Raw genomic sequence first — 236245 nt, 5'->3', positions numbered from 1 at the left:
TAACATTTGTTTTGTGCCGCATTGTTGGTTTAATTAGGTAATCGGCTTCTGTTTTCCCTTTACAGTTTGTATTTCCAACTGCTGCAAATATAGTTTAGTTACTTGTATTTAAGAGCATTTGCCTCTGTCTGAAGCCAGGCAAAACACTTGCTCAAACGCGAAACAGACTGAAAACACTTTCAATACAAGTATTGTTGTTATAATCGTGATGATGCCGATGCCGATGCCGATGATGATGATGAAACACGTTAACAGAGCAAAGTTGGAATGGAGCAGAACCACAACCAACTTGTTGCGAGAAGTTTGGCAAGAGTTTTGGCAGAGCTTTAACGCAAAGAGTTTTTCAATTTTCCATTATTGTGATTAACACGGCAAACATTCTGTGCAAACTCTACAAGAAACAGAGTTTAAGCTTTCGATAAATGTTTATTTATTTTGTTAATCATACGCCGCGTTGCACACACTCTAAATAAAATGCTAACCAACAAATCTGCAATGCCATGAACTGCAGTCATCACCTTAGTGCCCATTGTTGTCAGCCCCTAATATAAATAATGCGTGTCTGGGATTTGCTATCACCATCATTATCATCATCTGTGGAGGGTATTCCTGCTGTTTCACCTGCTGTCCCTGTAATAGCACCTCATTAATGCCAACAGTCGGGCAATCGGGCAAAAGGCAAGGCAGCCAACATGTTGGGCTAGAATAACGCTTAGCAACATGTTGGACTCGCCCGGGTCGTAGACGTAACCGGGTCCATTGCACAGTGGTGTGAGTTAGCTACAAATGTTGTTGACCTCTTCTCGGTTCTTCATCTTGCTTTGTGTGGTTGCTTGAAGCACAGTTTGTTGACATTTTCACTATTGCTAGTATGTTGTTCAATTTCATTTGTTCAGGAAATATATGCAATGACCATAAAAGTAAAGCAAAAGTGTATTAAGAATGTACTCGTATGAATGTGAAATAGTAAATTAAATTAGAGCCTTAAACAGCCAAATATTTCTTTTTTTTGTCTCTGTTTTATAATTCTTCTATTATCTCTGAATAGCTCACATATTTTTTCTTTCTCTTTCTCTCTCTCTCTATCTCTTTCTACCTAACCGTAGCTATTATTCTTAATTTGCCTTTCTCCTTCTATCTCTTTCTTTCACTCTCTTTTGATATTTTTCATTCTCAAAATCTCTCTTTATTTTCTCTGTTTTTCTCTCGCATATTTTCATTCTCTTTCTCTCTCTGTATTTCATTTTCCATCTCTCACTCACTATTTCTCATTGTAATTTTTTTCTTCAGACCTTGTCTTTGTCTTTGTTTCCTTCTCTATTTCTTTCTCTATGTTTTTTCGCTCTCCAATTACCATTTAAATATTTGTTCTATGTTAAATTGAATTATTGTATTAATTAACATTAAAAGAACTCACAGTAAACTCTAAATGCTTGTTTTTGCTAATTTCACTAAGAATTCAATAGAACTTGAGTCAAGCGTACACAATATTTAGTGCCTTTGCCCCACTGTGCAGCATGTTGCTATGGTCTTGAAGCAGTTCTGCTGCAGTTTATTTATTTGCACTTGCGTTTGGTTTTGTTTGCATTGTGTATACTGTTTGCATTGCCTCGATGTTTCAACCAATTTCGTGCGTCAGGCAACACTGTTTTGCCTCCGCCATTGTTGCATGCCCCAATGAGTCGATGCTGCAACAGCAACAGCAGCAACAGCAGTAGCAGCAGCAGCAGCAGCAGCAGTTGCTGCACTTTCGCTCGTCTGCTTTTGTGTGCATAGTGATTGGTGTTTTGCTGCTTGGATGTTATGGTGTTTTTCTGCTCGTTGTTCGTTCGCTCGGCATTTTGCTGCTCGCAACATGTTGAAAGCGAACGGAACGAACCGCAGCCGAGTTTGCTCGTCGCCAGTCGCGAACTGAGGCCGCTTGTCAGTTACGAAGCAAACGTCTAGCGTGAAGGTTCAGCAGAAGCGTTTCAATAACACAAGCTGAGGATAAACCGCCGGCAGAAGCAGCAGCAGCAGCAGCAGCAGCGGCAGCACGTGCCCACAACAACAATTATAACAACAACAACAAGCAATTGCAACAAATATCAACAACAACAACAACAACAGCTAACGCGTCCCGGTGTGTAAAAGTCGTGCCATTTCTTGCCTCCACAATTTGACTAGATATTTTTTTTTAAATTTTTTTTTGTGTCTCTCTGTGTGTCTATGTTGTGTTTTGCCTATTTTTGTATAGTGTATAAAGCGAGTGTGTGTGCGAGTGTGTGTGCGAGTGTGTGTGGCATGTGTGTGGTGTGTGTTTGTCGCATGTTGAGTGCCGAAGGTGCTTTAAAAGCAAATCAAAGTGCACAGCCCTGGAAATGTGAAGTGAACAACTAAAAAAAGGGGAAAATAAATAAAAGCAATATTAAAGACAAAAAAAAGGGCGAGAAAGAGGAAGAGTCAGAGAGAAAACGAGAAAGAGAAGTCTGCGAGACACTTGTAGCAATTAGTGCTTTAAGAGGCAAATGGCCAGAACTTGTTGCAGAGCACAAAACACACAGAGTCCATGCCACCAAATGCTCCACAAAATGTCACAAAGTGCAATAATAATTTGGTGACTTTTTATGCTGTGTTGTTACTATTTTTTTGTTTTTGATATTTTAATTTTTGCTTTTTTTTGTGTCTTTGTTGGCCATATACGAATTGTGACCCATATATGGATGTTATAGTTTATATGTACATATTTCTAAAGCCCAAACCTAAATAGTAACAGAGACAGACATAGAGATATATAGAGTGATAATGCCAGGCGAGACTGAGAATCTGTCTACCAAATGTTGCAAGCGTGGGCTGCGTTTCTCATTTCAGACAATTCCCAATTTATAGCGCTAAATTAATCGCTTTTATTGATTGTTGTTATTTGTTTTGCATAAATTTTAAGCCGTCGCCCCGGAAAATCGGCTTCATATTGTAATTTACGGCCAGCTAGAGAACTAGAGATGGATATAGTGCTGCAGAGAGAGAGAGTGAGAGAGAGGTAAAGGTGGTAGAATGATGAAACTTCAGGCAGGTGTCGAGCTTGAGATAAGCGAGAAGCACAGGCAAAATAAACAGAAAACTCGAATCACAAATCACAATGATTAATCCAAGCAGAAAGTGCCTTAGTACTTGTATTAGCGAAGGTCTCGAAGGTGGAGAAAGCAGCCTCCAACTACTTACTTGTATGGAAGTATGTGTTTGACTGTCGGCCAAGCAATTGCAACTGTCACACTGTCACCGTGGCTCAATGAGTCAAAGCAATCGTGAAATCAAAAAAAGCACACACAAATTATTTTATTATACATAAGTATACTCTACATACTTATATACAATGTAGTATTTAATTCTATCATATCACTTGCTATCAATTAGCGCGTCAGTTTTAAAGAGTCATCGAACATGAACATGGAACACGATACGACACATGTTATTTGGGAACTACTTATATTTTTTTATTTTTTTTTTTTGAGTGTCTATGGGGCAGGAAAGGTATGAGAGGGGGGAAGGAGGCAGGCATTCGAAATCAGAGTAGCTGATAGACAACGTCCACATTTGGGGTCCTCACTTAGTCAGCCAACGTTCGTTTTAGCCAGGCACCCACCAAATGCAAAATGCGGCCGAATGTCTAAGAATTTTTGGCAGCAATCAAAATTATTGGCCGGCCACCAATACACAAGATGAACAACAATGACAACGAACATAAAATTAAATAAAAACAACGGCAACGTCTAGGAAAATTAACACATTTTTGTGAGGCAAGACGAAAACAATTTAAAAATATTCATCAAGCGAACAGCGGATAATGTTAAACGACTTGGCCACAAATATTCTTCAATCACACTGCAAATCAAATGCTCTACAAGTTGAGAAGGCTGGCAAAATATAAATCAATTGATCGATTGTTAAATATAGAAAAGAATTCTCGCATTTTGTTAGCAATGAGATGATGCTATGATTTTATGAATATTACCAGTAAAACAAATAAACAACAAGTTTTGAGGAGCATAAATTCTTCTTCAAAAAAGAATTATGGTTGAAAAACAATTTAAAGGGAATTGATTGTCAAATTTGAAAATATCTCTGTGATAAAATTTATGGAGACATTGAAAAACCGGCCGTCTTTAGTTCTAAATTGAAATAAGACAAATTTCTGTTTTCGATGGGAAATAGATTATTCACATTTCTACAAAATAATCTAAAGCATTTTGTCAATATCCGTTTTTAAATTTTAAATTTTCAACAACATCATGACACACTTGTCAAGATAAAAATTGTATATACTTTTTTTTTTTTTTTTTTAATTCTGGGCATTTGCCAAAGTTCTCTCGCAAGGTGTTACAAGTAAGGCCACAACATTAAGGTACTTTTTCTCAGTGTATTTCAAAAATATTTTCTGTGGGAATATATCAAATTGAAAAGTTTTTGTATTTTGTTTTTGAGGCAATGTTAAGTGCTCGTGTGGCATAATTAACGCATACTAACTACAGTGCACTACATAAGTGTGCGTACTCCCAGCATACGCATCTGTCTATCTGTCTGTCAGTCTGTATGTATCTGTTACTGTGCGTGTGTGTATGTGATGGTGTATGTGCAGCTGAGCTTAGGCTTAGAGAAATTCATTTTGGTGGTCATTTGATGTGAAACTTATTTATTTATAAAACACAGAACGCGCAGTCGAGTGTATGAATTCTGTGCTCTGAAACAGGCGAAGACAAGCGACAAATTCAACGATATAAATAAAAATATAAATAAACCAAAAGCAAAAACAAAAACAAGAGTAAAACGCGAAGGCAAACGCAAACATCGACCGTCCGACCGACTGACTGACTGACTCTTTGCTGGTCAGTCCAAAAGCCAAAAAGGTGCAAAACAAGGATATCACAAAAATTTAAATACCAAAAACAAAACAAACCAAATAACAAATATAACGATATATTATAAAAATAAATACAACAAAATTTAAATAATTAGAAGGACAAAACAAAGAGTGCAAAACGAGCCACAACATTTGCTGTGTTGTGTTCTGTTTTATAAAGTATATTTATTTTTTGTTTTTTTTTTTTTTACTTCTTGCGCGTTAATTCCAACAGTTTGGATGCTTTAGCTCCCTTTAAAGTGGGTGAATACCAAAAATTCCACTGAAATTTACAAGAAAAAAGCAAATATATATAACATAAATCGAGTAAAATACAGAAAAAGAACAGAAAAGACTCGCATACGCATACGCAAAGGCAAAACAAAAACCTAAAGCTAAAAAGCAATTAAAAACGAAACAAATTGTGCCGTAAGTCAAGTTGGGGGCTCTCGCCCAACTTCCCACCAAAACAACAAACAACAAACAACAACAACAAGTACAATAACAAGTACAACAATAATACAACAACAAACCCATCGCATCAGTTACAGGAGCAGCAACAGGAATAGAAGCAGCAGGAGAATAAAAGGTAATTTGACAGCGGAAAAAAAACAAACACACACAAAACTATAAATAATTTAATTAACATGTAATAATTGCTAAAGTGAAAATTTGTTAACTGAAACTCGAACTCGCACTCAAACTCGTATTCGTATTCGTATCTGTATTTGAATTTTAAACTACGTGTAACTGAAAACTCGCAAAACTCCGGCAACGCTCGGACTGTAAAGGAAGAAGCAATCAAATATCAAATATCACGCATCCGCCATGTGTGCCATGGTTATAGACAGAACTTCGTGCTGTTGTTGCAGCAACATGTGCACTGACTGCTGTTACTCTCCATGTTTACTTTACGCATTTGCACTTGGTTGCATTTAATTCAATTTGCGGTTGAATTATTCGCCCAATATTCATTGCATATGGGGAAAGTTGAGTAATTGTTAAATACGCGTTAACTTTAAATTGGCGATGATTCACATTATTCATTATATGCATTCTATAATTTTCTGTTAATATTAATTTATTAATTGATTGTTTCTTAGGCATTTCCATAGTGAATAGCACTCACTTAATACCTTTTGAATTAATTATTGACTTGCATTCAGTCTGGTTTTGGACTTTTGCCCCTCATGAGTACGCGTTTAACTGCACGCACTCATCTACTCAGAGCCACACATATGCAGCCACTTGGTATGTAACCCACAAACACTCACTTGTACTCAAGCGGCAGCAAGTTGAAGCGCCACTTCAGAATCCACGCATAAAACACAAATGCAATTTCCAGAACATCTTTTGCTGCTGCCGCTGTTGATGAGCTGCTGTTGTCGGTGATGAGCCACATACATAATTGCCGGATGATTGCCTGGCAGCTTCAACAGTGCTGCACAAAAGTGTGCAGCTTCCTCTTGAATAAGCGCTTGCATTTACCCATGAATTTATAAGCAGTTGAACTACATTTAATTATTTTTTCAACTACCAACTCAGACAATAAAATACGAATTGTTGGTATTTGTTTAATTGTTTATTTTAATGAATCAATATTTATGTTGAACTGTTATGGAGTATTGAAAAAATCATTAATTGACGTCAGTGTGCTGACTAATACAAAGGTTTTTTACTTTCTTGATTGATTTTTTTTTTTTTTTTTTTTGTGTTAATTCATCTCTTCCATAGTGAATACCCGAAATGCAATTGGAGTTTAGTGCTGTGGTATTTATTTAGAAATGCTTAAACGGCACTTAAGTATTTTGACAGAAGTGCGAGCTACTTTGACTAAAACTAATCACGTTGGGGGTACTATAATGCGACACGTTTCATAATCGTATCGTGTCGCGTCGCGTCGTATCGTTTTGTATGTCGAGCATTGTTCGAGTATTGTTAAAGCTGTAAGACCGTTTAGCAGCGGGTCTTAGGCAGAGGCCTCAGATAAGATAAGTGCACTCTCATTGATATATATGGTATATGTACATACTTACGACTTAAGTCTCAAGTATTGGGCGCGAGTGACTTCTATACAATTGTTTGTTCGATTGTTCTTCGTGTCTACACGAAATTATATTGTACAATATTGTATGTTCGATTTGACGAAGCCTAAACAAGTTGTGTACATTGTTAATGCCTGTTCGACATCACACAATCTATTGTGATTGACGCATAACCGCAATTAATAGGCGACATTGCGGCTGAGAATCCTACTTTTTTCTCTCACTTTCTTTCTCTATCTCTGTTTCTCTCTCTCTCTCTCTCTCTCTCTCTGCCACTCACCCGCTAAAGATTTGAATAGTCTGATAAGTTTTGTTTTTTTTGTATGCGTGTGTGTCGATTGTGATAAGATTGAGATAAAGTGTTAACTTAGCCAAGCTTTTTTCTTGCTTACGTATTGTCTCCAAATATAGCCCAGAGGTGTGTCGACTTTTCGACGCCACTGTGGTTCTGTACACTGGCTGCCAACTGGCTGCTCAGCTAAGACACAGCAGAGCACTCGCTTCAAGTGGACTCCACTTCAATGGCACTTAAAGGATTTGCATTTACACAGTGTCAATTACGGGCAATGCAATTTCAAAGCTCCCTTAGCCCCTTTGCCCCTTCGCCCCTTACTATTCCATTTCGTGCTCAGGCTGCTTTTAAACGTGTCTCGCAGTTTATTGCCAAATTAAGATAAATTTGATCAAATTTGCTAGCATTTTGTCATAGCATGCTCTGAGACAAATTGCAAAAAAAAAAAAAAAAAAAAAAAAAATAGAAAATCGAGTGGGGAAATGGAAAATTTTGCCTGACAGCCGAGATGAATTCTTTTGTTAAGGGTACTCCAGATGGGGCTGATTGTCAGCAGGGAAGGATAGGGCCCTAGGGACAATTTACATACAAATGTAAAAAGTAAATACACTCGTACAATCAACCACACGTACACTCGTATGTATCTACTGAGGTTTTACATGCGCCTGACACTCTTTTTAGCTTGCCAACTTGGCTTTATTGGCTAATTTTGAATGTAAGCATTGGGTTATTCATATGCATTTGTTACGACATTTTCCAACAGCATAAAGTGCCAGAGGACTGCATCTGCGACTGAATGCATTCAGCAAAAAAAAAAAAAACGAATCAGAATTTGTATTCATATGTGTTTCATAAGTGTTTTCAGAGATTCGCAGACTGTTCAAAATATTTCCATCTGTCGAGTGAATGCACTCGCTTTAATAGTAATTTATTCATGACTTGTAAGCGAATACACTTGTTTTATTTAAATGAATAAAACGAATAAATTATTACTTCTGAAGCGCATTCACATAATTATGAATACATTTATATTCAATTGAATTTTTTTGGCTTAAATATACAGTTAATAGACTATTAAATCAATACAATTATCCTTGATTGTGCATATAACTTAGTGCCTAAATGTGAATACACTCATTAACTATGAATACACTTGACAATAACACAAACTTATGATTCACGAATACACCTATTTGCATATCCATACACTCACTATTTGTGAATCTCTTCAGTTATTCAAAGCAATTTGTCAGAGCTCAAAGTGCATTTCAGATTTTGCCACTTGACGCAGTACGCATTGACAAAATTCCTTTCGATTATCAAATATTCAAGACTACGATGGGCATTCAACCATTCATTTCTAATTCAAGTCAACTCGAAGGCATTTCTATTTAGCATTTCCATCAAATTTGTCACTCAAGTTGCCAATACAAATTAATTTCTCACTCTCCCTGCCGCCTGTCTCTCTCTCTCTTCTTCTCTCTCCCTGTCTTCTCTCCACCCTCGTTTCTATCTCGCTCTTTCTTATCCCCTCGTTTGCCTCTCAACTATTTGCCATTTTCAATTAACGTTGTTTTGGCTTTGTGCTGTTTCGTTGTTGCTCTAGAGAACTAATTAGAAATTCAATTTATCATATTTTATAATGCCAATCTGAATCTTTTCTACACTTTCATATGGTTATGCTGTCGCTGTCATTTAGTCGCAAAAGCCAGAGAGTTGTTAGCCCACAGATAAATAAGTATAAAAAATTGTTCATATACCATAACATCGAACAAACTCTTCATGTTGCTGTTGTTTTTGCTGTGACAGCTTCTGCGTTAGGCCACAAAATTGCATTGACCATTTGAACTTCAATTTGACATAAATTGCAGACGTTAATTTACCATTAGCACGCTATAATAACAACAACAACAACAACAGCAATAATAATTTGCAGAAAAACAAATGAGTGCCGACAGGTTGGCAGCTTCGATTTGCTTCTGGTTTTTTATGCAAATTGCGTTGCCCAACTGAACCTAAGAGCATACACATTAATAATCAATATGTGTGCGAGTCCGTGACTGTGTCTGTGAGTGTGTCTGTGCGTAGTAACCTTTATGGCTGCCATTTTGTCTAAGTTGAACGAGTTTATGCAACCTGGACTCGAATTTGGATTGATGGAACCAGTCAGAGTTTTCTTCAGTATTTATATGTAAAATATATACATTACTTGTTACCCCTATTTACTTAGAAAACTTTTCAGCTAATATCAAATTAATATTCATGTGTGTGTGTGGGTGTGTGTATGTGTGTATCCACTTAAGTGTGTGTTTTTCACGCTGAGCAGAATGTGCGAAAACCAACTGAGCCAAAATTTCCTCAGCGTATATCATAACACCAAATAAGTTCAAATAAAAGCCACACATGTGTGTGAATTTGCAGCTCTAAAATTTATATGAGATATGAATTATTGCACATACGCACAATTGCACCACAATCTTAACCGCAAAGCTGAATTTACATTAACGACTCGTCGTCAGGTTGACAACAAACTTGAAATTCACTCGAACAAATATTAAAGCACAATATTAAATAATAAATATATATGCATGTATAAATTATGCAGTTTAAATTGCTAGAAATATTTTATAAATTATAAAAGCTCATTTAAAGCTTCGTGTGATTCAATTTGAAGCAGAATATGAATTCAACAAATCTTTGTTTTATTATAATAAATTAAAGTTCATTATCATGGATGACTAATTAATATTTTGGATAGACATAAGGATTGAAGGTTTTTAATTTCATAATTCTTAAAATTTTCGACAATCATGAAAATTAAGTTGTTACTTAAGTTCATTGGTTGCATGCCATAAAGCATATTGCACAGTGGTTTTGTGATTTGATTTGCACATAATTTGTTAAAGTTTGAAAACATGTAATTGAAATTTATTTATTGAGCCCTTAAAGCTGATATATTGTAAAAAACTCATAATTTAAGCAGATTTGCAACACAAATCGCCGGAAAATGAGCAGAATTAAAAAAAAATCGTAATTAACACTTAAAAATTGACACTAACAAGCATTTTTTATTATAATTAAATTTTGGACAAACTTGGGGCATAGTTAGCCTCATAATCCACAATGAATAGTTGTTTTTTTAAGTCTGGTCTGCCAAAGGGTTTCATAGAATCAATTTAAAAATTTTACTTTTACCCACACTATCTTGTTTTAAAGTTGATAAAAATGTAACAGCTTTTTTGTGAAAGTAAAAAGCTGACCGTAGATATGAACAGTTAAAAGCTCAAGGATGAAAATAGACATTTTAAGTTTCTTGAATTGTTTGTCTATAAGCTTGAACTTTAGGATATCCAGCATGTGTTTAAGTCTATAATTTTAAGTCTATATTTTGACTGTCTGCACCAGTGTGCGTTTTAAGCGTATTTTCTAAGGACATCAAGGAGAATGAAAACTGTGGATGAGCGACTGCTTTATGTTGACAGAGATTAGGTGACAATAAGCTTATATAATATATATATATATATATATTAGATAATATAATATATTATATATATAAATTAGGCAGTGGGGGTATTAAAAAAACAAATTAAGAGCACAACAATGTTGCTGTCGCATCTCATCTTATCCAACAGCTGTCAATTGTGTAAATATTTTGTGCCAAAAGTACAAATAGAAATGCTGTCGATAAATCGAAGCACATGACCAGCCTTGCATTAACAGCTGTGACTTGTATCTTTTATATAAACGTACATATAAATATATATACATATATGTAAAAACAAGTGGGAAAGGCTATAGTCGAGATCCCGACCATAGGATACCCGTTACTTATTTCAATATTTATAAAAGTACTTATAGAAATTACTACTCAATAAAAAATACTGCATACTTTTAGGTGATTGTATTGAAATTTTAACTTTATTAATTACTTTAGTTTGCTATAACTCCGGTTCTACTTGTCCGATCTTGCTGCGGTTAAGTGAGATTATAGATACCATTAATAGATGACGTTATTTAATATAAAAACTGTATTATTATTAAGAACTGTGGGTGTGGTGGTTTTTAGCGATTTGCGGGGTCGGAGTGGGGCGTGGCTTATATTTGAAACAAGCTTGATCTGCGTGGGGCATATATAAATCTGTGTGCCAAATTTGGTTACTCTATCTCTTATAGTCTCTGAGATCCTTTTGTTCATACGGACGGACGGACGGACGAACGGACGGACAGACGGACATGGCTATATCGACTCGGCTGTTGAAGCTGATCAAGAATATAAGTATACTTTATGGGGTCGGAGATGCCTCCTTCTCTCTGTTACATACATTCCAACGAACACAATATACCCTTTTACTTTTTTAAGTAACGGGTATAAAAAACAGAAAATTCAATGCTGAAATGCGCAAGGGGAAAAGAAGGCAAACAATTCTTTATTGTAGAAGCTGTCAATTACATTTCAATTACTGACTGCCATTGTAAGATTGTGGTGTTAACAATCCGTAGGATACATTGGGAAACTGCGACTTTCGTAAAGACTTTTCAGTTTTTTAATGACGCTCAACCTGTATCACCATCTGGATAAGCAAATAGGATCTGAATACAGCTAATCATAGTCAGTTTTGCAGCCAAGAAATACGTTTGGAATTGCGTATTGCGAATTGCCAATCACATGGAAATTGAATTCGTTGTATAATGCCTGCAGCTAAGGCAATTGCAAGTCATGTCCTTAGATACGCAGATGTCGATTCTCAGTTCTCTGGTCGAGTCGATCATCTATTGTTTTCGACTTTATCTCAATGTGTGAGTGTGTGTGTGTGTGTTTGTGACATTGCATATGCAATTTGTGAAGCCACAACATCAAACCGCTAAGTCTCGTATCGCACAGTCCGTGTGGCGTTGTTTGAATGACATTTTCGTAGCCCCACTCACAATCACATTCACTATTATTGGCTGTAGCTGCTGCTCTGTTATTAACTTGCCTGTCAACCACACATGTTTGAATACCCAAAACTAACGAGCATATGAACTGATTCACTCCCCGTCATGTCCATTCGTCTGACCTCTATTCAACTATGCGGGCCAACAATGATAGAAGCCTAACCACATTTTTGCATTAATCCTCGTTTAACAGCATTCGAATTTGAGTTCAACACGACATCGACATCGACAGCGGAATCTACTTCGAATATTTTACAATTCTCTTGCCAGCTCCCCATCAAAATGGATTAGCAAATGAATCACATTGCTACAATAAATTTGCATTTAACGAAAGTGCTAAAATACAATGTACATTGTCATCGCTGAAAGCAGTTCATTAAATATCGATAAGCCCGCAAGGTTATCTTACATTAATTTGCAATATCACATTCCCCAAAATGCATTGCACCCTTAAGCAATAGTTAAAATATTTAAAATCGATAATACAAGTGTCTGCAAAATGATAGAAGTTATTCCCTTTTTCGTGGGTGTGTGTTTGTGTGTGTGTGTGTATTCGGAGGGAGATGTATCAGGGCATCATTGATTTTGGTAACCGCATGCTTGCAGTCTATGAATAGAAAATGGAAGCCAAACAATCGAATTCAATTATTTCAAGTAATCCAAGACGACGCTGACAATGAGGCGTATACGTAATTTAGCGTATTCTTACTTGTCGTCGTAGCAAAATGGCAATTGAAGACGCTGCAAATTGCCTGTAGAGCATTTCATCAGTGTTTGCAGAGTATCGTTTGTCTTTATTGTTATCGCTTATCGCTTAGCTCAATTATTGCATAATGAGGCGTATACTTAATATCGAGTATCTTCATCTTAGGGAAGGCTAACGAAATCTAAAACGCTGCAAACTGTTGAGGTTGCTTAAGCAATTTATAGTTTATTGTATTTGTAACTTGTAATTCACTCAGTGTTGTATAACATCACATCAAATATCAAAATTAATTTTAAACCCTGGATATTTCACTGATTGAAAGGTGTTGAGTATGACTGACAACTGTGGAAAAATGCTTGGACTTATATAAAAGATACTGCAATGTCGCAATTTTATTTTTCAGACATATTTTCGTATTTACACAAATCGGTTGTTATAAATTCGTTTTTAATATAAATAAAATTATAAAGAGTTGATACATTTGGTACAAACAAAATTAATTCAAAATGTATAATATATTATTATTATCTATATTTAAAGAATTTAATTATTTTGACATTTGAAAGCAACCATTTTCTTTGTCTGGGTTGTAAACTTTTTTTTAGAATATGAATATAATGAATATTTTTTAAAGATTTTGTATGCTGAGTGCAAAAAAAGGCTAAAAACGAAAAGGAACGAAGACTAATATGACTGCAAGGTTATATTGCTCATACAAATATTCACATCCTAAAAATCTCTAAAAGCAACCCAAAATTTTGTGTTCCGAAAAAAAATTAATAAAATTTTAAATTTATTGACTTAAATTAAATTATTTCTCATGTTGATATTGAATGCATTATTATATTTAGCATAAAATAAAAACGTTTTTAAATTTAAAAATTTATTTTTGGCAGTCCACTCTAGTGACTTAGAAAATATGTTTGTGAAATTTAATTGTCAGGTATTGATCCCAAATGTTATATATGTATTAAATTAGATTTTAAATTAAATTTCTCATATTGTTTACATTTGTTTTGATGGATTACATAACTGAATCTCATTCTGAATCTCAATTGTTCATTGTAATTTTAATTGGTTAGATATTGCTTGGTTTTGTACTGCCCACTTGTAGGAAGACAGCTTTTCAGTTCCCTCAGTGCACAGTGTGGAAGGGAATATGGTTGTGGAAAACCTCAGCTGACCTGTTGTTGCCACTTGCTACCGCCACGTTTTACAGCTCATTGTGCAGAGGACAAAGGCGGAATGCTTTCATTAAGGCCATCAAAGCAGCCAGCTGGCGTGGCAGCAGCAACAGCAGCAGCAACTGCTCCTCATAGCAATGCAACTAAGTAATCTTGGTGCCTTTAGCCATATCCATGTGGTTGAAGTACAATATCAACATTATCATTTTCGTTACGAGTATGCAACGTCATGATGAAGTTTATGCTCGTGTTATGCTTGTGTTGTATGAATGTTTGTATGTGTGTGTGTTTGTGTTTGTATTTGTGTGTATATTTGCCGCATCCCAATGCTTAGTCCTTTGTAACGTCGTGTCCTGTCGGGCGTAGACTTCAAAGCGTTTTGTTTTTTTGCTCTCCACTTTTGGCCGTGTAGTTCTTGCCACTTCCATTTTGTTTTGTATTCACCTGAAATTTATACCGCCCACAAACTCTGCAACTGGCAGCAAATGTTTTGTGCCAGTTGACGCTCAATTTAAAATTATTTATGTACAAGTATTACGCACAATTATGCGAAACAAAAATCGAAAGACAAATAAAACAGCACAAAAGTGAGCCAAATACAGAACTGATGAAATACTGGCTAGAACTTAAGCCAGAAAATGGCGCAAAAAATGGACACACAAAAATAAAAACCAAACGACCAAACGCAGTCATAAGCACATCAATCAATCGTTATAATGGCCATTATATCATTCAAAATGTATGCCAAAATTGCCCTTTAATTACACTAAACAGCAAGTCTCAGTCAAAGTCAAATTGCCATAAAAATAGAGCTGTAGCAACATTTTCATTTATTATTCTATTAATAAGAATATTATGAATGTTGGCAAAACTTTTCACAGTTCATTCATTCACTTTGTTGTATAGTGTTTTATTAGCAAATATTTGATGTTTTTGCTTTTTTTTTGGTTTGTTTAATTTTTCATTTTTGTACCATTAAAAAATCTTATTAATACGTAAATTTTTATGGCCAGATTCAATTGGAAATCTGTTTTCGCTCAAACAAAATAACTCGCTAATCAAATAATCAAATTAAAGAGCCCGAAAGAACACATAGCAAAAGCAACAACAACACTCAAAGCAAAACAACAAAAGCTTAAAATGTAGGGCCACAAGAATCCGCAAGATTTTGCCAATTTGTTTATGAACTGTTTTGTCTTTTTGTCAGTATTTTTGGTCAAAGCGTAGCAATAAATTTTTCAAGTTGAAGTGTAATTTTTAAAAACATTTTCTGACTACATTAAAATTAAAATTTTGATGTCTCACGATATGGCATTCTTAATATAGGTATTCTTAATTGTAATATAATAAATCCACTTATGTAATAGTATTTAATATTCGTCTAACCAATGATAGCTTTTCTTTCTTTTCTAAATGTAGTCTCGAGTTGTATTCTCTTAAGTTTGCCTCAACCTCTAAATTAATTCGAATTCCGACAACTTCATATTGTTTTAATGAGAAGCCTTTATTGTAATTTACTCTTATTATGCTTGATATTTGTAATGTTTTTGTATACAACTATAGTTGTTGTTTTGGTTGAATGGTCCTCGAAAAGATTATTGCAAAACCGTTGAATTCAATCCCTCTGCTTATTTGAAATTCCTTTTATTCAGCTTTTGTTGTTGTCCAGCTAGCTGGTGGATGCCACCAGGTGGCAGCTACCTGTTGTGCATGAATTTGCAATGAGTTTTTGATTAGCTTTTGACACACATGAGCAAAAAGCCAGCAAGCATCATGCACTAACTAATATAATCTCCTATGGCGGCTTTTAGTGTAGAATGCAAAAGTTTTTGAGGACATTTTTAAGTTTGGTTATGGTCAGTTTTCAATGTGTGTGTGTGTGTGTGTGTGTGTGTGTGTGTGTGTGTGCGCTATTTGTGTGTGCAATGAGTTTATAAAGTTCCGCAAAGTGCAAATAATAATTAATTAAGTCGAACTCTATTTAGTTGAGCTAAGCCACAAAGAGAACAAGTTAAAGTGGTATACATAGCTGAAAGTGATAGACTAGAAAGCACCCTATTAAATGTTAAATTCACGAATTTGTCACAGATAAAAGTAGATTCAACTGTTGAAAAGAGGTTGTATATAAAAAAAAATGAAATGATTTTAATGATGATATCAATAGTCCAAAGTTCTTGGAAAGAGTATTCCATTTCTATATCAATTTCAAACGATAAAGTGCTTCACATCGCATGCATCAAAAGTTGTTGAATTATAGAAAGGGAGATAGTGACAGCTTATCCATTGAAGTACAAGCATTATCGCCCTTGGTTACTTTGTCCGATAGCTGGTTAATGTGAATGTTATTGGCTTTTAAACAAACTGATAAGCTTTTCAAATCAAATATCAAGTTAGTTGTTAACTCCAGTACAACGCTTTGATTATGATTTTGATTTACAATGGTTAAATCGTTATCATTTTCTGCCGTTGAAGCTGCACAGTTTATGAATACATTGAATATATTGATAGTATATTGACTATAAAAAGATGTGGATTCAACTGCGAGTGTAAATGTTACATACATATTCTGCAGTCGAATAGTTCGATAAAGTTTTTAACTATCAATAATTTTATAAAATAATATAAAATTTTAGTGTTGCAAAAAAGTAGTTCAATTGTGAATATATATCGAGTAAATCGATAAGTTGGTCTTTCACTTCTTGAAGTTATTATATTAACTAAACTTCGATATTATCGATAAGTGTTGACTTGTTATGAAATCGATTAATATGTAGTTTATATAAAGGAACACAGAAACACCAACTCGATAGCTATACCCTGTAAAAGTTAACTTTCTAAGTGGTAGTGACAGTGGGCGGATGTCGAATGCAAAATGTTGAGGTGACAACAAAGTCGAGCTAAACTTTTTGGTCTAATTGAATCATGACAAAGTTTAACATTATCGAGTGTAGGCACAGTTAAAGTTCGGTGCCATTTACAAAGTTGCAGGCCCACAAAATTACACGCTGTGCATGCAATTAGAGTCCAGGTGACTGGCAAACCGAGCTAGCAAATTCAACTACATGCAATCCCCAACAGTTAGAGACATACACACACACAGACAAAGACACAGACAAAGACACAGACACACACATACACACACCTTCGGCCCCCTTTGGCTCTTTGTCAACTCTTTAGCTTCGACTGGCAAACTGGACCTCCATGGCATTTGAAATATGCACTGCTTATTGTGCTACCTATGCACCCAAAAGCCAATTATGACTAAGCACCTGTGATGAGTGTCTTTAGTCGATGTTGCCGCTGTTGCAGCTGCTAGTGCCGTTGTCGTTGGCGTTAACGTTGGCGTTGACGTGGCCAAAGCAATATTCCAACATTCAGGCCGATCCTACCCTATTCTTTGCTACCTCATTTGTTCCAGTTAAGCTCTGCCGGAAACTCGCCAAGAATGCATCGAGTTCGTTGCATGTTTGATTATGATTGGTTTGACATCATTGAACCGTGGCTGTCAACCTTTAGGTTGCTTTCGTAATAATAATAAAATATTAACAATATCAAAGGTACACTGACAAAACGAAGTATAGCATTAAAACCGAAGGTATTACAAATTCAAGGAAATAAGTACGATTATTAAGTTGTTTCAGTAATCAAACTATAAGGCCTGTTTTTCAATGTCTTAACAACCCTTTATTATATGCAATGGCTAATTAATTCAACATATAGGGTTTAATGACTTATTTACCATTGATAGAAAAAAATTCACATTTAAAAAACTTTACATTAAAGCGAAAGTCTTTGAATATCAAATTAAACTCTGCTATTTATATTCTGCTTAAGAAATTGTACGATATATAGTACTGACTTGTTTCACAAATGTCAACCTTCAATGTTTTTAAAACCTTTTAATTGTCAAAATATTTCTCGAGAAATTTGCTAAAAACTACATTTAATTTATTTTTCATTTAATAAATCCGCATAAAATAAAATTGAATTGAATTTTACTCTTGTATGAAATATACCAATATTGTTGATTCAAAAAACATGTAAAAAAAAATATATATATAAACTTTCTGACACAACAGGAATATCGAGATTTTGTGAGGTTGCTTTTTAATAGCAATTTTCGACCCAATCTCTACGGATTTGTGGATCACACATTTTCCCTTTAAAAGCATAAAAAAGTCTTTTTATTCGAAAAACTTTAATTTATCAATTGAAATTTGACAATTTTTTTTATTATAATTAGACGCAATATAAAATATTATTCCTGTATTATTTTAGTAATTTATTTATTTTCATACACCTTATAAATATATATATATGGCTTAAACCTCTTACAGATGTTGGTAACTAACTTTTGACCAAATACGAGTGCTCGTTGCATAATCCATTCGACTTAAAAAACTTTGACCACCGTGCAACTTTTCGAGAATATATAGTAACAAACAGAACAGAAACTCTTTAGTTTGTCAAGCTTCAAGCTATTTTTTTTTTTAAGTCCGCTCCAGTCATTGGTCAGCCATTAAAAATGTACAAAAGGTATGCACGCCACATTGAGCTAAAAATGGGCGACGTATTGCGTACAACGTACAACACATCCATCCTCTTCAGGGCCCAATATAAATGTACTTGTTAACAATCCACTACAGTTACTTGCACGTACTTTTTACGTTTCGCATTTGCTGCAGAAAGTGAGCAACGAATTGGAAAACGAATGAACGTAGCTCGTGTCAATTTGATTTAATAATGAGTGGCATTTGCAACGAATGGTTGAAACTTTCAATGCTGACACAAAATTGCAACACAATTGTGAGAAGTTTTCGGTTCGAGGTTGTTTTTCCGTTTTTTTCGAACAAGATATGGTGGGAGGTGTACAAATGTCTTGAATTGGAAGATAGTTTATAGCATTTGTAGATTTGTTGTGTTTTGTTTTTTCTGTGAGGTAAACTCTTTCATACCAAGATTCAGTTTGTCTTATTTAAACTCCCTCATATCTTCATTGAAAATCGGGATGACAAAAACTTAACCCCAATTGATCTTTTATATTTCCTATTATTCTCCACTACTATTTTCTTTTATCAACACATTATATTTATAAAATAAGGAAATCAGGGAGATTTAATACTATGCTTGAAGAAATATAAGCGCTTTAAAAACCAAAAGTTTTTTAAATTTAAACCCAATTTATAATGCAGCAGTTTCAATCAATATTTCTTTTCGACTCATCTCAGAATATTTGATTGAGCTTTTATTTTTTGCTACTTGAGCTCAAAATAGATCCCTATGAATTGACAACTAAAAACTTAGCCTTATCTATCTTAAACGTTTACTACCTATTTTCTTTGATACCAAAGTTGTGTTTTGAAAACTAAGAAAATTTAAGTCATTTGTATGGCACAGTTTCTGTTATTAAATGTCACTAGATGTTATCAATATTCCACTCAAAGGACTTTACTGATTTCAACAAAATATTGATTGGGTATTATGTTAACTCGATCCTTATTCTTTTATATATTTTTTTTCTTTTAGCAATAAATAAATACATCGATTTAGATAATACAGCTATACTAATTATCAACTCAAGTATTTTAAAATCTATGAAATTTCAATTATACAACATTTAACTGTTGTCATTTGTATGGCACAGTTTCTGTTATTAAATGTCACTAGATTTTGATTTCAACAAAATATTGATTGTGTATTATGTTAACTCGATCCATATTCTTTCTTATTTTTATTTTAGCGATATAAGAATATACATTGATTTAGATACTACAGCTATACTAATTATCAACTCAAATATTTTTAAAAATATTTAATTGTTGTCGAATTTCCATGCACAATTCGCTGTGTGTTTTGGAAGCTGGCTCTTTAGTCGCTCACTGGCCACAGAATGAACTGCGTGTGGTTTCTGCTCACTTTGTTTGTTTGCGCAATTTTAATGCCTCGACATTTTATTAGCGTGTTGCTGTGCCTTCGTTCGTCACGTATACGCAGCGTGCGACTGAACCATTTTTTTTGAATCTTTTTTTTTTTTTTAGATTTTTTGTTGTTGTACTCTTGCTTTCCCGATTGGCAATGCTGCTGGCGTCGTCGCCTCGTAAGTCTTTCATCATTTTTATTGGTTTTCTTTTGGTGGCTGCTTTCAACAAGTCCCTCTCCACCGCGCTGTCCCCCAAACCACAGACTCCCCCACATTGTGTTTGTATTCAAAATTTATTAATTCTGCGGGCCCGCAGCTGCTTTAAAGTAAAAATCCCCTGTGCATTTACACACACACATAGTACATGATTAATTACGTGTGTAGTACGTGTGTTAGTAGCAAGAAAAGTTGCAGCAGGGGCGTTGTTAACCGATAAATGATGGCGCCAAAGTTTGTTGGACGCATGGGTTTCTTGGTTTTTGGCATCTTATGGGATTGCAAGGAGTGGAGGTGAAGTTTGGCTGAGACGCATCTGTGGTTGGCATAATGAGTGCTGTCATTAGCTTGTTTTATGTCGCTAATCAAGTTGACCACGCCCACTTTGCTGGCATACGCTTGTCTAGCTAATGTCTAAAAGCTGGGCAAGAAATGCCATTAAAGCTAAATGAAAACATCCGGGAAACTAACTAACTAACTCAGTAAAAACAGGCGAAACCTGATTAAAGAGTAGCATTTCCTTTTAATATCAAGCAATTCAATTGAGCAGAATATTCTGAAAGAAATGGTAGCGACAACATTCAAATAATCCTGTCAAGTTATTGAAGAAATGCAGCCATTGCCATTTCTCACATGCCTTCAATTGCGCGGCTTCATTTTTTCGCTCCTTTTGCATTTCCGGGCATCAAGTTGTCAGAGCCATAAAACGCAGACAGTGTCAGTTGGCCTGGCTTCCATTTGCCCATCCCGCACTTATCAGCCGGCTTGTTTGCTTGTTGCTTGTCGGGCAATGCAAATATTTTGCATAAACTACAAGTGTCAGCCAGGAACTAAAGCAGGAAGTGAAGTGAAAGCAGGATTTACCAACGACAAGTACAAGGACAGCCATCAAACATCGAGACCATCAATGCTGTCATTCTTATGTCAATCGCTGACAGGTCTCAGCACGAGAGACAGAGTAAGATAGAGACTTAGCGAGAGAGACAGATGGAACGATGTTTAATGGGTGGTATAAATATGCGACATAGATAATAGGCACATACATAAGTACATTTAGGTGCGAGTACTCGTACTTTGGCACAACATGTATAACAGATGGTAAAGGTCAGAGACAAACACTGTGCCCTGGGGGGAGCAGAAGGAACGGATTGGGCTAGAAACTGGGCAACTGAAAGTGCCATGTGTTCTGGTCTTTGAGTCGACGACGACGAAGATGACAACGAAGAGGACACTCTAAGAGCCTTAAGCGCATCAATGTTTATGACTTTGGCTTTGGCTTTGGCCAAGCAACAGATTCGAGGAAAAGCAGACTCATAGCAGAATAGAAGAATCACTCTGCTTTAAGCTCTTTTTAGGCGCCAGTGTCGTTTTCATTAAACCAAAGAACTTCGGAACTGCAAAAGCAACTGCAAACATCCAACAGGACGTTCTAAAAGAAAACCAGAAAAAAAATTAAATGAAAAGAAATAAAATGAAATTAAATTAAAAGGCTTTTAGAGCAATAGGCAATACACGTATTTAGAAATTGAGAAATTAAATGTCTTTAATGAATGAACCTAAATTGGTTCATTATTTTTCTATAGTTGAAAAGAAAGGTTAAGTAATACTAATAATAATTAATATTTAAAATAAATAATAATTTTTTTAATTCAAAATTTAAAGTAAGTCAACAAATGTAATATAAATTGTCTTTTTATTAAGAGGATTGCTATTCCAAAAGATTTGTTGAAAATCTATGCATATATTTTTAAATAAAAAAAAATATTTTCATATTAAAATGTATAATATTGTTGTATATAATTTTTGTTACATATTAATGTTGAGTCCTATTTGTGGCTCTTACTATCGTGTATGATAATTTAAGCATATTAATTAAATAACAACTTTTTCATTGAATTACTTATGTAAAAAGCAACATTGATAATAGGTTTTATAAAAGGATTTTTTTGGGTAAGAAGGTACAAGAAAGCTTTTTAACAAATTACTTTAAATTGATATTTGTAATAGTCCTTGGAGATCGAGTCAAAGACAAGAATATGCAGATGCCAATGATTGATATGCTCTGGCAATTGTAAAGCGATTGGGTTAAAGCCTATTGTTATATGTTTGACACTCGGAATCACTTGAAAGCTTTTCTGTGTTTGACCTCGTGACCAAGTTCAAGTCAATGCTTAGCGCTTGTCAGTTTTCCATTTGATAAATTGTTCATCTCTACAAAGTTGCCTTATGTTTGGTTACAACATACCCAAACTGTATCCTGTCTAGCACCTCGACTTCACTCTTAAACAACTGGCCACTAAAATGTCAGTTTAGGCCCGGCAATTGGATTAAAGAAGCTGTTGAGCTGGATGCTGAGGCTGTTTATAGTGGACATGGTCCATGAACTGCCGTCAATCAAATTTCGAACGCTTCGCCGAAGGCTCACAACTTTGCACATTGCACATTGCACATTCAGCAGGCGCAGCAGGTTGATTTTGCATATGAAGTTAGCTGCTGGCACGATGAAAGGGATGAGGGCGGGAAATGGGGTCGCGAACTGGGCCACTTTCAGCTGTCAGTCTGCCTGACAACATTCTAAATTAAAAATGAGGCTACAGCCGGAGCTATGGGCCAAAGGCGATGCCGCTGAAAATTGCGCACCAACCAAAGCCAAATCGAGTTTCAGAATTGATTTTTGGGATACGCCACTTGAACAAACTGTGCACGCGGCTCCCATTATTGTTTTTGATTCGGTTACACCATTTTGCGGCTTGTGCATCAGCTGCAACTACAGTTCAATTGGAATTTAGCTTTTTGTTCATTTAAACGAACTGCAGAATGAACTTATTTGCCTTGTCTTTAGAATTTAAATTGGAATTAATCTTTTTATCAATCACACTATTTATGCTTATTTTTGACTGTCTTTTGCTTAAGATTGCCACTTACAATTTAGATGTCAGATTTATTTAAACTCTATCTTCCTATTCATTGAACAATTCTACTTCAATTATTCAGCTATTTTAGCTAATACTTGACATATTTTTTATACGTCAAGAATTACTGCTAAGGCAGCAAATGTTTTTTCATAGTTATTTATTAAATTTATGAGTTTCTTTTTATAACTTGAGTCGCCTTTGACATCTGATCTGCTCATTTTATTACTTTCCTTTAATTTTTGGAATATTTTCAGTAATGCAACATTTTTATTTCTATAATTGAATTTTACTATGCAACAGTTGAGGTGTATATGATATCAAACCTAGTTTTTCTCTCGCTTAAAAACAGTTTTTAACGGTAAAAGTAAATATTCGTGAATGTCAAACCCAATAAAAAGATTAACGATTCCTAAAAACTTATGAACATATATATTTATCAATCATAGGTTAGTCTAGGTTGAGCATATCATTAAAACACTCAGTATTCCGTATTGTGTCGAATCATGGTGATTTTTTGAGCAGTAGTATCACAAATATATGAATCTTCAATTTTAAGAACAATTTTGTAGCTGTTTCCTTTAGTTTTCCGATTTTAAATATTAAAGACATTTTATTACTTAAATGCTTTTGTAGAAGGAATCTGTTTTCTATCACAATTTTCTCTTTACAATTTCAATTTTATTTTTATACTTTTATACTTACTTTGAAATTCACTTTAAGTTTGTTCATTTTATGGATTTTTTTTATAAAATTCTGTGTATTTTTCATTTCATTTTGATATCTATATCCCTTTTTTTTGCTTTTTCTTTGTCTGACAACATTTTCCGTCGCATAAATCGTGGGTGAACCAGCTCTTTAGTCTTTCATTTGGAATATCTATATCGACTCTTCTCTCGTTCCCCTTGGTCCTGGCCACTTCTAACGGTAGTCGATTTAATTCCGGGATTCCGTTCATGTTGCAGCTGATAAGAGAAAGAGAAAGAGAAAAAGAAAACCACAAGCACAATGTCGTAATGCTGCAAATGTTCAGCAAATGTTGAACAACCACAAAAACATGCCACAATTCTGAGCCAAAAGCAGCAACAGCAACCTGTTGACTAAATCTGTGATATTCAACAACAGCAGTGGCAGCAACAACATCATCAGATTTTTTGGTTTGTTTTTTATTTGGTTTTAGCTTGTTTTCCGTGTTTTTATTGTCGTTTATCTTGTCTGCCCTGACAATTTACTTCGTGTTCAACAATGAAAATCGATAACGACTGTTTGAAATGAGCCCCAAAGAACAGCGGTACACACACAGCCATATCCATATATAAGGGAAATTTGTGCCACAAGCAAATTAAAAAAAAAAAAAAAAAAAAAACGAATGTAAACACAAAGAAAGACGGGAAAAGTAAGCTAAAGATTTGCATTAAAAATAAATGCAACGACTTTAAAGTTCACTACAAGTTCTATAAGTACAAAAAAGTGTATTATTAGCAATTGTACTATTTGAAAATATTACAAAATTAGATTGAAACTTTAAATTAAATGCATTTATTCATAGGCTTTTCTTATATTGTGTGACTTTGCTGATGGAGCTCATTTGTAGAGTAAAAAAAAAACAAACACATAATAAACATGGTGGCATCAAAGAGAGGGAGAAACAAAAGCCGAAACATCTTTGGGCCATATACTGACATATATAGACTATACCACAAATCGTTATGAATAATGTTCAAGCATAAAATTTGAAAGCCACAGAGAGAGAGAGAGGGAGAGAGAGAGAGAGGGAGAGAGAGAGGATGGAGTCAGAATTGGTCAGGATATGGAGCAGGTGCTGCTTGCTTGCTGGTGGCACATCAAGTTTCCTCTTGCATAACAATGAAAATGAAAACCTCACCTAATTATGCCAAACATGACTGGTAACAACGACGAACACACACACATGCACACACAAATTATGGCAAATTATGTAAAGTTAACTAAAGCCCAAGAGGGCACAACAAATCACAGCTGGAAAAATTCAAAAGACAATAAAATTAAATGTGGTATTATAAACACGAGAAAAAAGGCAATATAACTGCAGGCAAGTGTATTATGTATATGTGATACCCTAACATATCATATAAAAAAATTAACAACATTTCTTGGGAATGACATTAAAGTGTCCTGCATTATGATAAAAATTATTATGATGACAGCTGAAAAATTTTAAATTCTGCTGATATTGTTCATGATATGTTCCATCTTTTACTTTCGCTTTAAATCAATTTTACTTTCTCTTAAAGTGATTGAAGCAAACTTTTTAATTTATTATCGTATATATTAAATATATTTTATGGTAACCTCATCAATTTAAAGTGCTTGCATACATATCTTCCACAAATCTGTACAATATTTGATGAATATTGCTTCTGAAAAGTGGTCAGTAAAAACAAAAATTCGAAATGTCGTTTGCAAATGCAATGTGAGAGATTTTATATTTTTCGAACACAAAATCAAAGTCAATTTATATCAAATTTCCACCAAAATTTATAATTATTGGCATATTATATTACCGTAAATTAATTAATTTAAAACGTATTGTGTGCATTTTTATTCAATTATAATTCGAATTTCATTTAATTGAGCAAATTGGATGTCGTTTGTGCTGCTCCGTTGTTTTTTCCTTGGTTGAAAATAAATGTGCAATATTTGTAATAAAAACTCAAATTTTTTTAATGTAACAAATGTGGAGAAATAAACCAAATTTATTAATTGAAAAGCTTACAATTTTTGCTATATTTCTCTCATTAGCAACTAATGTACAAAAATCGTTGAATACATATGGAAAATATGCATATATATATATATATATATATATATTTATACAACAAAGTGATCAAAGCATTTGACAACTTTATGTGACTTTTTAACTTTATTTTAAATGGCGATTCGGCTATTTTTTTTTTTTTTTTTTAATTTAATCTGAGTTTTGGGCATTTTCCACATAACAAACGTGCCGAAAAAGTTTTCGAAAACTTGCAGTCTCACTGGGTACATAGGATACATAATGAGCAGTCGCAGAGGGAGCAGAAAGCAGAGTGAGTTATAGAGAACAGAGGTGTGGGAAGTGGACAGGGACTGCTAATTCTTTGAGTTCTCTTGGGCAATATAACGAGGGCTCTGCTTGAGTTGTGGCCAAGCAGTTTGTTCTAGCAAATTTCTAGGCACCTGCCAGTAATGACAGTTGGCTTTATAGTTGTTGTTGTAACTGTAGATGTTATACACTGAAAAAAAAAAGACCAAGTTCTAAAATCAAGAACATTCATCTTAAATATTTTGTTCTTAAAATAAGATTATTTTAAGACCAAATTACTAAAACTAAGATTATTAATCTAAAAAATCTTAAAATCTTAATATAATAATAAATGGTTAGAGAGGCAGCTTCAGTTGTGAAGCAGTAGGCGGCGGTTCGAATCCCCTCGTAACAAATTAAAATAACATTTATAAAATTACTAAAACAGTATAAAATATAAATAAATTAAAATTTAAAAATAAAAAAATATAAATATAAAAAATAATTTTTAATTTATTTTATTTTTTGATTTTAATTTTAAGAACATTTATTCTTAAAATAAGAACTTGGTCTTATTTAAAATGTTCTTTAAATCAAGATGTGTTCTCTTAATTCAAGAATTTGATGTTCTCGACGCATTTTTTAGACCATAAATCTTAGTTCTGAGACCAAAATCTTGATTTTAGAACATTTTTTTTATCAGTGTAGTTGTAGTTGTTGACCCTTATATTTATTTGCCTACTAATTTGTATACAAAAGTTGCAAAGTAGCCGCCGTGTTGCGCACTAACAAAAGCAACTTAAGCAGCAGCACACAATCGCACACACACGCACACACATACACACACGCACACATACACACACACACTTAAATGTTAAGCAGGCAGCGTGGCATGTCGTGTCGTGTCGTGTCGTATCGTGTTGAGTTCTCTCAAGCAGTCCATGCTCAAACAGCTTCCGTTTCCGCTTCCCTTTTACGAAGGTGACCGAATTGTAGGGTGGGGTGCCAGTCGTCTGGGTTGTGTGCGCAAGGGTTGCCGACTCGCTGAACACTTGAGCACCGCAGCAACACGAACAACAACAATAACAACTAATGCACGGCGTGCTAGTTACAGGCAGATTCGATGCTTAAAGCGAACCAGAAGAGGGGCAAAGTGAGACAGATGGTGAAAGGCGGAAGAGTACACTGATAAAAAAAATGTTCTAAAATCAAGATTTTGGTCTCAGAACAGAGATTTTTGGTCTTAAAAATGCGTCGAGAACATCAAATTCTTGAATTAAGAGAACACATCTTGATTTTAAGAACATTTTAAATAAGACCAAGTTCTAATTTTAAGAATAAATGTTCTTAAAATTCAAATCAAAAAATAAAATAAATGAAAATTATTTTTTATATTTATATTTTTTTTATTTTTGAATTTTGATTTATTTATATTTTATTCTGTTTTAGTAATTTTATAAATGTTATTTTAATTTGTTACGAGGTGGACTCGAACCGCCGCCTACTGCTTCACAACTGAAGCGGCCTCTCTAACCAGAGCGCCACGGGCCACCATTTGTTTGATACGAAATAGTACCTATTTATTCTTTCCTAACAATTTAAGATTTTTATTCTTATATTAAGATTTTTTAGATTAATAATCTTAGTTTTAGTAATTTGGTCTTCAAATAATCTTATTTTAAAAACAAACTATTTAAGATAAATGTTCTTGATTTTAGAAGTTGGTCTTTTTTTCCAGTGTAGGCACTGGGCCTACGATGTGGGGTAAATGTAGCAGAAAGCACTTCATAATTTAATTAGTGCTGCAGCCCGTTAGACAGCTTGACGCGACTGATGTGTGTGTGTGTGTGTGTGTGTTGGTCTGAGGTAGCTGTATATGTGTGCGGGTGTTCAGGTAGCAAGAAAAAATATCATTAATAATTATAATAAACAATTTTACGCACGCTGCGATAGCAACAACAACAAAATATGAATTCTGCGGCTGCTGCTTGATGCTTGAACCGCTGTGTGGCAGTTGTGGGCGGGGCCTGGGCGTTGTTGAAGAAGTAGTTGATTGACCAACTAGCTAAAAAAGGTACTGCTATGAAAGTTGAAAATCAGTATATAATTTATATGCATCGAAAAAGATAGAAAGACAGAGTGAGAGAAAGAGAGAAAAAGAGAGACTGATGATGTTAGCATGCCCGATTTGAAAGCCTTGAGGCGTACAGGGTATAATCAGGCGCACTCGCACAGAAACATCAACAGAGCAACAGCGAGCAGTGAGAGAGAGGGATAAGACAGTGAGAGAGAGACAGAAAGAGATGAGCAACCAGCTGTAGAAACCAAAAGAGAGCGTGGAGAAATGTAGAAGAGAGAGAAACGAAGAGTGCGGTGTGTAGCTTATTACTAATAAGGAGCAGGAATTTAAAAGGCCAGCAAATAAATTAAAAACATATGAAATCTGCATGCTCAAAAATGTGAAATATTTAACGTGTATCATGCTTTGAGGCGTTCACAAAACCAAAACGGAAACACTGAATGAAAAAGTGAGAAACAGATATATACATATACATATACTTATATTTAGATATAGAAAAGATAGCGTAGCATAAAGAAATGAAGCGAATCGAAAGCAAAGCAAATACATAACTGAAAACTCAGGCTCAAAAAATGTTTTCAAGTAAATGAAAATAAACAAAATATTTAGACAAGCGACTGGGGAACAAGCAGCTGACTAAAAAATAAACAGGCAACACTACACAAAGGCAAATAAACAGAGACAGAGAAAGTGATAGGGAGAGTGAGAGCGAGAGAGAAAGTGGAGGAACATCATTATTATCATCATTGGGTTGTTGAAAGTCGAGATTTATAAGCTTCTTCAACTGCTTTCCTTTGAATATAATATGGAAACAATTTTAGTTGAGAATTGCGAGTTGGCAGCACTGCCGAAAGGCAAATAGTTGCATATTGAGTTTGCAGAGCTTCCAACTTGTTGCGATATGCAATGCATATTTTCTAGACTTGTGGTTAAACTTTCAATTTATAAATATACAAAAAAAAAACAAGCACTTTGCATAGGTTTCAGTCGGTGCTACAGTCGAGCATACTCGACTGTCGGAGACCCCGCACATACTTTAGCAAAAGCTAAGAATGGAAAAAATTGATAAATATTTAGTTTACTTGTATAAGACCAACTTTAATGCAAATTCTATTAGAAAAGTTACGATATCTCATAAATCAAAAAAGTTTTTCATACTAAAACTTGATATTCGACCGATCGTTCCTATGACAGCTTTATGATATAGTAGACCGATTTGCACCAACTTCGGACAGGATTTATAACATAAACTTATATGCATATTGTATCAGTTTGGTTAAGATATCTCAAAGAATAAACAAATTTTCATACAAATGCTTGATTTTTGACCTATCGGTCATATGAGAGCTATATAATAAAGTGGTCCGATACAAAAAACGAAACAAACTCTATCTGCATGCAATATAGAGGAACCTAATTTCCAAGTTTGATATCTCTAGCTTTTAAAGTCTTTGAGATAATGTGGATATGAAATATTCTATGTCGATATTTTGGCGTTAAAGGAGGCGTGGCCGAATTCGGAAACAAACTGGATCTGCTTGCAATATAGAGGATACATACCAAGTTTGGTGTCTCTAGCTCTTATAGTCTCTGAGATCTCGTACAGACAGACGTCAGGACAGACGTCAGGACAGACGTCAGGACAGACGGACAGACGGATATGGCTATATCGGCTCGATTATTGATGCTAATCAAGAATATATATACTTTATAGGGTCTTTCACGCCTTTTTTTCAAATAAACTTTTTTTTAGTACGGGGTCTAAATACACGTTTGTAAATTTGCATTAAAAAGAGTCGTCTGGCTTAAAGTCTAGGTACACTAAACGTCAATATTAATCAGCGAAGTTCGGAACAACCAGAGCAGTGCTGCCAACTCGTTTGCAAAGTGAATGCCCACAAAACCGAAAAAGGATTGTTAAACTTACTCAATGTCAATTTACACACACACACACACACATACTCACATTCAAATATTTGTGCCGTTGAAAATGTGCTTGATTTATTTACGTCGTTAAAGTTAAGAATTGTTGAGAAACCACAAATAGACAATAATCGTAGCACGTGTCTGTCACGAAATAAATGTTGAGAAGTGACAAAAACTAAGAGCAAGTATTGTGAATGCAACACGTCGACACTTGAAATACCCTTTACTCTGATTACATGCTCTATTCTTTTAATTATTCTACTTGAGCGTGACAATTCTGAAGTTAAATTAACTAAAAAAAATCATCAAAGCTGCGAATTAAGCATTATAGTGAAAAATAAACGGAATTAAGGTCACCTAGTGCTTCATTAAACTAATATACCCTTAATATACCCTAAACAAAAAAAAAAAAAAAAACAGCTGCCAGATGGAATTTTTGGCAAAACGCTTCTCACGCGACAGAATCACGCTTTTATCTGTCCTTCTGCCTACAGATTGAGTCTGTGCAGGGAATTTGTATATGAGGGGTATGCGGGGTATTTGTGGGTCTTGTGGGCCTTTGAGGGTGTGACATTGTACAGCTGCTGGTCGAAAACTTTTGCCGCGTTCCCCTCAGTTGTTGACACTGTTTTATTGCCTACTTTTAGGCAAGCTGTAATAATTTCATTCGATAATTTTGTTGTATCTACTTATGTAGTTTGCCCGAGTTACAAATTATGCACAGACAGTCAGACAGTCAGAGAAGAAAATACAAGAGAAGGAAGAGAAAACAGCTCATGCGTTTGTTATTCATTGAATTATTATGTTATGTAATTGCCTGCCCCAAAATGTATGCAACGAAAAAAGTTAAATCGTCACAAAGCACTATGGTCCGGATGACGATTTTTTAGGAATAAATTAATAACTCGAAAACGAATGAAGATATTTTGGTCTAGTTTTTTGCATTGGGCTTATGATATCAATACGCAAATGGCCTAGAAAAGTGGGCGTGGTCCCGCCTTTATTTCGGATTCTGCGATATTTAAATTTTTTGTTTTTCAAGCTATCAGGACCAAACTTACAGGTTAGGCGTGTTACTATGTACGTAACGTGTTGGCAAAATTTCATCCAAATCGGACAACTACATCATATAGAAATAATAGAAATTATCAGTCGAAAAGTCATTTTTTTTATAAAAACGCTATTTTTTTCCAAAACATCTGACCAAACTGATCGTATATAAGTGATATTATGCTCCTCACATTCGGGCTAACATATATCAAGATCGGAATATTATCATTTATAATGTCATATTGTTCAAATTATTAAAATCGGTCGTGAACTGACTTTTTGTATGAAACTGGAAATTTCTATTTTTTGTCGATTGTAAAGATTTATCATTTATTCAATACGTAAACACGAGTTTTTGTAATTTTCGCCAATGCGCACAATAAAATAAGCCAAAAAATCATAATTTTGGTCAATTTGTCTCATGTGTTGTCGCCACACTTTAAGCAAATACGCATTTTATAACGTGAGGTTAGCTGAAATAAAGTGAAATTGTGAAAAATGCGCAAAATTGCGCAACTTGAGCTTAATAGTACAAATTTAGAATTGATTTCTCTACAAAATGCATATAGTCGCATTGCTAGCATATGCTAGCAAAATTAGTTACGGCTTTTCAAAGTTAAAATTTCATCGAAAAAAATTTTAATGAGGCAAGTTTTTAAATTACAAGAAACTATACATTGCACTTTGATTTTTAACAATGGAGATAAATAAACACAAAGTACAAGCCATAATGAATATAATCCATGATAAATGTTTTTAAAAAAGCTTCATAGTTAGTGCCGCCAAGTAATTAAATTTTACCTACAAAATTGCAATAAGAGTTTCATGTGCACTTCGTTCAAATCAACTCTGTTTCACAGCTGATTGCTAAACAGTGTTGGAAAATGTGAAAATTTTGGTTATGCAACATTGGAGGTGGAAGTATTTTGAATGCATCGCCATAAAAAAAACGGTAATTTGAACAACTTTAAGAAACGACTTTTTTCCAAAATAATCGTCATCCGGACCATAGTGCAAAGTGCCACAATATTGCACGGCAATCCCTGTGTATGTGTGTGAGTGTGTAACTGTGTGGTTGTGTAAGAGCCCATAAATATTTTGACAGTCGAAAAAAGCAGCAAAGCCAGACAGAGATAGCATGAGTGGCATGAGAGGAACGCAGTGTCAGCAAGTTTTTTGGACGAATGCTCATCTGTCCGGGTTGATGTATGTATGCCCATCACAGACTTTGATAAGCTAGCCGCGTCTCTGTATATGTATGGGTGGTTATGTGTACAAAACAATTTGCTACAAAATCTCTTCAGCACACACACACACAAACACACACACACACACACACACACTCACAGTGACAGCTCACGGAAAGCGCTTCAGCTGTTTGCATTGTATGTCACAGATACACATTCATTGTACACACATAAAACTTACAAAATGTGTGTTTGTGTATGACAAAAGCATGCCCCAACCCACACACCTATACCCACACTCACACACACACACACACACACACACACACATTCTTAGCCATTTCAGCTTCCTGCTGTTGCCTTTAAAGCTCTGAAGCCGCCTAAATGCTAAAAATTCCTCAAGTTTTCGTCCACATCGATTTTGCATTTTCGTGTTACGTTAGCACACGCCGTCCACCCCCTCAAAACCCTCCCGAGAAAATGCTACGTAATTCTTTCAATATTTTTGGGGCGGGGGCTGTCAAGAGTTTGGTATTTTTTTGTGCTTTAGGAAGGGGAGGATTTCCCGGAATGACCCAACTCAGACCATGCCCAATGATTGACTGATGGCATGATTGGCGATTACGTAACATTCTACGTAGCTGTCCCTTTGGGAGAACTCTGCAAATAGTCCAACATTATTCAATTTAATATAAATACTTTATGTCTTTGTTAAGCAGTTTCAAAAGCTGTTCAAAGCTACAATACGAGCTTTAATGAATTATGAAATGTTATTGTTATTTTGACTTGCTAAGCTTGACTTTATAGTTGTTATTTTGGAATGATTCTTATATATTTCTAAGCTTATTGCCTTCCAGCTGAAATAAGTTTATTATTAAATATCAGCTCTACAATAAAAGTAAATTGCATTCTTCTGTGTTCTTAACTTGCTAGAACAACTACTTATCTTCCTCTTATCCTATTGCATAATACAGCTCTAATAAGCTTATGATTTAGTATCAGCCAGTCTCATTGCAACTTAAGATACAGAAATATATATTGCATTCTTTTGTTGCACTCCGCCTTGGACTGCTGCACATGAATCTTGTAAACTTTCAATGGGAAACTTTCGCAAAAACTTTGCAATAATGAGGAGAGTTCTTTTTAGAGTTTTATTAAGCCCACTTATCAGCTATTCCATTTTCAGGCAGAACAACAAAAGTGTTTATTCGCCTAGATTGTCAAAACTTTTAGCCAAAAAATGAGCATTATGTCTGAAATTATTTATTATTTCATGAACTTTAAGCTATTTCATGAGTAATTATACCCAATTTTGTTTTTTAAACGAAATAAAATATAAGAAAAATAAGTTATGGAAAATTCATTTGAAAGAAATACTAAAAATAATACATGAAGAAATTTCCAAGCGAAAACACAAATCTTAATGAGTTATTCAATAAACTGATGAAGGCTGCTTTTGACTTATCGGAGCAGCTGTTGCCACATTCACTCATGCCAACTTGCCCCCATTTGCTGCACAAAGAGATGGAGAGAGAGAGAGAGAGAGAGAAAGTGAGCGACTTCCCCTGTACTAGCTAACGAGCAGCTCGTCAAAAGGTCGAACAATCTTAAAGTGAACTACAACCTCAACCCCATCGTCAAATTGGTTTTGTGGCTTTTGTGGCAACGTCGACGTCATTCTCTGTCGCTCTCTCTCTCTCGCTCTGTCTCTCTTATTCACTATCTCTGTCTCATTTAACCTTGTTGCTGTTATTGTCGTTGTGGTGTTTGAGTTGTTAACTTTAATTTCGATTGGATATTCGTGTTCAACGATGGCTTTAAAGCTAAAAGTCCACACAGCACGCACAATAAATTAAGCAAATTTATGGCTAACTACCTTTCTCTTTTCAGCCGAAATTCGCTACTCCATACCCCTAATTCCCTCTCTCTCTCTCTCTCTCTCTCTCTCTCTCTCTATACCACTTTCTCGAGCCAATGGCTTAGAACGAAATCCATTGGTTTGCTTTCGACCCATTCACACTGTTCAGCAAATTTGAAGTTCAATTTTCGCTGGCATTTTTCCATCGTAAATAACTTGAGACATTTGTGATAGGCATTCAACATCTTTAATTTTAGTAAATACTATATAACATTAATCTAATAAATTTTTAAAGTGAACAATATTTAATAATAATATTGAAATATATATTATATATATAAATATCGCTTATAGTCAGATTTTCATATCAATTGTGGTACGAATTATGATAAATTTCAACCACCTTAGAAATCAAAATGATATAAATTAGCTTATTTTACATTTGATTAAACTGAGTGTGTTCCAAAATTGCAACAATGTTATTACAGCAAATATACTATAGTTTGAAATGTACATATTGTAAAGATGTAGAACTCTTTAACGAAGTTACTGCTTTACCTCAAAGCTTTTTGCAACCTTCATTTTTTGTGAACACAAAAATTATCATTTAATATCTGATATATTTCATGCACTACTTTTTTCTATTGTGAATATTTTTTTATTTTTTTTGTTAGCATTGCACCGAAAGTTTTCATCCCCTTTTATATTTTCCCACTTGGCCAGCAATTTTGTTGTTTAGTTTCGCATTGCGATTATATTAAATACTTGGCCTGATGCTTGTGTCGCACTTCAATTTTGCTTTGGCTTTAGTTTTGACATTGACTTTGGCCAACCTTTTACGAGTATGTCTTCGATTGTCGTGTTACCTTCAAGCAGCTACCAGCGACTGCTCCTCCCCGTGCTCATTCTCGTATTGCTCCTCCCCCGACTAAGTCCTTGGCACCGCCAACATCTTCAACCCGCCTGCACGTAAGGCTTAAATAAGCTTTAGTAATGTGCGTTGCTCTGCTCGAGGAAAGCGTCTAGAATTTCAGTTGTGCTCGTTGGCTCATTTCATTTCGGAGTACGCGCTGGTATTTCATTATTAATGGAACTTTGATTAAATTGCAAGCCAGCCTCGTGGTGGCATATAAAAAATTTACGATGACAAATTTACACAAATTAGTGAAAGAAGCCGCCAGACGCAGTCGGCAATGAATCCGGCCAAAACCAGTTAAGCTTCCTGACTGCACAAAAATAAAATAATTAGAGGTCCTAGTGTTAGCATAATAGATTTAATACTTGTGTTATTCAATTGACTACAATGGGAAGAGTTCCATTGTTTCAGTATTTTTCAGTTTTTCAATTAAACTTAAATATAATTTTTAGTAGGCAATTTAAGAATACTCAAATTAATAAGTCCAACCAAATTGGCAAGCGAAAGAGATTTTCATATTCATGTAAATTTTCCAGAATGCGCAAGAAAGTATGCAATGTTTATTTTAAATAAAAGTGCAAAAATAATATTTTATTTAAAATATAAAATCAGTTTTAGGCTCATGAAATACATGTTTCATAATCATTTATCAATAAGCGATGTATATTTAATTTTCACCAAAACGGATGACATATTTCAGATAAATTGAGATAAGAATTCAAATTAAGATATAAAAAGTTAACACAACTAAAATTATTCAGATCATCAATATTGTAATTGCATAAAGTTGTCTATAAAGCGATCAATAAGAGGACTAAGAGGAAGCCGTCTATAATTAATGGACTTTGGCAAGCACATTAAAGTATCGACCTTATCCATTTCCTAGCGCTTTTGTTATTTTAATCTGTAATGGCCAAGAGGCGTGGTTAACACAGATGCACTGCCGTTGATGTTAGCCAAATGAATTTGAGCCATGGCAGCAGGTGAAGGTTAACATTAAAAATACTAAAGTTAATTTAAACAGACTTTGATGTGAGCAACAAAAACGAATGGCTTTTAGGAAGTGCAGGTTAATCTAAGGTATAGAAATGGGAAAGAACTGGGTGGTAATGGGGTTAGTCACGGTTATGTAAAAGAAAAAGTTATAAAAACAAAATTGCTAGAATTTAATGTGACCTCGATGTTGGTAATTTTAAATGACAACTGGCGTTTGCCATTATAATATTAAATTTACGTGCTTCCTACTAAGCTGCGCAGACAATGAAAATTACACAGACGAGCGTCGATTGTAAATTAATGACTCTGTTGGCTCAATTGGCCAATAGTAAAGTTATAAATGTGCCATAATTCCACTGTTGACCCCAATAAATCATATGTATAATAACAAATGATTACTGTAATATGAATGTGCATTCAATCTGATAAATATATTAGAGCTCGTCTACATAGGCAGGTGTTAATTATATGTAGACTAAGACGCGAAATTGCATTAAACAGGACGGAGTACTTTAACGTTTAATATGAAAGATTAATTCCATCAATTTTCTTATCAAACTCTTGCAATTGAATATTCATTCCTGAATAAATTTGAGCAGAAATCGAAAATTATTATCAGGAATCCATCACAAATTCTTATAACCTAAAAGCTACGCACAACCGTTTGTCGATGTTCCTAAAACCAACTATGCTTGGTTTAAAAAACTCAAATATTTGTTAAGAGGACAGATGAAATGAAAAATATTGTGAATTCATTTAAATTGATTTTGGAATTGAAATAAATATGCATTAAATAAATTTTAAATTCATTAAAATTCTATACAAAATAATCCAATAATTTATTTATTGAGTATACTACACTTGGGTATATGTCCCAGTTTCCACATTTAACATACTTTCTTCATAAAAGCCTCTTATCTAAGCCAGCTTTAATTTGAAATATTTTTCCTGTAATATATGATAATCATAATGTTTGAAGTATGACAGCATCTGTAAGCCACTTATTACTTGCCGTTAACAGCATTTAATTAATATGCGTAATATATTTATTTAATTTTTATTTTTTAATTTAATTTTAAAGGAAATGCATTCAGTCGATGCGAAAAGCCAATTAGGATTTGATAAATCTGTGCATGCACATCAATAAATAAAATTGTTCAACGAATTTATTCGTTTGATATATGCTGGCGGCTGTTTTACCCCTCAGCTCCCCCTCCATCCACCAGTTACCATCTTCATCCCCTTTCCGCCGCTCATCCGACTGCGTTAAATACGTTCAACATTTATATTATTTTCTGCAAGTGTGTGTGTGTGTGTGTGTTTTTTAAAGCAATTTAAAAACTTCAATCCTTATGTCAAGTGCTTGTAAATGAGGTTGAACGCTTCGCAGCGACACCCTTTGGGATTCATGACTTTCAGACTCATTTCACAGAATGTCAACTTGATATATGGCTAATGATGTTGACAGCCAACGAGTGAAAGTTTACAAAACGTACAAAAAAAAAAAAAGAAAAAACCTTTGCTAACAATAGCGTCCTTGTCGCTTTAGTTGACTCGCTGCTGCTGCCTTTGAGCGGTGGGCGTTTTGCGGTGGGCGTGACAATCAACACAAGCTCATACATGCGCTTATTGCACTTTTTACTATTAACGGTCACACGCCGAGTGGCTTATACAAGGTCTATACTCATTTCATATGCATATCAGGCAATGAGATAATGAACCAAGTCAAAATCGATTTCTCGTTAATCTCAACTAATCATCATATTTTACTATTTAATTGCATATGTCAAGCTCTGATTAAGAGTGAGAATTACAAACAAATTTAAGCTATCGATAAAAGCACACTTTTGTAAATATGTTAAATATGTATCGAAATAACGATTCATTTTCGATAAGCATGTATCGAAAATTACAAAATGATACTAGTATTCCAAAATATCCTTCAACTGCAAGTTGCAAGCAACTTTTTGAGAATATGCTTATCGGTTAAAGTATTAATGAAGCTATCGTTGCAATGAACAATTCAAATTCAGATATTACATTTAAATCATGAATATTTTAAACTTATCTACACTTCTATTTTTTATCGATAGTAAAAGCAATCCAATTATGAAATCGGTTGCAACTAATATAAATAAAACGAATTCATTAGCTAATTAAAGAATAATGCATTAAATCAATGCAGTAAAAACGTGGAGCTTGCAAAATTTGTAAATATAGCAAACTAGAAAGTAATTAAAGTAATTAATTAATCAAAAATCGTCTTGTAAACAGGGCTTCAAAATACTATGCTATATTTTTATTTATTTGCTACTGCTTTTACTTTAAATAGTGTATGTCAAGCTAACATATATTTCATGGAGCAATAGCAGTAGAAAAAAAATAACACTATGATATTTGTAGTAATAGCATAGCATAATATTAGTAGCATGTTTCCAGGACGACTCAACATTCAAAATGTCAAAGCAGAAAGCCTTAAATATTTGGTCAAATTAAAAAATAAAAAAATCTAACAGAACTTTGAAAATCAAAATATTGCTGAGAAAAATCGTGCGTTAATTCGGATTACTGCACTTCTGACACCGCGTTTTATTGATTTTATCCAGTATCCCGTATTTTTTTCTCTGTGTATGACTATTCAGCCAGAGTATTTGATTTGTACGCTTTTTAGTTTTACAAGAGCAGAGCAATATGTTTTCTATTGTTCCAACTGCTATAGATTAACAGAGGCAAACTCTGATCTTAAAGTTATTGTCACAATGAGTATGCACTTTGGGTGTGATTATCTTTCTAGTTGAACATTTGTTGAACAGCGATGTAATTGTTGTTGCAAGTTGCGCAATGTTTGCGCTGCGTATGCAAATTGATTTTGCTCTTGGCCCTGTCATTGATTTTAAGAATGGCCAACAAAATAAGCAAATCAAATGTGGCCTCCGCTAACTCACAATCGAATAAAAAATCCAATGCGTAATTGAAGCCAGGCCAATTGATTGTGCAATGTCCCTCAAATCAAATTAAATTGATTTGCATTTGCGTGGGGAAATTATGCAACGATGCAGCAACATCTGTTCGATGGTAACTTTGCCACAAGCCCCACAATAAATGCAATGTTGCAACCCATTCATTTTGACGGCAATTACTTTGAGTGCAAAAGCTTGAACTGCAAAAGTGTCAGTCCGGTAGAAACTCTAACTGAAAGTCATTGAACCCGTTCACAGGATACGTAGCAATTTTTCAGCTATTCAATATCAGTTCACAATTCAATTGTTTCGTAATTGGCAGCTGTGATTATGCGTTTAGCAATGACAGGTTAAACAAGGTAATTACTTAAATTTCTTAATATAGAAATTCTGAGAAATATTATGTTAGTGCAATGTTGCAAAATAAAAAACAAAAACTCGTAACAAATTTCGATCAATCGTATTAAGAAACTAAAATTTACATTTTTTAGAAGCGATTTTTAAAATATTCAATATTTCGAAGCATTCTACCTTTCGCAATTAGACAAAACAGCTTTACAACCAGCTGCTCTTATACTATCGAAAATACTTGAGACTTAAAATTTTCATTTTTCAAAATTTTTAAGGGGGGACCCTATGGTATTAAGATCTTAGCCCATATCTAGAGGCAATTTTTTTTTTTTACGAAATTAATTAACTTTAAATGCAGAATGAATTAAGAGGCCAAACCATAATCAAAATGACATTCCGCTTTAAAATCGGTTTAGTTTTTACAAAGTTATGAAAAATTGAAGTTGGTAAAATTTTTACTTAGCAACTTTACAAGTCAAAATTTTTGTCCGATTTAACATGATTTTTGACAAAAAAATGAAACGTCTCAGAATCAAATTTAAAGTGTTGTTTTATACTAATTACGCTATGAGGAATTGATTAAAAGTGGAAACTTGAGATTTAAAATTTTCATTTTTCAAAATTTCAAAGGGGGGACCCTATGGTATTAAAATCTAGACACATATCTAGAAGCAATTTTTTTTTTTTTTTCGAAATTAATTAATTAACTTTAAATGCAGAATGAATTAAGAGGCCAAACCATAATCAAAATGACATTTCGCTTCAAAATCGGTTTAGTTTTTACAAAGTTATGAAAGTTTGAAGTTAGTCAAATTTTGACTTCCAAAAAATATTTCAAAATTTTTGCAAAATAATCTATAAAATGTCCGATAATTACAAAATATTAAATGACTTTTGCAATAATCCTTGATCGTTTAAGGAAAAAAGACGTTGTAATTGAAAATGTTTAAGAATTTGTTCGAACTATCAGCAGTGATTTAAGCTATTCGATATCCGCTGATTAAACTCAATTCGTTAGGCTACATCATTTTAAAACATATTATTTTCAAGGAAATAACCATTCGCTGTGATTGCTTGTTAAAAGCTTTGCAATCACTGATACTTCATCGATATTGAATTCCTCCTTGGCATCATTCAATCAGACTAATTACTGCATTTTTAAATACATTCCGCATCAGTCATTCAGTCATCATTATCGCCTGCTCCCACTCCCATTAGAAAAAATCCAATCCATCCCTCATTTCTCGGCAGAATCTCTCTTAATTAACCGATTTTGGAGGGAGTCTGGGATTTTGGGTTCCTGTCAACAGCATCGACAGCCAAGGAATCAATTAGCATTGCGCCATGTCTCTCCCTTCTTCTCCACCTCTTCACCTCTCCCTTTCTCCATATGTAATTCATTTCAAGGCCAGAGTTCACACTTCGTAGTTTTCCACTTTCCAAATGTATGCACTTAATTATGCAGCTTGTTAGTGCCACAAAATTAAAAAAAAAAAGTGACTGAAAAAATCTGAAAAACGAAATCTGAAAAACACGGCCACAGCCGGTAGCCAAAAATATTATTATATATGTATATGTATGTTTTCACTGGTTTCTTTTTGGCACAAACTGTGCCCAAGGCCAACAGCTGCCCAACTGGTTTTAAAATGGAAGAGAGCGACAGAGAGAGAAGTGAAAAAGTGGAAAAGGAGCAGAAAAGGCGAGAGAAAGTGCTGGCTCTTGTGGCAACTGTTGTCTGACTGTTGTGTTGCCCTCAAGAGAGAAAAGAAGCGAAAGTGAGAGCTGAAGTCAAGTTTTGTGATGTGTTAAGCATGTGGCATGTGGCATGTGGCAAAGAGGCACTCTAAGATAAGCTAACACTGTTTGCATCAGCTGATAAGTTCAGCTTATTTCAGCTACATTTTTGCACTTTCAGCCAGAGGCTTTAGCTAACGCTTGCTTTCTCCTGTTTTCCAGTTCGCGTTTACTATTTTGACCGAAATTCGCCAATACTAGAGGTACATTGTACATAGAGCAGGTTTTGCTTAAAAGGTTCAGCTACATTTATATCTATAACATACATGTTCACTGACTCACTGATAGTTGCTCAGCTCAAACCATAAGACCTAGGGGGCTGCAATTTTCACACAATAATTTATTTCAATAATTATAATAAGTATATTATAAAATTCATAATTCAAGGCTGCAAACCGGTTCTGAACCAAACCTCGTAGAACCTGTTCGGTTCGGGTTTGTAGGCAGCCCGAACTGGATCATGAACCGAACCCTTGATATTATTTACTTTGCGAACCCGAACCTAAGCCGAACCGCTTTTAAAAATAAAACGTTCTGTTCGAAAAAAAAAAATAGTTACATAAATTATATGGTGTTCTAATATTACGCAATTATTTGAGACTTCGGATTATAATAAGTCATATATAAATCTTCAAATAAATTTAATTTATTACCAAAATATGATTTATTTATTAAAAAAAATTTTTTTAGTTCAAAATGTAGAGAAAAATGTATAGAAATAAAAAAACTTGTTTGTATAAAAGTGAACCAAGATTCGAACCCAAACCTTGGGTTCAGGGAGTATATAAACCAATTCGTGAACCGAACCAATGTCTTGCTCTATGGTTCAAACCGCCGAACCGAAACTTTAACAAAATTCTGGAGGTTTGCAGCCTTGTTATGAATAGCATTTGTTGAGCACTGCAACTAGCGAAAGTTGCTTTTATTTCTTAATATCATTAGGAACTCTTCCAATCATCAATACGTGTTTCCTGCGTTTTTGTCACTATCAAAATGAAAAAAAAAACTTTACCTTTATATTATATTAGAATTCTTACCCCTTAGAGTATGATTCGAGCTTCTATAGATATTGATAAATTTTATATCGATTAATGTCCTAATTTTGATCACTTGGAACTAGTCTGCATTTCAATAAAATAAATATGTCTTATTGGTATCTAACCATCATTGTTGATGCTTTTTTTTCACTGTCTATAATTTTCACACGAAACTTTAAAAATATTTATAGCTTTTTGAATCACTAGAAACTTCTCTCGATACCTTTAAGTCAGGTCACTTAAAACGTCTTTAATATATGAAAAAGTGCAGTATGTTTCGTTACTGATTGAAGCATCCTAAACTTTGAAAAAGTCTTAAATGTCTCATTGTTATTAGCTGTAACTTTTTGTATTTATCAAAAATTTTAACTTAAATACGGTTTTAAAATTAATTTTGCTCTTGAAAAACTATACCCGGCTATAGTCTTTACACTTAAAAGCCATCTAATTTGGTTGTTAGCTGTTTGTATTGCTTTTTCCCTGAGCTAACCGAGAGCAAAGAGCAAAAAAAAGAACGCCGTGAGGTATGCAACAACTATTTGAGTGTGCAAGAAAAAGAGAGAGAAGAGAAGTGGCACAGAGAGTGAGAGAGCGCGAGTTTGAGTACAGTTCGAGTTTCAACAATTTTCAGCAGAGTTCGCAACGCGTTTTAAACAAATTTTGTGTTCCATAGCCAAAAACAAAAAAAAAAGGAAAGGAAAAAAGCAACCGCCAGTGAAAGCATCAATTAAGGCAACCAGATCCCAACGCCATGTCTGGCAACGCCAATGACAACAATGGAGCAACAGCTCCAGGCGGCAGCCGCGCCCCACCGCCCCCACAGTATATAATCACCACACCCAGCGAGGTCGATGCCGACGAGGTGCGTTCCATGGCCGACTTGGAGCTCAGTTCGCCGGGTGATGACAGCGTCTTTGGTTCGATCTCAGAGCACCAACTGCTGCAGCAGCAGCAGCAGCAGCAACAACAGATGCTACAGCAGCAGACAACAAAACTATCACATAGCCAGAAGTACAGTCAAACATCGAGTACGAGCACGAGCAGCACGAGCAGCAAACTTGCCACACGCTCATACTCGGTAACCAGCAGCAGCAGCAGCAGCGGAGCGGTGGCAGCAGTAGCAGCGGCGGCAACCAGCAGCACACAGCAGCTGCAACAGATGCAACAGAAGATCATGTCGAGCAGCACACGGAGTCAGAGTCTGCAGTCGAGTGCGATTGTGAGTGAGCAAAGTGGACACATGTTGAGCACAGCGGCAGCATTGGCGCAACAATTGAAGGCACAATCATCGACATCGATCATCACCAGTGAACAGCGAAGCAGCAGCAGCAGCAGCAGCACCACCCGTTATATGTCATCCAGCACACAGGGTGGCAGCACTTCAACGGCAGCGGTTGGCAGTGGCGGCAAATCGAAGTTTCAAAGTTTCTTGCAACAGCCGGAGGCACATGGCTTCCTTACCGCCCATCAGAAGCATGTGCGTCAATTTGTGCGCTCAACGTCCGCACATTCGGAGGCGGCGGCCAGCATGACACCGGTGAGTGGTGCAAGGCCGGAGAAATGCATACGCAGCGCCTCAACACAAATCGATGATGCTTCGGCTGCCAGCGGAGATGGGGCATTGGGCGAGGGCAGCATGCAGATGTCCATGTCCAAGCTGGGACTGCAGCAGTCCTCCTCCATTCTCATCTCCAAATCGGCCGAAACCATCGAGATGAAGAGCAGCTCCTCCACGGCCGGCATGCGCACCCAGCTGACCCTCAGCGGTGGCTTCCTGGCACCGCCCAATCGTAAAATCACCATCCTAAGTCCCATCCATGCTCCGCCGGGACTCCATGACATGCTCAAACGTGCCGGACGATCGCCATTGTCGCCGCGCATCAGTTTTCCGGGCAGCGAGACGGATCTCTTTGGGTGAGTGTGAATATGAGTTTGAATTACCTACAATTCCCTATACAACTAAGAGAAGTCCCTTAGTTATGCCATCTAGTACTCCCCTCTCATAGATTGATAATACATTCAATACAACCTTCAACTGCTGAATTTCGAGTTCTTTATAAAACAATTTATGTGTACTTACACTGAAAAAAAAGACCAACTTTTAAAATCAAGAACTTTCATCTTAAATATATTGTTCTTAAAATAAAAACATTTTAAGACCATTTTACTAATACTAAGAATATTAATCAAAGTTCTTAATACAAGAATAAAAATCATAAATTGTTAGGATAGCATAAATAAGCACAATTTCATATAAAATAAATTATGGCCCCGTGGCGCCCTGGTTAGAGAAACCGCTTCAGTTGTGAAATCAGTAGGCGGCGGCTCGAATCCCACTCGTAAAAAACTAAAACTAAATTAGGTATAAAAATAAAAAATAAAAAAAAAATAAAAATAATAATAATAATAAATATTAAAATTATTTTTAAACTTTTGAGTTTTAAGAACATTTATACTTAAAATAAAAACATGATCTTATTTCAAATGTTCTTAAACCAAGATCCGATTTCTTAATTTAAGAATTTCATGTTCTCGACGCTTTTTTTATACCAAAATTCTTAGTTTTGAGACCAAAATCTTGATTTTAGAACATTTTTTTTTTATTGTAGTATTCCCTATATTACGATAAACTTTCACCGTGTAACTCTCTTCTTATACCAGATCAGATTCAGATCCAAATTATTTCTAAAAATCTTCACTCTTCCAGTCTTGATTAAAAGTATTAATTAAGCTAAATTAAATCTATCTGTCTTTTTTTCGATCTTGTATAACTAAAACTTAAATCAAAAACAGAAATCAGTCTGCTGCTTTTTCAGACCTTAAAACTAAACACTTTTATTGCTCTAAATTTTAGAATCTAAAACATCAGATCATATAACTGTTTCGAGGAAATCCGAGCCGAGCCCAGTACATAAAATGACTATATCCATTTTGAATATATTTTTAGAATATTTCTCATACTAAATATAAATAAAAAAAATATATTTACCTAGTAAATCAATTGAAAACCCATTAGGTTAGCTTCCACTTATATTCTTGGCTTTTTTCATTTAGATAAAAACAGTTAGTACTTAACTTACCAAAACCATTCGTAATGTAATATTTTGACATTATTCCCAGCTCCTACATATATATATCTAAACAATAGATATCTTGCAAAGATATCCTTAAGCTTAACTGTTAGATTTTATTGGCTCAGTTACTCAATCACTTTCCTCTCCACTTTGAGCAGTTTTTCCACACTGAGTCCGAGAATGCTTTCAGTTTATCCTTTGGGATCTTATATCTATCAAAACGTTTATTTATTAATATTCCATGATATCAAAATGTTCAACTGAGTCCACAGAACTCCTTAAGTACAAATTCTACTTACAAATTCCCAAATGGCGTCAATCTCTTTCAGTCTATTAGAGTCCTTTCAGTTGTTCTTAAAGTTTCCCTTATTTCTACTCATACTATCTAACTTATTTAGTATCTCCCAAGTTATTTAAATAGTCAACTGAAAGCACACAGAATAAACTTCCTTATAGGTTTGCTTTTAATTTATACAGCTAGAAGGAGTTTTCGACTTCAGCTGCTAAAATCCAATGTATGTTTATGAATTTAACAGTTCATCAGCTTAACACCAAATCGCTTAATAAACTAACATTGTTTGTATACGAAAGCTGCAGCAACAACAATTTGAGGGGATAAATCAACAAGAGCAAAAACAATCTTTTGATTAACAACATTGTGAAACTGTCTCTTTGCCTTTTTGCCTGCAGCTAATGAGCTTGTTTATATCCGTTGTCCATGTCCATGTCAATGTCCTTGTTCATGTTACTGTTGTTGTTCACATTGTTGTTGCTGTTCTGTCAGCATCTGCGTTTATAATCGTGTCCGGAATTTGTCTGCAAAATGTGATCATCCTATTGTTGTTAATTGTTGTTTTTTATTTTATTTTTTTTTGGCTGTGGTACAAATCGCGCATACGCACCGTGTGCGCTGCAAATGTCATGTTGCCAGTTGTCATTGGCGCTCTGGCGACCCGTTTGTCCGTCTCTCTTGTCGGCCGTTGTCAAAATGCCAAAATTCTTTGTCATAGTCGTATAATTAAATTTAAATGTTTTCGTTGCGAGGCCTGGCAACGACAGTGCCAGCTTGGAGATAAGGTTAGACAAGGACAGGGAGAGATTAAGAGAAAGCAAGAAGAGAGAGAGAGAGAGAGAGAGAATGGATGATTCAGAGAAAGAGGGGATATGCCATTGGGGCTGCCAAATGTAGCGACATTTATTTGAATGACAGCAGATAGGTTGTTAAATTTTTAATGAACCAGTCACAGCAGCAGCAACAACAACAGCAACAACAACAGCAACAGCAACAACAACAATGACAACTGAAAACCGTTAGCGCACGTTAACAATTATTGAAATTATACTGCAGGATACTGACGACAGTCTATCTGATTAATGCTGGTACTCATCATAATTGAAAAGCCAAAATAAAAACAAGAGCGTAAAACAGAATAAGAAAAGAATAATAAAAGAATGAAGTGCTTGCCTGGCGAGCAAATACCCTTTGGAAATCAGCAAATCGTTGCAAAAACCTGTTCTGTTTCTTATGTTAACCTTATAAAATTTTCAGAATGCCAGGAGAACAATAAACTATATGAGTTTTTCAAATCATTGGTAAATTATGGAAAATTATGTCGATGACCGAAAAACGCCTATATTTTATAGGGTATTGTAACCTTTTTCGTTCCATTGTACCCCATTTTATTATTTACATATATATAAAAGTTAATATTTCTTTGCATATAAGACTTATATTTATTGATCAGTTTTTCATAGGGTATTTAAAATTAAAGGGAAACTCTGCAATCAATTGAATAATATTAATATGAATCTGCACCCAAAATGAATTGCAAATTAAAATAAAAATACAAGTAAAGTAAATAATATACTCATATACTATATAAGTAATTAAGCATCTGTCGTTTTGTGCTCAATTCATTTAAATTTAATTGTTTGCAGCTCCGTGCAGATCAACTCAGTTCAGTACACATATATTATGCATTTCAGTTGTTCTTAAATATCCTGATCCAATTTGGTCCACATCGGTTCACCATATATCGGTTTACCATATATCATATAGCTGTCATAGGAACAATCGGTCAAAAATCAAATTTTAGTACGAAAACCAGTTTTGTTAAATATTATTGTGATGTAGAATACTATGTATGTCATATACATTTAACTTTATTTCTGATAAAGATATTTAAAATTTTCACAAACTTGGACTATTCATCGATTCCTGTTATCAGTATTAATACAACCTGTACTCTTTGAGGAAATTGTTGACTTGAAACAGATCATTTCATAATTAATCAATTATTAAGATTACAAATATATTTAAATGGTATTGAAAATAGTGTATTTCTATTACCATTTTTTACTTCATCAATAAGGGAATTACATTTGAAAACGCATGAAATGCTTCATGATTCCTAGGGTATTTTGAAAATGTTGAAATACAAAAAGTTTTGGCTCTAAACAATTTGGACAAGATAAATGCAATTTGTGTTTCATATTAATTAACTGTCGAAACTTTTGTTGTGCGAGTTCAACAACAGAACTAACTATCAATTGGTGTCAGTTCTCGCGTTGCTAAGTACTTGCCTCGTCCCGCAACCCCCTCTCACTCTGTCTATTTCTATCTCTCTTTGGCCGCCGGGGAGGTGAACAATTAACAAAGTTATCAGTTGCATCAGACCGACAAGTGCACATGTTAATTAATAATAAACTAAACAAAACCTAACTACCCCTTTTCATGGATAAAATTACACACACACACACACACACACACACACACACACAAAGCCATTGTGGCAGATTTACTAAATGGAATGTTGCCCCAACTATGCGGCTGCTTTTAAATTCTTGTTAGCCCACTCCACCCCCCCGGAGGAAACACTCGACGAATATGCCACCCCTCTGGGGGGAAGAAGATAGAAGCAGAAGCTCCACATGACAGTCCTCTGTTAGTATAACTCTCGGAGTGTTCATAAATCTCTTAAAGCTAGGGGCTCAACTTTTGGGCTTTATGTATGCGTGACTTATGTTTACAGTTTATTTATTATTTAAAACATTACAGACAAATGGGCCGGGCAATGCTTTTTCGTCGAGCAAAACAAAGATAAAAATTTTGTTTAAGCCCAGAGAGAGAGAGAGACAGAGAGAGAGAGAGAGAGAGAGAGAGAGACGACAAGCAGTAGATGGAGACAGAGAGAGGCAGCTTCACCTTGGGGAAGCCAAACGCCTTGGGGACAAACTCGACTTCCACTTGAACTTGGACTCCATTTATATGTGTCCAAATATTTTTCAATACTTCTACCCCATCCTTTCTCTCTCTCTCTCTCTCTCTCTCTCTCTCTCTCTCTCTCTCTAACTCGCGGTGTGTCTTTTGCTCGTCGCTCAAAGAGAACACAAGTCTAATGCTAAATTAAACTGAGCAGCTGAAGGCGTTTTGGGAGCCCGATTAGAGGCCAAGCGGAAGCAGCGACCCCCCCCCCCCCTCCCTCCCTCTTCACTCTCACTCTGCCCCTTTGCACTGTGCTCGGTTACAAGCCCAGCAAACTGTGCAAGATCCAATGACAAACAAGCCAAATGAAACCCGCAGCAAACAAAAAACAAACAAGATATGCGGGCTGCAGAATAGAAAGAGATGAGGGAGCGGTTAGGTTGGCCGACTAAAGAAGAAGAAAACCCTTTTAAGACATTTGAAACAAAAAAAAAAAACAAACTTCGAAAAAATTGTTTAGATGCCAACGCAGTGTGCGTGTCTTTGTTTGCATATTAAATTCGCGTTGCATACTTTTCGGGCGATAATGAAGGCATTTTTGCGCGAACTACTTCAGTTTGGAGTTGGGGTTGACGGGAATGGTCTCAAGGTGCCAGCAAATGCTGTGAAAAAGGTCCCCACAAGTGTGCGTGTGTGCGTGTGTGTGTGTGTCTGTGTGTGTCGCCTCAATTAACTGACAAAACGAAGACGAGTCGTTCAATGGGAGATTCCCTTCCTCTTCAGCGGATATCTCTAATAAAACACAGAACTTCGTTTGCTCTACAAAGAGAAAACAGCTGTAGTTACACTTGGACTGCATCTAGTATACAATAAGTTATGCAAACATCTCAAATCCTTAAACAAAAAACAAAACGAAACGTTCAGGAAATGAACGATTTGCGTTGAGAAAAAGCGAAATAAATTTTCATTTGCGTGGGACGCAGATTAAATCTAATTGCAGACTAAATAAAGTTATGACTCAAATGGCAGCTAATACATATGTATTCAGATGTACTTGTTTGCTTGCAGTTATATGACAAAGCCAAACATACTATGTATGCCAATTGGAATAAAGTGTGAAAAGGAGAGAAAAAGGAAAAATATTTAGAGCACATTTAAAGAGTACATAAATATCTTGATATGTTATTGCAAAATATATAAGAGATTTAATAAAGTAGTAGTAAACTAAATATAAAAGAACAAATGAAATATGTCTCTTCATATAGAATTCTCTGCACTGATTTATATAAAATACATACACACAATAAAATACAAAAGCCTTAAGGGTTACAGCTAAATACATTGTTACCTGAACTCTTTAATGGCAATAACAGGAAATTCCGCCCTACTCCTTAAGAAGTGAATATGATGTAGACAACTTGTGTAAGCTGCCATCGATTAATTAAATAAGTACATATATGTTATATGGCTTTAGCAATTTTATTAACACAGAGTCTTAATTTAAAAGACTTCATAATAAAAACAAAAATTTCTTAGATGTTCAACCAAATTCTGAAATTCAACATCTATTTTATTCCAATTGATTTACGTTTTCTTCAAACTGTTAGCATTTGTATTTAAATTTTAGTAAGGATAAAAATATAATTAAGTGTTTTATATTTTCAATAAATCTTTACAGCTTATACAACTTATTGATGTTGAAGTCTATTAAGTAATTGAAAAAAATGGACCAATAAATTGCATATTAAATTATGCAACGTCATTAAAAAGCAAGAAACTGCCGAGTTAATTGGTTTTTGACGCAAAACTGTTAATTATCACATAATGCAACATAAGTGCCCCATGTCTCATTAAAAAGATAACTAAAACAACAAAGTACGTCAAAGAAGGAGAATGGGAAAGGCGAATACTTTATATTAAGCATACGCCGCGTGTCACATTTGCAAAGTCAGTTGGATAGAATGGGAACGACAGACTTGATAAGGATAAGCAGATATGATAATCTCAGAGAACATACAAATGTATACGAAGAGAGAGAGAGAGAGAGAAGAGAGACAGACAGCCAGGTGTGGTTTGTGATAAAAGAAAGAGAATGCAAAAGCAAAAGCAAAAAACAAAAGATAAATGTAGAGAGAGAAAAGTAAATGAGAAAGATAGCTGGAGATGCCAGAGCTTGCTGGCTTGTTATTGTCGGAAAGCCGCTGACGCTTAAGGCTAAGCAGCCACAAAGTATGCAATGCTTTTGCTGCCGCTGCTGTTGCAACCTCAGCACGTGCAACAAACTGGCAAACGGACAGGCAAAAGACCTTCAATAAAGTCACCAAGCACACAAAAGCCAAGGCAAAGCTGAAAAACGTGTGGGCGAAAAAGGGGAAACACAGGAAAAACATTAATCAGCAAAAAAATAAAAAAAAAATTAAAAAAAAAGAAAAGTAAATAACATACAAAAATCGAGCACATTCCTCGACAATTTTTACCTGTTAAGTTTTATAAGAGTGAGCAAGATGGAAAAATGATTGCAAAACAAGGGGGAGACCTTAATAAACTGAGCCACAGCCGTTGTTCGATTTGCGTCAACAGAATGTGCGTGGTAATTGAGTGTGGGTTAAAAATAAGGCAGAGGCTAGCTTACGAAACTTAACGGAGGGGGTTATAAAAGGGAAGGGGGAGCAACGTTCATGCTGAGTAGCTTATTTGTTTGCTTAACTCTTTTGACATAGTGCACATTAGGGTGCCGTTCAATTAAAAATTCTGGTCATTCCACTAACACCACTTTCGAGTTGAAAGCTGCACAGCTTGTTGGTAAAAGCTTTTGCACTGCTTTTCACCTCAAAGCTTTCGCTTAGTACAGACACCAGGCAGAGCTTTCATTTGAGGTGAAAGCCCTGCCATCCAGGTTAAAGCTTCAAACAGTGAAAGCTGTGTAAGCTTTTAAAGCTTTTGCGCGAACTACATAGCTACTGTGCTTTTTGTTGCTGCGGGTCAGGAATTTAGCATAGATATATAGCTTTTCACAAATGTCATTAAATAGTTTTAAATGAGATTTAACGCAAATTAAATAATGAAAATTACATTTAATTTATATTAAAAGATGAAATATGTGAAATATAATGAAAAACAATATACGTGTAATTGAAAAGTATAATGGAATCGGCTAGAAGAGTTAACATATACAACACAACTTAATAATATTAAATAGGATAGAATGAGATAGAATATGATGGGGTAGGATAAGATGAGATATGGTAAATTTAGTTTGATAGGATTGGATAGAGTAGTATAGGATATAAATAGGAAACATAGAAAACTATGGAATGGAATAGGATATAATTAATTAAATTAAAAATAATGCAATATCATTAAATGAGGTAAAATAGAATAGAAAAAAAAGGGTAGTATTTGATACAAAAGAATACAACTGTTGTAAGGTGAACAAATACAATTTATTACATATTTTTAATTTCTAATGAATAAAGAATTTAGCAGAGCTGCCTTTTATGCGCAAAAAGTTAATAATGTTATAATTTGGTACATATTATATACAACAATTAGTGTTTGTTGCTATTACTTTTATCTAAGATCTATATGTTCGCAAAATTTGAAGTATAATTTTCAATAATTAAATGTGTATAGCTTAAGCTAAACTAAAGCTTTACCTTTACTAATATGTGTTTTTCTCTATTATATTTCTTTACAGGTAAGTCAAAGCTGAATTCAAGTTCCTCAACTTTACACTCTTCTCTGTGATATGCTGACATGACCTGTGGTAAGCTGTCAAATGAGCCAAAAGCAAATATTATCAAGTTCAAGCGTTGGATGGTTGGGTTGCTTTTCTTTTTTTTGGTATCGTGTGGTAATTTTGGCATTTTTGGCCGCATTGGCCGCGTTCTAATGGCCCATCATGTTTTGCCTTGATGGGCGTCCATTTTACATAAATAACAATCAATAAGGTTACTTAGTGAGCAAGTTGCAAATGTTACGTATACGCAACTGGTTGTCGATTGAGGGGAAGGATGTGGGGGCCCAAAGGCAACCGGAAAAACAATCAGCAACACGTTGAACCTTGGCATTTTTTCGCTTTTCGCGATATTTTATTTTTTATGATTAACTTTGGGGGCGTTACTGCTGCTGCAGCTGCTTGTTGACTTGTCACGCCCCCTCGTCCCGCCCATGCGCCTCATCCTGGCTCTAGGCATGGCCAACGGCAGCGCTAGACCCGAAGCTGCAGCAGCTTATTTGTTATCAAGTGCAACAGCACAAAGAAAAAAACAGTTAAAAAAAGATGGAATAAAAAATACAAAAAAAGAACGAAAAAAATGTATTTTAAAACGTATGCAATTTGTTGCCTGGCAGTCACGCCCACCCGCTGGCCAAGGCAACTGCAACAGAGTTTACTCTTTTTCTCTGAATGTGTGTGTGTGTGTGTGTGTGTGTGTGTGACGCAGACAAACACACAGCGGGCAGGCAAATCTTAAACGAAAGCAGAGTTCAAAGCGCAGGAAATTGAAAGCATTAAAAAATTTGAAAAACGAGACGAACTTGAATTGTGCAAAACACGACTAGCCAAATACCTTGTAAAAAAAATAGACATATGTTTATTTATTTTTATGTCGAATTTTACTTACAATTTTCTAGCTTAAAATGGTAAACGTAAAAATTGTGAAAGTTTGAAAATTCTTTGGATTTCCAAAAGATAATCTGACTTGTAGTTTACAGGATTTTTGATATTTTAGCACTGATAGACGTCATAAAATGTAACTGCAAAAACCATTGAGAAAAAATCTCTATCATAGACACAGAAATATTAAGAAAAATTTAATAATAATATTAATATATTTTATATTTATAGAATATTAGTTATTATTATCAAAATATTAATAATAATTAGAATTAAAATTAAATATACAAAGTATTTGCTAATAATGTATCAATGAAAGGTATCTCAACCTTAAAATGTATCTTATCTGAAAAGTTGTGTTAGCAAACGTTACGTAAATCTGGCACAAACAACAATCAAAACAGACACTGACTGAATATGATGGTTCTCAATGTTGTTGTAGATGTTGTTATAACCTTGTTGTAACTGTTGTGGGTCTACAACATTTACATCTATGTATCTGTAAAGCGACTGCCTCCTGGGTGCCATTTTCCATTCATTATTTAGCTGCTGTTCTTTATTGTGTTGTTCTTGTTGTTGTTGTTGTTAGTATGTTGTTGTTGTTGGTTGTCGAAGCACAAAGCACAGCATGAAGCAGCAGCAACAGCAACATTTTTTATTTTTTTTTAATAAATGCCGTAGAGAAAAGCTTAGTGAATTTTTATTGCGCTTTCCATAAAAAATACTATCTGTTAACTAAAGCATCTTATCGATAAATCGATTAAAAAAAAGTAATTGAATATTCTCAACAAGATTTAACTTAATTTGATATAGTTTAATTCCCAAAAATGTGGAAAACAAAAAATGCTTTACCCATTGTAAAAGTTGACAGAATGCGATATACAAATTGATAGCCAATAATAATTGGATATAAATTTTCATGGAAAATCGTACTTTTTGAGATAAAATGAGTCAAATCTAATTATATAAAACTATTTGTCCTGACTCATTCACTGACTGATCATTGCAAACCATAACACCTAGGAAGCTAAAATTTTCACAAGGAACTTAAGATAAAAGGAGTCTCCTAAATTTATAAGACAAACTATTATATTTCTGTTAGTTGATTGTGTTTATGACCTAGCATTAATAAGCCAATTGTAGAGCCCCATTTAATGAAAAAAAGCTTAAATTTAGAAGGGATTTTAGATATCTAAGAATAACAGTGTTGAAAAGTATTTATGTTTAAAATTAATTCTTATAATGTGCTGCGATAATTTTTTGTTATTGTTTTCCCTTCGAATAACAATTTTTACAGCATTTGGAGTTATATATAGTAAGGTTGCATTAAGCTGATGCCATTGGGTGTTCGGTTTGGGGTGTTTCGGTTGTCGGTTGTCGGTTGTTGGGTGTCGGATGTTCATACCCACAGATCTTGGCCGTTAGGATTATGCAAATGATGCCAAAGGGCAATGCAAAACTGGAAAGTGACAAGGCTTGTAGCTAGAAGCCATAAACGTAAACATAACCAAATCGCAGCTGCGACCTGGTCGCGGTACAAGCCATGAAGAGCAGGAAATGTAGGTGGAGTAGATGTAGGCGGAGGTGAAGCAGCAGCAGCAGGCGATGCCATAAAAATTAGCCACCAAGGAGCAAATATATCAGCGCATCCAATTGCTTATTGCCCACTTCTGTGTTGACGATAGCAATTTTCATTTTGGCCAAAGTGGAAACCAGCTGATGGATAACTCTCGACCTGGGAGATGGCCTTGAGAAACAAGCGTCAGATAATTGCAATGCGAGCCCGCAGCTCAACTCGCTAGCGAGAAGAAAGTGGAGTACTCCTACTCCTACACTGAATCAGCAACGGTTGCAGGTAGAGGGGGGAGGGTCAAGGGTGTCGTGTAGCATCTTTTGCGCACTTTGTGTATGTTTTCTTATTGGATTGCCAAGCAAAGAAATTTGAAACTTTTGCTGGGGCACAGGGACGACCCAAGAACACTGTCGGCTCTTGATGGACCCTGTGCTAGGCACCTGAGCCAACTCAATAGCCAATAACAAAATGCCAGCCAACTGCAGCCAAGGCCCGAAGTGCCAGCTCGCGGGTCAGTCGTCTTAAGGTTACACAAAACTGATGCCCCGACACTTAACTGTAAATGACAGCAACTGGCTTTGGAAACGCGAATGGAGCAAGGACAGTTAGTTGGAAAGTGGAAATGGGAAATGGAAAACGAGACAAGTCGGGGAAAAAAGCCTAGATGAGATCTTGTAATCAAAATTGCCTTTTGTGCAACCAATCTGCGAAATGTCTCAAGAAATTATCATGCAACACGATGGTGTTCTAATTTTTAATCTCTCATTAATTTCACACAAGTTTGAATAGCATGCTTTTTGGCGCTGCCTAGAAAACCTTTATAATCAGGGGTGTTCCAGAAATACAAACTAACCAATAACCTAAACACCCCTTCATGAAGTTTATAAACATTATTATGGGAATTAATTGAAAACGATTATCGAATTACTGATATCAAAATACATCATCAAAATACATCAGCAAATCGACAGCTCAAAAAATCGGATCAATCGAGTTAATTAAATTGATTTTCATTAAAAATCTACAACTTACGGGTGTTTATTTATCGTAGTTCATTTGAAAAGACAGGCTTAGTCGTTCAATTTCTGATGAACGACCGAACCAAATACTCTACAATCAAACCTTATAATTACCTCCATATATTTTCTACGAACTAAATGCAAGAGAATTACGTTTTAAAATTTTCAAAATAATATTTTAGAAAACTCGATATATTCAATTCTCTTTTGTCGATTTTGTACTTTTTGAGATTTATTGAAAGTTTAAACTTTAAAGAGTACCGATCAGTGCTGCCATATCAATGTTTTCCAGAACAGATCCGTTCTTTATTAAAATGAACTTGCCGTAACTTTAATGTGTAACTTTAACTAGATCTATGGTTCGAACCAGTGAACCGAACCTTTACCAAAACTTTGGTGGCTTGCAGCTTTGCAGCCGTCATAAAAAATAATCAAGGAAAACTTTGTTTCATGATCGGGAGTTAATCAAGATGCATTTTTATGAAAAATATGTTACACAGTGTTAGCTAAGACAACAACCTAGAACAGCAGAAGCGACGTAGGCAGAGAGATCCATAACAAATGCAAATTCAACTCCAAGTAAATTAGTAGAAAGGGGAAGAACGAAGGTGTAATAAGTCGAATGAGAGAGAGAGAGGGAGAGAGCGAAATACAGATGCAGGCGAGCAGCAATGCGTAAATGATGTTTTCAAGTGCAATGCGCAACAACAACAACAGTAACAGTAACAGCAATAACAGCAATAACAGCAGCAGCATAATAAACAACAACAACAACAACAGCAACAGTATAGCATACTATGATAGCAGAGACGCTAACGCTAGCAGCGCAGCAACGGCCTAAGAGCGCGCACTTGTGTGTTGCTGCGCAAAGAGAGCGAGCGAGAAAGAGAGCGAAAGATATGACTATGCCGCATTCCCACACACACTGAATCGCTCGCTCTCACTCTTTCACACACACTGTGCTGTTGTTGACGTTTGTCCAGCAAACGAAAAGCAATTACAACTATAGCAGTAGCAGCAGCCGATAAGAAGCAACAACAACAACAACAGCAACAACAACAGCAGCACTAACAACATTTGCACAGAACAAAGCAACAACAGCAACTACAACTAAATGAAAATAAAGAGTTTGACAAAATTGCAGTTGGCAAATCATTTTTGAGCGATTGCTCTCTGCGCATGCAGCCTCCCAACAACAAAATGAACACTAATAGCAACAACAATAACAATTACGATAGCAGCAACAACAACAACTACAATCAGTGCCAGTCAATCGTAAAAATTGAGCTTAAGCAGCTGCATGTAAAAAAAAACTACAGCTGGCGAAATGATGCACAGCCTACGCACAGTGGGAAATACGTCTAGACTTGCTTATAAAAATTAATGTCATCGAAAGTATTAAAGAACTCGTCCGTGTGTTTTCCATGTCATCATTATTAACTCATACAATTTTTACTATTGAATATAATCGTTATAAGTTTTATTATTATAAACATTATTTTTGATTTTATTAGTCTACTTACGAAATAATGATTAGGTTATACTTTAAAACTTAAACAATAATCATTATTGAAAACTTAAAAATTAGAATAAAAAAATTTCTTAAATTGAGCAAAAGTGCCCTGTGAGCCATATGAAAAATAAAAACATAAACCTTCAAAAAAAATTTAAAAAAAACAGTTAATGAATAGATCGCTAGAAGTGACTAACAGAAACCAGATTTAGACTTTCACTTTTAGACACCACGAAAAGTGATTAAAGCTTTGAAAATTCGAAATACTAAATGCTGCGTTATATTATTCTTTAGCAAAGTCAATTTAGTTTAATTATAGAAAATACCATTTGATTAACACTAAGTGTAAATTGGCGCCAAAATATGATACTCCTCAAGCTTAAATATACAGTAAGTCAAGTTAATGTTTTGACAAAATTAAGAATTCTTACATTATATTGGGGAAAACAAATACATATGTATCTTCTTATTCTTATTCAAATTTTTACTTTATTATTACAGTTGCTTGTAGCTTTTAGGGCCATTAAAACAACAGCATAACAAAATCTATTGGGTATCATATTTTGACAAATAAAAAGCAAATCAGGGGTGATTTTGGGTAGGTTTTTCCTTCTGTATGTTCATTTTTTTGTCAACTAACTTTTGCTGACTAAATGTATGTTGTTGACATTCAACAAATTATAAAATTCGAGATTCGATATTTTGTGTGAATACAAGTATAAGTTGGTCTAGCTTTTTCTTCCACTGTGCCAAGCAGCGAACGTATGCGTCGCCGTCGACGTCGAAGTCAGCGCCAGCGTCTACTACTATTTTTGCGCACTTCATTCAGGTTGAACGGCAGCGGCATAGTAGACGTAGACGCAGACATAGAAAAGCGACAGTAAAGCGCCGCTCAGTCTCCACACAGCTTCCGTTGGCGTGCTTTGGCTTTGGCTTTGGCTTTAGTGTTGGTGTTGGTGTTGCCTTTGGCATTTTGTTTTTGCTTTTGGCGGCGTGCGTGGTCGGTCGCTTGCTCGGTCGCTTGTTCGCACATTCGGTCGACGTCGTCGTCATCGTCATCGTCGTTGGCGTTGTCGTTGCTCTCACACAAAAACGTTGGCGTCGCGCGTCGCTGGCTCGGTTTGGGACCAGTGTTGTGCGGTCGCTGCAGCTGTGAGCATCGCGAGAGCGCGCCGCGTCGCTGTCGTGTCTCGTTCATATGTGTGCGTGCGTCTGTGTGTGTGTGTGACAGACAACAAAACGGTAAAACGCGCTAAAACAAACAAATTCAAAAAAGCTCCACAAAATTTAATGCATTTCATTTTTTTTTTGACAATTTTTTTGTTGTTGTTAAAGTGCTTGGTAGCGCTGCGGGCCGGCGGCTGCCGCAGTAGCAGCATCAACGACGCCAACGAAAGAGGCGCACAAAGCAAACAAAAATTACATAAAACAACAGAAAAAACAGCGGCAAAAAAAATACAAAAGCAAAACGAAGTTAAACAGTTGTTGTAGAGGGGGAGGGGCAACAGACCCAAAAAAAAAAAAGAAGAAAAAAAGCCGAATCTAAATTAAAATCGTAAATCAACGCAAATCACACAGCGCCAGCAGCAGCAGCAGTCGCAGCAGCAGCGCAGTCACAGCTGAAGCAGAAAAAACAGCTGCAGAAGAAGAAGAATAGGAATAATAAGAAAAGGTGGCAGCGTTGGGAGTTGTATTAGAAATAGCAGCAACCAAATAATAATAATAATTATAATAAAAATAACAAGAACAAGTAGAAGAAGAAGAAGAAGAACAACAACAACATTAGACGCTTATCAAATGCCGCGACGTCGACGACGCGCACCGCGTGCATAAGTGTGCGTTGGTGTGTGTTTATGTCACTGTCTGTGTGTCGTCGTCGCCGCTGTCGTCTGTGCATGTGTGCGTGAGTGTGCGGCAAGGTTTTGAACTGGCGGCCAAAGGCGACAACGCCACCGCCGCCGTCGGAGCAGCAGGTGCAGCGCGTCAACGTCAACGTCAGCGTCGCAGTCAAAGTCTAACGGCAGCAGCAACAACAACAGCAACTGCGTTAACAGCGACAACAGCAACAACAACAACAACAACAACTGCAGCAAGAGCAACAACAACAAATAGTGCAACTGCAGCTGCATCCACACAGACACCGACATTTAGAACAAGACATTTGCTCAAAGCGACAGCCAAAGTGAAAAAGAAGAAGAAGTGGAAGCAAATCAGCTTCGTCGATGATACACTGCAGTCGACGTCGCTGCTAGTGCCAATTTCGGCGTCGCAGCAACGCAAACGATCCACCTGCAGCGCACCGCCAGCGCTTGAAGCGAGCAGAGCAACAACAGCAACAATAGCAACAACAAAAGCAACTAGAACAACGGCAACAACTAAAGTACCACTCTGCATCTCATGCACGCACTATCATTCTCACTCGCACTCTCACTCTCAGCCGCACTCTCACTCTCAATCGCAGTCGCGGTCGCACTCTCAATCGCACACAGCGACAGCGGCTCGACGTCTAAGTAAATTTTTAAAGCAAACAGCACAAAAATCAAGCAGCGCTAACGACGCAACAGCGCCGCCGGCAGCGCAGCGACGCAAATCGTCGACTGCATCGATCATTGTCGAAACGGCATTAAACGCTGCCGCTGGACGCTGTGCAGGTGGACGGGCAGAGAAAGAATCTGCAACGGTATTAGCCACAGTGGGAGTCGGAGCAGCAGGAGAGTGTGAGCACATTGCAAGTCGGCATAGCAGCAGCGCCACTGCATGCACCGCAACCGAGGACGGTAGCAACAGCAACAACACAAACGCAACAACAACAACAGCATCCGCATCAGCATCGACATCCGCATCGGCATCGGCAACTGCAACCACATCAACGTGGTGCGGCAGCATCAACTTTCTGGTGTATATGGTTTGCTCATTTTGTTGTTGCTGCTACAATTTTCGTAATTCTCCAACAAGGTTAGTGGGTTGTACCCCTTAAAACCCCCCAAGCCCTCTTACATTATCAAATTCCCCACAATATAGCTCTAAGCTCCTTTGATCCTTAATCTTAAAACGATTCTTACAAACTCTTGTTTTACCCAAGTTCATTATCATTCCTTAAGCCCGTTCCTTTCCAACAATTTACTTTGTTCTTCCCTTTCGTTTCTGAATCCTTGCCTTCCAACACTTCATTTTTATACCCTGAGCGCGTTGAAAATGGGCAAAAAAGGGTATAATGTGTTTGGCAGATTGTATGTAACAGACAGAAGGGGCGTGGCAGACCCCCCAAAGTATATATATTCTTGATCAGGATCAATAGCCGAGTCGATTGAGCCATGTCCGTCTGTCTGTCCGTCTGTCCGTCTGCTTGAACCCGTCGATCTCAGAGACTATAAGAGCTAGAGACTTCAAACTTGGTAATTACGTGTAGGTTCCTGGATACCGTACGCAGATCAAGTTTGTTTTTATTTTTCGATCGGACCTCTATATCATATAGCTGCCATTCGAACGATAGATCGAAAATGAAGTTTTAGTATGAAAAACTTTTTTTTTTTTTTACAAAGTTATTCGATTTGATTTCTTACCACTATTTTCTATTAACGTTCCACTTTGTTTAAAAAATTATTTTTTCATTTTATACCTTAAGCCTGTTCCTTTCCAACATTCCATTTTACTTGCAAAGTTATGCCTTTTAAATCCATAATTCATGTTGTCTTTTTTTCCCAGGTCCTTTCCACTTTTACAAATTTGTTTTACTTTTAGTACCTAAGACAATAATCTTAGCTAGCTATAAGCTTATCTTATACCTATACTTTCAAATAAATTCCATTCAATTCAATTTCATTAAAAAGATTGATTGATTTTGTTCTTAATCAAATGGTTTGTGTCGTTTAAAATCATATTGTAAAATACAAAATCAGATTTTTCAAGTGAATTCAAATAATATCGTAATTCTTATTGTACATATGGAGTAGATAAAACGTAATTTCATAAAGAAAACTACCATCTATTCTTCTTCTTAACCTTTATACAGAAACAGAATCATAGTGGAAATCCCAAGCTTCTGTAAGTATTGGAAAGTAGCAACAAAATATATACGTGTGGTCCCTTGGCTCAGTTGCTAGAGTCGCCGACCTGTCGCATAACTAGAACTACAGTTTGAAAAATAATTGGGTTCGAACCATGTTGAAAAATCTGTAACTTACCTGTTCTGTTTAGTCGTGAAATGACACTGAAAATGCTTTGAGTAGCATGTAGCGTGCTCATTATAAAAATAAAAAATATCTATCATATATGCATTTGATATTTTTATCAATAAGATATGAATTTATACTGCTTTTGATAAAAATAAACGTTTTTGCACTTGTTGTACATTATATTAATTAAAGTGATATTTTATTAAACAATTATTTTAACATCTTTTTTGGACCAGTTTAATTTTCACTTGTGCTCTTCTTATTATTATTATTATATTGTCCAATAGACAAACTCTTTTGATGAAAATTCGAGGAAATAATGATGACATGATGTAATTAATATCAAATTTTAATACAGTTGAATGTATCTTTATCACGTTTACGTAACGTCTTTTCTTTATATAAAGTTCTGTTTTTAATGAACTAATTTAATTTAATTGTAGAGAAATTAGGTGAGATTGCACACCTTTTTTTGTCAGGTAGAAAAGAAAATTCATAAGCTAAATTCAATATGTAAACTCAATTTTTTAAGAGTTTTACGGCATATGTTGAAGCTAGTTTTCATGGTGTTAAGTTTACACTGTAAACCCAGGCTCATAAAAGATTTACGACTACAACTGAACGCAGCTTTGAAACTATTTCTTACTTTGTGTTCAGAACCCCAATAAAACTAGCAGCTTTAACTTAAGCCGATTGAATGTACTCGCCAGACACAATGTAGTCGTAGTATCTACAAATTTATTTGGTTTCTCATAGAAAAATGATTAACGTTGCAGTATGAATAATTGAAGTGAATGCCTAAACATTCACTCGATGAGTATTACGACTTTTTTTTGGTTGTTTCTTCCCTCTTAGTTGTAGTGCTGTAAATCAATTGATTAAGCTGCTATTTGCAATCATTGATTTCGATGTTTCCTTTTCCTCTTGGTTTTTGTTGTACTTTCTTTTTTTATTACTTTTGATTTGTAATCAGCGCAAAACTCTAGCTAACCATTAACCGCAATCGCCCAACTTGTGCCTTCCCCCCTCCTCGCACTGTACGTCTTGAATCAAAATCAGAATCGAAATCAGGCAAAGATTCAGCCTAATGGCCGAGAGGGTCTTGTTGCTATGAAACTCACTTGGGACTAATTATTAGTTCCATTCCCATCTAACGCTCATCAGTCTCCTTCATCTCACTCGCATTGAGAGTGGCAACCATGCGGAGTGGGAGAGAGCGTGAGAACGTGAGCATGAGAGAGCAAGTAGGAAAAGAACTGTCGTCACATATCGTCAAGTGTCGACCTCGACAGAAACCAAAAGGAGCTGTATGTATGTGAATTTGTGTGTGTGTGTGTGGTGATGGGGGGCGGGTACGTTTTCGGACAGGCAGGTCAATCAAACGTTTAGGCTTAGATTAGAATGCTTGTAGCTGCACGAGGTCAAAGTTCAAGGTTGCTGTACACCAACACTCCTACACTTACGCACACACACACAGTTGGTAGATGGCGTGTGAGCTGCTCAATAAATTTTGTAAAATGCAAAAACCGTACAGCTTGTCAATCGCATCAAAGAAGGAAACAACAACAACGAGGAGAACAAGAGCCCGCGACAAACACATGAACGTCACAAATCCCAATAAGATGTCAAAGCAGAGTAACACTTCAAAGCAGCGATGCGCCGCACACTGGGCCCACAGACCGAAAAGCGGGGCAAAAATCATTTTTTTTTAGACAAGCTTACCTAAAAAGTAAAATGTAAATAATCCAAGAGCACAAAAGCAATGTAAAGTTTTACAAAGTTACAAAATTTTTAGCTGAAATGTAGACTTGTTTAATTTTTATAGCAACTAAGCTTAAAAAAAACACTAAAATTAGTCCATTTTTTAACTTGATAAGTTAGCAGGAAAACGCTAAAACCAGCTAAAATATAGTATTACGATTATAATAAAGAAAATTAATCAAAAATGTATAAACAAGATTCTAAAAAAATATTTTGAATAATTTTTTTTTTTCGTAAGCACCCCATAACTTGAGCACCCTGTATAAGAGTTTATTTCAGAGCTTATGAAGTTTTATATTAAATGCGTTTTAATATCTTAGCTGGTTAATTTTGCAACGCAAAATAAGAAATTGCCCCACTGTTCGACGCGCCGTCTGCACCGCTGCTGCCGCTCTTTCCACCGTCTCTCTGTCACTCTCTTGTTCGTCATTGCTCTCAGCGCTATGTTGGCGGTGCTGTCGCTGCTTCGATTCTCTCCGTTGTGTCACTTTTACCGTTTCGCTGCGTGTGCGGGTGTGTGTGTGTGTTGTTGTTGCTGTCTGCAGGGAGGCCGGTCTGGCAGGTGCCGTTACTTACTGTATGCGTTTGTTTGTTTGATAAACGCATGCGGCGGCTGCGATCATTGTTGTTGTTGTTGCTGCTGCTGGTGGTGCTGATAAGAAAAGTCGGCACACTTTGTAGCTGCTGGCGAACTGCAAATAATAAATAAATACACAACAACATTGTTGTTGCCCTTTTTTGTGTTTTGTTTATCACAAGCGATAAAATACAGAAGAAGAAGCACAAGATTATAGCGCTCAATGTATTAATAAAAATTAATAACAATAAAAATTTAAAAGTAAATAAAACATGTGCAACACATTTTGGTGTCAAGTGCAGAAAAAACAAATAAGAGGAATTACAAATTTTGTATACTCTTTGAAGTATTTTTACATGCGAGATGATGTCTGTAGTTGTGCGTATGTGTATGTGTGTGTGTGTGTATCTGTATTTGTGTGTGTCATCAAGTCATTGTACTTGTGTAAGCTGCAAATTTAGCCGTCGACGCCGTGTCTGCCTTTGCATTTGGTCTCTGCTTGTAATTGGATTTCCGCTGTTTACTAAATGGAAATGAGAGAGAAAGCTAGACAGAGAAAGAAAGCAAGTAAGAGTGAGCAGACGAGAGTTTGATAGATAAAATCAGAGAGAGACCAATATGTATGTACATACATATATATGTATGTATGTACATAAGCGGCAGCTGTTTGATGATGAATTTCATGCAAGACGGAACGATGCTTTTGAGACGCTAACGTGAGAGCGAAGCCTTCCCTGTCGCCGCATTACAACTTTCAATTTCAATTGCCAAATGCTCTCGCATTGGCATTGGCACTAACACTAGCACTCATTATGCGAAAGCACGTATTCAAAGGTTTGGCCACCCAAAAGCGCCACCCACCAAGAACACGCGACAAAGCTCTCACGCATGGCGCCGCTCTCTGTTTTTCTCTCCCGCTCTCGCCGACTCTTTCGCTCACTGACTGAACGTCTTGCGACAGCTTCGTGCACTCAATCGCCTCGTTTTCGTTTCGTTTCGTTACGCTGCTTCTGCTGCTGCTGCTGCTTCTGCTGCTGCTGCCCATGTAGTGCTGCTGCTGCTGCGCTGGTCTCTGTCTGTGAACGCGTTGTTCGGTCGTCGTTGCCGTTTCGTTTTCATCATATAACGTATAAGCAACTTCGCTCGTGCGGCAGTTCGTGTGGCTTTTCTTATGAAAAATTTGTATTTTGTTTAAAAAAAATTATTAATAATAAACATATGCTTGTGCAAATGTATGTGTTGCCAACTTAAAGCATTAAAAGCTTAAATAAATTGCAAAACGCGCGCGCTTTTTTTCGTGTTCGAAAAGTCGAATTTTTTTGTAATTGTTTGTGTGTGTGATAAATTGTGTGCCGAAAGGGGGTGGCAGAAGAAGGTGGAGTGCTGCTGCTGCGTGGACAACAACAATCAACAGTAGTAATGACAGCAGCAGCAGCAACAGCAACAACTAACGTCCAATCAAGCGACTAATTCGCATAGTGTACATAATAATATAAATTGCAATGTACGAGTGCAAAAGGCGAAAGGCAAAAACAAGTGGAACAGACAAATAAACAAAACGCAGTAGCAGCAGCGGCCGCAACAACAACAACAACACACACACACACACACGCACACAATCAAAGTCATAGACCAACTGAGAGTGAGAGACAGCGCAAATGAGAGCGCCGCAGCCTCAAAGCAGGAGAGCAAGAAGAGGTAGAGGAGAACGCGTAAGCAACTACTAAAAGTGCAAACTAGCGTAAGACAACACAACAAAAACAAAAAGAAGAACAACTAAGCGACGACGTCGCCGTGGACGCCAACGCCGACGTCGACGCCGCTCAACGAAATTAATTAGAAAAACAACAACAACAAAATACGACCTCATGGCAAAAATTTTAATGTTTTCAATTAATTGCGGCCAAGACGCGATAAAAAAAAAACTGACTAACTAGTCGCGACAACAAAAAAAAAAAACTGTTGATTTTAATCGCGACGCGTAAATGCGAAAAAAAATATATAAAAAGGAACAACAACAAGCAAACGAAACTCAATGAAAATCGTTGCTAGCACCCAAGTACAAAGAATATGTGTGTGTGTTTGTTTGTGTGTGTGAGAATATGTATGTGTGTGTTTGTGTGTGTGTGTGCACAGCCGCCTTATAAAACGGCTCTAAATTGACAATCGGGCTTCCCAAATTGTCGCGTGGCTGTTTGCTTCAAATTTGTATTTGCACTCGAAAAGCAAGAGACAAACAGAGAATAGAATAGAATTGATTGAATGACAAACATGGCATACTCTTTACATTTTAAAATATCTTAATGCATATATAAATCTCTTTGTTTTCATTCAGTTACTGACTGACTCACTGATCATTGACAGCCCAAACCATAAAAACTAGAAGGCTAAAATTTTCACACAACATAGCTGAAACAATCTTATCGTTTAATAAGACGACGTTTTGCGAAAATCGAATTGAAATTATTGTATAAATTAAGTAACTGCATTATTTAATCTTAAATTTATTAAATTTATACACACGTATGTGTGTACATATGTCATTTGCCTTGTCTCTCGGTTTTATTATTTAAATTTGATTTTAAAAATAATGATACTAATTTAATTTATTGGATTGCTTAGCTCTGTTGCATGTTTGATTACATAGTTAATATTCACCTGCTGCTGCTGTGTTACACTTCCATTCTGTGCCTCTCTCTCCCTCTGCTATCCTCTTAGGAAGCCTTTGTGATCTCTCGCCTTAAGAGCTTTTGGTGTTTCTTAAAGTTTTGCATTAACGTGAAGTGAGTCGCTCTTAAAGCATCCTCCCTCCTTCTCGCTCCCGCTGCACTTGTTTCACTACAACGAAAATTCAACTCAACTTGAATTTAAACTTAAATCGATTGGTTGTGGAGAGGGGTAAAATGGGCGATTGCGAAGCTGGAGCAATCTTTTTACTTCTATTTCAACTAATTTAATATCATTTCTTTGCTGCTGCTCTCTCTTATTCTTCTTCTTCCTTTTCTACTACTGCTGCTGCTGTGCATTCAAACGAAAACGAGAACGAAAATCAAATCAAATCAAATTGAATTTTCAGCACTGTAAAACGTTAGCGACAAACCCAGCCACGCCCACTTCGGTTCGCCCACAGCAAAGAGATGCTCCCCACCACTTTAACCACTCTTTATTCCCCGCTCTCCCTCGCTCTTTTTAATCCACAAACATAGTGTAGTGCTAAATGGATCAGTGAATCAGTTGGCAACGCTGTCTGTGTTCATTGAGCATCATCTAATGCGGTGCGCGTTGTTGCCACACTTCTGTATGTCGCCGCTCTGTCCACCGGCTGGCTTAACTCCATCGGCAGCGCTGCTGGCATTGATTTCAAAAAATTTAATTTACCGCCCAGCAGCTGCTCGCCCCTCCCCCTTATCCCTTTCCCAGTCGAGATTCCGGTCAACATTTTGTACTTTATTTATTTTTCGAGCGAAATTCTATTTGCTGCTTGGCTTGGCGGCGCGACGCGTAAATTAAAAGCAGAGGCCAAAATAATAGTAAACAAACAGCAGAGATGAGAGGCGGAAGAGAGTTATCGAACAACACCAGCAAGAAGAGCGCAAAACAGTGCTGCCAACAGAAGCGTCAACGTCAGCGTCAGCATTGACGTCGACTTCGGTGTGCTTTGCATAAACCAAACGCAACAACTTTTTACCTAAACAAATCAAAAAGTTTTTGGGCACACGCCAAGGGACATGAAAGGACAGCACTTTGTTTGTGTGCGTGCGCGTGTGCGTATGAGAGTGAGAGTGACTGATGCTGCAGCTTCAACTTTATCTTGTGTCTTTCTCTTCATCATCTTCCTCGTCCCGATTGTTTGTTGACCGGGGGAAAGGAGTGTTTATGAAGTGCGGCAACACTGCCAGCAACTGCAAGTTTATTTTTGAGCAATAATTAAGACAAGCGTAATATGATTTACAGCCTGTCGACAGAGACAGAATCTACAATGTGGCATGCCCCCTGAAATATACAGGCCTGTTCCGGTTTTCGCTTCCTATTTTGAAGGATATCATAAAATGTATTTTTTGACGTTGCATTTTTGGCTAAGTATTTAAAAATGAACCTTTTTCACTTTATCAGAGTTGAATTCAACAACTCAAAGTCAAAGTTTTAGGATAACCGACATTTCGGTTGTTGTTGTTTTTTAAGTGAAAAAAGAATACATCTTACGCTATTTTTTTTCAATTAATTGAGTTTCCTAGAGCATTTCAGCTTCAACTTGATCAGAAGAACTTTTTTTGACTTCAAGTTGTTAGCGAATATGCATGAAATGTTGTGAGGTTGATGTTTCGCAGTTATTTTGCAATTCAGAAAGAATTTGTACGTGTCTACTGGCGCTTATCGACACTTTGAATAATTTGTTGTATGTACATATAAATTTATTATCATTTTTGTCATAGTTTCCCCAAATGAACACTTACCTATCACCTGTCACGTACTAAAACAACGTTTCACCGCTCAACGACACCGTGAGCGAGTAACTTACTCGATACTGCGGCTCTCTCTCTCTCTCTCTCTCTTTCTCTCTTTTTTTTCTAGGCAGTGGCACAATATTTGGAACGCAACTGTTGTGTATTCTAGTGATCAACACAAACACACACACACACACATAACACACGCACGTATCTGTTTTATTTGTTGTTGTGATTGAGGCGCCGTCATTATCGTTATTTTATTTTTGTTGTCTTTTGTTTCTGCCTTCTGTTCGAGTTTTTTTAGTGGCCGTTTTTTTTTTCGACACCCATATTGATTTACGATGCCACAGGTATTCAGATTTATCAATAGCTATTATATCTCTCCCACTTTCTTTTCCCCTCTCCCTACTCATTAATCACTCGAGAAGCCGTTCGCGCACCACAATTTGCAATTTTCCCGTGAACACATTTTTCATTTGCTCGTCATATTTGAAAGCGTTGCCAGATTACTTTGGGGCATGTGAAGAGTTGCGAATGCTATAATTTATATGATCTGATTGATTTTGGACCGTATACCTTTGTTACAGTCTGACTTATTTTTTCGCGTATTTGTTCGCAATCATATCATCCTACTATGATGAAAATTTAATAACGAACCCTTTAAAAATATCATAGCTATGCCGCTTCGACTTTAGACACAAATTATTTCATGTTTCAGTCTAAAATTACATCAATCTGTTGTTTTTTCTAGTATTAAGTATTAAAATCTTTTTCACAATATTAATATTAATATATAAATATATATTTAAATACAAGTCTTCTCAGTTATGAGCTTAAAATTATACAAGACTATAACTTTTAGTTTTTTTTTTGTGTACTATATTTCAAAAATACACATGTTTTCTATGCCACTTTACAGGGTATCCTTATGTCGAGAATAGCTTGGTATATCCTTTCATACATTTACACAATTTGGTTAATATTCTCATGCATTTTGCGAAGGTTCTTATCGTTTTGCATATTGTAAATTGACATCGCTTAACCATTTAGTTGATGTTTTGATTGATTGATTGATTGACGGATTGATTAATTGATTGAGACACTTAGTCGGCATTGAAAATTGGCTTTGATTGACTTAATGTCCTCGTTGATGTCAGTTTGTTCGGTTTGCTTTACATTTTTTTATGCAGTTTTCTGCAATGATTTATTGGCCAATTGCATTAGAATGCCAACCAATTTAGACGGCCACGCCCATCTCCTCCAATCACACACACACACACATATAGATCTAGAGAGAGAAACACACAAATTTATTGATTTTGTTTTGGCGGTTTTGCAGTTTTAGCTTCCAATTTTAGTTATTTTCTTCTCCCTCTTTACTTTCCTTTATACTTATTTGCCATTTGCACTCACAAACACATACACCTACACCATAACGTCTCTGGTTGCTGCCTGTTTCCGATATTTTCCCTACTCCCTCTTCATGTATAGGTTACGGGACATTGGCGATAAAATTTTTATTTATTGATTTTCATTTATGCTTTCCATGCGGTGTCCCGCCCACTAAACAGCTGCTACACTTTATATGTGTGTGGAGGTGCACCACCAACAACCAACCCCCGCACAGCTTCCAAATGAGCGAATGTTGCCCCACAGCAACCACTGTCGACGCAACCTCTGAGCAATTACATGTATTAACCACTAAAAGCCCATTTTATCGCTCTTTTTTCTGTTGTTTCTCCTATTTTCCTATGGAAAAGTTAAAAATATTAAACTCTAGCGGGTTTAAGTAGGGACTACGAGGGCTTAAATTTCCATAATGTGTGTTGAGAATGATTGATTGATGTATGCTTACCTAGAGCTGTCTATAAAGTAGAGCATACTATTTGAAGAATACTTCATCTTGGACCTTCTTGAAAATGCTTTAAAAAAAATATATTTTATTAACTTAAACTCATTTTAATAAATTGTTATTACTTCTAAATTATTTTTAAAATCATTAACTATAATCCTGCTGTAACATTTCTTACAATGTACGTATGTAAATCTCAATCAAAATTTCGCCTAGATATTTCAGTCATTATTATTTATTTTCTTTCAGAGTATTTTACAACACTTGACGATTTCTAGTTTGAAATTAAAATGACAATCCATTATACGTGAATCTTTTTGAATTCTTATTTTTATAGACACTCGTATATTTAAATTAGCAATTCAAACTAAACAATTTTGTTATCTTTTTATTGCTTGGTATTTTGCTTCTATTATCACATATTTATATTGGATGAAATTCTTTTAAAAAATATTCGCATTCTCAAAGTATGTAATAATTGCAAAATTCCAAAGAGCTTACGACTATTTTTCTATTTTCTTGTTGTTGAGCAGTTGCTAGCATGCGTGTGTGTGTGTGTGTGGCATAGGTATCGCATTATATAATAAGTACATAATTGAAAAATTAAATTACAAAAATAGCTAAAAATCCTCAGAGACTGAGTGAGGGGAGGGAAAGTGAGGGAAACGCAGCCCAAGCACCATGGCAACTGACTGAAGGATACTCAACCTTCAGTTTCTGGTCTCTAGATTGGTATGTGGTGTGGTCAGCATGGTACGGAATGAGATGGGGGAAGAGGAGGGGAGGTAGGTGGCATTTGTTAGGCTTTCAGGTAAAAGTTTTGCTGCTGTTGCTGATGGCAACATGCTCGGCCATCATAAAATGTGTGCTAAATGATTATGAATGGACCGCGTCCCTCAGTCCGCAGCTCACTTGAGATATTTCATTAAATATTGCATTTATTTCCCTCCTCCTCTTTCTCTTTCTCTCTCCCTGTCTCTTCATTCTCTCATTGTCATTCATTATATTTTCGCTTTTTATTTTAATTATTTCTCAAGTTCTTCAGTTTGACGATATCATATGTATTTCTGCTTCCTTCTGTTTTGCTTTCATCTTTTATGTGTCGCTTCAAAACTTGAAGCAATCTTTTGTCTATTTAAACGAATTTGTTTTTTTTTTTTTATATTATGCCACGCACTCGGCCCTGACTGCCTAGGGAGTAGATGGGTGGACGAGTAGTAGGGGAAAGATTGATGTCTTCTGCATATCCTATGAATTTAAAAGTCTTGGCACATTGTCGACAGCTCGGTATGTGGATTTTAATTTCCGTTTTCCGTTACATGCCACTGTCATCGTTATCGTCATCGTCATCGTTGGCTTTTGTCATTGTTGTCAGTTTGCTTTCTGTTGCAGTTTCAACAGATAAATATAAAATAATAATAATTGAATGTTTTACTAGAAATGGTATTATTTTATTAATTAAAAAGTTGTGACAATCTACTTTGAAAAGAACTTTTCGATTTCTACTAGAAAAATGTTCAGATTAAATTTGTCATTTTAAATAAGATTTGATTCTCAAGGAACATGAACTAAATTCTGAACGAATTTCGTTTTTGGAACAATTTCTTCACACATTGCGGGGGTATCTAAGATAAGAATAAAGCCACTTGCGTGAGGCCCAAGGGTTCCAAAAACTGCTTTGATAATTAAATTATTAATATTGAAAAAAAAAGACAAAAAAAATTTCACTTAATGACTATTAACTTGTTGTATTACTTGTTGAACCATAAGCACTGAAATTGGGTATTATTAAATTCTGAATAAATCGAGAACAACAAATGCCATGAATGCACTATTATTAAACAAATACAATCAGATACAATGATGATAGATTGGCACACGAACCGCACTTTATTATTTTGTATTTAAATCTCTTGTTGTTACAAGTGCTGTAAATATTTATCATATCTTATTGTTTGGAGCCTATTTGTTGCTTATTACAAGCTTATACAATGGCTGTCCCATTGAGTGCAAGTAACGCCCGTAGAACGATCGAATCGGTTTGTTGCGATCGCGTGACTTTTGACAATTGCATTTTGCACTGATGCAACATTTGTAGCATGCGACAAAAAAAACACACTAACAGGCATGTTCTACAAAACTCCAACAGACCAAAAGCCAACCAATCAATGTTTTTAAATATCAAAAATAACTTGTTGAGAGATTTTACAGAAAGTAAAATTTATTAAATTAACTTGTTTATTATATAAATCATAACTTTAAATAATATTTTTTTAAATTAGATACAAATTTGTGGCATTTGATTTTTGTGACTTTAAGTGCTTTTCAAAATCTCTAGAGCTTTGTATAATACACGCCATTTTGTCAGCAAGAAGGAATAACTTACACTTGACCATTTTGCCTGAGAGCTGAACAAATTTCCATTACCATTTCTCCATTTCAGCAACAGCAGCTTTGTCTTTGAGCCAAAGTTGTTTGGCAAAACTTTTGCCGAGGATGCCACTTCGAGGCGCTGAGGCGCTTTTGCCCCACTGTTGCTGCCTCACCGCAGTTAGTTGTTGCCGTATCACCGCATCTGTCAGCTGGGTCAGGAAGTATTCGAAATTGCATAAAGTCGCTTTGCTGTTTGTGCTCAAAAAGATTTCAATTAAAGTTCTGCCACACATACCTTTTGCCATCCTAGTTGCCCTTGCCTCTTACCCCATGCGTCTTGCCCCATAACCAGCATTCGTGAACAAAAAAATACTCGACCCGGCAACTAAATCGTAATGACAGCGACAGACAATGATGGAATATTTGAAAGCAGAGACTGCAAAAACAACTCAACAGGCCAAAATGGAAACTGACACATTCGCATACACACACTCGCACACACACACACTCGCACATACACACACACATTCATCAGATGAGCCAGGCAATGCATAGTCAAGGCAGAAACTGATTCAAACTTAAATTCAAATCAAACAAAAAAAAAAAAAACATTGACATCTGACCTGTCTGCTTTAAATGCACGATGACAGAAAATTGCCTATAAAAAATTGTGAAATCTGAGTTAGTTTCCCATACCAGTTATTAATTCGAACCGATTTTTAGGCTAAGGACTTTGTACAAGTGAGATACGGCTTGCTTTACAGTTTCCAATAATTTGGAAAGTGATGTAAAAATACTAATGATATAAATCCAAACATTGAATAAAATTTTATTTCGAAACAGAAAACTGCCCAAAATAAGTACTAAATTGAGTTGACTAAATAATTTAAATGGGCTTAACATTTAAACGGAAGCAGATATAATCAAAATGCAAACCCAAATTTGAAAACTAATATTTTAAAAGATTTTAATTTTATTTAATTTATACATACATACATGTATACATATGTATATGTTAATTAACAAAAACAAAAACGAAGCCAAAATTTTAATGAGTCCTAAAAATTGCATATAAATAACATCTAAAATTAAAACCAAAAATAAAAATCGATGAATCGATTTCAAACTTGCACAATCGATCGATAAATCGATATTGTCGATTTTTTAAATTAAATTCTTCTACATACTTATCACCTATATAGTCTTGGAACATTTCTCTAGCAAGTGGGAAGTGGGATGAAATAAATTACCTTAAAAATATGTTAAAGGATCTATGTCAAAAATGAATCGCGGCTCGGGTAAAATTCAGTTTTCTTGGTGAAAAATTAACACTTTATATTTCAAGGGCAAAATTTCATTGATTTATGAATGTCCGATCGGTAAGACATATTTTTAACAAAGCTGAACATAAAATGTTATGTAATTATTGTGTTTGAAATCAAATTAGTGCAGCTCCCGAGGAAGTGAAGAACTTCATCTTGGATTAGGTAAAATGTTTTTGGGCCAACTAACTAAACTGGCGGCTAACTCTGTCTGACCTTTTGTGGCTCTTGCCTGGTTTAACGATGTGTGAACTTATTGAATACCAACATTTTTTGGGCGTGCCACCGCAACCAAAAATGTCCTACCCATTGTCTCAGCTGTCAAAGCATCTGAGCGAGATGGCATCAATGAAAGTGTGAAAGAGAGAATGAGACAGATCTAAGTAAATAAATACGTGAGCTGCATAATATTAAAGTTGATCTAATGACCGCCTACGTGAGTTGACTGCCCAACGGGCTTCTTATTTATGGCCAAGTCAAGACAGTACGGTGGGTGGGATGAGGAGAGTGAAAATATGGAGGAACGGTGCGGGGGGGGCGTGCCCATTAATGGCTACAAAGCGGATTAGCCAACAGGCGGCGGTGACGGCCTTGTGGTGTACACATCCGTTGCCAAAAAAACAAAAAAAAAAAAATGTACATACAAATTTATATATCTACATATTTAAGCCAAAGAGCATTTTTAATGCAAATTGTTGAAATGCCAGAACGAGGAGAGAACGTAAAAAAAAATTAAATAAAAAAATAAATAACATTCACAGGACCACATCGCTCTTTTGTTATGGGGGTCCGCTTATTGCACAAACACAATCAAATTATTACTGAAGAGCTGAAGAAAAAGGGCGTACGTAAGCAGGGGATGTCAGTGGGCAAAGGGGGAGAAGGAACAAAAAAGACGCTGAAGCATGAACCTGTCGATACGTCGACGCGTTCCTGCTGCAAAAGGGACGTATACAAATGCCATGAAATTAAATTAAAGCACTTAAAATTTTTTCATTGCATATGTATATTCAGGAAAACACACACACACACACACATACACAAACAGTTAGAGAGTGAGTGCGAAAGATTGTCGACCCTCACTTTTGGGACATATACATACTTACATACATAAATATGTATTATTAAAGACATATGGAATTGATTGGATCGAAAACGCATACGTTTTCATAGTAGAAAGGTATTTGTTACATGTTTGTCTACTTGTTGGAATATTTATTTTATTTAAAGAATGCATTTAAGTAAAACTTCATTAAAATACTTAATGCATAGTTGCATATATTTTTTACTGTTTTTATTTAATTTATATTTTGTTACATATGCCTTTGATACTTATTTTATTTAAAGTATTCAATTAAATGTCAGCTAATTATTATCAAATATTTGTCTAATCGATTTATTTTTGAATTATAAAGATTTCCATTTTATTTCATTATAATATTGCATTTTGCTTAATAATGTCATTGGAAAAAAATATACTTAGCTAAAAAAGATACAAAGCAAATGCAAACTATTCTATATATCTTTTAGGTTTTTTCGTTAGCTTAATTTAATTTTCTCAATCAATGTGCGTTAAGGCTTCCAGAATTAAGTAAACTTTAAATTATTTATTAATTTATAATTAAAACAATAGTTTAATTCATTCAATTCAAATAGAAAGCTTAGGTAGAATATTTAAATTTCCTGTGTATTTTATTGATTTTGATCTTTTTAAATTTTTCTAATTTTACAACCGCTTTAAAAAGAATGTTGTAGCCTACTTATAAGCGCAGCTATGCAATAAATGAATGAATTACAGTGGGGGGGAAGTTCGAGCGTTGGAACAGTAGGGATAAGGACAATAGACGGTGTTGCGGGTAGAGAAGTTGAGTTGCTCGCTGTTTTTGGCTTAATGAGTTGCGCAAATGAAATGCAAACAAAAATATGTTAAAATTCAATTTTAACTTGAGGCGGCAGTCAGAATAAAAGCAAATCGCAGCTTACACTCACACACACACACACACACACACACACACACACACACACACACACACACACACGTACACACTCTCACATTCGCTGAGAAAGTTTGCTTGGGTTAAGTGACAGGGTTGGAGGGTATTGTGTGGGAGGTGCGAAGATCGATGGACAAGGGGGTGGGGAGTGGGGAGTGGGGGAACGAGGGCTGACAAACAGCTGTAAATTGTGCGGTCGCCTAATGGCGTTTGGCTTGATGTTGATTAGGCGTCGCTTCAGTTGATAAACTCGCTGGCAACCACAAATGCCAGCACCTCCCCCTCCCTCGTGCCCGCAGCAACAGCCACGCCCACAAGTTGCTTTCATATGGAAATTGTGTTCGCCCAGCAGTTACAACAACACCACCAACAACAACAACAACAACAAGAATACAAGTAAAACGCTAAACTTTTTGGCACAAATATTTTGTATGTAAATTGTTTTGGCATTTATTCATTTATATATGTACACGCATATATACATAAATATATGCGTATGTCGTTCTCTCTTTCTCTCATTCGCCTTACACAATGCCATTGTGTTGGAATTTTCATAATTTAACTTTCGAGATTTAACTGAAACCTGAGAGTGCAGTTCATTTTCTTTTATTTTTACTGCTTTTTTTTTCTGTGGGCAACTTGATTAGTGGAAAACATTTTTTTCTATTTTCTCTCAGTTTTCCCCTTCATCGCATTTTCCTCTTACCGTCGGTTGCCGTTGGGCTACACTTTTGTCACCGCTTCGTTTACCAACAAACACAACAACATCAAGTGTGGAAACTGCAATAATAACAACAACAAGCAGCGACAAGCAGCTTGAAGAGGCTCAAGGATCCTTTGCGCGACAAGTTGTTGTTGTTGTTGCTCCCTCTCTCTTCTAGGGCTTTCACTTTAACTCATGTTACATATTGCTGTTGTTGTTTTTTGTTTTGTGCATGAGACTTTTTCTCGCGACGAGTTAAAAAACAACAATAATAATAATAATTAAAAACAAGAAGATTTTGAAAATGTTAATTCAGAATAAAGCACTTAAAATACGCTTTAAAGTTAAGCAAATATACGTTATTCATCAAGCTTTCACTTAAACAAGTTTAGAATTCTTAGCAAAAATTAAGTTTTTTTATAATCAAAATATCAGCTTAAATTTTATAAGCTCAATTCTGTAAAAAGGGCATTTTATAATAATTTTTACTACTTTTATTTATTTATTTTTTTGAAAACTCGTACACTCGTATTTTAAGGCGTTATCTTAATTTTATTTCCTCATTTCCGAATTGTTCTAATAAGCTTCGTAACATTTTGTATGTACCCCTGTCTGTAAGAATAGCCACAAAAGCAGACAGAGCAAGCGAAACTTGTGCCAAAATGGCACATAAGTGTCAGCAGACAGTCAGACTGCCCGGCAGCCCAGTTGGCTCATTCGGCTGGCCAGTTTGAATAAGGACAACAAACAAGAAGAGCGAGCTACAGCGAAAGATAGAGTGAGACAGTGAGAGAGAGAGAGAGAGAGAGAGAGAAAAGTAAAAACTGATGACGTCGCACACTTAATGTTGCATACTTTTGAGGTCCTTGTGCTAGTAAAGTTTCCGTTCATTCTACTTTTGCACTTGGTTGATAGTACATACTATTTCCTAGCCATATGTTTCTCACTGCCTTCTCCGTCCACTTCTCAAGCCCGCTTTTTCTGAGCATTACCAGAGGCCAAAAATTGTATGCCAACATTTAAAATGTGATATTTTTTGGGTCTACAACAATAATGCTGAGTTTTGTTTAACAAAAGATATGTTTGCAATTTAAACTATGAGAACAAATTTTCGATTAATTTTTATGTAATCTACAAATATGAAATAAATTTGTAAATATACATAACATACATATGTCTCATCTAAGCTCAAGCTTTAGTATACCATATATGTCTTATTTTAATATAGTTCAATTTATTTATTTAATCTTAGCCTCAAAAGTAATCTTCAGTTATCAATTTTGAATTTAAATATATAAAATCAATTTAATTAGTTATCTAATTCTGGAGATCCATAACTTGTTTTTTCCTAGCTTAATTTAATATTATTATATGATATATTTGATTATCTGAACTTTTGCCGTCTGATTCTCTGTCATTTCTTATAGAAACATCTAAAAACATTTAGTACGATATAAGCATTTACTATATTGCTAATATAATTTCTAAACATGCTTATGTAACTAAATTTAATGCATTTTTTTTGCGTTTATTGTTTCTTAATTAAACTTTTTCAATTTGCTTTTTCTTTTGAGATTTATTACGATTGTTCTGCGACAGTTCTAGCTAGTATTCAGGACACACTTGAATAAATTGCATACTCTTCTATCTGAAGACTCTCTGCGAATTGTTTGTATTATTTTAGTGTGTGTGTGTGTGTGTGTGCCTTGCACTTTATTGCGCTTCCGCTTTTGCAATTTTCTTCAATATAACTTCTTCATTTTTGTTGTCACTCTCTTCCACATGTGATCCAAGTGTGTGTGTGTGTCTCACTTGTCTGACTGTCTCTTTATCTATCGCATTTTGCCATGTGTTACCTGTGCGACTTTTGTCGCCTTGTGGCGCCTGAAACGATGCTAGGATTTTTTTTCCATGTGTGCCACTTGGAATCGCATCGCATTGCAATGCAGCTCGTTTTGTCTGCTGTAAATTTCTGCCACTTCATTTGTGCCATGCTATGCGTTCGGTTCAGTTGTATTCCGTTTTCCACACTTCACACTTGATACTCCACCCTCGGCAGCTAAAGCTTTCCACTTTCCACTCTATTTCCCTGACGCCTTTGGCGACTTCTTTGTGCTGCCTTTGTGCTCAGCCAAGTTGCTTGCAGTTTATATGACAGCTTTTTGCATCGTCACAAGCACAAACACACACACACACACACACACACACACACTTATCTTTATTTGTAGTCGCATCAAGTGAAGGAAAATAGAAAGAAAGAAAAGGAAAATACAGAAAACCCTTTCAGGCGCCATTGCCTTTCAGAGAAATACGAGTATATATTAATGTACCTCAATGTGACCGCATTTGTCTCCGTCTCCGTCTACGTCTCCGTCATCTTCTTCGTTTTCTTCTCCGTTTTGCTCATCACTCACTCACTTGTCAGACTCTCTCTTTTTATCTCTCTCTCTGTCTCTCTCTCTGTCATTCTCGGTCTCTCGTGTTTGTATATTTGCATTTGTATTCAAAACGCTTAAAGTGGATTTTTATTTCCTGTTTCTGTTACATTCGCCTTCAGTTGCCTCTTACCCATTCTTCCGTTGCCCCTCTTCCCCGTCTTTTGCCCCTCCCCCCCTGCCGCTTGCCTCACCACTCGCTTATCATTTTGCCTTCAATGTGCTGGTCTTCTTTTGTGAATTTCTTATGCCATTTTATACGCATTTACTTTCATTTTGGGCAACATTCCTGTAAGTACATATGAGAGAAATATTTTTATGTGGTATTTTTATATCGGCAAACAGCAACAACAACAACAACAGCAACACGAAACACAATAATATCAACATACTTATACTCCTCAATGGATTGAAAATTATTGTCGATTTTGACGCTGAAGGTTACAAAACATACTTTTATGAACTGATGCTTGCACATATGTAAATATATATTCACAGGCGGAAATAAAATCACTCTCGTATACAGCTTGTCGACTCATGCCTTTGATGGGAAATGTATTAAATCCGCACTGAAATTATATTTTTAATCGATTGTTGAAAATTCAAAGCATCTTGATCTACTTCTTTTTTAATTATTTAATATTACATTTTTGCCTACAATTTTATAAAAAAAAAATATTTCAAGACCAATTGTGCATAAATTAGTTCAACTGTGAACAATTCATAATTACATTGAAAATAAGCAGTTAAGTTGACTAAGTGAATATTTATAAAAGTTTTTCACTCAGGCTTTTAAGGTTATGTCCAATTTGGGCGTGGTATTTTTCTGAAATTCTGTGAGCATTAGGATTTACCTACAGAACTGAACTTTTCTTAGTATTTTTAAAGTGAGAAATATTTTCTGAAATTTCGGCAATAAGTTTATTATAATGCGATTTACTATTTTTATTATCTTTATTTCTTCGATATTTTTCTTTCACATCCATGGTTAACTTTAGCTCTTGAAAGTGTATGTGTGAATGCCCAAAGGTTAAGGGAATTCAACGATGTGCTTAAAAAACGCGTTGTTTGGGCTACTTTTTGTGGTCTTCATCATCAGAATTTTTAACATTATTATTATGAACATTATCATTATCATCAGTGCTATATACATCGTTATCATTATCAATGTCTTCATCATCATTACCTGCGCACGCAGTTTATCGCCTGTCGCTATTTAAAGCTCATCATTTAAGCAGTGAAACGTTTAATTTTAATTTAATTTATGCACACACAGCTGCCACAGCTGCTGCTGCCCTAGTTGACGTGGTCCTGCACCTGCCCCCAACCCTGGCCCCGACCCGCTCCGACATTTTCACTCCCGCGCATTTGCAACTGACAATTTGCAGTGCATTAAATGATTATAAACTAATTAGTTGTTTTTGTATCATTTTACTTGCGTGTATCTTTACGGTCCACACTGGGCCAAAATTTACAAAAACATTTATAAATCCCAATTTCCATGGGAACTTTTTACATGAAGATTACGTATCCGCAATGTGGTCTTATATGGGCGGTCAGGGTAGGAGTGGTCAAATGAACTCCAAATTTTGTTTACATATTTTGCTTACTATATTTATTAAATTTGCCAAGTTTCAACTCGATATCTAAATTTTTCGACTTTGTGCCAAATATTTCGCGATTTGACCCAGTGTGCAGTCGACAGAATTGCGCGTTTTTTTAAATTATTTTTTTTTTTAAAAGAATAATATATGTATACACTAAATTTATTATCGATCGTCACAAAATGTTGGGGCAATTATCGCATTAGCATTAACATTAATATTATTATTATTATCACTATCATTATCATTATCATAATAAAACTAAATATATTTTTATTATTTTTGGATAGTTTCTTTAAGACTTACTTATACCAGTAGACTAGTAAATAAATCAATATATTTCTATAAAATGATTTTCTGTTCAAAGCTATTTGACAAATTCGAACTTGACTCGCAATTGCCACACAATTTGTGAGCATTTGTCGTATACTTGTCGAAGCGACAGACAAGTATTAACTTTATTTTTAACAATTGATTGCAAGGTATGTCGAACAGATTGCAGTTTGCAGCTCAATTTCTCTATTGTATACAATCTGCAAGTAATCTTGTCGCTTCGCTTCGCTTCGTTCCGCATCGTATCTGAGATATGCTGGATTGGAGCATTATGGAGTTCAACTTTGACAGCTTAAACCTACTTAGCTTCAAATTGAAATGGCTTAGTACAATGGCTGTAAACTTTGTCTATACTGCTTGTCAGTCAATTTAAAGCATTATCGTTGAAGTTCTTGTGCGGTTTCAATTGCTTAACACACATGTATATATGTAGATGGTAATACTCGTATATGTATGTATTGTATATACACATTCAGGCTGGGCACACATGACGTATGAGCAATTTGAGCTCGAGTCTTTTTGCTGAGGCAGTTTTCCCATTTATTTTGTAAGTAACTGCTTGCAGTTTATAGCGCCTCGCAAGTGCTATCAATGTGCTAACGCATACACACACTCGCACACACACACACACACATACACTCGCACACACACGCATGAATACACACAGCAGCCGTTGCTCTCCTGAGTGCCGCATGCATTTTTGTAGGACATTAGCTCACAGACAACAAGAGCGTCAGCAAATAGCGCACATTACAAGACAGCCACAACACACACACACCACATACACACCACACACACACCACACACACACCACACACACAGACAGACAGACAGACAGACAGACAGACAGACAGTTAGCAAGGAGAGTCGATTGTTGCTACAAGCATAATCGTTGCTTATTGACAGCTGCTGCCGTTGCCGTTGTTGTTGCCTGGCGATAAGGATGAAAACGCTGATGGCGCATTGCGTTGCGTCCTTGTTCCCGTTCACAGTTGCTCATCAATTTCGCAAATATTTAAAAATCGTTTCAGCCTCGTTTTAATTTCACTTGAAGTTTCGCCAACTGTTGCCATAAAGTCGATTTCTCAAGCGTCAGTACTTCAGAACAACTGTCAATTAAGTGCTTGTCTCTCTCTCTCTCTCTCTCTCTCTCTCTCTCTCTCTCTCTGCCTCTCTCGTTCTAGGTGTGTGTCTCTCGATGTACAAGTATTTGTCACATCTGCCTCATGTTCTGCTTTGCCTTTACGAAATGTATAAAGCATACTTTTAGGCAGCCATTTTCACTGTCTCATTTAATTGAGTTTGCCTCGGCTGTCGCTGTCGTTGTCGCTAAAAGCGACGTCATTACTACACTTCCTACTCGACACTCGCACACACATTTTTAAGATGCCTTTCGCCCAGTTTCCAGGCCTCCCATTCTTCTCTTTTAGCTCTCGTCCTTTCTTAACGCCTCTTCATATTGTTTTGCCCGGCAAGAGGAGCGCAACATTTAATTGTCAAATGGCTTTGGCAAGGAACAAAACGAACACGCTAAATGGGGTGTGCTGTGGTGGTATTTTGGGGTGGAAGAGGGGAGTGGTGGGGAGGGGAGGGGAGTGCTGCTTTGCTGTATCTCTGACGTGACATTTGTTGCAAGCCAAGCTATTTTTATTGCCCTGCGACTCGATACTTGAGCAACTAACGTTGTCCAAAAATTGTTGTTGTTTGTCCCTTAACATGCTTATTCTTCTTCTTCTGCTTGTGCTGCTTTTGCCTTCCACCTTGTCCGCCTCCTTCTCCTCAACGCGTTGTCACTTTGCTTTGGCTGTTCTGACGTCACTAGCCGCCATTTTAGAACGTCCTTCCAATTTTGCCGCTCAATTTGCAGTCACAAAAGAAATTACAACTCATAAAGAGATGAAAGCGGCAACAACGGCGAAAAGGGAGGAAGTGCTTTTTACGCCAAAATGGTGGCAGTAAAGATGAGCGACAGAGAGAGAGAGAGAGAATGGGAAAAGCGAGAGGACAGTAAATGGCATTTTAAAGAATCGACTGCCAAAAATCAAATGATACATTTCTCTCTTTCTTCTCCTCTTTCTCTTGAACACACTTGTTTGTCACTTACTTGTTTTTCTCGTTTCGTCCTTTTGATTATTTTTATTGCATTTTCTGCTTTGATTTCATTTTGGCAGCTGGACAAATGTGGGCGTGCCAGGTGGTCAATTTATTTTGGCTACCTTGCCAGCCATTGTGACGCCTTTCGATTTGTCTTTCTGTCTGTTTATCCAATCACCGAAACGCTTTCTTCACCATTTCGCCAAGTACTTAAGATTGCGCATAAGAAAAAAAATGTTTAAATTGATGTCTAGCTGGTTTTTTTTTACCCCTTTCTAGGATGTATAGTTGGAATATTTTGGTAGAAATTGCAGCGATAGAAATTTGTCGATAACACTTTGCCAAGTTGCTTTTGTTTTTGCATGTCTTTGAACCACAGCCAAGTGTCAAAGACAAAAATTCAGACACATAAAAAAAAGCGTCACACTGCCACACACACACACACACACACACACACACACACACACATAGTTGTGCAGCAAGGTTGTTTGCCTCAAAGTGTCCACTTTGCATACTTGACATCAATTGACTTTTTCGTAGAAGCAAACACACACACATACATACACACACACAAGCTTGGCTTTAAAAACTGACGCCCATAATATACCAATTACAATCCTCTTGCCATTGCTTTTACGCTTAATGACCCCTTCTCTTAATTATGTTATCATTTGAATTAATTGAAATTTTCGGACAACAATTTTTAAGTGCAAAAGCATTTTGTGTGTATTGTGCAACATATGTTTTTATATATGTATTTATGTATGCAGCATGTGGCAAGCGGTACGCTACAGCCCAAGTGTGGTGAAGAGAGGGGGAAGGGGGGTGGTGGGTGCAGAGGGGGCGTGCCAAGTGGGTTAAGTGTGTTAGCTGCAAATTCATAGCATATACACAGGCGCCAAGGGATGACGACAACGTTGACACACATATGCAAATTGCAACGCCATTAACAACAACAACAACGACAATGAATTCTGTAGCCTTTGCATGTGTGTGTGTGAGTGAGTGTGAGTGTGCATGTGAATCAATACGTTTGACACTAATTTGGGCAGCGTTTGCATTGAGATTCATTGAAAATGACATTGTCGTTGGCTCAGCAACAAGAGACGCAGTAGCAGCATCAACAACAACAATAAAAACAACAGCAACAACAACATCAGCAACAACAACATCATCATCAACATTATTATGGGTGCTGCCATCATTGTTGTTGAAGGCTCAACCGAAAACACGAACACAAAAGCTTCAAATTGCAGCTGAGCCAACAAACTGACACAGTGGAGAAGGGGGCAAAGAAAAGGAGCAGGTGAACGAGAGAGACACTGAGTGGAGAAGGCACAGTGATAGGGGGCAGTGAAAGAGAATGCAAATGTGAATGTGAATGGGAATGTGAATGTGAATGAAAGTAAGGCCCTGGTCAGCTTGTGGTGTGTTGCGGCTTACCCAAAAAAGACAGCTGCTTTTTCCCCATTGCCATATTAATGGACCAACTGAGCGAAAGAGAAATACAAAGAGAGAAAGCATTGTCCCATTGTGGATTATTGGGGATATTGCTTGCTAAAGCGGCCACAAAGCTGTGCACATCATTTGTCAAGCATTTGATGAATCCTTCTTTTGCACTCTAAAATAGAACTTGAATTCAGGCACACAACCAAAAATCGAATACGATATAACTCCAGTTACAGAGTAGGCAAACTAGCTGCAGATTAGTGATGTTAATCCAAATTGGATTTTAAGCCAAGACTGCGAACCGGTTCTGAACCGAACCTCGCTGAACCGGTTCGGTTCGGGTTTTCAAGCAGCCTGAACCGGATCATGAACCAAACCCTTGAAATTATTTAACCTGTGAACCCGAACCTAAACCGAACCACTTTCCTTATTAATAGGTTCGGTTCGAAAATTAAATTATTACATACATTTTATGCTTTTCTAATATTACTTAACTATTTGAGACTTCGAATAAAAATAAGTCATATTAAAATCTTTAAAAAAAATTTACATAATTAGTAAAATTTCGATTTTTTTATTTTCAAAATTTAATTGGTCAAGAAAAAGTTCAATTAATAAATATATATTTTTGCATTAAATAGAACCAAGGTTTGAAGCCAAACCTTGGGTTCAGGGGGCACATAAACCGGTTCGCGAACTGAACCCAAGAGTTGGTCTATGGTTCGAACCGCCGAACCGAACCTTTATTCAAATTTTTGTGGTTTGCAGCCTTGTTTTAAACATTGTCAATGCAATCATCAAATTGTCGGTTCATCGATATTCCAAACACATTTTCAAAAATTAAAAAGAAAGTGGAATGTTGTTCTTAATTCTTGCTGCTTTTCATAGTGTGATTCCATGCGCAGAAAATATTGATGGGGAAATATATTTTTTTAAATAAAAGTAATCATTTCAATTTTTAAGCACACTATTCTGTAAAACAAATAATTAGAATAACCATGATAATAGTAAATAAATAAAAAAATAATAATTAATAACTTTTAGTATATTATCAGTTTTATCACCAAACTAATTTCTTTGTTTTTTAAATCATAAATGCAGTAGAGTTATCTTCTTGATATTTATGGACTGCAGTTAAATTTCAATGAAAGCATTATCGACACTGCTTAACAAACTCATGTAATATTAAAATGAATAATTCGAATAATTAGATAATTAGATGCACTTAAGTACGTTTCACATTTTCTTCTGCGAATTCATGAATAGCATTTCTCAGTAAATGCTCATAAATTAATGAGTACGTTAAGCCTTTTGCCTGATGCGGTGTCGATAATTGAATTTGCTTATCTGTATGCCAACCAGCTCCATTAACATGCGAGCAAGTATGTGTATACACACACACACACACACAGACATACGTGTATGATAGTATTTATTGAATCGTTTGCAAATGGAATTCTCCACCATAATATATATGCATGCATATGTATTTGTATTTGTATGTGTATTTTTATATGTATGTTTGCATTATGCAATGCATTTGCGCTGTTAATGCAGTTTTTGGGGTCACTAGCAGTTACCCTTAACCTCAATCAACCCCCCGCTCTCGCTATACCTCTCTGCCCCCCGCGCTCTCTCTCTCTCACTCTCTCTCTCTCCCGCTTGCTCTCTCAATGCTCTCACTGTCGCTTTTCATGTATAAAACATGGCTTGCATTAAGCGTATTTCGTATTTTGGATTTTGTATTTTGCACATATATATATATGTATATATATATATATATATATATTTTGTGTTACATTATTTATGAGCAGAAGGACGTCAACTATGACATTCCTGATGATGTTTCTTATGATTGCAGCAATCATAATAATCATAATGATGTTGCTGTTGCTGTTGCTGCACTTGAACATATACAGCCTCTTAAAGCTGAAAAGCTGCTTTCTGTTTGCCTGACTGCGCTTGCTTGCTTGCTGCCTCACTTAAGCTGCCAGCTCTGCGACCTGTTTGACGTCATAGCGCTTAGCTTTTCTCTATATTCCTCTCTTCAACTTCTCCTGCAGGCCATTGAGGCTGCTCATTTGATTTGTATAATTGAAATTGCCATGTCGCGCCACATTTGTCATCAACGCATGATTTCCAAAATGCTGAAAAATTGCTTGCTACATTTTGTGCTCTTCTTTTTATCTCTGCATCTTTTTGTGTGCTTGTATTTTTTTTTTTTTTTTGTCGGTCACTTGGCCTGGCCACTCTTGTCTGGCGACGCGGTGTCTGAAGTTCTTTTTCTGATTGTCCTGACCGTTTTTTGTGTGTGTAGTAGAAAAGAAAAAAAAACGTAGCATACTTTTTTGGGATTTGTCGCTGCGCTTTATTAATGAACATGCCACGCAGCGTGTCAACAGCGTGTCGTAGCAAGTCGAGTCGAGTGGAGTATGGAATGAATGGGAAATAGAGCGGCTGGAGATGTGAGGAGCCAGGACACACACCCATACACACACACACACACACAAATACAATGTATAAATATTATGTAAACACGCAAACAATGAAGTGATTTGTTGCTACTTAAATTTAGCCCCCGAGAGTGTGTGCCAACAACAATAACAACAACAACAACAACATTTTTGTGTGCTTTGTGTGTATAAAGGGGCACGTTAGGGGGCAGCGGTGGCAGGCGGTAGGTGGTTAAGAAAAAGCTGCTGTTGCGTTTGCTTGGCTGCCTTCGCTTCGCTTAGCTGATGCTGCAACTTGAAGAAATCTTTTCTTTCACATTTCCTTTTTTTACTCTCCCGCGCACATAGAAAAAAAAAAACTGGAATTAGTTGCTAAAGAAAAGTAAAAGGCAAAATAGAAAATAGAAAAAAAAAAAAAGAAATTGAAAGGAAATATGTAGCCAGCGTCGGTTGTCGAGCGCAGTCGCTGTAAAAGTAGCAAACAGCGCCCAAGGCGTATCAAAAGCAGAAGGGAGAAGTGGCTGGTGGGGATGAATGGGGTTGGATGGGGTTGTCAGCCTGTTTCTAGCTTGTTTACCAACACTTAAACCAGCCCAAGAGCGTGTGGGGACAGCTTGGCAAACTGCCCGACTCACTGACTCACTGACTGACTCACTGGCTGACTGCCTGGCGGGTGCGATAAGCAGGCAGCCAGTGGAGCCTCCCGTGAGAAAGAGATAAAAGATGAGCTCGAGACCCCGAGAAGAAGCTTGGCTAAAAATTGATGCCTCTGTACCTGTGGCTACTGCTGCTGCTGCTGCTGCTGCTGTGGCACTGTTGCCAGTTGGCCGTGGCACAGCCAGTGGCAGCTCTCTCTCACTGCCCCCTTTCTTGCTTATTACGATATACGGCCAAGAGATGTATGTATATGTACATATATAGTATACTCGTAGGTTGGCTTGGAAAGATAAACACTTATTTAAAGATCTGCCTCGTTTTATAGAAATTTATATTTATTTCTCTAAGATTCTTAGCTTATATTAAAGCTGCTCAGTTATATATATATCCATTAGCTTTACCAAAAGTCGAAAATAATGCTGGAAAACTGAAATTAAATCAGAAAACTCTCTCATTAGCTTTTTTTTATGATTATTTCAGAATGCTAAATGACATTCTTGTTGCCTTGTCAAAATGTTGAGGTGTTATCAGTGCGATCGCACTTAAAAACTTGTTATTGTATTAAAAATTTGTTCGTCATTATGAAATGTTTTTAAGCTTTCTCCTCATTGTATCTAGAAATGTTAACGTTAACTATTTCGAACTATAAATATGGAATACTTGGAATTTTTTAAAAATAACATAAATGATTTACATGTAACATATTTATTATTGGTAAGCGCTTAAAGTTTTTAAAGTACATTACGGCTATTTTCTATAAAATATTTTATCTTTGCCACACACATACACAGATTCACACACAGTGAAGCACGGAAAATGCGCCTTTGCTGCACTTAATTCACTTTAATTTGCCCGGTCCAGATACCATAAGCGCACTTGCACCACTCAATTGCCTCTGCAACCATGCCCCACGACATGCCGCCCCTTTCTAGCCAGTAGCCTGTTCGCTGGCTTCGTCGGGCACACTTTGTTGTAATGCAATTTCAACAAATTAAAAAGTAGTGCGTGGTAATTTTGCTGCCGCCAGGTGGCATGTGGCATGTGGAAGGTGGCAGGTAGCAGGTGGCATGTGTTCTATGGCAGATGCAAGGTGTCGGCTGTGACTTTGTGTGCAACAGAGGACAGTTGAGTGACTAACAGACAGACTGACTGACAGACTGACTTGAGGTCTATGCACATGTACCAGCTGCAAATGGTCCTGAAGACGTTGCCAATTTAGCCATAATGAAATATAATATACGATAATGATGCCAACTAATCGCTCAATTGAGCTGCAATTTAATTGAAATATTTCAACACACTCGATTCACGACTACACGACAAATTGTTTTCTGCCTCTGGTCTTAGCCATTCGCCATTCAATTACACCCACAACACTCGGACTATGACTTGGACACGGTCTCCGTTTTCGTCTCTGTCTCCGTCTCCGTCTCTGCCTCGGACTTCTCAGTTGGCCACTTGAGCCTGTTCTTAGCCAGAATCGTGTGTAATTGGTAACCATTGTTGTTGTTCTTGCTCGAACATAATCCTGCAATGCGATTACAATTCGAGCTCATTGTTAAATCATTTTCAATTATAATTGAATTTTAAAAGCAAATCTCAAGGTAATACAACGGCAAGTACATTAAAGCTTCTCTATAATGATTTGCAATCTCTTTAGCGTAGTTTGATAATCGTCAAATATATTTCTCAAGTTATTTTTCAAGATATTTCCAAACAAATAGCAAACTGCTCTGTTCTTTCTTTAGTGTACAAGCTATCTCTCCATGTCTGAGTATGACTATGAGTATGAGAATGTGTAGTTGACCTTAGTCCAGTTCAGTTACACTTCCTTTCAGTTGATAATCCCGTGTGCATTCTGTTGTTCAAGTGTGCGCCATAATTGTGCATTGATTATCATCGAAATTGCGCATAATCGCACTCAAAAGCCCAGTCAATGGTAGACTCAGTCAATCAACTAGTCAATCAACTAGTCAATCATTAAGCGAAACAATTGAAGCGTAGTTAAAATTGACATTTAGTTGTAATATGAATGATAAGCAGGAATCAGGATAAAGGCTTTTAAATGTAAGTGCATTTCATATAATCGAATTGCTTATCAATTGATTGTTGCTGGCTAAAAACAGTATAATGACGCTTTTACTTCCAGCTGAGTTAGTTGACATTATTGTATGTTTTGAAACTAACTCAAAGCGAGTTTTATTCAAAAATTTCTGTTTTGGTTTGCTGAATGAAATAAAAAATGCAAATAAAATGATGAAATATCATAAGTAAAATTCAAGCTCAATACGCGTCTGTCTATCTAAATCTATCAGTATGTGAAAGTGTGTGTATGTATGTATTAGCTTCCGTTCTCTCTCTTTCTCTTACACTCTGTCTATTTCTGTCTCTCCAACGCTAAAATGTTAAGTGCAATAATAAAATCAAACACTAATTAAAATATCAAACGAAATCAAATTAAACAAGAAATTGAACGAACTTTAAGAAAAACACAAAGCAAAAATCGAAATCAATACAAATCGAAAAGAAACGAAGCAAAACGAAACGAATTTCAATTAGAGATGCAAGTGATGAAATAAACATAATATAAAACCCACCACGAGGAGACGAGGAACCACAAAATGATTGCCACGCTGTTCATAATCTTTGCATTTATACGCGCCTTTCCCTGGAGTCGTCGTCGTGCTTATGGCAATGCTGCAGGACGTCCACCCCTGGCGCTGACCCTGATGCCCGCCCCAGGAGCGCCAATCGACGAGGAGGAGCAACAGCAGCAACAGCAGCAGCAGCAGCAGCAGCAGCAACAGTCGAACAACAACAATGGACCACGGCAATCGATAACAATCATGGGCAATGGTCATGGACATGCAGAGTCCTTGCCACGTGCGCGTCGCAAATCATCCAAATTCCATGAGGTGACATTCAGTGGCAGCGTTGGAGGTGGCGAAAGCGATGGCGAGGGCGAGGGTGATGCTGAGAGCAGAGCAGCAGTTGCTGCCACAACGCAGAGGCATTCGCTGAGTGCAACGAGTACAAGCAACTCGGGATCAATTATATTGGCGCCATATCGGACGCTGGGCAGCAACAGCAGTCGATCCCGGGGATCCCGTGACTTTGTCAATAATGAGTATTATCAACTGCACGCATCGTCATCATCGAATGGTGGGCGTGGCACGTTGACACAACGCAGCGATACAATGGCCACCGAGGCCGAGGAGTTTGAGGATGAGGAGCGACCGCCCTTGGATGACGATGAGGATGAGAGCTACGATCGCGAGACGGAGGAGTTCTATAGCAATATTCAAGATGCCACAGGCACATCGAGCAGTCGCAGCAAACGCTCATCGCTCTTCTCCCGCTCCGACAGCTCCGCCACAACGACATCTTCCAGTGGCGGCGGCACCTTCACCGGCGCCAAGCGAAGATCTGCCGCCTCCATAACGTCCTCGTCCCTCTGCTCCGATGTCATGGTCAACAGCGATCGTCGCAGCTCAACGGCAACGGAATACAGTGTTCGCTCCCTTGCGAACTCCGTGCCGGCAAATAGCCAGCGAAGATCCAGCGGTCGCGTCCGACGTTACGTCTCGCGGATGACCATCGCGGGAGCGAGACGTCGTACAACGGGAAGGTAATGCTATCGCCGAGTCCGTTTCCTAACTATTCTTAATCTCTTTCTTTACGCAAACGTTTATCCTACGACTTGAAAAAATATGAAATATTTCAGGTTATTCTTCAAAAATTTTCAATATTTCATGCTCATTTTAAAGGGTATCTTCACACTTCCATTGCCTACTGAAATGTTGGGTTCTGTTTTAGTCTTACGCTTAGCAAGACCTATATTTTCTTTTCCCTTACTTCTTTCTTTTTTTTTTCTAAAAGAGGTCCTATGGTTCTTCACACAAATCATTATAGTTGAAGTTCAACTACTGAAAGTTTATACTTTATTTTTAAAAAAATCTATGTTCTCTTATAGTTCAAATTTTAAACTTATTTCTGAGCTTGCAATCTTTCAATCCTCTTGACCAAAGATTCTAAGTTTCAGCTGACATGATTAATAGGATATTTCCACGACTACTCACATTTGCCACATTTGCTCACATTTGATTGTGACTCATACTTGGCTTTCCACGACCAAATGTGAAACTTTTACGACATTTGATATTCACCCAAAGCAAATCAGCTGTTCGGTTTCTGGGCACAAATCATAAAAAGCTGACAATAACAACATTTGAATATTTATTTTGATATTATAATTGGCGCAAATTTATTGCCTACCGTTTTTGTTGAAGAAAACAGCTGGTGAAGGTTATAATTGCTTTTTTTTACGAGTTTATCGATAAACATCGCGTGTTCGATAAAAAAAAATAGTGAAATTCGCCGGGGCGAATGGCAAAAGATCTTCACATTCATTATGAATGAGCCAAAATGATCATTCGGATTTTGTACTGAAATGAAGTGCACATTCGGAATCGAATGATGAAAATGGCGTCGAATGAGCCAAATGTGCTGTCGTGGAAATAAACTATAAATCATAAAGTCTGCTTTGCCATAGTTTCTTGCGACTTTTGGATGATATTTTTATTTCTTCAGATTAATATCAACCTTTCCAACAAAAAGTGTGTTTTTTTATTCCATACTAGTCTAAATCTCAAATCTTTTTAAAAATAGTCACCTTAAATTTTGTTTAATTATAAATAATCAAAGGTCAAGTCTTGGACTTCACGTTTTGCATACATTAAAGCAAGATTTAATCCAATCTTGCACAATTCAATCAATAAAAAGTCGAAAGTTGGGTGGTTAATACTTTGAAAGTGCAATTGATTCTTTATTGATTTATTGTAAATACTTAAGGTTGTTTTGCGGTCAGGAACCGTTCTCCTGCTGCCACTGTTCGTGCTTGGCCAGTAACTTCATGCCCAGCGGACGTATCTGCTTGAAGGCTTTCTCCAAGTTCGCCTCCTGTACGGCCAGAGATTCCTTTTGTTCACGTCCGCCACGTGTGGCACAACGCATGCGTTGCATGCTGATCTCCTTGCAGGCGAGTCGAATCTCGTCTCCCGTGAAATGCTCGGAGATCTTCACCAGCAGCTCGAGCAGTCGAGGGGTTAAGCTGACGGAGGTGCCAAGCAGGCGATTGATGAGACTGGAACGCTCTGCCGAGCTGGGCAGCTGGACGAGCAGCTTCTTCTCGAAGCGCCGGAGAAAGGCCTCATCAATGTCCCAGGGCAAATTAGTGCTGGCGAGAACAAAGACACCGCTTAATGTATGCTCCATGCCGTCGAGTAACTGCAGCAATTCATTCTTAAAGCGCTTGGAGGACTCATGATCCGTCGAGCGATCCCGCTTCGAAGTCAGACTCTCAATCTCGTCAAAGAATATGACGGAGGGAGCACGCCGTGCTGCCATGTGGAATAGCACGCGAAGTATCTTTTCCGATTCGCCACGCCACTTGGAGACCATAATGCTAGCCGTGATGTTGAAGAAGGTAACCTTATCCCGTGTCTCGGCGTAGAGAGCCTTGGCCAAAAAGGTCTTGCCACTACCGGGTGGTCCGTGCAACAACAGCGAACGCCACGGCTTGAGGCCATGGGCAAAGAGTTGCGGATACTCGATGGGCGTGAGCACCGCCTCCTTGACCAGTTCAATGGCACACTGATTGCCACAGACATCCGTCCAGCGCAGCTTGATGTCCTCGCTCAAAATGCTGGTCTTGACCAGCTCGGCCAGCGACTGCCACTCCAATGAGGCAAACAGTGCATCATCTGCCGCATGGCCATGCTCAATTTCAGGGAGTACACTCTGTCGAGAATCCGCTGTCGACTCGGCCGTTTCCATTTTCTTAATGTGCAACGAAGGCGGCGGGCGAGGCTGTTGCTGTTGCGGCTCAGTGGCAAGACTGGCAGCTGCAGCGGCTGTGGCAGCTCCAATGCCCGCATGCCAACAGGCAACAGCATCGCCAGGTCGCTGTTGAGTTTGCGATTGCGATTGCAACTGGGATTGTGAACTTGCCTCCTGTCCTGCTGCTGTTGAATTCTTGACACTTTTGGTGGAGTTCAGCTCCAGCTTGACTTTGGGCCCAGACTTTTTGAGTATACGCGGATATTTGCCAAACTTGAGATTGAAGAAACTCGCATACTCCAAATAAATGGCATCCAGGTCGACATTGTCGCACAGCTCAAATTCCTCAGAGAGACGACCCTCGCCCTTCAAGGCCTCCGCGGTGTTGTAATAGCCGTTCTCGAGCAGATAGCGATGCATCAGATACAGGAGATTGCGTCGTCTTGTGGTAAAGTTGCGCACATCCTCACACAGAATCGTTGAGGCAGCTGTGGCAGAAACACCGTATTTAGTTTGTGGCTTCATCACGGCACAACTCTGTGTGTATTTATGTAGAGAAAGAAAAGGAAATACGACTATCTATCTATCTATTTATATATATATATATTATATATACTTATTGTTGCGCAAACTTCAACAATCTAATCGAAATTGAAGTCAAGCAACATTGACAACATTCGCATTGTTTGTCTGCTTCAAACAGAGTTGCCATAACGAAGCCAGACAGTCAATTGGGCTCGACTCTTCGAGGTTGTGCGGGGCAACGCGGTGCAACTCGAGTCTCGACGCGTTGTTGCAACGCTGGCAGCGGTGGCAACGTTGGCGACGATGACGTTGCAACTGTTGCCATTAGTTTCATTTCATGCTTCAAGCTGCCGCAAACAATCATCAACATTTATCCACAGGCAACCGCAAATACATACATACATACATATGTACACTTGCGTGTATGTGTGTGTGTGTGTACTCGTGTGTCATGTATGCATGTGCAACCCCAAAAAAGTCTGCAAAATGCGATGAGCTGGAAAGAGCAAGAGAGAGGGAGAAATTCCATATAATTAAGGAATCCATCTAATTAGAAGGTAGAGTTCAGTTTGCTGTTGTGATGCCGCAACTGCGTTAATATAATACTATGATGGAGTATCACAATATGCAGATACTCTATCTCCGACTCTCTGCATCTCAGGCTTGCGAAATTCAATCAGTTTCACAAAAATACATCTTTGAATCAATATTTGCGCAAGTGCTTTTCAACAATTTTAATTCAATACTTTTTTTTAACGATGAATCGAGTTAAATAAATAAATATTGATGAACAAATTATTTCCAGCAAGCAACAAAAACAGAGCAATGATTTAAATGAATCCAAATATTCCAAATATATCATAAAAATCAGGGACTGTACAAGAATAAGTTTTAAAATTAAAATTGCAATCTAATAATTATATTCAAATTTAAAATTAAGAGTTTCGAAAACACACATTGTTTTTATAAATAAATATCAAAAACGAGAGTTTTATTTGATTATTGTTGTAAAAGTTGCTAATAAGAGTTATTCCGTAGCTTTTATTTTAAAAATAAAAAAATAAAAATTAAGTTTAATGTCTTTAGTATAAAACCAAAATTTAAAAATATTCTTATTCCATGATTCAAGACCATTTTATTTGATATTAGCGACAAAACGATCTGTTCTGGCGATTGTGGACAATAAATCAAGTTTGCAAATGAATATAAATGGGGATATATGAATTTTTTTTCCTTTCAATAATTTATAATATTTTGGTTAATATCAATTGGCTTTGGTACTTTTAATATAAATCGATATTTTGTTTGCCAATACATAATATACTATCATACATATAGTACTGCAACAGATTATATAAGCTAAAACGGAATATATAGTAGAGAATATAATTATCAGCTTACCCTCGCAACTTTCCAACCAGAACAGTCAGCTGCACTAATTACCATAATTTTACTATCCAATTGCTTAAAAAGCTTGGCGCACTCCAAAAGTGTGTGGCAAGTCGATTTGGGGCATGCAATGGCATTGCATTGAAATGTGAAATGTGCAATACGTATACGCAACGTTGCAGCGCATTTTCACGTTGAATCATCAGTTGAATTGAGTTTGCCTTTTTTTTCTTGTTTTCTTTTTTTTTTTTTTGGTCAATATGCGTCTTTGCCGTTGCTCGTTGTGTGCCAAGAGGTTGCATGCTCAATTTGTTTGTTGCCGCTAGGCGACAGCTGCTGCGATGGTTAATCAAATGCGCGACGCAATGAAATGAAAATCAACGGGTCTTGATGGGTAGCTGCTTTTTATACATGGCACACACACACACACACCTCCACCTCACTGCCAAATTATGCAACATGCAGATGCAGATGTAGATGGAGGCTGTTGCCCCCGCGTCCCCAATGCCCAGCGTCTTTCTGCCTTTAAAAAAAAAAAAAAAACATCAACATCCAAGGCAGCTTCAAGGCGGCAGCAAAATGTGCGTCAAAGCGGGGGGGGGAGGTGTGATGGGATTGTGGCATGACTGATGCCATGTTTCAGTCTGTGCTCATTTTATATCGCACGCTGCTCGCTCGCACTTTTAATTTGGTTTTCACCCAGCAATGGCAAATGGCAACGCCACCTCCAGCTGCCCCAATCTATCTCACTCTATCTCTCTCTCTCTCTCTCTCTCTCTCTCAGTTTCTCTATCTGTTGTGGGTAGTCAGTCGCAGGCTTTTGTCAATGGCCTTGTGACAGTTTTTGCTGTTGTTGTTTTTACATTTTTTTTTTCCTCCTACTTGTTTGTTTATCTTGCCTCAAAAGCATCTCCCACACTTGTCATAATTTTCATCAACAGTATCGCTATCATCATTATGATATATCATCATCATTATCATCAGCAAGTGTGCAAGTGTCGTTCGAATTGGTTTTTGGGTTCATATTCAGTTTCAGTTTCTGTTTTAAGCTCACATTCAGATTCACATTCTCATTCGCATTCTCGCTTGGGATTCCTGTGGCCAAGGACATCTCATGTATGTGTGCACACACACACAAACACACACATACATGCGCATATTGCATCTGTGAATCGTGTGAGTGCATTCATTGGTATTTGCATTTGCTGAGTGAGTGAGTTAAGCTTTCTGCAACCATTTACCTAAACGACTCTGCTCGTATATGAGTAATAAATATTTTGCTAAAGCATTCATTCAGCATTCATTAAACAATACGAGTATGTAAAATATTCGATAATTCACTTTGACGCTTAACTGAGTATAGTCATAAGGAGCTTTGCTTTTGCAATAAATCTTAAGCATTTCAAGATATTTATACAAAGCCTAAACTTCATCAACTCAATAAATTATTAACAATATAACGATTCAATATGTTGTAAATACACATTTTTTTATTAGAATCTGAGCTTTAAAGTAAGACAAAGTTATCTTTAAAAAGAACACGATTATTCTTATAGAGGGCAGCATTCCAAGTGTTGCCACCTGGTAAGAAGAAGTGGAGTATATTACAAGCAAACCTTTGATTTTCTTCATTTTCATTATAAGTCTTTCTTCATTTATTAAAAGTTTTAATTTTTAGCTTACCTTTTTTAATAATAAGAAAAAAAGAAGAAGATTACAGTAAGAGGTAGCAACTCTGTAAGAGTTGCCAATCACTTTCAACAATTGTGCTCAAGCTAAACACCGTCTGAAAAGCGTCCTAACTAAAAGGAACACAATGCAACAAACTTTAAGCAAAGGAAATGTGTTTAACAAAGTGGAAACTCTTTAAACGGTCAAAATTGGATTTGAGTCAAGTTTTAAAGTAATTTGCAGGCACTTAATGATGATTAAAATTTGCGAAAGCAACAACTGCAATACTATGACTTAATATGTCGAGTGGTGCAGGTGGTGCGGCTTTGAAATTGGTGGCTCAACAGCTTATGAGTGTTGCATACTTGCAGGCGCTGTGAAGTCAGTTGCCAAGTTGCCTCTCCAAATGGGACAGGCGTGTCAGTAGAGACGCTTAATGCCAAAATCTGAAGAGGGTTAGTGAGGGGAATTAGGGAGAGATAGAGGATGATAAAGAGATTGGCATTGTTGTGTTGTGGCAAACAGGAAATGTGGCCCACGGCAGTCGCTTCTTATGCGCCTAATTATATGTGCAAATAAAGGAACGACCCAAGCTGATTGTGATGAGTGTGCGACTGAGTGTGTGTGTGTGTGTGTAGGGCATAGTGATTCAAGTGATGCCGTTGGCAAAATGCAAGAGGAGACAGACGAAAGTCACTAAGCCCCAAACGCCCAACTTAATTAGTTTGTTAAGAAGGAAGTAGCTGGATCAGAAATGATTGTTTAAATGAGTGAATGGCTGCATGAATGAAGTAAATAAAGTGAGTGTGTCTGTGTCTGTTTGCTCGAGTGCCTGATAGACTGACGAATGTTAACTTTGCTGTCGCATGTCTAGTCAAGTGGCATTAATCGAGTCACGCTTGCGAAGGAGTTATGCCGAGTTGCAGCAACACGCACATTCAATGCAGCTGCAACATTTTGTGGCAAGTGTGAGCGTAATAGTATAATGCCATTGAAGAAAAATGAAAAGTGTAAACGATACCGAAACCGAAGCTGAAAAGTCTGAAAAGTCTGAAAACTGAATAAGGAAAATTCTAGCTTCCATCTCTCTCTCACTTTTCTGCCGCTGCCCCCATAACTTTGAAAAGTGCCACAAAGTATGCCATGGCAAATGGCGACATTGTTGCGCACAACAACAACAATTGGATGAGATACAACAACAACAATAAGAACAACTAGAAGAGAAGCGGCAAGAAATAACAAGGCAGCGTCAACTTTGTGCCAAGTTTACTTAATGACCCCGATATAAATTTTACTTAAAACATCATTTTTCTTTACGACTTGCGCTGCCAAAAGCGTGGCCTTCAAGTTGGTGGTGCTGCTGGTGCTGATTGTGTTGGTGGGGCAATGCCAACAGGAGCCATGTATAACAAACAAGGAATGCTAACAGACCGGGGCAGGACGAGGTCGCCAGTCGAGGACACAGCTGCGTCACAGGTTCAAGTCAAGCCAAAAAAAAAAAAAACAAAAAAAACAGAAATGTTATTTTTGGCAAACAAAAGATTTGATACACTTTATTTAATTTTTCAACGATAGCTTCTATGTAATCTATTTGATTAAGTTAGTAGTCTGATTTAAGACGAATTTTTTTTATCACCAAATGCATATTCTGTGCGATTGATTGAGATATTTAAAAAAAAATATATATCAACAATTTGTATACTAAGTTTTAATTTCAACCAATTTAATTATATGATAATGTGAACCGAACTGATCTATTCAACATAACTTTAAAACTAAGAGAATAGTTTGCATACAGCCAAAGCACAGACAAATGAACAGAATATATACATTCCTTATAGGATTTTACCCTCGACAAGAGAATAACAAAAAGTGAGAGGAAGTTGCTAAGGAAACTGCCAGCACCGCCAATAAAAGTGGCGACCAACAACGGTGGCATCTGCTTTTGGTTATGAAAGTATTTTCTTTAATTATGACAACGCGCTTAGATTGATGCCAGTCACTGTCTCTCTTTCTCTCTGTCTGTCTCATTGTATATGCCTGTTCTTGTTGTTGTTGTCAACTGAGTTGTGCAGCTGTTGCCAAGCGAACTAACGGACAGCGCAAATTGTGAAACCAACTGCCAACTGCATTTCGAAAGCTGAAAACTCAATCAAACTTTTAAGCTCGAAATGCTACGGAAAGCTGGCACCATCTACTTGGACGCCACTGTCAACTTGCCTTATAAATTAAACTATATAATTGGTTGACATTTTATTTTGTTAACTCAATTAATTGCACTTTTAATTGATAGAGAATTTAATGCAGTTTGTCTTTGAGATTGCGATTTTCCTAAAAAAAAAAATATCAAGAAAATTAAGGAAGCCTAAATTAATTTTAAAATACTTTGGCAGTCACATTGGAAAATGAAAAGTAGCATGGAAATATAATTGTTGAGAACATTTACCAACCGACAGGCGGCGCTGCTTAAAGCGCCATCTAGCTTAACCATCTTAACAAGTTGATCCTTGGAACCGCTAGAACCTGATCAGCGGCTGAACTTTGGTGCGACTTTAATGCGTCCCCCAAGAGGGGAATTGTGGGAAATGCTTCTTTTCCGAAGTGGAGTCAACTTTCAGCAAGTTCTCAGTAAACACGACTACATTCGCTTCGTGGTTGCTTGATGTGGGTAGAGATTGAAAAATGAGGGAAAGGGGGTCCTTCTGTTCTCTGTTCAACTCACAGAGTTGGCGAAAACTTTTCATAAGCGACAAAGGCGCCGCGCTGCCGACGTCGCTGCTGACGTCGGCAAGGCGAAAATGTCTAACGAATTGAAAAACTTTAAAAGCGCCTTGTTAGGCGCACTTCCGTTTCCTGTAGGTCGCTGTTGATATCTTCAATACACACATCCCCTACCCCCACCCCTAACCGCTCCCAACCCTCTCTCGTGTTCGCGGCAAACCCCAAGTCAGCTTGTACAATTCTCTCCGCTCTCCCGCCCATCAGTTTCTTCTTTTTTGGTACTGAAAAGTTTCTTTGGCGTGTGCTGTGTGTCTGTCAAATCAACTTGGCCGTCAGCCATTTATAACAGGGCTCAAGAGTTTGGCCTAAAAGCGTCTATCCAACTCGTGCCGACTTTTAATTATTTAACCCCACAAAACTAACTAGCGAAATAATCAACTAATTATTGTATATGTACCTTCTAACTCTTCTTCTGCCTCTTTTCGTATTTACAGCTTCGATGTAGAAAATGGCCAGGGCGCCCGATCACCGCTTGAAGGCGGTTCACCCAGCGCTGGTTTGGTTCTACAGAATTTACCGCAACGTCGCGAATCCTTTCTATATCGCTCCGATTCGGACTTTGAGATGTCACCAAAGTCAATGTCCAGAAACTCAAGCATCGCTAGCGAAAGGTAATTGCTGAACTCTTATTACTATTAGTACATAAGTTTATACAAATACTTGTACAATATACATATGTTTATACTTATTGTTTTTATTCTTGTTACACACGTTTCTCGATAAGTATCGCTTATTGGTTACATTACTTTCAATTCTACCCTGTATGTCCAACTGATCATTTTGGTTAACAATTTCATGCCCTATTATTATGATTGTCATTTGTGTTTATCATGCACATGAATCGCAAACTTTTCAAATATCCATGTCAAATTTTTAAGGAACCCACAGAACTGCATATGCATATGAATGAACACATACTATATACATATACATACACACATAGCAGATACTTGGATAACTTGATAGAATTGATAGATTCCTTAGCTTATAGTTGGAATTTTTCTTACATTTGGGTTAATACGAGAATGGAGAATAATTACGAGTAAGCTAGAATATTTTGTTATGTCGAAATGTCTGCTTAGTTTGTAGACAGTGCCTGAAGTACTGCTACTATTTATAGTTCTCTCCTACAATTGCTGCCTTGTACTTGTACTTGTACTTCTAACTACCGCTACACGTTTATCAGTCCCTTCTTCTTCTGCTAAAACGAATACTACGTATGCTTCTATTCCCTTTACTTTTTCTACTACTATTACTTTTTTATAGTACTACTACTTCTATTACTTGCACAGCGACAATAAATATATATCAACAACTTATACACTCAGAAAAAAATTCAAGATTTCCGTACTTAAGCAGCCCATTTTCAAGTACAAACGATCTCAAAAGCTGTCTTAGATCGGAATTTCTAAAGTTGAGAACAAAAATCTTATTTCAAGTTCGGTTTTTGCAAGTACGGAAATCTTCAAATGAGATTTTTTGGGGATACTTTAAGTACGCTTTGGGTTTAATTCAAGCCTGAAAAAATTGAAAACATACTACTTAAAGTACACAATCTTGAACTTAACCCAAAATGTACTTGTTTTTAGTACAAAACATTGTCATAATTAATTAACTTTAATCTTCAAACATTCACTAGTATGTGTACTCAAATTAGGCAAAATACCAAAATTAAATACCTTGCGACCTTTCGGAATAAGTGCTGATTTTACCAGCGATCCAAGCTTAACGTCACATTTGCGTCGCTAGAACCAGTTGAGAATTCTAAGGTGCGACAATGAAAAAGAAATGTCCCAAAACGTACTTGTTTTTAGTACGAAACGATCTTATTTTTAACTTCCTTTCAATCTTGAAAAAAACTATTTTAAGTACAATAAAATCTTAAACTGGCTTAGTACAAATAACTCAGTTGTTTCTGGAGGTATCTTTACGAGAATTACGGATAATATATTTTCCATGCTCTTATATACTACTGATACTACTGATACTGATACTACTACAACTTACACTATTTCTGTAACCTATACTTTAATTGCATAATATACTAGTTATTATATTAATTTGAACAGACTACTTGTATTTCAAGACATACCTCTATTAAGTACTTTTCAACTTTCACTTCTCTTTCAACTTCTAAAGTATATGTTCCACCTTAAATTGTTGTACAATCCTTTCAACTTCTACAGCTTCTAATTGTATTCTGTCTTGGATTGTAACTACCTTTTCGATTTCGCATTATTATCTTTTTCCCAACTCCAACTCGTGAACCAATTATTTCTTCTACTATTTCATACAGCTTTTGTCGTTCTTTTGGTATTTCTACACGTTTTTCAAATATTTTCAGTTACTATTCGTAATCTTTCAGCTGTAACTATCTTTTCAACATGAACTTTTTCCCATATATCACACAGTAACCACATACATAGTTAGCTTCTGTTCGGGGCGCACTTGAAAAACAATTTCTTTGGTCAACTAACATAAATTTTGTTATTGCTTTTGGAGCATTTCAGCAACATTGAACTGAGAGATGTTTCGTAGTAATTTGCTGCAACTGTTGCTATTGTGTGGCTCCCTTTTGTGATTGCTTCTCGAGGAAATGGAAATGCCACACCTTTGCCAGATGGTTGTGCGTATATGTGAATGTGTTTGTGTTTGTGTGTGTGTGTGTGTAGCATCATTTGTGGCATTTCAAAGCACTTTCCACACATTTGAATGGCATTGCAGTGACGCCTTTTGTAGCTGGAACTCTTAGAAACATCATCATTTGCCGATGATGCCCCAAAGAGACCGCCCAGTTGATGGCATTCGCAGAATTCATAGCAAACATTTGCCACATTTAGCTGCCCCCTTTTTGCCATAAATTCCTAGAGTCCTAGCGACCTGGAGTCCAGTGTCCAAAGTCCATACCAAAGTCCGGAGTCCGGAATCTGTAGTATGGTGCGGTCTTGTGCCAGCTGCTCTGTTCTCTGGCCTGCTAGCAATCTGCCAGGACTTTCTGGTCATTGTTATGACAACGCATGACGGTTGGAGATGGTTGAGTGGTGAGGGGTGAGTGGTGAGGGAGGGGAAAAGCAACTTTTTGGAAATATGCAAAACCAGGAATAAGCATTTTGCCTTTCAGTTCTGCTGTGTTATTCAGACTTCAATTAGTTAGTCAAAGCTGTTACCATCTCTTTCTCTCTTTCTCACTCTCTCTTTGTCTCTCTAACTATCTCATCACATATGCGTTGCAATACCAAATTTCACATGCATAACCATCAGCAGCAGCAGCAGCAATAGCAAAAACAACAAGTGGGCGGTTACCGTCGAGCACGCCCGACAGTATAATACCCTGTGCCCAGGTACGACCAATTGTTCCTATAGCAGCTATATGATATATGGAACACAAAATTTGGTCAGAATGTACAAGTGCATATGCATATTCTAACAGTTTGGTTACGATATCTCAAAAAACAAAAAACTTTTTTATACTAAAAGTTAATTTTTGACCGATCGATCCTTGACAGCTATATGATATAGTCGACCGAGTTGAACGAACTTCTGTCAGGAAGGACAAAATCAAGTTAAATGCATATTCTATCAGTTTCGTAAAGATATCTCAAAAACAAAAAACTTTTTCATACTAAGACTTAATTTTCGATTGAGCGTCTCTATTGCAGCTATGTAATATAGTGGACCGATTTAAACCAAATTGGGTCAGGATGTATAATACCAGCCCAGATGCATATTCTATTAGTTTCGTAAAGATATCTCTAAAAACAAAAAACTTTTTCATACTAAAACTTCATTTTCGACGAATCGTTTCTATGGCAGCTATATGATATAGTGGTCCAATCCAAAGATAAAAACAAACTTGATCTGGGTATGGTATTTAGGAACCTACATACCAAGTTTAAAGTGTCTAGCTTTTATGGTTTCTGAAATGGAAACAAACAGACGGACGGACAGACGGCCAGACAGATGGCCAGACGGACAGACAGACGGACATGGCTTAATCGACTCGGCTGTTTATCCTGATCAAGAATATGTATACTTTGGGGGGTCAGCCACGCCCCCTTCTGCCTGTTACATACATCATGCCAAACACATTGTACCCTTTTTTGACCATTTTCAATGGGCGCAGGGTATAAAAATAACAAGAAATGGGGGCAACATAGAATGCGACATCAGCAAACGAATATTATGCAACTGGAAACCGGAAATGCTTCTCGGTCTGCCGTGTTGAGTGCAACATGCGCGACGAAGCCATTTCGCAGTTTTTCAGCCAAATCATAATGCATAAAAACAACAATAACAATAACTAATTACTCAACAAGAAGAAGAACAACAACTGCAACTGCAACAGTAAAATATATATGTATATGGTATACTATAATATATATATATAAAAAAATATATCAAAGCATCAGGTAGCAAATGTAGTCGGAAAATCTCGCACCATATGGAATTGGGCGGGCATTTGGTCACGCCCAGTGCAACCTTGGGCACAGAAGCATTTTACAGCTATTTTTACACGACTTTTGGCTCACGGCTCTCGTCTCCCATCCCCTGTGACGTCCATCTCCTATCCGCTATAGCTCTTTCCGCTCTCCTCTCTCGCACCGCCTCAATGGCCAAAATACAAAAATATCGCGCAAAACGCAGATGAAAAATTGCAAAAATATTTGGACCGCAAAACACTTAAAAACCCCAAATAAAAACAACAATAATAGCAACCAATTACCCAAACAAACTTATCTACATTCAACCAAAACCAAACAAGACAAGAAAAACAAAAACCATCAGAGAATAGGAGAAAAATTTAACGAAATTTTAATACACTAAAAAGAGTGATCAAACTGAATGATATTAAAGAACTGCTTAAAGAAAAATACTGTCTACTCATAACATACAAATGAAAGTGAACTTGGATGACATGCAGCTTGAATGAAGAACCACAGAAATGTCAACATAAGTACAAAAATTTTAATATTATGCACAGAATTTGCAATTACATTTCAATGAAAAATAAACATATAATGAACTTTCATTCAGGGATATACTAAGAACTTTAGGTAAATCGTATAAGAACTAGCATACATATATTATTATATTAATGATTTTTTTAATCTAATGTAAAAAGTAAACGGTATAGACTGACGGCCATTGTATTAAAGGAAAATCCAAAACTTTAAATAGTACTTAAAGTAAAGTAAAGTAAAGTACTTAAAGTAACTTATAAATACTTGTAAGTAAATATTGAAATATTTTTCTGTCATATTTTGAGAGAAGTACTATATAGAGAAACTTCATAGCATAAGTGATAAATGAAAATTTTAAGAGAAAAAAATTTAACACTTTATTTCTGAGTGCTCAATTTATTAAACTCGGTTGTTAAATTCGTTTCTCAAGTACATGAAAACACGAACAAGTTTATCAAACAACTGATACACAATTACTTTATATTAAAGTACATAAGCTAGAAGTTATAAATTCTCTATTCCAAAAACTAAGCGAAGTCCTTTGACTATGTGATCAACGTACTCAACCTCAACCCATTTATTTAGTTTCTGATAAATATTGCATAATATAACTGACCATCCCAAAGGCGAATAAAAGCCAAAAATGTCCTTGTGTCACAAACTGTTGTCGAAAGTTAGATGAGCCTAAGTTTAGTGACCCATGGCACTGGGAATTGAGTGCTATGTGCGAGTACGATGAGTTGAACATAAAAACGATTTAATTATACATAGTTGAAATAAATATTTTTGGTATTTTTGGCATTTTTTGGCTCCCTTTTCGGCCATTTGGCAGCGACAGCAACGTAATTTGCATTCTTTTGCCCTCTCCCTCCCTCTTGCGCTCTCTCGCTTTTTCGCTGACTGTCTCTGCCTTTCATTTGTTGTGGTTGTTGTTGTTGTTGTTGTTGTTTTAGGCTGACTGGGCCAGGCGAAAAGTTTTGGGTCTACTTTAAAGTTTGGCAGGCCTTTAGTTACGCCAACAAAAATACAACCGTCTCCCCACTCTTCCTCTTCCTCGCCGTTCCCGTCTCCGTCACTATCCGTCAGTCTTTTATCCGTATTCCGGGTACGTGTTACGTGGTCCGTTCACTTTTCAGTGAGCGCGCTCGGCGATTGCTTTCAATCAACTTGAATATTTTGTCGGTGAGACATATCGCAGTTCGCTCTTGTCTGCCACTCGGCTACTTTCAAACAATGTTGTTGATGAGCCTGTCAATTGCATACCAGACACACACACACACACACACACACAAAAAGGCATACCTGCAGTCGGGCACAGGCTGGGTCAGTGTGGCTGTCATGACAACGACGATCAAGTTGAGTGAAAATTTCATAAAGATTTCAACACTAATAACAAATAATTAGCTGATTGACTGCGGCTGGCAAATGTCAAGGCCAAAGACAACACAACGTAACAGAAAACAACTGCACAACATTAACAACTGCAACAACATTTCTATTTATTACGTTTGTGACGTCTATGAAACCGGTAAATAAATAGATTTGAGACATGCCACAATCCAATATTTATCATATGGCATTACATTGCCAGCTCAAGATCGAACAATAAGAATGCTTAAATAGCCATTAAAATTATAATTATAATCATTAATAAGTAGCTCCACATAAAGATTATTTATTTATTTTATTTATTTATTTATTTTATTGTATTAAAGAATTAATTCTAAAGTACAATATTATAGCTAGATATAGAGAAGAATAAAAACGATTTAAGGAACAGTTGACTTGAAAGAAGTTTGCTGTAACTAATTTGTAACTTGAAAGCAGACGAAAAACAATTTGAAGACCTAGTATATTTTTACTACGAACTTAGTTAAATTCTCTACTGACACTAAAAATCATAAAAGTAAATAAAATGTTTATTATAATCCAAATACTCGAACTCTAAGTTTTATTTCGAATTTTGCTTCTATTAAATACAAAGAAGTAATTCTATTTTCTGAATTGTTTTCATTCAAGCCGTCAACAATTGTTTAAGCAAATAAAGCAAATTGTTTAAACCTAAAAAAGAAGTAGATATATATTTAAAATAGATTAAAAAATAACTGACTTAGGGCAGTCGTAATGAATAAATAGATTCAAGGAAGTTTAATTACATTGAAGGCAACATCAGAACTAAAAAAATTTGAATCATCATAACTCAAAAAACCTAGAAGAAATTAGAAATGTGTCAAAATGTTTCCAGCAACTTTTCAGACTGAGGTGCCTTAATTAACTTTGATAAAGTTCAAAAACTAAGAAAACCTCGTTTAAAAGGAACTCAGGAAACAATAGATAGAAGGGCAAAAATAAGGACAAAATAACAAGCAACACAATTAAGTAGTTAGAGCAGTTAAAAGAGTTGCTTTAAGCTGATAACCAGGACATGAATGCAGCAATTGACAGGCAGGATGCATTAACTGTTTTGCAAATTGCTGGACGAGTTTGGAAACCCAAAAAAACACGAACAAAAACACTATTCAAAAACTGAGAGTCGGTCAGGCGTTAATTGTGGCAGGTGTGGCTGGCTTTCTAAATGTGAGTGTTGCAGGTGTCAGGTCAATTGTTGGACATGCTGCAAACAGCACAACAACACGCACACACGCACACACACAACTACATACATACACTTCTTTGATACACACAAATAAAAGGATGCACGTATGCAAATGTCATTGAAATTTATCCGGCATGTAAGTTGCAAGTTAGCCCTTGCTACTTGCAACGTGTGTCATCGTATCGGCATCAATTTTAAAGCTAAAGTACATAACTTGCAGCAGGGCGTGGCCAGTGGGCGGCACACAGAGTGTGTGTGTCTGTGTGTGTGTGTGTGTGTGAATGCGTTTGGCATTTGCAAAAAAGTTTAAAATGCAACTCACAGACAGTGGCAGTCATGTGTGTGAGTGTTTGTTTAAATGTCAACACTTCAACTTCGACTTTTATGCAGCTGCTGCATATTGTTGTGGCTCTTGTTGTTGCTGTTGTTGTCGGTTGTTGTCGGTTGTGACGTGCATAGCACAATGACGTCATGAGAGCGCCCCGAGAAACGAGTCGCTTATCTATCAATTGCCCAAGGGTCATTGCCGTCGCCTTGTCTACGTCAGCATAGCCAACTTATCCAAGTGACCTCCGCTAATCCTGAACCTGCACAGTGCACACTATACACAGTACACACACACACACGCAACACACACAACTCGACGACACTTAACTGTCGCACGTGATATCTCAATTAAGTTGGTCGAGTCCCATTTGTTTCGCTTATTCGCCTTTCATTGCATACCCTAGGGGTTCAGACACACACAGACACTCACACACACACACACACACACACACACACACACACACACACACACACACTGACACGCACACTTTCACCGACATATGCATCGCATTTTTGTGTTCATTTTTTCTTTGCATTTTTCGCTAGACAATAAAATAAGCGTCAATTATTTATAAAACAATTGAAAAAAGCTTTGAGATAATTTTTGTGTTGTATTTCTTTATGTTGATATACTTTTATATCTATATACTTATATATTATATTATTATATTTATATTTATATTATATTTATATTATTGTTGTTTGTTGCAACTTGATACTTGTGTTCTGTACTCGTTTTATGAATCTCTACTATCTACTAACTTAACCTATTTCTTATGATCGTTATTTGTACTATTATCGTTGTTTATTATTGTAACCCTTTGCAGGTTTAAAGAACAGGACGCCTCTATACTCATTGACAGATCGTACGTATGCCCGAATTCTTTCTCTCTCTCTCTCTCTCTCTCTCTCTCTCTCTCTTTCTCTCTGTCTCTGTTTTACTTTGTCTTCTACACTCTGCCGCACTTTCTCTTAATCTATCTTTGTCGCTTGCTTATGTAACAACTACTTTTTCCAATGCTTGCTTGACTGATAATCCACAATTGATGTTTGTCTTGCATTTGTATTTAAGTTTATCTTATACATTTATTTTGATTTTACGCATGCTCTGTATGTTATCCTCATCCTTTTAAATATCTTTGGCAAGTATTTAAAATGTAATAATAAAAACTTGACGCTATTTTATCTACATATTCGATTTATATTTTCATCACTCACTTTCTTTTTGGTTTTTTTCCCCGACTCCTTTTTTATTTATTTAGTTAGTTAGATAATTGATTCTATCCAGTCTACAATATTTTAAATATTTCAATTTAATATGTATTATAACTTATAATTTATAAGGTCCGTTTTTGAATAGTCGTCTCAATACAATTTGAGAGATGTCTTTGAACTTGACGTTAAATTTTATTTATTATACGTCAACATATCATTAAGTTGGTTACCTGAGACTTTAACTACACCTCAAAAAAATAGGCCTAAATGTAACTACTTTATACATAAGTTTAAAATAGTTTTCAAAACAATCTGCAAATCTCTATACCTATACTTTATTCTCTCCCCTGTTTTGGGCCATCCAAAGCAACTCTGTTTTGAATTTAAAGCAGCTGTTAAATCGTTAAATTTTCAAATTCAATTTATTTCGACATATCTTTGAAAATAAACATAGTACTATTTTTGGAATGACATACTCAATTTTCCAGTATCTAAAAAGTTAAATCTTTTGGATTATTCTAACTTCTAACATTTTTAAAAAATTTTAATTCAATTGATTTTTTAATTTGAAGTCAATCTTCACAACTAGTCATTGAGAAGGTCCTTAGCTTTAGCTTTGAGTCTGTAGCATCTAGATAAGTACCCATTTTGACATTCCTATGAGTGGACAGAATACGTAAGTCACGTCACGTTTGCTGTGTGTTTTTCCGATTTTTTGAGAAGGGGGTAACACTCACATGATATTCCGCGTGTCACTCAATTCACCGAATTTATCCCTAGTCATCATTGTCGTCGTCGCCGCAATTAATGGCCAAAGACGAGTGGCAGCAGGGGTAACTGGGGGCAGTTGAATGAAAGCTGCCAAAGATGTGAATTCAACAGCATATAAAGAATAATAACAACAACAACAACAACATGAACAACAAGCGCAACTGAAGGCGCATTGGCAACGTTGGCGACAGCGCAGCTAATTTAAATATGAATAACATTTCCTATTTCCTGTACCATCACAGCCACCAAAATAATAACAACAACAAATAACAAAATACCGAAAACCGAAAACTGAAATCAAAAGAAAAACCCAACATGAAATTCGGTCAGTTGAAGCACTGCGACTAGAATGGGTTGGATTTGCTTTGTGCTGACCAGACCAAAGCAATGTCGTTGGCAAAATTCAATCACAAGCTAAAAGCCAGCGACAATCTTATTCCTCTCCTTCTCCTCCTATTGCTGTGCTCATTTAACCGTAGGTTGTCCCTTTTATGCACAGTTTTTGCCCAGTTGCCACATGCAGCGACGCACTCGCTGGCGTATACGTAACGTAGCGTTGAGCGCACACATATTATTCATACGCAGCGTGACACCGAAAAAGTCAAAACAAATGAAATACGTTCTTTTCGCGCATTAAATTTGCCGCCTCAATTGCCGTTGTCGCTGCCAAACGAACAAATTCCGCCCATGCGCCAAATGCAAATCACGCCCAACTCTATGTACATACATATGTATGTGTATATATACATGTATATTCCTCTGAGTATGTGTTAATGTGTGTGTGTCTGTGTGTGTGATTTTTTAGTTGCCTCTTGTGCTTTTTGTAAAAATGCATTTTACACAAATTTGACATGAAAAACGAATATGAACTCATCCCACTCATGCATCGCATTTCAAATCAGAAAATATATTAATTTTCAACTGAGCATTTCAATGTGAAAGAAATTGCTTAAAGTGATTTATTTATAATATTTTATTGGACATTTTTGTCCTTGCAAAAATGTTTGCATCTTAATTTAGATTGAAATAGTTCTAGTTGTTATTTGTCCTTTGTCGCAAGAGTTGAATTATGCAGCACTTATATTCATTACTTAAAGCTATTCATAATGAAAATCGTCATTTAAGTAATTTTAATTAAAAGCTCTATAATTACTTAATTCATTATGCTGGATTCTGTAAAGTTCAACAGAAAGAGACGTGATTTCATATTGGATAATCGACATTTATATTTTGAATACATTTACGAATGTTTATGAACAATTTCATCAGTCACTTGACTTGCGCCCCAGACACACACCGATAAACACATATTCATTCAATAGTTCACACACTCACGTTGCCGTCAGTCACGAGATTTCTTTTTACGCTGACCCGATGGTCCATCACGCGCCAACAGTTGCTTTAAATAGTGTTATACTCTTTAAAAGGGTGCTCTGCTTTTCTCATCAGTTTTGAAAATATCTTGATGAAACTTGGTAGAGGTCAGTCTTTTTACTGCTGGTACTATATTTTAAAGCGTCCATTGGAACGATCGGTCAAACATCATCCTTTATAAGGCAAACTTTGTTGTATCTTGAGATACGTCAACCAAACTCATTGGACAATTTTTATGTAGCTGTCATAGAAACGATCGATTGCTCTTGTTGTTTTTCTTCGTATGCATTGAAACTTGCATACTATATGATAGTTTGATGGTCAGGGCCATTTAATAATTTTGACACTTGAAGGGAGCCATTCATAATTTCTGCGGCATCAACAATGAATTTTACTGAATAAAATAATTTTTAAATGAATTTTTGTATTATATATATAAAGTAAACAGTTCTGTTGAAATTGAAAATCCTTTTATAGCAGTCAACTTTATTGACTTCGGAAATATGTTCGAAAACATGAAATTTCTGCAATTTAAAGAACTGCGAAAATTAATAACTGTTGTTTTCAAAATCAACTCTTTTCAAAATCTCTAGAGAATGTGGTTCTGTGGATCTATGGTTAGAGTTGCCGACCTGCCACAAATAGAAATAGAATTCGAAAAACTGGGCTAGATTTTTACCCTGTCAAGCTAAAGGTGAACAGTCATGAATGAAATAATATAATTAATATACACAGTCAATGTTATCACAAATGTGTTTATAAGTTCAATAAGAATGAAATGCAATGTAATTCTTCCCGTCAAAATAAAACAAACAAAAAATAAGAGAATGTGGTATTTGAATAGTATGATTTGAATTATATATTATGATATGCCTATGCCCTTGCAGGGCTCTGGGCAAGGGTATTTAAACTTCGGAGGACCAAACCTACATTTTCTATCTTGTTATCGTTCGACTCGTTTTGAGTCGAGTGAGTGAGTGAGTGAATGAGTGTGAGTGTGAGTAGACTGACTTTGTTTATCGAATGCAGCGCCACTCGCAGCTTGTCATTCAAGTGGGTTAAGTGACGCAGTGGGCGGGCCGAACGTCCACAACGTTCAAATGATTATCGTAATCGGGCAGCAGAAGAAGCGGGCACATGAAACGCAATCACAATCGCAATCGCAATTCAAGTTGAAATTGAAATTGAAATTATAATCAAAATCTCGTACAGCATCTTTTGATGCTGCTGTCGGCTCACGCTGCGTATGAGTAATGTGTACCCACTCCCCTATGGCTCATCTTCATCTATCTCGCAACCTAACTACTTGCTTAAGTGGCATAGAAGAAGAACAGCAACGACAACAACAATAACAACAAAGGGTCACACAAGTGGGTTAGCTAAATTAAAAATGGCTCGAAATTATTATTAGAATTACGTGTGCGCTCATTTACGTCTAACCTGCGAGAGATACTTATTAAAAATAATCGGCAGCACTTAAAATACAAATATGCATATTTACATCTTATGCTCCCTCTCTTTCTATCGCTCTTTCTGTGTGTTTACTTATGTAATGAGCGAACGAACAAACAACAAAATGTTGGAGATCGCTTGAAAGCAACCAAATGGCAATTTGAGTAGAGAATTTATTAAACATTAGCGTAGGTAAGTGCGCTAAAATAAAACTAAAAAAAAAAACTACAAGGAGACAGAGAGAGTGAGAGAGAAAGAGAGGGAGTGGCAATGAAATTTATTTTGCGTGTGCCAAATTAAAAGGTAGTTGAAGAAACAGAGACAGACTATCAGGTGGAAGCAGTTTATTAATATTGAAGATGATATAAAGATAATGATGATGATGTTATTCATAATAATGATAGTTTTGTTGCTATTGTTGTTGCTGTTGTTGTAATAATAAGTAAGGACGCAAGCTTGCCTTGCCGAACTTCAGATATACATATGTACATATATAAGAAACACATCTATCATTTAACATAGAATGCTTCTTTATAAAACGAAGAGAGTATAACTAAAAAATACTTTTCAATTGAACTGATTGGTTATAAGCATATAAGATGTTTCTTCAAGCTCACGTCATCAAAACTCGAACTTAAGCTATGAATTCGAAAAATTCGTAAGAATGGGAAAAATATTCAAGATTTAAATATGCAATTTTAAAAGAATAATTCTGTAAAAATCGCAATTTTAAACCTTTGACAGCTTTTCAGTAAATGACCGATTATAAATCAAGGAACTAATTATTATTTATTAAACATATCACACTTTAAAGATACTGCTAAAAATAACATTCATTATGAATGAGCCAAAATGATAATTCGGATTTTGTACTGAAATGAAGTGCACATTCAATCCGAATGATGAAAATGACGTCGAATGTGCCAAATGTGCTGTCGTGGAAATAGGCTATAATACTCTAGTATCCTAGTACCCATTTTTGGGTACCGAGCTAAAAGCATATATAGTTTTTTTTATCTGCTTTGCATAGATAATTGGTATGTATGTGAATGCAACACCCTGTATAATTCAATAATTGAGCAAATGTTGTAGATGTTGTGTCAGTTCATCGTTGTCGTCGTTGTTGAAGATGAAAAGCAAGCAAAAATCTTACGCGCGCGCAAAATAAAAAAGCCCAAGCACAAATGATGAAAATGAAATGACACATACATACAGACAGACAGACGGACAGACAGACAAACAGACATATATACATACGCACACACGTTAAGAAATTTAATTTTATTTATTTTTATTTTTTTTTTTTTTAAGTTGAATATAATTTGTTTCTTACGTTACGTTGCTCAGCTGATGGCTGTGTCCGTTTTTCGCCCCTCACCGCTGCTCCCCCATCGTTAACCTGCCGCCCGGTTCGACGATTTACCAGCTGGCAGCTGCTGGCTGCGCTGTTGCTGTTGCCGTTGACGTCGACGTCAACGTCGCTGCTGTCGTCGTCGTTTTCTACTATAATTTTTCTTTTTTCATTGAGTTTTGTATTTTCGCTGGCCACGCCGCGGGACGCGCTCATTCTCGGCCAGCGCGCACTCGTGGAAAATTCAAAAAGCGTTTTGCGTTGTCGTCGTCGTCGTTGTTATCGTTATCGTTGTCGTTGCGATTGTTGTTGTCATTTATGTAAAGTACGGCAAATCAGAGCAATCGAACTAAGAATTGGAAAAATTACCATTGCTTATTGCAATATTAGTCTTAATTCAAATTGTTAACGGAATCCCACTAGCCGGATCGCATTGATCTGGCCAAACGGGATCCAAACTGGCATCTCGCATGCCCAAGTGTTAAATCGTTGATTGTGTATTTGTTGTTATTATTTTATTGTTTTGTTATTTGTGGTGTTTATGTGTTTGTGCCACAATGTTGAACAAGAACTCAGCCTCGTCGCCGTCGCTGCCGCGTGTGCACAGCTTCTTCAATATGATACCATCGATAATGCAGGACGATCTGGCCGTAACCATTCTGGCCGATCGGGATAACATGTTCTCCATTAAATCACAGCGCAGGTAAAGCCATAAGTCCAACCATTTAAGGAAGCACTAACTAGTTATATGCATACAAAATATAGATATGATCGCCCCCACAATAAGTATGCTGCCGATATATACAGATGTGTGTATATATCTACATATATGTATATACAACGTTTATATATATATACGCTTTTTTATAGTATATTTTTCAATTTAATGACAGAACTAAAAACTGTTTCAGCTGCCAGTTTGTTCAATTTCGCATTTCTCTGACTATTTGCATATTTCTATTAATTATGATCCATGTTTGTGTACAATATAGTATTTAAAAAAAGCACACACACACACACACACACAGACACAGATTCAGATACAAATGTATCTAAGCAAACGTTTCGTCAGTTTGCGTGTAACTTTAATGAACATTTGTTTTACTTTAATTAGTCAAAGGAAACAGCTTAAAACAGCTCTTGGAATAGATTTAAATATTTGCTAATATAGTCAAAACTTGGCCATAACTAATTGGCAATGGATTGCCAAGTTAATTGAATGAAAAGCCAATGTCATCAAATATATTATTTGATTTAAATTAATTGAATTCAATTCGAACTTAAAGAGATTTTTATCAAAGGCGTAGTTTCTACTGTAGTGCATTTAACAGGTCAAATTAGTGTTTATTCCCTGGCCAAGTCAACTTCAGGAATACCTTTCAAAAGCACATATGCATCATATGCAAATTATATGACATGTTCGAGCATTTCGATGTCTAGGGGATCCACTTCCTCATATAGTTTCAACTGAATTTTAATCTTTGTCACGATGAGTCACGGACATGTTTTTGACTCTTTTGCGGTGAAATGCGTCGTAGTATTCATAATCGAATAACAAAATAAAACCGTATAAATAAATAACCTAATACGTAGAACAGAAGAACAAAACAGAAAGTCGAGAAGAGTATAGAATAGAAATGAAATTGACAGAAATAAAATGACAAATCAGCAGCAACAAACACAATTCGTCTGGTTGAAAAGTCGCAAAGTCTGGCGACGAGCGGGACGGGATCTGTGTCGGAGATATAGTCAAGGGTGCGGGCAGACAAATGGGAAATAACTTCAACGGAATATGGAGGTGAAATGACAGTGGTGTATTGCTTTTTGCATATGCGCTGCATATGTTTTTATTATTTATTGTGTTATTTATGGTTGCCACTTTTGATGATTTTGGATAGACAAATGGGTGCATGAGCTCTACAATTGTTGTGACACACTCATCCACTCTTCAATCTATGCGAGACGTGCCAAAAATCAGGCAAACATACCACAGCAGGTCGCTTTGTCTGTAAATGAGTTGGCAACATTCGCATCGCTATCTAATAACCGCTTAAATCTCTTAAAGAAATTTTCATTTTCCCAAGCGTTTTTTATTGCCAGCCAATTGGCATTAAATCTTTAAAAAAAATAATGCTATACACAAAAAATGGGAGTCAATGCTCGACTAGAAAATACGCTCTAAATAATAACAAAAATGCTAAAAGTAAGACTTTAAAATCACTAAAATCTAATGATCTCAACTCCCTAAATTCTAGAAATTCTAAGTTCAAATGACTATAGATATACACTTTTTATATATCTCTAAGCAAATGCCACTCCCTCTCGAAAAGTAGCAGTAGCTAATTGTACCCTTTTTAGCAAATTTGAGGGTATAAAATTTAAAAATAAAATGAAATAATGAATCTTAATTTGACGCCGGCAAACGTTGCCTTGTGACGTCACTGCTGGACGTGTTTCATTTTAGTATTCTATTTAATATTATTTGTTACAGTACATATAGAGATAATGCTTTTTTTTTATTTTAATTTTATTTTGGTAATATTAATTTATGCCATTTTTTGTTTGTCAACTCAAACGGCAACGTCTTCGTCTCCTTGGCTCGTTTTTTGCATTTTGTTTTTTTTTTTTTGTTCGTCTCATTTTATATTTATTTTCGGCACAAATAAGTATTTCGAGCCAAGTGGCTCGTGTGCCACCAGCACCAGCACCACTGCCACTGCCGCAACCAGCGAGAAACGTTTTTCCACCATTTTTGTGGCGCTGCTCGTTCCGCATTTCTGTGGAATTTTGAACCGGCATAAAGGGGAAAAAAAAAACAACTGAAACGTCCTTTACCCCATAATTCACCGCCTTTCCTTTCCTTTATTTGACTTTCCTTTGTTTAAATTTTTTTCTTTTCTTTTTTTTTTGGCTGTTTTTCATTGTTTTTTTTTTTTTGGCGAGAGTCTATTCAGGGCGCTGGCGTTGACCTTTTCGGTTGCTTGGCTGATTGCGCTGTCACCTAACCATGTGGCTAAGTGAAAGCCACCTACGAGCTTTCCAGTTGATTTACCCGGCAATTTGGTCAAGTACTCTGCCAATTTGAAACACTTTGAAATTTGAATTTGAAATAAAATAAAATCATATATTATTTGGAAATGGAAAATTTGATTGATTGAAAATTGTAGCATTTAAAATTTCATTGCTGGAATCTCGAAAAACTCTTGTGGATCCGCATCTCTCTTATGTCTTTCCTAGTCATGTATGTAAAAGTGATGAAACTAGTTTTTAACGGATCTTAAGGGTTATTAAAACCAGATTTAGTGCGATAGGCAGGTGGGAGAAGCGTTCAATTCTCCTACTGCGACACTGTGTGAGAGCACGATGCGACAAGTGCAGTGACGAAAACGAAAACAAGAAGCAAAACGAACAGCAAAGCAAAAGCGAGAAGCAAAGGCAAGAACTACGATAGAGCGAGAAGCAGAGCAAGAAGCAAAGCATGCTTTGATTCTTGTCAACAATGTTTAATTATTTACTTGGAAACTTAAGGTTTTTTATGTAATGTGTTAAATAAATCGGTAAATTTACTTTGCCGTTTTGTTTTGCTTCTCACTTTGAACTTCTCTCCCTGCTTCTCACAATCACTGAGAGTTGATGACAACGACAATCAGATTGTTAATTAATTAATTAAGCATGTTGCTTAATATGTGCTCTATTTGTTATCACATTACTTTTTGGAATCACTTTTTTTACATCATTTTGTTCATCTTATTCTCGTTACATACTCTTTGCCTGCATGTGTGTTTATACAGCTCTCTCTCTCTCCCTCTTTCTGTCTCTCTCTCTATTCATCAATATCTTTCTCTTTCTATCTCTCTTTTTGCATGTATTCGCATTGCAATTACAATTACTTACAATTCTCGCTCTCTCTCTTTACAGCCATGGCGAGGATCTCATTGTAACGCCGTTTGCCCAAATTTTAGCCAGTTTACGTTCAGTGCGCAACAATTTATTAAGTCTGACAAATGTACCAGCATCAAACAAGTAAGTCTATTGTAACCTTGACACGCCCTCACAACGCCCAACGAGCTCTCCCACCCTTTCTCCAATCATTCAAAGCACACTTGGTCAATTCGGCCGATCTCTCTATGACACACATGCGAAACTGATGAAACATACGAGTGTACTTGACCTAGTCCCCCCTCCCCTTTGCCTTTTATCCTCCCTCCCCTTTCCTTAAACACTCTTTCTCTCTTTACGCCCTTCTAGTCCTGGAAAGTTGTAAGCCAATTTTCGCGCCCATTCTGTCTCTCTCTCTCTGACCTTACCGACCTGCCACTCTCTCTCTCTCTCTCTCTCTGTTTCTTGCTCTCGTGCTCTCTTTGTCTTGCTGCCTGTCAATATCCCGCTCGCTCTCTGTGTGCTCTCTCAATGGTTTTTTGTCATATCACACTTTAATTAATTAACCGGCAACTACACCAAATAACAACAACACCACTAACAGCAACAACAAATGACAACAACAAGAATAACAACAACAACAACAAAAGCATAATAAGCATTCATCTTCTTTTTTTTTTCGACTAACAATAATTTTGTTCTACATATTGTACGTGTGTATGTATGTATTAGCATATGTTTATGTATGTGTGTATTTGTGTGTTCACATAAACATACACACAGGCACACAGTGTCACACAAAAGTAAAGACCCACTTGAACATAAATGATGACAACGATGTCGAGAAACAACCCACAGTTCGCTTTGGATATACATGTAGCATGTAGGGGGTGTATGTGTGTGTGTGTGTGGGGGGTAGGCTGAATGGGGTAACGGACGGGGCAGGCAAACAGTTTGTTGTTGTGTTGGATCGTGTTGATGTGCCAAAAATACCGCAAACACACAAAAACCGTACCGTACAATTTATTTATAATTTTTTCCATCGAATATGACGGAACTCAAATTTAGAACATTGTCAGTTCTCGAGAACTGCCAAAGTGTTATGGGTGAGAGGAGGGGAAGGGGGAAGCGGTATTGAAGAGGGACAAAGACAGAGAGGGAACTCCAGAATTGATGGCTTATAGCTTGTTGATAATTTATTATTGTTGTTCTTGTTGTTATTGTTGTTCTTGTTGTTGTTGTTGCTTATTGGCACACTAATAAGTATTTGCGTACAAACGTACAACTAACACTAAATGTGTATATGTATGTGTGTTCATAAGAATGGAAAAGCAACCTTATGTTATCGCCCTCAACAGACCTGAACCCAAACCCTAACCCTAACCCCAACCCTATAAAACTCGTATTACATATACTATAAATATATTTATATATCATATATTAATTCACATTAATTACATACGTATGCAATTAAACAATAAGCTAACCAAATAATTTGAATTGTTGTACAGAAACCACAGATTCGATTCTTCAATTAAAATTTTGTTCATATTTTTTTTCTCTTTCTCTCTCTCTCTCTCTCTCTTTCTCTCTTTATCTCACTCTTTATACACATAAAAAAATAAACATATCTATAAACATATATATATATGTGTCTCACTCGCTCGCTCATTTGCTCGTTGGCCAACAACAAAAAATATAATAAATACGACATTCATTTGTTGTTGTTTAATGCAAATTAATTCCCAATTCCTGATTCTCAATGTTGTAAACACGTGTTTATCCATCCTTTCTTTGTTTGTGTGTGTGTGTGTGTGTGTGTGTGTGGTTTGTTAACAATACTATAACCGTATAACTGTTATTCCCGCTCCCCATTTATAACCTCACTTCCCACTGAATGTTAACTTTTCATTCATTACTTTTACATTTTCTAACTGTGTTTTTAACTTTTGCTTTTTTATTTTATTTTCTTTTTTTTAAATTTATTTTCGATTTATTTTATGCCGTTTTATTCACTTTCCTATACTTGCTCGTTTGTTACCTCGTTGGTTACTGTTCAATTATTGTTTCCCTTATCACAATTCGATTCCTCCTGCCTCCCTTCTATGCTACCGCGCTATTACTCCTCCCTGTGTCCCACTTGTGTGCGTGTGTCTGGGTTTTGTGTGTGGAAATCATGTATTAATCAAACAAGATCCAGGCGACCAGCTCAATCATCATCCGGACGGTCCGGAAATGCTAGCGGTGTTCAACTAGCACAGGGAGATGAGGCCTACACCCGCCTGGCCACCGATACCATTGAGGAGTTAGACTGGTGCTTGGATCAGCTGGAGACTATACAAACGCATCGCAGTGTCTCCGACATGGCATCGCTAAAGGTGCGTCAAAGCTTTAATCGTTATTAATGTATCGATAATTACCAATCGAGCATTTACTTACTAATCCCCTCTCTCCCTTTTGCAATTGCAGTTCAAACGCATGCTCAACAAGGAGCTCTCACACTTTAGTGAGTCCAGCAGATCAGGAAATCAAATTTCCGAATATATTTGTTCAACATTTTTGGGTAAGTCACACCGAAGATTTGATGCGCTTGCAGAACACTGAATTACATTTGCGATCAATTGTTTCAATGACAGATATATGATAAAGTGAACCGATAACACTGACAAAAAAGACCAACTTCTAAAATCAAGAACATTCATCTTAAATATTTTGTTCTTAAAACAATATTATTTTAAGCCCAAATTACTAAAACTAGGATTATTAATCTAAAAAATCTTAAAATCTACATATAAGAATAAAACTCTTAAATTGTTAGGAAAGTATAAATAGGTACTATTTCGTATCAAACAAATAATGGCACCGTGGCGCCCTGGTTAGCAGCAGAGTAGGCGGCGGTTCGAATCCCACTCTTAACAAATTAAAATAACATTTATTAAATTACTAAAACAGAAAAAATGCAATTAAATCAAAATTTAAAAATAAAAAAAAAATTATAATTATAAAAAACATCTTTTTTTTATTTAATGATTTTAATTTTAAGAACATTTATTCTTAAAATAAGAACTTGGCCTTATTTAAAATGTTCTTAAATTGAAGATGTGCTCTCTTAATTTAGGAATTTTATGTTCTCGACGCATTGTTTAGACCAAAAATCTTAGTTCTGAGACCAAAATCTTGATTTTAGAACATTTTTTTTATCAGTGTAGAACCAAATTCGGTCAGGAAGTGTAAGACCAAATACAGAACAAACCACAACTTGCATACTGAAACTCGATTTTGGACCAATTGTGCCTATGGCAGCTATATAATATGGTGGTACGATCAAAAAAAAAAAAGAAAAAAAAAATGTGATCTGCCTGCAATATAGAGGAACCTACATACCAAGTTTGGTGTCTCTAGCTCTTATAGTCTTTGAAATCTAGGTGTTTATATAGACGGGCATTGCTTTATCGACTCGGCTGTTGATGCTGATTAAGAATGTATATACTTTATTGGGTCTGCCACACTTTTTTCTGTAAGTTACGCCCATTTTTTTGAATTTGAAACTCAGAGAACCCTATACCTTTTTAACCATAAGAAAAAACATTGATTAAACTGTTATAAAATGATAGAAAACGAGAAGTTTTTATGAAATTAATATCATTTGCCATCAGGCATTTCAGTAATAGATTGAGACATTAAATGGTGGCAACTCTATTAGTCACAGCAATCGCACTTACTTATCCAATAAGACGATAGAAATAGTAAGCTATATCAATCAGCATTAAAATGTCAAATCAATTTGCAAGCTGAGAAATCTGACGTAGCACCACTCGAACCACCCCCACCAACCGCCACCAATAGCCAGCGAGACCGCCAAGCGGGTGGAGTGGATAACTACTTATAAGTCGAATCAATGGACTTGGCAATTCAGATCCCAAATGCAAATGTACTGAAAGTTATTCAAGAACTTGCGCGGCTTCAACTTTTCTTTTCTTTTTTATTCTTTGACTGCAGTTGATGACATTCGCATTGTTGCCTCGTTATTGTTGTTGTTGTTGTTGTTGTTGCTGACGCACAAAAGTATGCAATAAAATCGCATTAACAACAGCAAGTACCTGCTACCTACCCCTGAATTCCTCTCTTCCCTTCAGCAATTAGAACCACAACAAAAACAAAAGTAAATGCAGAAAGTTTTGTGAAATGAGAGAAGCGCAGTGCAAAAATAAACATAGGCAAAAAAAAAGAGAAAGAATGGTAGAGAAAAAAAATGGAAAAGTTAAAGCAAAATAAATTCTAAGCAACGACAAAAAGTGAAGGAAATAAAACTTAAGCCAAAGCCGTCGAATTGAAAGTGCAAAATTAAATTATGCAGAGCAGCATAAAAACAGATGAAGTGGAAATTTCATTGTTTAACGTACGAATCCAATGGCACACACCCAACACTGCCAACTGCCAGCTGCCACCTGCCACCTGCCTCTAGCCAGCTGCCACCTGCCTCTTGCAACAGAGCCACGTTTGACTTTGCCCCCAGGACGTGTGCACAAACAAAGGCGCGTAGAGCGAAAGAGTTACACACAAAAACAAAACAAAATGAAATAAAATAAAGAGCGAAGAGGCAACAGAGAAAGAGAGAGAGAGAGAGAGAGAGAGAGAGGAGGGCGCATAACTAAAAGTGTGGGTGTGGCCAGCTGGCCAGAGTTAAGGGCCAACATATTTGCACATTTGTCCATATTTCTGCTTCGCTGAGCCGGGCCAAAGGCATAGGCAAAGACTAAACTGAACTGAACTGAAACTCAACTCATCTCAGCTCAACTTAAATGGCCAAGTGGCCAAGTGACTGAAATGGTTCACTTGCTTCGCTGGCTTGGCCAGGCCTAAACTGTTTGGCCATGTCATGCCTACCTTGCCACCGCTAGAGTTTTTTTTTTTGCCCCTCTCTGCTTAGTTTTTTTATTATGCTTGCTGCTTTTTCGGGCCTACGCCTTTGGTAGTTGCCTTCATTGTTGTTATTGTAGTTTATCAAGCATAAAATCGCATTTGGGCCAAGCCAAGCCATCACTTTCACCTACACACAGACACAGACACACACACACACACACACTCATGCGGCAAGGCCTAATGTCCATTTGTAACACTTCATTTGAAACAGAAGGACGACCAAAAAGTCACACACAACAACAACAACAACAACAAAATAGCACAGGACAACAAAAATGTGTCAGCCTAGTCGATAAGTCGCTTCAAAATGCAGTCACCTCTCACAAAAAAAAAAAAATAATAAAAAAATAAAAACAAAAGAAAGAACGAATCGAAAGCAGCATTAAACTTTGTGCGGCCACAGTGCGTATACGTGATGCCCATGGCGTTAACTGCGATTGTGAATGCGATTGCGATTGCGAATGCGAATGCGACTGTGGTTGGAACTGGAACTGGGGCTGATGCTTAATTGAAACGACTTTACAGGCGCTATGACACACACATGTAGATAGCTTAGCGAAAGAGAGAAGAAAAGCGATAGAGAAAGCGAGTAAGAGATAGAGAGAGGGACAGAGATTGTGCCTCGCGGCTGTCGCATATGTTAATCAGCAAAAATCGTTGCAAAAAAGCAGCAAAAGCAAAATGATAAGTCGAGGACGCGACTTTGAGATACCCGTTACTTATTTTAAATAAAACTTACTGCATACACTCAGGCGCTCGCGTTGCTCAAAAACTTTAAACAGCCATAGTTATCGATAAATTTCAACGATTTTGATAAAAACTAAATGAAACGCTGTATAACATAAAAAGTAAAACGAAAACTCAATCATGAAAACTGTTTCTCCGATATGCCGGAGCGAAAGAGAGCGTGAATGAATTTGCAATTCTTATAGTCTCTGAAATCCGATAGATCCTACATACGGGCAGACAGACAAAAATGTTACATGCATTGTCGTGTTAAAAAAAACTGCAACGAGTGCAATATACCCTTGTACTCTACGAGTAACGGGTATTCAAAAAAAACAAAACTCTGACACGGATTTCAGATTCAAAACTCAAAACCAAAACCAAATCGTATGCAAAATATGTACATATGCCTATTCGCACATACATAAAACATGTGATTGTGTGCGTATGTGCCGTTAAAAAGGAATGAATAAACAAGAAGAAGATGTAGGAAAAGGAGTAGAGGAACAGACAGCTAAAACAGCTTCGGGGCACGCTGTCGAGCTGCCACGGATAACATGTGTATTCCACGGTATAATATGCTAACCGTTTTTTTTTTTTTTGCCAAGATTTTAAGAGTGCAGAGTGCGATTGATTAAATAGCACATACTCTACAGACGATTTTAGTATATCTGTATAAGTATGCCTTAGAACTCGACGTGAATAGGCTAAATAATATCAATAGACCAAAAAACATGTTCCCATGAGCCATACTCAGTCCAATTATAAATTAATTTTTGGCATTTGTTGCAACTTGTAACTAATTGAAAAACATGTACCCCGCAGGTAATTCTGTAGTATCTTTTGTGTAATATATGCAAATGTATATGTAACTAATTCAAAAGATTCGAAGAGAATGCATAATAATTCCAATATGTGTGCAATTGATATCATAACAGATACCCTATATGATAGTCTATAGTATCTCTTTATACCCTGTGTTTTAATTAACAAAATTGAATTTATTTATATGCTATTCCTTAAGATTTGACAATGAAATCTTCAATAGTGAAACTACCAAAATTTGTAGGAATTCCTTAAGATTTCATGAATTATTGATTGATGTTTTAAATTCTAAAACATGGACAAAACCTTAAAATTTGTGCTTGACACGCATTAAAAGGATAATGAGCATTCGTGATGGGAAATAAACAGGTTTTTTATATGGATATATCGTATGTTGATAAGCTATAAATTATATATACGAGTATCTGTACTACAGCATTAAATGCTCACTTGAAAGATTATGTCAATTGAATTTGACACTTTTCTGTTCTGTTGTCAATGTGGTTGTCATCCATCTAAGTCATTATTTGACTTTAAAGAGGTCACCAAAAAGTCAATAACCGATTTTGGGTAAAAGCGTCGAGTAAATAGAGCGTAGTATCTAGAAGATATAGATACATTTGGCAGCCACCGTTAAGGATACATTTGGCATTTTGAAATATACATGAACTTTTGATATTTGAGTGTGTGTAACAAACACTCACAGACAAAAACTCACACACATACACCCAAAACTCAGCAGACTTTTGCAGTGCACATATTTCGAATATTTATGTGTTGGAGTGTCTCACTCCCCCCCCTTCTCAATGTTGGTGTTGCCTCTATGAAATGTGGCAACTAAAATTCAACGCAATTCGAATAAATATTAATTTATGCACAGGCAATTTGTTTTTTGCACTCGCAACGAATAATACAAAAAATAGCAAATCGGATGGGATGAGGGGGAGCGGTAGGGGGGGGGGGTTGGCAGCCTAAAAGTAGGCAATGGAATTTTGAATTGGGAATGCGCAAAGTGTTTTCAAGTTTTTGCAGCTTTTTAACTGCCTTTTGAATATTTATGCATGTTTAAGCAGCAACAGAAACTTTATATAATAGAAAATAAGACGAACCACATATCGTATACGTAATATCTTGTATGCATGAATTAATCATTGTGTTCTTTTCTTTTGCAGACAAGCAACAAGAGTTCGATTTACCCTCGCTACGCGTTGAAGAGAATACGGAACCTATTCAACAACCGATCAATCCACAATATCCGCGGAGTCGATCGCCACGCGGTCCGCCCATGTCACAAATAAGCGGAGTGAAGCGACCGCTTTCCCACACCAACAGCTTTACAGGGGAGCGTTTACCCACATTTGGCGTGGAAACGCCGAGAGAGAGTGAGCTGGGCCCACTACTCGCCGAATTGGATACGTGGGGCATTGAAATATTCAAAATTGGCGAACTCAGCTGCAATCGTCCGCTTACCTGTGTGGCATACACCATATTTCAGGTAAATAAATCAATTAAATTAAGATCAAGAATCAGTTTAATCGATCCAATAAGTCATTAGAAAATCTATTACTTTTTTAATCGGAAAACTATTTATTTTGAATTAAAGATTTAAGCATTAACATTCATTGTTAGAACCAAGGCTGCAAACCGGTTCTGAACTGATCCTCATTGAACCTCGTTTTTCAGCAGCCTGCACCAGATCATGAACCGAACCCTTGAAATTATTTACTTTGCGAACCCAAACCTAAACCGAACCGCTTTCTAAAACAAAAGGTTGGGTTCGAAAAAAAAAATAACGTAAATTTTATAGTTTTCCAATATTACGCAATTATTTGAGATTTCGGATTAAAATAAGTCATATTAAAATCTTCAAAGAAGTTACAATTATCATAAAAGTTTAATTTAATTAAAAAAAAAATTTTTTGTTTGTTCAAAATGTAGAGAAAAGTGTGTAACAATAAAAAAAATTTTTTGTATGAAATTAAACCAAGGTTCGAATAATATCAATAAATAATATTGAAGAATATAAAATTATTTGCGAAGTAAGTTAAAGTTTATCTTAAATTAAAAAAAGAAATCATAGTTTGCAGCTTATATATTTATGATTTCAGCTTAAAATAGGTTGAAGTTAAATTAGGTGAATTTAAGAGAAATAATCAATACTATAATATTTTAATCAATAATAAGTTGAACACAGTATAAGAAATAAAATAGTGTTGTGAAGTGACAAATTGAATATTTAAAATGCACTTTACAACTTTATGTTATAAAATTTCAAATATTTTGCTAATATTTTGAATTTTGCTCTTTCTCTTTGTGTTACAGAGTAGAGAATTACTGACCAGTCTTATGATACCACCGAAAACTTTTCTTAACTTTATGACTACTCTGGAGGACCACTACGTCAAAGACAATCCGTTTCACAATTCGCTGCATGCCGCTGACGTGACACAGAGCACAAATGTGCTACTTAATACACCGGCATTGGAGGGTGTATTCACACCTCTCGAGGTGGGCGGGGCGCTGTTCGCCGCTTGTATACACGATGTTGATCATCCTGGTTTAACCAATCAGTTTTTGGTTAATTCAAGTGAGTTCAAACCCTACATATGTATTAATACATAGTCATTGGCAGTCACAGTCTAAAAATTTATTAAAAACTCACATCTTGTAACATGTTTAAGCTAATTATTTGAACAATTTAGCATTGAAATAATTCACTAGAATGAACATACCGACTTTGAATAAATTTAATTTTTTTATATTTCATATTCCAATGACTACATATAACTTTTTGGATTTATTTAACAGGTTCCGAACTAGCATTAATGTACAATGACGAATCTGTTTTGGAAAATCATCATTTAGCTGTTGCCTTCAAATTATTGCAAAATCAAGGATGTGATATATTCTGTAATATGCAAAAGTAAGTCAACTTTGGAGGCAAATAAAAGATTACTATTGAATTCATTAATAGGCTATTTCTACGACCACTCACATTTGCCACATTTGCTCACATATGAATGTGGCTCATATTTGGCTTTCCACGACCAAATGTGAAACTGTTAAGACACCCAAAGCAAATCAGCTGTTCGGTTTCCGTGCACAAATTATAAAAAGCTGACAATAACAACATTTTAATATTTATTTTAATTTTATAATTGGCGCAAATTTAATGCCTACCGTTTTTTTTTCAAGAAAACAGCTGGTTAAGGTGATAATTGCTTTTTTTCACGAGCTTATCGATAAACATCGCGTGTTCGATAAAAAAATACTGAAAATCGCCGGGGCGAATGGCAAAAATTCTTAACATTCATTATGAATGAGCCAAAAAGATCATTCGGATTTTGTACTGAAAGTCCACATTCGGGCCGAATGATGAAAATGGCGTCGAATGAGCCAAATGTGCTGTCGTGGAAATTGGCTATAAATTTACATTCAAATGTTAATAGCTATTTAATAATTTTATTTAAATTTAAATTTATAAATAAATATTAAATAGTAAAATAAAATTAAATTAAATTAAATGATTAATGTGTTGCAGGAAACAACGCCAAACATTGAGGAAAATGGTTATTGATATTGTGCTCTCCACTGACATGTCCAAGCACATGAGCCTGCTCGCCGATCTGAAGACTATGGTGGAGACAAAGAAAGTCGCCGGCTCTGGGGTTCTGCTGCTTGACAACTATACGGATCGCATACAGGTAAACTAGACTTCTTTTCTTATCAATACTAAACTAACTCTCACACACGCTCTCTCTCTCTCTGTCACAGGTGCTTGAGAATCTGGTGCACTGCGCTGATTTAAGCAATCCCACCAAGCCATTAACGCTTTATAAGCGCTGGGTGGCACTGCTTATGGAGGAGTTCTTTCTACAGGGCGACAAGGAGCGTGAGAATGGCATGGACATTAGTGCGATGTGTGATCGACATAATGCGACAATTGAAAAGTCCCAGGTGGGCTTCATCGATTACATTGTGCATCCGCTGTGGGAGACCTGGGCTGATCTGGTGCATCCAGATGCACAGGATATACTCGATACGCTTGAAGAGAACAGAGACTACTATCAGAGCATGATACCGCCATCGCCACCACCATCGGCAGCCGATGATATACCGCAGGATGAAAAGATACGATTCCAGGTATCAAAATGGTTTCAGCAACCTTAACTCCTTTCCCCCATCCATATTCACAGTATCTTACTCCTCTTCTCTCAGGTCACACTGGAGGAGTCCGATCAGGAGAATTTGGCTGAGCTAGAGGAGTGCGACGAAAGCGAGAGCCGGGGAGATGGTGGCTCAAGCACCACCACTGGCACCACGGCGGCGGATGGTGGCTCGGCCGGTGGTGGCAAGCCGTCAGGGAGTCAAAATCAAGCGCCACACGGTGGAATGTGACGGAGAGTCGTGGGAATTTATCGCAAATTTACGGAAAAGGCACACAGCTTCTTCCTAATTCGTTAGTGACTACAATTTAGATCAACAACAACAAAACAGAAACAACAACAACAGCAACAGCAACCCAAACAAAACTAAAAACAAAACAACTACCACAACAACAATAACGTCTAAAAAGAAAAAGAGAGAGAAAAAACTAAAAAAAAAAAATTAAAAACAAAAAGAAAACAACAAAAAAAAACATTATATATATATATAAAAAATAAACAATTAAACAAACGTTTAAAGCGTGAAAAACCAAAACAGCAATAGCAAAAGTACCGTTTAACTTTTAGTGAAAGTAAACGGAGAAAAGCAGAGAAGGGAAAAATAAAACCACACTTAGGAAATTAGAAATTTACTTGATAAAACTGAGATGATAAGGAATACACTGAAAACAAAAACAAAAACTAGAGAAACAGCAAGGCACGGCGTTGAAACATAACATTTACATAAGAAAATAAAAACAAAAAGCAAACAATATTAATCTAAAATCCAAAATCCAAGACAAAACAATAATGCACTGCAAAAAGGAAAGCAAAAAGTAAAAATCAAAACGAAACCAATAAGAACAAGGATAGACGATTTTTGTTGCATGTTAAATTTTTCTATAAATTCATTTTAGTTCTTTTTTATTTTTTGAATTATTTTTAGCAACAAAACAAAATTTAGTTTTTAATGATAGCAAACAAAAGCAACATCAAAATTCTGTTAAATTTTTTTTGTTTTTTATTGTATTGACAAAATCTAAGGCCAAGAAGGCAACTACAACAACTATAACTACAACTACAATAATAATTATTATTATTGAGTTTTTTAAGCTAATTTTTAATTGAGTAACGCTTCAAATTTTATACATATGAAAAGAAGCAAAAACAAAATTTTTTGCATGATTAAATTTAAATTTAAATTATTAATTAATTTCGAATTACTTTTAAAACAAAAAGATCTTATTAATGTTGACGATTGCGTTAATTGTTGTTTAAATTTGAAATTTTATTTATTGAAAAACGACAAAGCAAAACAAAAAACAAACCCTAACTGCAATTAAGTCTATATACCTGTAAGCCACACCTTTCAACCCGCAGACAACCCAGTGAATTAAACTAAATTGAAAAAGCAAAACAAATTGAAGATAAATTCATAAGAAAACAAAAAACATAAACATAAACAAATCAAGCATATGTACAGTCTGCAGCTAAATCTATAGTTGTAACTATACTAATTATATAGATAAACACATACATATGTAACCAAACACATGCATACATATATATATTTATAAATATAATATGTTGTTTTTTTTTTTTTTAATTATTTGTAAATAATTTAAATGTTGGACTCGAATTTAAACAAGCAAAGCAGCAATTGCTTGCAGCTAAAAACTAAAAACTATATGAAAACTAAAAAAAAAAGGAAAAAAAAAACAGGAAAAACAAAGCCAAAAAGAAAAAAATTACACAAAACACACGTTTAACTTGCTTAAAACTTAACAAATGAAAAAGAAAGAAGAAAAAACTATTGTTAAATAAGTCAAAAGAAAATGAAAAGTAAATTCGTATTATTTATTTTTGTTGCTTCCAAGTAAAACGCTGTCTTCGCAAAATATTATTTTTAACTATAGAAACTAATTGAGAAAAGTATGCCAAAACGTTGTTTTACATTTGAATTAATTCGATAACTGATTGATTGTATGACTAAGTTGCTTTTTCAGACATTTCAACAACAGCAAACACTAGAAAATTCTTCGATTGATTTCAAAAGCGAAAACCAAAAACTAAACTAAAAAATATAAAAGTCATTGGCTATATACAATTACCCACACAGTTAGGCATACAGATAGATACATAAATACATATATATATATGTATATAGATGTATACAAATATACGTTTATGTATCTATATATATATATTCATATTTAAATATTAACGAGTCACATATTCTCACGCTGGTGCGTGATCGTTGCAAGTGGCAGGCCAAATAAAAAACGCATAATTTATTATGTTATTATTGTTATTAATTTATTAATTCTTTTTTTTTCTAACTATATACACAAACAATGTATGCTATACATATACATAAATATATTTTATTTGTGTTTAAGCGGGCAGGATCCGTGAAATTGTGTTTTATATCCTGTGCCTATTGATCATATATATAAAGGAAAAGAATTTATTTCATTGATGTTTGGTCAGTTCAGATGTCTGTCTGTCTGTTCGATTCCGAGAGACAATTATCAATTTTCCATGCTAAAATTTTCCTACCTGTAGGCTAAGAAAAACTGACGAATAACATAAGGAAACGTGTGTGAATACAATTGGGCACAGGATATCTGCCAGTCGTGCCTTTTCGACTTGAACAATCTTGTTTTTTTTAATATTCTATATAATTATACACACATATATATATATATATGGAAATGAAAGTTAAAATGAAATGAAAATGAACCTTGATGGTCTAAAAATATCATTAAAATAATTATGCACTTAAAAAAAATAATATACATTAAAACTATTTATATTGTATATGGAAAACAAAAAGCGAGTTGAGCAAGTTGTTGTAACTGAAGAAAGAAATAATAAAAACCAAAACAAAAAACAAAGAAGATAATTAAAAAAATTAAAAAAGAAGATTATTTAAATAATACTTTATAGCAATTTAAGCAGCATTGTAAATGTGCGCTTCAGATTTACTTTCACATTAATTAATTAAAGGAAAAACTTAATAAAAAAAACGAGAAGGTATCACAAAATATGCATGCGTATATATATGTATATTTAGGTATATATAAATATATGTATATGTATATGAGTACATACAATAGTTGGAAGCAGGGCGCAGTCCATGGCAAACTGAAAGCTACTTTAACAATTGAGTGAAATGAAATTACAAATAAATGAAACAAAACAAAAAACCAAATGACTTTTTTCTCTACGAATTCTCGAATAAAATGCAGCCTAGTTATACAATAAAAAATAAAAATATATATTATAAATATACAAATATATACACTAAATACAGAAAACATAAGCTTAAGTAATGTAATGTAATTGGTTACTAACTACGCGTCAAAGCACTAAGATTGATGTATAACAACAACAACAACAACAATTACAAGAACATTTCATACAAGCACACAGATACACACACCCATAGACAGACAGACAGACAGACAGTCAGCTAACTATTTTCAACATATGATAGATACAGACACAATTTAAAGCTACAGATACAAAGATACTTACGTATGTATAGCGACAGTAATAAGCCATTTACATATACATTAACTACAATACATGCGTATATACATATATTATATATACATTTGTCTATATATAAATTATTAATATATAAATAATACTATGTGTTACAGTTACTTACCTATATGTATGTATCTAACCAAGTGTTGTACGTGTATTGTGTGTGTCTCACTGTAATTAATGAATTTAAATACGAGTTCTTAGCTCGAACCAAAAAGAACAACCAATTCATAAATATATACAAATGAAAGGAAAAAAAACAGCATCAATTCTCGCATTGGTAAACCAAAAGCAATTTACATATAAATTTTAATAAAATAAAAAAAATTAATTAAAATTAAATAACTAAATATCAAAGAGAAACTCTTTGTGGAAATGATAGAACTACAATTGTAAGCCAAGGCATTTCTTTTCGTTCTTCTCATTTCCTGTCTCCCCCACTCACTCTTTCTTTCATTAACTTTGTCTTTCTAACTCATTTACTCTCTTGCTCTCTCTCTCTCTCTCTCTCTATTTGTCTCCCTCTGCATCTATCTATTTCAATTTCGATGGCTGTGCCCAGTTTTGACTGAGATAACAGCATCGTTTCGTAGTTCATATAGTTAGGAAGGACGTCATACTCGAATAAGCCAATTTCCCTATCGATTGGCGACATTAGGAGGCGTGCCAGTACAGTATATATCAGTGTATATATCTATATTTATGAGGTCTTATACATACATACATACATATGCATATAGAATTATATACAAACTACATTTTTTTTGCTAGTAAACTACGTCCCATTAAATGATATACATATAGAATATATTATAAAGGGCAACATGGGTTGGCCAAATTTTTGAGAGTATTACACGTCGGAGTCAGAGAATTATTAGACTCAGCTATAGAGATTCTGTTTCATTGTTGTGCTGGTAGTTGTAAATGGTAAATACATAACTTACATATACATGTACAAGTACATACATATATAAATATATATATATATAGATAAATGCGAATAGATGTACGCGATTATAATGCGAAAGACACACACACAAACACACATACAAAGAAAGAATGCTGGCTAGAAGGCAACAAATAAAGAATGCAATAAGGATAGAAAGAAATTTAAAAAGTATACTGCAACAAAACGGACACAAGAGAAGTTTTGTACTTAAATGAAATGTAAAACACCAAAAAATTGAAAACAAAACTTAGAAAACAATCCAAGAAAATGATTGAAAATTAAAAGCGAAAAGAAAACCAAATTAAAATGTGCGCAGGCGACGGTTGTTATGGAAAAAACGCTTGAAATAAGTGAATAAAGCCCAGAGAGAACTCTGAGTGACAAAAACGAGCAGAGATATGAGATATGTATATTATATTATATATATATTTAAAAAAAATATGATAAAAAAAAATTGTAACGCTGGCGTTACATGGATGCAGTTAGACATTTTTTTTTTTGGAAATTTATACAATTATATACAAGAAAAACAAGAAAACAACAACAACTGACAGACAGACAGATAGACGAACTCAACACGCACACACAGACACACACATCACAAAGCCATGAAAAGCTACATAGATATCCCACAACACGAAACGATATCGAAATCGAATGCGAATGCTAAATGAAAATATGCGAAAGGTGTGTGAGGCAACCAAAAGAGAAACGAATTGAACCGTTAAAATGCCAAGTAAAAATAACAGCTTAAAGAGTTTAATTGTAAAACTCTTTGTAAAACAAAATAAATACACATAAATGAGAAAAACTTACCACTGAATTTGATCAGGCGTATTAGGGTGTATTTATAAGATGAACAAAATATATTTATAAATAAATGTAATACACATTGCATTATAGAAATTTATAGGTTTTTTTTGTCGGTCTCTGTCTCTCGAAAAATCCCAAAAACCCCATAATTGTACATATATATACAGATATATGTACGACTATATATATGTGTGTGAAATAAGCATTAACATTTATGAAATGAAATCTAAACCCATAAAAATGCATGCAAATCTCTAAGAAAGAAACTAAAGTATAGTATTGAAATGTAATTGAAAGTAAAGCGAAGCAAAAAAAGCTAAGGAAATGGCAACTTATTCAGTTGGTAACTAATTCGCAGAGATACATAAATCCTTAAGGCATATTGTAAGCCCAGAAATTGGCATACCACACAGATATGAAAAGAGAATATATGCAAGCATAAGATAATAAAAAAAAAACACAAAAACCAAAAAGTGAAACAAATGAAATGAGAAATTAATAAATCTAAATGAAAAAACATAAATAAGCATTTTATTTATATGTTTCTTTTTTGTGGGGTGGGACGATGGGGAAAACTAACAAAAAGTTAAAATATTAGTATTATTAATACTTCTTCCCTTTGAATCTATTATAAAGAGATCCGATATTATCTACATACTTACTCAATAGAATTTTTAGTTTAAAGCTCCACATAAAGTTCCGACCAATAAATGTTACGCTGATATTAATGGTAAATTTTCATAATTATGTTTATTTTAAATAGTTGGTTTTGTTTTTGTTGTAATTTTTTTTTCATTATTTATGTGTATATAATTTGTCCACTATAATTTTCATTTAAGTATTATGTTGTTGTATGTCGCTTAATTAATATTTTTTTAAATAAATTCATTAACAATTCGTTTTAACAAATTAGAAGTTAATTTCTGCGATTTCCTTACAAACCCAATGAAAAATATATATATTTAAATAAACAAAAAAAAAATACATATATAAACTAAATATAAGTTAGATACTCTAACATTTTGGGTTTTCAATTCAATTCAGTTTGCCTCTTATTTTGTTAGTCTGTTTTGCAGTTGAAAGTTTTTTAAACTCATTTGACTTTGGTATATTTGAATCTTATCATCGTGCGGAATTCGTTTTCAAGATAATAGCTAAAATTTAGGTCTATACAAAAATCTATTATCGTTTTACTTAAGTTGTCAAATATTATTAAATCTATGTTGAACAATTGAAAATTGAATTGATTGTATTCTATACTCGTATATATTAATAAGAAAATTGGCGAATTGGAGGCGAAAGCGAATTCATCAGGCGTGTTCTTAGATGATTAATTGCACTGCTACTCTGTAATTGTATTTAAAATTTGCATCTTCTCATTATTTTCTATCGATTTTCGAGTAAATTGTTGACAACATACATAAAACAATTTGGTCAAATTGTGTTTGGGTTTGTGTGAGTGTTGAAATCTATAAATATACAGCAAGTTCCGCTTGTTGTTATCATTTCACTTATTTGGAAACTACAAAAAGCTTAAGAACAAACTTTGTGTAACTGGAAACTGTGCTATCTTAAAAACGTACTTATTTTTTGGTGGTTGATGGCCTATTTAGAGGCGCATGTGAGTGTGTTTGTGTGTAGGGAAATTGGGAGAGCCTATATATATAAGTAGGTATATATATAAATTAATGTATATAATGTCTATATATCAAGGTGCAAAATTGAACACGCAACTTTGGATATAGTCGCAATTTTAGACATCGATAACGCTATCGTTCTTCTTCATCTCCATGAGATGCGTCTGCTTGAGCTTCTCCTGCATTTGCGTGAGCATGTCCTGCATGCGTCGAATCTCCTCGTCCTTCTGCAAGAGCAGGCGATCCGTTTCCGAAATGGCCGCATCAAATCCATTCGTTGAGCTTATCGAATCCCGCTTCAACTTGCCACGCTCACGCAGCGCATGTTGCGATATCTGTGAGATGCACTGCGCTCGAAAGTTCTCATAGTGCACATCCTGCAACAAAGTAAATAAATCAATAAATAATAATTGGTATAGCACAACAGTTTGAATTTGGAGCGAGTGGATCACTCACCTGTGTGGTGTCTTTTAGGTCCTGCATGTGCGTGGATATGAGGAATGTGCGCAGCTTTATGAAATCGCTGTGCTCAGCATCCTCGACGTTGACAACACCCCAAGGATACTGACGTCCTCGCACCTTCTTGCCAGCAACCTCGAGTATGGTATTACTGCCAACAACAGCGAATGGTATTGATGCTTTCAATTCACGATCCTGCTGCTTAAAATCATCATCCTCATCGGAATCGCATTCGGGAAACTGATACAGCTGTATATGATTGTCCTCGAGATCCTGCAGAATGCGCTCCTTCAGTTTGCGTACTTCCGTTTTATTCAGACAATCCGCTTTGCCAATGACCAGCACAATGTTCACCTTGCGATGCAGTCGTCGTATCAAATCCAAATCCATCTGCCGCAGACTAACAATAAAACATAACATATTATTATTTGTAATTATTATCTTAATTATCTTATCATCTTAATCTCACCTGTGACCCCAGGGCGGTACAAAGTATAGACAGCAATGGACACGATTGTCCTGGATATTGCGACGATTGAGTCCGCTCTCATCGGTGAAATACTGACGGAATTGCTCATCAATATATTGAGTGCACACACGCCAGCTATCCTCACAATTGATGGCATCCCCAAAACCGGGCGTATCCACAACAGTTAAACGCAATCGTACGCCACGCTCCTCAATGTCCATGGTCTTCTTTTCCACCCTGGTTGTCTTCTCGATGCGTTCCTCCACATTGGGCATCTGGCGATTCTTGTACAGATCCCCCAGGAATAGACTATTGATGAGCGTCGATTTGCCCAGACCCGATTCTCCCACCACCATCAGTGTAAACTCAAATCCTCGCTTCACCGACTTTCGATGCACTTGCTCCGGCAGCGTGGCAAAGCCAATATAATCCCGATCCTTGTCAAATGACGGTGTCTTTGCTGCAACATGTTAACAAAAAAAGAGGCAACAATTAGAGTTGAATAAAATACTGCAAAAAGAGGGACAAATGGGGGGGTCGGGGGAGGGAGGGGAGTGTGGAGTGGGACATGCCACATGCCGTTTGTTGCATTGTTCTTGCTGGAGATTGTTGCAAGTTGAGTGGCAGCTCCATTTGCTCATTAGCGCAAAACAAACAAATTGCTGGCCCGCTTAGCTCGAGTGCCAACAAACAAGCCACTTCAGAGAATAACCCCAAGTATGCCTCCCTCCCCCATCCACTCCCCCCTATCCTTATCACCTGCATTTGTAGGCAGACTCTACTTACACATGACGACTGTGCGTGTGTTTGTGTATGTAACGGCGCTAAGAAGGTTTCTTCTTTCGGTGTGTGTGTATATACCCGACGCCGCCTACTTCAGTATCTAATGGGCCAAGTTGCGAGTTTTCTTGGCCAAGTTAAGTCTTTTTTTTACTTGTTGTCTTTGCTTAGCTTATATATATTTTTTTCGATTTGTTTATAACATTTAGTTCATTGATTTGCTTTATAAAAACAAATTTACAAAAGAAAAAATCCCCGAGTTGAGTTTATTGAACACTTTATTGTTGCCGTTTTTGTTGTTTTTTTTTACTACTGCCGTGTTGTTGTCGAGTGGAACAGCCTCAGCACGCTCCAAGCCACGAAGCTGAACAGAGCCGCGCATTTGGCCAACGAGCAAAACATGCCCAAAATACCAACAACAACAACATAAAATGCAAGGGAAAAAAAATGAACAGTCCATGAAATTTTAATGGGCCACTTTGGCCACCCTCTCTCTTGTGCTCTCTCTCTCTCTCTCTCTCTTTCTCTGTCTCACTTTTACTCTCTGCCTGTAGCATTTATTCTCTCTCTCTCTCTCTGTCTCTCACTCACTGTCTCTTCTTCCCTGTAAGGATAACACACCCGTGAACTTCGCTCTCTGCGCCTGCGCCCAACTTGTGCCGCACGTGGGGGCGCTGCCTACGCAAATCTATGCCACACGGTGTCTGCAACATGTCCAGATAAGGGTTGCAAGTGTCACAGAGTTGCCACGTGGCGGCAATTTAAGAATAACTTAGTTCGATTTTAATAACAACCAATTTGCATATGTCATAATTGTTAAATTTATAGAACAATATTAATTTTTTAAAAATCGATAATTATCGATACCAAAATAGTCGACAAAAGAAAAGATCCGTAAAAGCTTAAGTGATATTATTACCAGCAAAGTTATAAATGAAGTTATAAATGAATAACTTTAAATTTCACATTTAGTTGTTTTTTTTTTAATTTGCCTAGATAAGCCTCAAATAGACTTAAGAGTGTTTCCAGAACTTTAATTATTGAATAAAGCCTGTAGAGCAACTCGACGACTATAGATTACATTTGTAGAAAAAAATCTAGAGTAGAGTTATGCTTTAATACATAAAAACATACTAATTATACTTACCGATCATTAAGGACATTAATCATTTACGAAAATCTGAAGAGAGCATTCAATGTATGTAAATACCATCGATAAATTATGCATCTATCGATTTATATGTGCTTTTTGCAAATATGGCAACTCTGTCGGCTAATATTATTCGCACGCATGCACAACCACCCACCCCTTTGCAGCACACAGCTAAGGGTGAGCGCATGTTGCAACATTGTCCTTATTCCCAGGATTGTCTTGCTATTTAATCGAGTTTAGACACGTTAAGTAGGCAAATCCTTTGGGCAACCCACACTGAGCCACTGATAAATTCTTATGCGTGCGAAAGGCACCCTTGATAGTGTGCGTGTATGTGCTTTGCAACCCTCAAACAGTATTCACTGCACTTATCGATAACAAGTTGAACCAAAACACACAACATGAGCATACAAAGCCGGAAATCAAAGTGCAGTCAATGCAAAAACTACAACAACGATAACAGCATAACAGAAATGGCAGGAAAGTCCCCTTCTACCCGCCCCTCATCTCCCTTTCCTTGTCCTCCTTCAGCTGGCAATTTGCCAAAGGAAATCTTGTGCCAAAGTGTTTACAAAAAGTACATTATCTTGTTTACAAATTCACATTGCAATGGGGCAAATTCATTCATAAGCTGTGCACACAGTGACTCAAAAGTGTTGCAAACAGATTTAGAAAATAATCAATACAAATGATGGATATAATCGTCATTTTGATCATGGTTTGGCCTCTTAATTCATTTTGCATTTTAAGTTAATTAATTTCGAAAAACAAAAAAAACTAGATATGGGCTTAGATTTTAATACCATAGGGTCCCCCCTTTGATATTTCGAAAATTCAAAATTTTAAATCTCAAGTTTTCACTTTTAATCAACTCCTTATATCGTAATTAGTATGAAACAACACTTTAAACTTGATTCTGAGACCTTTGAATTTTTTGTAAAAAATCATGTGAAATTGAACAAAAATTTGGACTTGTAAAGTGACTAGTTCCGCAGTCTGACCAACTTCAAACTGTCATAACTTGATCAAAACTGAACCGATTTTCAAGCGGAATGTCATTTTGATCATGATTTGGCATTTTAATTTAATCTGCATTTAAATTTTTTTAAATTCTTAAAAAAAAAATATTTTCCTCTAGATTCTACTAGATATTGATTTCGATGCTAAGGGTCCCCCCTTTGATATTTCGAAAATTCAAAATTTTAAATCTCAAGTTTTCACTTTTAATCAACTCCTTATATCGTAATTAGTATGAAACAACACTTTAAACTTGATTCTGAGACCTTTCATTTTCTGGTTAAAAATCATGTCAAAATTAAGAAAAATTTTGACTTGTAAAGTTGCTAGGTCAGAGGCTTGAGCAACTTTGAACTGTCATAACTTTGCCGAAGCTCAACCGATTTTTAAGCGGAATGTCATTTTGACTATGGTTTGGCCTCTTAATTCATTCTGCATTCAAATTTAATTCATTTTGAAAATTTAATTATTTTCGACCAAGACTCGATTTCGAAGCTAAGGGTCCCCCCTTTGAAATTTCGAAAATTGAAAATTTTAAATCTCATGTTTTCACTTTTAATCAACTTCTTATATCGTAATTAGTATGAAACAACACTTTAAACTTGATTCTGAGACCTTTGAATTTTTTGTAAAAAATCATGTGAAATTGAACAAAAATTTGGACTTGTAAAGTGACTAGTTCCGCAGTCTGACCAACTTCAAACTGTCATAACTTGATCAAAACTGAACCGATTTTCAAGCGGAATGTCATTTTGATCATGATTTGGCATTTTAATTCATCTGCATTTAAATTTTTTAAATTTTAAAAAAAAATATTTTCCTCTAGATTCTACTAGATATTGATTTCGATGCTAAGGGTCCCCCCTTTGATATTTCGAAAATTCAAAATTTTAAATCTCAAGTTTTCACTTTTAATCAACTCCTTATATCGTAATTAGTATGAAACAACACTTTAAACTTGATTCTGAGACCTTTGAATTTTTTGTAAAAAATCATGTGAAATTGAACAAAAATTTGGACTTGTAAAGTGACTAGTTCCGCAGTCTGACCAACTTCAAACTGTCATAACTTGATCAAAACTGAACCGATTTTCAAGCGGAATGTCATTTTGATCATGATTTGGCATTTTAATTCATTCTGCATTTAAATTTTTTTAAATTCTTAAAAAAAAAATATTTTCCTCTAGATTCTACTAGATATTGATTTCGATGCTAAGGGTCCCCCCTTTGATATTTCGAAAATTCAAAATTTTAAATCTCAAGTTTTCACTTTTAATCAACTCCTTATATCGTAATTAGTATGAAACAACACTTTAAACTTGATTCTGAGACCTTTGAATTTTTTGTAAAAAATCATGTGAAATTGAACAAAATTTGGACTTGTAAAGTGACTAGTTCCGCAGTCTGACCAACTTCAAACTGTCATAACTTGATCAAAACTGAACCGATTTTCAAGCGGAATGTCATTTTGATCATGATTTGGCATTTTAATTCAATCTGCATTTAAATTTTTTTAAATTCTTAAAAAAAAAATATTTTCCTCTACATTCTACTAGATATTGATTTCGATGCTAAGGGTCCCCCCTTTGATATTTCGAAAATTCAAAATTTTAAATCTCAAGTTTTCACTTTTAATCAACTCCTTATATCGTAATTAGTATGAAACAACACTTTAAACTTGATTCTGAGACCTTTGAATTTTTTGTAAAAAATCATGTGAAATTGAACAAAAATTTGGACTTGTAAAGTGACTAGTTCCGCAGTCTGACCAACTTCAAACTGTCATAACTTGATCAAAACTGAACCGATTTTCAAGCGGAATGTCATTTTGATCATGATTTGGCATTTTAATTTAATCTGCATTTAAATTTTTTAAATTAAAAAAAAATATTTTCCTCTAGATTCTACTAGATATTGATTTCGATGCTAAGGGTCCCCCCTTTGATATTTCGAAAATTCAAAATTTTAAATCTCAAGTTTTCACTTTTAATCAACTCCTTATATCGTAATTAGTATGAAACAACACTTTAAACTTGATTCTGAGACCTTTGAATTTTTTGTAAAAAATCATGTGAAATCGGACAAAAATTTTGACTTGTAAAGTTGCTAAGTCAAAGATTTGACTAACTTCAAACTTTCATAACTTTGTGAAAGCTAAACCGATTATAAAGCGGAATGTCATTTTAATCATGGTTTGGCCTCTTAATTCATTCTGCATTTAAATTTAATTAATTTCGGAAAAAAAAAAAATTTTCTCTAGATATGGGTGAAGATTTTAATACCATAGGGTCCCCCCTTTGAAATTTTGAAAAATGAAAATTTTAAAACTCAAGTTTTCACTTTTAATCAATTCCTCATAGCGTAATTAGTATAAAACAACACTTTAAATTTGATTCTGAGACGTTTCATTTTTCTGTAAAAAATCATCGTAAATCGGACAAAAATTTTGACTTGTAAACTTGCTAAGTCAAAGATTTGACTAACTTCAAACTTTCATAACTTTGTGAAAACTAAACCGATTATAAAGCGGGTTGTCATTTTAATCATGTTTTGGCCTCTTAATTCATTCTGCATTTAAATTTAATTAATTTCGGAAAAAAAAAAATTTTTCTCTAGATATGGGTGAAGATTTTAATACCATAGGGTCCCCCCTTTGAAATTTTGAAAAATGAAAATTTTAAATCTCAAGTTTTCACTTTTAATCAACTCCTTATAGCGTAATTAGTATAAAACAACACTTTAAATTTGATTCTGAGACGTTTCATTTTTCTGTAAAAAATCATGATAAATCGGACAAAAATTTTGACTTGTAAAGTTGATAAGTCAAACATTTGACTAACTTCAAACTTTCATAACTTTGTGAAAACTGAACCGATTTTAAAGCGGAATGTCATTTTGATCATGGTTTGGCCTCTTAATTTATTCTGCGTTCAAAATTAATTAAATTCGTTCAAAAAATTTTATTCATTTTATTTTTATATATATATTATTATATATTTTATGTATATGTAAATATAAATAGTTTGGTTTATTTGAATCACAAATTAATTTATTTCTTATATTATATAATAAGTAAGCAGTTTCTATTCTTTTTATTGAGATTAGGTACTCGGAAATCTGTAGAATTTCTTACTCATTGAAATTTAAGATACAGCTTTATATAGATAACACATTCTTATGGTAATAGCTTCGTAAAGATCGAAGATCTTCAACGTTGGCAATGTCCATACATATATCTTTAGGAACACATTCTTGATGCGCATTTCAAGAAGGTCGCTGTCTTTTGAAATTTGCATAATTGTTGCGATATTCGGGCAAAAATAAACAGATAAAAATGCAAAATAAAAGACGAGCGTTGTTTACTAAAGACTCAAGCAAAGAAAGAAAAAAGACCGTAGATGTAGCTTCGCCCGTGGCTGTATCTGTATCTGCATTTGTTTCGGCATCTGTCAGATAAATGTGCGAAAGCTGATTAATATAAACAAATATGCGAATCCAAGTGTCAACTCCACTCATATGTCGAATGAACTGGAACTGGAACTGGTCAAAGCTTAACCAAATGCACATTCACATGCATTCATCATTCACTCAACCGCATTCAAGTGCCATAAAGAATCTCAGGCCTAATTCGAAAATCAACTCACAGTCTCAAGATCTTTATCTTTTGCTTTGTGTAGGCGACTGCAGCATTTTTTTCGTGCTTTTTCCTCGTACTCTTCCCTCCCCCTTTTTGTCTTTGCCACTTCCCACTTTACCCTGCTTTTGACATGTTTATGTGGTTCTTGTTGTTCCTGGTGGCCCTCCAATGCATTCACAGTTCATTGGCTAGACTTTGTCATCGAGAGAACTTCGAGAAGAGTAACAACAATATGTGAGATTCGTAGGGAAATGTAGCAGATAGGGGAAAGGGGGCTGGGATAGAAAGGGAGGGGTATGTAGGAAACATTCTCATCGTTAATGGCAGCGTTACATTTGCTGTTAGACACACATTTGTGAGAGTTCACGGGTGTCAACCACTTGAACACTGTGGCCCCCAAATGGGGTTCTACATAACTTCACAGCATTCAAAGTATGCAAATAGGGAGGGTACGTGTGTGTCGTGTCGTCTGTGCCTAGAGATGAGAGTGTGTCACTTGCGGGCCTGACCAGAGTTGAGAGAGAAGAAAAAAAAATTCAAACAGGACTCTGATAGTGAAAACTACACGTATATGTAAAAGTGAAATATAAATAATGGGAAGAGTTTAATTTCCGAATTCAAACAATTCAAAAATTATGCTGATAATTAAATAAATAAATGTAAATAAATATGTAAATACGTTAAAAAAAAAATCTAGCTCCACGAGCAAAGTGCTTAAAGTGATCATAATACAAGTATTGCCGATATCGTTTATAAAGTTCATCTTTTTTCAATTGCAGTTTTTTTCAAGGATGCGAACCGGTTCAAAACCGAACCTCACAGAATCCAAACCCAGGTTTTTACGAATCCCGAACTGAATCGTAAACCGAACCCTTAAAATTTTTTCCTCTATTATCTTTTTCGTTTTTTTACCTTAGAATTCTAGGAAAACATGAATAAAATTCATACATTTTCGTTTTTGCTTTATTTACATAACTAAATAAATTACGCGTCGTTTAATGTATTACACGTTGGAGGGACGTTTAACAAATGAATAAATCTACCTTGCAAATCCAACTTTAAGTAATGGTTTATTTTTCACTAATCGGTCCCATAGCAGCTATGTATTATAGTAGTCCGATTCCAAAATTTATTTTATAAAATAAAAGTTATGGTTTAGTTTTTATATAAGAGTTAAAATATAAAATTTATTTTTTATTTTGATTATTTTAATTAATTTAAAAAATTCAAAATATTTTTTGAATAAAAAAATTTTAATTAACAGATTATCATGTATTATGTATGTATTATGTATTAGTATGCCTTAAAAAAAAAAGCTTATGCACTCTTCTTGGAGCCTTTTTTGGGCTTGTATTTTTTTAAACTCATAATTATTATTTGTTTTTTCTTTTATTTTTCTCTTTTATGTTTATTAAGATATCGAAGGCATTTCTAGCTGTAAAAGGTTCCCCAACCTCGTAACGATATCATCATTATGACAGCTCATTTGATGGCGCACTTAACACACGCACACACACACACATGCACACACATACACACACTCACAGCTACAAATTGAAGACGACGAATGAATCTCAGCGATTCGTCGCTCTCTCGTCTCATGTAACCATGTCTCGTGTCTCAATTTCATGCAATTAAGTTCAATTCGAGCTGGTTCTGAGCTCAGTGAGTATAAGTTGCAACTTGCAACTTGCAACTGGCAACTGCTGCTCGGGTGGACGCACGAGTGCAAATGCTTCACCTCCGCCTCGCACCGCCAACGCCCCCCCCACCTTCCTCCTCCATCATCTCCTCCTTCGTCTCTATTTCCACCTCATACTTCACAACGACATGAATTGCTTTAGCCAGCCATTGAACACAGTGCAACGGCATCGACATCGGCTTCGGTTTCTTGTTGCAGCTTTTGCTGCCTCAAAGGCATGAAGTAAACAAACAAAAGGCATCAGCAGCAGCAGCGGCAGCGACGTTAGCACCACTGTCAGTGGCAACCACCGCAGATCGCACCACCAAGGGCCACTCGATGCGATCCCAATGTTCCATAAATAGAGTTGCAGCAACGCTTGGCACGTTGAAATTCCAATCGTTCGCTTTTTTTTTCAAACAATTGACGCGCATTTGAAGTAGCATGCCCCATTCTCTACCTTTAACTCCTTGCCTTCCTCCCCGACCACCTTTCTTCCACTCCTTTCATCATCTTCATCGATTGCTGCATCTCCTATCAAGAAATTTCATGTGAAATTTCATTCTGCTTCTTACATTTTTCTACACATTTCGTTTGGATAGAAAAATGCCATTCCATTCAATCCGTTGAAAATATTTTTAGTTCTTAAGTTTACATTTTGCCGTTCGCCTTAGTAAGGCCAAAATGTTTATATTGAGTAGATAAACGTTTAACATAAAAACTTCATAAATTATGCTTCAATCGAAAGATCAGATGGTTTACATTAACCTTTATTTTGACTGCTCTTTAATAAAGCTGATGAATTATTATAATCATTAACTATTGATATAGGAGGACTAAGAAGATTTATTAATATATATCGTATTTTTCTGATAAAAAATTAATTCGAGCAAGTCATTTTAAGCTCTAATAAGATATACAGTTTTGATATTTAGTTCTGGGAGATTTTCGGATGGTTTCGCTCTCTGTGGCATCTCTGATAAGCTAGCATTTACGAATATTGCACGAGAATGTTACAATCGAGCTTAATAAATAACATTGAAATTAAAATATTTGTCTAGCTTTTTTCAAACGTGCATTTTTTATCATTATACAAGAATGAAATTTTCTGCAACTCAAAAAATACATGTTATTTAATGAACTAGTTTTAAATTCAAGCTGAAAGTTAAAAAAAAAATTGGGATTTCTTAAAAAAATTTTGATTTTTTGACTTTCAAAATCTGAAACACTTGTAAAAATAAAATTTTTATCGTCTTTTTTTAAATAATTGTTATGAAACTCACCACAGATTTCTGTGTTCTACATAAATATGACTTATGTACATAAAACCAAATCTATTTTCAGTGCCATTAGCAAATAGTTGACAGCCTTTTGCGTTGATTTCCGCTCCAATTACAGCGAAATATTCCCTTATTCATCTATTCTTTTACCCTGTCCGACCGCCCACTGGTCGGACCCCCCACGCCCCCTATTGTACACGCCCCCTTCATTTAAACAATGCGAAGGAACAACAACAATAACATGTGTAATCATTATTTGCCAGCTGCCGCAACAACAACAACTAGTTGCGAACAACAATGAAGCATTTTTAATGACTTCTCAAACGCTGCATTTACCAGGGGAAAAGGGGTAGACTGGCGAGAGGGGTGGGCAGCAATAGCAATTAGAAATATTAACAGAGAATGGAATGGAGAGAAAAAGAGAGTGGAAAAAAGGAAAACAAAATAATTCGCAAATTGCTTAAAACGTTCATTTAAGTCACAAATTACCCAAAATGAAATAAACGTATAAAAATTTAGTTGATCGACTTGCAGATGCGCTGTTAACAGCAATGAGATAAATTTATGAACCAATTGTAATTTGTGATAAATGTTATAAATTTGAAATAAATATTTTATATAGCAGCATATATAAATTAAAAACTTGTCATATTCTATATTGTTATTCATGTGTGTAGATTTCAAACAGTGTGCAAATAATTAACATAGCGAACGTGAAGAAATTTGTACATAAATATGTATAAATATGTACTAATGAAATACACGTTTTAAGCAATATTTACTGGATACAAATGCCATATTGTGACGTCAGCTGAATGAGTAAGTTAGATAAGTCATAACTATAGAGTATATGTATATGTATGAGAAATGTATAAACAAAGCGTTAGATCATATGCACATTTATTGATACATTGAAAGCCCAACTCTATAAATGTTATTTATCTTATCAGTTGTACTAATTGTAATAGCTGTTGTTCTTGTGTACTTGTATTTAATGCCGTTTTGGCATTGCCCCCAAAAGCGTTTCAAATGGCCTGGTCCGATTCGCTTTGTAATGGCCCAATACAACCCGACAGCCCCTTTAAAGGCGACTCTAGAAGAAGCAGAAGCAGCTGAAGCAAAACAAGAGGAGAGAGAGAGAGAGAGAGAGAGAGAGAGAGAGAGAGAGAGGAGAAGGGCAAAAAGAGAATGACAGCACGACTGAAACGAATGCTAACAACATGTCAACTACTGTTAGCTGCGGTCACGTTGTCTTGGCCCTGACTTTGTGCCCAACTCTTGGTCTTAGTCTTGGTTTTAGTTTTGGTTTTGGTCTTGGTTTTGGTCTTGGCCTGCATGTGTGCACAAAGTGCAGTCTAAAGAGTCAAGCCGAGTGACGGTCGACGATCTGACGGTTTGTCGGTCTGAAAATAGTCACAACGCGGTCTACGCTCCACCCACCAAAAATGGACAGGCAAACAGAAACCGCAGCGCGTTGTTGTTGCTGCCGAACCCGGAGCGAAAGCGGACTGAGACCGCAAAAGTTGTGTTGCCAAAATGAGAACAACTCCAAGAAATGAAAGGAAAGAAAATTAGAGAGAGAGATGGAAAAAAAGAAACAATAAATAGAAGGGAACAAAAGTTCAACAACAAAACTTTATTTACAAACTACCATATATGTACTTTCAGTTGGATGCTACTTACACTGATCAAAAACACAAATGGGAAACGCTCCATTAGCCTGGGCCAAGATGAATTTACAACTAGGTGACTTGTTCAACACTGTTGGCCTCTTTTGAGTAAGCTATTTTGACAGTTGCGAAGCAAACTTCATGTTTGCTATCTCGCTCTAGCGCCTCTATCTCTGAGAGTCGAATGAGCACGACAAATTTTTTAAGGTTACCAACTGTCAACGAGCAACTCACCTTATTGAAAAGAAAAAAAAACACAAATAGAGGGCTATTTATCATGAATTAAGCCGTAATAATTAGTTAAGGGACTCAACTAGATTTTTTTTTATCTTTGAAGCATTCATAAAAACTTTGTGTTTTTGTTGTTGCTTTGTGCAAATTGTCTCTGTTATGGCCCGTTTACCAACACTACTTTTCTTTGACTTGTATATTTTATGGCCTGTTTACCAAGTAAAATCGCGCGATTTAAAATTAAAAATTGTCTATTACACGATTTAAATTTAAAAAAAAAACTAGTTGAGTCCCCAAACTAATTTTGACGGCTAAATTCATGATAAATCTCCCTCTATTTGGGGGTTATTTTTTTTTTTAGTTGGCCCAGGCTAATGGAGCTTTACCCTATTTATTCTAATATGCACTTAGAATTAAAAGCTTATGTCTATAAAGCTAGTAACGCTCAGAGATTCGCTTGTGAATCAGATATGTATCTGGTTTTCAAGAAGCTAATGGAATCGTTTGTTTTAATTGTAATTAATGTACTTAAGCTAAGAATTAATGAGTACACTCATAAATGCGCTAGTGAGTCACAAATGTACCTTGATTGTATTCGTATTCGTATTCAACAGGAAATTAATGTCGAGCTTTTCATACTTACGTTTTGGATATAAGGGTGGTCGAGACTTTGTTGTCGTTGTTGTTTCAATGATGTTGTTGTTGTTGTTGTTGTTGCCATTGAGACTGCTGATGGCATTGGCAATAACGCTGTTCTCAGCTGCTCCCCCTCCTCCTGCCTGCTGCGTCAGAGACGGCGGCTGTGATTGCGGCAGCGGCGGCGGCTGTTGTTGTTGTTGTTTCATGGGTCCGCTGCCGCCCAAGACGCCGACGCCAACGCCGCCGCCGCTGAAAAGTCGACGCTGCGGTAGAAACGCCGTTTTGTCTGCCTTTGATTCGTTTTGTTTTGTGATGTTGTTATTATATTTATTATTATTATTGTTGTTATTGTGCACAATTGATGTTAAGCGTTTGGGGCCATTTACTTGGTGCTTCAATAGTTAAATGTTTATTGTTCGTTCTGAGCGCTTATCAACGACCGAGATAAAACATAAAGGTATTTATTAAATATGTTTGTACATATGAGTATGTTTAACTGTGTGTGTGTGTGACGCTTAAGCGGATTTGCAATAGAAAGTGAAAGAACAGGGAATAGAAAACAGTGCAAAAACTGCATAAGGTTTTACACACTCTCACATACACACACCCGTCCTGCTGACACCGTTTTACACATGCATATGTGTAATTTGCTCAATGAGAGCAAACAGTAAACATAGCAAACAGAAAAGAAAACAACGACTGCAGCAAACTAACGGTGCTTTAGGCAGCTGTTTCTCTCGCTCGTTGCTGCAGCAGCGACTTCACCTTGACCTACACAACTACAAAAACAAATGAGTGCAGTCCAGGCTGCGCATTTACAACCGCAAACACGGAAAAAAAATCTAAAGTAATTCACAAAAATGAGATTAAAATCGTTCACTACTTGGTTTCAACAAATTATTAATCATGTACATATATCCGTTGCACTTTGTTTTCAAATATGTACCTTTCTACTTGAGAAACAAAACAAAACACAACCGACCTGCGGCCAGTGTAACCGACTATTGATTGGATAAAGAAGCAAAATGCCTGCCATGGCACCACTGTTGCCAACTTAGCTGTTTTATAGCTAGTTCTGGCTATATACAAAGATAGTTGGTTAGTTTGCTGGATAAAGTTTAAAACTGCTATTAGCTGAAAATATGGCTATCCTAAGTTTTGCTACTAGTTAATCTTCTAAAAAGCTGGGTATGGAAATAAATAAATAATCCAAATAAATTCCAGCTAGAAACAGCTGTCTTTTCCACTAAGGTTGGCAGCGCTAGTGAGTGCAATTATTTTTTCTCGGACGTTTTTAGCACTGCTTACGCTTAATCTGAATATGAACGGCGCACAATTCAAATGTGATCTGAATTAAGTAATAATTTAGCCATAAATAAAGATTTTTAAAGAAAATTTAAAATTCGAAATTAGATAATATAAAATTGTTGATTTTAATTAAGGTTTAAAGTTCGTCAATCCTCGGGGGAAGAAGAGTATATAATTTGACTAAAAAAAGCTAAGCTAAGTTGGCAACCGTGTAAATGACCTAAAAATGACTTCGGTTTTTCTTGGAACCAAGGCTGCCCACACGTTTTCTATGAACCAAAGCTGCCACACCGTTTGTTTCGCTCTTACGAGTATTTCAATTGAGCCTTGTTTGAGCGCACTCAATACAACGCCGGTTACGGATCGTAAAATTACCTTGGCGCGCAATTTAAATGAAAATTAATTTTTAAATGATTCATCATTAATTTAACAGTAAATAAATAATTTATTGAACACTTTAAGCTAGAAATTAGATAAAATAAAGGTTATTATTTTTGTGAGCGTTGGGAGTTCGTCACCCCATAGGTGGAGATATATAATTAAATTCTTAATAAAAAAAACCCGAAATTCAACAAAATTCTTGCAAAAGTAATGAAAATGAGAAATGTCCAAGAAAAAAAAATTAATTGTGCAATTTGATCTGAAAATAGAAATGGAGCTTGTTCCGACCAAACCAAAGTTGCCATACCGTTCACTTTAGTAAATAGTTCAATCGAACTTCAGTTGAACGAATCGGTGCAGCTCTATTGTGAAATCGTCTCTCGTTGAAAGCAGTTGTGCTCTTTGTAAATTCTAACAAAAATAAATAAATTGTGTCTTTTCGTCACGGTGAGTGTTCCTTATAATTAATTTTATTAATTATTTTTTTTTGCCTGATCGGTTTTGTGTTAAAAATAGTGAAAGTGCCAACGTTATTGCTATCTTCGCCAAATTAGTTTGTGCAATAGTAATTTGTTTTTGGTTTTTGTGATTATGGGGGCTGCGCTGGACGGCCGGCGGAGCACCACTTTTCGTGCCAGCTTAGCTTTTTTTTTTAATGGATACACACAATGCGCGACCGCGACGGCGGCGACGACGACGGCGACATCGACGGCGGTTGATGGTGACTTCGTTGGCACGACGGATGCATGAGCACACTTTACTGTAGCGTACTTGTTGTTGCCTTTTTCAAAATGGCGGCCACTGCAGACAGATTGAAGTATCGAAAAGTTTATAACAATTGCAAATTGTTACTCATATACTTAATTCATAAAAGTTATTGTTAAAATGTTAAAAAGGGCGCGCAAATTGTGACTTCATTTTTGTTCGATTCTTTATGTAGTCATTTTAATTATGACTTATCGTATGCTGATTTCTGACCAACATTTATTGTTATTTTCGTTTTGCTTTATTGTGTGCGTTTGTATACTGGCGCTCAACTCACACATATATACACACACACACATGGGTAATGACACATGCGCATCAAGTTTTTGTGCATGTGTTCTGTCTTTGTAAGTGTGTGTTGTTGTTTTTGACTTTTGTACTAGTTTCTTCTCTATTCGGAGTGAGTAACGGCGTTGCATTTGCTATGCTGTACGAAGATTTTAGCTCTCTTAGCTAAAGTTTTGCTGCACATGTATTCATATGTACGTATGCCAGCACTGTGCAGCTGTTCAATACAATACAATACGCACGCACACACGCACATCTGCGACATTGCTTTGCGCGCGTTAAATGCGAACGACGCAATTTTTTGGTTGGACACCTTTCGCTCCCTGTGCTCGCTCAGTTCGCTCTCCCTCTCTCTATATGTAACTACAGACCTCTCTGTCGCTCTAAGTTTCTATTGTTATTGGCGCAATGTTTGCGCTTTGTGAGCCATATTGCCAGCCCGCTTACACATTCGGCGTATTAATGGTGCGCCAAGAGTTTTTGGGGTTTGTTTTCCTTCACATGTACTGCTTACTAATATTGTTATGAAATGTGCAATGATCTTAAGGAAACATGAAGCAGTATAAATGTGTGTTAGGTTCGTGATTAAATATTATATTTTGAACACATGTGTGTGTGTTTATATACATTTTGATAATACTGCAGTCGCATTCTGTTTAATCTTTCGGCTTAGCTGCAGTTTAACTTAAGATGATCTTCTATCATGTGACATTCCTTATGCACACATAAATATGATATGAAAAAAAATTTAAAATACTTTTGCAACCCATTTCTCCTAAAGATAGACAGCATAGCGTTTAGAGCTTTGTTTGCATTTACTCTGACAACCAATCTTGTGTGCTTTTGTTAATATTTTTATCATCGATAAAGCATACCAATCGGAAAATATTGGTGATGAATCTTGGCATCATGATTGTATATCGCTGCTGTTCAGCAGAACAATTTTAATAGATTTTCTGTTGTCGATTTGTTCTGTTTGCACTCAGATAAAAACTTGTATTTAGGAAATATGTTGTATAAAATCGAATTCTTATGTGGATATCCGAATAATAATATTTATTTAAAGCAGGGACTGTAAATAATAATATTTATTTAAAGCAGTAACTGTAAATAATGATTAATATATATTTTTTTTAAATACATTATTTTCAAAAATAATGATTAGTTTTTATCAAAAAAAATAAAACTAAAAATATTTATTATAAATGATTTATATTTTTTTGCTCAAAATAAAACTCAACAATAGTTTATGGCTTCTGTGCTCAACTTTTCGCCGATATGATTACATATTCTTGATTTATGATTTTCCTTTCTTTTAATGGTAGGTGTCCTGTTTTTGTGTTTTAGCGAGTAGTTTACAATACTAATGTATTGTAAGGGTATGCAATTTTTCGGCTTACTGTAAAAGTTTTGCTCAAATGTTGTTGCTGCTTTTGTTTAATTTAGTTTCACTCTAGTGGCGCTAGCGTTAACCATTTTTGTTGTTCTTCTCATAGAAAGTCTTGTGCATAATTTACAGGCGAATGCGCTGCTTGTATGTCCATGTATGTTATGTATGTGTGTGTGTAGATCTAAAACTAAAAACTACAACTCATTACTTCAACATAATTGATTCCACGCGGATAAAGAAAGAAGCAAAACGCAAAATTCACGACGCTCAAGTGGCGCAGCACAAAAAGAAAGGCAACAAAAGCAGGCAGTTGAATTCAAAAAATAAAATTAAAGCAAGACACACACAAACAGATACATATATAAGAAAAAACAGTATAAATAGGTATTTTCGGCATGACAAAGATTTGATACCCTGTATTTCAATTTGAACTGATTGTTCCTTTGACAGCTACATACAAATGTATCATATTTAAGCCAAATCTAGCCAGAATGTATAAGATAACATTTTGAGGTATTTGTTAAAATATCTTAAAAAAAGATAAACCTGAATGATTTGCATACCAAAGGTTAAATTTGAACTGACTGATTGTTCTATATGATAATGTAATTGATTTTAATTTTTTTATATTTCTTTGAAACTGAGAAAATTCTATATATATCATACATACATACATTTATATAGCAATTAGTGTTACGTTATTTGAAAAAAGAAAATAGGAATAATGAGATTCATTAAGATTAACTATGTTAAAAAAATAGAAAACCAATTTGAAAAGCATATATTTTTTGACGAAACAATTATTAACGCCTACTTAAATGCGCTACACATTTCGTGCTGAAATGGTTATACCCTCTGCGAGAGTATAAAAGGTATATGCACTCACACAATGGTTCAAGTGGGCACTTCAAGCTGTGGGCTGCAGCAGCAGCAGACGAAGTCGCAATTGAAGTGGAAGCTGTGAAGTGTTCCCAGAAAACAGGCCCAATAGCCAGCCCAACCAAATAGCTAAGGAAAAACGCACAGCACGAATATCTGAACAAAAGGAAAATTTCTGCAGCTGCTGAAGCTGAAGTCGAAGCTGAGGTTGAGGTAGAAGATTATTTCAACCCTCGCTTTTTGACGCTATGTTGGTTGCTTTCATTAGAGCCACAGTTGCCACATTCGCTTCAGTTGCACGCCAGCGCTGCGGCGCTATGCGTCGCATTGTCGCACCGCATTTTAACTTGCAACGAACTTGAAACTGTAAAGCGTAAGCGTAAGGATCAAACTTACTAAAAAGAGTTAAAGATAATATGGGTTAAACAATTTGATTAGCCGGTTTATCAATGTCTAGTTGAGGTTTGATAACTATATCAGAGATATTTTGACGCAAAATGTCTAGAAATTAATGTCAATATTGAAAATATTCTTTTAAGAAAGTCTAAGGAGGCATTGAAAGACCGACCCTTTGAATATATGTATATTCAAGTAACAATCACAATATCCGTTATCTCTCTCAGTGAACAACTAAGAAAATAAATAACAATAAAGTGAAATAGAAAATTTAATAAAAGCTAAACTTAAATTTCTTTGCAGAATTTGTCCGAGATTTAAAGTAAGATGGCTCGTACCAAGCAGACCGCTCGTAAATCCACCGGAGGAAAGGCTCCACGTAAACAGCTGGCCACCAAGGCTGCTCGTAAATCGGCACCATCTACCGGTGGCGTAAAGAAGCCCCATCGCTATCGTCCCGGTACCGTTGCTCTGCGTGAGATCCGTCGTTACCAGAAGTCGACCGAGTTGCTCATCCGCAAGTTGCCCTTCCAGCGTTTGGTGCGTGAAATTGCCCAAGATTTCAAGACCGATCTGCGTTTCCAGTCGGCTGCCATTGGTGCTCTTCAGGTGAGTATATTGCCACATCATGTGCGTTGGCAACATGACTAATTTGTGTCTGTCTGTTTGTCTGTTTGCAGGAAGCATCGGAGGCCTATTTGGTTGGTTTGTTTGAGGACACCAACTTGTGCGCCATTCACGCCAAGCGTGTGACCATTATGCCCAAGGATATTCAGTTGGCGCGTCGCATTCGTGGCGAGCGTGCTTAAGAAGCGTGGCAAGATGCTGATCATACCAACAACAACAACATAAACATAAACAAAAACAAAAACAACACAACAAACAAGTACACACAAAAATCACATTCACATTATATCATGCATAGAAATTTGATTTATGAATCGAAACAAATGGAATATAAACATAACAATCAAGAAATGCAACAACAATTTAATAATATTTGTCAAATTAAGATTGATTTCATTATAACTTACACAACATATGCATAAATATATCTATACATACATATATATAAGTGAATATATGTAATTGTATAGCCTAGCCAGTGGCAACAACAATCGTCTGTAACTTAATACTTTTGCTATATAAATATATATATACACCCATATATATGTATATATATATAAAGAAACATAATCTATATAAATATTATAATTAATATCTGTAATTCTTATTATTATTATTGCTATTATAAATGTATATTAGTTATTAAGTTTGTTCGTCGCCCGCCGTTCGCGTTGCGTTGGCTGACGCCATCGTCCTGGATTCTTTGATGGGATGCAGTTGCAGCTCAAAGGTCGCCAACTCCAACTCCAACATAGTGTGTGCAACGTGCTGCAATTGGAAGTGTTGCGACATAATCTCTGACTTCACAGTGGTACAAATGTAACCGAAAGAAGCCACTGTGCGGTTGCAGGTCGCCATTAAAGATCATTACTGGGCGAGTGTGTGCAACGTTTCCATTGGCAGCGCAATGTCATCGGTGTCAACAATTGGCTGCAACCGCATCGCGTCTCCACAAGACGCAACGCCAACAGCGGGCGGCCAGGCCAATAAAACAACATCCCACAAACAATTGGCCAACAAACAGCAAACACATCAGAAAAGAGTACACATAAAAGCTGCATCTATATATAAATATATTATTAAATACATAATTACATTTTTTTTCCACTTAATCTTACATATATTTTGAGTAAAACACACAACTTAACATATAATAATAATAATAATATATACATAAATATAATGAATGATACGGAAACTTTTGGCTGGCCCATCAGCCACAAGGCGAATGGACGTCGTAGATGATTAAATAAGTTTTAGATTTAAATGCATTTTATACGTTTAGGCAAAATCGATGATAGCCACAAACAACAGGATCCATGAACAAGTTAAAAGAAAATAGACAAAAATTATAAATAAAATGTCAAACAAAAACAATTTGTGAACAGAAACAAAACATGCAAAATAATCAACAACTTAAACATAATATTTGTAATAGCATTCTCTTATAATAGATTATAAATGTAACACACATTGTATTAAACACGATCCAATACGATGATCTAATCTATTATATACATAAATATCTATATATATACAGACAACTCAAATAATTTGACATAAATGTTTATGGTACATCCAAGATATTCATACGATATATAAACTGACAAATAACCCCTCCAATAATGCACTGACAACAACAAAGTACAGAGATTTGCAAATTAATGAAGTTGCATAGTTTTGTTGCATTCAACACACAAAAAGGAACAAAAAAAATGAATAATTACTTTGCTGTTTTAGTTACAAGAAACACACGTTCAATAGAACATGCAAACAAAAATCCCACAAAAAAACAAAAACTTAAATAAACGGTTTTTTCTAGCGAAAAAACCAAAAAAAAATTTCTTTTTTATTCGAATTTCTTTTTATATTGTAGAAGTACAGAGTACAGTTGCCACAAAACATCAAACGTTGCTCTCACGTCAACTTTCTGTCTGTGTATGTGTGTGTGTCTGCCTGCAATGGGTGCTTGTATCTGTGTGAAATTTGGGTGAGCTTTTGTATGACGCCAAGTGCATTTATTAAGGGGCCAACTAGCGCCATCTATTGGTCTACACAGAGAAACTCAGTTTTTAGTCTATCTCGTTAAGGTATTTAATTATTCTTGTTTTTTTCTCTTATTTTACAGTCGACCTTGATATGCTGCTTATCTTATGAATGTGTATAAAGTTTATTCGCTAATGAACCAAGTTAATCTGCTTACTACATATATTTCAACCGTGGTAAAGTAAAATATATGTATGAAAATAAATATTTTACAAATGCTGACAGCAGGGAAATTTTGAAGCTTCAACTTGCAGCTAGTTAATATTTAAGTAAATAAGATAAAATTCTATTACATCCGTGTAAATAAGTACATAAGTACATACAAGCATAAGGAACTTGGACTTCGAAATGCTCTAAATGTGATTTGTCACATAAAAATTTAAAGTAGACTTCAAAAAACACAACTGTACCCGTATCGATTAGACCAGAAAATGTTCTGGTAAGTCTTAAATCCATATATAAAAAAAGGCGCAGTAAAGAGAAGCAGAAGAATTTGACAACTATTTCATAGAAAACTTTCCGTCGGCGAACGTTTTCTGGTCTACTCCATTCGAGCCATAAAAATATAGGTCTTAATTACAAAAATAAATAATATTTGTGGACGCGCTTTTACTAGAATATTTTATTTTAGAAAAATTTACAAAGTAATAAAAACTGAACTTGTTGCACTAATAACAATTATATTTGGGTCATATAAATATGTAAGCATAATTAAAGTTATAAGTCATACATATTTTTTTAGTGTTACAAATAGCGTCAATGAATAGTGAAATTAAATTATTGAAATTATGAAATTTAAAATTATTTGGTAAAGAAAATTGAATTTATTAAGTGATTAATTTTGTTACTCATTAATTTAACTTTGAATACATTTAATTAACTTTTGATATGAAATCCTTAGATTGCCTTGTTACTTTTTACCACATTCTGCATTATTTGTGTTAAAATTATTATTATTTATTTCATTTCTTTTTGTTTAGGCTGCCACACGGCCGCCCACAAGAAGTGAAAATGGCTGTTAGGTCGAACAGCTGATTTGCCAGCTGTTTGTTGTTCATCAGCAAGGTTGCCAGATCGATCGATTGATCGCGGCTTGTGGACGGTGGACAGTGTGCATTCATTCATTTACAGAAAGCTATTTCAATGGACTGCACCAAGTTTGGGAAACTGCATCAGCAATTTTTATGCTGTTATCCAGTTAACAAGATGGCCTGGTCGGTAGGTATAAATAAATAAACATATAAGGAAATTCGAGATTCGACAGATACGAGATTTGCCACTTGGTTTCATTAGACGCTGCAATTGCCGCTGGATCTGGATGCGCAACGCGCTTTGATAGCGGCAACCTGTGCGCATCCGTTGAATCAACGGTTTCCAGTACGTCGCAGTTACCAGGAGGCGTTCGTGAAGCGTCTGATGCAGCTGCTCAAGGATCACGAAGAGCTGCACGACGACATCTACGACAGTCTGTGTGGCCAGTTGGCCAAGGCGACACTTGACGAAGATGCCACGAGTTCAACAGGTTCCACAAGTTCCACTTATGCCTACAAACATTATGTGCTGCAGCCGGAGGAGCACATCACTCTAAAGGAGTGCAACAGCTTTGTCAGCGAGGGCACCACGGGACTGTGCACCTGGGAGGCAGCTTTGGCCTTGGCCGACTATCTGCTGGAACATTCCAGTCTGCTGAATGCAAAGAATGTGCTGGAACTTGGCGCCGGTGCGGGATTGCTGGGAATTCTGCTCAAGCAGCGGTCACTGCAACTGCCAGTTGGTCAAGTGCTGCTCACTGATGGCAGCGCTCCTTGTGTGCAGCTGATGCGGGACAACATTGCACTCAATTTCCAGGATGAGCCAGCGAACAGTGAACTGGCCCCCAAATGTGCCCAGTTGCGTTGGGATCAGGTTTCGCAGTTCCCTTGGTCAGAGTATGCCACACCCGACCTGCTGCTCGCTGCCGATGTCATCTACGATGATACACAGTTCGAGTCACTGCTGCATGCACTCGATTACATCTTTAATCTCCGCAAGAATCGATGCCAAATGCTGCTGGCCAGCACCGTCAGAAATGTGGACACACTTCACAAATTCATGCAGCAACTGGGTGAGTTTCTCCATCATCATTTGAACATGTTAATTGATATAATTAATTGCCTGTTGTTTGTTGTGCCTGCAGAGGAGCGTCATTACCAGGTGACGCCGTGTGCCAATGTCTCCGCCTGCTCCAGCCATTTTTGTCGGGATCACACGGCAGCCGTGCAAATTGTTTGCATTAAACGTTAACAAATAACTAACTTTAATATACGTATACATAAAATAATCAATACAACAACAACAATGCTTATTGATGCAGTGCATCATTGGCTAATGGTCGGTATGGTGCCATCATTTAGCCAACGCACATTCAACTGTTCAATCTGATGCTTCATGAAGATAATGCCATACACCTCACACTGTATATCCTGCAACTTGGTGCGATGCGTTCTCGGCACCTTCATGCCCACCACGAGGGCAACCAGAGCTGTGATTATCATAAAAACGAATCCTTGGGCCATCAGTGTGTTCTCATCCACCGAATAGAAATACGAGTTCTCCACATTCGCCACAAAGTAATAATAAACCACACTGACGCTGATCAACTTCATAGTGTAGGAGGCAAAGATGATGCACTCGGTGAAGCGAAGATGTGTGACCTCCAGGAGCACAATCTGTTGGCTGGAGTACGACATGCCAAAGAGCAGTAGGAGAAACCAGAATGTCACCTTGGAACCGGTTGTGCCATAAATGATCATGCCCAGCACCGTGATCAGCAGCAACAACAACTGTGTGCTAACAAATTGCACCTTGGCCGAGTAGAAACATAGGCAAATGATGGCCAACACGCTGCCGGCAAAGATGACCCAAAACATGGCATCAATGTGGGCCAAATCATGCAAGCGCATTGCATCATTCAAGGCAAACCAAAACACCAAATAGATGAACAATGCATATTGCACAGCCTCGGTGAAGAGAAGCAACAAGGTCACATGCCATTGTTGATTCTTGGTCACATAAAAGAACTGCAACTTTTTGATGACCTCCGCTCTTGGCTCAAAGATGCTGCCATTGGCATTGGCAATTCTCAGATCATTATCCAGACTATTGGTCATGTCAACTGTGCCGAGCACATGCAACACTTTCAGGCCAATGAGTACAGCCAACATGACGGCCGATATCGATAAATATGTGGCTGCAAAGTTCACATAGATGCCATCGATCAGTTGCTCCGTTGTCGCCGCTTGTCCCGCATATTCATTCAGATTCTTCACGTACGAGGCTCCGATCAGGCTCACAGCCGATGAGATGCCCCCCAGATAGCAGCTACAACAGCCGGAAATCATCAGGGATCGGCTTACTTTCGAGCTGATCGTGTGCAGGAATCCATATCCGGCCACAAATGTCAGACTGTGTGCCACATACGACATATAGGCACCCACGTGATCTAAGCAACGAAAGAATGACAGAGATAAAAAAAAAGTTACAGATATATATATAAAAGAAAGAGATAAAAAGAGTGAGTGAGAGAGAGACAGAGAGAGAGAGAGAGAGGCAGTGATGTATAGTTTAGGAATTAATTAGCTGGCTCGACTAAAGATCAAGTAATTCTAAAGTCTTATATATAAGCACAAGCTTTAAGCTCTTACGCTGAGCTTGCTATTTGAGTTCTTGTCGATCATTGTTTGCTTATAATTGTGGACATTTAATAGCATCAAATATGCCCAATTCTGGTAACGATCTTACAAATAGTGTGGATACCCTAAGACGGACTGTTTTTATCAAACGCAGAAAATTTAGTATTCACAAACATTCAGCAGGTGCTGAATACGGATTCAACACAAGTATGGAAGCGATTACTGGTTGAATAACATGCATAATGCCCCTATTGTTCTTTCTTTAGTTTTAGATTTGTACATAGAAGCAGTTTATATTGGAATATTGAATTTGACGTACTTCTGTACATTTAGGAGAGGCTCTAAAATGAAAAAGTGAAAGTAATTATTGAATTTTATACGCTGCTATAATATTAAAAGCAGTTCCATGGAGTTAATAAAAAAGCATTGAAACGTAGCTTCAAAAGGGAAACCAAGTACCAACAAAGGGTAGGAAATATAAATCTGGTTCAGATGAGTTGAGTTCCCTTACAAGAAATAGAAACATAACATTTCTTTAAACTGAAGTTGGAATTGTTTGCTACTCGTATTTTAGAATTTGATGTTTTTTTTTGTTAAACTTAGGAACAGTTCCAAAAAGAAAGATTTTGAATGAGCATTCCAAAATATTTCAAAATAAATAATTTAAATAGTGTTGAAAGTTTGAGGTGCAAATATAGTTTGATCGAACTTTTACAAAATATATTAGGAAGCATAATAAAATTAAATTTTCTCAGGTGAAAGTGAAAAACAGATTATAACAAAGAATTTTCGAAACAAAGCGAAAAGAACAAGTAACAAAGACTGCTCAATTGAGAAAAGTGGAAATGCTTTAGCTCTTACCAAATCCATCGGCAAAGTAGAAGCAACTTGCAATCAAATTGAAAACTCCAGTCGCTATGAGAAGCAGTGGCTGCCAGTAGATGATGCATTTCTTCAGATATTTGATCAGGAAAAAGCACAAAGCACTGACGAAAGCCAAACAAGCGCCCAAAATCAAAGGTCCATAATCGATGAGATTTCCGTCATGTTTGCGTTCGGCAATGAAGGCGCAGATCGTGTAGCCAAAGATGAATCCGGCGGGAAGAAAGCACAAGCACACTGCACAAAGATCGGATTAAGCTGATATAGTTGATCCCGTTGGTCAAGGTAAAGAAGAGGACTTACCCACATAGCTGGGAGCGTATTTGAAAAACTTGATCACACATTTACTCCATAAATTTGACATGGCTTATTTCAGTTTCGTTTGTGTCTAATGCATTTTAATTTACGTATTATAATTATTTAATTGTTACTATTTTGTGAGACGATCTCATTGGATTGACAAATGAGGTAGAAATGCGAGCAAAGATTGCGTATACTCAATGTTCAAGTCGACAGACGGAGGAATAGATTAGATAAGACCAGGCAGCACCTGCATGATGACTAATCCCCCATCCACGGGGCGGGTTGGGGCCTCAGTTATATTTGAGTGTCTGTGGATAAACGGATGCCCAGTTGATAAGTCTGATAACTTGCTGATAAGAAGCCACAAATAAACGTGCGCTTCTCCCCAAAAAGGGAATTCAAATTCATTAACATAGATTTGAGCCCTCTGAGAAATCCCAATTAATTATGAAAAGCTTTGTCTATGATAATAAACCTAATCTTATTATTGCGCCAGTTGATAATGTAGACTACTCTCAAGCTCTGGCAACTAAAAGCTCCTCAGGGAGCCTCTAAAGTGAACGCTGCCTAAGTGGAACAAACAATCGCCTGTCAACTCCCATCTCCATCTAAAAACGACACATTTTGCAAAGCAGATAAAAGGGGAGAGCGAAGGTGCTGGTGTTTTGTTTACTTTTGAGCACACTCTCGGCTAGGGTTGTGCCGCTTCCATGTTGCCTGCCGCATAAGATTGCTTGCAGCTTACAAAGCTCTCTGAAATGTATTATGAATTATTTTCTAGAAAATCATATGAAATGTATAGAAGATACATATAAATGGCTTATACTTTATCAAGTTTTATACCAAAGTAGAAAATCGCAAAGCTGTCGATGCATCGAAAAATTATAGTTCAGGTCGCAAATATCGAACTTTTATTACAAATCTTATATTTCTTGTGCCTTTTTATGCCTGATTAAAACTTCATAATTTTTGTAAAAAATGAATGGTCTCAAAATAAAATTTTAAATTATTTTGTTTGACTAACTTTGACTAAATTCAAACTTTCATAACTTTGTGAAAACTAAACCGATTTTGAAGCGGAATGTCATTTTGATCATAGTTTGGCCTTTTAATTCATTCTCCATTTAAAGTTAACTAATTTCGTAAAAAAAAAATTCCCTCAAGATATGGGTTTAGATTTTAATACCATAGGGTCCCCCCTTTGAAATTTTGAAAAATAAAAATTTTAAAACTCAAGTTTTCACTTTTAATCAATTCCTCATAGCGTAATTAGTTTAAAACAACACTTTAAATTTGATTCTGAGACGTTTCATTTTTCTGTAAAAAATCATCGTAAATCGGACAAAAATTTTGACTTGTAATTTTGCAAAGTCAAAGATTTGACTAACTTCAAACTTTCATAACTTTGTGAAAACTAAACCGATTTTGAAGCGGAATGTCATTTTGATCATGGTTTGGCCTCCAAATTCATTCTCCATTTAAAGTTAATTAATTTCGTGGAAAAAAAAATTCCCTCAAGAAATGGGTTTAGATTTTAATACCATAGGGTCCCCCCTTTGAAATTTTGAAAAATGAAAATTTTAAAACTCAAGTTTTCACTTTTAATCAATTCCTCATAGCGTAATTAGTTTAAAACAACACTTTAAATTTGATTCTGAGACGTTTCATTTTTCTGTAAAAAATCATCGTAAATCGGACAAAAATTTTGACTTGTAATTTTGCAAAGTCAAAGATTTGACTAACTTTCAACTTTCATAACTTTGTAAAAACTAAACCGATTTTGAAGCGGAATGTCATTTTGACCATGGTTTGGCCTTTAAATTTAATCTGCATTTAAAGTCAATTAATTTCGTAAAAAAAAAAATTCGCTCTAGATATGGGTTTAGATTTTAAGACAATAGGTTAAAAAAAATATAAACATTTACAGTTCGTATAAATCGTTATAAAATCTATGTACTTTACATGTGAAGTTGTGCTTTTTTTAAACAAAAAATTGTCCATTAAAAGTAAAGTATTTGTTTTCTATAGAAAAATGTGAAAAATAACAATAACATTTTTTTCTTTCATAGTAAAACGTTACAAATTTGCCTTACGACATTATTTGTATTTTGTGACGTCACTCGACTTGTATTTGATGTAAGAAATCCTTGCCTACTTTCGGAGGCAACCAACGGGCAATCCACTATGGTCCGGATGAAGATTTTTTAGGAATTAAGTCATTTTATAAACATGTTCGAAGTACCGATATTTTCATGGCGATGTATTCAAAACACATCAAGCTCAAATGTTGCATAACTAAAATCTTAACATTTCTCAACACTGTTCAGCAATCAGCTGTTGAACAGAGTTGATTTGAACAAAGAGCACATGAAACGCATATGCGCATTTTTAATGTTAATTTGAATTGTCTTACAGCACGTACTTAAAAGCTTTATTAACAAAATTTATCATAAATAATATTCATTGTGGTTTGTATTTTGTGTTTATATATCTGTGTTGCTTAAAATCAAAATGCTATATGTTGCCATCTGTAATTTAAAAACTAGCCTCGAAAAAAAATTTTTTCAATAAAATTTTTTCAATAAAATTTTATCTTTGATAAGATATAACTAATTTTGTCAGCACTTGTCAGCAATGTGACTATATGCATTTTGAAGATTGATCAATTCTAAAATTGTACTATTAAGCTCAAGTTGCGCATTTTTGCGCATTTTTCACAATTTCACTTTATTTCAGCTAACCTCACGCTATAAAATGCGTATTCGTTTAAAGTGTGCCGACAACACATGAGGCAAAATGACCAAAATTATGATTTTTTGGCTTATTTTAATGGGCGCATTGGCTAAAATTACAAAAACTTGTGTTTACTTATTGAATAAATGTTAAATCTTTACAATCGACAAAAAATAAAAATTTCTTGTTTCATACAAAAAGTCAGTTCACGACCGATTTTAACAATTTGAACAATATGACATTATAAATGATAGTATTCCGATCTTGATATATGTTAGCCCGAATGTGAGGAGCATAATATCACTTATATACGATCAGTTTGGTCAGATGTTTTGGAAAAAAATAGCGTTTTTAGAAAAAAAAATTACTTTTCGACTGATAATTCCTATTGTTTCTATATGATATAGGTGTCCGATTTGAATGAAATTTTGGCAACACGTTACGGGCATAGTAACACGCATAACCTGTAAGTTTGGTCCTGATAGCTTAAAAAACAAAAAATTTACGTATCGCAGAATCCTAAATAAAGGCGGGACCACGCCCACTTTTCTAGGCCATTTGCGTATTTATATCATAGGCACAATTCAAAAGACTAGACCAAAAAAACTTTATTCGTTCTCGAGTTATTAATTTATTCCTAAAAAATCTTCATCCGGACCATAGTGCAATCGCACAGCAGTCACGGGAGAGCGTCAAAGCACAGGACGTAAAGAGAAATTGAGAGCGGGAGAGACGAGCTTGCGCCTGTGACCTCTGAGTGCGACCCAGTAACAAAGAGAGTGACAGGGAGAGCGAGAGAGATAGGATATAAGTTACTGTTTGCAATTTGCTTGTGAACTCGCAAGCGTTTACTTCCGGAATTTATTTAACGAGGACAACAACTTGGAGGTGACTGTTGGACAAGCAACTTGAAGCTGGCGGGGCTGCTGCTTGAGAAAATAAACAGACTTAGGGACATAGAGAAAGGAAGCGAGCCATATCCAGATGATGTTGTAGATATTCTCAACGTTCGCCGGCTGGCTTGGAGCAATAACTCCTTACCTGGCGGCCACACACAATCATGAAACGGACCACATTGCAGCACTGCAGCTAACTGGCTAGAACTTTGTGAAAGCGTTTGTACTGTGTGAGTGTGTGTGTGTGTTAGCGTCATGTATATGAGCATCTGGTGCCACAATATAAATCTGAGTAGCCGCAGTCTGGCCATTGCTTTGGTCGTCTGTGTCACGCTCGTCTATTTCTCCTACAGCTTCAATGCCTGCCTCTTTGCCAGCCTGACGCGCACGCTGCAGCAGGTGAGTCTCCAACCTATGTAAATTGTCTCATCCGCAAATTTAATCTTTTTGCCACAGAGCAACTTGCGCAATTTGCTGACGCTGCAGCAACGTAACGAATCAGACAAAGCAACGTCATCCTCAACCGGAACTGGAACTGGAACTGGGACTGCCACTGATGTTGGAGTTGCAAGTACAGTTTCCTTGTTCACGGTGTCCATATTGAACACAACCTCTGTCGGATTGGGCCATGGCATGCCCAGCATTGATGGCGCACCCAAATATCAAATGTTGCGTCAACAAGGATTGCGTCCTTCGCGTCATTTGCCCGACACGCTCATCATTGGCGTAAAGAAAAGTGGCACAAGGGCTCTACTGGAGTTTATACGCCTGCATCCGGATGTGCGTGCTGCCGGCTCCGAGGTGCATTTCTTTGATCGGCATTATCAGCGTGGATTACGCTGGTATCGTCATCATATGCCGTATACCATTGAGGGTCAGATTACCATGGAGAAGACGCCTAGTTATTTTGTAACCAAAGAGGTGCCACAGCGTGTGTATCACATGAATATGGCAACCAAGTGAGTAAACCAAATGAAATACTCTAGTTATATTTCTCGTACTCAAATTTGCTATACGATGAAAACGAGACTGCACAGAATTATTTTAAAATTGAAATTCCAATCTCATTCTTAAACTTGCGTTTTTTACCCACCGTACAACTGGTCTTGGATTTGTTATCCTTAAAAGCTGACTGATAAGCTGATATATGCACAACATTTCATGTTTTTTACACAAATCATAGTTGTCTTTATAACGTTTTTTCCACAGAACTCTTTCTCCCTTCCGGGAAATCCCCTCTTTGGCTATTTCGTTCAAGAAATCCTTGACTCGTAATATTAACTTGATCTGATTGATTTTTTGTGTGGATTATTTAATAATTTTTCTGAATACTCCCATATTTTTACACTTTTAATGTTTAATTTATCTTTTTATTCCTTCATCTTTAATTTAATTTAAATTTATACATATTTGTATAATTATTTTTTAAGCTTTTAAATTACTTTCTGTCAACTGTGCCTAGTTAAATAATATATTAGGGAACGTAATCATTAGAAGCCACATATATTATACAAATTACACAGTAATGATTAATTGATGTTTTTAAAAAGAATCCACAATGATAAAAATTGAACTGTAGTCATAATATTTTAGTAAATAATTAAATTTTTTTTGCTATAAAAACAAATGCAAATAAAATATATTCAACTTTATCCTCACTCTAGACTCCTCATTGTTGTGCGTGATCCGGTGACGAGGGCCATCTCGGATTATACGCAGGCGGCGAGCAAGAAGGCGGACATGAAACGTTTCGAGCAATTGGCCTTTGTCAATGGCACCTACTCTGTGGTGGACACTAACTGGGGTCCAGTCAAAATCGGAATATACGCTCGTTATTTGGAACGTTGGCTGCTTTACTTTCCGCTCTCGCAGTTGCTATTTATCAGTGGCGAGAGATTGATCATGGATCCGGCTTATGAGATTGGACGCGTTCAGGACTTTTTGGGCTTGAAACGTGTCGTCACGGAGAAACACTTCTATTTCAATGCGACAAAGGGATTTCCATGTCTGTTCAAATCGGAGGCCAGATCAACACCCCATTGTCTGGGCAAGACCAAGGGACGGAATCATCCGCATATCGATGTCAATGCCATCGAGCGCCTAAGAGAATTCTATAGGCCATTTAATAATAAGTTTTATCAATTAACTGGCATTAACTTTGCCTGGCCCTAAAAACCCGAGAATAATCGAGGAAAAAATCAGAATGGGGAGTGAGAGAGATGTTGTTGCAAATTGATATACATACATACACGTATATACACATGTGTGCAACAGACTGATATTGTTGTTTGCATTTTTTTATACATACCATTGTACTTATACATACATAGTTGATCTATATATACATGTGTAGCCAGACAGCTGATACATATAATGATACGCTACGTAATATTGTAACGTTTATTGCTCAATTATTTGTAGCTCTAAAAATAATACAATACTCTTACACACAATGACAAACAAAAGGTTCCTTCTCTTAACTCTCACACACACACACACACATGCATACTAAAACTACTACTATTACCTACCTTATATACCACACATATACTATATTCTATACTATATATAAACGCATAGAACAATTAGAGCTTACTACGAATTCCTACTGAGATCGAGAACGATCTCGATCCTAACTCGAACTATTTAAAAAGACGAAATAAACGTACTGATAGCATTCTCAATTAGGCACAACAAATACACACACCTTACAAACACACACACACACACATTAATATACAAATACATACATAGTTCAAGATCTAAAATTGCATGAGCATAGCTAAAAAAAAAAAATCAACTCAATTATTAAATTTAAATAAATTGATTTCTAAAATGAATTTAAACTATTTTGCAATGCTTTAATTATTTAGGTAATTAATACTATTAAGTAACAGTCCAATTGGTATTACAGGCAATTTTTAATATAATTTTTGTTTTATTTGTTATTTTAAATCAACTTTTTTTTCTAGCAAATTTTCCCAAGCTTGTAAATGTAATCATTTTAATATTTTATTGTTTTTTTTTTTTAGTTCTCAACAAAAATTATATGGCTTAATATTTGTGCCAATATAATTACAGCCAAGTTAGATTTCGCTAAAATCCTGCCACGCCGCCCAATTTCCTATAATCCGAATTGACGGTAATTCCACTTTTGTCTTTGGCAATTCCACAAATGACAGAGCCACGATCTCGATAGCGTTCACATTGATGTCCTTTCGACTGCAGACTGTCCACTTCCGCTTGCAACATGCCGTACTCGTATTGCAACACATTGGGCAGCATTTGATGATGAAAGCGATTCGCATCGATGGCACTTTTAATGTCCGCCTGTTGCCACATTATGCGCACCAAAAGCGGCACGAGAGCTGTAATGATTTTTGTGCCACCGGCTGCTCCCACAACCAGACGCACTTGACCAGTGGCACGTTCGGTGACAATGATTGGAGACATCGATGACATGGGTCTGGCTGCGAGACCAATCACATTTTTGCCCTCAACAAACGGCAAATCAAAGTAGTTCTTTAGATGCCTCATGGAGTAGTCGGACATTCCATTGTTAAACAATACGCCTGTGCGTTTTCCCATGCGTCCGCTGCCGAAACTGGAAGACATGTGATAGTAATGAATATATAATGATCCAGTTAATGTGTTCTTAGTTATTTGCACTCACTAAAAGTTTATGGAACTGGTTACTGAAACAGCATCGCCATTGTGTAGTACTGAGATGTGGGATGTGCCGTGTTCATCCCGCGAATATATTTCTCCAGTTGCTCCATAGTGCTTTGTACTGTTGTAGGTTTGTGTACCATCAATCGACTGGGCAATGCGAGCAGCCAACTTTGAGCTTCTTAGGTTTTCGAGTAACTAAAAGGGTTAAATAAAAAGATTAACATTAGATGAGTTATGCAAGATAAAAAATTATACTATTCGCATTTGATCTTTCTAAGGACACTATTTGCCATTTGTTTGATGACCTCAGCCGTCAAGTCAATTTTCACTAATCAGATCAGGCAATTTATCGTATATCTATATTAAAAACACTTCCATATTAATGCAAATAATCTAATTAAATGCAATTTTTGCATCAAATAAGCATAGTTAAATTTTAAGAAATTGATTTCTTATTACCCAGTATAATTATATATTAATATTTTCTCTAGTTTTGGCGATAGTACGGAAGGAGAAATTGACTTTTTGATGCCCTAACTCATCACCGTGTTTAATATTGTAATTAAAATTCCATATCTACTATATCTTTTGATTTCCAAAAAATTTCATAGAAGCAAAGAAAATTCGGTAGCACATGAAACTAACAGAGACAAACAGATTCGACACAGAAAATTGAAAGAGAGGGAAATAAATATAATCAACCTGCTCGTCGGCTGCATCATCCAATTGCCAACGTTTAACAAAGCCAAATTTCATAGCCTCAATAATTCGATGGATTGCCAATGGATCCAATTTATCAGTTGCTGCAAAGTCCTTGCGATATTCACGTAGAACGTTCATTATAAATCCAACAATGTGTCCACTTCCAGGAGGCGGAGTCAAATGTAGATCAAACTCGTCCAAAGGCATAACAATTGATTCCATTAGCTGAGCTTGTGCGTCTTGTAAGTCAGTTTTTGTAATACTGCTGCCGATATCGTGTAGGTCCGAGTAAAGTTTAGTGAGTAATGATCCGTTATAGAAGCTGCGAGGTCCTTCTTTGGCAATGCTTTCATAGGTGGCACATAATTGCTTGGGCGGTTGAATGTGATTGCCGATGCGCCAGAATTCCTCCGTTACGGGATCAACAAACATTTTACGTAATAGCGAATCTCGTTTGATCATAAGCTTATTGATGATGAGCGCATCATGCTGATGTTTGTAGAGGTTATATCCATTGTGGCACAATGCTATCGTTGGTGCAACCAATTTCTGCCATGACAGTTTGCCATAACGCTCGTGGGCCAATGCATAACCCAGAAGCTCTGTGGGAACTGCAATTGACCAGCCGGATTGCCTCAGCTCCTGCTCATTTTCGAATCTGACAAAATCCTCGGCTCTTGAAGATTGTGGCGCCAATTCACGACTGAGTATGCTATATGACTGTCGTTCCTTATGCATATAAATGTTCATTAACATGCCGCCACCTAATCCCATGCTCTGCATTCCAATCAGTCCGCTGCAGAGCAGTGCGGCAAGTGCAGCATCCACCACGCTGCCACCATGTCTCAGGGTATCCCTATATTATAAAGGAATATTTTAATGTTTATATGGTTCATTTATAGTATGTATGTATAAAGGCAGTTGTGTCCATAATATGAAAAAACGTTTTTTTTCTATCAAATGTAAAAAACTATTTTATACGGAAAAGTAAACCAACCACAGAAATCAAAACCAACCGAAAACCTCCCAAATCTCCATAAATTTTTGGGAGATTTTCGGTTAGTTTCGGTTTCTGTGGCACCCCTGATAATGTGATTTTGGACACCTTTGATATAAAGTATTATTTTTGACAGTACAAAATTTCCATATTTTATTTTATGACTGCTTTTATTAATGTTGCTTTTGGTTCTTAGAGGAAGTAAGGAAAAACTTTTTTGGATTTGGGAAATATTTGAAACAAATAAGTCGTTGTACTGTTTGATATTGTTTTATATATTCTGGTAAATATCAGATGACTATATCATATTGAAAACTTAATTTTTGTAAGACAATCATATGGTTGGAAAAAATGTGCAACGTAAAGTTATAAACGGTCCAGATTTCATATTTTGGACCAACGAAAAAATGCTTGGAGCCGGTTTTTATATCTTCAAATATTTCTCATTATTTTATAAAAATATTTACTTTAATCTTTACGAAAAATTCACTTAAAATTATGAAAGTGCACGCCTATCTTCAAAATGACTGTTGTTTTTTGTAATGATTACAGCGGAGCCTTGAGCATAAATTGTTTTCGTTAATTGACATTTGATGGTATAGTTTTTGTAATTTTTTTCTTTGTCAAAATAATAACTTAAAACAGTTAAAGCATCATACACACCTCGCAATTAGACTACACTCATTGTTGTCAGAGCAAATTGCCGCTTCTTTAAATCGATGCAACTTGGAGCTGGATGGCGGCAGCGGTACCTCGGGATTAGGCGGAGTTCTTGCCACATGCCGCTTGCCTGGAATAAAATACTCATTAGGCTTTTATTGCGATTCTTACTTGATATAATGCCGACTTACCGCGAGTCTCCAGCTGACCATAGTAATATATTGCAAATAGCAAAGATATTATTCCAAATAAAGATACAAAACGATTACAAATCCATTGCAATAGTATCATAATCTCATTATTGTCTATACTTTGTTTTTATTTGACATGTTGTATAAATTCGCTTAATTTGGTGCACTTTGTTTTGCTTGCAGCAAATGTAAACAAGGATATATCAGTAATCGATTAATCGATAGGTGAATTTAGAAGTTAGAGTTTACGATAGTTTTGTGTGCGACTTTGCGCTAACGCTATCGGTAACTGTTTGGCGGATTTTTTGAAATCTAATTGTAAGCAAGTGAATTACAAATTACTTATTTACAAATATCTTATGTAGTGTATAATTATTTAATGTATTAAATAATAATATGCACGAGAACAACATATTAAAACACTAATTTAATTTGTTGATTTATTTATATAAACATTTTTCGAATTATTACCTAAATCTGACACTAAGATATAATAATAATTTTTTTTCTCAATTTATAAAGAACTTTTGGCCTTTTTTTTTTTTTTGGAAACATAGATATGAATGCTTGTAATTAAGGACGATTATAACTAAATTCGCCATGGCTTTGAGAATACTTAGTGTAAATGTGATCACATACTAACACTAAAAGCGGATAAAATTAAATAAAAATTCGCCTATAAAGTTTTGGTTTTGTAACATATTTTTGCGGAAATGAATAAATGATTTCTTGGCATCTATAATTATTATTCAACACTTTTAGAAGCAAATTGCTATTGCACATTTCCAAATCAAATATTTTATAGGTAAGGTAAAACAAAGTGAGTGTGGCAAGAACCCGACCCATGACCTATGACCTATGACCTATGCTCCGACTACAGTTGTATGCAAAGTGAAGTCGTGAAGTCGCATTGTTGTTGATTTTCTTGTTTTGCAGATTTCATAAATAAATGTAATGGCACCTTTTGTAATTGGATTTTTGTACTCGCACTGATCTTTGGTCAGGAACAGCAGTTAAGATTCCCATGGCGAGCAATGTAATTGATTTGTGCATCCGCTTGCCGTATTATTATTGCACTCGGCAAACACTCGGACATACTACAGCAATCAGCATGAACATGAATGAAATTTAAAAGCCATAAATCTTACGTTTTTATATCGCACTACGCTACAGCTTGGCAATCAAATGAACAAATGAACCGATCCAGCAGCAACACAGGAAGAGACGGTTCGTTGATCGTTTGGCTCAACATCATCATCATTGTGGATCTCAATGGATGGCAATGAATGAATGTGGATCTGTGGATGTATCTTGGAATAGTATGTTATGCTCTGGAATGGCATCTCGTCTCTGCTAACATGGATAGCTAATTCCAGCACGCGTCTCTCTAACTATGACGAAATGTTCACAACAAATGCCAACATCATCATGGCACCTGTCAGACGTCAGCGGCGACTTAACAGCTTAAATGACTCAACCCCATGCGAAAGCGAGAGACGGGGAAACACAACGAGAGAGGGACAGAGAGAGTGAGTAAAGAGGAGGAGACACTGCTCCAGATTGTCAACAGCGTCAACACCTTGGCAGCATCAACAACTTAGCAAACATAATTTGCCTCAACTTTTTGTATGTGATGTATTTATTTTTAATAACACTAGACAACAATATTCTGTAAATATGGATGTATGAACTACAACGATTTATTAACAGGAAAAAGGTATATATTATCCTGATCTACATCAGTCAAGTCAATCTAGGCATGTTTATTATAAAAACTTTTTTGAAATTTATACTTGCACCAAATTTTAGCTAATAAATTTCATCATAGCTCAGATCTGGAAATCTGTTGCTAAGATATTTAAAACTTATAGTAAATATCTTTTTATGTAAAATTAATAAAACCTTTTTTTTAAAGCAGTTTTAATTTATATATAATTTCAATGTCACAACATATAGATATAATTAATAATAAATATATAATAGTAATATATTTTATTATAATTCACTATATAATTTTTTTAATGGTATTATTAAATATATTAAAAATATAATAGTAACATATTTTTATTATAATTAATAATATTATTTTTTTTAATGATATTATTAAATATATATAGTATAATTATAAAAAAAAAGGTCTGTGCATCTTTCTTAACTTTTGATAGGAAAGACTAGAGTCTTGTCTAGAATCGTATCTCCACTCTAGCGCTAGTAAAAAAGTATATAGTATGTTGTGCTGGATAGTGTTCCCATTCAGCGTTGACAATCTTGCTGCTGATGTCCAGACGGCAGGTGCAAACAAGCGCATTGCTGGAATTACCTTTTAATTGTCTTCGAGGCTGTTGCTTTGATGTTCACTCCATGGGCATAAAAAGCAGATTCAGTTAATCTAGGCAAGCTTAGCGGGCGCTTTCCTGTTGTCTTGGACAGCAATCGGATGAAATCTGGGCACACGACGCGTCGTGTTCTGAGTATGTTTCCAAAAAGTGGAGTGGGATTTGGAGTGGGATCGAAGTGATGCCAAGTGACAACATTCTTATTTCGCATACAAGATTCCGATACCAAAAGTCGGCTGCAGTTGTTGTTTGCGTGTTGAGTTTTATTTTTATGAGACAGTTATAGAGGGAAAGAGAGAAAGAGAGGGAGAGACGAATCAACCATTCCAGAACAATTGCTGCGACGCATTTGTCGGGTGTCGTATTTATAGACCTGGCCCTGAGACCGTTTTCACAGTTGGTTTCATTCACTGCGCCCGCTCCCTGATCTTTAGCATGTGTTTACGCCCCTTTGTTTGTGGCTTCTATTCGTATCTTGGCACAGACTACAACGAGCATGTCTATGTCTTTCCACTTGCACAACATATTTTCATTTAATTGCGTTTAATTTGAAAATTACAAACATTCAATTTGATCTGTTGATTTGTAGAGCTCAACAGTTTGTTAGGAAAATAATCACAAGCGAACTTAACATAAATAATAATATTTAGATTTACTCAAGTTCTCCGATACCTCTAAATATATTGACAGCTTAAACTGAATTATTGACTAAGTAATTAAAATAATTCATCATTCAATATGCTCAAAGATGTCTTTTTCACCGCAATTACGATTAGATAGAAAATGACTTACAAAGCTTCATCTAATGAAAATCGGAAAATTTCCTTAGTTAACTTTCTTTTTTTGTTTTTTAAAGACGTATGCAATCATCTACTTTGCCAGCTTGACTTGCTTGATTTTTCCTCCCGATATACGTCTTGAACTTACACTTTTTTTTTTGTTTAAATACCCTTAAGATTTTTTCTCCTTTATTTTTCTTTTTTTAGATTATTTCAATCATTATAATTTGCACACCTACACTTATCATTTCCAAATTTCAATTCAGTATTCTTTTTAAGGCTGTCCAAATTTTATGTTAATTTACTTAATTTGCTAATCTTCTCGTCAAGTTCGAAATCAGTTCATTCTGAAGCAGATTTTTTGCACCCTTCGTACTATAAACTGGGAACTCAATCTTCGCTTGAAATCATTTTTCAGTAGTATTTTACTTAAAAATAGATTTTCTCGATTATAACAATCTTTACCACATATGCGAGAGCTCTTGTTTTCCACTCTTTGTCTCTCCCCGCACTTTATCATTTTGTTTTTGCAAGAAATGTATGAAATTGGTTTAAAATAGAAGTATTCCTGATGTTGGAATAGAAAATAAAGAGTGGCTTAAACGGGTCTGTAAGGGGTATTGAGAAAATTTTAAAGTTACCTGATGAAATTTTTCCATACAATTTGATTATCAAATTATCCACTTTCTAGTTAGCCTTGGGATTGAGGTGAAATGATTTCAAGGCGTAGTATTAGAGCTCGACGAATATTCAGTGTTACATCTAAACTCGAACGGAACATAACTCCGAAAACAAAAAAATACAAAGTCAAAATTGTATAGATAATAGTAATAGTTTAAAGTATTTTTTTTATATATATATATTTATTTCTTTTGGCCATATAAGTCGGGGCAAATAATGCTTCGACTTGGGTCGGTATTGCGCAATCTTCAGCTGTCGGTGCGCAGTCATGTGGCAAGGAGATATGCTCTGGTATCCGCCATGCCAATTCGAGTGACGTCTCTTGAGCAAAAGCAGACTCCCATATTGGATGTGGCTTACTGTGAGGACAAATTACCCATTGATAAAGCGGTTGGTAGACATTACAGCAAATCGTTAGAGGACGATGCCAAAAAAGTTGCCAAGGATGTGACCAAGGACGTTGCCAAGGCCTCCAAGGGAGGTGGTGGCGATTCCAAGAAGCCGCCGAAATCGATGCCAAAACCTAAACCAAAAGAAGAGCGGTTCAAAACCTTTGAGATTTATCGCTGGAAACCCGGTGATCAGCCCACAATGCAGAAATATAGTCTGGATCTCAATGATTGTGGTCCCATGGTACTCGATGCTCTCGTCAAGATCAAAAATGATATGGATGCGACTTTAACTTTTCGTCGCTCCTGTCGTGAGGGCATTTGTGGCTCCTGTGCGATGAATATCGATGGCATCAACACGTTGGCGTGCATATCGGCTATCGATACGAATGTGGGAAAACCCTGTCGGATTTATCCTCTACCTCATTTATATGTGAAGCGTGATCTTGTCCCAGACTTGTCTCAATTTTATGATCAATACCAATCCATACAACCTTGGCTGCAGCGCAAGAATCTGGATCGAGAAATCGGCAAGGCACAATATCTGCAAGCAATCGAGGATCGCAATCAGTTGGATGGACTGTATGAGTGTATCTTATGCGCCTGTTGTCAGACCTCATGCCCGTCGTACTGGTGGAACAGTGAGAAATATCTGGGACCTGCTGTTCTAATGCAGGCATTTCGTTGGGTCATCGACTCGCGTGATGAGAATACCGAGGAGCGTCTCTGTCATCTGATGGATCCGTGGAAGCTCTATCGATGCCACACCATTCTCAACTGCACAAACACATGCCCAAAGAATCTGAATCCGGCCAAGGCCATAATTCAGCTCAAACAGTTGCTGGCAGGCATGAAGAAGAAGCCAAAACCGAAGATGCAAACTGATCAAATGTTTCCCAGCCAAATGTAGAGTAAATGCAATTTCGGTTTTTAGCACATAACACATATTTTGTTCACGTAGATAAGGTTACTACACATACACATACACATGCATATAAACAAACATGTACACATACTTATACAAATACACACTTATATATACATACATATACACATATATATCCATGGATACCTAAGATAAAGGGATATTAGATATACAGCACTTTTGTTGGACATAACGTTTCCGGGACTTTACATAACCTAAATCATCATTCATGTTTAAAACTAATTTGTAGCAATGTCAGTTCTAAATTTTTATCATAAGAAAGACTGAGCTAACAATACAAAAATACTCATAAACAAATAACAAAAAAATACAAAATACATTAAAGTTGGGACTTTTTAATGGAACAGTTACTATTCTTCAAACCGTTCTACACAACACAATTTTCTTTTTGTTTTCGATGGCTCCAATCGAATATGTTTGACACATGAATAACTTGATTTAATGTTAACCAACTAAGTTATCTACACATACGATTAGTTATTTTATATCGAATTAAATGAACCGATTACATGTAATAAAAAAATCTATAAATAAAAAACAAGGAGTTTCGCCTTCTGATCGTAGTTTCGACCGATTGTTCCTATGACAGGTAAATGAACCACATTTGGTCAGAACGTGTAAGGTCAGTTCAGACGAACATTCTGTCAGATTGGTGAAGTTATCTCGAAAAATCGATGTTTTTCATACTAGAATTGGAATTATGATTCACTTCAAAGCTTTTGTTTTTTTTTTATGATACATGCTTAGGTGTTACGTTAAACCATACCTGTCAAATTTTTCAATTAGAAAAGCGCAGTCATAAATATGATCAGGCAGCATTGATTGAATATATTTTGAAAACTGTTAGATTTTAAATTTTCAAACATAACACATACAAAGGGAAATCCATGGAATATTCAAGGATTACAAGTATATTTGAACAAATAACTTATAAATAATAAAACTGAATCATTTAGCTAAAATGACTCAAATCAGTCAGTTGTACAAGTACATATGTATGTATCTTTTTCCTCTCTCTTATTGCTCACTTTTAATTTTATTTTATCTAATTGATACACATTTATGTACAAACAGACAAACATGTATTAATAAATGTTCTCAATACAGATAAGTGTAAATTGTGCTCGCATTTTTCAATCATTCGAAAATTAAAGCTTTCGATATGAATCATGTGTGGGATGATCTTGAAATTCTATTGCGGAACTTTTGCCTAACCTACAGCAGAAACTAGCATTGTTGTCGTTAGTGCCAAGCTAAAAGCTCTGCTCTCAAATACAACACTGTGCTCAGTACTCTCTCTCTCTCACTTTGCTCTCTCTGCCTTTCGCTTGCCCTATGCAATTTAGCGCTCTCAGCTCAGTATTTGAATTGCTCGTGAGCAAATAAATACACGTAGAAAAACATTCACACATGACTAAATGAAAGGTGTTTAATGTGTATGTGCATGTGTATGTGTGTGGGTGTGTTCAGTGGCGTGGGTGTGTTTAGCCTAGGGTCCCGTAAATCGTCACCACGTGCAGCGACAATGGCGGCAAAAGGCAAACGACAAAAGGCGAACGGCGAACAGCGAACGGCAAACGAAATCAAAGCTAAGCGGCAACGGAAAAAGCTTTTCGGTGTACGTCACCGACGCACCGAAGGTGGCCCGAATGAAGCTTTCGGACGCCTACAAAAAGCAACCCCAAAGCGAAAGCCGCTTTGCAAATCAGTCGCAAAAAGTACGTCGCCAGAACGCAAAAACGATAACTGGCCCGCTGCAAGATAGCAAAATTTGTAACAAAGTAACCAAAAAGGAAATAAATAAAAAGTTCAAAATAAAAACAAATTAAATAGATTTGAAATTGTTAAAGGCAGCCAGAAAATCTAGACGTGGTTTTTTTCGTAGGTGCGTTAATTGACTGAATAATGTCTGTTTTTTTTTTGAGTGTGTGCGAAAAAAAAGCTTGAAAATATTTGTTGTTGTTATCCCAAAACAAGTGCAACATAGTTGCAATTGTTGTTGTTTCTGTTGTTCTGCTTGTTGTTGTTGAATTTCATCTATTATTTATATTTACTCAACACCTGAACACAAAACAAACACATGAAGGTAGCCACAGCAACGCGTTACGGGAGCAACGAACGGAGGCCAGAGCAGAGAAGGGAAAGACGAGAGACGGGAAAGAAGCAGCTGTAGGAGCAGGAGCAGAAGCAGAAGCAGGAGCAGGAGCAATAGGAGCAGGAACAGCAGTTCGCGTAGATCAGGAAGTTGATAAGCGGAAGCACACAATTTACTAAGATGTCATGGAGATATGCGGTAAGTGGCAAGAGCAAAGTTCGCAGTGCGTTGGCAATACTTTTTTTTTTTTTGGACAACTGTCAAAAACATCAGCAACTGATAATAAGCAGATGCAGCTGATGATGATAACGATGATTATGACCTTGAGTGCATTTGTGCGCTGACCCAATTTGAGAGCTGCCTTTGGATGTAAAAGTAAGGGCCACTAACACTTTACCTGCTCACAGCTGTGTCTGTTTGTGTGTGTGTGGGTGTGCGCCATTTTCCAGCTGGCAGCCAGCTTGCACATGAGAAGCCTTGGCACATGCTCATGGAAACTACTCAACCTACAGCCCTACAACACCACAAACCCTAAACCGTACATCCAACCATCCAACACAAGGCCTTAGCTCGTAAATGCAAATGCTCTCTATGGCCAAAGCAAAGTTCAAGTGCCTTTTGCACAATATTAGTGACACACACATACACACACACACACACCCATGTAGGTCGTCACCAACAACAACAATAATAATAATGAATTTTCTTTTGTTATTGGCAGTTAATGCAAACATTTGCATTGCATTGGCGCCCAATTTGAAGCTTCCAAAAGCTTCAAGTTTATTTCTATGCTATTTATAACTCAGCACATCTGCATATTATGAGATAGCTGCATTTAACGGCATATTTCGAATTTTGGCGCCCAACGTGTGTTTGCTGGGTCGTCGTTTTACTGTAATCAGCAGAGTCTAGACTTATGCACAAACAAAGCTTAGCAGTTCCATATAGAATATCATTATTATGTGCAGGTTATGACAGTCAAGATTGGGAGAAGCAGTGAACTTACTATATATGACTATGCGGTAATCTATATAAAAGCATAATGTCTGTTTCTCTATTATTATTCGATTATCTAAATAAAACCTTTGCTTCCACGTAGGTAATGTAATATAGTAATACTTAGATTTTTGTGTTCTACTTTCACATATACCATCGCACATAGTTCTCATTTTGGAGCCCAATAGTTCTCAATTTTACCGTTATGTGGTGGGGGGAGCAGTGGTGCACTACAAGTATTGCAGTTGTCGCCTAGCCCTAAAACGGATAAATGTAATAGGCTTTTGGGTCTAAACCTAAGCAGATTACTCATACGTAGCGTGGGCCAATTAACTTAATTATAAGCGAAATTCTCGTGTAGGGACCAGAGAACTGCAACGGGTATGTTCGAGTATGATTGAGCACCAGAGCGACAAGTTCGATCAAATCAACTCAGAGACTCGGTCGCAACGGGTTCGATCGAGTCACGGGTCTCTTTGTTTACGATCAAGTCGCGGGTATGATTTTTTTTGCTTTCGAACAATTCGGGTCGAGTAGCGTTCGAGTCATACGATCTGATTTGATTGTGATTGCTTGTGAGCGTTCGTTTCGATCCGATCACGTTCGAGTAGCAGCGATCGTCATGGATCGTGATCGTTTGTGAGCGTTCGTTTCGATCCAATCACGTTCGAGTAGCAATGATCGAAATGATTTTTGAGCGTTTGTGAGCGTTCGTTTCGATCGAGTCACGAGTCATGATCGAACTTGCTGACTGATTTGATTTGATTGTGATTGTTCGAGTACGATCGAAAACGACACTGTTGATTTTGTATTTTTTTCCTGCTTCTTCTTCTAAGTAAATGTGCGCATATATGTACATACATTTATATTTATGTAATTATATTATATTTATGTAAATGCATATTTATATGAACGCAATTATGTACACACATTTTTTTAAAACTATTATTTATAATTTATTTATTTATTATTAATTATTTATTTAGATTTAAATATTTTTTTATTTATTTAATGTCAACTTAGAATAGTTTATAAAATTTAAAATAATATGATGAAAAATGTCTGTCAAAAATTTAAATTTTAAATTAAAAGTAAAATGAAAAAATTAAATTAATTAATATTATAAAAGTATAATTTATTTTAAATAATTTAAAGTTTGATAGTTTTTCCAGTCTTTAAAAAAATTAAAATAGTATTATTTTATTATGGGCATGTGTAATTGCATGTATGTATGTATACGCATAAGTATGTACGTATGTATACGCAGCCCGTAATAAATTTTACAATAAACGTCTTAAGCATAAATACTATTGCATTTATATACATATTTACGCGCATAAATACATATCATTGCAAGCGCAAACGCTGCCACGTGCGCGCTCTGCCTCGCACATTTTCTGAACGAGTCAACTCGAGTATGACTCGATGATTGATCCGATCGTTTGAACAAAACGGGTATGAATCAAATCAAATCAACCAGCAAGTTCGATCATGACTCGTGACTCGATCGAAACGAACGCTCACAAACGCTCAAAAATCATTTCGATCATTGCTACTCGAACGTGATTGGATCGAAACGAACGCTCACAAACGATCAGCATGATTGCGGACGATTTGATTCGAACTGACCGTTCGAATCAAACGCTCAGTTCGAACGATCCGCTCCGATCGCTTGAGCAAAGTGAAAAAATCACAAAGAGTACGAGTCAATGTTCGAGTCTGATCGAACATCTCTTACCCGTTGCAGTTCTCTGGTAGGGACCCAACCCACTCGGCTCTGTTCTACTCTCTGACCATGTTTAGTAGCTTCAAGGCTAATCTTTTGCGCCGCAAACATATAGGGCTTGGAGTCGCATCTGTTGAACTTGAGGCAAATAAAAGAGGAGGTAGGAAAATGGAAAAAAATCAACCAAATGCAAAATTAATTAAATTGCTGAGGCACAGGCACAGCATTTGTGTATTTTTTTTGGTTTGTTTTTTTTTTGGGCTGACTTGTGGTGTTGCCACTTTTAGTGGCAAGGTGACACTGGTGACTGGTGAGTGGTGATAGGTGGTGGAGTAAGCGGGTGTGGCGCAACCACTGAAGCGAACCAAGCGCCCCCAGGGGCGTGCATTTAATTGGCCAGCCGCTCGCTTGCTTCCGTGTAATGTGCATTAAAAATTTCTCAAAATACAAAACAGAAAGAAGAAGAAGAAGAGGAACAAAATAAAATATATTGTAATGAAACACAAAGCCCAATAGCTTGGCTAAAATGTCAATGTCAGTGCTGGCTGTCATTTATAGTTGTTGTTCGTTGTTGGCGCTAATTGAACGATCGATAGAGCGTTGTACACCTCCGATATGGACTGGCCCAGCCTGGTCTGGTTTTGGTCTATATACGGCCTATATAAGGCCTATATATAGAACGACGCACACATTTAACAATTATGTGAGCATTGTGTGGGCGTTTGGGGCCTGTGGTCGTGGGTCATAGACAAAAGTCGTCGCCGTCATCGTCATCGTCACTCGTCGATTGGCAGCTGTTGCGCCTCATTGAGCAAAAAGCGAAAGGCAAAAAAAAAAAACAAAATAAAGAAATACCTGAGCGGCCACTTAAAAGTGAATTGTTGTCGCTATTGTTGTTGCAGATCCATTGTTTATAAAAAGCTAAAAACAATTATCACCAAAAATGTTATTTGCTGGACAACGGACGGAGTTAACTCTTAACTCTTGAGTACTTCCAGTTGAGTATGCTCATATCATATTCTGAGTCAGTTGAATCATTTCCTACGTATTTCCCATCGTTTGAGATAAAGCACTTTCAAAAAGGCATAAACTGTCTACAGGGTATAACATAGTTTGATTTTTTTTTTGGCTTGCAAAGTTCATCCAGTGTATTTTACAGCCTATTTGTCACTATACAAGTATTTCCCATTGTTTGAGTTATGTATACAAAAAGCCCTACAACTGACTGTATGGTACGTTTATTAAGGGCGATCAACAGTTGGTATAACCCATTTGCTGTACTTTTCAGTCACTGCGAAAGTATTGCTTAAATTTTAAGCATCTTCAGCCAGACAAAAGCCGTCTACAGGGTATACTTCAGTTCATCTGCAACAGCCTTAGCTAAGTTTTCTCCTAATCAGCCTTAGGGATATATTTATTAGTCTCTCAATTACTTGCTGAATTTCAGTAAGTAAAAATATATTTTTCCAAATAAATGGTATGTTCTAGTCATGCATGAACACATCCAATATAATCCAATTAGCTGGGCTAAAACATAAAATATCTTTCGATTAACTAGAGGCTAAAAGTTGAGTCGTGTAAGTTTGAAGCCAACCTACGATTATTGAGTTGGTCACGAATTTGAAGCTTGTCATTTACGATACTCTCACGTGCTCATCGCTAGCTATTGAAAATATCTCAAACAATTTAAAAGCGCGCCCCTTTTTAGGCGCCCTATCTCAACCTTGAGTGAGCGGCCAGATCATTTGCATTAGCTGCATATATTGTTAACAACAAGCGAGACAATTTGATGAGCAGTACCCTTTCCCGCTTCCCTGTCTCTATATCTCTCTATTTCTATCTCATACCTGCAAAAGTGCACACCTTAAATGGCAAATTAAAAACTACTGCGCATTTAATTTGCACAATTTTCACTTAATAGCATTTTATTTGAGTCATTGCGAAAAATGCGACAAAATAAATTTTCTGACTGCGAACTTCTTGTGGATCCGTCAGCACGTGATGTTGAGGCGCATTAACAATCTTTACAGTCCAAATTCTTTAATAATTTTGCTTTGTATTTATTTATTTATTATTTCTTTTTTTTATCATTTGTTTCGTTTCGTTTAAGTTTTTTGGCAGACTGTTTAATCAATAAATTTGTCTGCACGGCTTGCATGTCAATGCATTTTGTTAGTCTTTTCTACTTTTACAGGGTATGTGCCCTGAAAGCATAAGAACGATGACTCAACTTAAACTACCAAAGATCAAAGATCATCATTACAATCCTATATTTGAATATTTCTAAGAGATTCACCATTTTACAGTGAAGAGCTGACTGTAATTCTAAAATTCCTAAAATCTTACTAAAAAGTTATTCATAATCTTTATTGTTATTGGGCACATATGTACAGCTAACTTAGTAACCCTTTAGTATATTCCGTTTACAGGGTATGTCGTTGTCAAAGTTATGCTTGATAAGTAAACCTTCAGGAAACCTCTTTCCATTTACGTTCCCGTCATATGAGAATTTCTATCAATATAAAATCTGAATCGCCTTTTGACCAGTTTTGAGTTATTGGGCCAATGTAAACATACACCAGACACATACATACATATGTACATTAAGATATTTCCATTGTATATTGTTATTATTAGTTTCAGCATGCCTGGCAATTTTTCACACTTGTTAAGCATTTTTGATAATCACTTTTCAGAATTTTCCTATTTGCGCTTTTGTGTGATTTTCGCTTTTTGACTGTGCAAGGCCAATAAACAACAGATACATTCATATGTGTATTCACATTCATATTCATATGTTCACGTACTATATTTGCTCATTTATGTATTAAGTAAGTGCTTCTGAGTGGCAACGAACTGATTTCATAATTTATTGGCTACACATTTCTGAAATATCTGATTTTCTTTATATATGGAACTAGTTTGGCAGCTTATTGAAGTGAACTGCAATTGCGTATTTGTATTTGTGTTCAGTTGGTTCAACTGGTTCGCTTAAGTCACAAAGATTTAATGAACTACGAAAAGTTCTTTAAGTTTAGCTGCAAATTAAAAACATAAGTTGAGTTCGCAAATCTATGGCTCGAATTAAATATAGAAAAACTAGCAGTACAAACTTAGTTATTACTTACGTTGACTACAAAATGAACAAGTTAAAAAGTTTAGCTTAAAATGTATGAATATATTTAATATACCTCTATATAAATATTTCAATAGCTCCAAAATTATTGATAATTTCTAAACGATGCCCGAAACATTTTCAGCAAATTTAATTTAATTGAAACAAACATAACATAAATAACATGGCTTAAAATTATTGAGAATCAGTAAACATTTCACAGAACAAGTTCATTTCTTAACAAACAAGTAAAATTCACAATTTTATAAATTGTTTTCTTATTGAATTATCGATAAATATTAGTAAATAATAAAATAAGCTGCTGAGTTAGGATAAATTTGTTTTGATAGTCTCTCATAAATATTATTCAAATTTACACTGAAGATTATAATGATCCCTGAATGTTCATAAATTATTTTTAAAGAAGTCGGAGAATAAAATGAGCTGCGTAATCATATTTGGCTATTATTGTAGCTAGAGCATTTTAAATAAATGGTTACATTTAAATACTTCTATTATGCAACCAATCTATTATTAACGAAGCTTCGAAAAATGGTTTGTCATTTTTTGTTTTCGGGCCTTTTTTCAGTTTACAAATTAAAAATCTAAATCTTATCAGTGTAGAAAAGTGTCGTTCCGTCAACTGATCAAGATTTGCTTATACGTGTAAATAATAAAAAAAAATATAATCAAAAACTTGTCTTAATCTGTTTCCGAAATACGCTCAATAATTTATAGTTTATCTTGATAAAACCTAAACAATGCGCAGAACTAGTTCAACTTATATTACATAGTTTGATAGATTCTATTGATGCCACACGCCACTTGTAGTACCTATTGTTTATGGGGGCAAGTGGTCTGTGGCAGGTTGCACAAACGTGACGCGTCTACGGCACATTGTCAGCATTTTTTGTTGACCTCCAAAGGGCCAACAGCAACAGTTCGAGGCACAAGCTGCAGTTAGCTATGGTAGTAAGTGGTCAATGCTTGACCTGACCTGAGCTCAACTCGGCTCAGCTCGATTGACACAGTTTTGTTTTTAGTTAGCAGGTTGCAGGAAGTGTTGAACTGTAAATGGAATTGAATTAAAATGAATTGAAAAGAAAATGGTGTCAGTATTTGAATTGAATACGAATTGGAGACGCATGTTGCATGTTGCATGTTGCATGTTGCAATCAGCACTGACTAATAGATGCAAAAATGCGACCATGTAGGTGTGTGTATCTACTTGTAGTACGACTACAAGTCTACGTATACTCTATCTAATTGGTATAGGTATGGATCAGATTCAGATACACTTGGCACTGTGAGCTATTAAAAGTCGGACGACGACAACGACGACGACACCTTGCATAGAGACACTGGCCGAGGCTAAGTGCCAATAAATGCGTCACGTAACGGCACACAGAAATAGTCGTCTCGCTGATGATTAAGTTCCGCTGATTAACATTTAATCACTGACTAAGTCGAAAAATGTTTTGTTGCTTTCCAGCTTATTGCAATGGCATGCGGGCATTGTTCACTGACTCATCGGCAATGTTCGTGTTCGTAGAGCTCTTTCTCAATTCGCTTCTTCTTCGTTTCTTTTTGTATTTTCCAATTTATTTTTCTTGATCTCGAATTTTTCCAACGTCAAACGGAATGTGCCGAAAATGTGGGTGTGAGTCTGTGTGTGGTTTCTGAGCGATTTTCATTTTGCAGCGCGCTTTTCACAGTATTTAATGCATGTGCTGTGTATTTTTAGATGCACACACACAACAACATATATAAATATATAGACATATATATATAAAAATATATTGGTACATCTTGTTGTCTGTGTAGAGCTGCGGGAACAAGGTCAAGGCGTCGACAGTGGCCAAAAACCACTAACGTCAACAACATCAGCCATGAGCAAATGGCTAACGCCAACGCCTTTTGGTTGCACCTGAAGGCGAAATGCTTTGGTTTTGTCTCCTCCCTTGCCTTCCTGTGCGCTCCTCAATGAGTCGTCAACCCACCTGCAAAATGGCCCCAAAGAGATTTTTAATATTATATTACGTATACGCAGAAATAAAAATAAAAAGCGCTCGCCCGTGTTGTCGTTGAATATATGTACGTATATAAATTAAATACATACAGCGCAGGCAATTACTTGACTTCTACTTGACAAGGGAAAAAACTTGTGCTTTTCTTTTCATTCGAGATTAATTTCAGTTTGAAGACATTCGTTCTATTTTTAATCAGTGATTTGAACTTGATATGATATTCCTGGACTTTAGCTCCGAATGGTATCAATGTAGATTATAAATAATATTAATTAATTTTACTTTACTTGCAATTATTTCGTTTTAAGTTATTTTAAGCTTTTGTTTCGAACTTGAATTCAATCAAACTATCTATCTATCTATGTATCTATCTTGATAAGAGAACAGCAATTTACTCGCTAACTTTGAGAACATGTTCTTTTAAATTAATTTCTTAAATCATGATCTGTAATATCAGTTATATATTCATGCTTTTGCCAAGAAGAAATAAGTATATAATCGTAATATACGACGAATTCTAAGAGGGTTTGCCCCAGAAACCATTTTTCTAAATTCCATGTACAAAATTTGACAAATTTCTCAAAACCTAAAGTTCGATTTTGATAAAAGACGCTACTAAACTAATCGCTTTCCTTTTGCATTTTTGTTCTTACCTCATTTACAGTCGTGATAATAAGTTTTAGTATGGAAAAATTTTTTGTTTGTTAAAATATTAGAACCAAACTAATAGAATATATCCTGACCAAATTTGGTCAAAAACGGTCCACTATATCATATAGCTGCAATAGAGACGCTCAATCGAATATTAAGTCTTAGTATGAAAAAGTTTTTTGTTTTTTGAGATATCTAAATCAAACTGATGTCTTTGTCCATCCTGGACGAAGTTCGTTTAAATTGGTCCACTATATTATATAGCTGTCATAGGACCGATCGGTAGAAAATCAAGTTTTATTATGAAAAAGTTTTTTGTTTTTTAAAACAAACTGAAGGAATATGCATTAATGTTGATTTTATACATTCTGACAAGATTTGGTTCAAATCGGTTCCATATATCATACAGCTAACATAGGAGCAACTGGTCGAAAATAAACTTTTTTAAAAGAGTGTCTGGGCTCAGGGTATCTAACTGTCGAGCGTGCTCGAACAATTATCGGCTATCCGAAAATAGGCCGCGGAACATAATTATCTTTATTGTTTTAATTAGATTTATCTTCATTTCATATTTCATCACATCATCATCTTAAATTTGAATTATAATTTTTCATTGCAATTTATTACATTTTGCAGCTACTCAACGACAGATACAGCAGCAGCATTGGTGATAGATATAGTCCGCACTATTATCAGGTTTGTCAGAGAGATTAACAGCCGTAATTCGTAAACGTTTGTGATGCAATGCATGTGTCATGTGTCCAGTGCTGTAAAATGTCCTGTTACTTGCAAACAGTTAAAAGTGCTAATAATTTAATTGAGCTTATTAACCTAACACGCAGGCTTGAACTAAATTTAGCTAAGCGATTCTAAGATGTATAAATTCTCAACTAAACCAAGAAACAGATCAAGTTTAGTTACAATTTTATATTGTCTCTATAACAGTAATTTTAATTCATATATACAGAGATTCCGTCAAGGCAACCTCCAAAGATGTGCCTATAAATTTAAAATTTACACAAAAAAAAAAAAAAAATTAATAGTAAGACATGTGCAAATTGTATATAGAAATAGATAGATTGTCGTGTCTTGCCTGTATTTTGTGTATATATGCCCGTCAGATCACTCACAATAGATCAAAATCAAACATGAAAAGTGAAAGAACTTTTGCCTCTGATGATTTTTCTTTTGCTCTTCTGCTTTAGTTATTCAGGGTCGAATGCCGCGACAAAAAGCAAAAGTTTTGCTTCTCGTTCTCCTCTCGGCGCCTCGCTGTCGCTGTTTTCATTTGAATATGTTATGACAAAGCAGACAACCGATAAGCAAACTAAACTAAAAAAAAAAAAAAGAAATAAAATAAATAAATAAAAATACCAAAATTATAGAAAAGGAAAAAAGAACAGAAAAAGTTTCACTTTCCCATTGACTTTGGCTGCTGTCCCTGAAATTGACAAAACAGACAAGGACGAGGCTCGAGGCTCGAGGGGCGTCTCCTATCTGTGTATGTTTTGGGGCCGCCTTTGGGCGACCTTCGCCTTTGCATATAAATTTACTGGTCGAGCTTTTGGCAACAAAGCCCAAGCTCAATTGTCGCCTAGGCAAAACTTGATGCCCATAAATAATTTCAACTGCCAAAACATACAACAAATTTACATTTCCGCAACGCGAAACCGAAATTCGAGTTCAGAGATTGGCACAAAAGAAGCCTCCTCATGTGATAACTGAGACAAATTATGCCAAACAGAATCATCTTCCCTTGCTTAAGTTGTTTTATTATTGATTTCTTAGATATCATCTTATAGATGATGAGCTCATAAATGTTTGTATGGTTATTCTGACAACATATTGCTTGTCAGTTTCTTAAGATTCTTAAGATTGTTGTTTTTTAAATAAAATTGTTGCTGCAAATTACATTACTATTTTCAAGAAGGGCCTTTTTTTTCCCAAGTCCAGTTAGATTTGATATTCGATTTTATGAATATTACAGAATATATCTTAAATAGTTATGAAACCCCTTATCTACACATACAAAGAATAGGCTAGAACTCATTAAATTTTAAATGGAGCACTGAAATTTGCATTTGAGTTGCTGTTGATAATTATGTATGTCATTTTGTTCTATTTTTCTTTTAAATCAACACTCAGAAAAAAAAAATCAAGATTTCCGAACTTAAACAGGCCATTTTCAAGTACAAACGATCTTAAAAGCTGTCTAAGTTCGGAATTTCTAAAGTTGAGAAGAAAAATCTTTTTTCAAGTTCGGTTTTCGCAAGTACGGAAATCTTAAAATTAGATTTTTCGGGGATATTTTAAGTACGCTTTGGACTTACTTCAAGTCTAAGAAAATTAAAAACATACTACTTTAAGTACACAAAAATCTTGAACTAAACTCAAAATGTACCTTTTTTTAGTACAAAACATTGTCATAATTAATTAACTTTAATCTTAAAACATACACTAGTATGTGTATTAAAATTATTCAAAATACCAAAATTTAATACCATTTTATAATGGTGTATTTTCTTGGTTAGCGACCTTTCGAAATAGGTGCTGATTTTACCAGCGATCCAACCTTAACGTCATATTTGCGTCGCTAGAACCACTTGAGAATTCTAAGGTGCGACAGTGAAAAAAAATATCCCAAAACGTACTTGTTTTTAGTACGAAACGATCTTATTTTTAACTTCTTTTCAATTTTGAAAAAACCTATTTTAAGTACACAAAAATCTAAAACTAGTTTAGTACAAATAGCTCAGATGTTTCTAAAGGTATCTTTTCGAGACTCACGGATTATATATTTTCCATGGTCTTATATATTCTGACTAAGTTTGGATAAAATCGGACTACTATTTCGGATAGCTGCCATAGGAATGAGAATTCAGAATTCTAAAATTAAGATCGATTCATACTTAATTCAAGATCTTTAGTCCACAGCAATCTTAAAATTTTAAGAACGAAACGGAATAAATTCAAGTACGGTCGTACCCAATTTTAGGATGGCATATTTTTCTGAGTGAACGTAAACTTTTTATTAAAACTAACTAACATTGCGATAGTTGTTTTAAGATATTTTTAATCCCATTATTAACATTTCAGATGCGTTTCAAAGAATTTGTATTTATAAATTTTTATGAACTTTATTATATGTAAATAATTTACTTTGCAGTCACCCAGCCGCTTGGAAACCTCAGAACAGACCACAGGACGCCAACTACAGCGCGTGCTACACTATTCGATGGCTCCATGCCGTAGTCTCCCAGGTCTGAGACGGGCCGAGTGCGCCATACACGATGTTGACTGTGATGAAGTCTATCCGGGCATTTACATAGGCGATGCGTAAGTAGAGTCTCTCCTCTCTCTCCTCCCTCTCTCTCTCTCTGTTGTGCTCATTCATCTAATCATTCTCTCTTTCGTTTGCAGCGCGGCGGCTAAAAACAAAACCTATTTGAGGATGATGGGCATCACACACGTTTTAAATGCCGCGGAGGGTTGTCGTTATGGCCAGGTCGATACTGGGCACAGTTATTATCGGGATATGCCAAGTGTTAGGTAAGTTTAAAGCTTAACAAATCATGCTTAACCATTGGCGCACATTATTTATCGATTATTTTGTTGCACTCATAATTCTACGATTTGGTTGCGATTTCGCTTAAAATTTATCAAAATTTATCAACATTTTTCCAATTTCTTTTTTTATTTCTTACTCCACTATACACCTTCTTTGTATATACACATGCATAACTATATCACACACACACACACACACACACACATTGTCATTGTCTCACTGTGGGTCATTTTATGTTGTTGTGTTTTGTGGGAAAAAAAAACATTGTTTTGTGTGTGCAGACGCCAACATAAGGATTGCTTTTTTAGATATATGGGATTCCCCATGATTGATGCCCCCACAACAGACATTTCCCGTTATTTCTATGTGGCAGCTAAATTCATTGACAGCGCCATCAGCAGTGGCGGTGAGTAGATGCAACTACAGTTTAAATCTTTTTGCAATAACACTCTGTTTTGCGCTCTAGGTAAAATCCTGGTACACTGCCTGGTGGGCATGTCGCGGTCGGCGACCTGCGTTTTGGCCTACCTGATGATTTGCCGTAAAATGTCCGCCGTAGACGCGATACGCACGGTGCGTATGCGTCGTGAAATTCGACCAAACGATGGCTTCCTGCAGCAGCTGGCCGATCTCGATATGGAGCTGAAACGCAAGAATCTTTATCCTTACTAAGGAAATACCAAATTCAAACCCCCCCCCCCCACCCCTTCCCTTCCTCAACCACAAAAAATAAACACAGCCTCCAACACAACCAAAGAGACACACATACAAAACTATCTATGTTAATGAAGAAGTTCAAACTGAGGGAGATTAAGAAAGAAACACAAGTGCTACGTTTATTCATGATCCTGAAATCATGAACTAAAATTGTGAGTTCATGTAAAGCATACGTGTAAACGTTGTCAATACACACACATATACTATATACCCCACATTACACACACACACACAACAAGAAAAAGCGTTGTTCTAAACTATTTATAATGATAAAACTAACGACTTAATGGTAACTTGGTCTTCTGATTAAAATAAAACCAAACAAAAAAAAAAAACAAACTAAAAACTGTTTAAAACTGATCAACTGTATAATGATATATATACACACACATGAATATATATAGTTAAACATAATTGGCCATACTTCCATATAGTAGGAAACAAGTTACACTCGAAACTCTACAGAATACATAGCGACCTAGGCGTTACGAACCACCATTCGCGATCTTCAACAATAAATCACGTAACTTCAAAAATCGAGCTGACATTTTACCATATGATATATGTATGGTAAGTGTATGTGCAGACTTATGCATATATATAAAACCTATACATACATCTTTATATACATGTATTCCTATAAAATGACTTTTTTTGTATGCAAAACTCTTTCGATTTATGGTTCATCTCCTACCTGCATGTAGCCCATATACGAACACATACATATACATATACATATATAACATACTATTTGTATGTGCATATGTATGTGCGTACATCTATAGCTAAGAGCATATGTACTTAGGCGTTTAAGAAGAGCTGAAACAAAAAACAACACAATGAAACAATGTATAGAACACAAGAAATGCTATACCACATATATATATATATATATATAGATCATATATAGAGCATATATCCATATAGATATATAAACTGATATATAAAAAAAAAACTGTGTATTGTATAATAAATCTATACAAGCTGCGTTATATACACCCCTATATATTATACTTATATATATATACAAGCATATGTATATTCAACTATTGTACAATGAAATAGCAAAGCTAAACAACAACAAATGATCAACATAAAGAAGAACAACAAATTTCAGCAAGATGAAGTTCAATGCAACAACAACAAGAAAACCAAAAACTAATTAATATTTTCTAGAACATGTATGAAAAAATCAAGAAAACAAAAACCAAAAAAAAGTCAACAAAAAACTAAACTTGTCTCTAAGAAGTGATTAATAAAAACCAAAAAATTATATAACATTGAAAAAAAACATTTTGTTTAAATATTAATCCAAATGGAAATTATAATACGTAAATTATTTGCTTGTTCTTCTCTACTACTATTAAGATGATTGAAGTATCGATATCTTTAGATAAATTTTTTTCTTTTTTTTAACATTTTACAATCGATTTTTGAACGTACAATTTTATAGAGATCGATTAAACATTAGTTAATTAATGGCAAGTTTATGTCTAGAAGTCCGTTTTCTAAATTTATAAAAACAAGTTTCCAAAATTTTGCATGGAATGAGTTGAGAAATAAAAAAGCCCAACGATCTCTAGAAATTTCCCTTCTTGAGTATTTCAAAATATAGTCCATTTATTCGTTTTAGTATAAGTAAATATATAAATTTTTAGAGCCCAACGATCTCTAAAAATTTCCCTTCTTGAGTATTTCAAAATATAGTCCATTTATTCGTTTTAGTATAAGTAAATATATAAATTTTTAGATGAATTTAAGATGACGGTGAATTTCACTATTGATTTTTCACTAATTTTACGTTCGTAAATATGTGATTTTAAAATAGCCAGATTTTTCTATAGCTAATTGCACGAAAACTAAAAATAACTTTATTATATAGAAACTACAGTTTGAATATTTGCTCGATTTCTTTAATAGATGTTCGTTTTACATAATATCGACTATTTTAAATATGTTTGTACTTATCAAATATCACTTGAAAATTTTGTTGCATTGAAAGAATTTTCAATTATGGTTATTCAAGCGATATTAAAAACCAGTCGAATCTATTCATTATTAATTTTTTAAATTTTATTTTATTGTTTTGTAGTTTGAAATACATTATAAGTATAAGAATATATTTAGTCAGTTATCGTTTAGGGTTGCTTAAGTGCTGAGCGTAATTACAACAAATTTGATAGCCTGAGCATTAAGAACAGCACATTAGGGATCGTTTCGGCTGCACAACATTATTTTTAATAACTTAAAAAATAATATACTATACAAACATTTATGCTCATATGTACCTATTAACTGGATTCCATAGTTTCCGCCACCAACTGAGGGAAACGCTTAAGTTTTGTAGCTTATACGTACAAATTGCCACTGTAAATTCAATTGCCTTTGGTTGTGAGGTTGCACGTGTGTCAGCCAGGGTGTTGATGGTACCAGGAGTCGGTGTCGGGCAGAGGTCGATGTCGGTGTCGGAGTTGGAGTCGGGGTCAGTGTCGAGGTCAGTGGGGCCATTATCTAGACATTAGTTGCGCCTGCTAACTGCCTGGCAACACCTGCAGCGTCGCGGCATCGACTGGTTATCACTACAGAGAAAGAGATAGCTAGATAGCGAGAGAGCAAGAGCGAGAGTGCGTATGTTTGTTGTGTGTAAAAGCCGAGCTTGTATGTAATTAAAAGAAATTGCTACCTGGAGCATGCCGAGAGCTGGTTAAATTATAAATCGAAGGATGATGTAGAAACTGCTTGAAAACTAAATGGACAATGGACGGACGCTCTACCGCATAGTTGACCCTAATTTAAAACTATCAATAACTGTGGCACAAGAACACTCAAGACTCAAGATTTCGATCTCGCGCGCGCAGTCTAAACAATAAAATTAATGTCTCCGGCGGCTTTGGCTGACCAGCAGGCACTTAAGAGAGCTCCCAGCTCCTAACACTGAGCAACTGAACAACTGAAAGACTGAACAGGTAGCAGTCGTAAAAAGTCGTTAAACAACAAAAACAACAACCAAAAACAGGCAGCCAGCCAACAAGAAAAATTCGCACTTTATATACTCTACAAGAGAGGCAGAGGAGAATATTATATTGTTTTTTATAATACAATACATTTTATGAGAAGGTAATAGTTGAAGAAATTAATATATTATATCACACAAAAAAAACCTCTAGACGAGGTAAGAGTCTAGTGACGAAAGCAATTTCTAGCCCCAAAATTTCCAATTTTGTGACGAACAAAATTCTTATATTGTTAGATTTTATTTACAATATATTTTTATGCCTTGTTACATTGAGCATCACTGTGTAATATTTCTTATTCTATATTCTACTTTCAGTGTTCTACATTTTGTATTAAACGTTCTATGCTTAGCATTATACTGTAATTATTATTATTATTATATTTTTTATTTTCTATCTATACATATATAAAACTGTTTGTCCTGTCTGGCTACCTAGCTGATTGCGATATGGCTAAATATCAGGCTCAAGAAGCTACTACCTCTAAATATTAATGAGAAAATCAAACTATTCAAACCGAGATCCGTATGAGAATATGAAATAACACGTTAAGAACAATGCTGCCTACAACTATATTTCTGAAACGGTAATTAAAATGGTAAATTCTATACATTGGGTGCAATGGAAAAAGTTGAGAATTTTGTAGTGCCATTAAAAGATAAAAGACCCGAAGGAAATGTTATAAATTTAGATAAGGTAAGACCCTCTGGTATTCTATATTCTATTTTCTTTTTTTTATTCCTATTTTTTTCCTTTAATCCAATTATAACTATTAAAATTCAATTTATCAATTCAAAATTTTGCAATTTCCGAAAGGCGCATTTTCAACGAACGTAACTCTTTCCAATTTATAGGGTATTTGTACTTCTTTTTATTGAGTCTGGTCAAATGGCAAAGGTATCCAGCAGCGTAAACTAGTTTCAGTTTACATATTTTACTTAATTTTTATTTTGGCTTGCGTTCCGTCGCGTAACTTTCCCAGGTTTCCCAGTTGAGCTCAGTTCAGTTCAGTTCAGTTGAGTGGAGTGAAGTGGAGTTGAGCTGAGTTTTTCGATTTAAGCTGCTAAACATAATTTTTCAAATACACACATTTAAGCCCCGTTGCGAGTGGTCGACGTCTCCGAGTGATCCAGCAACTGTGACACATGTTCCAGCTGGCAAATATACTATTTAGACGAGCAGCCAAGGGAGACACCGAGGTTTGAGGTGGCTGGAGTTTCGGGTAGTGGGTGCAGGGAAATCAGCTAGGACGCATATGAAACAATTATTATTATTAATAAGTTAGTTTTACTTCACGTGCTCCAGACGTCAAGCGGTGGTCGTCTGTCACGGAGCGGGTGAAAAGGGGAGGGGGAGGGGAAAAGCTAAGGGGAAGGAGTGTTGATGCGCGCCAAGATTAAGCATGAAAAATGTTACGAATTTTCCTGTAATTAATCTTCATCTGCACTAAATGGACACGGGCAGACACGAAACAGAAGCCCAGAACGCATGCAAAAGAGTTAAATAATAAGTACACACACACACACATCCGCACACACACACATACCCACACTAACACACCCATCCATCTACCTATATTTGCACACGTATGTGACGCAGGAACTACCCTTGGTAAGTGGCGCCAATTCGAATTGTCCTTTGGCTCAACTCAAATAGTTAAGGGGCAACAGCTGCGTGCGGGAGACCATCAAAGCCCTCTCGGGGGTGTACTCTTAGCCAGGTTAATGGCAATGCAAATACGTATACTCGTATTCGTAACATATAACAAGGATAACTAGCATAGCGCAATGCAAACAGTCGCAGGTTGTTGTCAGCTTTCAGGATATATGGGCGCAGCGCCAAGTGACAAGTTCCAAGTTCCAAGTGCCAAGTGCCAAGTGGAAAGTGCCACGACAATTGTTACAATGTGTTTTTCTCAACAGCCATTTTCTCCATCTTATTGTCCATAATTGATGTAACAAATACTCTAGCATAGATGGAAAGTAGATCGGCGAAGGCTGTCTGTCAGAACGTTTACGAATGACGCACAGAGCGAAATTGAAATATGTACAAATATATGTAGAAAGAATAACATTGGCATTCTGATGAGAAAAAATTAAGGAGATGAAAGTCAAGGAGAGCGAGCAAAGTTGCTTGCAGAAACGTTTACGAATGCCGAAAATCAAAGCCAATGCAACTGCGCAAAGCTGCCGGTAAGAACGTTTACGAATGGTGCACAAAGTGAAATCGAAGTTTTCAGAATTTGTCTCGGTAACTTAAATAAAATTGAGAGTTATGATTAATAAAAAATTAATTCTGAAAATAATTATTTGGCCGAATGGGAAAATCTTAGATATACAGTTTTTGGATTGGATATCCTGAAAACAGTATAAACATTGACCTTAAATTTGTAGTGTAAAAATTAATTTGAGCTAGTATTTGTGCTATTAAAAAATAAGCTACGGAATTCGCTTATTTTTTTTTCACAATATGATTAAATTGAAAAATTACTTTTATTTTCAACTTTTATAAAAAAATGATTATAAAATATATAGTGAAATTTAATTATTTTTTTTTCATAAAACTCAACAAGTATTTTCTTTAAGATTTGTAATATATTTAATATATTTGAATCGTTGCGAAAAAAGCATCTGCTGAATAGATGAATATTAAAAAAAAATTTATGTAGCTTTGATTTTGAGTATTAAGAGTAATTCAGATAATCTGTAGAAGGTAAAACGAACCTACTTATTATATTTAATTTTAAGAACTTTCTTTGGACTTCCGTAATTTACTCAAATATAGCAAATAATTCAATGGCAAGAGAACGTTTCTAAGTCAATGTAAGCTAACCAATAATCTAAGAGATTTGTATTTATGGTTTGGCAGATACTTAAGAAGGTTAACTGGGCTATCTGCATGCGACAACAGCTGTCATTTTGTGTGAATCTATTAATGCGAAAGTATTTATGTACACAATGAACTCAAATTTGCTTAGAAACCATTGACAGTTCTTTTAACTGCACAACAGTGCTGAGTCAGAACACAGCTACAGATACAAAGATACAAAGATACAAGTACATAAATTATGGCATTCATTGGCTACTGAAACTTATACAGAATACGACTCGTACAAATATAAGAGGCGGGCCAATAAACAAATTAATATGCCAGTTTTTGCGACAATTTATGACAGTTATAAATCGTTTATTTATACGATGAATAAATAATAATAATAATAATATGCTACAGATGAAAGATACTTTTGTATCTTGCTGTTGAAAAGACTCGTTGACAGCGAATGTTGCAATGATGCAATGCTTTCACGTTTCACGTTTCACGTATCACGTTGCATGTAATTTGACCAAGTTTTTTGGCAGCATTTACAATGCATTTACACTTGCATTGTTGGCCCGGACTTAGTATGCGAATATTAAATGTGATTTTTGAAGTGCGACAGCAACAATTTTCCGTAGCGCTTCGAGGGGGTGTTGTGTAAGGGAGAGGGGGGCAACAATGTGGGCTGTGGTCGCCGTTGGCAGTTCGACGAAGTGAAAAACAATAAATAATGCAGCCAATTAAAACTTTGGCTGTTTGCTTCGCACGCACGGCAACAACAACAACAGCAACAACAGCAACAACAATAACAAGAGTAACAACAACAACAACAATGCCAGAAGTAGTAACAACAGTAACAACAACAACACCCACATACGGGTAGAAGAGTATGCCGAGCGACTAATTGACAAACAACAGCAAATTGAATGCAATAAAGTACACTCTTACACACACTCACACACACACACACACACACACACACAGTGGTAGTGCATGCTATATAGTACGCTGGGCATGTGCATTAACAATGTGATTGACTGACAACAATCAATTAAAATCGAAAAATCAATGCAGTTTGGCATCTGAATGCGCCGAAGCAACAGAAAACTGAAACTGAACACAGACCTGGAATTGGGATTGTGTATGTTATAGAGGAATGGCATGAGATGCCCTGTTCTCAGTTCAGCTCTGTTCAGCTCTGTTCTGTTCTGGCAGTTCAAATTATTATAAACTTCTTCACTTTAATGGAATTGTTATCAAAACACATTATAAAAAGCAACGAGCGCCAATAAATGCACTTTGTCAATGCCAATTCACACAATAAATCTACAGCAAGATAGCAGCTCGACTGGACGGGATAGAGACTGAGTCTGAGTCTGCAGTTGGATTCGGAGTTGGAGTTGCAGTTGGAGTCGGAGTTGGAGTTGGAGTCGGAGCTGAAGTTGAAGCTGCAGCCAAACGTTTGCCATAGCCTGTATCTGGGTTTTCGGTCTGATTCTGAGCATTCAACAACAACAACAACAACAACAGCTCTCAGCCAACAGATCCAGGAAGCAAGTCAGCCAGTCAGACAGTCGGACAGTCGGACGGCGAGACAGCCAGACAGTCACTGTGAGTTTGACAGCCCAACAGGCAACAGCAACTGGCAGCCAAATAATTTGTATGCCAAAGCGAATTATAAATACACTACAATTGCAATTTCTATCTCAATATCTTAATAAAGTTCTGATTTACACAAGATTTGTATTTCTTTTATTCTGTTTTCTTTTTCTTTTACATTTTTAATTTGCTTTATTTTTTTACCATTTAAGTATTAATTTTAAATTTTTATTTCAAAGATATTTTCGTAATTTTAGTTTAACGTAAGTCAACAAATTAAGTAAATAATAATAAAAATAAATTAAATTTACGTCTCAGATAAAGTGTTCCGTAAACAATTAAATTTTTCAATCGGCTGAGTAATTTTTGAGAATTTCAAAAATGTTTGAAATTGGCAACACACTTTAGAGATGTCGTTATATTAACAATGATTACATTTTTAGCAATTATTAAGCTAAAGATCTTTAAACGAAACTTTTTTGCAATTGTAGAAATTTTATTTCTTAAATTTTTTAAAATTTTGAATTGTTTTTAGCTTTTTTTAGAGGTGAGCTGGCATTTTTCATATTTTCTCAAGAATGCCAAAAACGATTTTCAAAAGCTTTACTTTTTCTGAAAGCTTATGAATACATCTATAATTCATTTTTTTACTGTTTAAAAATTAAACCTGTAGTTTTAGAGCTATTCATTTTTGTAAGATGCTTTTTTTTAGATCTTAAAATTTTTTGACTTATGATAATATAGAATATTTTTGAAAAAGATAAGTATGTGAGCGTCTATAGAGCCTGTGGTTGACAGCATTACAAAACACTTGACATATTCCAAGTATCTGCAGATGGCTTTTTCTGTTCGAGCCATTGAAACAAAGCTGATATGAAGCAGACTTTGCAATGGAAGGCCAACAAAAATGCACAACGAGTTTTGGGTTTCGTTTTCGAAGTTCAATCGTTGTGGCGTTGTCTGGATTGTTGTTATTGTTATTGTTGTAGCTGATGGTGATGTCGTTGCCGTTGCCGTTGCTGGCTTTTGGTAAGCTTCGATTTCCGGCGCACAGTTCACGCAAAAGCATCTTTGAGATACTATTGTATCTGTGACTATGCAGAGCCATTAGCAAACATCCCGCAATGGCATTTGGTGAGCTTTCAAAGCTCTCAACGATCAACGCATACAAATGTCAACAAACAACAACAACTAAAACAACAACAAGAACAACTTGCAGACTTGGCTTAAAGCAATTTCAATTGATTGCAAAATATACTTATTTTTAAATAATAGGAGAAATAACCGTCGATAAACCTTTTCATGGGCCTTTTTTCTCATTATATTTTAAGGCATCTGAGGATTAATATTGGTATATACCATTTACGGCTGCACCACACAGAAGGTGCAAGTGCTGTGGCAACAACTGTGTGGCATTGACCTCGCCTCGCTGGCCACGTGCCTGTTGGCCAACATGAGTTCCAATTGGAAAGGCTGTGCACAGCTTCTGCTTCTGCCCAGCTACCTGCTGCATCTTGGCCAAATTGCAGCCACGCCCCACAGCAAATTGCCACAGTAGAACATGGCACGCACAGCAGTTGGATGAGAGTTGTTGTTGTTGTTGCTGCTGTTGTTGTTGTTGCCATGTCAATTGGCAGCACTTGAGAGCTGAAGAAACCTGGTCCAATATCAGCCTGCTGACACCTTCAATTTACTGCGCCGTCGCGACTCGAATCCTGTGTGCGCCAGTTGCAAGTTGCAAGTTCCAAGTTGCAACCATTAGAGCTCATTATGCTTGCCCCGTCCGACACTTTGTTGATTTTCTGTGCTGACATTTGTGGTTTTTTCCTGCTGACGCGGCTTCTAACCAACTATTTATTCTTTGTTGCCTTTTAATAATGTTTTTCTTACTCTTATTTTTGTGTCGTTTTATTTTGTTTTTTTTTTTTGGTGTCGCCACGCTTCGTCGCCTGTGCGCCAGCGTGCGAAATAGAAGAATTGTCTAAATTAAAGTTGAAAATTAAAAACTTCACACGCACCTCTCGCAGCGTGCATAGAAAAGCTGAACGAATCAAATAGATAGCAGCAACCAGATAGAAGACGAAATACAGAGAGACAAAGAGGTAAAGAGGTAAAAAGAGAGGGTGATTGGTTGCAAGTTGGTGTGAATTTAGTAGGGAAAAACCAAGCGCAGGGAGCGGGAGAGGGAGAGGGAGACAGAGACCCACGCAACTCGATCCAAGTGAAGGCATTTTGATTGACGACAACGCCAAAGTTTTGATATGAGACCCTCGTAAAACACGGCCCAAGACATCAAACTGAAATCTAAATTCTACGACAGACCACAACAGTTAACAGTTGTAATGCTCTCTAAAATACTTAGTTAATTATTTTTATAGCCCGAACTTATTTTGAAATGGAAGTAGCTTAAAAATGTATTAACTCACTTCTTAATTAGCAAAATTGTTGGCTCTTAGGTTTAGTAAAGAGAACTTTTAATGTGTTAGAAATTCGATTTATACTTAAATAAATTTTAGATATTAATTATTATGTACCTAAATCTCTGTTTAGCTAGAGGTAGAAAAACAACAGACTTAAAAATATTAAAATTCTATTTGCGATTCAATTTTTGACTTTGAATAAAATTCAAATAAAACTTGAAATAAATGAATAGTTCAAATATATATTAGATCTTAAAAATAAGTTAAAGTATTTACAAAATTTGAGTTTTTTGTACTTAAAATATAAATGATTTACAAAATTAAGGAAAAACAAAACAAAAGAGAAATTCTTTTATTTACTAAATTGAAGCAAAGCAAACCGAACCAAAGTCCCGCACTATGGTTCTAATTTTATTTTAAATCTAATAATTTCTAATTTTTTGATTTTTTTAAATTAAATTTTAAGAACATATATTCCTATAATAAAAACATTTATTCTTATTTATTTATTTACTTATTTATTTATGCACGACTAAAAGCAGTCGGCAAAGAAAAAATTAGCAAGTATAAAAATTAGGTTAAAGATTACAAATACAAGAAAATTAAATATAAATTATGAACTGTAAAGAAAAAAAAGTTAAAGTTAGATCTGAGGTAAGCAAAAATTATAAATGATCCAACATTTGTTGGATAAAATTAAATATAAATTATGAACTGTAGTGAAAAAAAAATTAATGTTAGATCTGGGGTAAGCAAAAAATTATAAATGATCCAACATTTGTTGCAAGGAACCACCGAACCGAACCTTTTCGAAGTGTTTATGATTAGCAGACTTAATTAAATGTTTTTTGTATATGAGTATAATCTAATCCACCTGGAATCGAGTCCACGGCCTCTGGCAGCAAAGGGTACTGCACTCTTCAGCTTCCGGAGAGGGTGGCTCAACTGTTTTCTTCTGCAGACTGTAGACTGCAGACTGTAGACTGTAGACTGCAGAACCCCTTGAGTGCTGTTTCGTCTTACACTTTACCAATTAAGCAAATCGACGCAAATGCGTGTTCCGCATACGCATCAACATCCGCGTTCAACATACGCAGCTATTTAGAACCATACTACCGGGGGTGTGAGGTAGGGGTAGGGGTAGGGTAAGTGGTGGGAGTTGGGGTTGAGGTTGAGGTTGGGAATGAGAATGAAAATCCGAATGAGGGTGTCATGCGTCAGCGAATAAAATGGAAACGAGGAAACTGAACAATGAGAATGCGTGGCTGATGAATTACTTGAAGCGAGGCCAATGCAGAAGAACTTGGTCAAGTGGCCAAACACCGAATAGCGAAATACACCACACCACACCACAACAGTCAACGTGCCCCCTGCCACAACCTAGCCACTACTAACTCCACTTCCCGCTCTTGCCACCGAGAGTGACGAATTGCTGTGTTGCCCCTGAAAGCTGAAGTGCAGCCAAAAAGAAGTGCAGCCAAGGGTCGAGTGCAAGGCGAGAAGGGAAGAGGGCAGAAGGCGTCCAACAAAGAGGCAAATGGTGATCAATCTTGAGAGCTTGCAATGCTTAGTATATGTGTGTGTGTGAGTATGTGAGAGAGTGGTGTGTGTAAGCCTCTCTCTGTCTCACTCTCTCTCTTCTCTTAGGGAACATATTTCACATGTCTGGCAGCGCTTAATAATTTGACAGCTCGTTTGACAGATGAGCCCGCCTGCAAGAGACCGAGAGCGCGTAAGAGAGAGAGAGAGAGAGAAAGAGAGTGAGTACAAGTAGCGCGACATGCAGCTCTAACTGCCTCCCTCCCGCCCATTTCAATAATAAATTAGCCCAAAAACTGTAAATGCAATTTGGCTGGGAAAAACGCAAAATCGAAGTCGAAGTCAAAGTCGCAATTGCTTGTTGCTTTAATAGCCATTAGCTGGACGGACACACACACACACACACACACACGCGAACACATGAAAAATTGTCGACAAACGCATTCAGAAATTAACAGCAATACAGCAACAACAACAACAATTACAACAACAACCACAACAACAACACGACCATCGCTCGTTAAATGTTTTTGCATGTGAAGTTGCAAGTGGAAACGCGAATCCAGAGAACAGACCAGCTGCAATCTATCAAGAGCCAAAACGCCTGAAGGAAGCAGCCACATGCAACAGCAACAACAGCAACAACACACACAAATACACCCAAATACACACACACATGCACACCCCAAAAAAAAAGCGTGAAACAATTCACGAAAAAAAAAAATAAAGCTGCAAAATGCACAGAAAATTAAAAATGAATAAAAAACGTGGCATGTCAAAAGTGATTGACTAGCAAATACCCTGCACTCAAGTATAAAGAGCTTATTAAACTATATACAAAGTTTAATAATACTATTTAAATATATAATTAAAGTAAAATATTGAAATCTATAATGTGAAATAACTTAAAATAGTAAACTGTTAAAAATGACTAATTGATACCCTGTATTAAGCTCTTAAGAGTATAACAGGCGATGCATAAACTTCTGAATTATATTAAATTATGTATTTAAGTCAAAATATTTTATATCATAAAGTTATTTCTCAAAAATGTTAGATTTGCATTTTATCTTTAAAAAACATTCGATATCAAAATTATACAATTTTGTGATTTGTTAAAATTTAATTTTAAAATGATAATTTCTTTTAAATTAATAACAATAAACTGATGTTATCCGACAGGCCCATAGACTGTAAGTGTACAGGGTATTCAAATTGTGACAAACAAATGGATTTATGTAAATATTAATAAAAAACCAGCCATTACAATTTGTTTTAAACGTGTCACGGTGCACGCACGCGTGTTGCCCCTGTGTGAGTGTGTGTGTGTGTGTGTTTGACAAATTTACCAATTATATAAATGCCAAAAATAAAGGGATTAATGCCCAAAGAATATGGTCAGCTTATTGAGCTAAATAATAAATACTTATATGCGCTCGTAAAAAATGCACAATAAACAAACGAATAAAAGATTAAATTAACAAAATATTCGAAAATATTATGGATATTATTTCATTTTAGCTTTTTGTTACTCACTCTAAGCCACTCGCAACGGATTAAAGCCCAATTTGAACACGTCAAAAACGTGTATAAAACTCTTTTATTTCTGTGACATTCTGCTGAGCACCTGCTCTGGCCTCAGTCAAATAAATCCCACGAACTTAAAAAACAATGACAAAACAATCGGGGAGGAGTTTATTGATGTGTATGGCATGTGGTTTTTTTTGCGTTAAATATTTGTGGATATTTATGGGCTAATAGGCAGGATTGTTAGCTTTTTGAGTTATAAAATTACTTTATGAAATTTTGTAGTATTTAATCTTACAAAAAAACTTTTTAACGAGGTAAAAGTCTAGTGACGAAAGTCTTTACATGCCCCAAAACTTCTGATATACAATTATGTGACGAACGATCTTAAATTCAATACATGAATTATTCATTTAATCTTAAATAGATTATTCTGTTATCAAAGACCTTTCTTGAAAAGTTATGAAAAATCCATTTTTCTATTTTTGCTGCTCCACAAAAAAAAAAATCAATATAAAATTCAAGCTTAAAATTCTTGATTTTAGCGCGTATTCTTTAAGTATGTATTCAGGATATTACTGTTAGGATAATACGTAGATAAAATGGCAAAGATATTCGAAAGTCAACATTAAAAGAGTCAAAGAAACCTTTTTTATTTGATATAACTGATAACAAATCTTACAGAACCACGAAAATAAAGAAATTGTTGAGAAAAATCGTGCTTGATTTAAGTGTTTTGTACTTGGCTTAAGAAAATCCGGGATTACCGTACTTCTGACACCGCATTGGATAAATTTTATCCCGGAATACCGGATTTTTTTTTCTGTGTAAACTCATGTTTTCGACCATTGTCGAAACATAACACGTAAAATTCTGATAAAAATTTTTTTATTATATTTTATTTTTTTTAAATTTATTTCCACGTATGGTAAGTGTTATAAAAGGTAATTAGTGCAAAATATTTGATTGTATTTTTTTAATAATAGTCAAGATGATATGAGAATCCCCGATGAAAACTATCAAATTCCATTGCGATTCCCAACTTTTTATCGAACTGAGAACTCGCTCTGTAATCAGACGTGTTACATATGTGAAGCAGTCAGTGCAACGTGTGTTTGTGGCGCGAGTACAATTACAACAATTACAAGAATTATTGTTGCAAGTGCCGCATTCGCATCTGAAAGGTGTGAAGTGCTGTTTGCAGCGGAAAGGGGGAATGGGTGAAAAGGGTGGGCAGAGGGAGAGGAAAGCATTGAAATCAATTACGATGAAATCATTGTTGTTATCTTTTTGGGTCGCCCAATGCACGTGACAAATGAAGCAGCTGCCGCGTGGCATGGGGCAGATTGATGGAAGGTGGGTAGGGGGGTATGGATTTTGGCGGGGAGGAGAGTGCGGGTTGACTGCACTTTGTCTAAGTGCGTCCGCGGCAAGCAATAAAAGTAATAAAAAATGAAAAAAAAAATGGAAAAAAAACATATAAAATAGAGAGAAAGAAATACGCTGTGGCAAAGTGGCAGCAACAGCAGCAACAGCAACAGCACCAACAACAACAACAGTCTGAGTCTGAGTCTGAGCCGTTGCCGTAGCCAGAACCAACCCATAAATTGGACACATTGTTGATAAAGCGCAACTTTATATGTTTTATATGAAGCTGTTCATGTGTGTGTCCACAACACACACAAGCATACACGCACACACACACATCCGCTGTGTGTGGACGGACGTCAGCTTCAGTGTCATCATCACAGCTCACATCAATGGCTTTCATCATCAACATTGTTATCAGCGTTGACGGCAACAACAACGACAGCAACACCAACAACAACACTTGTCTCTGCCTGCGTCGGCGATTCCTACTCCTACTCAGTCTCCTACATCGACTCCTACTTCAGCTTCGACTCCAACTCCAGCTCGTACTTCTTCCCGCTTAACTGGCTGTGGCGGCTATGAAATTACGCTGGAAAATAGCGAAATAAAAACCAAGAAGAATAAATGCTGATAATGTTGAATGTGGCGCATAAATGCTGCTCAAATGACACACACACACACACGCACACATACCCACTCAGCTAGACACGACATTGAATCGCATCAGTCTGTGTCTCCAACTCTGACTTCTACACAGAAACAAAAAACACTGGATTCTGGGAAAAACAGTGTCACAAATATGATGATCTCGGAATTTTTTAAATCAAATGTGAATAACATAATTCAATAACGAATCATGAACCGAACACTTAAAAATATTTATTTTAATTGTTTTGAATAAAACTATTTGTTCGAATATAAAATATTCACTCCAAAGTATATTTTTTTAATAGTACGCAACTTTTTGAAACTTCGGATAAAAATAATTTATATTAAAATCTCCAATTATTTTTAGACTATTATAAAAATTCAAACTTTTTTTTTTTAATTTAATTTTTTAATTTATAAGTCATAACAAAAAAAAATAAAATTTTTTTTGTTAATTTGAACAAAGGTTCGAACCCAAACCTTGGACTTAGGGGGTATATAAAACGGCTTGCAAACCGAACCTAAGTTTTGCTTTGTGGTTCGGACCGCTGAACCGAACCATTAACAAAATTTAGGTGGTTTGTTCCATTTCTTTGTTTTTAATACAGGAATTCAGAACTTGAATTAAAGAATAATTAAATTGAACAAAGGTTCGAACCCAAACCTTGGACTTAGGGAGTATATAAAACGGCTTGCAAGCCGAACGTAAGTTTTGCTTTGTGGTTCGGAACGCCGAACCGAACCATTAACAAAATTTTGGTGGTTTGTTCCTTTTCCTTAGTTTTTAATACAGGAATGCAGAACTTGAATTAAAGAATAATTCTTTTTTTCGGTGTACTCGTCATCCAACTGCTTCAACAGCTAATGCGATGCTGTCTATGCAGCGACTCTAGCAGAGACAGAGAGAGAGAGGGCGACAGAGAGAGAGAGGGAGAGAGGGGATTGTGAGACGGAGACAGTGAGAAAGACTAACGCAACTCCTGGGTAATTGAGCGTTGACGCAACGCCCTCAGTTAGTCACTCTCTCTAATCTGTTGGCATAACTAAGTACACATATTTTTCTCTTGTTTTTCCCATTTTATTTATTTTTGGCACCAGACCTTTAATATCTTTGCGATAACAAGATATTGACTGTGCTCATCAAGTGCAGCTCAAAGCTGTATTAGCCATTAATGTTATGAGTTCTTTTTGAGAGCCTCCGTTAACATGTGGCATAGTGTTGGACAACGACAAGCTAAAGCTAGTTATTAAATCAATCTGCAACACAAGTTGATCACATTGAGTTAAGGAAATAAGGAATAATATTATAAATCTATTTGGATATCAGAAAATTGTAGTAGAATAAGGGCTAGGGTAAGAAAAAGGAAGTGAAAAAAAATGTAGTAAAATTCAAATATCAATACATAACATGCACTTACGTTAAAATGCGATTTTAAACTAGTGCTGTTAAAACTTGATACTGACTGTTTAACATGTATTATCTTTACACTTATAACATATGTATTACATTATACATATGTATATTTTATATGGCATTACGATACAAAAATATCATATATATGGCTTGTTAGAATATCTCAAAAAGAAACTAAAATTCATTTATTTAATTATTTATGAACGACTAAAAGCAGTCGGCAAGGAAAAAATAAATTACCAAGTATTAAAATTTAGTTAAAGATTAAAAATAGAAAAAAAAAAAATATAAATTAAGAACTGTAAAGAAAAACAATTAAATTATAATTCGATCTGGGGCATGAAGAAATAATGAATGATACAACATTTTTTGCAAGAATTTGCATACTAATCCTTAATTTTTAACCGATCGTTTCTTTTGTCAACTATGTGATATAGTAATAAGATGTAAACCAAACTTGGACTGGAAACAAAATACATATTTTTTACGATTTGTGAGATATCTACCTATCATTAAAGATTCAATTAAAGATTAATTTTCTACCGATCGTTCTTATTGTAGTTTTATGATATAATGATCCGATCCCGCTGGCTTCGACATATTTTGTGCCTGTAGTAAAAAGATGGATCTGATCGCGTTACGACTCTGATAATATTAAAGAATGCTTTTGAAGGAATGAAGAAAAACCACGAGAGAACACTGACACTACAATGTGAAATGTTCTCGTTTAAATTGGTTTTTTTTTCAGAATAAGTGCAGGGTCTCTCACAGTCGGGTTCTCTCGTCAGTAGCCCTTCCTACTAGTTTATTGTTAATCCGGGATTAAGTTGTTGTTTGTGCAATTCTACCGAGCTATATTTAAATGTATGAGTTGTGGGCTGATGTAGGATGTATGAAAGTAGTTGTGGGCGTGTGCCTTAAGGGGCGGCCCGCACAGACATTGCAGCCCTGCCCCAAAAATTGGCAATATTGTCTGTGTATGTGTGAAAGATGTAAAAGGTGTAAAATGCTATTCATGTCGCGTCGTTTTAATGCCAGGCCGTGCCCCAAAGACGCCCTAATAACCGCCTCCAGTTTAGAGTCTAGAGTCTCGCGTCTCGAGTCTCGAGTCTCGACTCTCAAATCTCGAGTCTCGAGTCTCGACTCTGCCTCTGAGTGACTTCGGTGGCAGTTTGTCGTGGCTGCCGCTGTCAATTAAGTCAAATATGATCGAGTGTGCGGCGTCATAAATCTCATACGACTGTCAAATTTAGACAACTGCAACAGCGACTGCAACAACAACAGCAACAGCAACTGCGATATCCAACTATGGGCACAATTGTTGCTGCCACAGAGCTGCCTGCAACTGGCGCACTGGTTGCAATTAAGCGACGCTGTGGCAATTGGCATAATCAAGCAACCAAGTGGCAGTTAAGGAGACCCAAAGGCTGCCCCTAATGGGAATTTCGATGCGAGTATCTAATTAAACAGATTGTCCAGCTAAGGCCTTGCTTCCATCTATCAACTCCCGACTCTCCAGTCTCCAGTCTCTAGTCTCGATTCCTGATTCCCTACTCTTGACAGTTGTCCTGCTAACAATGAATTCAAATCTATTATTTTTTAGCTCGTCGTGACAATTTGCTGACAACTTAAATTGCAATTCATTTATTTACACTTTTAAAGTCAGCATACAAAATCATCGAATCGAAGATTTTTGAGTTGTGAAAAGTGAATAAGGGTAAGCCCTTTAAAATTGTTTGGTTTAAGCAAGGCTGCAAACATCCAAAATTTTGTTAAAGGTTCGGTTCGGCGGTTCAAGCAATACAATACATTGGTTTGGTTCGCGAATCAGTTTATATACCCCCTAAACCCAAGGTTTGGGTTCGAACCTTGGTTCAATTTCATACAAAAAAAATAAATTTGTTATACATTTTCCTCTACATTTGTAACTAATTACATTTTATTTTTAAGAAATCAAATTTTGATGATAATTTAAGTTTATTTGAAGATTTAAATATGACTTTTTTAATCCGAAGTCTCAAATAATTGCGTAATATTATAAAGCCATAAAATTTAAAATGGTTACATTTTTTTTTCGAACAGAACCGTTTATTTAAGAAAGTGGTTAGGCTTAGGTTCGGGTTCGCATAGCAAATTATTTCAAGGGTTCGGTTCATGAGCCGGTTCAGGCTGCTTAAAAAAACGAACCGAACCGGTTCTACGAGGTTCGGTTCAGAACCGGTTTGCAGCCTTGGGTTTAAGATTTGGTTCACCTGATTTATCCTTTATTAAACTGCAAACTGCAAACATGCCGAATTTTGGAAAAAGATGTTTCAAACTATAGAGTTCAAGAGGACCTGTTTTGGTTCGAGGCTTGGTTCAATTGAATTCAAAAAGAATATTTTATTTCCTAAATTATTTTCCAAAATTTCTTAATATTTTCAAAGATGTGATGTGGGTGCTTATTCGTTTCAGAAGCGGTTCAAAGCCTAGTTTTCAATGGCATAATTAAGCTTATGCTCAAGTTTCCATTCTCATCTATTGTCTATATCAGATATTGCCCATCGTTTAGCAATAATAGTTAATCGTTTATCGCCACTCACATATTGTACACTGTATATCGTTTATCGTTTATCGCCTTCCATTTATCGCTTATCGTTAATTGCTTTGTCAAGTCCAAAAATTAATCGAAACAAGCTGCAGTTAATGCCTTTCAAGCAGCTGCCTCGGTTTTTACTGCTTCACCCCTCGATTGCTACCTTCCCTATGGCACGAGGAGGAGGAGGGGGGCATTTTCAGCTGTTGTCATTTAACAAGTGCTCCAAATGACTGTGACTAAACTTAGTGAATGGCACTAAGCGAAAAGCCACTAAAAAAACAACACACAACAAAACAAAACATAAGACAGACACATAATTGAAACAGCAAACTAATGACAAAAGCGGCAACTGACAACTTCTTCATGTTGTTGTTGTTAATATAAATTGTTGTTGCTGTTGTTGCTGTTGTTGGTGTGAATGTGTAAACAGCTCATGAAGCACAAGAGTCAGAGTCAGAAATTGTTAGTTTGAGAACGAAATTTGAATTTATAAATAGTTTTATATGCATGTTTGTACATGTCTGCTTATGGTACGTGAATATGTGAATACACTCACACACACTCATAGACACTCAGTGAGCGTTCAGTTGGGCGTTGGCCCCACATTCACACAGTCACACAGTCACACATTCACAGATCGTTTAGTCTGTCAGTGCAACGGAAATGGCAGCCACAAGTGCAGATGCCACCTGATGTGATGTGTTGATGCCACAGCCGCAACAAGGTCACCGTTGTGGCATCAACAGGTACTTAAATTGCTGCTGCCACGATCGTTTACAATTCTGTTGAGGGGCATTCACTTCACATAATTATTTCTATATTCTTTAACTTTTAAGCCAAACTTCGAAAAGTATCTTATAGATACAACTTGATTTTGCTTGATTTTTAAGATTTTATGTCAATTTTTTCATATCATATTTCTTAAAATTTTTGGGAGAAGCAAAATGCTTATGATTTCATAAATACTCAATATATACTTTTCGTCTTAATGTTTTGTCAAAATTTGCATTAATGATTGACTTTTTATACAGTTGCGTTTTTACACTCATGGGAGGAAAGTCTTTTTAAAACTATTCTATGTAAACCTATAGATTTTTTATTCGATCAGCTTTAAATTCATTCACTAAGAAATACGTCTGTCAAAATTAATCTTACGTGATTAACTGAGTGACCCAAGAAAGAGCTGAAAAAAATCCGTTATATGCAACTTTATGCTTTATTCATTCAACTCTAAATTAATTTACTAAGAAATACGTCAAAAAATATGTAACACCTTCATGTGGTATTACTTAAAAAATAAGTTCGACCAAAGAAAAAAGCTCAATATGAACTTTAAGAAGTTATTAATTTATTTGATGAAGCCGAAGACAATTTCAATTTTTTTTTCAAGTCTATAAAAACTGAGCAGCTGAGGCTTCAAGCTATAACTATAAATATTAACTATTAGAAGTTTTGTTTTATACTTAAAAGAGATGTAGATTTTACAAATCGTTTATATCAATATAATCACTATGAATATGTTTTTGAAATAACACACAGAAACAATTTTTTTTAAATTTAAGCTTAAAATTCTAGACTTTAACATTTATTTTTTTATTCATTTATGTATTATATAAATTAATCATACGGATCAACGAACATTAAAATTAGAAAATTAGTATAAAAAATTTAATTCAACTATAACATTTTTATAAGAACGCAGATGATCAGAATATTTAATTAAAGCAAAATTAAATACCATACTTGGTTCTAGTTTTTCAAACTAGGTTTAAGGAAATCTTAGATCACCGATTGATAAGATTGATTTAATCCCACAATTTCAAAACTAATTTTTATGTAGTATTTGTAGATTGCACATGCTGTGTGATCTGATTTTGGGAGCTGTTCATACACAAAATACTTACAATTTACAAATACTTTAAATTCAAATTCAAATTCAAAGAAACTCAAATTTAAAGTCAGACTTTGATGCCTGGGATTGAATACGCTTTAGTCGCTGGCGTGTTTGAATATTTGTTGGCATTGCAATGCGCTCTTGTTGTTGTTGTTGTTGTTGGTCGTCCGGTTGCTGCTGTGAACAGCGTGATGCCATCAGCAGATTTTGACCACGGCCAAAAGCGTGGAGTTGAAACTGGAGACGGAGTTGAAGTTAAAGTTGAAGTTGAAGTTGGAGCGTTATCTGTGCATTGGCGATGGCCTTCAATCTATGCGGCAAATGAAATGAATTGTACGTAAAGCAAAGGCAAATACACAACTATGACCTGACAACCCCCCCCCCCCACCGCATTCCTCTCCCCTGTTTCCTCTTGGTTCTCCCCTTTCCCTCGCTCCCCCTATGGTTCCTTTTCAATGTGGAAACCTGGCCTTGTCTTGCCAGTTGCTGGCCATGGACCGTCGCTCACCGTTATCGCTCTGGCATATTTGCATAACTATAACTGCCCCGCCCCCTTGCCTCTCCCCCTTCGCATTGCTCTGGCCACATTCCATGTGCCTGCCCTTTAAGGGCAAACGTTTTTTGAAGTTGGCCGCGTAACTACGATTACTTTATTGCAATTGCAACTTGTGTATCTCAAAGATACTTATTTTATTTTTGTCTTCTCTTATAATTTTTCTAAAATTTATTGCCTGCATTTGCTCATTCACTAACTACTTATGTTTAATGCACTTATTCACACCCACAGACATTCACAATTCCAATTTTGAAAGTGCAGGCAGTCGCCCCAAAGCTATCTACAAAATGACGGGGGCCTATGACTATTTACACCAAAAATCTGCATCTGAATTTGAATCGAAATCGAAATGGAAATCAAAAAATGAATGAAAAAGCAAATGAAGCAAAACAACAACAATGAAAAACACTCAAAAGCAGTTGGCAAATGATTCATAGGACTACCGATAAGCGATTCAGCATTCAGAATCATGAACTTCATAGTTGCACAGTGGTCCACAGGCAGTTTTCAAGTGCTGAAAAATTTATGTGCTTGATTTAAACATTATAATTATTCACATTGGATTTAAATATGTTTTCCATAAGAATTTGTTTCTGAATAGTTGTTAAACATAATCTTAATCATGAGCTTCATAGTTGCACAGTGGTCCGCAGGCAGTTTTCAAGTGCTGAAAAATTTATATGTACTTGAATTAAACATTATAATTATTCACATTGGATTTAAATATGTTTTCCATAAGAACTTGTTTCTGAATTGTTGTTAAACTTCGTCTAAAACTTGGTCTAATAAGCATTTTAAGAAATTAAAAAAAAAAAAAAATTGGATACACTGCGCTTTCAGTGCTTGTCTCATTTCGAGATTTTTTTTTTTTTGATAGGAATTGTCTCGTAATTAATTAAATTTTAAGCAAAATGTGGAATACAAATATTACTTTTTAGAACAAAGAAATTATTTAAAAAGTCAAATATTTTTAGCTTTAATATGTAGTATTTAAATTTAACAATAAAATATCGTCAAGAAACAAAAAATGCTGCATACAAACTTTATTAAACTTGTGTATAACATTCGTATATACTCTTTTTACTCACTAAACATTAAATTAACAAATGTATAATATTCTAACCAATTTTAGAACTTCCTAAATGTATTCAAACGAATAAATATAAGGGGAAAACTTAACTGGGGAATAGACTCTAGTAGGACATAAATATTTATAATTTTTTTGTTTATTAAAAATAAAAAAAATATTGTTCTATATTAAAAATTTTGTAAATGCTATGAAATCATTTTTCAAAAATTTTTATAATTACTTAAATTAAATTAAAATACATAAATATTTATAATTTTTTTGATTATTAAAAATAAAAAAAGTATTGTTCTATATTAAAAATTTTGTAAATGCTATGAAATCATTTTTCAAAAATTTGTATAATTACTTAAATTGAATTGACAAATTTTTGTAGAGTTCACTTTGTAGCCAGGTCTCACTGTTCTGCGGCATAGCCTGTGGCAGTCGAATAAAGTGCCCTTGAAAATGGCAAAAACACATGCTCCTCTTTTTTTTTTTTTTTGCTTGTCTTTTGTGCTCAGTCCAAGTGGAGTTGAGTGCGGTGGTGGTGGTGTGGTGGTGTGGTGGTGCGGTGGAGTGAAGAACTGTGGTAAACTGAGTGGAGCACAAAAGCCTGCCTGACCAAGTCACAAAACGGCAATTACGTCGAGACGTGGCAATGTCTCCACGTCTCCAAAAGTTGACCGTTTCCCTCCACTCACCTCCCTTCCCCTGACCCCGCAATGTTCTGTCTCTGTCTCTGCAGCGGCGTCTGAAAACAAATACAATCATAAATAATATGATTATGATACGTTCTTTATTTTTTTGTGGTTGTTGTTTTTGTTTTTTTTTTGTTTTGCAGTCGTTGCCGTGGACAACAGACGATAATGATGAACATGATGATGATGATGATGATGATGATGATGATGAAGCAAACATTTTGCGCATGCGCATGTGAATATGTATGTGGATGAGGAGAGGCTTTAAAAAAAAAGCTGCGTTGCTGGCATTCTAAAGATCCCAGTGAGAAGTCGGATCGAAGTTGGAGTCGTTTGACAAAAGGAATGCGGCGCGTTGTTGCACGCTGCACGTTGCACGCCGCATTTGCCACAGCAGCAGCGACAGCAACAACAGCAATAAGAACAATGTCTATAGCTGTGCCGCTCCTCCCTCGCCTTGGCCATATGCAACCTCAATACTTCAACAACGGCAACGGCAACTGCAACTGCCACAACAACGACAACGACAACAAGCTTATTTCATTATCGTGCCGTGACAATCAGTCAAAACGGCTGCGACTGCGTTTTCGACGCGTTTTCTCAGTTTTCTGTATCTTTTATATATACTTTTTTTTTATTTTATTTTTTTGGGTTCGGTTTTGGTTTTGGTTTCGGTTCGGTTCGCTCGTCGTCACGTTGTTCTTGGGTGTTAGCAATGCTGTACAACATGACCAGGCCAACACAGGCCAACAACTCAGGCCAGTTTCACTTCAGACCCGGCCATGAGTAATATTTGTTTAACAACTACAACTACAACTACAACAAATACAACAACAGCAACGCCCTTTTTTGTCAGGCCGCCCGCACCGAGTTTCAAGCCCATTAGCAAGTTTTGGAGCGCCGGTCGCGTTTCGATTTGCTTACGGCCCAAACTATTAGTTTTGTTTTTTATTTTTATTTATTTATTTTTTTTTTTGGCTATGAGTCGTGCTGGCCAAGCATATTAGCTATTAGCCAACGTGTGCGACAATCAAGCAATAATTTTACATAAATTATTTTACATTCATTTAAATTAATACTTTGGGAGTGAGTTTCTTATAAATTAAAGATTTATGCACATATTAAAGGAAAAAAATGTGCTCATATACTAAAAAAAAAAAAATAGATATGTCATTATATTGAAAAAAATACTTACTATTTAAAATTATCATTTAAGTAGAATAAAATGTAATATAAAGCACATTTTTTGTTAATATTTAATTTAAATATTATTTTTTTGGACTTTTAGAAAAACTAAATTTTCTTTAATTTTGAATTAAGTGTTTTAAAGCACAGCATGGTTATAAACAAAACTCAAAAACCAAAAACATTTTTTTTCTGAACTTTTAGAAATTAAAATATGTTTTTTTATTATCAATTAACAGTGCATATTTCAAATAAAGGTGCTAAATAACTAACTAATCTACACTTTTTCAAATATATTACTTTAATTACTGAATTTAATTTTTGTTAAAATGTCAAGTCTACTTTTATATAGAAATAATTTATTTAATTTATTTAACCTCGCCCACTCGCACTAACATTGCCTTAGAGCGTTTTAACAGCAGGATTTAGGCACATGAAATATCAATAATTTCAAGCTGAAATATTACATTTATGCTGAATTTGCGGCTTTAGGGTATTTACATTTATTTTATTTAAATATATTGCTTTGTTTCCGCTTTAATTTGTTTTTTTTTTTTTCATTTTTTTGAATGACTTTTAGACGCCAGTAACGCCCGCAAGTCTGAAAAAGGGGTGGCGGAATGGACAGTTAGTTCTCCAAAAGCGCAGCTGTTACTACTATCGATGTTGTTGTTGTCTTCTCATTCTTACTGTTGCTGTTGGCATTTTTCAAATTTGCGCATTTGTCTGCGCTTTGCATAATTTTTGCAGCACCCCAAGAAAATGTTTATTTTATTTGTCGTATTTTTTTTCGTTCTTTTTTTTTGGGTCAAATTTTTGCTGGTCGAGTGTTTTGTTGTGCAGTTTCTAAGCAGCGGAAAGGCAGCAGTAACAATAAGAAACCCAATCTAGGCCCCAGTCTATAAAAAAACACAACACATAATAAAAACAAAAAAAGTTCAAAGTTCGTTTGTCAAATAAAATGCAAGAGAACAAAACAAAAGCTGAAGATCTATTCGCGCTATCGAGCTGAAATAGTAAGAGGAACAGCTCAGGGTCGATCGGTCGAAATGCTAGGAACTCAACGCTGATCTTATCTCCCCCGTTGGTAAATACTGTTAAGCAGAGTACAGTGATCACTCGGTAATAAGCCCCAAGGTATATTGTTATTTTAATAGGAAACTTGAAACCTTGAACTGTACTAAGTAGAACAGTTTTAAAACTGATCAAAGTAAAATCCAAAAAGTTGCATAGCACAGCTTTTCATCAAATTTTCTATAATTCATATATAATTAACTTGACATGTGCGGTACGTTTACATTTGGTCTCGATCTAATATTTTATTTACCAAACATGCTATTTCAATCGTAGCAAAAATAAACCTAGCAAATTTATTTACTATTATTAAGTATTAAGAGAAGACTTTTTCCGCATAAATTTATTTAATTTGTACAAACCTTATACATATAAAGATTCTATCTTATTTAACGCCCAAATTTTGTGCGCCTTAGGCTTAGGCATAAAAGGTGGTAGCTCTGTAATATCTTTAAATTTGTGCTCCTTAATATTTCACAATTTACGAGTATATGAATAAAACAATAATTACATTAGAATATACTACAAATTAAAAAAAATCTTTTCTTTCTACAACTCAGTGTAAAAGACCCGGTATCCTTTTATACCCGTACCAAATTTTCCCTTCTTCCTGTCTCTTTTCGCACATTTCGTGATGTTTTCGTCACTAGCGTGGATTGACGTCCACAGTGATTTGTTCCTTTTATGCCCTTTGGGGCATAAATCGACTTGGAAAATTGTGCCCATTACCAATGCTTGTACCGTTATGGTCGCCAGTTGGCAGCTTGGTAGTTGGATGCTGGCAGTTGCCACTTAGCCTGGCTTCGTGTAACAGTAATCCAGTTGCAGCCTTGCAAACATACTGCTGCGCCACGTTCGTCGCTTAAGTCTTTTGTTTGCCACGCAGATTTATGTCATTTAGGCAACAACAACAACAACTACCATAACAGCAGCAGCAACAGCGGCAATAACAACATCAACAACAACAACAATAACAACAACAGCAACAGCAACAGCGATAACAACAGCAGCAGCAACACGAACAGCAGCCACTTAGGTCCCAACATCCAGATTCCACATCTCATACCCGTTTTCCAGTTACAACTTCCAGTTGCGAGTTTTGCAAACTCTTTGATTTTTGTTTGTTTCTTTGTTTGTTTTGTTTGTCCGTTTTCGGTTTAGTTCATTGCATTGCACGCTGCATTATAGCTTTGCTCTTGTTGTTGTTGTTGTTTTTGGTATTTTGTACATTCCTGCGCTGTGAACCGGTTTTTCCAGCAGCTTTGCCATTTTCGCTGCTAGAGCAGAGCAAAAATTGTTGCCCGGTTACTTCACTTTGAAAACCCGAATAAAAATTAAAAGAACTTTGCGCTCGTTGTTGCATTTATTGTTGTTGTTGTTGTTGTTGGTATTGCTCTTGCTGTTGTTGCTATATTTTCGTCTTTTGTTTTGGTAGCATTTTTTGCAGTCTTCGTCTCCCCTTCTCTCTTTCTAGCTCGCTCTCGCTCTCGCTCTGTCTCTCGCTTTCTTGGTCAGCCTGCATCCTGTTGAACCGGTTCAGTCTCGGCCTTTCTTTCAGTCACAACACGGCGCCCACATTCAACTCGAACTCCCTCTGAAGAGTGAGTAGGAGATCAACTTGCTCCCTTAGATCTGTTTACTTTACTTTTTTAATTAAATGTGTTTAAATAAATAATTAGCATTTAGTTAAACAGCATATTTTATTTGTCATTTTGTAAACGATGCCAGGTTCGACATGCCAGGTTCGACATCCACATACGTTCCACAGCGAACTCGAGCGCGGGTCGCGGCGTTGTTGCGCTCCATGAACATAACAGTGCGTTAACAGACACAGCACGTTGGATTGCAACACATTTGATGCTATTTTCAGTGGACTAACAGCGCAAGCAGCGCAATAACATGAACTGTTAACTTAACACGAACAGAAGCAAAAGCAAAGCCGAACGAGGCGGTCGTGCAACGGACGGTGCGGTTGATAGATATTGAGATTCACAAGACGTTTCATCAACGAAACTAAATTCGACAGTTTCGTTGCAATTGTAAATGCCGGTCGTCCAGACGTTCCACGCTCCACGCTGCTCCGTGTAAATGTAAACCGGTTTTTCTGCCACTCGCGACGCCTATTTTTTTTGTCTACATACAAATTTATTTATTTACACATTTTCGGACCGTCCGCTCGAGCGTGTGTGTGACTGTGTGTGTGTGCGAGTGTGTGTGTTGACTCCCACGCCAAGCTTAGATCGGCAGATCGGAATCGGAATTGAAATCGGTATCCAGATCGGAATCGGTTACGGGATCGGTACGCGTAATTGCATAGATCCAAAATTTTTTTTCTGGTGTGTGTTCCATAAATGAAATTTTAAGTGCTAATCCGAAAAGGAAACAAAAGGAAGTGCAACAAATCAAAAGTCGAAAATTCAAAGCAAAAGCAAAAAAAAAATATATAAAAAAAATATAAATGCAAATAAAAATCAAAGAGTCAAATGCAAATACAACATATGCAAAAGCTGTGAATTAGAAAAAAACACAAACAGAAGCTGCAGACAACAAAAAAAAAAAAAAGAAAGAAAATCAAATTTAAAAGAAATGCAAGAATAAATGTAAAAGAAAGGAGAAACGTACAAGAAATAAACAAAAACGAAAACGCACGCACAAAACGAAAAAGGTAAAGAAACATGCAATTTCTAACTGTTGTTGTTGCTGTTGCTGCGGCTGTTGTAGTTGTTGTTGCTGCTGCTGCTGCGGCTCATTCACTTTGCGTGGGCAAGAAGAACAACAACAGTAGCTGAGCCGCAGTTACCTGTGCCTGTTACTCTCTCCCTCTCTTTGCTGCACTGCAATTGCACTCTCTCTCTTGTATGCGCTCTCACGCTGTGAGTCTGCCTGTGTGTGTGAGAGAGAGTTTGTTTGTGTGTGGCGATCGGTTTATGTTAAGCGACGGTATTATCATATTGTCATTACAATATATCATTGCTGTTGTTGTTGTGATTGCTGCTGTTTCGTGGTTTTCGCTGCATCCCCTTAAAAACAACAACAGCAACGTCAGTAAAAGAGAAAACAAAAAAAAAAACAACAACTATTTTGTATGCGCTGTAATTGAGCGTCAGGCCAATAAAACTCTGTCCCTCTCTCTCGCTCTCTCTCTATCTCTCCCTCTCACTGTATCTGTCTGTCCTGCACACACACATTTTAACTGTGTTTTTGGCAGTTTTGCAGTAGAGTCACATTGGAAAATTGGTTTTAGTTTTTAGCCGCGCCAAGTGCATGACATTTTAATGTTTCTCTGTGTCAGCGCGGCGAGGAGAAGGAAGCAGGCAGGTGCGGGAGATGGGGGATGTGGAATGTGGAAGCAGAAGCAGAAGCAGAAGGAGAAGGGGAAAACTACAAACGTTTGACAATGTTAAGTGCCCTGATATGTGTGTGTGTGTATGTGTGTGGGACAATTGGGCATTGAGGGAACTTGGGGATTGGGGATTGGGGTTTACTCATAATGAGCCGCTGCATTTCAAGTGCCACTAAAAAAACTTCAATTTTAGTATCACATAAAGTGGTTCAGTTCGGAGCGAACTCGGGTTCGGTTTTGGTTTTGGTTTCGGTTTAGAGTTGGAGTTTGGTTTCGTTGCGGTTTTTATTTATAGCTGAGCGATTTTTGGTATTTAAATATTTAACATATGAGTTATACAGTTAGTCAAGTAATTGTTTTCATAATAATCACAAATAAAATCCACACATTTTGATTTGCCTTTTTCATAATGAAATGTATAAGGTTTAATTATATTTATTTTTTATATGTTCATTTTTATTTTGTCAAAACAATTGACTTGCGAATATTTTATTATCCAGAAAGAATTAAAAAAATGTATTCCTGTTACCTTGGTGTTAGTACTTTTTTGAATATGGAAATATAATAAAAAGGTAATATTCTATAGAATCAAAGAATCAAATTTTCCCAGCTTCTCGGTTCTCTCCGTGTGCAGTTAGTTACTGCTATCGTATTTGTTTTCTTAGTTTCCCCAGTTCATCCATTTCTCATGACTTGTTCATCGACTTATTTGTTTACTTATTTTCCCGTTTTTTTGTTGTTTTTTTTTCTTTTCTATGAATTGTTAAGCGTTTTATAAATGTTACTGACTTCTTTTCTCATCTTTCTTTACATTGTTTTTCTGTGTTATTTCCATTTCTATTGAAGCTTCCGTCGCTTGAAAACAGTTTTTAGAAATGTATCTGAAGCTTTATTTTTATTTTAGCTTAAAAATCATTTAGAAATTTATTGAGATTTCCAATTACTCTGACTTTGCTCTCATGTCGGAAACTTTTCTGCTCATTAGCTATAAAAGATGCTTATATTTCAGTCTAACAACTCATCCCTTACCAACATTTATTACCAAGCGACGCGTGCGACAAACTTAAAATTTTCTATTTATTTCATTTTGCGAAGAATTAAAAGCTTAACCACTTTAAATAACCCTACACAGCGGGATATAGCCGACTAGGTGAATTCTTTTAGGCTGAGTTACAGTTCTCAAATGCTTCTGAAAAGATACTTCTTTACATCTTGTTATCGTACAAGTGAAACAAGCATTATATATATTTAAAAGTACACCAATCTTTCATTTCAATTTTGTGCTATTTTGTGGCTTATCAGTTGAAAAATGAATAGAAGTTGGCCCAAAGGAAATGGGAAACGAAAGGGAAACACGCAATGGACGAAAAGGGTAAATTGCGGAGAGTTAAGTATTTGTTTTTCTTCTTGGCCAATTGGCAGTTGGCTGTAGTTTATCCTTTTAATTGAGCGGACTTGGCTTATTACAAGCAGGGAAACATTGACGGATATTACGTCTGAAATGATTTTTCAATTTTTCAATCATTTGAGGAAAGATTGTATTCAGAGATTCGGGAAAGGGAAGTGAGTTGCTTGGATTGCTGATAACCGTTGAAATGTTGGTCTAAAAAAGGCTCGACAAATTGTTTGGTGGCAAAGTTGCTCCATGCTTCGCTGCCCACAAAAGAGTTTTGTCATCTTTCCTCTTCAGAATGTGAGTTTAACAATTGTCTCTTTTGGGGTCTCATTTCTTTTTTTTTTTGCCAATTCACTGCCAGACACTTGACCAAAGCATTTTCCCTTGCTATTGTTGTTGTTATTTCCATTGTATTTTCTATTTAGATAGCATAATAAGTTTGTCATCAAGTTGGCAACGCATCTGCGGTCGCTAAAGTTAAATAAATGTCAATGTCGCATTAAATGACAGGCAAAGAAGTTCCCTTTTCCTCTGAGGAAACTTGAAACGCCCCGTTGAACAAATAGACATTCTGTTGAGTTGTTTATAAAAAAAGTCATTTAACAAATACATGACATCACTTTATGCAATCTTCAATGGAGAAATACAAATATTAACAATAGTAAAATGTGTCACACAGTTTCTCAGAAAAGGATATTGGCAATTTATTATAATTTATTAGATGAACTGTTGAGAGCACAAAGTTAACCTTTCAATTGCATAAATTTCAGTTTGACAACAAATATATAAAGTTTAAACATATTTCTATGTCATTCTTTGTGATAAATACAATTTTATTTATCTTTCAAATGTTCAATCTGTTCATAAATATATCGCAATTAAACTTTATTGTGCCTATCAGTTCTAAATTGTCGATTAATTTGAGAATACAATTATCATATTCCTTTTTTTATATTAAATTAATTTAATTTAATAAATTAATTAACTTGATATGTATTTGAAAGATTTTTTAAGTAGGCTTGAATTTATTATAAAATTGCACTTAATAAAAATTCGCTATTATATCTAATAAATATTTTAAGTATTCGCTTGATCAAATAAAAGAAATGCTTGAGTTTACAAATATGAAATACTCTAAGTGCACATGCAAAGAATCTCAGCGAAAGTAAATCAATTTCATTCATCAAGAAGTGACAAAAAAATATCTGAGCTGAATAAATGGAAAGTCATTTGTACAACTATTTAATGCAATTTAAATATTTTGCCAGTTATTTTTCTTTGACATAGCTAATTGAAAAGATTCTAAAGGAGAAAAAAACGAAGCTTCACATAAAACCATGAATGTCTTTTTCAGCTGCTTAACTGTAGATCGAATCTAAAAGTTTAGTTACGCTTTTGTAAGCAAAGCATTAAATTTGCTTTTAAATTAATTTCATAGTCAGATTTTAGATGAATTCTTATGAATTGTTTGAGATTTTATCGCATATTGCAGACCCCGAACAATAGAGCTGCCATTCAAATACAAATCTATCGATTAGCTAAATGGCCATATAAAAGTATGTATAACGCTTATTAACATATTTATGATGATGCTCACGATGATAATAATGATGATGATGATGCTGTAGATGATTTGGAAGCTGGCAAAATGAATCAGCGTATGCTTAAAATGTCACCCATGTGAAATCTCATTGAAAAGAAAAGAACGAACTGAATGTAATAAAAAAATAAAGTGCCGAGCCCGACCCTGGCAACATAAGAAATCACAGCGTTTAATCATTTAAAAGCATCTTTGTAAGCCAAGAGAAAAAGACCAGAAAAAAAGCTAAAAAAAAAAGAAAAAAAAAAAAACAGTAAATATATATGAAACAAAACGCGGCGAATAAACGTTCAAAGCAAAGCGGCCAAAAAGCTGCGTCTTGATCTGGAACAGAAATGTTTTAAACACGGAAAGGGCAGCCAAATTGTACCAGAGGGTGGCCATCAAGAACTGGACAGTGTGGGGAGAGACAGAGAGAGAGAGAGAGGGGACACATGACAACAAAGAAAGTCTGCTCGATTTTTTATTTGGGCAAAAGCGCAGGAAGGTCCCGACCAAGAATTGAGGTCAGAAAGGAAATGCGTCGCAGTAGGCGCGTGTCGTGCGTCTCCTAAAAAAAACTTCTCTTCCCCATATCCAAGATGGAACCGGGCCCCCGGCTTGATAGTACCGCCCTATCGCCCTACCGCCACCCCCCTCTCCAACTCCCTCTCCTCACTGTTCTCTCTGTCAACCGACATTGTCGTCGCAGCTGCGGGCAAAGTTACAATAACTTTTGCCACAGTTTAAGCCGCTGTCGCTGTCGCTGTCGCTGCCACCATGTCGGGCTGCGTATCTTGTATCTGTATAACTGCCCCTTTTCACTCTCCTCCCCCTACCGCACCGCACCGCACCGCACACAAATTTCTTTTTGGCAGTGTCAGTGTCATTGCTACTCGAATGCATTTTAATTCGATTGAGTATCTTTTGGGCCGCTTGTTTTTTCTTTTCTTTTCTTTTCCTTTCTTTTCTCTGCTTGTGGCGTCTTTTTCTTTCGTTTCTCAATTCTCTCCTCTTGCCCCGCATTCTCATTATTTTATTTTTCGCTACAAGTTTGGGAATTTTTGCAAGGCTAGCAAAAGTTTCAACTTTATTTTTGTAGTTTTTTTCATCTTATTTTTTAAATGGATTAAAACACGAACAAAGATATTGAACTTGAAGTTTTTTCTTGCTTTTTTTTTATTCACTATTTTTTTCGCACAAAAGTCATGGGTCAAATGGGCGTCTCATCCCAGCATAAGTTTGGATTGCATACGAAACATTGTGAAACTGAAACTATTCGCCCAAAATAGATCGAAATATTGCCAAATTCTTGTGAGTCAGTTGAGGGAGAGAGACAGAGAGAGAGAGAGAGAGAGAGAGAAAAAGAAAATTGCTCGAAACTTGATTTAATTTTATTTGCTTCTATGCTCAGCTATCGAACACAAAAACTAATGAAACCAAAACTAATTATGTTGGTTTAATTTTTTATCAAATATAATGATTTAAGTTAGTATTAAAAATATCAAATTTATATTAAACTATAATCTGCTAGAATCTGACTTTAGCACTACTTAATAACATCTGAATTTTTTAAAAATAATTTCTAGCTTTATCAGCATATAGTATCTTGGTATAACTATCATTATGAGATAGATTTTCCCACACTCATACTAATAATTCTTATTTCTGGTATCTCTTTTACATATTACCCTGTTATTTAGAGAGTAAAAGGGTGTATTGTAATTGTTGTTGGAGAATATTGTTACGGAACCCATAAAGTATATAAAATAATCTGCATCAAATGCCAAGTCAGGGCCTTAAAGAGTTAGAGATTTTAAATTTTGTGAACAAATATTATTGTTATTGTTCTTATATAGATATTAAGTAAAGAGTATCTTATAGTCGCTGCTTTCTTACATATTTGTAACTCAAGTTAAGCAATAATCAAACTAAAAGTGCATTCATGCTTTTTCTATCTTTCGGCTTCAAATTGCAGGTAACTTGAGCTACTTGTGGGTCGCAACAACGGAGAGCGAGTTTTAAAAAAAGTAAAACTAAAATAGCAACCAAAAAAAAAACAAAAGCAAAAAAAATCAAGCGAAAGAAGGTGAGGAAGAGGGACAGGGAGAGAGAGAGGCAGAGGGCGAAAAAAGGTAAGTGGACAGTGGTCCGATATCTAGAGTCTCTTTAGAATTGCCACCTGTTGTCAACCAGCGACGGGGGCGCCATTTGCCACTTACCAGTTTGCCAGTTTGCCAGTTGCCAGTTGCCAGTTTGTGCCCAGTTGCTACTTGTCAGTTGTTTGGTAGTTGGCAGTTGGCGCTGTGTATCTTCGTTTGGTGTTTTTAGTATCTTTGGCGCCGCTTTGTTTGCTGCGGGGTCTATCTAATGGCCGGGGCTAAGCACACGTCAAAAGTGAGCGCAAAAGTTTGCGCTTCATCTTGTTCTTGTTCTTGTTCTCGTTGTTGTTGTTGTTGTTATCGTTCTTATACTCCGTTCAAGTTGTTGTTGTTGTTGTTGTTGTGTCTTGGCTGCTGTTAAATGGGCCGCTGCTGACATCCGTTCGTTCTCCTTGCCTTTTGTTGTTATGTTTGGCTTCAGATTTTGTATCTTTAAGTTACTTTTGTGTGGTCCGTCCGCTTGTCTTTCTGCATTTTGCGCTCTGAACTTTTGCCACAGCTTCCCGCAGCTGTATTAGTTTCTTTCTTTTATTTTTTTTTTCCATCGTAACTTTGCATCTCAAACATTTGGTTGTCGTCTGTCTTCTAACTCTGCTCAGTTGCTCTTTTTTTCTCGCGCTCTTAATGTAATCGGAGTACGAAAAGCTTGCAACTTGATCGTTAATTATTTATTTTGATTTTATTTAAATAACAGCAAGCGAAACACAAGAAAAGACAACAAATTACTTGAATTTCATTCCAGAAATAAGCTGCGAGCATCCATCTCATTCCAATTCATCTTATGCTATCTCTCTTCAACTCATTGTGCTTCAATTTTTTTTTTTTCATTCTCATTGTTTATCGTTGACTTTGGCTTGGGAATCTTTTTCTTTTTTCACATTTGCATATCAGTCAAGAGGAGTTGTTGTTGTTGTTGTTGTTGCTAATGTTGTTCACTTGATGGTCAGCACAAAGCTGACCTTTTTCGTTTGGTGAGTTGAGGGGTCAGGACAGCAGTTGCCTGAGTGCATCAAGAAGCACTCAGGGAATGCCAAAGTCAACTTACAATCCCAGAGAATCAACTCAACTCGGTTGCCATACGAACACATGATCTATTCCTCTTTGATGGCAATGCAAATAATCTCATGGAATTATTCTTCAACTTGACTTTCTTCCTCCCCTTTCTCTCTAACTCTAACTCTATCTCTGTCTCTCTCGCTTTGTTGTTGCTTTTCCCAGTCTTTAGCTGGACTTAACTTAAGTAGCTAAAGAATTAGTTCAATTACTGTTCGATTGCTACATCTGTACATTGTACATACGTGTATGTCAATAGGGCCAACATGCAATTAGCATGTGCATGTTATGGAAAATGTTTTTCCAACCGAGAGACCCTTACAAATTATATGGAAATTTCAGTTATTTTAAATTTTTTTCCCTTTTTCCATAACAATGCCTGGTACATGATTTACATACTATTTACATACAGATAAAATGATGTGAATCTCATTTACCAATAACTGAATATTTGAAACGGTCCAATGGGGCTGACAACTTGTTGAAAATTCTAGGATAAATAACTGTATTACAGTTGAAATGATTTATGCCAGAGAATCGCTAACTCTGTCGATATTTTTGCTCACCTTTCCATATCTCTATCTCTGTCTCTCTCTCTCTCTCTCTCTGTTTGTTGATCTCTGTTTTGTTTTGTTAAATGTTATGCAAATATATTTCAGATGTACCTTTATTTTGTTAAAATAGTCCAAACAACAGCAACAACAAACAATTGGTTGCCCCTTCTTATCGGTTTTCTCACTTTTCCGCTTCTTTTTCCCCCGTTTTCTCCTTCCCTCGTTGCCCTTCAACGCACTTTACTCATCGAACCATTCAAATTTAAATCAATTTGATTCTGATTAGCCACACACGCAGTTTCTCGAACTGTTTGTCGCCCATGCTTGAGGTTGAGGTTTAGGTTGTTCTTTTCTTCTCCTCATCCTCATCCTCCCCCTCCTTCTCGTCTCTCGCCTCTCGCCTTTGGGTTTTGTCTGTCATTTTCTACTTATGTACATACATATGTGTGTTTTGTACCTACTACACCTAGTAAATAAATTAGTTTTTATTATTGAGAACTGGTTTCTTCTGCTGCCTTTTACACACCATCGAGACTCCCGACTCGGACTTCAGCGAAGGCAGCAAAAGGCAGGTTAAAAATTCTTCACAGTTCGCTGACAGAACCTGTTTAGAGTCCGGTTCTCTAGGGTTTTTATATATACTATATATATATATTTTTTTCTTTATTTTTGTTTTGTTTTTTTTTTTGCCTGACTAGCTGCCTGACTGAGCTGCCTGTTCGCTTTCTTAACACTTTCATGATTTGAATTTCAAAGTGGTTGTAGGCACGAAGTCATGACTCCCCGACTCGCGAGTCAAGTTGTAAAATCAATTAAATGGAGGCCTCATAAATCGATGACCATCGATAGCCGCTTCCTTTTTACTCACGACTGCTATACAAATTATGAAATATTAAAAAAAAAAAACAAAAAAAAACACTGAGCATAAAAAAAAGACAGAGAAAAGGTAAAAGAATGTGTAAAGCATAAAAGAACTATGCGCTCTGGTTGCTCTCATTGTTGTGGTTTTTTGCTGTTGTTGTTGTTGTTAAAGTTTATGCGCCGTGTCTAATGACAGTTTTGTAGTCATTAAATGTAATATATAGCCCCCATCACACACACACACACATATACTCTCTTTAATATGTATATTGTACATGTGTAAATACTCTAAAATATGCAATGTTTATTAGACTCGCCGCGCATCTGTGCCAATTTCTTCTTGAAAGAACAAATTTGCAATTAAATGTCGACCATAAATTAAATGGCGTCTGGGTCAACAATAAATATGGCAAAAAGAAGAAGAACATCAGTAAAAACGAGCACCAAATAATAGTTATTTTTGTTGTTGTTGTTGCAGAAGTTGAGATACTCTTCTAAGAAATGTGCAGAAATAAAAGTTTCCTGTTTTTCATAGAGTTCATGAAATTGATTTCCTAACAACTCATCTGTTAATTAAATATTATTTTCTCAGAATATTTGCTTCAAAATGACAGCTATGTTATTTATTACTGCAATCTGTGCAATAACAATAGCTGTACTAAATTTCATTAGGATAACTTCACTAAAAGCTAAGTTCGAACAGTTGATGGATAGTTAGAATTCAAAAAAACTAGCAATATATATTTATTATTATCTGAACGTATTAAGCTATTTTTAAATCATAATGAATATGCCTTTTCTAAGGTGATACTCATTATCCGATAATTTGATAATACACAAATTTGTTAGGGTATTAAAAACAGCAGGAAGATACAAAAAAGCCGAGTCGATAATAAGCATGTCGCCCATGGCCAAATAGCGCACTATATAATCATCATCTACATATAAAGTTTTAAACAAATCTATACACATACACATGTATGAATATATGCGTGAATACATATGTATGCATGTGTGAATGTGTTTGTGAATAAGTTTATGTGGATATGGATGTAGATGTTGAGCCTATGCTCTCTATAAATGATGATGCTGCTCATTTCTTGTGCATTGACGCGTAGTTTGAGTTGTTGTTGTTTGTTCCCTGTTGATGTTGTTGTCGTTGGTTGTTGTATGTGGGCCGCTTTTGTTGTTGAAATGCCGCTGATAAATGAGTTTTGGCTTTTTTGTTGAAACGACGTGGGAAAATGTGCGTTGATTTACATACACACAAACATTCATATAGTCGATTTATAAACACACTCAAAATACACACTCGAAACACTCAAACGAGTGGGCATCTTGAGACTGTCTAGACTCTAGACTCTAGACCAAAGCTAAAGCCAAACTGATGCCAAATCAAGCTCGGCTAAAAGGTATTGAACAATTTAATTCATTGGCAATTGGTTTGATATAATGCTTTTGATTTAAACCGAATTTGCCAAATAATTGCGAATGAATAGCATGAGTACCCAAATGGATGGCCCAATTACTTAGCTGTCTGTTTGCCCGTCTGTCTGTCTGTCTGTCTGTCTGTCCGTCCGTCTGTCTGTCACGTGTGTGAGAAGTGAGTGCACTCCAGTTAGACATTTTAAATGGGGTACATTGATTGCACCTAGTGTATAATATAGTGTATTAGTTGATTGCACTTGAACATTTTTTGAGCGTACTCGTGAATAATGTGAGAACACTTGTGAGTGTATTTACAGCTTATTCACGAATTTGCATTTAATTTTAACAATTTCTAATAATTAATGCGAATAACACGAGTACTTTCATAAACAATATGAGTGTATTCACAACAAAATTAAAAAGTACAAATTGGTAATTTGACACTCGCATAATGTAAATAATTTTACGAATAAATAAATAGATTCATGAATACACTCATGAGTATATACAAAATGATTTATTAGTTAATTGATTCTTTTATGTTTGCGAATTACATGAAGCGAATAGATTTAAGAATACACTCATGAATATATTTACAATATATACAAAATAATTAATTAATTTATGAACACAGTAAGTCATTCAAATACCAGTAATCGCTTTTGAGTCACACAGTGAACACCACCCACTCGAACTGCAGTTTGGCCATATTGGCGATTCCCGGAATGTTGGCCACAAAATGAAAGCAATTTTAACCAAAAAACCACTTAAAAAAGTGGCAGACGCATGACTTGACTTGGCTTGGATTGGATTGGAAAACCCAATAGCCAATGCTCGTTTGCCCATTGCCCATTAAGCAATACCCATTACCCATTATCCCTTACAGCATACCCATTACCCATTACCCATTAACCATTAGCATTGCCATTACCTTATTACCTACGTGGATTTAGCGCTGCACGCTTCAGTTCAAGTGTCTGCCACGCCCCTCATCAAATTTTGCACTGTGTTTGGCTTTCGTTTTATGTTATGGTTTCTTTTTATTCCCGTACTCCTTTTCGATATGGAGGAGGAGGAGGAGGAGGGAGGGAGCAACACCTTGGGCAACACCTTTGCCAGCCGTCGAAGCACTTAACATTCCAATCCGCCGCAAAATGTGCCGTCAAACGTGCGACGCACGCGCACTAAATCGCAAAAAGGGTTTTCACTCACCAACAACAACCACTCAATATACAACACTCAACACTCGACATTCAACACTCCACATTCAACACTCACGAATATGAATAGCCGCGACCCGATTTCGAAGCTATGTAACATACACTCAAGTAGCTGGCATCGAGGATCGCTTTGAAATTCCATACTCGACGAGCTTTACTAATTAGCTGTAAATAATGTGTGAGAAAATGTGAATACCCATAAGTGAATACGAGTGCAACACCTGAGTAATTGAACAAGGATCGTAATTGGAAAAAGCTTTTAAATGCCATGCTGTAAACTGTAAACTGTAAATGATGTATGAGTGTATGTTTGAGTGAATGTGAATACCCATATGTGAATATTCCCAAAGGCATTGTATGTTAGTATGAGGATCGTCAAGTTATCAAGTAATTAACAGTTTATGATGTGTGTGTGTGTGTGTGTGTTTTGTGAGTGTTGTTGTAACTGCTGGCGACTTGTTGGCGACTCTCGCGTTTTAAATCGCCAGGCGCAAAAGCTTATTTGTGTGTCAGGCCAATCGTTTCCTCAACCTCTCCTCCCCCCCTTTCCCACGCAAATCACCTCTCCCACTCCCACACTTTCTTCACATTTTGCAGTTCCTGTCAGGCCATAAATTGCGCACTTTCACTTTTGTTGTTGTCCCGTATGCGAAGTTTATCATTAGTCGCGCGCGTTTTGGCCGCGTTTTTTCTCTATTTTGGCTGATACGCTTGTCTCTTCCTGCGCCCAACGCCAACAAAATTGCCATTTGCTGTTGTTGTTGTTGTTGCCGTTGCTGAAACCGGAAATTTTTGTCATTAGCTGGAAATTTTATTTTCGCTTCGTTTCGCTGGGATATATTTTGGTTTTTTCTCCTCTCTTTTTCGCCCACTTTTCGACTGTGTTTTCCAAGCTTTTCCTGACCTTTTCTTCCCCGTTTTTCTTTTCGTTTTGTATTGGCAACTCGACAAGTCGTCTGTTGGGGTATAATAATTTTATAAAGATGTTTGTACACATAATTAAATGCGAATTAAAAACTTATTACCGGTAATTGCATATTTTTAATTACCATTACCCAAGTAATTACAATTTAATGTTGCCTCTAACTCAACAACTAATTGTTGAGTTTATTAATTGCAACAAATAAAAATTGTGGCACTTTGGTATGAAATTTTGTCATCACTAGATTGATTCTTGACAATGATCATTAAAAATGAATTTCAAGCTGATCGTTAAAAGGCCAAACAAGTAATTCAGATTTTCTTTCCTTAGAGGAATAATATTTAACACTACTTTTTTACTCATTTTAGAGTTTCACAATAAACAGATTTATTTTTTAAATTAATTTTCAACTATTTAGGTAAATGGAAATATAGTATGTTGCATACAAATGATTTTGTATCGTTCCTACTTTGGGAGTAAAATGTAATAAAGTGCCTGTATTAATAAGTACTCATGAACATCATTTAGTCGGAGGATTGAAATTTCCCAACCCAGTCACTATAAATACCCTATCAGGCAGTTAACCTACGATTGATCCACAAGGGTATAAAAACTTCAGCAATTCCTGTGTCAACTTTTCTTTTATGTTTCCTTTTCTTTTTAAAATGTATTTTCATTTTGGCTCTGCAGTTACGGGCTGTCTGATGTCTGATGGCTTGGGCGCTTTTGCTTTTCCGCCAACATTTTTATCGAGCTATGCGAGTACTCTTTGTCCCCTCTACGGACCCCTCTGTTCTTGTCTTCTGGGCTGTTGCTTTATCATTTTTCTTCGTCTGCCTTCCAGTTTTTAGGGCTTAGTTCGTGGCGACTTCCTTTGCTACTGTTTGCGACACTCACTCACACTCACACTCACACTAACACTCACATTGCGATTCAAATTCGCATTCACAGCATTCACATTGCAAAATATTTGTGTGTGTGTGTGTGTGTGTATGACGACAAATGATAAATGAATTTGTGATAAATGAAGCATGTGGCCAAAAGTTGAAAATACTTTTTACACAGTCCGACAGTGCAGGACAACAAGAGAGAGAAAGAGAGAGAGAGCGATAGAGAAACGATAGGAGCCAACTATTTAGGTCTGGTTGGATCCCAGCTCGCTTGTCTCCTGCTACAGTTTATGATGGCATCTGTATCGAATTATGAATGGAAAGCGAGTTTTCCCCAAACAATGACAAAGACTCATTAACATTGCCTCACCTCATCCCTGCCGTTTTCTCCTGCCACTTCTTCTGCCCTCTTCTAGTTTGCCTCGACTCACTTATTGGCCATTGCTTTTTTTATCTATCATTTGGCTTTTTGCTGTTTTTTCTGTTTTTCTGTTGTTATGCAAAACTTTGTCGAGTGATTGGCGTGATTTACTCTGGAATTGTTAAGGCGGAGGCGTGTACGCCTTGTCTTAGTTCTTCCTCTTCCTCCTGCTCTCTTGCTTTATCGAACCATTTATCTTGCTGTCCCCCTCGTTCGGGTCCAGTGCATGAATAGTTGCTCCACGAGAAAGTAGCCAAGCAAGTGACTCAGACTCACATTCAGAGTCAGAGTCAGTCTGAGACTCAGTCAGGTGGACGGACAAAGTCAAACTACATATCTCAGTTTTTTTCATTTTTTTTTTTTTTTTTTTTTTTTGAAATAATGCGGGTAGTTATTAATTTGAATAGTAGCTATATTTGTTGTTGTTTTTAAAGTGGCTCACAATTGAATATCTTTAGCAATCTGTTCATTTAACAAATAACTCAACAAATAATTATTAAAATGTAGTTCATATAATATTCTATTCATAATGTATTAAAATCTTTTTTCGATTTGCGTAAAATTATATTATTTAAATTAATATTTATGTTTTCATATATTTCATGAGTAATTTACAATTCATATCAATGAATAATATTTGAATGAATTTATATTCACTTTTGAATCATTTTTCTAATCAATTATATGAACAAAGTTATTTAAAATGGCATTTATAAACTTTATTTCATTTGTATTCACAACATAAATTGCAATTTTACTCATATTTAATCATTGCCATTATTTGTAACAATTTTATTTTTGATTCTTACAAATTATTTATGGTTTAATCATTTTCCGCATAACAATTTTAAATTTTTTGATACTTAAATTTAACTCACATTTTCATAAACATTGACGTATATGAAATTAGTTGAAAACTTTGCTTATTCGAGGTTATTCATATGTATTAACATGCTAGTTTTTATCTTTTTTGTACACATATTATTTACTTATTTGGCTGAAATGCAGTGTGAATTACAAACAACATTCATTTACATTCATATGTACATTCAGTAGCATTCACATTCATGCATTCACGTTCATTCACATTCATTAACAATGGACTCCAATTAATGTCAACATCTGTTGTTGCCAATTTAGAAAACAGCTTTCAATTTAGGGCTGCCACGACCGAAGCTCCAAACGCGCAACACTAACACACTTTTCGACACACACACACGCACACACACACGCACACACATATACGCACACATACACAGGGGTTTAGCACACACGTTGACAAGGTTTCCCTCTCATTGCAGTAGTCACTGCACTTAATTTTCATAATTAAAAAAGTTTACCTTGACAACCCCAATGCACGGCAATTCCCAGCATAACCCATACAAATACCACGCCTGTCTCCCTCCACTCCGCCCTCCCTCCCCTCTGTCATCGCTTTGCGGATCCCCATTCCCATCCCCATCTCCATCCGATATCCAATTCCGTCTTTTCCTGCTACGCACATTTGGACTTGGACGCAGCCAACGACGACAGCGACAGCGGCAGTGGCAGCGTTTTGTAATTAATTTATGCAAATAATCCAATGCTGGTGGTGCAGGTGGTGCTGTGGAGTACAAAGTGGGGCGGTTGCTGGCAACATGGGCCAATTGCTTTGTGGCTCTAGGGGTGCTGCTGTCGCTGTCGCTGGCCATGCGTGCATCGTGTGGCATATTAAAATGAATGACCCTTTAAGTTTGTGCCTCGGTGTTAACACTCCCCCACGGTGGATTAAGTAGACAAGTTGGCAAAACAGTGGACCCCATTTCCTTGCTCTTGCAACAAGCAAGCAACCAACCTACAGCATACATACATACACCCGCCACTTGTCATCATAATAATATCGTGTGTTGCAAGGCAGGCCGAGTGCAAAGCGACTTGCAACTTTTGCCTTTGCCACTTGCAACACCCACATATATTTTATAACATACCCTATTTATGTTTATGTGCGCGAGTGTCTGTGTGTGTGTTTTGGTGCGACTGCACCCTTTGCTCCAAGTATTTATTTATTTATTATAATTTTTTTTTTCTTTTTGAAATTTATTATAATATTTTTTATGTAATTTCCCCTCAACAAGGCGCTTGACTTGGCTGTCCTGACTTTTGGCTCCTTTCGGGCGTTCTCGCATGAGTAAAATTTTAAGCGCGCTGACATTTGCTTCCTGGCCACGCCCACAACTAGCTACAGCTCCTACACACACACACACACACACACACTTCCTCTTTTTGCCCTGTCTGTTTTTTTGGCCAGGCTAAGACACACACAATGACTGCACGGTTTCGCTTCGGCTTTTGCATTCTTTTTTGGGCACAAAATTGTCAAACAAAGGACGACTAGGACTGCGAGCCTAATGACTTGAGTCCGGGACCCCAACAAATGCTAGTATCAGAGTTACAGGTTTTCCACTTCGTCACAGGTTTCCCAGATCCTTGGCGCCGCTTTTGTGTTGGGGCTGCCTCGGCTGCTGTTGCCTCTCAATCAAAGCCACGACTTTGGACTCCCCCAAGTGAAACAACAAAATACAAAACAAAAAAAAAAAAACGAGCAAAAAAACGACAAAAAAAGTGGGATGTCAGAAGTAGAGAGAGGGGGTAGGGGAAGTAGGGCGAGTAAAGTAATAAAAAAAAGCACAAAACCAAAATAAAGCAGGGAAACTAGCGAAACCTGCAACTGCGGTTGTTGGCCCTTTTTATAGCCCCCGGGTGGGTATTATGTTGGTGTCAGGCAGCAGCAGCTGCAAAAATGCACACAACGCAAAGCAAGAGAGGCACGGCAAAGTCAGCTTTGATTTCACGCAAAGAGTAAATTCCCGGTAACATCATCTATAACTCCCTTAACATCCCAGCATATATTTGGAATTCCATCAGAACAGACAGTTTCCTTAAGCAATTGCAACATATTTGATATGGTTATGGTTATGCTTATTTTATCGTTATCGATAGCTGCAGCTGTCGATGTGTCGATAAATTCTGGATATTATATTTAATTTTCTAAAGAAACCCTGACGCAAGAAAACGTTTTTATAGATTATATCATGTTTAAATTAAATGTTGAAAAATATTAAAAAAAATTCTAAACAGTTTTTTTTAATTATTATTATTTTTATAATTTTTTTTAAGTTTCTGTAGTTTGGTTTTAAAATTTGTGCATATTTATAAATAACATTTAACATTATAATTTGACTGAAAGATGTTGCCAACTTTAAACAAAATCCTTTTAAAATTGAAATAAAAATATGCTAATCATTAAAAATATAGTCAAATGAAAATAAATATTAACAAATGTGATATTAAATAATAACTTTAAAAATATATCTTAAAGAGGGCAACATCAGTGCGGTGTACAAATAGGGAGCTTTAGCAGCCCTTGTGGTCGCTTTGTTAGCCCCCATTCAGTGGGGTTAATGCACTGCACCCTCCCGAAAATGCAAAAAAAAAGAATATATAACACTGTAAAGAGCATAAGCAGAAGAAGAAGCAGTAGAAGAAGAGAAAGGGTGGGGAAAGAGGAAGAATTATATACACCCCTCACTGAGTCAGTTCGAGTACTTGAGAGTGTGTTGCACCCGAAATGGCAGCGCCCCTTTTGCTAAAGAGCCAAAGCAGGAGGGAAAAGAGTAGAAGAAGAGCGGAAAAAGGAAAGGGAAAGGAAAAGAGAGGGCGAGGAAGAGGGAAGAAACAGGACTCATATTTAAGGCTAGCAAACTAGCAGAGCACAGACGAAATGTGAGGGCCAATGTTTATTTTGCGTGCCAAGGCACTTAGCGCAATTTCCGTTCACAGGCCGAACGTTTGTAAGTGTATCTTTATCTTTGTATCTGTAGCTACATACAATATACTAGTCTGGTGTGTGTGTGTGTGAAGTTGTTGTTGCTGTTGTTGTCGCTGTTGTGGCTGTGCGTATCTGTTGCCGCATCCGAATCCGCATCC

At 36.0% G+C, this 236245-nt stretch overlaps 10 protein-coding genes and 4 long non-coding RNA genes across 27 annotated transcripts; 10 read left to right on the top strand and 4 right to left on the bottom strand.

The window, feature by feature from the left end:
- The first annotated feature begins 1877 nt into the window (after positions 1 to 1877).
- Positions 1878 to 5464, top strand: LOC117793368. The gene is made up of 2 exons (XR_004618256.1): positions 1878 to 2122; positions 5112 to 5464. It is a non-coding gene; the product is annotated as an uncharacterized LOC117793368 (long non-coding RNA).
- A 33503-nt stretch (positions 5465 to 38967) lies between these two features.
- LOC117793298 (cAMP-specific 3',5'-cyclic phosphodiesterase) lies at positions 38968 to 128631 on the top strand. Of its 9 annotated transcripts, XM_034633619.1 has the most exons (13): positions 38968 to 38975; positions 43240 to 44198; positions 100155 to 100331; positions 108432 to 108470; positions 117686 to 117790; positions 119841 to 120024; positions 120116 to 120209; positions 125293 to 125615; positions 126443 to 126707; positions 126929 to 127043; positions 127662 to 127824; positions 127895 to 128263; positions 128339 to 128631. In XM_034633619.1, the coding sequence occupies exons 2-13, from the start codon at positions 43255 to 43257 to the stop codon at positions 128516 to 128518; spliced, it is 2958 nt and encodes a 985-aa protein (XP_034489510.1). In that variant the 5' UTR covers positions 38968 to 38975; positions 43240 to 43254; the 3' UTR covers positions 128519 to 128631. The 9 variants fall into 9 exon arrangements, with proteins under 9 accessions (XP_034489510.1, XP_034489486.1, XP_034489478.1 ...); XM_034633595.1 differs by lacking the exon at positions 38968 to 38975 and having other exon boundaries at positions 43031 to 44198; positions 119847 to 120024; XM_034633587.1 differs by lacking the exon at positions 38968 to 38975 and having other exon boundaries at positions 43031 to 44198.
- On the top strand, positions 58176 to 58810 carry LOC117793394. Its single transcript, XR_004618263.1, has 2 exons — positions 58176 to 58232; positions 58622 to 58810. It is a non-coding gene; the product is annotated as an uncharacterized LOC117793394 (long non-coding RNA).
- LOC117793352 (katanin p60 ATPase-containing subunit A-like 2) lies at positions 92353 to 93879 on the bottom strand. The gene has a single exon (XM_034633659.1). It carries the CDS (start codon positions 93877 to 93879, stop codon positions 92380 to 92382), a length of 1500 nt encoding a protein of 499 aa, XP_034489550.1. The 3' UTR covers positions 92353 to 92379.
- Positions 116953 to 117360, top strand: LOC117793384. 2 transcript variants are annotated; one of them, XR_004618261.1, is made up of 3 exons: positions 116953 to 117008; positions 117065 to 117259; positions 117296 to 117360. It is a non-coding gene; the product is annotated as an uncharacterized LOC117793384 (long non-coding RNA). The 2 variants fall into 2 exon arrangements; XR_004618260.1 differs by having other exon boundaries at positions 117065 to 117333.
- A 6006-nt stretch (positions 128632 to 134637) lies between the features above and the next one.
- LOC117791947 (septin-5) lies at positions 134638 to 149283 on the bottom strand. 2 transcript variants are annotated; one of them, XM_034631892.1, is made up of 5 exons: positions 149181 to 149283; positions 148239 to 148662; positions 136148 to 136607; positions 135676 to 136078; positions 134638 to 135596 (listed from the first exon to the last, which is right to left on the bottom strand). In XM_034631892.1, exons 2-5 carry the CDS (start codon positions 148438 to 148440, stop codon positions 135336 to 135338), a joined length of 1326 nt encoding a protein of 441 aa, XP_034487783.1. In that variant the 5' UTR covers positions 148441 to 148662; positions 149181 to 149283; the 3' UTR covers positions 134638 to 135335. The 2 variants fall into 2 exon arrangements, with proteins under 2 accessions (XP_034487783.1, XP_034487790.1); XM_034631899.1 differs by having other exon boundaries at positions 148239 to 148655; positions 149181 to 149230.
- A 971-nt stretch (positions 149284 to 150254) lies between these two features.
- LOC117793967 (histone H3.3A) lies at positions 150255 to 154592 on the top strand. The gene is made up of 3 exons (XM_034634436.1): positions 150255 to 150370; positions 153945 to 154250; positions 154322 to 154592. Exons 2-3 carry the CDS (start codon positions 153969 to 153971, stop codon positions 154448 to 154450), a joined length of 411 nt encoding a protein of 136 aa, XP_034490327.1. The 5' UTR covers positions 150255 to 150370; positions 153945 to 153968; the 3' UTR covers positions 154451 to 154592.
- A 2796-nt stretch (positions 154593 to 157388) lies between these two features.
- LOC117786868 (protein-lysine N-methyltransferase EEF2KMT) lies at positions 157389 to 159855 on the top strand. The gene is made up of 3 exons (XM_034625287.1): positions 157389 to 157532; positions 157608 to 158418; positions 158491 to 159855. The coding sequence occupies exons 1-3, from the start codon at positions 157458 to 157460 to the stop codon at positions 158595 to 158597; spliced, it is 993 nt and encodes a 330-aa protein (XP_034481178.1). The 5' UTR covers positions 157389 to 157457; the 3' UTR covers positions 158598 to 159855.
- LOC117786859 lies at positions 158581 to 161474 on the bottom strand. The gene is made up of 3 exons (XM_034625276.1): positions 161171 to 161474; positions 160847 to 161104; positions 158581 to 159795 (listed from the first exon to the last, which is right to left on the bottom strand). The coding sequence occupies exons 1-3, from the start codon at positions 161229 to 161231 to the stop codon at positions 158672 to 158674; spliced, it is 1443 nt and encodes a 480-aa protein (XP_034481167.1). The 5' UTR covers positions 161232 to 161474; the 3' UTR covers positions 158581 to 158671.
- A 2860-nt stretch (positions 161475 to 164334) lies between these two features.
- On the top strand, positions 164335 to 167252 carry LOC117787708 (heparan sulfate glucosamine 3-O-sulfotransferase 6). The gene is made up of 4 exons (XM_034626306.1): positions 164335 to 164369; positions 164567 to 165198; positions 165256 to 165758; positions 166464 to 167252. Exons 2-4 carry the CDS (start codon positions 165055 to 165057, stop codon positions 166969 to 166971), a joined length of 1155 nt encoding a protein of 384 aa, XP_034482197.1. The 5' UTR covers positions 164335 to 164369; positions 164567 to 165054; the 3' UTR covers positions 166972 to 167252.
- A 586-nt stretch (positions 167253 to 167838) lies between these two features.
- LOC117786273 (glutathione hydrolase 1 proenzyme) lies at positions 167839 to 171199 on the bottom strand. The gene is made up of 5 exons (XM_034624442.1): positions 171022 to 171199; positions 170834 to 170960; positions 169174 to 170029; positions 168473 to 168666; positions 167839 to 168403 (listed from the first exon to the last, which is right to left on the bottom strand). Exons 1-5 carry the CDS (start codon positions 171119 to 171121, stop codon positions 167896 to 167898), a joined length of 1785 nt encoding a protein of 594 aa, XP_034480333.1. The 5' UTR covers positions 171122 to 171199; the 3' UTR covers positions 167839 to 167895.
- Positions 171200 to 174992: 3793 nt separating this feature from the next.
- LOC117793776 (succinate dehydrogenase [ubiquinone] iron-sulfur subunit) lies at positions 174993 to 176693 on the top strand. The gene has a single exon (XM_034634169.1). The coding sequence runs from the start codon at positions 175034 to 175036 to the stop codon at positions 176114 to 176116; it is 1083 nt and encodes a 360-aa protein (XP_034490060.1). The 5' UTR covers positions 174993 to 175033; the 3' UTR covers positions 176117 to 176693.
- Positions 176694 to 177831: 1138 nt separating this feature from the next.
- LOC117785762 (dual specificity protein phosphatase 3) lies at positions 177832 to 191879 on the top strand. 4 transcript variants are annotated; one of them, XM_034623991.1, is made up of 7 exons: positions 177832 to 178033; positions 178239 to 178445; positions 187399 to 187458; positions 189929 to 190098; positions 190183 to 190311; positions 190612 to 190736; positions 190797 to 191879. In XM_034623991.1, exons 2-7 carry the CDS (start codon positions 178428 to 178430, stop codon positions 191000 to 191002), a joined length of 708 nt encoding a protein of 235 aa, XP_034479882.1. In that variant the 5' UTR covers positions 177832 to 178033; positions 178239 to 178427; the 3' UTR covers positions 191003 to 191879. The 4 variants fall into 4 exon arrangements, with proteins under 4 accessions (XP_034479882.1, XP_034479873.1, XP_034479891.1 ...); XM_034623982.1 differs by having other exon boundaries at positions 177832 to 178037; XM_034624000.1 differs by having other exon boundaries at positions 177832 to 178037; positions 190639 to 190736; positions 190797 to 191002.
- Positions 191880 to 219083: 27204 nt separating this feature from the next.
- LOC117783150 lies at positions 219084 to 224816 on the top strand. The gene is made up of 2 exons (XR_004617355.1): positions 219084 to 219115; positions 224747 to 224816. It is a non-coding gene; the product is annotated as an uncharacterized LOC117783150 (long non-coding RNA).
- The last annotated feature ends 11429 nt before the right edge of the window (positions 224817 to 236245 follow it).

The sequence above is a fragment of the Drosophila innubila genome, chromosome X (genome assembly GCF_004354385.1).
Source record: "Drosophila innubila isolate TH190305 chromosome X, UK_Dinn_1.0, whole genome shotgun sequence".
Classification (NCBI taxonomy): domain Eukaryota; kingdom Metazoa; phylum Arthropoda; class Insecta; order Diptera; family Drosophilidae; genus Drosophila; species Drosophila innubila.
This window is presented reverse-complemented; position numbering and strand designations above follow the sequence as displayed.

Bases quoted from the DNA above. Each gene is read 5' to 3' on its own strand.
- LOC117793298 (XM_034633587.1), top strand. From the start codon at position 43,036: ATGTCTGGCAACGCCAATGACAACAATGGAGCAACAGCTCCAGGCGGC. The intron at 120,210-125,292 runs GTAAGTCACACC...TTTCTTTTGCAG, and splicing joins TATTTGTTCAACATTTTTGG to ACAAGCAACAAGAGTTCGAT. The intron at 127,044-127,661 runs GTAAGTCAACTT...AATGTGTTGCAG, and splicing joins ATATTCTGTAATATGCAAAA to GAAACAACGCCAAACATTGA.
- LOC117793352 (XM_034633659.1), bottom strand. From the start codon at position 93,879: ATGAAGCCACAAACTAAATACGGTGTTTCTGCCACAGCTGCCTCAACG.
- LOC117791947 (XM_034631892.1), bottom strand. From the start codon at position 148,440: ATGAAACAACAACAACAACAGCCGCCGCCGCTGCCGCAATCACAGCCG. The intron at 136,608-148,238 runs GTAAGTATGAAA...AACATGTTGCAG, and splicing joins ACCACCCTTATATCCAAAAC to CAAAGACACCGTCATTTGAC. The intron at 136,079-136,147 runs GTGAGATTAAGA...TTTTATTGTTAG, and splicing joins GTACCGCCCTGGGGTCACAG to TCTGCGGCAGATGGATTTGG.
- LOC117793967 (XM_034634436.1), top strand. From the start codon at position 153,969: ATGGCTCGTACCAAGCAGACCGCTCGTAAATCCACCGGAGGAAAGGCT. The intron at 154,251-154,321 runs GTGAGTATATTG...GTCTGTTTGCAG, and splicing joins CTGCCATTGGTGCTCTTCAG to GAAGCATCGGAGGCCTATTT.
- LOC117786868 (XM_034625287.1), top strand. From the start codon at position 157,458: ATGGACTGCACCAAGTTTGGGAAACTGCATCAGCAATTTTTATGCTGT. The intron at 157,533-157,607 runs GTAGGTATAAAT...TGGTTTCATTAG, and splicing joins TTAACAAGATGGCCTGGTCG to ACGCTGCAATTGCCGCTGGA. The intron at 158,419-158,490 runs GTGAGTTTCTCC...TTGTGCCTGCAG, and splicing joins CAAATTCATGCAGCAACTGG to AGGAGCGTCATTACCAGGTG.
- LOC117786859 (XM_034625276.1), bottom strand. From the start codon at position 161,231: ATGTCAAATTTATGGAGTAAATGTGTGATCAAGTTTTTCAAATACGCT. The intron at 161,105-161,170 runs GTAAGTCCTCTT...ATCTTTGTGCAG, and splicing joins ATACGCTCCCAGCTATGTGG to TGTGCTTGTGCTTTCTTCCC. The intron at 159,796-160,846 runs GTAAGAGCTAAA...TTCGTTGCTTAG, and splicing joins CTACTTTGCCGATGGATTTG to ATCACGTGGGTGCCTATATG.
- LOC117787708 (XM_034626306.1), top strand. From the start codon at position 165,055: ATGTATATGAGCATCTGGTGCCACAATATAAATCTGAGTAGCCGCAGT. The intron at 165,199-165,255 runs GTGAGTCTCCAA...TTTTTGCCACAG, and splicing joins TGACGCGCACGCTGCAGCAG to AGCAACTTGCGCAATTTGCT. The intron at 165,759-166,463 runs GTGAGTAAACCA...TCCTCACTCTAG, and splicing joins CACATGAATATGGCAACCAA to ACTCCTCATTGTTGTGCGTG.
- LOC117786273 (XM_034624442.1), bottom strand. From the start codon at position 171,121: ATGATACTATTGCAATGGATTTGTAATCGTTTTGTATCTTTATTTGGA. The intron at 170,961-171,021 runs GTAAGTCGGCAT...ATTTTATTCCAG, and splicing joins TGGTCAGCTGGAGACTCGCG to GCAAGCGGCATGTGGCAAGA. The intron at 168,404-168,472 runs GTGAGTGCAAAT...CATGTCTTCCAG, and splicing joins ACCAGTTCCATAAACTTTTA to TTTCGGCAGCGGACGCATGG.
- LOC117793776 (XM_034634169.1), top strand. From the start codon at position 175,034: ATGCTTCGACTTGGGTCGGTATTGCGCAATCTTCAGCTGTCGGTGCGC.
- LOC117785762 (XM_034623991.1), top strand. The intron at 187,459-189,928 runs GTTTGTCAGAGA...TTTACTTTGCAG, and splicing joins ATAGTCCGCACTATTATCAG to TCACCCAGCCGCTTGGAAAC. The intron at 190,312-190,611 runs GTAAGTTTAAAG...TTGTGTGTGCAG, and splicing joins CGGGATATGCCAAGTGTTAG to ACGCCAACATAAGGATTGCT.